This window comes from Callithrix jacchus, chromosome 1 (genome assembly GCF_049354715.1).
Source record: "Callithrix jacchus isolate 240 chromosome 1, calJac240_pri, whole genome shotgun sequence".
Classification (NCBI taxonomy): domain Eukaryota; kingdom Metazoa; phylum Chordata; class Mammalia; order Primates; family Cebidae; genus Callithrix; species Callithrix jacchus.
In genome coordinates this window covers 143,286,891-143,550,890 of record NC_133502.1, presented here as the reverse complement: position 1 = coordinate 143,550,890, position 264,000 = coordinate 143,286,891, and the positions used below count along the sequence as shown (strand labels likewise).

General features: G+C 42.7%; 2 protein-coding genes and 5 pseudogenes across 30 annotated transcripts; 2 read left to right on the top strand and 5 right to left on the bottom strand.

Annotated features, from left to right (window-relative positions):
* Window positions 1-23,122: 23,122 nt before the first annotated feature.
* LOC100409066 (aldo-keto reductase family 1 member B1 pseudogene) lies at window positions 23,123-24,501 on the top strand (annotated as a pseudogene). The gene has a single exon (XR_013526842.1). The product of XR_013526842.1 is annotated as an aldo-keto reductase family 1 member B1 pseudogene (transcript).
* A 27,640-nt stretch (window positions 24,502-52,141) lies between these two features.
* On the bottom strand, window positions 52,142-53,503 carry LOC100386234 (small ribosomal subunit protein uS13-like; annotated as a pseudogene).
* LOC103793931 (protein BEX3 pseudogene) lies at window positions 52,307-53,088 on the bottom strand (annotated as a pseudogene).
* A 17,955-nt stretch (window positions 53,504-71,458) lies between the features above and the next one.
* On the bottom strand, window positions 71,459-71,923 carry LOC100385877 (small ribosomal subunit protein uS13 pseudogene; annotated as a pseudogene).
* A 15,170-nt stretch (window positions 71,924-87,093) lies between these two features.
* Window positions 87,094-234,251, top strand: RNF38 (ring finger protein 38). Of its 28 annotated transcripts, none has more exons than XM_017974715.4 (13): window positions 87,094-87,451; window positions 149,226-149,296; window positions 177,096-177,143; window positions 191,423-191,616; window positions 201,351-201,564; window positions 210,589-210,756; window positions 211,990-212,160; window positions 215,114-215,275; window positions 215,589-215,695; window positions 217,181-217,265; window positions 225,265-225,386; window positions 228,378-228,477; window positions 230,901-234,251. In XM_017974715.4, the coding sequence occupies exons 1-13, from the start codon at window positions 87,199-87,201 to the stop codon at window positions 230,961-230,963; spliced, it is 1,758 nt and encodes a 585-aa protein (XP_017830204.2). In that variant the 5' UTR covers window positions 87,094-87,198; the 3' UTR covers window positions 230,964-234,251. The 28 variants fall into 28 exon arrangements, with proteins under 28 accessions (XP_017830204.2, XP_035107893.1, XP_008997651.2 ...); XM_035252002.3 differs by having other exon boundaries at window positions 177,096-177,158; XM_008999403.5 differs by having other exon boundaries at window positions 177,096-177,245.
* LOC100385515 (ATP synthase F(1) complex subunit gamma, mitochondrial pseudogene) lies at window positions 113,885-114,899 on the bottom strand (annotated as a pseudogene).
* Window positions 160,981-167,095, bottom strand: LOC144579763 (uncharacterized). The gene is made up of 4 exons (XM_078353451.1): window positions 167,069-167,095; window positions 166,569-167,000; window positions 163,575-163,802; window positions 160,981-161,154 (listed from the first exon to the last, which is right to left on the bottom strand). The coding sequence occupies exons 1-4, from the start codon at window positions 167,093-167,095 to the stop codon at window positions 161,110-161,112; spliced, it is 732 nt and encodes a 243-aa protein (XP_078209577.1). The 3' UTR covers window positions 160,981-161,109.
* Window positions 234,252-264,000: the final 29,749 nt, after the last annotated feature.

Genomic DNA, 264,000 nt, shown 5'->3' with positions numbered 1-264,000 from the left:
TTCTTTTCTTTCTTTCCTTTCCTTTCTTTTCTTTTTTTTTTTTTTTAAAGAGACGGGGTTTCACCATGTTGGTCATGGTCTCGAATGACCTCGTGATCCTCTTGCCTTGGCCTCCCAAAGTGCTGGGATTACAGGCGAGAGCCAACGCGCCCGGCGCCACATAACCCAACTTTCTTACTTTCTCTTCCTAAAACTAATCTGCCCTCTGGCTATCACAGTTCTCGTTTTCATCCTGCCTTGCCCACTGGCCGTTCTCCCACCCAACAAAGACAGGAATACCTGCCCCTCTCCAAAATGTGTTGCCACGAGGATCGCCAGTAGCTGAGACTATAGGCACGCCCCACCATACCTGGCTAAATTTTGTGTGGGTAGAGACAGGATCTCGCTATGTTGGCCAGGCTGGTTTCGAACCCCTGGCCCCAAGGGATCGTCCCACCTCGGCCTCCCAAAGTGCTGGGATTACAGGTGTGAGCCACTGTGGCCGGCCCAGAAAATCTTTAGACAAATTAAATTTTACAGAGTTTAATTGACCAAAGAATCCGTCCAGAATCCAGCAATCCCCAGAACCAAAATAGGTTAAGAGTGACTCAGGCTACCATATCTTCAAATAACATTTGTGGACAGAAAAAGGAAAATAACTTATAGAAATGGCGGTGAAGTATGGAAACAGCTGGGTTGGTTGCAACTTAACCTGTGACTAATTTGAGCACTGTTTGAACAGTTGGCCATCTGTGACTGGCCAAAACTCCGCTGCTGTGATTGGCTGAGACTCGCTACTTGTTACAGAAAAGGTTACAGTCTCTTTACTCATGCAGTTTTCCACAGTTCATTCAGTGTGTATGGGGAAACTGTTAGGCCGGGTACAGTGGCTCATGCCTGTCATCCCAGCACTATGGGAGGCCGGAGGCAGGCGGATCAGGAGTTCAAGACCAGCCTGGCCAACATGTTGAAACCCTGTGTCTACTAAAAATACAAAAAATTAGCCAGGCGTGGTGGCCCGTGCCTGTAATCCCAGCTACTCAGGAGGCAGAGGCAGGAGAATCGCTGGAACCCAGGAGGCAGAGGTGGCAGTGAGCAGAGACTGTGCCACTGCACTCCACCCTGGGTGACAAAAGACTGTCTGAAGAGAAGGAAGGGAGGGAAGGAAGGAAGGGAAGGAGGGAGGGAGGGAGGAAAGGAAGGAATTGTTAGGCTGAACTTAAAATGCATAAGGAGGCAGTTTTAGGTTAAACTTAATTTAACATGGTCCTCTGAGCCTTCACGAGTCATAATCATTTTGCCGGTGGAGGGTCTTGCCTCCATGCTGCTGAGTGATCAGGGTGGAGGTTGCTGAACATTGGGGTGGCTGTGGCAATTTCCTAAAATAAAACAACAATGCTGCATGGATGGACACTTCCTCTGTAGCATGTGATGCTGTAAGACACCATTTTATCCACAGTAGAACTTCCTTCAAAATTAGTTCTCTGAAACCTTGCCACTGCTTTATCAACAAAGTTTATGGAATATTCTAAATCCTTTGTTGTCATTTCAGCAATGATCACAGCATTTTCACCAAGAGGAGATTCCATCTCAAGAAACCACTCTCTCTTTGTTCATCCATAGGAAGAAACTCCCCATCTATTCAAGTTTGATCCTGAGGTTGCAGCAGTTCAGTCACATCTTCAGGCTTCACTTCTAGTTCTAATTCTCTTGCTGTTTCCACCAAATCTGCAGTTACTTCCACTAGTGAAGTCTTGAACTTCTCAAAGTCATCCATGAGGGTTGGAATTAACTTCTTCCAAACTCCTGTTAATGTTAATATGGTGACCTCATTCATGAATCATGAATGCTCTCAATGACATCTAAAAGAGTTAATTCTTTCCAGAAGGTTTACCGTTTACTTTGCCCAGATCCATCATAAAATCACTATCTATAGCAGCTGTAACCTCACAAAATGTATTTCTTTTTTTTTTTGAGACGGAGTTTCACTCTTGTTACGCAGGCTAGAGTGCAATGGCACGCTCACTGCAACCTCCGCATCCTGGGTTCAAGCAATTCTCCTGCCCCAGCCTCCCGAGTAGCTGGGGCTACAGGCACGCACCACCATGCCCAGCTAATTTTTGTATTTTTAGTAGAGACGGGGTTTCACCTTGTTGACCAGGATGGTCTCGATCTCTTGACCTCGTGATCCACCCACCTCGGCCTCCCAAAGTGCTGGGATTATAGGCGTGAGCCACTGTGCCCAAAATGTATTTCTTAAATAAGATGACTTGAAAGTCAAAATCGGGCCAGGCGTGGTGGCTCCAGCCTGTAATCCCAGCACTTTGGGAGGCCGAGGTGGGTGGATCACGAGGTCAGGAGATCGAGACCATCCTGGTTAACATGGTGAAACTCCGTCTCTACTAAAAATCCAAAAATTAGCTGGGCATGGTGGCGTGAGCCTGTAATCCTAGTTACTCAGGAGGCTGAGGCAAGAGAATTGCCTGAACCCAGGAGGCAGAGGTTGCGGTGAGCTGAGATCGCGCCATTGCACTCCAGCCTGGGTAACAACAGCGAAAGTCCATCTCAAAAAAAAAGAAAGTCAAAATCACTCCTTGATCTAGGGCCTACAGAGTGGATGTTGTGTTAGCAGACATCCAAACAACCTTCATTTCCTTGTACATCTCCATCAGAGCTCATGGGTGACTAGGGGCATTATCAATTGAGCATTATTAATATTTTGAAAGGAATCTTTGTTTCTTAGAAGTAGGTCTCAAAGTGGGCTTAAGATACGCTGTAAACCTTAGCCAGGTGTGGTGGCATATGCTGGTAGTACTTGCTATTCAGGAGGCTGAAACAGGAGGATCACTTGAGCCCAAGAGTTCAAGATTACTGTGAGCTACGATCACACCACTGCACTCCAGGGTGGGTGGCAGATTGAGACCCTGTCTTAAAAAAAAAAAAAAAAAAGCCAGGCACAGTGGCTCACACCTGTAATCCCAACACTGGGAGGCTAAGGATCACAAGATTAGGAGTTTGAGACCAGCCTGGTCAACATAGTGAAACTGTCTCTATAAAAACAAATAATAAATAAATAAATAAATAAGATATTCAGTAAACCACAGTATAAGCAGTTATACTGGGGCCAGGCGCGGTGACTCACGCCTATAATCCCAGCACTTTGGGAGGCCGAAGGAGGTGGATCACGAGGTCAAGAGATCGAGACCATCCTGGTCAACAAGGTGAAACCCCGTCTCTACTAAAAATACAAAAATTAGCTGGGCATGGTGGTGCGCGCCTGTAGTCCCAGCTACTCGGGAGGCTGAGGCAGGAGAATTGCTTGAACCCAGGAGGCGGAGGTTGCAGTGAGCCGAGATCGTTCAACTCCAAGTCACCAGCCACATTAGCTCCTAACAAGAGAGTCAACCTGTCCTTTGAAGCTTTGAAGCCAGGCATTGACATCTCTCCTCTTTAGCTATGAAAGTCCTAGATGGCATCCTCTTCCAACCCAGGGCTATTTCCTCTACATTGAAAATCTGTTATTCAGTGGAGCCACCTTCATCAATGATCTTCGCCAGATCTTCTGGATAATTTGCTGCATCTTCTGCATCAGTACTTCCTGCTTCACCATGCACGTTTATATTACAGAGACAACTTCTTTCCTTAAATCTCATGAACCAGTCTCTGCTAGCTTCCAGCTTTTTTTCTGCAGCTTCCTCACCTCTTTCGGTCAGCACAGAATTGAGGAGAGTTGTGGTCTTGCTTTGGATTAGGCTTTGGCTCAAGGAATTTTGTGGCTGGTTTGATCTTCTACACAGACTACTACCTATCAGCAGTAAGGCTGTTTCGCATTCTTATCACTCGTGTTCAGTGGAGTAGCACTTTTAATTTTCTTCAAGAACTTTTCCTTTGCATTCACAATTTGGCTAATTATTTGGCACAAGAGGCCTCCCTTTCAGCCTATCAGCTTTAGACATGCCTTCCTCACTAAGCTTAATCATTTCTAGCTTTTTATTTCAAGTGACAGATGTGTAACTCTTCCTTTCAGTTGAACACTTAGAGGCCATTGTAGGGTTATTAATTGGCTTAATTTCAACATTGTTGTGTCTCAGAGAATAAGAAGGCCTGAGGAGACGGAGAGAGTTGGGGAACAGTCAGCCAGTGAAGTAGTCAGAACACCACAACGTTTATCAATTAAGTGTGCAGTCTGATTATGGGTGTAGTTCATAACCTCAAAACAGTTATAAGAAGAGCGTCAAGATCACTGGTAGTAGTTCATCATAACACATAAATAATAATGAAAAAAATTGAAATATTGTGAAAATTACCAAAAGGTGACACAGAGACACAAGGTGAGCATGGGCTGTTGGAAAAATGATACCGATAGACTTACTCCATACAGCGTTGCCACAAAGCAACCTTCAGTTTGAAAAAACAAATGCAAAATGCAACATCTGTGAAGCACAGTAAAGTAAAGCGAAATAAAAGCAGGTATGCTTGTATATGTATATTTACAATAATCCAGAAATCACATCCTTTGCAACCCTTCAAAGTTATGATAAAAAAACTTAGATGTCAACTTAAAATTTTTCAAGATCATTTTCAGAGTAATATTCAAACAGTTTGAATATCACTGAATTAAGGAGAGTAATTGTGGAATAAGGAAAAACAGCCCAATGCAAGAAGGCTGCAGCTCTGGGCTAAGGGGCCTGAGAAAAGAGTGTGGCCCTCTGTGGGCCTGTTTTCCTCAAAACAATGATACAATACAATAAGGAGGTCACATTATGATTCTGCTGCTCCCCGTTTCAAGAGTCACTCACTGGGTAGGTCAGGCCATTTCAGATATAACATCTTTTTTTTTTTTTTTTTTTAAAGACGGTGTTTTACCATGTTGGTGAGGCTGGTCTTGAACTCCCGACCTCAGGTGATCTGCCCACCTTGGCCTCCAAAGTGCTTGGATTACAGGCATGAGCAACCATGCCCAGCCCTTTTTTTTTGAGACAGAATCTCACTCTGTCACCCAGGCTGGAGTGCAGTGGCACAATCTCAGTTCACTGCTACTTCCGCCTCCTGGGTTTAAGCAGTTCTCCTGCCTCAGCCCCCAAATAGCTGGGATTATAGGTGCACACCACCATGCCCGGCTAATTTTTGTATTTTTTTTTTAGTAGAGACTGAGTTTCACCATGTTGGCCAGGCTGGTCTCAAACCCCTAACCTTGTGATCCACCTGCCTCAGCCTCCCAAAGTGCTGGGATTACAGGCATGAGCCACCACACCCAGCCAGATGTAACATCTCTACCAGCAATAACACTTTTAGCAGCAATAATAAAACCCACAGCAGACCAGGCACAGTGGCTCATGCCCATAATCTCAGCATTTTGGGAGGCCAAGGTGGGCAGATCACAGGTTAGGAGTTCAATATCAACCTGACCAACATGGTGAAACCCCTTCTCTATTCCAAAAAAAAAACACCCACAACAATTTTTTGAACGATTAATGTGCACATCCATGCATCACGCCTGTACTCAAAAACCTGCCCCTCTCACACAGGGTAATTCGTGCTTTTCATTCTTTCATCAGTCACCAATGTCTACCCTGTGCCAGGCCCTCTTCAGGGCAATGCCAGAGAAATGAAGAAAAGAGACGTGGTTTCTGCCCAAGGGAGCTCACAGACAGAGGAGCCACAGCCATAGACAGGCCCATACTAGAGTTGGCTAACACTAATGAAGGACCACATAGAAGTGCTAAATACGAGTGCAGGCAGCTATCTTGTTTAGAGCACAGAGGGGAGTGACAAATTCTGACCAGGGGATTAAAATATTTTCTACTGGAGCCAGGCCGTGAAAATAATAGAAAAATCCAACAGGGGAAGAAGAGCATTCCACCAGGCAGGGGAAACTACCTGCGCAGAAGCAGTGGGCAAGAAAACACAAGTCACCATGGAGAAAGGCCAGTTGGGTGGAGCACAGGATGGGGGAAGGCAGGAGAGGAAGAGCTGGTAAGCCAGCGACCCAGTAAGAGGGCCTGGTGTGCCAGGTTAGAGCTGGGGGGAGTGCTGACCAGGAAAGGAAAAGGAACGGGTGTGCATTTCAGAGAAAGAGCAGCTGCTGGGCCAGCATAAGAGTGTGCCAGACCTGCTAAGGCAGGGTGAGAGCTGTGCTTCTCTGGTGGCAGAATGAATGCCATAAATCCCAGCGCCAGATGTGGCTGAGTCATCAGTGGAACAGGAAACAAAGGCTGTAGTCCAGTCTCTGCAGGCGCCATTCAGTGCAATGCCCTTTGACTTCTGTAGTCCTCCAGCTTAGTCAGCCTCGGGCTACAAGCCACACCCAGATTTTATATCCAATCCAAGGGCAAGTGGGAAGCCACAAAATATTAGAGTTTTGGTTACAGTCCTGCTAGGAAAAAAAAAATTGCTTTGAAAAACTATTAAAAATACTTTAGGGATTTTGATTCAGAAACTACTTCAAAAATTTGTTAAATTTTGATAATCGAACTGTGGTTTTTCTTTTTTTTTTTTTAAGAGATGGGTTTCACCATATTGACCAGGCTGGTATTGAACTCCTGAACTCAGGTAATCCACCCGCCTCAGCCTCTCAAAGTGCTGGGATTACAGGTGTGAGGCACTGCACCCTGCCCAATTTTTTTTTTTTTTTTTTTTTTTTGAGACGGAGTTTTACGGTTGTTACCCAGACTGGAGTACAATGGCATGATCTCAGCTCACCGCAACCTCCGCCTTCTGGGTTCAAGCAATTCTCCTGCCTCAGCCTCCTGAGTAGCTGGGACTATAGGTGCGCACCACCATGCCCAGCTAATTTTTGTATTTTTAGTAGAGACGGGGTTTCACCTTGTTGACCACAATGGTCTTGATCTCTTGACTTCGTGATTCACCCACCGCGCCCACCTGGCCTCAATTTTTCTTATATAAGAAAGTCCAGGCCGGAAACCGTGGCTCACTCCTGTAATCCCAGCACTTTGGGAGGCTGAGGCTGGCGGATCACCTGAGGTCAGGAGTTCAAGACCAGCCTGACCAACAAGATGAAACCCTCTCTACTAAAAATACAAAAATTAGCTGGGTGTGCTGGCATGTGCCTATAGTCCTAGCTACTCAGGAGGCTAAGGCAGGAGAATTGCTTGAACCCTGGAGGTGGAGCTTGCAGTGAGCCTAGAGCCTGCCACTGCACCCCAGCCTGGGCAACAAAGCAAGACTCCCATCTCAAAAAAAAAAAAAGTTATTGTTCTCGGAAAAGGACACTAAAATATTTGTCTGTCACCCAGTGCCATCCTCAAACTCCTGGGCTCAGGTGATGCTCCCACAATGGCCTCCTGAGTAGCTGAGACTACAGGTGCATGCCACCATACCCAGCTAATTTTTTAGTTTTTTGTAGAGACCGGGTCTAGCTATTTTGCACAGACTGGAACAACCTGCTTGCCTGCTTTCTTTCCGTCTTTCCTTCCGTTTCTTTCTTTCTTTCTTTCTTTCTTTCTTTCTTTCTTTCTTTCTTTCTTTCTTTCTTTCTCTCTCTCTCTCTCTCTCTCTCTTTCTTTCCTTCTTTCTTTCTTTCTTTCCTTCTTTCTTTCTTTCTTTCTTTCTTTCTTGATGGAATCTTACTCTCTTGCCCAGGCTGGAGTGCAGTGGCATGAGCTCAACTCACAGCAACCTCTGCCTCCTGGGTTCAAGCAATTCTCCTGCCTCAGCCTCCCGAGTAGCTGGGACTACAGGAGCACAGTACCACACCCAGCTAATTTTTATATTTTTAGTAGCAATGGGGTTTCACCATGTTGGCCAGGCTGGGATTATAGGTGTGTGCCATCGAGCCTGACCCAACAACTCACTTAATTTCTTTTTTTTTTTTTTTGAGATGAAGTCTCGCTTTGTCACCCAGGCTGGAGTGCAGTGGCATGGTCTTGGCTCACTGTAACCTCTGCCTCCTGGGTTCAAGCGATTCACATGCCTCAGCCTCCAGAGTACGTGGGATTACAGGCATGCACCTCCATGCCCGCCTAATTTTTTGTATTTTTAGTAAAAACAGGGTTTCACCATGTTGGTCAGGCTAGTCTTGAACTCCTGACCTCGTGATCCTCCTGCCTCAGCCTCCCAAACTGCTGGGATTACAGGCGTGAGCCACCATGCCTGGCCGAACAACTCACTTTCAAATCGTTCAGAATATAACTTAGAGGAAAAAATGGAGAGAATGGGAAAAAGTGTAGACTTACTCAAACTGGGTAAAGGACATACGGACATTCCTTGCTCTATTCTCACAGATTTCGAATAAGTTTGAAATTACATAGGCCGGGCACAGTGGCTCCCGCCTATAATCCCAGCACTTTGGGAGGCCAAGGCGGGTGGATCACGAGGTCAAGAGATCAAGACCATCCTGGTCAACATGGTGAAACCCCGTCTCTACTAAAAATACAAAAATTAGCTGGGCATGGTGGCGCGTGCCTGTAATCTCAGCTACTCAGGAGGCTGAGGCACGAGAATTGCCTGAACCCAGGAGGCAGAGGTTGCCATGAGCCAAGATCACGCTATTGCACTCCAGCCTGGGTAACAAGAGCGAAACTCCATCTCAAAAAAAAATAAAGCGAGAAATTACATAAAAATAGCCGGGTGCGGTGGCTCACACCTGTAATCTCAGAACTTCGGGAGGCTGAGGTGGGTGGATCACTTGAGGTCAGAAGCTCAAGACCAGCCTATGCAACATAGTGAAATTCCATTTCTACTAAAAATACAAAACATAGCAAGGCATGTTAGCGTATGTGTCTGTAGTCCCAGCTACCAGGGAGGCAAAGGCAAGAGAATCGCTTGAACCCAGGAGGCGGAGGTTGCAGTGAGTCGAGATGGAACCACTGCACTCTAGCCTGTGCAACGAGCGAGGCCCCATCTCAAAAAAAAAATTATATAAAAATAAAAAGTGCCAGTTGCGGTGGCTCACGCCTGTAATCCCAACACTTTGGGAGGACGAGGAGGGTGGATCACCTGAAGTCAGGAGTTTGAGACCAGCCTGACCAACATGGAGAAACCCCATCTCTACTAAAAATACAAAATTAGCCTGGTATGGTGGCACATGCCTGTAATCCCAGATACTCGGGAGACTGAGGCAGGAGAATCGCTTGAACCCGGGAGGTGGTGAGCCGAGATTGCGCCATTGCACTCCAGCCTGGACAACAAGAGTGAAATTCCATCTCAAAGAAAAGAAAAAAAAAAAGGTAAGCCAGGTGTGGTGTAGTCCCAGCTACTTGGGAGGCTGAGGTTGGGGAATGGCTTGAGCCCGTGAAGTGGAGGTTATAGTAAGCTGAAATGGTGCCACTTCACTCCAGCCTGAGCAACAGAGCGAGATACTGTATCCAAAAAAAAAAAGTAACAAAAAATTTCAGGAATCTTAACTCTGTTTATCCCTTAGTACCCACCACAGAATCTTATTATTACTATAAATAAACAATGATTTATCTCTTAAGTTTCCATTCTCTGCCAGACACTAGATTGGGGGTTGTAAATACATTATTTCTAATCTTGTTAAATAGCTATTTCTTTGATTTGTTTTTGCTTTTGAGATGGAGTCTCTCTCTGTTGCCCAGGCTGGAGTTCAGTGATCCTGGCATGATCTTGGCTCACCCAAACCTCCACCTCCCAGGTTCAAGTGATTCTCCTGCCTCAGCCTCCTGAGTAGCTGGGACTACAGGTGTGCACCACAATGCATGGCTAATTTTTGTATTTTTAATAGAGACAGGATTTTGCTATGTTGGCCAGGCTGGTTTCGCCCTCCTGACCTCGTAATCCCCCTGCCTTGGCCTCCCAAAATGCTAGGATTAAAGCCGTGAGCCACTGTGCCCGGCAAAATAGCTGTTTCTATTACCATTTTACAAATGAGGAAACTAACGCTGAAGGACAACAGGTATTGGCTAGGTGTGGTGGTGTACACCTGTGGTTCCAGTTACTCGGGAGACTAAGGTAGAAGGATTACTTGAGCCCAGGAGTTCAAGGCTGCAATGAGCTATGATCATGCCATTGCACCATAGCCCAGGTGACAGAGCAACCCTTCTCTAAATTAAAGTAAAAAATAAATAAACAAAAATAAAAGGAGGTTAGGTATCTAGTAAGAAGCAGAACCAAGGATCCAAAGCCAAGGCTTTCTCCACTGCAGTTCTCAGTGTTTGCTGAATTGAATCTAGAAGTTTGAACAATTAAAGTTTAAAGTACTGGCCAGGTGTGATGGCTCACACTTGCAATCTCTCTTTTTTTTTTTTTTAAGGCCAGGGTTTCACCATGTTGGCCAGGCTGGTCTTGAACTCCTGACCTCAGGTGATCCACCCATCTCAGCCTCCCAAAGTGCTGAGATTACAGGTGTGAGCCACCCCACCCAGCCAACACACCTATAATCTTAACACTTTGGGGAGGCCAAGTCGGGAGGTGAAACACTTTCTCTACTAAAATACAAAAAATTAGCCAGGCATGGGGCACATGCCTGTAATCCCAGCTACTCAGGAGGCTGAAGCAGAAGAATTGCTTAAACCCGGGAAGTGGAGGTTGCAGTGAGCCGAGATCTCGCCATTGAACTCCAGCCTGGTGACAGACCAAGACTGTGTCTCAAAAAAAAAAGGGGGCTGGGCACAGTGGCTCACACCTGTAATCCCAGCGTTTTGGGGGGCCAAGGCAGGCAGATCACGAGGTCAAGAGTTTGAGACCAGCCTGGACAACATGGTGAAACTCCATCTCTACTAAAAATACAAAAATTAGCCAGACATGGTGGCGCACGCCTGTAATCCTAGCTACTCAGGAGGCTGAAGCAGGAGAATTGCTTGAACTCAGGAGGCGGAGATTGCAGTGAGCCAAGATCATGCCACTGCCTTCCAGCCTGAGCGACAAAGCAATACTCCATCTCAAAAAAATTATATATGCATATAAAATCTGTGTGTGTATATATATATATATAAAAGAGACTCTCTGTATTAATGAGAATGATGATGAACTCTGTGATCTAAAGAGCACCCTCATCATTAGGCAAAGGCAAAATTTTACACAGTGGAATATTATGCAATTATTTTTCAAAGGAATTAGGTAAGCATACTCCCATTATTATTGCCAAATAACGTAGAAATATATTAGGGACATACATATGCTAAAAGATCAGCCATTTCAAATTTAAATGCGCATCTCGTATTTTTATTTGCTGTATCTGGCAACCCTAAAAGCTGTGGAAAGATGTCTGGTTTTTTTTTTTTTTTTAACATGAACAAAATAAGCTACTGAGATACATAAATAGCACAGCCTCACTTTTGTTTAGAAAAATGTTTAAGTATAGAAAAAAATTCTGAAAAAAATATATTTTAGTGTTAACATTCTCTCTAAGGAATGCAGTTCTTTAGAGTGAGGCATGGAGAGAAGACTGTTAGTATTTACTTTCTAAACTATTGTATTGCCTGCATTTTAATTGAAATTTTTATTGAGATAATCAAATTCATATGCAGTGGTAAAATAATGCAAGCTGGGTGTGCTGGCTCTCCCCTGTAATCGTAGCACTTTAAGGGGCTGAGACAGGCAGACTGCTTGAGCCCAGGAATTCGAGACCATTTGGGGCAGCATGGTGAAATCCCATCTCCAAAAAAATTTAAAAATCAGTCCAGTGTGGTGGTGCACACCTATAGTCCCAATTACTTAGGAGGAGGAGGTGGGAGAATGCTGAGTCCAGGAGGTTAAGGCTGCAGTGAGCCATGATGGCACCAGGGCACTCTAGCCTGGAGGACAGAGCAAGTCCGTGGCTCAAAATAATAACAATAACAATAATAATAATAATAGTACAGGCTGTGTGAGGTGGCTCATGCTTCTAATCCCAGCACTTTGGGAGGCTGAGGCGGGTGGATCACCTGAGGTCAGGAGTTGGAGACCAGCCTGGTCAACATGGTGAAACTCTGTCTTGAAAAAGAATAATAATAATAATAGTACAAAGAAATCCCTCATATGCTTGACTCAGCATCAACCAAAGGTAACATTTTGCAAAACTATAGAACAATATCCTAATCAGGATATTGACATTGGCTCAATAATCCACTATTATTAGATTTCCCCAATTTACTCATTTGTGTATGTCTGCATTAAGTTCTATATAATTTTTTACCTGTGTAAGTTAATGTACCTACCAACATAGTCAAAACCATGAAATGTTTCAACATCAGAAAGATCCCTTGTGTTGTCCTTTTATAACGACTTCCACCTCCCACTGGATCTATCCCCACCCCTGCCCACTAACTTTCTGGTAAACACTAATCTATCCTCTACTTCTGAAGTTTTATCATTTTTTTTTTTTTTTGAGATGGAGTTTCGCTGTTGATGCCCAGACTGGAGTGCAATGGCAGGATCTCGGCTTACTGCAACCTCCGCCTCCTGGGTTGAAGCAATTCTCCTGCCTCAGCCTCCCAAGTAGCTGGGACTACAGGCGCGCACCACCATGCCCAGCTAATTTTTGTATTTTTAGTAGAGACGGGGTTTCACCTTGTTGACCAGGATGGTCTCGATCTCTTGACCTTGCGATCCACCTGCTTCGGCCTCCCAAAGTGCTGGGATTATACGCATGAGCCTCCGCACTCGACCTGAAGCTTTATCATTTAGAAGAACTATATAAATGAAATTTTACACCATGTAACCTGAGATTGTCTTTTTTCACATAGGATAAATTCCTAAAAATTTATCCAAGTTGTTGTGTATATCAATAGTTCATTCCTGGCTGAGTGTGGTGGCTCATGCCTGTAATCCTAGCACTTTGAGAGGCCAAGGCGGGTGGATCACTTAATGTCAGGAGTTTGAGACTAGCCTGGCCAACATGGTAAAACCCCACCTCTACTAAAAACACAAAAAATTAGCTGGGGGTGGAGGCATGGATCTGTAATCCCAACTACTTGGGAGGCTGAGGCAGGAGAATCACTTAAACTTGGGAGGCAGACGTTGCACTGAACGGAGATCCCACCACCGCACTCCAGACTGGCAACAGAGTCAGACTCCATCTCAAAAAAATAAAAATAGTCATTCCTTTTTATTGGTGAAGATAGTATTTTATGATCTGTATGTACCAGTTTAATGATTCACCAGTTAAAGGACATCCGAGATGATGCTGGTCTTTGACCACTACAAATAAAGCTGTCATAAACATTTATGTACAGGTTATTACATGCATTTTTTTTTTTGAGACGGAGTTTCACTCTTGTTACCCAGGCTGGAGTGCAATGGCGCAATCTCAGCTCACCGCAACCTCTGCCTCCTGTTCAGGCAATTCTTCTGCCTCAGCCTCCTGAGTAGCTGGGATTACAGGCACATGCCACCATGCCCAGCTAATTTTTTGTATTTTTAGTAGAGACGGAGTTTCACCATGTTGACCAGGATGGTCTCAATCTCTTGACCTTGTGATCCACCCACCTTGGCCTCCCAAAGTGCTGGGATTACAGGCATGAGCCACCTTTCCCAGCCCTTTTTTTTTTTGTATTTTTAGTAGAGATGGGGGTTTTACCATGTTGGCCAGGCTGGTGTTGAACCCCTGACCTCATGTGATCTGCTGGCTTGGGCTTTCAAAGTGCTGAGATTACAGGTGTGAGTCAGCACTCCTGGTCTTTTTTTTAATTTTTATTTTTCTTAAAGATGGGGTTTCTCCATGTTGGTCAGGCTGGTCTTGAACTCCTAACCTCAGGTAATCCGCCTGCCTCAGTCTCCCAAAGTGCTGTGATTACAGACATGAGCCACTGCACCTAGACTTTTTTTTTCTTTTTTAATTTTTTAAAAAGGAGATGAAGTTGGCTGGGCAGGGGGGCTCATGCCTGTAATCCCAGCACTTTGGGAGGCCAAGGCAGGTGGATTGCTTGAGGTCAGGAGATCGAGACCAGCTTGGCCAACATGATGAAACCCCGTCTCTAATATAAAAAAAAAAAAGAAAAGAAAAAGAGATGACGTCATACTACGTTGCTCAGGCTGATCTCAAACTTCGGGCTCAAGCGATCCTCCTTCCTCTGCCTCCTTAAATGCTGAGATTATAAGTGTGAGCCACTATGCCATGCCTTGAATTAAAATTTACGTGCCAAAGCCTTGTGCTATTTCAAATTTGATAGCTAATGTTAAGCTATTAGTGGGTGACAATTTACACTCCTCTTAACAATGTAGGACATTGTCTGTTGCCCGCATCCTTGTTAATGCAGCATATTTTCAGACTCTGATATTTAACAGTCTGTAAGTAAAATGTGGCATTTTGGCTGGGCATGGTGGCTCACGCCTGTAATCCCAGCACTTTTGGAGTCTGAGGCAGGTGAATCACTTGAGGTCAGGAATTCAACACAGAGAAACCCCATCTCTACTAAAAATACAAAAATTAGCCTGGTGTGGGACAGGAGAATTGCTTGAACCCCAGAGGTAGAGGTTGCAGTGAGCCAAGATCTCGCCACTGCACTGCAGGCTGGGTGACAGAGTGAGACTCTGCCTCAAAAAACAAACAAACAAAAAACAAAAACAAAAAAACTCAACATGCTATTTTATCAAAGCTTCGATTTGCATTTCTCTTTTCATGAGTGAAGCTGAACATCTTTTCATATGTTTAAGAGTCATTTGGGGGCGCAGTGGCTCACGCCTGTAATCCCAGCACTTTGGGAGGCCAAGGTGGGTGGATCACCTGAGGTTGGGAGTTCAAGACCAGCCTGCTCAACATGGAGAAACCGCATCTCTACCAAAAAAATACAAAATTAGGCAGGCGTAGTGGCTCATGCCTGTAATCCTAGCTACTCTGAAGGCTGAGGCAGGAGAATCACTTGAACCCAGGGGGCGGAGGTTGCAGTGAGCCAAGATTGCACCATTGTACTCCAGCCTGGGCAACAAGAGCTAAACTCCATCTCAAAAAAAAAAAAGCCAGGCATGGTGGTGCACACCCATGGTCCGAGCTACTTGGGAGGGTGAGGCACAAAGTATTGCTTGAACCTGGGAGGCAGAGGTTGCAGTGAGCTGAGATTGTGTGACTGTCTGACTGCACTTCAACCTGGGCAATAAAGCAAGACTCTGGCCGGGCACGGTGGCTCACGCCTATAATCCCTGCACTTTGGGAGGCCGAGGCAGGTGTATCACGAGGTCAAGAGATCGAGACCATCCTGGTCAACAAGGTGAAACCCCGTCTCTACTAAAAATACAAAAATTAGCTGGGCATGGTGGTGCGCGCCTGTAGTCCCAGCTACTTGGGAGGCTGAGGCAGGAGAATTGCTTGAACCCAGGAGGCGGAGGTTGCGGTGAGCCTAGATCGTGCCATTGCACTCCAGTCTGGGTAACAACAGCGAAAACTCCGTCTAAAAAAAAAAAAAAAGCAAGACTCCGTCTCAAAAAAAAAAAAAAAGTTTTTTTTTTGAGACGGAGTCTTGCTCTGTTGCCCAGGCTGGAGTACAGTGGCACAATCTCGGCTCACTGCAACCTCTGCCTCCCGGGTTCAAGCAATTCCCTGCCTCAGCCTCCTGAGTAGCTGAGGTTACAGGCACACGCCACCACGCCCAGCTGAATTTTGTATTTTTAGTATAGACTGGGTTTCACCATCTTGGCCAGGCTGGTCTTGAACTCCTGACCTCGTGATCCACCTGCCTTGGCCTCCCAAAGTGCTAGGATTATAGGCGTGAGCCACTGCGCCTGGCCTTTTTTTTTTTTTTTTTCTTGTTACCCAGGCTGGAGTGCAATGGCGCGATCTCAGCTCACCGCAACCTCCGCCTCCTGGGTTGGGGCAATTCTCCTGCCTCAGCGTCCGAAGTACCTGGGACTACAGGCATGCGCCACCACGCCCAGCTAATTTTTTTGTATTTTTAGTAGAGACGGGGTTTCACCATGTTGACCAGTATAGTCTCCATCTCTTGACCTCGTGATCCACCCGCCTCGGCCTCCCAAAGTGCTGGGATTATAGGCGTGAGCCACCGCGCCCGGCCCGTAAAAAACTGTTTTATTTTAAAAAACAGAAATTTCTCTTGTAATTATTCCTTGTACAAATATACTTGTCCATGTACAAAATGATAAATGACAAGAATATTATAGCATTACCTTTTCTACAGGAAAAAATAAAAACAATTTAAATGTTCACCAATAAGGGGCTAGTTTTAAATAAACTGTGGTGCATCCAATCAAAGGAAGTATAAGCAGCTGACGTGGAGAATGAGGGCATTCTATACTAATTAATAGTGGCATCTGATAGGCTGGGCGCGGTGGCTCACTCCCGTAAAGTGGGTGGATCACGAGGTAAGGAGTTAGAGACCAACCTGTCCAACATGGTAAAAACCCATCTCTGCTTAAACTACAAAAATTATCCAGGCGTGGTGGTGGACACCTGTAGTCCCAGCTACTCAGGAGGCTGAGGCAGGAGAATTGCTTGAACCTGGGAAGCGGAGGTTGTAGTAGCAGAGGTTGTAGTGAGCCAAGACCACACCATTGCACTCCAGCCTGGGTGATAGAATGAGACTCTGTCTCCAAAAAAAAAAAAAAAAATAGTGGCATTTGGAGCTAGTGTGCCTGGGCTCAAATCCTAGCCTGAGTTTCCTCAAATATAATCTACCCCAAAGGGTTGTTATGAGGATTCAGTGAGTTACTAATAGGTTACTGCTTAGACCAGTGCCTGGCATATGCTAAATATATGTAAGTATTAGGGATTATCATTAAATGGAGGAGGAGAAAAGCAAATTACAGAATAGTGTGTATAGTATTCTACAATTTATGTGAAGAGAAAACAAACATGCATGTTTGTAAATGTATAAGATGAATACCTCTTGAATGCACACATTAAACAACCTGGTAGCTGAGATTGCCCCAGGCAGGGCAACTGGTTGGCTAGAGAAAAGAAAGGAAGAGACTTCTTTTTCAGCAGTTTGTCTTCATACCTTTTGAATTCTATGCTAAGGTTGTTATTACTTTTCACAATAGAATTATTTTTAAAAAGAAAGGCCTATATGCACTTTTTAGTTTTTTCAGCAGGCATGATTACTTCTTTGTTTTCCTTTCTTTTTTGAGACAGGGTCACCGAGGCTGGAGTGCAGTGGCAGGATCACAAGTCACTACAGTCTTGACCTCCTGCACTCAAGCTATCCTCCCACCTGTAGCTGGGACTACAGTCACTTGCACCAACACACCTGGCTCCTTTTTTTTTTTTTTGAAACTGAGTCTTCCTCTGTCACCCAGGCTGGAGTACAGGGGTGCAATCTTGGCTCACTGCAACCTCTGCCTCCCGAGTTCAAGCAATTCTCCTGCCTCAGCCTCCCGAGTAGCTGGGATTAAAGGTGCACACCACCATACCTGGCTAATTTTTGTATTTTTTTTTTTTAAGTAGAGATGGGGTTTTACCATGTTGGCCAAGGTGGTCTCGAACTCCTAACCCTGTGATCCACCCACCTCAGCCTCCCAAAGTGCTGGGATTATAGGCATGAGCCACCGCGCCTGGCCCACGCCTGGCTAATCTTTAAAAATTTTTGTTTTTGCAGACACAGGGGTCTTGCTAGGCTGCTCAGGCTATTCTCAAACTCCTGGGCTCAAGTGATCCTCCCATCTTGGCCTCCCAAAACTTTGGTATTATAGCCACTGCACTCAGCCATGATGGCTTTTTTTTCTTTCTTTTTTTTTTTTTTTGGAGACAGAGTCTTACTCTGTCACCTAGGCTGTAGTGCAGTGGCACAATCTTGTCTCATTGCAACCTCCACTTCCAGGAGACAATTCTCCTGCCTCAGCCTCCTGAGTACCTGGGATTACAGGCGTGCACCACCACGCCCAACAAATTTTTGCATTTTATTTGTTGTTGTTGTTGTTGTCGTTGAGACAGAGTCTCCTCTATCGCCCAGGCTGGAGTGCAGTGGCGTGATCTTGGCTTACTGCAACCTCCACCTCCTGGGTTCAAGCGATTCTCCTGCCTCAGCGCCACCACCCCCAGATAGCTGGGATTATAGGTTCGTGCCACCACTCCTGGTTAAGTTTTGTGTTTGTAGTAGAGATGGGGTCTCATCATGTTGGTCAGGCTTGTCTTGAACTCCTGACCTCAGGTGATCTGCTCACCTTGGCCTCCCAAAGTGCTGGGATTACAGGTGTGAGCCAACGTATCCAGCCCATGATGGCTTTTAAATTAAAAAAAAAAATTATAAGGAATTATCTTCCTGGCTGGGCACAGTGGCTCACACCTGTAATCCCAGCAGTTTGGGAGGCTGAGCCGGGCAGATTGCCTGAGCCCTGGAGTTCAAGGCCAGCCCCAGCAACATGGTGAAACTCCGTCTTTACTGAAAATACAAAAATTAGCCAGACGTGGTGACATGAGCCTTTGGTCCCAGCTACTTGAGGGGCTGAGGTGGGAAGATCACTTGAGCCTGGGAGGCAGAGATTACATCACGCCACGGTACTCCAACCTGGGTGACAGAGTGAGAACCTGTCTCAAAAAAAAAAAAAAAGGCCGGGCGCAGTGGCTCACGCCTATAATCCCAGCACTTTGGGAGGCCAAGGCGGGTGGATCACGAGGTCAAGAGATCAAGACCATCCTGGTCAACAAGGTGAAACCTCGTCTCTACTAAAAATACAAAAATTAGCTGGGCATGGTGGCATGTGCCTGTTATCCCAGCTACTCAGGAGGCTGAGGCAGGAGAATTGCTTGAACCCAGGAGGCGGAGGCTGTGGTGAGCCGAGATCGCGCCACTGCACTCCAGCCTGGGTAACAAGAGCGAAACTCCATCTCAAAAAAAAAAAAAAAGAATTACCTTCTGGATGAAGCAAACAAAACCCTGCCATGTGGACACTGATTTCAAAGCTATATTATCCTCTCCAGATGGTCTGCACTCCTAGAACCTGGGGACCTGGTCAGGAAGTGTTACTCTGATTGGAATTAGTGAAAATATACCAAAATTTAGGAATCTTGCTCCAAGGAGAAAGCATGTAAGAGTGTTGCTGATGAAATGAAGGAGCTTCTTTTAGATAAGAGTTTGGCAAGACTGGCTTTATAAGACAGCTCACAAAGACACTGCTGAAAAAATATACCTTAAAGAAGCTGCTCAAACCCCACTCAAACCAAGATGGCCAGGAAAGCGACCTCTGGTCATTCTCACTGCTCTTCATATGTTAATTATACATTAGCATGGTAAAAGAAACTCCCACAGGTGCAATGACAATTTACCAACACCATGGGCAACGTTGGGAAGTTGCCCTAAATGCTCTGAAAGAAAGAGGAACCCTCGGTTCCAGGAATTCCCTGTCACTTTCCTGGAAAATTCATGAAGAATAAACTTCTTGTTTAGCATATGATCAATAAATAACCATAAAAACAGCCACCCACCAGCCCTCAGGGCTGCTATGCCTATGGAGTAGCCTCCCTTTTTTTATTTTTTTAATCTATTTATTTTTGAATCGGAGTTTCGCTCTTGTTGCCCAAGCTGGAATGCAATGGCATGATCTTGGCTCATCTAAACTCTGCCTCCTGGGTTCAAGTGATTCTCCAGTCTCAGCCTCCTGAGTAGCTGGGATTACAGGCACACACCACCATGCCCAGCTAATTTTTTGTATTTTTAGTAGAAAGGGGGGGCGGTTTCACCATGTTAGCCAGGCTGGTCTCAAACTCCTGACCTCAGATGATCTGCCCACCTCCACCTCCCAAAGTGCTAGGATTACAGGTGTGAAGCACTGTACCCAGCCTATTTGTTTTTTATTTATTTATTTTTGGTTTTGGTTTTTTTTTTTTTTAGATGGACTCACTCTGTCGCCCAGGCTGGAAGTGCAGTGGTGTGATCTTGGCTCACTGCACTTCCGGGTTCAAGCAATTCTCTTGAGTAGGTGAGATTATAGGCACACCACCTCGCCAGGCTAATTTTTGTATTTTTAGTAGAGATGGGATTTCACCATGTTGGTCAGGCTGGTCTTGAACTCCTGACCTCGTGATCCACCTGCCTTGGCCTCCCAAAGTGCTGGGATTACAGTCGTGAGCCACTGTGTCTGGCTATTTATTTATTTTTCTAAAAGATAGTCTTACTCTGTCACCCAGGCCAGAGTGCAGTGGTGTGAGCTTGGCTCATTGTAACCCCATCTCCCTTGTTCAAGTGATTCTCCTGCCTCAGCCTCCAGAGTAGCTGGGATTACAGGCATATGCCACCACACTGGCTAATTTTTATATTTTTGTAGAGGCAGTATTTCACCATGTTGACCAAACTGTGAATTCCTTCTTGTGAAGCCAAGAGGCCCCAGTTCTGGAGTTTACCCTGTGACACCTTCAAACCTTAACCAAGGTGGGGCAGGGCGGCTCATGCCTGTAATACCAGCAGTTAGCCTGAAGCAAGTGGAACACATGAGACCAGGAGTTTGAGAGCAGCCTAGCAAACATGATGAAACCTTGTCTCTACTAAAACTGCAAAAATTAGCCAGGCATGGGGGTAGGTGCCTGTCCCAGCTACTTGGAGGCTGAGGCATGAGAACAGCTCGAACCCGGGAGGCGGAGGTTGCAGTGAGTCAACATCATGCCACTGCACTTTAGCTGCGCAACAGAGTGAGAACCTGTCTCAAAAACAAACGAACGGCCGGTGCGGTGGCTCACGCCTATAATCCCAGCACTTTGGGAGGCCGAGGTGGGTGGATCACGAGGTCAAGAAATCAAGAACATCCTGGTCAACATGGTGAAACCCCGTCTCTACTAAAAATACAAAAATTAGCTGGGCATGGTGGTATTGCATTGAACCCAGAGAATTGCTTGAACCCAGAAGGCGGAGGTTGCGTTGAGTCGAGATCGTGCCATTGGATACGATGGTCTGAGTAACAACAGCGAAACTCCGTCTCGAAGAAACCTTAACCAAGAGAATAGAAAGCACGTAACTAAGAAGGCATAATTGTCAGGGCGTTTGAACTAGAGCAACTCCATCTTGAATAAAGTTGGGTTAAATAAAGCTGAAACCTACTGGGCTGCATTCCCAGAAGGTTACGGCCTACTAAGCCACAGGATGAGATAGGTCAACGGAAGATACAGGTCTTAAAGACCTTGCTGATAAAACAAGTTGCAGGAAAGAAGCCGGCTAAAACCCCCCAAAACCAAGATGGCGATAAGAGTGACCTCTGGGTGTCTTGACTGGTACAATCCTACCAGCACCATGATACTTCGCTGTGCCAACTGTCACAAATGCCATGGCAATGTCAGGAAGTTACCACATATGGTCTAGAAAAGGAGGAATGAATTAATCTATCCCTTGTTTAGCATATCATCAAGAAATAACCATAAAAATGGGCAACCAGCCACCCTCAGGGCTGCTCTGTCTGTGGAGTAGGCATTCTTTCATTCCTTTACTTTCCTAATAAACGCTTTCACTCACTCTGCTGACTCGCCCTGAATTCTTTCTTGCGTGAGATCCGAGAATCCTCTTTTTTTGGGGTCTGCATCAGGACCCCTTTCCAGTAACATAGTTATCAGAGAACACAGGAAACAAATCCAGGAAACTGCAAATTGCTGGTAACAAAAGTGGAGAAGGAAAGGGACCTGCATGGAGCCCAGAGGAAAAAAGGATCAACTTTAAGAAAGGAGCACTGTGGGTTCAGTCCCTTTGGTAAAGGACTTGTCACCGGAGGAGACATTGAGCATCAGGGTGCCACAGGGACAGTTCTCCAGGTCTGAGCCCTTTCAGGGCCTGAGGGAAGGATGGAACAACATCCCTGAACCTTGCCCTGCTCTGCGCTCTCTACAACAAGCAGCCTTCTGGGAGTTGACAGCAGCCAGCCCTGAAAGGTCTGTCATTCTCATGTGAATTAATTGACAAGCTCTAGGAGTGTCATGACTGCTGTGAGCACCCCAAAATCAGTATCTTCTGAATCTGCAAAGCCTGAGATATAGGTCCTAGGAGAGTGCATACTTCACCTCTCTGATCCTACAGCCTCACATACACCCTCCAGTGGTCCACTTAGCAGCAAGGTGCATGGTGCATGGCCAGTTGGTTCAACATGGGTCCCCCAAACAAGATTTTTTTTTTTTTGAGACGGAGTCATGCTCTGTCACCCAGGCTGGAGTGTAATGGCATGATCTTGGCTCACTGCAACCGCCACATCCCGATTCAAATGATTCTTTTTTTTTTTTTTTTTTTTTTTTTGAGATGGAGTTTCTCTTGTTACCCAGGCTGGAGTGCAATGGCGTAATCTCAGCTCACCGCAAACTCCGCCTACTGGGTTCAGGCAATTCTCCTGCCTCAGCCTCCTGAGTAGCTGGGATTACAGGCACACGCCACCGTGCCCAGCTAGTTTTTTGTATTTGTAGTAGAGATGGGGTTTCACCATGTTAACCAGGATGGTCTCGATCTCTTGACCTCGTGATCCACCCACCTTGGCCTCCCAAAGTGCTGGGATTACAGGCGTGAGCCACCGCGCCCGACCCTCAAATGATTATTTTGCCTCAGCCTCCCAAGTAGCTGGGATTACAGGCAGGCACCACCACTTCTGGCCAATTTTTTTGTATTTTTAGTAGAGATAGGGTTTCACCATATCGGCCAGGCGGGTCTCGAACTCCTGACCTTGTGATTCGCCCTCCTTGGCCTCCCAAAGTGCTGGGATTACAGGCATGAACCACCATGCCCAGATTTTAATTTTTGTATTTTTAGTAAAGATGGGGTTTCACCGTGTTAGCCAGGATGGTTTCGATCTCTTCACCTCATGATCCGCCCACCTCAGCCTCCCAAAGTGCTGGGATTATAGGTGTGAGCCACCACGCTCAGCCTCCAAACAAGACTCTGAATGCTAGAGGCCAGAGACCGTGTCTGTGTGACTGACAGTTTATTGCCAAAGCTCAATAAACTTTCTTTGTGAATTATGACTTGTATGGGTAAAAACCCAGCTTCAGTGGGCTGGTGGTGTTAAGAAAAAAATCATAGGCCAGGCGCAGTGGCTCACACCTATAATCCCAGCACTTTGGAAGTCCAAGGCGGGTGGATCACGAGGTCAAGAGATAGAGACCATCCTGGTCAACAGGGTGAAACCCCATCTCTCCTTAAAAAAACACAAAAATTAGCTGGGCGTGGTGGTGTGCCCCTGTAGTCCCAGCTACTAGGGAGGCTGAAGCAGGAGAATTGCTTGAACCCAGAAGGCGGAGGTTGCAGTGAACTGAGATCGAGATCATGCCATTGCACTCCAGTCTGGGTAACAACAGCGAAACTCCGTCTCAAAAAAAAAAAGAGGTACGGTTCTGGGTGGGGGTCTGGGGAGCGCAGCAGCAATGGCGGGCCACCTCGTGCTCTACAACGGCACCAAGATGCCCATCCTCGGGCTGGGCACCTGGAAGTCCCCTCCAGGCCAAGTGACCGAGGCTGTGAAGGTGGCCATCGACGTTGGGTACCGCCACATCGACTGTGCCCATGTGTACCACAATGAGAATGAGGTGGGGGTAGCCATTCAGGAGAAGCTCAAGGAGCAGGTGGTGAAGCGTGAGGAGCTGTTCATCGTCAGCAAGCTGTGGTGCACGTACCATGAGAAGGGCCTGGTGAAAGGAGCCTGCCTGAAGACGCTCAACGACCTGAAGCTGGACTACCTGGACCTCTACCTTATTCACTGGCCAACTGGCTTTAAGCCTGGGAAGGAATTTTTCCCATTGGATGAGTCAGGCAACGTGATTCCCAGTGACACCAACATTCTGGACATGTGGGCGGCCATGGAAGAACTGGTGGATGAAGGGCTGGTGAAAGCTATTGGCATCTCCAACTTCAACCATCTCCAGGTGGAGAGGATCTTAAACAAACCTGGCTTAAAGTATAAGCCTGCAGCTAACCAGATTGAGTGCCACCCATACCTCACTCAGGAGAAGTTAATCCAGTACTGCCAGTCCAAAGGCATCGTGGTGACCACCTACAGCCCCCTAGGCTCTCCCGACAGGCCCTGGGCCAAGCCCAAGGACCCTTCCCTCCTGGAGGATCCCAGGATCAAGGCGATCGCAGACAAGCACAATAAAACCACAGCTCAGGTGCTGATCCGGTTCCCCATGCAGAGGAACTCGGTGGTGATCCCCAAGTCTGTGACACCAGAACGCATTGCTGAGAACTATAAGGTCTTTGACTTTGAACTGAGCAGCGAGGATATGACCACCTTACTCGGCTACAACAGGAACTGGAGGGTCTATGCCTTGGTGAGCACTGTCTCCCACAAGGATTACCCCTTCCATGAAGAGTTTTGAAGCTGTGGATGCCTGCTCATCCCTGAGTGACCTATACCTGTGTTTCCTGCCTCATTTTTTTCCTTGCAAATGTAGTATAGCCTGTGTCATTCAGCAGTGGGACAGCAGCTTATAGAGTGGCCAGCAAGAGCGTGTCTGGCTTGATGTTGGATCTCACGAGGCCTGCCCATAGAGTAGAAGTCTCTTCCAGTTTGCTTTGCCCTTCTCTTTGCCCCACTGGGGAAAGTACAACCTGAATACCCTTTCTGACCAAAGAGAAGCAAAATCTGCCAAGTCAAAATGGTGCCACTAACAGCTGAGTTTTGACTGCTTGGAACTGTAATCCTTTCAGCAAGACTTCTCTTTGCCTCAAATAAAAAGTGCTTTTGTGAAAAAAAAAAAAAAGAAAAAAGAATAATAAAGAAAAAAATCCCTAGCTTCAGTTTGAGCTGGAATTCCCCTTCTGCCCAAGGAGCAGAAACTTAATCTCTGCTTTCTGGAGTCCACCCCATAGTTCTCCCCAACAACATTAAACCTAAGCTCTGCAGGCTTTTCTAGTATAAAGATGTTGGAGGTGGGCATCTGGCCTTTGGGCATCAGCCCAGGCCAGTGGTTCCTGCCATTTCTCTCATTCTGACAGTAGGACCCCTCAGGCCCAGAAGCTCTCTCTCTTCCCCTCTGTGCCACATTTATTTATTTATTTATGTGTTTATGTTTGTTTTTTTTCTCAAGTCTCATGAGATCTGTGCCACATCTAAGAGTGTGGGAATCAGGCTGTTCTTCCTTGGGGTAAAGAAATTACCAAGCTTCAGCTTTGTTCCTGGGAACCCTGTCCAGAAAGTAAGGCTTGTCCCTCCATATACTACCAAGGTCTCTATTTCCATTACTTCTCCTTCGTCTTTTCTTTTTTATTTTTTTAAGATGTTGTTTTGCTGTTGTTACCCAGACTGGAGTGCAATGGCACAATCTCGGCTCACTGCAACCTCCGCCTTCTGGGTTCAGGCAATTCTTCTACCTCAGCCTCCTGAGTAGCTGGGATTACAGGCACGTGCCACCGTGCCCAGCTAATTTTTTGTATTTTTAGTAGAGATGGGGTTTCACCATGTTGACCAGGATGGTCTCAATCTCTTGACCTCGTGATCCACCCACCTCGACCTCCCAAAGTGCTGGGATTACAGGTTTGAGCCACCGCGCCCAGCCTGTTTTTTTGACTCTTTTTGAGACAGAGTCTTCCTCTGTCACCCAGGCTGGAGTGCAAGGGCGCAATCTTGGCTCACTGCAACCTTTGCCTCCCCGGCTCAAGCAATTCTCCTGTCTCAGCCTCAACTCAGGAGTTCAAGACCAACCTGGCCAACATGGTGAAACCCCATCTCTACTAAAAATACAAAAATTAGCCGGGCATGGTTGTACTCACCTGTAATCCCAGTTATTCAGGAGGCTGAGGCAGAATTGCTTGAACCCCAGAGGCAGAGGTTGCAGTAGGCTGAGATCATGCCACTGCACTCCAGCCTAGGCAACAGAGCGAGACTCTATCTCAAAAAATAAATAAAATAAGGGAAAAGTAAAAGGCAGCACCTTGAATAGAGTTAGTGATGGGGATAAGGAGGATGAATTGAGGAGAAGGTGATAACCTACACAAAGAAAGGGATATTGTTACATATCTCAAAAAATTTTATCCCACCACACATAGTCAATGCATTTTTCTAGCTTTATTGAAGTACAATTGACAAATAAAATGCATACAAATTTACAGTATTCAACATGTTTGATATATGTATATATTGTAAAATGATTACCACGATCAAGCTAATTAACATATCCATCACCTCACATAGTTATTTTTTGTGTGTATGGTGAAAACATTTAAGATTTACTCTCCAGACTGGGAAACATGGCAAAACCTGGTATCTACAAAAAATACAAAAATTAGCAGGGCATGCTGGCAGACTCCCGTAGTCCCAGCTACTTGGGAAGCTGAGGAGGGAGGACCACCAGAGCCAGGGAGGTGGAAGCTGCAGCAGTGACCCATGATCAAGCACCACTGCGCTCCAGCCTGGGTGACAGAGGGAGACACTGCTCAAAATAAATAAATAAATAAATAAATAAATCTACTCTCTCCAGAGCGTTCTCATTCTCTCTCTCTCTATACACACACACACACACACACACACACATATATATTTTTGAGACGAAGTTTTGCTCTTGTTGCCCAGGCTAGAGTACAGTGGCATGACCTCAGCTTCCCAGGTTCAAGCGATTCTCCTGCTTCAGCCTCCAAGTAGCTGGGATTACAGGCGCCCACCACCACACTCAGCTAATTTTTCATATTTTTAGTAGAGACAGGGTTTCGCCATGTCAGCCAGGCTAGTCTGAAACTCCTGACCTCAGGTGATCTACACACCTCGGCCTCCCAAGATGCTCAGATTACAGGTGTGAGCCACTGCACTCAGCCAAGAGCTCAATATATTTTTTCTTTTTTTTTAAATTTTTAATTTTTTACGTTTTATTTTTTATTTTTTTTTTTTAAGACGGGGTTTCACCATGTTGGTCAGGCTGGTCTTGAACTCCCGACCTCAGGTGATCCGCCCACCTTGGCCTCCAAAGTGCTTGGATTACAGGTGTGAGCCACCACACCCAGCAAGTTCAATATATTTTTAATGACATGTGACTGAATGAGCAACTAGAGTCACCATGGAAAAAAGCAATCTTTCCTGTCTCCCCATTCCAACTCAGCTGCAATGCTGTATGTGCCTGAGAGCCAAGACCACCAGAGGAGGGGTCACCTGGAGGGTCATTTTGTATGGTGCCAGAGCCCACAGGTCACACTCCTTGGATACAAACAATCTTGAAACAATTTTAACTCTCAGTTCAGAAGTTGCTCCTGACAGCAGGGATTTCCAGAATATCTGAAGCTGGATTGGAGGATGGAAGGCCCAATCTGTTCATTCTGAGGGAGTATTTCTAGGTTAAGGCGAGGCAGCAGGTCGAAGGTCAGGAAGGTTCAGGTCAGTGCATTGGAACCACATGGGCTGGCTGGCCAGGCACTTTGGGCCTGGCTGTGTGGCCTTGGTTGTGTACTTGGTCCCCTTGCCTTTGTGACAGCTACATTAGAACCCTCCTTGCCATGAGTTCTGCACAGCAAAGCTTCCTGGGGTCTGACTCCCAACAGCAGGGCCAGTAGAGGATGCTGGGATGTATGTAGAACTGCAGTAAAGGACAAAAATGTGGGGTTAGGCCAAGAAATGGCTGTGGCCTCCATAGTAAGACTTGCTGACCAGCCCCTGAAGCCTCAACCCCATGGCCACAACACCTCAAGAGGGGTATGCAGAGTCCTTGGGGAATCTCACTGAGTCTACACACTTTCCACCCTCAAGGCAAGGTGGCCCACCCTCCTTTCAGAATCAAAGCCAGATTCCAAGGGTCTCCACTGGGCAAACACATACCAAGCACTTGCTGTGTGTGGAGACAGAGAAGAAAGTGATACCACTCACTCATTAATCTAACCACTAAATATTTACTGGGTGCCTACAAGTCCTTGCTCCCACAAAGCTTACCTTCTAGTAGGTGAGATGGAGAGCGATGGTCAGGCTTTGTGTCCCCACAAAATGTCATCTTGAATTGCAATCCCCAGGTGTTGAGGGAGAGAACTGGTGGGAGGCGATTGGATCATGGGGCAGTTTCCCCCATGCTGTTCTCCTGAGAGTGAGTGAATTCTCACTATGTCTGATGGTTTTATAAATAAATGGTAGTATTTCCTGTGCTCTTAAACGCTCTCTCTCTCTCCTGCTGCCATGTAAGACATGCCTGTTACCCCTTCTGCCATGATTGTAAGTTTCCTGAGGCCTCCCAGCTAGGTGGAACAGTGAGTCAATTAAACCTTCTTTGTTTATAAATTACCCAGTTTCAGTTTTCAGTTGAATCTTTTTTTTTTTTTTTTTTTTTGAGAGAGTTTTGCTTTGTAGGCCGGGCTGGAGTGCAACGGTGTGATCTCAGCTTATTGCACCCTTTGCCTCCCAGGTTCAAGTGGTTATCATGCCTCAGCCTCCCAAGTAGTTGGGACTAGAGGCACCTGCCACCACGCCTAGCTAATTTTTCTATTTTTAGTAGAGACATCATTTGAATCTCTATATAGAAGAGACCATATTGGTCAGGCTGGTCTTAAACTCCCAATCTCAAGTGATCTGCCCACCTTGGCCTCCCAAACTGCTGGAATTACAAGCATGAGCCACTCTGCCAGCCCTGTGATTCACATTTTAAGTGACTGGTAGGCAGGGGTATGGAAAATAGACTGGACGGGGGAAGAGCTTAAGCCATAAGACCAGTCAGGAAAGCTATTGCTTGCCTGGATTTTTTTTTTTTTTTTTTTTTGAGACGGAGTTTCGCTGTTGTTACACAGGCTGGAGTGCAATGGCGCGATCTCGGCTCACCGCAACCTCCATCTCCTGGGTTCAAGCAATTCTCCTACCTCAGCCTCCTGAGTAGCTGGGATTACAGGCACGCGCCACCATGCCCAGCTAATTTTTGTATTTTTAGTGGAGACGGGGTTTCACCATGTTGACCAGGATGGTCCCGATCTCTTGACCTTGTGATCCACATGCCTCGGCCTCCCAAAGTGCTGGGATTACAGGCTTGAGCCACCGCACCCAGCCTGCTTGCCTGGATTTAGGTGGCAGCAGTGGATGGGGAAAAGTTGTTGAGATCCTGGATAGATGGCTGTTTCCATTTTTAATTTTTAAATTTTTTTAGAGACAGGATTCTTGCTCTGTCACCCAGGCTGAAGGGCAGCAGTATGATCATAGCTCACTGCAATCTCGAACTCATGGGCTCAAGTAATTCTCCTGCCTTGGCATCCCAAAGTGCTGGGATTACAGGTGTAAGCCACCAAACCAGCCTAAATCCTGGATGTATTCTAAAGAAAGAATCCACAGGAGTTTCTGAGGGATTGGATTTTGGGAATTGAGAAGTGAGAACTCAAGGAAAGCTCCAAGGCTTTTGAGCTGAACAGCTGGGCAAACAGTGATGCCTTTGACTCCAATGGTAGGATGTAGGGTTAGGGAAGGAAGAAGGTCTATTAGTTTTGCCATGTCAAGTAGGCAGCTAGATGTAAGATTCTGAAACTCTGGGGTCAGGTTGGAACTAGAGACATAGACTGGGGAGTTGTCAGTGTGGAGGTGGATGAGATGAACAGGAAAAGAGTAGCAATAGAGAAGTTTGTGACTTGAACACTGGGAAATGGCACCGTGATGAGGTCAGGAGTAGAAGGTACAAGGACAACCACTGGGAAACCTGGTAAAGGAAGTGCCACAAGAGGAGAGCACTGAAAGCTGCCAGCAGATTAAAAGTAAGGTAAGGGCCGGGCGTGGTGGCTCATGCCTGTAATCCAAGCACTTTGGAGGCCAAGGCGGGTGGATCACCTGTGGTTGGGAGTTCAAGACCAGCCTGACCAACATGGTGAAACCCCGTCTTTAAAAAAAAAAAAAAAAAAGGGTAAGAACTGAGAATTAGACATTGTATGGAACAGATGGAGATTGATGACCTTTCAGTGAAGTTCTGGGGTGCTGGCTTCACTAAATCAGAGCTAGGAGAAAGCAAAAGGTAAGAAAGTAAAGAGGATGAGAATTCCAGCAGGCACAGAAGACACCCTCAGCAGGAGTTATATTTTATTTTGTATTTTATTTTTTGAGACAGAGTTTCATTCTCGTTGCCCAGGTTGGAGTGCAATGGCACGATCTCAGCTCACTGCAACCTCCACCTCCTGGGTTCAAGTGAGTCTCCTGCCTCAGCCTCCTGAGTAGCTGGGGCTACAGGTTCAGGCCACCATGCCCGGCTATTTTTTTTATTTTTAGTAGAAACAGGGTCTCATCATGTTGGCCAGGATGGTCTTGATTTCCTGACCTCGTAATTCACCACCTTGCCCTCCCAAAGTGCTGGGATTACAGGTGTGAGCCACTGTGCCCAGCCTCAGCTGGGACTTTTTAAGAGTCATTTTAATGTACAGCCAAGAGCCACTTAATGAGGAGGACAAGTCTGAGAAATGCGTTATTATGCGATTTGGTCATTGTGAAACATCACAGTGCACTGGACTACTTACTAAGTCAGGAAGGATTTAAAGATACCAAAGGCAGGCTATGCGCATGGCTCACACCTGTAATCCCAGCTCTTTAGGAGACCAAGGCAGTAGCAGAATTGCTTGAGGTCAGAAGTTTAGACCAGCTTGGGCAACATGGCAAAAACCCGTCTCTACAAAAATTTTCTAAAAATTAGCGTGGCGTGGTAGGTCATATCTGTGGTCCCAGCTACTCAAGAAGCTGAAGCTAGAGGATTCCTTGAGCCAGCGAAGTTAAGGCTGCAGTGAGTGACAGAGCCAAACTCTCTCTCAAAAAAAATAAAAAGATACTAAAGGCTGGGCGTGGTGGCTCATGCCTATAATCCCAGCACTTTGGAAGGCCAAGGCGGGTGGATCACTCGAGGTCAGGAGTTTGAGACAATCCTGGCCAATATGGTGAAACCTGTCTCTACTAAAAATACAGAAATTAGCCAGGCATGGTGTTGCATGGCTGTAGTCCCAGCTACTTGGGAGGCTGAAGCAAGAGAATGGCTTGAACCCAAGAAGCAGAGGTTACAGTGAGCCAAGATTGCACCATTGCGCACCAGCCTGGGTAACAGAGCAAGACTCTGTCTCAAAAAAAAAAAAAAAAAAAAAAAAAAAGATACTAAAGAGAAAGTTCAGTCTCCCAGGGAAAATGGATGGCAATGAAGGGGTGTGAGACAAAGAGAAAAAATAACAGCACCACTATAAGGGCATGTAGGGTGGAGACAGGAAGGACAAGTGACTCCAATATAGACCACAAAAAAAGATGGGTACGGCCGGGCGCGGTGGCTCACGCCTATAATCCCAGCACTTTGGGAGGCCGAGGCGGGTGGATAACGAGGTCAAGAGATCGAGACCATCTTGGTCAATGTGGTGAAACCCTGCCTCTACTAAAAATACAAAACTTAGCTGGGCATGATGGCACACGCCTATAGTCCCAGCTACTCAGGAGGCTGAGGCAGGAGAATTGCTTGAACCCAGGAGGCAGAGGTTGCGGTGAGCCGGGATCACGCCATTCCACTCCAGCCTGGGAAACAAGAGCAAAACTCTGTCTTAAAAAAAAAAAAAAGGGTCCATAAATGGTTTTTATGTTGTCTTGACGTCAACAAGTCTTGACATCAAACTCCAGCATCACCACTGTTTTACAAAACATGCACACCACAGTTTAATATTTCCAGCTGTTGTGAGAACTAAATGAGATATGGATATAAGGTTCCTGAGCTTAATCAATTTTTTTCTTTTTCTCTCTCTTTTTTTTTTTTTGAGAATTCCTAAGTCTCAAGAGCTTAATAAATTGTAACTATTCTTTCATGCTATAAAGACACAGCATTAGGCCAGGGCCATGGCTCACGCCTGTAATCCTAGCACTTTGGGAGGCTGAGGCAGGCAGATTATGAGGTCAGGAGTTCAAGACCTGCCTGGCCAGCATGGTGAAATCCTGTCTCTACTAAAAATATAAAAATTAGCTGGGCATGGTGGTTCGCACCTGTAATCCCAGCTACTCGGGAGGCTGAGGTCGGAGAATAGCTTGACCCCAGGAGTTGGAGTTTGCAGTGAGCCAAGATTGCACCACTGCACTCCAGCCTAGGCAGCAGAGCAAGACTCCATCTCAAAAAAAAAAATTAGACTATTTTATTTTATTTTTTAGATATAGGGTCTTGCTGTATCACCCAAGCTGGAGTACAATGGCTGATCATAGTTCACTGCAGCCAAGCAATCCTCATGCCTCAGCCTTACAAAATGCTGGGATTACAGGCGTGAGCCAGCACCCAGCAGCATTATTTCATTTTATTTTATTTATGTATTTATTTTTGAGACAGAGTCTCACTCTGTCAAGGCTGGAGTGCAGTGAGAATTAAATGAGATATGGATATAAGGTTCTTGGGCTTAATAAATTGTAACTATTATTTCATGCTATAAAGATACAGCATTAGGCCAGGTGCGGTGGCTCACACCTGTAATCCCAGCACTTTGGAAGGCTGAGAGAGTGGATCAAGAGGTCAGGAGTTTGAACCAGTCTGGCCAGCAGGGTGAAATCCCGTCTCTACTAAAAATACAAAAATTAGCTGGGGATGGTGGCATGCATCTGTAATCCCAGCTACTTGGGAAGTATAATCTCAACTCACTGCAACTTCCACCTCCCAGGTTCAAGTGATTCTCCTGCTTCGGCCTCCAGAGTAGCTAAGACTACAGGCATGCACCATCATGCCTTGCTAATTTTTGTATTTTTTTTTTTTTTTTTTTTTTGAGACGGAGTTTCGCTCTTGTTACCCAGGCTGGAGTGCAATGGCGCGATCTTGGCTCACTGCAACCTCCGCCTCCTGGGTTCAGGCAATTCTCCTGCCTCAGCCTCCTGAGTAGCTGGGATTACAGGTGCGCGCCACCATGCCCAGCCAATTTTTTGTATTTTTAGTAGAGACGGGGTTTCACCATGTTAACCAGGATGGTCTTCTAAAAAGGATTTCTTCTAAAAAGAAAAACCAGGATGGTCTCGATCTCTTGACCTCGTGATCCACCAGCCTCGGCCTCCCAAAGTGCTGGAATTACAGGCTTGAGCCACCGCGCCCGGCCTAATTTTTGTATTTGTAGTAGAGACGGTGTTTCACCATCTAGGCCAGGTTGGCCTCAAACTCCTGACCTCAAGTGATCTGCCCGCCTCAGCCTACCAAACTGCTGGGATTACAGGTGTGAGCCACAGCACCTGACCTTATTTTAAAAGTAGCTTCCAGCCTGGACAACTTAGCAAGACCCCATCTCTATCAAAACAAAAAAAGTGAAAGAAAGACTAGCCAGCCATGGTGGTGTGTGCTAGTGGTCCCGACTACTCAAGAGGCTGAGATGGGAGGATAGCTTGAGCCCAGGAGGTTGACGCTGCAGTGAGCAATGACTGCACCACTGCACTCCAGCCTGGGTGACTATCTCTAAAAAGAAGAATAATAAAATAAAAGTAGCTTTGAAATATCATGTTTGAGAATCATGATGATTTATTGTAGGTTCAGTGAAGAGGACAAGTCCTGCCTTCTGGGATCTCTTTTACTACTCCTTGAACCTGAGGCTATGGCACCCTGCTACCACCCGGTGGCAGCAGACCCCAGTCACGGGGTCCACTGTTAGGCAAGATGACTCATTTACAAAGATTATGGACAGAAAGACAACCAGACTTGAGGAGCCTCCTGATGGAATGCACAGCACCGTCTTGGTTTAGCCTTGTTAAAAAACCTAAATCCAATTAATGCTCTAGATCCAACTACCAGTTTACAGGAAATATAAGAGAGAAAGGAACATGCTTAACAACATCAGGCAGCAAAATCCACACTGGAAAACTACAAATAAATTTGTAGTTTCCTACAAATAAATAAATGTAAGGAAAAGAAAAAGCTGGAAGGAGAATCTTCAGATTAAAATGACTGAAGAGGCAACTTAACAAATCACAACAAAAAGCATTCATGGCTGAGTGCAGTGGCTCATGCCTGTAATTCTAGCACTTTGGGAGACCAAGGCCAGCAGATCACCTGAGGTCAGGAGTTTGAGACCAACATGACATGACCAGCCTGACCAACATGGAGAAACCTGGTCTCTCCTAAAAATACAAAACTTAGCCAGGCGTGGTGGTGTGTGCCCAGTAACTCAGGAGGCTGAGGCAGGAAAATTGCTTGAACCCAGGAGGTGGAGGTTGTGCTGAGCCAAGATCTCGCCATTGCACCCTAGCCTGGACAACAAGAGTGAAATTCCATCTCAAAAAAAAAAAAAAAGTATTCATGGGACAATCAGGGAAATGTGAATGCTGACTGGATACTGGATGATACTAAGGAATCATTAACCATTGTTAAACTTTTGGGGAGCTGCTGTGATTATATTTGTCAAAGGAAGTACTTTTTTTTTTTTTTTGAGACGGAGTTTCACTCTTGTTACCCAGGCTGGAGTGCAATGGAGCGATCTCGGCTCACCACAACCTCCGCCTCCTGGGTTCAGGCAATTCTCCTGCCTCAGTCTCCTGAGTGGCTGGGATTACAGGCACGCGCCACCGTGCCCAGCTAATTTTTTGTGTTTTTAGTAGAGATGGGGTTTCACCATGTTGACCAGGATGGTCTCGATCTCCTGACCTCCTGATCCACCTGACTTGGTGGGATTACAGGCGTGAGCCACCGCTCCCGGCAGGAAGTACTTTTAAGTTTTCTTTCCTTTTTTTTTTGGAGACAGAGTTTCACTCTTGTTGCCCGATCTTGGCTCTCTGCAACCTCCTTCTCCCAGGTTCAAGCAATTCTCCTGCCTCAGCCTTCCAAGTAGCTGCGATTACGGGCATGCGCCATCACGCCCGACTAAATACATTGAAGTTTTTAAAGAGATACATAATGAAATACAGGTAAATGGGGCTGGGCACGGTGGCTCACGCCTGTAATCCCAGCACTGTGGGAGGCTGAGGTGGGTGGATCACGAGGTCAAGAGATCGAGACCATCCTGGTCAACATGGTGAAACCCCGTCTCTACTAAAAATACAAAAAATTAGCTGGGCAAGGTGGCGCTGCCGGTAATCCCAGCTACTCAGGAGGCTGAGGCAGGAGAATTGCCTGAACCTAGGAGGCAGAGGTTGCAGTGAGCCGACATCGCACCATTGCACTCCAGCCTGGGTAACAAGAGTAAAACTCCGTCTCAAAAAAAAAAATGAAATACAGGTAAATGATAGAATGTCCATGATTTACTTCAGAATAATCTGGGACGGAGAATGAATGAGAGATGGAAACAAAACTGGCCAATAGTTAACAGTTGTTAAAGCTGAGTTATGGTATTTGAAAATTATATCTTTGCTACTCAAAATGTCAGCAGACAAGCAGCACGGGAGGGCCTAGCAGGGCACAGCAGCTCGTGCCTGTAATCCCAACACTTTTAGAGGTTGAGGCAAGAGGATTATTTGAGTTTAGGAGTTCGAGACCAGCCTGGGCAACACAACGAAACCCTGTCTCTACAAAAAATAAAAAAATAGGCCGAGCAAGTCATCTTGAACCTGTAATCCCAGCACTGTGGAAGCCAAAATCTTGGGAGTTTTGCTCTTGTCGCCCAGGACAAGAGCAATGGAGTGCAATGGAGTGATCCCGGCTCACTACAACCTCCACTTCCTGGATTCAAGTGATTCTCCTGCCTCAGGCTCCCTAGTAGCTGGAATTACAGGCTCCTGCCACCGTGCCCAGCTAGTTTTTGTATTTTTAGTAGAGACAGAGTTTCACCATGTTGGCCAGCCTTGTCTCGCAATCCTGATCTTAAGTCATTCACCTGCCTAAGCCTCCCAAAGTGCTGGGATTACAGGTGTGAGCCACTGTGCCCAGACTGTTATTATTAGTTTTGAAACCGAGTCTCACTCTGTCACCCAGGCTGGAGTGCAATGGCACAATTTTGGCTCACTGCAACCTCTCCCTCCTGGATTCAAGTGATTCTCATGCCTCAGCCTCCTGAGTAGCTGGGACTACAGGCACATGCCACCATATCCAGCTAATTTTTTATATTTTTAGTAGAGACAGGGTTTCTCCATGTTGCCCAGGTTAATCTCGAGCTCCTCACCTCAGGTGATCCACCTGTCTCAACCTCCCAAAGTGCTGGGATTGCAGGCATGAGCCACCGCGCCTGGCCAGAAGAATTTTTAAATTTCCATCTTGATTTCATTGTTGACCCAATGATCACTTGGGAGCAGATTATTTAATTCCTGTGTATTTGCATGGTTTTAAAGGTTCCTTTTTTTTTTTTTTTTTTGAGACGGAGTTTCGCTCTTTTTACCCAGGCTGGAGTGCAATGGAGCGATCTCGGCTCGCCGCAACCTCCGCCTCCTGGGTTCAGGCAATTCTCCTGCCTCAGCCTCCTGAGTAGCTGGGATTACAGGCACGCGCCACCGTGCCCAGCTAATTTTTTATATTTTTAGTAGAGACAGGGTTTCACCGTGTTGACCAGAATGGTCTCAATCTCTTGATCTCATGATCCACCCACCTCAGCCTCCCAAAGTGCTGGGATTACAGGCTTGAGCCACCGCGCCCGGCCTCCTTTTGTTTTTTTTATTGTTGTGTGTTTGTTTGAGACAGAGTTTCCCTCTTGTTGCCCAGGTTGGAGAGAAATGACGTGATCTCATTTCTCCTGGAGTTCACTGCAATCTCCAAGTGATTCTCCTGCCTCAGCCTATGGAGTAGCTGGGATTAAAGGCGCCTGCCACCATGCACAGCTACATTTTGTATTTTTAGTAGAGACGGGGTTTCACCATTTTGACCAGGCTGGTCTCAAACTCCTGACCTCAGGTGATCTGCCTGCCTCAGCCTTCCAAAGTGCTGGGATTACAGGTTGAGGGACCGTGCCCAGTCCTTGAAGTTTCCTTTTGGAGCTGATTTTCAGTTTCGTTCCACTGTGGGCTGAGAGAGTAGTGCTTAATATAATTTCAGTTTTCTTTTCTTTTTTTTTAAGACGGGGTTTCACCATGTTGGTCAGGCTGCTCTTGAACTCCCGACCTCAGGTGATCTGCCTGCCTTGGCCTCCAAAGTGCTTGGATTACAGGCATAGCCACCACACCCGGCCTCAGTTTTCTTTTTTTTTTTTTGAGACAGAGTTTCATTCTTGTTGCGCAGACTGGAGTGCAATGGCACGATCTTGGCTCACTGCTACCTCTGCTTCCTGAGTTCAAGTAATTCTCCTGCCTCAGCCTCCCAACTAGCTGGGACTACACGTACGTGTTACCATGCCTGGCTAATTTTTGTATTTTTAGTAGAGATGGGTTTCACCATGTTGGCCATGCTGCTCTTGAATGTTCGACTTCAGGTTATCCACCCACCTCGGCCTCCCAAAGTGCTGGGAATACAGATAGACCACCGTGCCTGGCCAAAACATGACTTTCATCTGTTTCTCCACTCCCTGTACACAGGTGCCTTATCTATAATTGAGAGGTCAAGTCTACCTCCTACCCTTGAATCTGGCTAGCCAGATTTACTTGGACAAAAGACTTTAGCACAAGTGACACTGAATCAGTTCAGTCTTCACCTTTAATGGAACCGTTTCCACTTTGATGCACTTTTCTAAGCCAGCCACCAGATAAGAAGGTAACTAACCTGGGCCCGCCATGCTGTGAGGAATTCTACTCTAGCCACAAGGAAAAAAAGAACATGTAGAGGACCACCAGGCACCTGCAGCCCAGCCTAGCCTGCTGTCAGCTGAGTGCACCTGAAGGGACCCCAGCCATTGTCATGTGGAACAGAAGCATCACCCAGGCAAGCCTGAACTTCATTCCTGACCTGCAGAATGATGAGAATAATATATCATTGTTGTTTTAAGCTATTGAATTTTGGGGTGGTTTGTTAGGCAGCAAGAACTAACTATCCTCGGAATGGCTCATAGCCATGCAAGAAAGCAAATATTACTTGTTTATTTATTTGAGATGGAGTCTCCCTCTGTCACCCAGACTGGAGTGCAGTGGCACAATCTCAGCTCACTGCAACCTCCCTCTCCCTGTTTCAAGGGATTCTCCTGCCTCAGCCTTCCAAGTAGCTGATACTACAGGCATGCACCATCATACCATCACGCCTGGCTAATGTTTGTATTTTTAGTAGAGACAGTGTTTCACCATGTTGGTCAGGCTGGTCCCAAACTCCTGACCTCAAGGGATCCACTCAGCCTCTCAAAGTGCTGGGATTACAGGCACTGTGGCTCTGCCTTTCCCAGCCCACTGACTCAAATGTTAATCTCCTTTGGCAACACTTTCACAGACACACCCAGGATCAATACTTTGTATCCTTCAATCTTGGTCAAGTTGACACTCAGTATTAACCATCACAGACTGCAAAGCAAGAACTGAGTCAACTTTGCAAGAAAATATCCTTAGAGGCCAGGTGCGGTAGCTCATGCTTGTATTCCCAGAACCTTGTAAGGCCAAGGTGGGTGGATCACCAGGTCAGGAGTTCAAGACCAGCCTGTCCAATATGGTGAAACCTTGTTTCTACTAAAAAATACAAAAATTAGCTGGGCATGATGGCATGTGCCTGTAGTCTCAGCTACTCTGGAGGCTGAGGCAGGAGAATCGTTTGAACCCAGGAGGAGAAGGTTGCAGTGAATTGAGTACACCATTGCACTCCAGCCTGGGGGACAGAGCAAGACTCCTTCTCAAAACAAACAAACAAACAAAAAAACCACAGGCCTGGTGGGGCATGGTGGCAGTGGCTCATGCCTGTAATCCCAACACTTTGGGAGGCCGAGGCAGGTGAAACACAAGGTCAAGAGATCAAGACCATCTGGCCAACATGGTAAAACCCCATTTCTACTAAAAATACAAAAATTGGCTGGGCATGGTGGTGCATGCCTATAGTCCCAGCTACTCAGGAGGCCGAAGTAGGAGAATCAGCCTCCTGGAAATCCAGGAGGCAGAGGTTTCAGTGAGCCGAGATCATGCCACTGCACTCCAGCCTCACAACAGAGTGAGACTCAGTCTCAAAAAAAAAAAAATAACCACAGGCCTCAGCAGGCCTTGAGGCCAAGACTGGACTCCATGCCAACACCATTATTGCAGCTGAGAAACTGGTCTACAAAAGGAATTCTGGAGAAAGACCTGCCAAGCCCATTTGTTCAACCTTATGAAATTCTTCTGACCACTTCCATGGTTGTACTTTGTATAGACCACCCACATGGATACACACATCTCATTGCAGGTCTGCCACAGCCACATCCAAACCACCAAAAAGGAGACACTCGCGAATCCTCAGCAACACACAGGTGCCAGTTAGGAACACAACGGCCTGAAAGGGAACTACTAAGTTTTCACTGCTCTGTGGTAACATTAGCCTGGAAAAAGAAGTAGCATTCATAACTAAGAGATGCCACAGTAAAGTATTCTTGGAGAACTGTGTAACAGAGGATGGCTAACCCCAGGACTAACCCCTGGGAAAATACTGAGCAAACCTGGACTGTAGGGTTCCTTGTGGCAGTGGCTTGGTGGTGCCCACCAGCAAGGTCTTCCTTGCCCCCACTCACCTTCACCATCATGTAGTGATGATGAATAGCAATAATTCACAGCAAGGTATATTCACACCCTATGAACACATAAGTACCAATAGGTGGATTTGCCCACCCAAAGAGGGAGAATACGACAAAGAAAGCAGCCGCTCTGGAATAAATCAGTGCTGCATAGCACACAGGCAAAATCTCAACCATCAGAATGTTCTTTTTTTTTTTTTTGTAAAGATGGGGTTTCACCATCATGGCCAGGCTGGTCTTGAACTCCTGACCTCTGGTGATCCACCCCCCTCGGCCTCCCAAAGTGCTAGGATTACAGGCGTGAGCCACCGCACCTGGTCCAGAATGTTCTTCATATTTTACTCACTTGCCCAAACACTGTAATACCTCTATTTATTTATTTATTTGAGACAGAGTCGCACTCTGTTGCCCAGGCTGGAGTGCAGTGCCGTGATTTCGGCTCACTGCAACCTCCGCCTCCTGGGTTCAGGCAATTCTCCTGCCTCAGTCTCCTGAGTAGCTGGCATCACAGATGGGCACCACCATGCCCAGCTAATTTTTGTATTTTTAGTAGAGACGGAGTTTCACCGTGTTAGCCAGGTGCACCTCAAATTCCTGACATTCAGTGATCAGCCAGCCTCAGCATCCCAAAGTACTGGTATTATAGACAGGAGCCACTGCGCCCAGCCCTGTAATGCCTTTATAAAGATTATAATTACAGTATCTTATTGGATAAATAACTTCTTTTTCTTTTTCTTTTTTGACAGAGTTTTACTGTTGTTGCCCAGGCTGGAGTGCAATGGTGTAGTCTCAGCTCACCACAACCTCCACGTCCTGGGTTCAAGCGATTCTCCCGCCTCAGCCTCCCAAGTAGCTGGGATTATAGACATGCACCGCCACACCCGGCTAATTTTGCATTTTTAGTAAAGACAGGATTTTTCTGTGTTGGTCAGGCTGGTCTCGAGCTCCTGACCTCAGATGATCCGCCTGCCTTGGCCTCCCAAAGTGCAGGGATTACAGGCGTGAGTCACTGCGCCCAGCCCATAAATTTCTTTTTCAAGAAATGAGCCTTTTTACCTGTACCTTACATTGTTTTATTTCTGTAGAATGACAAAAAGCAGCCTCGGTCAGTGTGGGATCTTCTCCTCTGCACAGCTTCTCTCCCCAAAGTTGTTGCCGTCTCCCCACCTGGCATCAGTAAGATGTATTTCTCCCCAGGAGGTCTTCAGTCCCACTCCTTGCTTTGCTACAACATCTTCCTTTGATCCCAACCATGTAACTTCTCAGAGTCTAGTTTTCTTTCAGCTACTTCTGTGTCCCTCTGAGGCTCCTGGGGATCATTCAGCATGGCCAGCGCTATGCATAGTCACAGGAAATTCAGGCTGCTGTGGAAGCTTCTGCCTGCCTAGCTTCTCAAGCTCCTCTGTGCACCAGCACCACTAGGAGGGCCTGTTGCAATACTGACTGTTGGGCTCCACTCCCAAAGTTCCTGATTCCCTGAGTCCAGAGCAAAGCTAGAGAATTTACATTTCAAACAAGCTTCCAGGTGATTGTGCTGCTATAAGTGTGGGGACAAGATGTTGGGAATCAAGAGCCTTAATTTATCACACAGCCATTTATTAACTGGAGCTCTAACCAGGAAGGGTGTCAGCCCTCTAGATTCAGATTACCCAAACAAATTAGAAGCTCAGTTATTTACTGCTATTTGGTCTGTATCCCCCAGGCCTTGGCTTAGTGGGAAAGTGGGTAGATGGGGCTCATTCTTAGTGAAAGACTCATAATATCTACACATTCCTCCATTCCCCAATTCTTCTCCTCCCCCATTCAGAGAATCTTTATCTAAACTACAGGGCAGCAACTCTTTTCCATAAAGATCCAAATGGAGTTGGGTGCTGTGGCTCATGCCTGTAATTTCAGCATGTGGGAAGCCAAGGTGGGAGGATCTTTTGAGCCCAGGAGTTGAGACCAGCTTGGAAAATGTAGTGAAACCCCCAAAAAATCCAAATAGTAGATATTTCAGGCTTTGTGGGCCATGCAGTTTCTGTTACAATTACTCAATTCTGGCAGGGCATGTTGGCTCATGGCTGTAATCCCAGCACTTTGGGAGGCCAAGGCGGGTGGATCACAAGGTCAGGAGTTGGAGACCAGCCTGGCCAAGATGGTGAAACCCTGTCTCCACTAAAAATACAAAAAAATTAGCTGGGCATGGTGGTGCATGACTGTAATCTCAGCTACTCGGGAGGCTGAGGCAGGAGAATCTCTTGAACCTGGGAGGCGGAGGTTGTGGTGAGCCAAGATCACACCACTGCACTCCAGCTTGGGAGACAGTGGGAGACTCTGACTCAAAAAAAAAAAATTACTCAGTTCTGCATTTGTATACAAAAATAGCCATAAATAATAAGTAAATGAACAAGCATGGCTCTCTTCAAATAAACATTTATTTATTGACCCTGAAATTTGATTTTCATGTAATTATTATTATTCTCATTTTTACTTTCTTCATTAATTTAAGCATATTAAAACCATTCTTTTTTTTTTTTTTTTTTTTTTTGAGACGGAGTTTCACTCTTGTTACCCAGGCTGGAGTGCAATGGCGCGATCTCGGCTCACCGCAACCTCCGTCTCCTGAGTTCAGGCAATTCTCCTGCCTCAGCCTCCTGAGTAGCTGGGATTACAGGCACGCGCCACCATGCCCAGCTAATTTTTGTATTTTTAGTGGAGACGGGGTTTCACCATGTTGACCAGGATGGTCTCGATCTCTTGACCACATGATCCACCCGCCTCGGCCTCCCAAAGTGCTGGGAGGACAGGCTTGAGCCACTGCGCCCAGCCATTAAAACCATTCTTAGCTTACAATCTTTATAAGAAACAGTCAACAGACTGGATCTGGCCCACAGGAAGGATGTGACCTACTAGTCATAGTTTGCTGACCCCCCAGCCCTACATCATAATCTCTGCATAACCTTTTTCAAATTTGAAGTCTGGCTTTTTGGGGGATAGAACTTGGCAACAAATTACCAATACATGAGATGTCTCCACATCAGCTTAAGACAAGAAATAAAGAGGACTCTTTCTTGTTTGTTTGTTTTTGAAACAGAGTCTGGCTCTGTCACCCAGGCTAGAGTGCAGTGGTGCAATCTCGGCTCACTGCAACCTCTGCCTCCTGGTTCAAGTGAATCTCCTGCCTCAGCCTTCCAAGTAGCTGGGACTACAGGCATGTGCCACCACGGCCGGCTAATTTTTTGTATTTTTAGTAGAGACGGTGTTTCACCGTGTTAGCCAGGATGGTCTAGATCTCCTGACCTCGTAATCCACCCACCTTGACCTTCCAAAGTGCTGGGATTACAGGTGTGGCATGAGCCACCATGCCCAGATTTATAAAGAGGTCTCTTATATGTCAGTTTAACTGCTGGGTAAATGTGTCTAGAACTATAATAGCTAAATTCTCATTTATTTCAAACATGATTATTATAGATGAGATGAGGTATTGAGCAAATTATAAAGAATGAATGGCCGGGTGTGGTGTTTCATGGCTGTAATCCCAGCACTTTGGGAGGCTGAGGCAGGCAGATCATGAGGTCAAAAGATAGAGACCATCCTGGCCAACATAGTGAAACCCTATCTCCACTAAAATAAAAAATAATTCGCTGGGCGTGGTGGCGAGCCCCTGTAGTCGCAGCTACTTGGGAGGCTGAGGCAGGAGAACTGCTTGAACCCGGGAGGCAGAGGCTGCAGTGAGCCGAGATTGCACCACTGCACTCCAGCCTGGCACCTGGCGACAAAGTGAGACTCTGTCTCAAAAAAAAAAAAAAAAATCAAGAATGGATAGTGATCATCAGGTTCCACAGTCTATAGTTTGATACTTAATATTGCTAAAGAACTAGAAATCTTCAGCTCTTCTAGTTTAAGTGAAAAAAAAACTTAATATTTGGTTTTAATTGATGATTTCACAAAATAGCATAGCATATGCTTAATAATGAGTGAGTGTCCTTTCAGAACAGTGATTTTCAACCTTCACTGCATATTAGAGGCACCTGGAAATATATATATATATATATTTTTTTTTTTTTTGCTCTTGTTGCCCATGCTGGAGTGCAATGGCTCACTGCAATCTCCGCCTCCCAGGTTCAAGTGATTCTCCTGCCTCAGCCTCCCGAGTAGCTGGGATTACAGACATGTAATACGCTCAGCTAATTTTTGTATTTTTAGTACAGACAAGGTTTAACCAATTTGCTCAGGCTAGTCTTGAACTCCTGACCTAGGTGATCCACCTGCCTCGGCCTCCCAAAGTGCTGGGATTATAGGGATGGGCCACTGTGCCCAGTCCTGGAAAGCTTTTAAAACTCCAAATGCCCAGACTGAACTTCCACCAATTAAATAAGAATCTGGGGACAAGAACTCTCCAGGTAATTCTAATTTGCATCTAAGGTTACAAACAACTACTGTAGTGTAATATTCAGGAGTTCTGCTCTTTGTCCAGGTGCACTGTGTTGTGCCGAATACCAAATGACCCAGTTTGCAACACGTGCATAATCCTGTGTAACCTAACTTCTAAGTAGGTGCAGATCCTTCGAATTATAGATGCCTGGTCTTTCTTTTTGCATTGAACCTGTATGCCAGGACATGTGAATTCCAGGTAGGCTTCTGGGTTCTGTATCTGTAACCTTGGCAACAAACTAGGCTGCAAATACAAATCAACGTAAAAAACAGTAAAAGACATAAACAGACACTTCACAAAAGAAGATATATAAATAAGCACATGGAAAGTTCTGAATATTTTTAGTCATCAAGGAAATGCATATTAAAACCACAATAAGATACAATTTCATACCCACTGGCAGTACCAAAAGACTAACAATACCAAATATTGGCAAGGATAGAACAACTGGAACTCTCATACACTGTTGGTGAGAGCATAAAATAACACAACTACTTAAATAAACTCTTTAGCGGTTTCTTATAAAGTTAGATATTTACTTATGCAACAACCCAGCAATTCCACTCCTAGGAAATAAAAACAAGTAGACCAGAAATGTCCAAGAATGTTCACAGTAGCTTTTTTGAGAATAGTTCAAAATTCAAAAACAACTCTAATGTGCACCAATGGAAAGGGATAAACAAACTGTGTTATATTCATACAATGAAACACTACTCAGCAATAAAAAAGAGTTAATGCATGCAAAAACACAGATAAATCCCAAAGACATCATGCTGAGTGAAAGAAGCATGACACAGAATATATACTATGTGATTTCATGTACATGAAATTCCGGGGGATGTCATCTGTGGTGATAGAAATCGGAGCAGTTGTTTTTTGGGGTGTGAGCAGGGGAGATATGCAAGATTGACTAGAAAAGGGCAGGGGAATGAAGGAATGAAGGAATTTTTATAGTGATAGAAATACATTAGGTCCTGAAAGACCATCATTTTGTACAATGTGGCTCACTTACAACTTTTTTTTTTTGAGACAAGGTTTCTCTTTGTCACCCAGGCTGGGGTGCAGTGGCCTGATCACAGCTCACTGTAGCCTGGACATCCATGGCTCAAGTGATCCTCCCACCTCAGCCTCCCAAGTAGCTGGGACTATAGGCATGTGCCTAATTTTTGTATTTTTTGTAGAGACAGAATCTCACTATGTTGCCCAGGCTGATCTTAAACTCCTGGGATCAAGCAATTCTCCCACCTTAGTCTCCCAAAGTGCTGGAATTATAGAGGCGTAAGCCCCTGAGCCTGACCTGGTTTCTTTACAATTTAGATGAGAAAAAAAAAAAAAAAAAGCTTCCCAGCAGGGACCCTATCTGTGTGGAATTTGCACATTCTCCTATATCTGTGTGGGTTTTATTCAGGCAATCTGGTTTCCTCCCACATCCCAAAGCAACTGGTGTTGATTAATCAGCATGTCTAAGTTGTCCTGGTCTGAGTGAGTGTGGGTATGTGTGCAGGTGTGTGTGAGTGTGCTCTACCACAGGTGTTCAATCCAGGGCAGGTTCCTGTCCTGTGCTGTGAGCTGCCGAGATAGGCTCTGGCTACCCACAAGCTTGAACTGGAATAAGTGAGTTAGAAAATTAATGAATGAATGCAAATTATTGTACAATAAAAAATTCATGAAGTGTATAAGATCATACGGATGCACAATGGTAAATGATATGGTATGAAAGTATTAAACGAAGCTGAGTGCAGTTGCTCACACTTGTAATCCCAGAATTTTGGGACGCCGAAGCAGGTGAATCATAAGGTCAGGAGTTCGAGATCAGCCTGGCCAACATGGTGAAACCCCATCTCTACTAATAATACAAAAAATTAGCTTGGTGTAGTGGCAGACACCTGTAATCCCAGCACTTTGGAAGGCCACGAGTTTCAGAGCAGCCTGGCCAATATGGTGAAACTCCATCTCTACTAGAAATACAAAAATTAGCTGGGTGTGGTGGTGCACACCTGTAGTCCTAGCTACTCAGGAGGCTGAGGCAGGAGAATTGCTTGAACTAGGAGGTTGAGGTTACATAAGCTGAGATTGTACCACTGAACTCCAGCCTGGGTGACAAAGTGAGATCTCATGTCCAAAAGGGAAAAAAAAAACAGCATGGGAAAGACTTGCCCCATGATTCTATTACCTCCCACTAGGTCCCTCCCACAACACATGGGAATTCAAGGTGAGATTTGGGTGGGGACACAGGCAAACCATATTATTCTAACCCTGGCCCCTCCCAAATCTCCTGTCCTCACATTTCAAAACCAATCATGCCTTCCCAACAGTCCCCCAAAGTCTTAACTCATTTCAGCATTAATTCAAAAGTCCATGGTCCAAAGTCTCATCCAAAACAAGGCAAGTCCCTTCCACCTATGAGCCTGAAAATCAAAACCAGGTTAGTTACTTCCTAGATACAATGTGGGTACAGGTATTGGGTAAATACAGCCATTCCAAATGGAAGAAATTGGCCAAAACAAAGGAGCTACAGACCCCATGCAAGTCTGAAATCCAGTGAGGCAGTCAAATCTTAAAGCTCCAAAATGATCTCCTTTGACTCCATGTCTTACATCCAGGTCATGCTGATGCAAGAGGTGGGTTCCCATGCCCTCAGGCAGCTATGCTCCTGTGGCTTTGCAGGGTACAGCCTGCTTCCTGGCCACTTTCACCAACTGGCATTGAGTATCTGTGGCTTATCCAGGCGCACAGTGCAAGCTGTTGATGGATCTACCATTCTGGGGTCTAGAGGATGGTGGCCCACTTCACACAGCTCTACTAGGCAATGCTCCAATAGCGATTCTATGTGGGGGCTCTGACCCCACATTTCCCTTCAACACTGCCCTAGCAGAGGTTCTCCATGAGAGCCCTGCCCCTGCAGCAAATTTCTGCCTGGATATTCACGCATTTCCATACATCTTCTGAAATGGAGAAAGTTCCCAAACCTCAATTCTTGACTTCTGTGTACCTGTAGGCTTGACACCACATGGAAGCTGCCAAGGCTTTGGGCTTCCACCCTCTAAAGCCATGGCCCAAGCTCTATGTTGGCCCCTTGCAGCCACAGCTGGAGCAGCTGGAATGCAGGGCACCAAGTTCCTAGGCTGCACACAGCATGGGGTCCCTAGGCTCAGCACATGGAACCACTTTTCCCTCCTAGGCCTCCAGGCCTGTGATGGGAGGGGCTACCCCGAAGACCACTGACATGCCCTGGAGACATTTTCCCCATTGTCATGGGGAATTGACATTCCAATCCTTGTTACTTATGCAAATTTCTGCAGCTGGCATGAATTTCTCCTCAGAAAATGGGATTTTCTTTACTACCGCATTATCAAGCTGCAAATTTTCTGAATTTATTATGCTCTGCTTCCATTATAAAACTGAATTCTTTTGGGCTGCTCATGGTGGCTCATACCTGTAATCTCAGCCCTTTGGGAGGCTGAGGTTGATGGGCTACCTGAGATTTGGAGTTTGAGACCAAAAAAAATAAAAAGGAGTTTGAGACCAGCCTAACCAACATCGTAAAACTCTGAATCTACTAAAAATACAAAAATTAGCTGGGTGTGGTGGCATACCCCTGCAGCCCCAGCTACTTGGGTAGCTGAGACAGGAGAATTGCTTGAACTCAGGAGGCAGACATTGCAGTGAGCTGAGATCACATCACTGCACTCCAGTCTAGGCAACAGAGTGAGACTATCTCAAAAAACAAAAAAACCTGAATGCTCTAACAGCACCCAAATCAACTCTTGACTGCTTTGCTGCTTAGAAATTTCTTCTGCCAAATACCCTAAATCATTTCTCTCAAGTTCAAAGTTCCACACATCTCTAGGACTGGGGCAAATGCAGCCAGTCTCTTTGCTAAAACATAGCAAGAGTAACCTTTGCTCCAGTTCCCAACAAGTTCCGTATCTCCATCTGATACCACGTCAGTTGGGACATTATTGTTTATATTACTATCAGCATTTTTGTCAAAGCCATTCAACAAATCTCTAGGGAGTTCCAGACTTTCCCAAATTTTTCTGTTTTCTTCTCAGTCCTCCAAACTGTTTCAACCTCTGCCTGTTACCCAGTTCCAAAGTCACTTCCACATTTGGGCATCTTTTCAGAAACACCAAACTCTACTGGAACCAATGTACTGTATTAGCCCATTTTCACACTGCTGAGAAAGACATACCTGAGACTGGACAACTTACGAAAGAAAGAAGTTAATTGGAGTCAGTTCCATGTGACGGGGAAGCCTCAGGTTCGTGGTGGAAGGCAAGGAAGAGCAAGTCACATCTTACATGGATGGCAGCAGGCAAAGAAAGAGAGCTTGTACAGGGGAATTCCTCTTTTAAAAACCATCAGATCTTGTGACACTTATTCACTATCACAAGGACAGCTCAGGAAAGACTTGCCCCCAGAGGCCAGGCTTGGCGGCTCCCTCCTATAATCCCAGCACTTTGGGAGGTCAAGAGATCAAGACCATCCTGGCCAACATAGTGAAACCCTGTCTCTACTAAAAATACAAAAATTAGCTGGGTGTGATGGTGTGTGCCTGTAATCCCAGCTACTCAGGAGGCTGAGGCAGGAGAATCGCTTGAACCCAGGAGACGGAGATTGCAGTGAGCCAATATCGCGCCACTGCACTTCAGCCTGGCAACAAAGCAAGACTTCCTCTCAAAAAAAAAAAAAAAAAGCCTTGCCCCCATGATTCAATTATCACCCATGGGGTCCTTCCCACAACATGTGGGAATTCAAGATGAGATTTGCCAGGGCACACAGCCAAACTATATAATTACCAAGGTGAATACAACTGTCAAAACTCACAGGACAGTATACTTGAGATTTATGCATTTTATTTTATATGAATTATACTTCAATTTACAGGCTGGGCACAGTGGCTCACACTTGTAATCCCATTACTCTTAGAGGCTGAGGTGAGAGGATCACTTGAGGTCAGGAGTTCAAGACCAGCCTGGCCAATATGGTAAAACCCCATCTCTACCGAAAATACAAAAATTAGCCAGGCATGATGACACAAGCCTGTAGTCCCAGCTATTCCGGAGGCTGAGGCAGGAGAATCGCTTGAACCCAGGAAGTGGAGGTTGGAGTGGAGGTGAGATTGCACCATCGTACTCCAGCCTGGGTGACAGACTGAGACTCATCTCAAAAAAACAACAACCAAACAAATAAACAAACAAAAAAAATCCTTGAATTTAAAAATTATCAGAGAAAAAGGCTGTGGGCCCTACAACTCATCATTGATCATCATGGATCCTTCACTCCAGAAGGTCTCTGTACTCTGGCTGAGATGAGAATGGGCACAAGCACTGAGAGAACTCTGACCACAGCTGGTGCTCCAGAGCTTCTTCCCCACGAGGGCAAACACCTAGAGATGGCACAGGAAAGAAGAGTTCGGGGAATATCATGTAGTGCAGTTAGCAAGCAGTGCAATTTTGCTGGACCTTGGGGGATGTAAAGGGAAGCACTGGGAAACAGAAATGGCAAGGAGACCCTCAAATGCCAGGCTGAAGAGCCTAATCTGTATCAGAGGCAATGAAGTCTGCTAGAGGTTTTGAGCAGAGAATGCTTCTGAAATAAATGCTTTCTTGAGGGTTTTATTGCTTCACCTTTGATTCTTTCTTGATGCCTTTTGGAATTCTAAGGAATTCACAAAGCCAGTTAGTAGAAGCCCCTCCTCCAGAATTCTGTCAAACTCATAACCTTTAGTCCTCTGATGATCAGCTGAGATCATGCCACTGCACTCCAGCATGGGAAATGGAGAAAAAAACCTCCATTTCCCATGGCCTGGTGTGGTGGCTCACACTCATAATCCCACCAGCAGCACTTTAGGAGGCTGAGGTGGGAGGATTGCTTGAGGTCAGGAGTTCAAGACCAGCTTGAGCAACATAGCAAGACCCTGACTAAAACAAAAACAAACTAAAAAACTCTGTCCCGCTTGCTTCTGTGAAACTGGGCTCCCTTGCTTATACTTGCACCTCTCTGATCATGTTATTTATTCATTTGAAAGGCCCTTTTTCCTCTCCTTGTCCCACACCTATGAACTGGACAGTGGTCAAATTCTCATTCCTTCTGCTCTCTTCTTTTTGTCATTTTTCTTGAACTGACTGCTCAGTTTAGGTATTTTCATTCTTAGTTCTACAATAAAGAAATTTAAGGTTGTTAATCTTCTTGTAAGTGGAGCTTTGGCACATTCCCATAAGCTCTGTTATGTAGTGCTCTCCTTTTAGTAAATATCTGAATAGATTTTGCTTTCCTTGAATTTATTTTGTGATATGAATAATGCATAGTCAGTTTTCTTTTTGTTTGCACTTGCCTGTTGTCTTTTCCTAAAGGTTATGTTTAATGTTTCTGCTCATTCATATGTTGCATACACTTGACTTAAATACATACACTTGACTTCCATCTACAATGCACACCAACCCTCTTGATTTGCCATTAGTTTAAATGCCAGTGGTTGCACACCCTGGGATTTCTGAACTTGTGGCCCACTACTAAAAGCACTTTAAATGTCCTTGATAGTCTTCCTGTAAGAGATACTCCCTTACAGGGGATGTGTCTCCTGTAAGGGCAGGAACTATGGCAACTAAATCAGGCAGGGTTCTTTGGTTGCAAGCAACAGAAAGCAACCATGGTTAACTTAAGAAAAAATGGGCCCGGTACAGTGGCTCATGCCCATAATCCTGGCACTTTGGGAGGCTGAGGCGGGCAGATCACCTGAGGTCTGGAGTTCAAGACCAGCCTGATCAACATGGAGAATCTCCGTCTCTAGTAAAAATATGAAAAATTAGCCAGGCATGGTGGTGCATGCTTGTAATCCCAGCTACTCAGGAGGCTGAGGTAGGAGAATTGCTTGAAGCTGGGAGGCAGAGGTTGTGGTGAGCCAAGATCACTCCATTGCACTCCAGCCTGGGCAACAACAGTGAAACTCCATCTCAAAAAAAAAAAAAAAGAAAAGAAAAGAAAAAGGAAATAGAAAAAATGATATGAGCTAGCTCACAGATGAAAGGGAGTGGCTGAAAAACGAAATCCCCTATTACTTACAGGGGAACATGCAAATTTATTAAACATAGTATGAAATGTCTTTCATTCCTTTCCCTTAGCCAGACACTGTTCCAAGCACTAGGAAACCAGTGAAGAACATGATAAAAACAAGCCCTGTTTAGGAGACGTATAGAGCTAGCATTGATCTGGACCCATGCCTATGGCCCACCAGCCTCTCTTCCTACCACATTTCAATGCTTACCCTAAATACAACAGCCACATACTTCCCTGGTGCACCAGGCTCTTTAATGTTTCCATAACTTTGATCATGAAATTTTCTCTGTACTCATTATTCTTTCCTGCAAAGTCCTCTCTCACATTTTGCTCGGTGACCTTCTACTTAGTCTTCAAAAATCAACCGAAATGTCACCACTATTAGGAGATCAACAGTCTCCCCCACCAACTTTTTCTTTTCAGTTCAAAGCTATTTTAGTTGTAGTCAACTGATTAAGAGTAAAGATTGGACCACAGGTGATTGGACCATTAGCTGATTAAGATTAAAATGTCATTTTTATAATGAATAAAGTCTAGGCTGGAGAACCTGGCTTATGTTTGAGGCCAAAAGACCTTATTACTTTTTGGTGCTATGCTGAGCACGGTGGCTCACACCTGTAATCCTAGCATTTTGAGAGGCTGATGTGGAAGGATCTCTGGAGTTCAGGAGTTAAGACCAACGCGGGCAACACAGGGAAATCTTGTCTCTTCAAAAATGAAAAAAAAATTACCTAAGCTTGGTGGCATATGCCTGAGTAGTTGGAAAACTACTCAGGAGACTGAAGTGGGAGGATCACTTGAGCCTAGGAGTTAAGACCAGCCTGGGCAATATAGGGAGACCACACACCTACAAATAATTTTTTTTTTAGTCCAGATTCTGTTTCCCAGGCTGGAGTGCAGTGCTGCGATCTTGGCTCACTGCAACCTCTGCCTTCCGGGTTCAAGTGATTCTCCTGCCTCAGCCTCCTGAGTAGTTGGGATTACAAGTGCCCACCATCAGGCCTGGCTAATTTTTGTATTTTTAGTAGAGATGAGTTTCACTGTGTTGGCCAGTGGTCTTAAACTCCTGACCTCAGGTGATCTACCCGCCTCGGCCTCCCAAAGTGCTGGGATTACAGGAGTGAGCCACTGCACTTAGCCCTACAAATAATGTTTTAAAATTAGCTGAGAATGGTGGTGTGCATCTGTGGTCCAAGCTACTCGGGAGGCTGAGCCTGGGAGGTTGAGGCTCCAATAAGCCATGATGACACCACTGCACTCCAGCTTAGGCAAAGGGAATCAGACTCTCACTAAAAAAGAAAAAGATTTGGACACACAGAATTAAGAGGACTTAAAAACATTTTAATTTTATTATAGCTAATAAATTATTATTTTAAAAACATTATTTCAAATTATTTTATCTTATTTTATGTATTAGCTATAGAAAAATATTTTTGTTGCCAGTGATATTATAGTGAATATAATGTGAGTGAATGTATTTTATTTTTCTACCAATATATATATATTTTTTGTATATAAACTATTTATTAACGGACAAGGCCTACAGACTTATTTCTTCTTGGATACACCCACGGTGCGGCCACGGTGGCCAGTGGTCTTGGTGTGCTGGCCTCGGACACGAAGGCCCCAGAAGTGGTGTAGCCCTCTATGGGCCCGAATCTTCTTCTTTTTTTTTTTTTTTTTTTTTGCTTTTTAAATTGCTTTATTAACTTTAAATTTTTCCATGCACATGGGTGAAACTCTTCTGCTGACAGAAACTTAGACTGAGTGCAAAGGCAATCTCCAATTAGAAGCTGGCAACACAAGACCCACTTGACACATGGAAATAACATAGGGTTCACAGCAAACGGATCAGTAAAGGCATATTAGGAAAATGCAAGGAAAAGGAAAACAGCGAGAATCACAGTATTAATCTCATGATAAATGGCAGGAATCAAGGCATAAGGCAAAATTCATCATGATGGTCGTGGTGATTAGAGAGCTCTCCCATAAGGATAGGCAGACAATTCCTCAACTGCAGCTCCCTAAGTTTTCTCCTGATTTCTCTCATCTCCTCCATGAATATTTCCATATCATCTCCATCTCCAGCCATCCCATCATTGACCTGCCTATTGGGTATGGCCCATCGAAAATTAGGAGCAAGTCGTCAAGCCTGTGCCCGTCGATTCCTGCAGGCTGGTGGCCTTCACCTCCTCCCAAAGGGCGGTCTTCCTCTCCATTCTGCATGGGCTGCTCCATCTCTTCGTTTTCCTGGTGAATATTTGCCATGATGAGATTTTTTTTTCTGGTTGTTTTTCTGGGCCTATCCTTGCGGTCTCCTCCTCCTCCGGATTCTCGCCCCGAGGTGCGCCGCCGGGACACTTAGCCTCGCAGACCTGCTCGGCTTTTCCCCCGGCCAGATGCCAGCCCGCCGAGCGCAGGGCAGCGGGGAGCTAGTAGCCAGACGCGAGTGAAGACTGCACCGAAGGCTGCGTAGCCCTCCCGAATCTTCTTCAGTCGCTCCAGGTTTTCACGGAGCTTGTTGTCCAGACCATTGGCTAGGAACTGGTTATATTTTCCGTCCTTTACATCCTTCTGTCTGTTCAAGAACCAGTCTGGATCTTATATTGGCATGGATTCTGCATAATGGTGATCACACGTTCCACCTCATCCTCAGTGAGTTCTCCTGCCCTCTTGATGAAGGCAATGTCTGCTTTCCTCAACACCACATGAGCGTGTCTTCGGTCCACGCCCTTAATGGTAGTGATGGCAAAGGCTATTTTCCGCCGCGCATCGATGTTGGTGTTGAGTACTCGCAAAATATCCTGGAACTTTTCAGGGATCACTAGAGACATGGCTGCAGCACAAGCGGCGGCATGTAAGCCTCCTGTGGAAGGTATTCTACCAATATTTTAAAATAATTTGTCATATAGAAATTTATAGATCTATTCTTTTTTTTTTTTTTTTTTTTTTTTTTTTCTTGAGACAGTCTTGCTCTGCTGCCCAGGTTAGAGTGCAGTGGTACGATTTCAGATCACTGCAACTTCCGCCTCCTGGGTTCAAGCAATTCTCATATCTCAGCCTCCCAAGTAGCTGGGACTATGGCACTGCCACTATGCCTGGCTAACTTTTGTATTTTTATTGGTCATCACACCTGCCCAGGTCTATTCTTATTTCGGCTTTTGTGGATGCTTTGCTTGAAGACTTTCATAGCTAAAAAAGATGTTTCACAGTAACATGTATATCCATGACTAGAGTAAAACTTGATATCCTCTTTTGATTATACATACCTACTATGCACAGCATTTTGTTGAAATTCAGCAAGTAAATTTTCATTTCCTTCATATTAATCATTTTTCTTACAAACTATTTGGAATATGTGGCATTCCAATAATTTTATGATATGGGTTAGGGCTGGGTGTGGTGGCTTATGCCTGTAATCCCAGCACTTTGGGAGGACGAGGCAGGCAGATCACTTGAGGCAATCCGGTGGCTGTAATCCCAGCTACTTGGGAGGCTGAGGTGGGAGAATCGCTTGAACCAGGGAGGTGGAGGTTATATCAAGCTGATTGCACCACTGTGCTCCAGCCTGGGTGCCTGAGTGAGACTCCATCTTAAAAAAAAAAAAAAAATTAGCCAGACGTGGTGGCATGTGCCTGTAATGCTAGCTAATAGGGAGGCTGAGGCAGGAGAATCGCTTGAACCGGGGAGGCAGGTGTTGCAGTGAACCAAGATCAGGCCATTGCACTCCAGCCTGGGTGACAGAGCAAGACTCCATCTAAAAAAAAATTTTTTTTTTAATTTAAAAAAGAAAAGATGGCTGGCTGCAGAGCTCTTGCCTGTAACCCCAACACTTTGGGAGTCCGAGGCTGATAGATCATTTAAGGTCAGGAGACCAGCCTGGCCAACATGGCAAAACCATCTCTACTAAAAATACAAAAAAATTAGCCAGGCATGGTGGTATATACCTGTAGTCCTAGCTACTCAGGAGGCTACAGCATGAGAATCACTTGAACTTAGAAGGTAGGGGTTGCAGTGAGCAAAGATCCTGCCACTGCACTTCGACCTGTGCAACAGAACAAGACCCTGTCTCAAAAACAAAAAAGAAGAAGAAGAAGGAGGAGGAGGAGGAGGAGGAAGAGGAGGAGGAGGAGGAGGAGGAGGAGGAGGAGGAGGAGGAGGAGAGATAAAAGATAAGATTAATGTCATTTAGTGAGAAAAACTTAAGCCACTTGGCCCTTGAGAGAAAAAAAAAGGATACCTGAAATAAGACAGGGTGGACTATATAGTTTTTTTGTTTGTATGGTTTTTTTGTTTGTTTGTTTTTGTTTTTTGAGACAGAGTCTTGCTCTGTTGCCCAGGCTGGAGTGCAGTGGCATGATCTCGGCTCATTGTAACCTCCATTTCCCGGGTTCAAGTGATTCTCCTGCCTCAGTCTCCCGAGTAGCTGGATTACAGGTGTACACCACCATGCCCAACTAATTTTTTTGTATTTTTAGTGGAGACAGGGTTTCACCATATTGGTCAGACTGGTCTTGAATTCCTGACCTCAAGTGATCCACCTGCCTTGGCCTCACAAAGTGCTGGGATTACCGGCATGAGCCACCATGCTGGATTGAGTTGCATAGTTTTTGTGGAATGTGATTTCTCTGTTACCCCGTTTGCACACATTTAAGTCTATCATTCTCTAACTCAACTGCTGTATTTTCCTAAAGGAAATTGGGTACTAGATGTGGATGACAAAGTGAAATTATAAGGAAAAGTGATCATATGAAAAGAAAGGCCGAAGGCAGGCGAGGTGGCTCACACCTGTAATCCCAACACTTTGGGAAGCTAAGGTGGGTGGATCACTGAGTTCAGGAGTTTGAGACCAGCCTGAAACCCTGTCTCTACTAAAAATACAAAAATTAGCCAGGTGTGGTGGTGATTGCCTGTAGTCCCAGCTACATGGGAAGCTGAGGCAGGAGAATCACTTGAACCTGGGAAGCGGAGGTTGCAGTGAGCTGAGATAGCGCTGCTGCACTCCAGCCTGGGCAACACAGCAAGATTCCATCTCAGGAAAAAAAAAAAAAGATAGGCTGAACTCGAGCTAAGTAATGCAATCAAATCTGCTCTGAACTTCCCTACATGTTCCCACCTATAGCCATCTCTGGGACCAGTTCCTAATATGGGACCAAAAGAGAAATGTATTTGTTGCAGTCCTTCCACCTACATGGTGCACTCTCACTGGAGTTTTGCATTGTAAGGCTAGAGAGAGAGAGAGAGAGAAGCTAGAAATGGAGGAAGGGAATGGGAACAGGGGAAAGAGCGAGAGGCTTAGATTCTCAGGCTCAAATAATGTCAAAGCAAAGAGGGATATTATACAGCAGTTTAGTTCAGGTTTTTTGTTTGTTTGTTTTTTGTTTTTGTTGTTTTTTAGAGACAACTATATTGATCAGGTTTCACTATATTGATCAGGCTGCTCTTGAACTCCTGACTTCAGGTAATCCACCAACTTCGGCCTCCCAAAGTGCTGGGATTATAGGCATGAGCCACAGCACCTGACCCCAGTTTTAAAAAATCTTTTATTGGCTAGGTGCGGTGGCTCACGCCTATAATCCCAGCACTTTGGGAGGCCGAGGCAGGTGGATCACGAGATCAAGAGATCGAGACCATCCTGGTCAACAAGGTGAAACCCCATCTCTACTAAAAATACAAAAATTAGCTGGGCATGGTGGTGTGCGCCTGTAGTCCCAGCTACTCGGGAAGCTGAGGCAGGAGAATTGCTTGAACTCAGAAGGCGGAGGTTGTGGTGAGCCGAGATCATGCCATTGCACTCTAGTCTGGGTAACAACAGCGAAACTCCTACTCAAAAAAAAAAAAAAAGAAAAAAAAGAAAAGAAAAAATCTTTTATTTCTGTCTGTGTGCGGTGGCTCACGCCCGTATCCCAGCACTTTGGGAGGCCAAGGTGGGTGGATCACCTGAGGTCAGGAGTTCGAGACCAACCTGGCCAACATGGTGAAACCCCTTCTCTACTAAAAATACAAAAAAATTAACTGGTCATGGTGGAAGGTGCCTGTAACCCCAGCTACTTGGGAGACTGAGGCAGGAGAATCGCTTGAACCTGGGAGGTGGAGGTTGCAGTGAGCTGAGATCGTGCCATTTCACTCTAGCCTGGGCAAGAAGAGAGAAACTCCACCTCAAAAAAAAAATTATTTTTTTACATTACAAAATTAACATACACTTGTGGAAATGGACTGCTAAAAATAGAAAGTAGACATTCTTCCCTCTCCTGTCTTCATTTACAGATAGAAAAAAAAAATCTCCCAGAAGGAAGTGACTATGCAATGTCATCTAGTTAATTCCTGGAGGTAGACAATGCAATTGAACAGGGTTGTTTCCTACAGAAAGAGAAGAAGTTGCGATGTTAAGAAGTTTTATTTAATTATCCATATTTGTATCTAGGAAGAGACCAAAAGAAAAATAAAAACACTAGGGCTGTCATCTTAAAATAAATTAAATGTTGGTCAACATGGTGAAACCCCGTCACTACTAAAAATACAAAAAATTAGCTGGGCATGGTGGCGCGTGCCTGTAATCCCAGCTACTCAGGAGGCTGAGGCAGGAGAATTGCCTGAACCCAGGAGGCGGAGGTTGTGGTGAGCCAAGATTGCGCCATTGCACTCCAGCCTGGGTAACAAGGGCGAAACTCTGTCTCAAAAAAAAAAAAAAAAGAAAAGAAATTAAATGTTTATTATGGTACTGTGCTAAGAGCTTTATGTGCTTCTGGTGGGGGGCGGGGGGGCGTATGGGACAGGGTCTTGCTCAGTTGACCAGGCTGGGGGCCGGATCACTTGAGGTCAGGAGTTCCAGACCAGCCTGGCCAATGTAATGAAACCTCGTCTCTAGTAAAAATACAAAAATTAGCCAGGCATGGTGCCATGTGCCTAATTCCAGCTACTCAGGAGGCTGAGGCAAGAGAATTGTTTGAACCCAGGAGGTGGAGGTTGCAGTGAGCTGAGATTGTGCCACTGCACTCCAGCCTGGGAGAGACCCCATCTCAAAAAAAAAAAAAAAACAAAAATTTCTGGCGAGTTATGGTGGCTCATGCCCATAATTCCATCCCTTTGGGAGGCCGAGGGGTGGATCACTTGAGACGGAGAGTTCAAGACCAGCCTGGACAACATGAGGAAACTTAAAATACAAAAAATCAGCTGGGCATGGTGACATGGGCCTGTGGTCCCAGCTACTTGGGAGGCTGAGGTGGGAGGATCACTTGAGCCTCAAAGGTCGAGGTTGCAGTGAGCCAAGATTGTGCCATTGCACTCCAGCCTAGGTGATAGAGGGAGACCCTATCTCTACAAAAAGTTTTGTTTTGTTTTTTTGAGTTTGGGGTCTCTCAATGTTGCCCAGGCTGGTCTTGAATGTTTGGGCTCAAGCAATCCTACCACTTTTGTCCCCAAAGTGCTGAGATTATAAGGCCTGTTTTAATATTTAAGCCTTACCAAACCCCTGGGAGGGAGGTATAGTTATTGGCATATTTGAGCTAATTGATTTACTCAAATTCGCACTGCTAGAAAAAGTTGAATAATTAGAACTCAGGTCTTTCTGACTCTTAATCTCACAGGGTAGTTGTGTGTAAATTTAAAACAAGTGACCCTACTTCTGGGCACGTGAAGCCCTGCACCAGAGTTTATGAACATAATAAACATGGGCAGTACATTCCACTCCAAGCCCATGCCTGTTCTTTTTTTTTTTTTTTTTTGTTGAGGCGGAGTTTCACTCTTGTTACCTAGGCTGCTGGAGTGCAATGGCATGATCTTGGCTGACCGCAACCTCCGCCTCCTGGGCTCAGGCAATTCTCCTGCCTCAGCCTCCTGAGTAGCTGGGATTACAGGCACACGCCACCATGCCCAGCTAATTTTTTGTATTTTTAGTAGAGACAGGGTTTCACCATGTTAACCAGGATGGTCTCGATCTCTTGACCTCGTGATCCACCCACCTCGGCCTCCCAAAGTGCTGGGATTACAGGCTGGAGCCACCGCGCCCAATCCTTTTTTTTTAAGACAAAGTCTTGTTCTGTTGCCCAGGCTGGAGTGTAGTGGTGCAATCAATCCACCCATCTCAGCCTCCCAAGTAGTTGGGACTTCAGGCACATGCCATCACACCTGGCTAATTTTTGTATTTTTCTGTAGAGACAGGGTTTGCCACCATGTTGGCCAGGCTGATTTTCTTAGTCCTACCTATGCCATTAAGGACCACAGAGCACATTTTTAAAATACACTTCCTAGCTGGGAGTGGTGGCTCACGCCTGCAATCTCAGCAGATCACCTGAGGTCAGGAGTTGTAGACAAGCCTAACCAACATGGAGAAACCCCACCTCTACTAGAAATAAAAATGTAACTAGACATGGTGGCACATGCCTGTAATCCCAGCTACTCAGGAGGCTGAGGCAGGAGAATTGCTTGAACCTGGGAGGTGGAGGTTGTGGTGAGCCAAAACCGCTCCATTGCACTCCAGCCTGGGCAACCAGTGAAACTCTGTCTCAAAAAACAAACAAAAAAAAAAAAACAAAAAACTTCCCAAGACAGTTCTTCAACTATTGGAAAACAGTAAGTATATCTCCCCAAATATACAAGAAGCTAAATATTGTCTTGACCTCCATTCATCCCTCAAAGATCTTTGCTTCAAGTTCCTAGAAACAGGCTAATTCATTCAAAAGACATTTATCAAGCATATCATAGGAACCAGGTCCTGAGAGAAGGACTGGGAATACATAAGATAAATAAGACAGTCCCAGCACTTAAGAGGTTTATTATCTAATGGGAATGACAAACAGAGATGCTCCTAAGCCATGACACCTGCCCTAGTAGAAGGTGTGTAAATATAGCAGGGGTCTAAGGAGGAGACAGTCAGCTCCACCCAGGAGGCTCAGGAGGGCTTCATAGCGGAGGTGGGACTTCTGTCCTGCTAGGTCCATGCATGGATCCCTTTATCTTCCTTTTCATTCAAGGACTGTACCTCCTTCTGTCTTCTTTTCTTGGCATTTCTCTAACACATCCTGTTGGAGTGTTATGTTTCAGGAAAAATTTTAAAAATATATTCATCTGCCACCTTAGAAATGTTTTCATAAGAAGAAAATCTAGCAGCTTGTGACAAGAATGACTATTTCAGCACTTAAAGTCTGAAATAATTTTACCAGCTCCCGCTCTTCTTATAGTCCTTCCAACCTGGCTTCCACTCTTTTGTCATTTTTTTTCTTTTTCTTCCTCTTTCTTTCAGTCTTTTTCTCACTCCCTTTTGAGGCATTTTGACATTTTCATAGTTGCTCCTCACAAGGTAGCTTTTTCACAAACTCTGAGTGGTTAAGTAACTTGGCAGAGGGCACAAGCTGGGATGTGGCAGAAGCAGGATTTGAACCCAATTCTGATAACATATTCACTCACATTCAATTATAGGAGAAGAGGTCGCAGGGTTTCTACTTCACCCTTTGTTAATCCAAGAAGGCGTACTTGAAAATACAATTATTTCTATCACGTCAAAACTCAGCCCAAACTCTCCCATCTAGTTGCCTTCTATTCTTCCTGAATAAAATACCTACTCTTAACTGTGCCTAACTCGTTTCTGCTAAATGTGCACATATCCAACTATTCAGTCATCACCTTTACATTAAAAAGTTGCCTTCTCATAATGTTCTGAGCAGGTACATTTGTCAAAGTCCTGTATGTTTTCTTATTTTTTAATTTTAATGTTTTTTTTTTTTTTTAGAGACAGGGTCTCGTTTATTGCCCAGGCTGGACTGCAGTGGCTATTCACAGGTGTAATCATAACACATCATAGCCTTTAACTCCTGGACTCAACTGATGCTCCCGCCTCAGCCTCTTGAGTAACTGGGACTGCAGGCATATGCCACTGTGCCCAGCTTCAAAGTCCTTTATCTTATTTTGGAGAGAGGCAGAGTGATATAGTAAACATGATGTTTTCTTTCTTTCTTTTTTTGAGACACAGTCTCGCAGTGTCTCCCAGGCTGCAGGGCAGAGGTGCGATCTTGGCTCACTGCAATCTCTCTGCCTCCTGGATTCAAGCAATTCTCCTGCCTCAGCCTCCTGAGTAGCTGGGACTACAGGCATGTGCTACCACGCCCAGCTAATTTTTCTTTTCTTTTTTTTTTTTGAGACGGAGTTTCGCTGTTGTTACCCAGACTGGAGTGCAACGGCACCATCTCGGCTCACCACAACCTCCGCCTTCTGGGTTCAAGCAATTCTCCTGCCTCAGCCTCCTGAGTAGCTGGGACTACAGACGCACACCACCATGCCCAGCTAATTTTTGTATTTTTAGTAGAGACGGGGTTTCACCTTGTTGACCAGGATGGTCTCGATCTCTTGACCTCGTGATCCACCTGCTTCGGCCTCCCAAAGTGCTGGGATTATACGCGTGAGCCACCATGCCCGGCCGCTATTTTTTTTTTTTTTTGAATTTTTAATAGAGAAGGGGTTTTACTATGTTAGCCAGGATGGTCTCGATCTCCTGAATTCGTGATCCACCCGCCTCAGCCTCCCAAAGTGCTCGGATTACAGGCATGAGCCACTGCACCCGGCCTACGTGATGTTTTCTAAATTTCAGAATTTGCATACCACTTTTTTTTTTTTTCCGAGACGGAGTTTCGCTGTTGTTACCCAGGCTGGAGTGCAATGGCGCCATCTCGGCTTACTGCAACCTCCGCCTCCTGGGTTCAGGCAATTCTCCTGCCTCAGCCTCCTGAGTAGCTACAGGCGCGTACCACCATGCCCAGCTAATTTTTGTATTTTTTTTTTTTTTAGCAGAGACGGGGTTTCACCTGTCGACCAGGATGGTCTCGATCTCTTGACCTCGTGATCCACCCACCTCGGGCTCCCAAAGTGCTGGGATTATAGGCGTGAGCCACTGCGCCTGGCCTTGCATACCACTTTCATAATTTTTTTACTCCATTATTATACTGGCTACGCCCTCCCCTCTTTTTCTCAGACAAGTTCTTATTCTGTCACTCAGGCTGGAGTGCAGTGGCATGATCACAGCTCACTGCAAACTCGACCATCCAGGTTCAGGTGATCCTCCCACCTCAGGCTCCTGAGTAGCTGGGACAACAGTCATGTGTTACCCCGCCTGGAAAATTTTTTGGCAAGATAGGGTTTTGCCATGTTGCCCTGGCTGGCCTCAAACTCCTGGGCTCAAGCAATCCACCTGCCTTGGCCTCCCAAAGTGCTAGGATTACAGGTGTGAGCTACTGCAGGTGTTCCCTACTTTTAAAAATATTTTTATTTTAATTCATTCGCTTTTTTTTAAAGATAGAATCTTGCTCTGTCACCCAGGCTGGAGTGCAGTTGCACAATCTCAGCTTACTGCAACCTCTGCCTCCTGGGTTTGAGCAAGCACATCTCGCTAACTTTTGTATTTTTAGTACAGATGGGTTTTCACCATGTTAGCCAGGCTGGTCTTGAACTCCTGATCTCAAGTGATCTGTCTGCCTCATCCTCCCAAAGTTGTGGGATTACAGGTGTGAGCCACCATGCCCAGCCCATTCACTTTTTTAACTTAAAATATAAAGAAAACTTTTGACCACTATATAATATCCTTATCTATAAAATCAGAGCTTGATGTATGTGCTTCTTATGTATTTCGTACATATTGCACTTATACTCATTAAATTTATGCAAATTAAAAATAGAAATGCACAGCTATTTGTATATGTAAAAGTGTGTTGTACACTACTTAAAATAATCTCAGGATTATTGCATTGCCACTGATTTGCTATGTGACCACAGGCAGACCCTTCCAACTCTGGTTTCCAGCTTCTAGATCTGGAAAATGAGGTCGTTGGTTTAGAAGATCTCTAAGTCCCCTTCCAGTTGTTATAATTCTTCTGAGTAGCTCCAGTCATTTTTAATATCGCTTTGAGGTTTTCCCTAGCTTTTAATCCCAGAGGGAAGCCCTGTTGCTATTGCAGTTCGGTCAGATACAGTAAGTATTTACAGACAGAGGAGAATTTTCTTTATGCCTGTGCTCAGAGAGAAAAGATCAGGCAAGTCTTCCAAGATGGGATTCATGGTGCGCCAGAGGGCAGCTTGGGCAAAACTGTGGGCTTGACGTTATTGCAGAAGGTCAGATGTTGTCACTGTGGTTATAGATATTGCCATTTCTTACCTTTTTTTCTTCTTGACTATGAAGTAAATGCTTTGAAGACAGGAGCTAAAATCCTCACAGTGTATTCATGCAATAGTATCTTAGTATGTGTTTGTTTTGTTTTTTGAGATGGAGTCTCAGCCTGGGTGACAGAGTGAGACTCCATCTCAAAAAACAAAACAAACAAAAAAGCCAAGTTCAAAATCAATGTTTGAAAATGGGGGCCGGGCGCGGTGGCTCACGCCTATAATCCCAGCACTTTGGGAGGCTGAGGTGGGTGGATCATGAGGTCAAGAGATCGAGACCATCCTGGTCAACATGATGAAACCCCGTCTCTACTAAAAATACAAAAATTATTTGGGCATGGTGGTGTGCGTCTGTAGTCCCAGCTACTCAGGAGGCTGAGGCAGGAGAATTGCTTGAACCCAGGAGGCGGAGGTTGCAGTGAGCCGAGATCTTGCCATTGCACTCCAGTCTGGGTAACAAGAGCGAAACTCCGTCTCAAAAAAAAAAAAAAGAAAGAAAGAAAATGGAAACAGAAGAAAAAGAAGAGGGAGAAGAGAGAAAAGGGAGGAAAAGGAGAGATGAGAAGGAGTGGAGCTGAAGGGCTTACCCTTTTATTCCTTAGAATAAATTAATTATTTTGGTTTATTACAGGAGTAATATCTAGACATAAAAAGATTATGTCACTATTTCTGCTCTCTTATTTTTCAAGAATACATTATTTCATATGGTAGAAACTGTATGTACAATCTTTTCCTAGCCTTTTCACAACAGTTAAGACCATTTTGAGGGCGGATGTGGTGGCTCATGTCAGTAATCCCAGCACTTTGGGAGGCCGAGGAAGGTGGATCATTTGAGGTCAGGAGGTGGAGATCAGCCTGGCCAACATGGTGAAACCCTGTTTCTAATAAAAATACAAATATTAGCTAGGGGTGGTGGTGGGCACCTGTAGTCCCAGCTATTCAGGAGGCTGGGGCAGGAGAATCTCTTGAACCCGGGAACCAGAGGTTGTAGTGAGCTGAGATCTCACCACTGCATTATAGCCTGGGCAACAGAGTGAGACTTTGAAAAAAAAAAATACTACTTTGAGAGTTCTCTCAAGTATCTTTGATCTATTAATAAATATACCCTATTTAAATGATTCAAATGCAATATTAAGTATTATACATTTCCATTAATCATTTTTTATTGAAAGAATACTTTTGAACCCCTACTGTGTCAGGAACCATGAGAGGTATTGTTGAGAATATATAATGATGAATAAGATATGGTTCATAAGTTCAAAGTCGGCCGGGTGTGGTGGCTCACGCCTATAAATCAGCAATTTGGGAGGATGAGGTAGGTTTTGAGGTCAGGAGTTTGAGACCAGCCTGACTAACATGGTGAAACTTCTCTCTACCAAAAATACAAAAATTAGCTTGATGTAGTTGCGTGTGCTTGCAATCCCAGCTACTGGGGAGGCTGAGGCAGGAGAATCGCTTGAACCCTGTAGGCAGAGGTTGCAGCAACCGGAGATCGCACCACTGCACTCCATCCTGGGTGATAGAGTGAGACTCCATCTCAAAAAACAAAACAGACAAACAAGAAAACCAAGTTTAAAGTCTTCATCGGCTATTTTGGGAGACAGACAGGTAAATTAGAATAGACCCTTGACATTTGTGAATTACTATTCATTGTTTCAGCTACTCACAAACAGCCTCCAAGATCCAAGACATGCATTTAATTGTAATGATAATAATTATACTAATATTGTGGGCTGTTGAGAGGATTAACTGAGATTATGCATTTTCAAACACCTAGTATGAATTTCAATCAAGAGCAACCTAAGAATTTCATGCAGGAGGGAATCACTTGGCTAGCCAAGCCAAACATGGGGTGAGCAACTGGGAAGGGTTGCAGGGAGGAGGGAAGAATATCCCGTTTTCCAAATCTGGAGGAGGGAAAATATTTCCTGCAACCAATAAAAATAGGGTAGATTATTTTAAAAACCTGAAAAAAATCGAAAAGGAAGAACATGAGCATGCTGGTGTAATTCCAGTGAAGATCAGTCATCCTGCCATCTCTACATGGGTTAATTATTCTTCCCTGTCTGCGCAAATAAAGTTGTTCATATTGATACTTGCACAGCTTTGAATCACTTAGAACACAAATTTATGACTTTAGCTGTCTATCTTTGTTAACTCCAATGACATTATTTGAAAATGTCAGAAGAAAATTTTTCTTTTTTTTTTTTTTTTTTTTGAGATAGGGTTTTACTCTGTCACCCAGGCTGGAGTGCAGTGGAGTGATCTAGGCTCACTCCAACCTTCACCTCCTGGATTCAAGCAATTCTGGTGCCTCCAAGAATTCCAAGAATTTCCATATCGAATTTCCTTGTTCCCCTCTGCACTCATCTTGAGCAAATCTGCCTTTTTCTCACATGGGAAACCTTCAGATACAGGGAGACACTTCTCCTATCCTGTCGCTTTCCCTTAGATCTTGCTTCTCCAGGACAGTGGCCTCCATCCTTTCAGCCAGTTGTCATGAAGCACGACTCCTGGATTTTCTCTTTCAATTTGGTCTTATGGCAGAAGTTTCATCCCAGCTTGAAGCTATGAATAAATTAATCCACTTTAGCAAAGGCAGGACCTAATTTCAGGTGCTGTCTGGGCTCCAAACTTACTGAAATAAGGCCTTGTACATTACTTTATTTAATTCTTCTGCAATTAAAAGTCTTACAAAATAGATGGGGGAAGAAAGAGACACATGAAAAGCAAAATAGCATCCCCAAAACTGTCACTTGACACCCACAAAGTGTTACCTCCCCTGGGTTTTATACTCAGAGCTCTTGGCATAGTGGAGTTTTACTTTTGGGTTGCAGCCTCCGGCTGCTTCCTGCTTCCCTTGGGAGTTGAACATCCAGGTCCCATTCCCATTTCTCCTGTTTCTTGGGTCCCTCTGATAGAACTACTATTCAGTACTTTTCCACGGGGCTCATACTTTCTACCTTGCAGGGTCAGTGGGAGCTTATACAGAAGATTCAGCCTCCAGTTTAGGCCTCAGATCTCTAGTTAAGCGCCCCCCACCCACCTTTGGGCTCAGCCTATCTTTCTGCTCCTAGATTCCCTGCCTTCACATTATTCATGAATATATACACCCACCCATGTAACCACCACACAGATCACGATACAGAATATTTATAGCTCCCCAGAAGCCTCCCTTCTGCCTCCAGTCAATACCAACCCTCAATAATAGCCACTATTCTGGTTAGTTTTGACTGCGTCTGAACTTCTGATAAGTGGAGTTATCCAGTTTGTACTCTTTTGTGTCTGGCTCCTTTCTTTTTTTTTTTTTTTTTTTTTGAGACGGAGTTTCGCTCTTGTTACCCAGGCTGGAGTGCAATGGCGCGATCTTGGCTCACCACAACCTCCGCCTCCTGTGTTCAAGCAATTCTCCTGCCTCTCAGCCTCTGAAGTAGCTGGGACTACAGGCACATGCCACCATGCCCAGCCAATTTTTTTTGTATTTTGGTAGAGACGGGGTTTCACCATGTTGACCAGGATGGTCTCGATGTCTTGACCTCGTGATCCACCCGTCTTGGCTTCCCAAAGTGCTGGGATTACAAGCGTGAGCCATCGCGCCCGGTCTTCAGCAGGGTTTTAGTAGTTATCTAGTGATTAGTCTTCTTTGGCTCCTCCAGGTGATAGCTCAGGTGCAAGGAGACAGGATTTTATCCACGGGTGTGGTGACAACCTTAGTTTAGAAATGCCCCATCCAGAGGCCGGGCGCGGTGGCTCAAGACTGTAATCCCAGCACTTCGGGAGGCTGAGGCAGGAGAATTGCCTGAACCCAGGAGGCGGAGGTTGCGGTGAGCCAAGATTGTGCCATTTTACTCCAGCCTGGGTAACAAGAGCGAAACTCCGTCTCAAAAAAAAAAAAGAAAAAGAAAAAGAAATGCCCCATCCAGCCAGGTGCGATGGCTCACGCCTGTAATCCCAGCACTTTGGGAGGCCGAGGTGGGCAATCACCTGAGGTCAGGAGTTCAAGAACAACCTGGCCAACATAGCAAAACCATGTCTCTACTAAAAATACAAAACAATTAGCCAGGTGTGGTGGCACATGCCTGTACTCCCAGCTACCCGGAGGCTGAAGCACCTGAATTGCTTGAACCCGGGAGGCAGAGGTTTGCAGTGAGCTGAGATCACACCACTGCACTTCAGCCTGGGCAACAGAGCAAGACTCCGTCTGGATTAAAAAAAAAAGGAGAAATGCCGTGTCCCAAATAGGCATTATATCTAGTGTCTCATGAGCATAGTTATCAGGTTCTCCACAGGCAATGAACCAGTTACAAGTGTCACTGCAATCAGAGTGGCCCAAAGCTATGTTCTCATCAGGTACTTACGTATCCTGGCCCAGAAGAAGTTTACCCGTCAGGAATTATTTTTACGATGAGCAATGCTGTCTAATACCACAGCTGACATTGCCCCTTTTATAGACTTCCAGGGGCAGATAGATGGAAAGTTAACCCAAATTTGAAGTCTTAAGAGAAGAAGAAGGGAAAGACCCTTAATTATACTTTTCTTTTCTTTTTAAAAATGGGGTTTCACCATCATGGCCAGGCTGGTCTTGAACTCCTGACCTCAGGTGATCCACCCACCTCGGCCTCCCAAAGTGCTAGGATTACAGGCATGAGCCACTTTGCCTGACCTCTTTTTTTTTTTTTTTTTTGCCAGAGTCTCTCTCTATCACCCAGGCAGTGGTTTGATCTGCAACCTCCGCGTCCCTGGTTCAAGCAATTTTCCTGCCTCAGCCTCCCAAGTAGCTGGGATTACAGGCATTTGCCACCACACTCAGCTAATTTTTTTTTTATTTTTAGTAGAGACAGGGTTTCACCATGTTGGCCAGGCTGGTCTTGAACTTCTGACCTTAGGTGATCTGCCCGGCTCAGCCTCCCAAAGTGCTGGCATTATAAGTGTGAGCCACTGTGCCCCGCAAATACACTTTTTTTAGCTGACACATTGACCTGAATAGAGCATTAACCAACAAGATTATTTCTGAAAATGTCCCTGTTCCTTGAGCCAAAAAACAGTATTTGGCACATGAAGATGCTGAATTAATGTCTGTCAATGAGTGAATTAATGACAAATAACAACATTAGCAGGTTACATTCAACCAAAACCAAACCAAATCAGTCAAAACGATTTGATTACTCTGTTATCTTCGGCAAGTCTTAATTTCTCAAAATCGCTGCTACTTCTTTTATAAAATGGGAGTAATAATGGTCCTTATGAGGATTAAATGAAGTAATGTATATAAAAGACACTACAAAGAGCTGCACTTAAACCTTATTCTTATTGATGGAGAAGGGAGGCCTAGAGAGAGGGTGGGACTTGCAGTGGCAGGACATAGGGTGGCACAAACTGTGGAGACCTACTGACTCTCTCAGTCCAGAGCATTTTCCACAATGTCATGTGGCCTCATCATCCAAACCATCTTGCCCAGTTAATGTTTAGAAATCTCAAACAAATTAGGATTTTTGTCCAGGAGAGAGAACATGTACGAAGGTCCACTTTGCACTGTGGACCTGGTGTTAAGGGTGTTCTTGATGTTAAGGGTGAAATCAAGATTTTTCTCAAGGGCATAAGAAAAAGTGAAAATTATGTTCCCAGCTTGCTGCTGATTAGCAGACATAGGGCAAACAGAACCTCTAAGGAGGCTGGGTGCGATGGCTCAAGCCTGTAATACCAGCACTTTGGGAGGCCAAGGCAGGCAGATCACCTGGGGTCGGGAGTTCAAGACCAGCCCGACCAATATGGAGAAACTCCATCTCTACTAAAAATACAAGATTATCTGGGTGTGGTGGTGCATGCCTGTAATCCCAGCTATTTGGGAGGCTGAGCCAGGAGAATTACTAGAACCCAGGAGCGAGAGGTTTCAGTGAGCCAAGATCGTGCCACTGCACTCCAGCCTGAGAAACAAGAGTGAAACTCCATCTTGAAAAAAAAAATAGAACCTCTAAGCATTAATTCTTCAAGGCTCTGTTTCCTTTTTCCTTCCCAACAGCCTCTGCAGAGAGCAGGATATGAAAAGCAATATGATCAGAATGTAATGAAGGAACAAATCTCACTGGGAGTCAAATACCATTGTTAAAAAAAAAAAGGCACCATGGGCAGAAGCCCAAAAATCAGAGGCTTCCCCCAGTGTTCTTTGAATCCATTTTTTAAGCTGTTAAAAACACCCTTAAAATAAACCTGCCATCTTGTGAGGACAGGAAGAAGGTTACCCGTCTTCCCGCCACCATCTGCAGACTGGCTCAGCTTTAGGCTTCTTTGAGCCACACTCCCCCACCCCCAGCCTGTTCTTTATAACATGTCAGGGTGGGGTTGATTGTAGTCTCTTTCCCTAACTAAGCAAAATGCAGTAAGAATTAGAATTTGAGGTGAATCAAGGAGAGACTATGGAGATAGTAGTTTACTTTACAACGCCATTTTATTCTTGCAGTTTGACATCTTCTAATGATTTCTGACACTGTGCTTGGCCCACTTGTGCTTATCAGTATGATTTCGGATCAGATCTGTTTAAACCTCTATCTAGGATGAAAGCTTAGTCTGTTGCTGGGGTAATGACTCAGACTATGGTTGGGACCAGGGTTCACCCTGTAGCTGTGATTAGGGCTCACTTCCTGGGGCTAAGAGCATAGTCTATAATTAGGATAGAGACCAGTCTGTGTTTAGCATTAGGGCTTAGTCTGGGCTGGAATCAGGTCTCTGCCTATGCAGAGATCAGATTTGTTTGTGGTGAGCTCTAGGATTCAATCAGCTCATAACAGTATAAGGCTCCATTCCAGGAAAGAAAGGACAGGAAGTGTTGGTCAGGAGTCCAAAGTCCATCAAGGGTTTATCAGACCAGAAGACTGAGCAGATGGGAAACCAAGAAACCAAGAGAGGTTTAAAATAGTGACCCCCACCAAAAAGGCAAAAGTTAAAATGACTGACAATAGCAAGAGTCTGTGAGGATGTGGAACAACTGGAATTTTTTTGTGTGTGTGGAGACAAAGTCTCGCTCTGTTGGCCAGGCTGGAGTGCAGTGGCACGATCATAGCTCACTGCAGCCTCAAACGCCTTGGTTCAAGTGATCCTCCTGCCTCAGACTTCCGAAGTGCCAGAACTACAAGCTGAGCCACTGTACCCTGCCCAACAACTGAAACTTTTTTCACATTGCTAGTGGGAGTATAAGTTGTACAACTACATTGGACAACTGCTTGGCAGTATATATAGAGTTAAATATACATATATATGCCCTATGACTCAGCACTTTCAATCCTGGAATGAACGAACAACTGCTGCATACAACAACATGGATAAATCTCACAAAATAGTGTCAAGCAAAAGAAACCAGACACAAATAGACACCGTATGATTCCATTGATACGAAATTTAAAAACAGGCAAAATTAATTTATGATAGTAGGAATCAGAAGAGTAGTTACATTTAGGAGGTGGTGTGGACAGGAGGAGCCTTCTGGAGAGATGGTATGATCTGTATCTTGATCTGAATGATGGTTACACAGGTGAACATATACAAAAATTCACTGAGCTGAATATTTAATGTTTGTTGAGGAGTTAATTCCACAGTCATGACTTTCCTGCTATGGCGATTGTGATGTTACTATCATGGCTTGTTGAGACAGGGGGTGGTGCTGGAGGTCCTGGGCTTGCAAGGGTGCAGTCCTTGAAACAACCATACTGGGCAATGATGTAGTATTAAAAGTCATGGACGGCTGGGCGTGGTGGCTCACGCCTGTAATCCCAGCACTTTGGGACACCAAGGCGGGCCGATCACATGAGGTCAGGAGTTTGAGACCAGCCTGGCCTACATGGCGACATCTGTCTGTACTTTAAAAATACAAAAATTAGCCAGGCATGGTGGTGCACATCTATAGTCCCAGCTACTTAAGTGGCTGAGGTGCAAGAATTGCTTGAACCTGGGAGGCAAAGTTGCAGTGAGTTGAGATCGCGCCACTGCACTCCAGCCTGGGTGATAGAGACTTTGTCCCCACCCCACCTCCCAAAAAAGCCCTGGACTTGGAGTCCTGACTTTGATTGTCAGCACTCTGCTTAGCATCTACTGCAGTTGGAAGCAATAGTATGTTGTGATCAGTCATGAGGTAAGTTACACATTATTCATTGATAATTTTAAATAACGCTGGGCACGGTGGCTCACGCCTGTAATCCCAGTACTTTGGGAAGCCAAGGTGGGTGGATTGCTTGAGGTCAGGAGTTTGAGACCAGCATGGCCAACATGGTGAAACCCCATCTCTATTAAAAAAATAAATAAGGCTGGGTGCGGTGGCTCAAGCCTGTAATCCCAGCACTTTGGGAGGCCAAGGCGGGTGGATCACGAGGTCAAGAGATCGAGACCATCCTGGTCAACATGGTGAAACCCCGTCTCTACTAAAAATACAAATATTAGCTGGGCATGGTGGTGCGTGCCTGTAGTTCCAGCTACTCGGGAGGCTGAGGCAGGAGAACTGCTTGAACCCAGGAGGCGGAGGTTGCGGTGAGCCGAGATCGCGCCATTGCACTCCAGCCTGGGTACCAAGATCGAAAACTCCGTCTCAAAAAAAAAAAATAATAATAATAATAAATAAATAAATAAAAATTTTGTAATGGCATTTTTTGGGGGTATATAAGCTATTTATTAACAGACAAGGCCTACAGACTTATTTCTTCTTGGACACACCCACGGTGTGGCCATGGCGGCCAGTAGTCTTGGTTTGCTGGCCTCAGACACGAAGGCCCCAGAAGTGGTGTAGCCCTCTATGGGCCCGAATCTTCTTCAGTTGCTCCAGGTCTTCACAGAGCTTGTTGTCCAGACCATTGGCTAGGACCTGGTTATATTTTCCGTCCTTTATATCCCTGTCTGTTCAAGAACCAGTCTGGGATCTTGTACTGGCGTGGATTCTGCATAATGGTGATCACACGTTCCACCTCATCCTCAGTGAGTTCTCCTGCCCTCTTGGTGAAGGCAATGTCTGCTTTCCTCAACACCACATGAGCGTGTCTTCGGTCCACGCCCTTAATGGTAGTGATGGCAAAGGCTATTTTCCGCCGGCCATCAATGTTGGTGTTGAGTACTCGCAAAATATCCTGGAACTTTTCAGGGATCACTAGAGACATGGTGGCAGCACAAGAGGCGGTGTGTAGGCCTACTGTGGAAGCATCACTGTAGCTTTTTAAAATTTTATTTTAATTTGGCTGGGTGCGGTGGCTCACGCCTATAATCCCAGCACTTTGGGAGGCCGAGGCGGGTGGATCACGAGGTCAAGAGATCTGGTCAACAAGGTGAAACACCGTCTCTACTAAAAATACAAAAATTAGCTGGGCATGGTGGCGAGCGCCTGTAGTCCCAGCTACTCGGGAGGCTGAGGCAGGAGAATTGCTTGAATCCAGGAGGTCGAAGTTGCGGTGAGCCGAGATCATGCTATTGCACTCCAGCCTGTGTAACAAGAGCGAAACTCCATCTCAAAACAAAAACCAAAAAAACCCACAAAATTTTATTTTATTTGAATTCATAATACATGCATTTCGTTAAAAACAAATTAAATCTTATATATAGCATAAAGGTCATTTTCTTCCCATCCCTGACTCCAAAAACAAGTCCCCAAGTCTCTCTTCAGAGGCAACCACTGTCATCAGCTTCTTGAAGATACTTCCAGAAACAGTCTATGCATATTCATGAATGATTTCCTTGAAGAAAATCAGAGATTAAAGACACGCCTATAATAACGTTGCTTGCACACCAAATGCTTTATTTTAATAATTTTCAAAATGAAATTGTTTTTATTATTAAAATAATGTGTGCTTTTAAAAAATTGTATAAAGTAAAAGTGAAAGCTTTCACTTTCCATTCTTTTTTTTTTTATTGAGACAGAGTCTCACCCTGTCACCCAGGCTGGAGTGCAGTGGTTCGGTCTCGGCTCACTGCAACCTCTGCCTCCTGGGTTCAAGTGATTCTCCTGCCTCAGCCTCCCCAGTAGCTGGGACTACAGGTGCGTGCCACTCTACCTGGCTATTTTTTGTATTTTCAGTGGAGACGGAGTTTCACCATGTTAGCCAGGCTGGTCTTGAACTCCTGACCTCAAGTGATCCACCCACCCTGGCCTCCCAAAGTGCCGGAATTACAAACATGAGCCATTATGCCTGACCAGGGTCTAAAGTCTTAATAACCAGCACTAATAATAATGACCTCTCTTTTACTCCTTAGCCAAATGAACTATTCATCTTTGGATAATAATTGTGAACATATGTTGAGTTCTTACTTCGCTAGGCTTTCTTCTGAGACATATACAATTATTATACAATATATATGTAAAATGTTATATATTATATATATATGCATATACTCATTTAATCCTTGTAACAACTCCTTGGTACTCTTATAATCCTCATTCAACTGAGGAGGCAACTAAGGCTGACACAGCTGGCAAGTGGCAGTCTTACTTCGGAACCACACCAAACTGTGCTATTCATTTCGAAGGTTTTTGTCATGCTACAACTGGCTATGTGGGGCTGTTACTTAAAGAGGCTGTGTGGGGAGTTGGGGAGAGACAGCATGGGAGGAAATGCCAGATATAGGTGATGGGGAGGAAAGCAGCAAATCACACTGCCATAAGAAAAAAAAAAAGAGGCAGCTGAGAGTATGCATTGGAGAAAAAAGTGGTTCATTTTTCTGGCACTAAAAAATAAAAGGCAACCAATGACAAAAACCCTGAGTCTTACAGACTGTCACATGACAGTCTTCTTTGAGACCCTTCCTGGTTCCCCTCTACTAAACAAAGCCAAGATCCTCAGCCTGGTGTCCTAGAGCCTCCTCAGTCTTGTCTAGAAAGGCCTTTCTCAGGCTGGGCGTGGTGGCTCAAGCCTGTAATCCCAGCACTTTGGGAGGCCGAGGTGGGTGGATCATGAGGTCAAGAGATCGAGACCATCCTGGTCAACATGGTGAAACCCCCATCTCTACTAAAAATACAAAAAAATTAGCTGGGCATGGTGGCATGTGCCTGTAATCCCAGCTACTTAGGAGGCTGAGGCAGGAGAATTGCCTGAACCCAGGAGGCAGAGGTTGTGGGGAGCCAAGATCGCGCCATTGCACTCCAGCCTGGGTAACAAGAGCAAAACTCCGTCTCAAAAAAAAAAAAAGAAAAGAAAAAGAAAGTGCTTTCTCTTATACTATAGAAACTTCTTTTTTTTTTTTTTTAGGCACCAAATCTCATTCTCTTGCCCAGGCTGGAGTGCAATGGTGCAACCTCAGCTTACTGCAACCTCCACCTCTCGGTTCTAGCAATTCCCTGCCTCAGCCTCCCAAGTAGCTGGGACTACAGGCGCATGCCGCTACGCCCAGCTAATTTTTGTATTTTAGTAGAGACGGGGTTTCACCATGTGGCCCAGGCTGGTCTTGAACCCCTGAGCTCAGGCAATCCACCCACTTTGGCCTCCCAAAGAGCTATGATTATAGGTGTGAGCCACCGCGCCGGGCCTACTACAGGAACTTCTAAAACCATCTCCCCTATCGTTTCATACCCATCTGGGAGGCTGTTATGGGATGAATTGTGTCCCCTAAAAAAGATATGTTGGGGCTGGGCGCGGTGGCTCAAGCCTGTAATCCCAGCACTTTGGGAGGCTGAGGTGGGTGGATCATGAGGTCAAGAGATCAAGACCATCCTGGTCAACATGGTGAAACTCCATCTCTACTAAAAATACAAAAAAATTAGCTGGGCATGGTGGTGCATGCCTGTAATCCCAGCTACTCAGGAGGCTGAGGCAGGAGAATTGCCTGAACCCAGGAGGTGGAGGTTGCGGTGAGCCGAGATCGCGCCATTGCACTCCAGCCTGGGTAACAAGAGCGAAACTCCATCTCAAAAAAAAAAAGATATGTTGAAGTCCAAACCCCCATTCCAGAGTGTGAGCTTATTTGGAAACAGGGTCACTGCAGAAGTAATTAGTTAAGATGAAGTCATACTGGAGCAAGGGTGGGCTCCTAGTCTAATACGACTAGTGCCCTTACATGAAGAAGGCCACATGAAAACAGAGGCAATCAGAGAGAACGGTATATGACTACGGAAGCAGAGCTTGGAGTTAAGTGGCTGTAAGTCAAGGAATGTTGAAGATTGCCTGCACATCACCAGGAGCTAGGAAGAGGTAAGGACGTTCCCCAGCAGGTTGCAAGTGGGTACGGCCCTGCTGACACCTTGATTTTGGACCTCTAGCCTCCAGAACTGTGAGACAATAAATTTCTGTTGTTTTGAGCCATCCAGTTTGTAGCATTTTGTTACAGCAGCCCTAGGAAACTAATACAGAGCCTTGTCCAGTTAACCCCAACACTGCAGATCTGAGTCCAAGATGTACGGGGACTTCTTTCTCCTGTTCCATTTCTTTGCTCTTAGCAGGAAGTGGCATCCTTGGCTGCTTGCTTTCACAACACACTCATGACATTCCCCCAGCCTCTTAATGCACACAGCCTACCAGTAGTCTGTTTACTTCCCGACATGCCCTGTGCAGGTCTGGTACAGGTCCCCGGCCCCCTGCCTCTTCCTGGCTCAGGGCCAGCCCAACCTCTCTGGGGAGACAGTAGATTGAAGCCCCCTTCTGGGTTGCCTAGGTGACAGTGCCGTCTGAGTGCCCTGGAGCCAGGCAGCTGTGGCTGCAGGGAAGAGAGGGACCAAGGGAAGCTGGGGTCAGAAAGGAGGATTAGGGGAAAGACCCAAGGAGAGCCCTATAGAGTGGCTCTAGAACAAACACAAAAGATAAAATTAAAACTGCAGAATCACCATAACCAGTGTTATTGAGCAATATGCCAGACTTGAGATGAAGAGGGAAAGACTTTCCTCAGGGAATTCTATACAGAGTTTAGGTCTATGGGTCTCGGAGTCCAAGCCCCATTCAAACCTATGCTTTGAGGTCTTTTGGCAGCACAAAAGATCAAAAGATGATAAACCCCAGGCAAACAGGGACTAGCATTTTGCACAGCAAGGGCAAGTCTTCTATAAACTGCAATAAGGTACACAGTGAATGAAGAAAGATGCTTGCAGTTTTTTGGTTCACAATAAGTGATGTCTGCTCTGTGCGGGGAAACATGCTGGATGCTGTGTATGAAGTATAAGGGTACAGAGAGAAACACAATGCCATGCTTGCCCTCAAGAAGCCCATAGTTGCCGGGCGCGGTGGCTCATGCCTGTAATCCCAGCACTTTGGGAGGCCGAGGCGGGTGGATCACGAGGTCAAGAGATCGAGACCATCCTGGTCAACATGGTGAAACCCCGTCTCTACTAAAAATACAAAAAATTAGCTGGGCGTGGTGGCGCATGCCTGTAATCCCAGCTACTCAGGAGGCTGAGGCAGGAGAATTGCCTGAACCCAGGAGGTGGAGGTTGCGGTGAGCCGAGATCTCGCCATTGCACTCCAGCCTGGGTAACAAGAGCGAAACTCTGTCTCAAAAAAAAAAAAAAAAAAAAAAGCCCATAGTCCTTTCTTAATCATTATTTCAAGAATGGACTTCTGCCTGGTGCGGTGGCTCATGCCTGTAATCCCAGCACTTTGGGAAGCTGAGGTGGGTAGATCACCTGAGGTCAGGAGTTCGAGACAAGCCTGTCCAACATGGTGAAATTCCATCTTTACGGAAAATACAAAAAATTAGCCTGGTGTGGTAGTGCATGCCTATAGTCCCAGCCACTCAGGAGGCTGGGGCAGGAGGATCTCTTGAACCCGGTAGGTGGAGGTTGCAGTAAGCTGACATCGCACCACTGGGCAACACCAGATTCAATCTAAAAAAAAAAAGAATGGAGTTCTATCATAGCAAGCTGGAATGCTCCAAGGTGATTCTTCTCAGTCCAGGGGTTACAGAGGGCTTCAGAGAGGCATGGGACTCAATCCTAAATCAATCAGATCATCACATCTCCATAGATCAGTACAAGGTAAGCATATATCCAAATTTAGCTGATGAAAAGTAGTGACACTTTTTGTTAGAATTGCTGAGAGGGGCCGGGCGCGGTGGCTCACGCCTATAATCCCAGCACTTTGGGAGGCTGAGACGGGTGGATCACTAGATCAAGAGATCGAGACCATCCTGGTCAACATGGTGAAACCACGTCTCTAAAAAAAAAGAAAAAAAAAAAGGATTGCTGAGATGGTTACATGTTCTCTCTTCTGTGCCAGGAGCTGCCATCGGTGTCTTATCACTGCATAGAGTCTAGTATGAAGCCAACATGGTGGTAAGCAGAGCTGAGAGATGGAGGAAGATTGGGAGCTGACATATTATTCAAGTCCCCAAATTAAGTCATGTCAGATCCACCCCAGGCTTTGGATTATATATGCCAATACAGCCTATGTTTCTTTTCTTCTTTTTTTTTTGAGGCCAAGTCTTGCTCTGTCACCCAGGCTGGAGTGTAGTGGTGCCATCTTGGCTCACTGCAACCTCTGCCTCCTGGGTTCAAGTGAGTCTTGTGCCTCAGCCTCCCAATTAGATGGGATTACAGGCGTATGCCACCATGCCCTGCTGATTTTTGTATTTTTACTGGAGATGGGGTTTCACCATGTTGGCCAGGTCGGTCTTAAATTCCTGGCCTCAAGTGATTGGCCTGCCTTGGCCTCCCAAATTGCTGGGACTATAATAGGTGTGAGACACTGCGCCCAGCCAAGCCTATGTTTCTTTTTTTTTTTTTTGAGACAGAGTTTCGCTCTTGTTACCCAGGTTGGAGTGCAATGGCGCGATCTCGGCTCACCGCAACCTCCGCCTCCTGGATTCAGGCAATTCTCCTGCCTCAGCCTCCTGAGTAGCTGGGATTACAGGCACGCGCCACCATGCCCAGCTAATTTTTTGTATTTTTAGTAGAGACGGGGTTTCGCCATGTTGACCAGGATGGTCTCGATCTCTTGACCTCGTGATCCACCCGCCTCAGCCTCCCAAAGTGCTGGGATTACAGGCTTGAGCCACCGCGCCCGGCCATGCCTATGTTTCTTAAAGTGGTTTATGTACTTCCAATTCAAAAGGTTAAAAAAAGATATGTTAGAAACTCCTTAACTGATTAATTGTATTAACCAATGCCCTCGGGCCAGGTTATACCTGGATTACAGTGGCTCATACCTGTAATCCCAGCATTTTGGGAGCCCGAGGCGGGCAGATCACAAGGTCAGGAGTTCAAGACCAGCCTGGCCAACATGATGAAATCCCATCTCTACTAAAAATAAAAAAAAAAAAAAACAGAACCAATGCTCTTTATTCCATCTGTAAAATATACTAATTTATGCCCACATTCACTGAATGCTCATAGCCAGTAAACTACTTTCTGGGACTTACTGAGCCCACCAGTTGAGAAGTTTCTACCCAAATCTGTTTGTGCTAGTTTTATTTATTACAGAAATTATGTTACATAATTAAATATTAAGTAAGGCCAGGCGCGCTGGCTCACGCCTACAATCCCAGCACTTTGGGAGGCCAAGGCAGGTGGATTACGAGGTCAAGAGATCGAGACCATCCTGGTCAACATGGTGAAACCCTGTCTCTACTAAAAATACAAAAAATTAGCTGGGCATGGTGGCATGTGCCTGTAATCCCAGCTACTCAGGAGGCTGAGGCAGGAGAATTGCCTCCATGTGCCACCATGCCCAGCTAATTTTATTATTTTTAGTAGAGACAGGGTTTCTCCATGTTGTTCAGGCTGGTCTTGAACTCCCGACCTCAGGTGATCCACCCGCCTCGGCCTCCCAGAGTGCTGGGATTACAGGTGAGCCCCCAGGCCTGGCCAATACGGTATTTTTTTTTTTTTTTTTTTTTTAATTTGAAATGGAGTCTCACTCTGCAGTTCAGCTTGGCCTTGATAAAGATATTTCAAAACTGCTTTTGGGGCCAGGCATGGTCGTTTGTGCCTGTAATGCCAGCACTTCGGGAGGCTGAGGCGGGGGGAGAATCACTTGAGACCAGGAGTCTGAGTCCAGCATGGGCAGCATAGTGAGATCCCGTCTCTACAAAAAACTTTCTTTAAAGATTGCTTTGGGGTTAGATATGGATAGACACATCGTTAGAAATGAAACAATAAAAACGTGGATGGATTTTATACTTAGCTTTGGAAAAGTCTTTCAGTTATTTTTCCCCCTCTAAAGAAACCAATGCTGAAAATAGATGACGCATATTGGGTGAGAAAGAGCATTAATTGTTTCTTAAGAAGCCTTGCAGCTTCCACCTGGGAACACTTGCTCCAGGGAAACCCAGGCACTATATAAGAAATCCTACCTATTGTTGACGAAAAGAGTCAAACTCTGTAAAATATTTGAGATTTATTCTGGGCCAAATATGAGTGACCAAGGCCTGTGACACAGCCCTCAGGAGATCCTGAGACATGCTGCTTCCTGTCTCTCAAAAATGTATAGAACCAGGATGTACCCAAGGTGGTTAGGGCACAGCCTGGTTTTATACATTTTTGGGAGACAGGAAACATCATGAAATACATTTAAGAGGTGCATACATTGGTTCTAGGCTATAGGTAGACTTAAATATTTTCCGGTTGATAATTTGTTGAGTTTGTCTGAAGACCTGGGATCAATAGAAGGGAAATGTTTAGGTTAGGATAAAGGATTGTGGAGACGAAGTTTTATTGTGCAGAGGAAGCTCTCAGATAGCAGACTTCAGAGAGAGTGGGTTGTAAAATGTTTCTTATCCGATGTAAAAGGGTGCCTGGCTCTTAGTTGATTATCTCCTGGATCTGGAAAGGAAGGAAGGAAAAAAAGGGAAAGGGGGTTTCTCTATAGAACGTGGATTCTTCCCACAAGAGACAACTTTGAAGGACAATGTCAATATATGGCAAGGAATTATATTTAGGGAACAAATATTTTGATTTCTTCCCTTATTTGTTATGCGATGTTACGCCAGTCAGGTTAGAAAGCAGACTACACTACATAAGGTTAAAATAAAACTCCCTCTGATGAGATTTTATACTTTGTAGGGCATGTTACTCCCCAGGGCCCTTAGGTAGGAATTTGGGCAAAATAAAAAATCAGAGTTTAGTCTTTACTATATTGAGTCTACCATGCTGTGAGGGAGTCCAAGCCAGTCACATGGAGACAGAGAGACACACTACTAACCTCCAGCTGTTCCAGCCATCCTTTCGAGATGTTAGACAAGTGAGTGAAGAAGCCATCTTGGATGTCTAGCCAGTCAAGCTTTCAGATGAGTCCAGCCCTAGACACCATTTACTGAAACATCAGAGATCCCAAGGGAGAACAACCCAGCTGAGCCTAGTCTATCCACAGAACCATGATGAATAATAGTAAATTGTTTAAAGCCACTAAATATATTAGACTGGTTTATTATACAGTAATGGATAGCCACTCTTGTAGATGAAAGGAGAGAGTTACAAGAAAGAAGAGGTGGCTGCTATTGTCAAATACCATGAAGAGATCATGGAGGATGAGAACTGAGAAAAGACCATTGTATTTGGCAATTGAGAAGTCAGCATTGTCTTTCAAGCATTTAGTTAATAGAATGGTAGGAGCAGAAGGCAAATTGGAAGTGTTTGTAGAGCAAGTGAATGGTGGGAAATAGATACAATGGTAGATTGGTCTTTTTTCTTTCTTTTTTAATAGTTTAACATTCACTGATGATCCTTGCTTGAATCAATTATCTCATTGGAGATTGCAAAATGGTGAGTTTTTAATTCTATCAATCCTTCTACATTTATTAGATGACATTCTTCTGTAAAGAAAAATTTCCTCTCATCAATTGGGGATGAACCTCATTTCTTCCTAAAATGGCAGGTTAAATGCTTCATTCTTTCTCTTAATTACCAATTTCCTGACAAAGGAATTGGTGTCATACTATTTCCAATAGTGGCAAATGAATTTTTTCCTCCTTTCTCTTTCTCTCTCTCTTTGAGTATCATTACGGACTCATGTATCACATTTATTCAATGTATTACAATCAATTACAGACTCAATTAGTCTTTAAAGAAGCAATAGAGGATAGGGCTAAGGATGTGATGAGAAAATTCCGAGAATACAGTGGTTAAAGAAACACATGCGCGCGCACACACACACACACACGCACACACACACACACATTTATCCTTACCAATAATAAAAATATGAAAACTAAAACTATATAAAAGAGAAAAAAATGTAAAATATTCAATTCTGACACTATACATATACCCCTCCTAAAATTCTCACACAGTTTCTATAAAGTGTATGCATAAAGATAGCTATGGCAGTGAGTTTTTCGTTATAGAGAGTTGTAGGCAATTTGGGTGTCCCTAATGAAGAAGAACTTAAGCAAAATGTGATGGGTGGAGTAACATGTAGTAGACAGACACAATGGGCCAGGTCTTAAAAACATGTTGCAGCAGAAAAGGAAAATAAGAAAAAAACTATTTTACAATATTATGTACAGAAGAAAAAACGACATGCATCTAAGACAATAGTACATACTTTATTTTATTACTAGTATGTTTTTGAAAAACCTCTTCGTTGGGAGGTTTTGTTTTTGTTTTGAGACAGTGTCATTCCATCACCCAGGCTGGAGTGTAATGGTGCAATCTTGGCTCACTGCAACCTCTGCCCCTTGGGTTCAAGGGATTCTTGTGCCTCAACCTCCCAGGTAGCTGGAGTTACAGGCACACACCACCTTGTCCAGCTAATTTTTGTATTTTTAGCAGAGATGGGTTTTCACCATGTTGGCCAGGCTGGTCTCAAACTCCTGACCTCAAGTGATCCACCTGCTTCAGCCTCCCAAAGTGCTGGGATTACAGGCATGAGCCCCCATGTGCAACCCAACATTACGTATTTCAAATAAACACAAACAAACGGATATACATGAAAGACACTGGAATAGTTGCCTGTGGTGAGAAAGGGGAATGAGATTAGTGAATGTGAATAAAAGAGAATAAATAAATAAAACAAGAGTGGCCTTACAAGTGAGAAATATGATCAATTCAATCCTTTATATTTAAGTAAAAGTAAATGATTAAATAAATAAATTGCTACGATCTCTCTGGAAAGTAAAACTTTTTAAAACATTTAATTAGCAATTCCACCTTCAGGAATGTGGCCTAAGGAAATAGAAACTTACGTTTATTAATGTGATAGTAAGGAAAAATGGTCAGCATGTTTTCTTTTGTCCTGGGTCACACCCTGCAATTCACATCCCCAAGAATTCCAGGGAAACCATATAGTTGTCTCACATGTGCTTGTGATGTGTTTGTGAAGAAAAGTGTTATTGGTGGTAAATTTCATCTCCTGCCCCAGCCCCTTCCATCTGGCATTGCAATTTTCACTTCCTTTGCTGAGCATGGTTACAAATTCCATTGGGTCTACCTTATCTAGAGTCCTTCAATTGCTAAGGCTGCAAAGTATTATTCTGTAATACTCTGAAATACTATCTTGCTCTTCTTTTGGTTTTACTATTAGGTCTATCATTGTCTTACCGTTTTTCTTTTTTTCTTTTCTTTTTTTTTTTTCTGAGATGGAATTTCACTCTTGTTGCCCTGGCTGGAGTGCAATGGTGGGATCTCCGCTCACCGCAACCCCCTCCTCCTGGTTTCAAGCTGCTTCAGCCTCCCGAGTTGCTGGGACTACAGGCATGCACCGCCACGCCTAGCCAATTATTGTAAGAGATGCGGTTTCACCATGTTCACCAAGGATGGTCTTGATCTCTTGACCTCGTGATCTGCCCACTTTGGCTTCCCAAAGTGCTAGGATTACAGGCGTGAGCCCCTGCACCTGGCCATTTTTCATGAAATAGCTCCTTCAGTATTTTCTTGTAATTTCTCTCCTCCACTCCCTCATTAACCCCCCAAATAAAATAATGATTTGCAGGCCAGGCTGGGACAAATCAGAACCACATGAGACACCACTTCACACCCATTAGGAAGGCTATTATGAAGAAAATGGTGAGGGTTGGGGTCGAATAACAAGTGTTGGCAAGAATGGATAAATTGGAAATTTAGGCTGGGCGTGGTGGCTCACAACTGTAATCCCAGCACTTTGGGAGGTTGAGGCGAGCGGATCACAAGGTCAGGAGTACAAGACCAGTCTGGCCAATATTGTGAAACCCTGTCTCTAAAAAAAAAAAAAATTTAAAAATTAGAACTCTTTTGCATTGCTGGTGGGAATGCAAAAATGGTGCAGACCCTATAGAAAATAGTTTGGTGCTTCCTCAAAAAGTTAATCACCGAATTACCATATGATGCAGCAATTCTACTCTTAGGTATATACTCAAAAGAACTAAAAGCAGTACTCAGATAGACACTAGTGTATACCAATGTTCTAGCAAGATTATTCACATACCCAAAAGGTAGAAGCAACCTAAATGTCCATCAACAGACGAAGGGATAAACAATTTGCAGTATATACATACAATAGAATAGTATTCAGCTTTAAAAAGTGACCAGAAGGCCGGCGTGGTGGCTCACTCCTATAATCCCAGCACTTTGGAAGGCCGAGGCGGGTGGATCACGAGGTCAAGAGATCGAGACCATCCTGGTCAACATGGTGAAACCCCATCTCTACTAAAAATACAAAAATTAACTGGGCATGGTGGCGCATGCCTATAGTCCCAGCTACTCGGGAGGCTAAGGCAGGATAATTGCTTGAACCCAGGAGGCGGAGGTTGCAGTGAGCCGAGATCACGTCATTGCACTCCAGCCTGGGTAACAAGAGCGAAACTCCGTCTCAAAAAAAGAAAAGAAAAAAAAAAACTGGCCAGGGCTGGTAGCTCACGCCTGTAATCCCAGCACTTTGTGAGGCCAAGGTGGGTGGATCACTTGAGGTCAGGTGTTCGAGAGCAGCTTGGCCAACTCTGTCACTACTGAAAATACAAAAAATTAGCCAGGTGTGGTGGCTGGCGCCTGTAATCCCAGCTACTCGGAAGGCTGAGGCAGGAGGATTTCTTGAACCGGGGAGGCAGAGGTTGCAGTGAGTCGATATCACACCACTGCACTCCAGCCTGGGAGATAGAGTGAGACTGCATCTCAAAAATAAAAAGAAAAAGAAAAGAAAAGAAAAGAAAAGAAAAGAAGAGGCCTGGCGCGGTGGCTCAAGCCTGTAATCCCAGCACTTTGGGAGGCCAAGGTGGGTGGATCACGAGGTCAAGAGATCGAGACCATCCTGGTCAACATGGTGAAACCCCGTCTCTACTAAAAAAAAGAAAAATTAGCTGGGCACGGTGGTGCATGCCTGTAATCCCAGCTACTCAGGAGGCTGAGGCAGGAGAATTGCCTGAACCCAGGAGGCGGAGGTTTTGGTGAGCCAAGATCGTACCGTTGCACTCCAGCCTGGGTAACAAGAGCGAAATTAAAAAAAAAAAAAGAAAAAGAAAACAAAAAGAAAAGAAAAGGAATGTATTTCTTAGTTACAAAGTCTGAGGTTGAGAGGCTACATCTGGTGAGGGTTTCCTTGCTGGTAGGGACTCTGTACAGTCCTGAGGTGGCACAGGGCATCACATGGTGAAAGGGCTGAACATCCTTGCTCAGGTCTCTTTTTTTCTTACAAAGGCTAGTCCCATTCCCATGATGGCCCATTAATTCACGTATGGATCAATACATTCATGAGGGATCTGCCAATCACCTCTTAAATGCTACATCTCTCAATACTGCCACATTGGGGATTAAATTTTTTTTGTTTTGAAATGGAGTTTTTCTCTTGTTGCCCAGGTTGGAGTGCAATGGCACCATCTCAGCTCACTGCAACCTCCACCTCCCAGGTTCAAGCAATTTTCCTGCCTCAGCCTCTGAGTAGCTGGGATTACAGACATAGGCCGCCATGCCCAGCTAATTTTGTATTTTTAGTAGAGACAGGGTGTCTCCATGTTGATCAGGCTAGTCTCGAACTCCTGACTGTGGTGATCTGCCTGCCTCAGCCTCCCAAAGTGCTGGGATTACAGGCGTGAGCCACTGTGACCAGCCTGGGGATTAAATTTAAACATGAGTTTTGGAGGGAACAAATAATCAAACCATAGTACCCTCCAATCCATTTTCTACACAGCAGCCAGAGTCTTTCCAATATACAATCTAACCACATCTTTCCCTCATATGTCTTCAAGGGCTCCATTTAGTTATTCAGGTTAAGTTCAAATGCCTTCAATATGGCATTTAAGACTCTTCATGATCTGGTTTTGTTTTAACATTCCAGTGTGCTAATTTCTTACCGCTCATTACCAGGGCTGTGCTTCAGTCCTATTAAACCTGTTGTTTGCTAAACCCCAATGTTCATCTCTCTTCCTGATCATCATGGGAGGACGGAAATTTAAGAGATAAAGATGGCAGCCAACATGAATGTGGTCCATTCTTTTTTTGGTTTCCCTAAACTGTCAAGGTGACATGGCCCAAAGCTTTGCCTGGCCCTCTCCCTTTATTTTTTCGTTTCTTCCTGGCCTCAAGGCATCCTGGGATGGGCTCCTTTGGTTACTGGATTAAACTGGTTGTCTGTCCCTTTTCTTCGAGGGCTGGTAGTCAAGGCATTTGCTCAAATTGGGGCTGTAGAAGCTGAAACTGGGGTTTGGGCTTTGGTACAGAAATAAATCCAATGTTGCTTAAGGCCGCTGAGACCTACCAGAGGAAAGATGCCTCCATACAGTAGTTGACAGGTGTTCTACAGTGGGCATTGGGGCCCAAGCTCCAGCTAATAATATATTACCTACTTCCTCTGTCACCAAAAAGTCAAGGATGGGATTCAGAAAATCTTAGGTCCCTCGGCCAAATATAATCTTGATGTTTTCCTAGTCCAATTTTCCCCAACCTGCCCCACTTGGTGAACGCGCCTACTCATCCGTAAGTTTTTATTTATTATTATTTTTTGAGACAGAATTTAGCTCTTGTTGCCCAGGCTGGTGTGCAATGGCGCCATCTCGGCTCACTGCAACCACCACCTCTTGGGTTCAAGCGATTCTTCTGCCTCAGCCCCTTGCGTAACTGGGATTACAGACATGCACCACCAAGCCTGGCTAATTTTGCATTTTTAGTAGGATGGAGTTTCTCCGTGTTGGTCAGGCTGGTCTCGAACTCCCGACCTCAGGTGATCTGCCCGCCTCACCCTCCCAAAGTGATGGGATTACAGGAGTGAGCAACCGTGCCAGGTAGTTTTTAACTTCTAAAAATATCTCACTGTCCTCCAATGAGATTGTAAACTCTTTGAAGTCCTCGACTATTCTTTTTTATCCTTGTATTCCCATTGGTGATGACGGAAAAACCAGCATGAATGAAAGATCAGGCACCTATTAAGTGTCAGCATGGAATTTGAAATGTCTGTTGCCGAAGATTCAAAGAGAGCTCTTTCTCTGCTTAGTTGGTGGCTGTATGTGGCGAAAGGCTAAGGATAAGACTTTACTGAAATGATCTACTCAGCAGTTTAGCCGCACCCTGGCCCACCTACGTGCCTGCACTTGGAGGCATCCCTAACACATGGTTGAGTTTATTTTGCTCCTCTAAGGCGTTGATATGAGAGCCAGAGAAACATGAGGAAACGGTTTCAGTGAGCAGCATCACATCAAGTGGAGAAGGGCCCAAAGGGGGTCACCAACTCGCATAATTCTTCCCCTCATAGGAAAGCCGTCGGCACAGCTCAAAAGCCTTTCCTTACCTTACAGCCTCCCCTCTTTTACTAGGCCCACCTGGGCTGGATGTTTTTCTCTAAGTTTTCTAACAACAAGGGCATCTAAAGTGAGAAAGAGGAAGAGAAAGTCACAGAAAGGGGCGAGATGCAGGGCTGAGCCCGGCTGGCTTCAGCTAAGCATTCAAGATGGTCTCGGGGACTCAGGGACCGCAGCTCGTCTCCATCTCTTTCGTTTCTTTCTCTGCTGTTTTCTCTGGGTCCGCGTGGACTAATTTATCACTGAAACGCAGCCTAAGAACAGAAGCGAGAGTTTCTTTCCTCAGTGTCTGAAAGGGAAAAACTTTAAGGAAACAGCCAAGAGAGGGAAAGGAGGCTACGGCTCCAGTGCGAGGGAGCGGAGGAGGGAGTCCGGCGCGCTGGCTGCGAATAGGAGCTACCTGGGCCGAACCCCCGGACCCCTCGCGGGCGCGAACCCAGACGCAGCGGAGCCCAAGCGCAGCTCGGTCTTGGGTCACGCGAGGCCTAGCCCCAGAGGCGACGCAGTCCCTGGAACCCGGCTCTCCCGGCGGGTGGCCCAAGTTCGGCCTCTCCGCCTCAGGGAGCGGCGGAGACTGAGGATACCCCTCGGCGCCGCCCGCCCGCCCCCGGAGCCGCATCTGAGGAGCCCCGCGCCCATTGGCGGCGGTGGCTCGGCATCCCCGCCCCCTCCGCGTCCCCGCCCCCTCCGCTGCCGCCGCCGCTTCCCGGCTCCGCCTCCTCCCCCTTTGGGAGCCGCCTCCGTCGCCACCACTGCTGCCGCCGGCCGGGGCCCAGCCAGCGCCCGCCGCGCCGGAGCCGAGTCGCAGCCGGAGCCGCTGCTCGCGGCCCCGCCATGAGCGGAAGCGCCGCCGCCGCGGTTGCTGCCGCCGCCGCCTCAGCAGCCGCCGCCGCCGCGCACTTCCAGCCTCAGTCGTCGTCTCCCAGGCCGGGCCCCGCCGAGCTCGGGCCCCCGCGCCGCCCGCGCCCCCCACCGCCGCCGCCCCGGACAGAGCCCGCCGCCACGGACCGCCTCAGCCCTCTGGGCCACGGGCCTCTCCGGGCGGGCGTTCAGGGTGGCGGCGCCTGCGCCCGAGCGCCAGGAACAGGTACGGGGTCCCGGAGCGGGCCAGGCGGGGAGGGGCGTGGGTTTGTCCGGCGGGTGGGGGCCGGAGGCTTGCGGTCCAGCCGGCCGGCCCCGTCGAGGGGGAGGAGCGTTGTCCGGGTCAGCTTTGTCCGGCCCCGGAGCCCCTGCGAGCCCTGCTCCTCTGCCTCGCTGAGCGGCTCACAAAGCGTTTTCCCACAGGGTGGGTAGCCCCCTCCCCCAGGGTGTTCAGGGCAGGATCTCTCTAGGTCTCTGTTCTGAGGAGGAAACCGAGGCTTAGAGGGGGAAGTGACTTGCCCAAGGTCACATAGCTGGTGAGAGTCGTAGCCTGGCTGGGACCCAGGGCCACCCTGGGCCGGCGCGGGCCCCGAGCAGAGGGGGTTGGGAGGAGGCCGATTCCGCGGCACCCGGGAGCTCAGGGAGATTGATCTGGGGGGAGGGGGTCAGGCCCTGGACCCTGGCACACCCACTCAGCCCTTTTTGGGCTAGCTTGGGAGTAATGGTCTCTTGGGGTGGGACGGAAGAGCAGGGGGCCGGCTTGGAAGCTTGGTGGTGCCCTGGGGAGCCGCAGCCGGAGAGACTTATGTGCGTGCGGGGTGTGCTCTCGGGGAGAGGGCTTTCTTGAGTGAGTAGGACAGAGCTTCGGAAACTTCTTATCGTGGCGACTGTTTGGTCTCTGCCAGGCCACCTTCCCCACCACTGCACGGACTAAACCAATTCAGCTGGAATTACTGGGAGGGAGGCCTGCCCGCTTTTGTGGAGGCGCCTGTAAGGTGCCTTTTTTCAGTAAATGGCCCGAATTTCGTTCATGCCGAATACAGAAATGCATACATGGCCCTGGTAAAGACATTTACGGCGCAGAAGGCCATGTGAGTTTTTTCCAGGTGGTTTGGACCTACCACACTTGGAGAACTCCCAGAGAAAGAACAGCTATCCCAGGCGTGAAGGGGGAAGGAAGCTGGGAGGATTGGGACCGAGTCACCCGCCTGCCTGGCATGTCATACATGGGATTTCCGTTTTTATTTGGGGTGGATGATGAGGTGGGTTGTTTTGATTGTGGATATCTCTTGGAAAGGCAAGGGGAAAGGACTTGTAGTTCTAGGGGCGAGGGAGAGAGCGAGCATCGTGTTACAGTCAGGGAAGAGGGTCCCGTGGAGCTAGAAAATGGAATGGGGAAAAAGGAGAGGGTATTCAGTCATTGTGGGGGAAGGGAGATGAAAGGGTTGCTGAAGGGCGGGGGACGGTGACTAGTCTAGAGAAAAATATTGGGATGTTTCAAAGAAGATGCCAAACGTGAAGAGTTTGATAGGAGTCTGTTGGAGGTGGATGGTAGCTTACAAGGTCTGCAGTCGCTTCTTTTCTTTGAGTAAGGACAGCTATACTTTTATAGAAACGTTCTAGCTTGAGCACCCCCTCCCCCTCATTCTCGCTCCTGTTCTAAGGATTCAGGCCCCCAGTGCCTGCAGTATTGTCTTGGAAGTAAGGCTTGACAAAAGAGGGAAGGGAAAGACTAATTAGCAAATGCATTAATTAAGGCCCTTTGTCCAAGATGATTCCTTGTTTAAGTCAGCTGTTTTCTTGCTGCCCTTCTGCACCTTAGCTTTCCAGCTGTGGTGGCTGTTGGCAGGGTGCTTTGGGAAGGACTGCCTCAATTCAGACAAGATGGGTTAGATTTTTCTAAAAAACTCTAAGAAACACATATTTGACAAATAATGCTTAAAAGCAAGAAAATGTACTTTGAGAGACTTACAATCAGGAAAATGCAAATTGAAACAGTGAGATGCCATTTCATATCGGTCAGGTTGGCAAAAATGTAATGCTGTGATAAATCGAGTATTATTAAGGTTATGGAGAAATAAACTTTTATGCACTTTAGTGGAAATGTAAATGGATCCAACCACCGTAGAGAGTAGTGGTATTTAGTGTTTAGTATGAAGATGGGCAGACATACTCATTTACCTAAAATGTCCATTTCTGGGTATATACCCTAAGAAATCCTTGCACACTTGTCCAAGAAAGTAGGTATGGGAAAAAAATACAACAATGCTCATTCCAGCTTAAATGTCCATCAACGGGAAAATACATGCATTTTTAGATAGACCCACACAACTGAACATTAATTACAGCACTATGAAAAATAAACCGCAGCCACATGCATTAAAATAGGTGAATCTCAAAAACATAATATGGAGTTGGGAAGCAAGTCAGAAGAATTCTTACAGAATCTTTCCACTTGTGTAAAATCTGAAAACATGCAAAATAATATTGTTTGTGGCTATGCCTGTATGTGGTGATAATATAAAAATACGAATATTAAGAGTAGTGATTGTCTTTGGGATGAGAAGATGAGGAATGGGATTAGACAAGGGTACACAAAGGGCTTTATACCGTTCATATTCTATTACTTAAAAAAAAATCTCAATCAGGTAATTGTAAATTAAGATTTGGTAATGTTGGGTTTAGGATACAGAGATATTTAGTATATTCTAAATATTTTTCAGGTGTTGGAAGTATTTCTCATACAAAAAATTTTGTTTATAGAACACAGTTTTTGTCACATAACAATGGACCTCTCCTACAGGCTCCAGCTCAGCACAGCCTGTTAGACATGCAGGCTGGTGATCCTCTCTCATCCCTTTCTGACCTGCTAAACCTAGTTTTGCAATGGGTGACTTTTATTTTGGAACTGCTGGTAGGTGCGGAAGATTTCTCATTATTTCTAAACTTTCTAGTGGACCTGCGTCAGCAGTTTGAGCTTTGTCAAAATAGATGTGCTCCAGGACCTTCTGATTTATTAAGGTAGGGAGGGATCCAGACATCTGATACTGAGAAAGCTCCCCAATAGGTTCTTATGTCCACTGAAGGTTGAGAACCACTATCTTAGCTTTGCCCCAGCCTAGGCCTCAGCTCTTCCTTAGACTGCCCCTCTGTTCCCACTCCTGGATGACTGGGATGGAATTTTTTTTTTTTTTTTTTGTAAGCAACATGGCTGTTTATTCATCTGGGTGCAGGTGGGCGAAGGCCGAAAAGGGCGTTAGCCCTGGGATGGAATTTTGACCCGTGTGATACTTTCCCTCTTTTGTGGAGCATATGCCATACCACTCTTAATCTAGGTTGTCCATTCCTATGATTTTCATGGAATTAGCTAAGGGGCCCACCACCTACCGGGGTTATTTATCAGGTTTTACAGATTGTAAGTACATGTGTCAACTATATGTGGGTTTTTCTTTCTTTCTTTTTCTTTTTTTTTTTTTTTTTTTTTAGAGACAGGGTTTCACTGTCTTGGCCAGGCTGGTCTTGAACTCCTGACCTCATGATCCACCCACCTCGGCCTCCCAAAGTGCTGGGATTACAGGCATGAGCCACCGCACCCCGCCTGTATATGGTTTTAAAGTTAGGATAAGGGCAAAAGGGGTCTAGCAGAGAAGGAAAATTTGGAGAAAGTACAACTCCCAAACGTAAACGTGATCATGTCTTTCTTTTTTGTTTTAAGATGGAGTCTCACTCTTGTTGCCTAGAGTGGTACGATCTCAGCTCACTGCAACCTCTGCCTCCTGGGTTCAAGCGAATCTCCTGCCTCAGTCTCTTGAGTAGTTGGGATTACAGGCATCTACCATCATGCCCGGCTAATTTTGTATTTTTAGTAAAGATGAGGTTTTAACCATGTTGGTCAGGCTGGTCTCAAACTCCTGATGTCACATGATCCACCCACCTCAGCCTCCCTGAGTGCTGAGATTATAGACGTGAGCCACCATGCCCAGCCTGATTATGTCTTTCATACAAGAAAGATGGTCCATCCTTCTGTAGATGCTAGTGGTTGTTTTAGCTTATGACCAACATTTGAGGTTCAGCTATCTGAACCTATGGTTAAAGATTAAGGTCTTTAGCAAACAACTGATTATCCATCAAGATGGAAGAGTGTCCTTTCTCCAAAATTTGCTTGTTTTCCTTCTCTGCTAGATCTTTTTTCCTGTAGTCCTGATGTGTTTATGAATGAATTTATATTAACAAATCTGAGGCTTTCTGAGAGTGAAAGTGCCTGTTTGTCTTTGTGAAGTGCCTGTTTGTCTTTGTTAAGGTTCCTCTTTTTGGAGACCCACTTTGAAGGTGCAGCATTGCCCAGGTACACTTTTTAACAGTGCTGCTGTGTAGGACCGTAGAGATTGCACCCAGCACAGGGATACCTGTTTCAGGTGGCAAGTGAGGGTAGGAATCTATTCTGTGCTCCACTTACCAAGATGAGTACCTCATGTGGAACTGTGTGCCCTCAGAGAAGGGGCACCTTTTCTAATCCATACAAAGGTGCTGTGTGATCTAGCACTGCTTTGCAGCTTTGCAGCTGTTAGCCCAGCTGTAACTAATAGTTTTATACATACACATTGTGGGCTTTGCCATGAGGACTAGGTTGGTGCTGGCCCTAGGGGCTCCACGTGAACTTTTCATGGAAAAGGACTTTTCATCACCGCTCAGCTGAACCAAAGAGCGCAGCTTAAAATGGTAAACTTCGCTATGAGGCTGGAGAAATAAAGTACAGAATAAGCTATTTGGAAAATAAACATTGTTGGCTGAGGGCAGTGGCTCATGCCTATAATTCCAGCACCTTGGGAGGCCGAGGCTGTTGGATTACTTGAGGTCAAGAGTTAAAGATCAGCCTGGCCAACATGGTGCAACCCCATCTCTACTAATAATACAAAAATTAGCTGGGCATGGTGGCTTGCGCCTGTAATACCAGCTACTTGGGAGGCTGAGGCAGGGGAATTGCTTGAACCCAGGAGATAGAGGTTGCAGTGAACTGAGATGTGCCACTGCACTACAGCCTAGGGGACAGATTGACACTCTGTCTCAAAAAAAAAAAAAGACAAAAGTATCTGGTAAATGAAGGAGAGAAAGTATAGTAGCTATATGTCACATTTGCTCTCGTTTTCTTTTTTTTTTTTTTTTTTTTTTGAGACGGAGTTTCGCTCTTGTTACCCAGGCTGGAGTGCAATGGCGTGATCTCGGCTCACTGCAATCTCCGCCTCCTGGGTTCAGGCAATTCTCCTGCCTCAGCCTCCTGAGTAGCTGGGACTACAGGCACGGGCCACCATGCCCAGCTAAGTTTTTGTATTTTTAGTAGAGATGGGGTTTCACCATTTTGACCAGGATGGTCTCGATCTCTTGACCTCGTGATCCACCCGCCTCGGCCTCCCAAAGTGCTGGGATTACAGGCGTGAGCCACCGCGCCCGGCCCCTTGCTCTTGTTTTCTTACAGTGCTCCCTTGGAGGGATAAATGCAGTTATTTTTCTCTCCTGTTTCCCCCTACACTAGCATTCCTGAATTTCTGAAGACCTGAGGCTTTTTAGCCAATTTTGAAAATATTTACCCATTTGTATTTTCCATTAAGTGGTTGTTTACCCTTCCTGCTGTTTCATTTTTTCTTGGAGAGAGGAGCGGGAGTGCAAACCAAGGACAAGACTGAACTTCCTACTGCTTTTGCAGATAATGGCGGAGTATTTTTCAGAACAGTTGTCATGGATGAATGCTGTTTGGGGGCTCAAGGGAAAGGTGCATTTGAAGTGGTTTGTGTTGTCTTTTTTATTATTTTAAACATGATTGAGGGTGGTAGATAGAAAGTTTGTTTGCTTTTGCTGCTGTCTTAGAGGAATTTATTAAAAGAAATTGTGTATTTAAAAACTAAAGATGTTTAACAAAAGTGGTCTTAGGCTTACAGAAGGAGAATAAACAATTCCTACCTGCAGGCCTTACCCAGAGTAGATTCAGTTTTTTTTCTGTTCTATTAAATGGATATTAGTTCTGTTCTTGGGACTGCTTAGCGCAGTTAACTGTATGATGTTGGACAGGTGTTAAGAGTTGAATGATGGGAATATATTAGGGTTTATCAATAGTTAAGTCATACTGTAGAAAGCTATAACTGCGTTTTCTGTTTTTGTGGTTAAATATATATAGAAATGAGTGAGAGATTGTGAGTTTTGGTGTATAAACTGATCCTTTGACTTTGTTGAAAAATATAGGGAAGTAGTAGTAGTAAGAGAAACAACTGTATACATGGAAGGGGCTCAGTGCGGTGGCTCACGCCTGTAATCCCAGCACTTTGGGAGATCAAGGTGGTGGATCACTTGAACTGAAGAGTTTGAGACCAGCCTGGGAACATGGTGAAACCCTGTCTCTACTAAAAATACAAAAATTAGCTGGGCATGGTGGCACATGCCTGTAATTCCAGCTACTTGGGAGGCTGAGGCACAAGAATCGCTTGAGCCTGGGAAGTGGAGATTGCAGTTAGCCAAGATGATGCTACTGCTCTCCAGCCTGGGCAATAGAGTGAGACCCTGTCTCCAAAAAAAAAAAAAAAAAAAAGAAAAAGAAAAACTATATACATGGAAAAAACAATAGCAAGCAGTTAGGTAGTAGGACAATTTGGGATATTCTTGGAGTTGAAAAGTTGCCTGTACATTCTTCCATTCTGCTTCTGCACCTTGGATTCTAGTGGCTGCAGATGCTGCATGCTGACCTTCTGTTGATCTGTTTTATTGTCAGAGAACTAAAAAGTAAGCAGTTTCTCAGGCTAAACCGAAGTAGAGAAGGCCGAAAGTAAAACAGGTGTTCATTTAATAATTATGTTTACAAATAGAGAAGAGTTGAGACTCATAATTAAAGAGACAGGGTCTTGCTGTGTTTCCCAGGCTGGTCTTGAACTCCTGAGCTCAAGTAATCTCCTACCTTTACCTCCCAAAGTGCTAGGATTACTATAGGCATGAGCTACTGTGCCCAGCAGGGATTCATAATTAATAAAAAGTATTTTTCATTTGGCTTTTGTGCTGTCTTGTTAAAACATTTTTTTATAGATTTGTTTTTCTATGTAGATATTTATTGCCACCTCAATACATATTTGAGCATCTATTGAGTGCCAGTAATGCCAGTACTAACCACTGGTTAATTGGGGTGATAGCTTTTGTTGTCAAAACTTCCTCACTTGAGGTCTTGAGAACAGCATAGAGGGGTGTAACTTAAGACAGTTATTGCTTGCTTTTCTCCCAAATTTCTTGCTTCTGTCTGCTCCCTGGTCTTCTGGGCTTGGTGATTGTGCCCGTTTGCCAGGATAGGCCCTGCTCTTCTCTCCACCCCCACATGGGAGGAGGTGCAGAGGCTGAACAGAACCCTGGCTGGTCACTACAAGTAAAACCCCATAAACAATATTGAACTAGAACTGAGGGCCACCACAGTGGCTCCAATTGCTCTTCCTCTGTTGCCACCACCCACCCTTTTCTTTGGAGCCTGGAGGGCACCCTCCCTCTACCATTATACAAAGAAGCTTTGTGCTCTGAGGATATTCTAAAGGCGAAATCACTGCAATTATAATTCTCTCCGCACAACCAAGTAGTGGGGGTAGGCAGGGTAAAGATGGTATCCAAGTACTTGTTGGTAGGGACAAGTCAGGCAGGGATTAAGAATCATCTGGAGACAGTACCAAAAGTGGATAATGGAGTGTTGTTGTTAATAGTGACAGGAACGTGTTTAAATGACTACATTTCAGAGTTTTAAATTGTAATACTTTCAGCTTTAAAAAAACAACAAGACTGAGCTTGGAACTTTTTTTTAAGTTTGAAATTGTAACTGAAAAGTACTTTAGAGGAAGATATATAGAAATCTGGGTCTACTTTGCTTTATGTTTGTGTTACCAGAATGATTGATTGCCCACGAAAGCCAAATAACTTGCTTACTCTCCCAGGGGTGTGCCCACCAATTTTTTTTTTTTTTTTAATTAAGCACTGACTGACATTTTTGGGAAGCTGGTTCCCCCTATTGCCACCAGAAAACAATCAGATTATTTGGGGATGTATGCTTAATAAACTCTTTCTCTGTTTTTTTGTTTAGATGGAATCTTGTTTTATCACCTGGGCTGGAGTGCAGTGGTGATACTTTGTCTCACTGCAATCTTCCCTTCCTGCGTTCAAGCCATTCTCCTGTCTCAGCCTCCTGAGTAGCTGGGATTACAGGTGCACACCACCAAGCCCTGTAATTTTTTTGTTTTGTTTTTGTCTTTTTGTTTTTTGAGATGGAGTCTCACTCTGTTGCCCAGGCTGGAGTGCAGTGGTGAGATCTCAGCTCACTGCAACCTCTGCCTTCCGGGTGCAAGAGATTCTCCTGCCTTTGCCTCCTGAGTAGCTGGGACTGTAGGTGTGCGCCACCACACCCAGCTAATTTTTGTATTTTTTAGTAGAAACAGGGTTTCACCATATTGGACAGACTGGCCTTGAACTCCTGATGTTGTGATCTGCCTGCCTTGACCTCCCAACTTGACCTCCCAAAGTGCTGTGATTATAAGCGTGAGCCACTGCGCCCAGCCTAATTTTTGTGTCTTTAGTAGAGACAGGGTTTTGTCCTTTTGGCCAGGATTGTCTTGAACTCCAGACCTCAGGTAACCACCCACCTTGGCCTCCCAGAGTGCTGGGATTGTATAGGTGTGAGCCTCCTCGCCCAGCTGATGTGCTTAAGAAACTCTTACATCACCCATTCTATGTCATGATGTACTTCTAGGTCTTGTTGGCAATCTTTCAGTGAAAACTTTTTCTTAATACATTGTTACTGTATTCTTTTTTTCCTTTGAGATGAAGTCTTGCTCTGTCTCAGGCTGGAGTGCAATGACACGATCTTGGCTTACTGCAACCTCTGCCTCCTGGGTTCAAGCGATTCTCCTGTCTCAGCCTCCCGAGTAGCTGGGACTATAGGCACAAGATACTATACCGGGCTAATTTTTTTACTATTTTTAGTAGTGGCGGGATTTCACCATATTGTCCAGGCTGGTCTTGAACTTCTGACCTCAAGTGATCTGTCCGCCTAGGCTTCCTAAAGTGCTGGGATTACAGGTGTGAGACACTGTGCCTGCCTTACCATATACTTGTTACTGGTATCTCAAATTGCTGTTTTCTGTTTGTTTTTTGAGGCAAGGGCTTGCTTTGTTGCCCTCTGGAGTACAGTGGCAGTGGTAATCATAGCTCACTGCAATTCTGTCTCCCAGGCTCAAGCAGTCCTTCCACCTCAGCCTCCTTAGTAGGTGGGACTTTGGGTGTCAACCACCCTAACCTTTTAAGCTTTTTTGTGAGATGAGGGTTTCACTGTGTTGCCTAGGCTGGTCTTGAACTCCTGGGCTCAAGTGATCCTCCCATCTTGGACTCCTAAAGTGCTGGGATTATAATAGGGATAAGTGACAATGCCCAGCCTGTTTTGTTTTTGTATTTTGTAAGAAATGCACCAAACAGTTGATTGCAAGGTGATCTTTAGACTTTAGGACAGTAAATTTCAGGAGTCCATGCTCAGGATGAGGGTGGCCCTTTTTGTTGCTGTAATTAGCATTGACGTCTATGGTGTACAGGTAGATAAAGTGTGTACTCCGTGGAAACCTATGGCTACAGTAAGCTTTCCTTTCCTCTAATTACTTGGAGTCAAATCAGGAGTTAGACCTTTATTCTTACTGCCTAGCATAATTTTGTCCTGGGTTAGGAAACTGACCTTACGTTTATCTCAATTTAAGACTGCCAGGGCCAGGCTCAGTGGCTCATGCCTGTAATCCCAGCACTTTGGAAAGCCAGGTTGGGTGGATTACCTGAGGTCAGGAGTTCAAGACCAGCCTGGCCAACATGATGAAATCCCATCTCTACTAAAAATACAAAAACAATTATCTGGGTGAGGTAGCGGGTGCCTGTAATCCCAGCTACGTGGGAGGCTGAGGCAAGAGAATTGCTTGAACCTGGGAGAGGGAGGTTGCAATGAGCCAAGACCTCCTCATTGCACTCCAGCCCGAACAACAAGAGCCAAACTCTGTCTCCAAAAAAAAAAAAAAAAAAAAAAAAGACTGCTGGGTAGTTCATTAAAAGTATATTGCCCAAATAATCCTTGAAAAAGCTGTACCAATTCGACAGCTAAATTTTATGAGACTTAAAAATACACAAGGATGTGGCTCACACCTGTAATCCAAAAATACACAAGGATTGACTGGGTTCAGTGGTTCATGCCTATAATCCTGGCACTTTGGGAGGCCAAGGCCAGTGGATTGCCTGAGGTCAGGAGTTAAAAGACCAACCTGGCCAACATGGTGAAACCCATCTCTACTAAAATACAAAAATTAGCAGGGCCTGGTGGTGGGTGCCTGTAATCCCAGCTACTCTGGAAAAGGGAGAATCACTTGAACCTGGGAGACGGTGGTTGCTGTGAGCCAAGATTGCACCACTGCACTCCAGCCTGGGCAGCTCTCAAACCAAAAAAACACACAAGGATTTAGTTTATCTGACTTTAATGAAGAATAAGGTTGATTTTTTAAAAACCCTGTTTTAGTTAAGTATGTTGATTAGCAGTGACTTTTATTTTAGCTTAATCGTAAACTATTATCTAGGTTACTTTATTTGCCTCATTTATAATTTATATTTCTTTTGGGGATTAACCTCTGTCTTTATTTCACTGCTTTCTGTTGGCCACTAAAAAATAGTGATTTGGGGCTGGTCATGGTGGCTCATACCTGTAATCCCAGTACATTGGGAAGCAAAGGTGGGCAGATCATCTGAGATCAGGAGTTTGAGACCAGCCTGGCCAACATGGTGAAACCCCATCTTCACTAAAAATACAAAAAATTAGCTAGGCTTGGTGGTGGGTACCTGTACTCCCAGCTACTTGGGAGGCTGAGGCAGGAGAATCACTTGAACCCAGGAGGTGGAGGATGCAGTGAGCCAAGATCACACCACTGCACTCCAGCCTGGGTGACAGAGGGAGTCTGTCTTACAAACACACAAAACGATAATAATAGTGATTTGGTAAACATTTATTGAATGCTTACTATGTACTAGGCATAGCGAGGATTTCAGAGATAATTCAGATATGCAGCAGTTCAGTGATAGATTATGACAGTGTTAGCAGAACAAATGCATTTTTGGGATTGCAAAAAATCACAATTGCATTAATAGTAATTTTTTTTTTTTGAGACAGTGTCTCACTTGTTGCCCAGGCTGGAGTGAAGTGGTGCGCCCTCAGCTCACTGCAACCTCCACCTCCCAGGTTTGAGCAGTTCTCCTGCCTCAGCCCCCTGAGTAGCTAGCTGGGACTACAAGTGCGTACAACCATGCCTGGATAATTCTTGTATTTTTAGTAGAGACGGGGTTTTACCACGTTGGCCAGGCTGGTATTGAACTTCTACCTTAGGTGGTCTGACTGCCTTGGCCTCCCAAAGTGCTGGGATTGCAGGCGTGAGACAGTGCCTGGCCTAGTGATATGATTTGATAACCTTGATAATTAAACATGGCAAAGAAATATTTAATCAGATCAAATATTTAAGTGGCTTATTTCTTTCTTTCTTCTTTTTTTTTGGTCTTTTTGTCTTGTTTTTCTTTCTTTTGAGATGGAGTTTCACTCTTGTTACCCAGGCTGGAGTGCAATGGCGCGATCTTGGCTGACCGCAACCTCTGCCTCCTGGGTTCAGGCAATTCTCCTGCCTCAGCCTCCTGAGTAGCTGGGATTATAGGCAAGCGCCACCATGCCCAGCTAATTTTTTGTATTTTTAGTAGAGACGGGGTTTCACCATGTTGACCAGGATGGTCTCGATCTGTTGACCTCGTGATCCACCCACCTCGGCCTCTCAAAGTGCTGGGATTACAGGCTTGAGCCACCGTGCCCGGCCCTTTCTATTTTTTTTTTTTAAATGGCTTATTTCTAAGTAAAAGCCATGTTTTTTGGTCTGACATTGAGGGCCAGCATTCTTGGGTCCTCATTATTCTAGTCTTTACTGTTCTTCCTCTTGAATATTATTCTCCAGGGAAATAGACGAATACCTTTTTGCCCACCCGTGTATGACTTTTCTACCTCTGTTCCTTTGATTGTTACTTCAGCCTATAATGCGTCTCTTCCCTTCAGTTACTTTTCTAAATCCTACTTATTTTTTAATATCTAGGTAATAGTGGTCAGTTATTGTGTACTTTATTATTTAAAGCTCTATTCTAAGTATTTTATGTGGATTAATTCATTGCACCCTCATTGCAGTCCTCTAAGGGAGTCATATCATACTTATTCTACAGATGAAGAAATTGGAGCACATAGAGGTTAAACAACCCACTGGATATAATACAGCTATTTAAGAGTGTTACCTGGGATATGAACCCAGGTAGGCTAGTTCCAGAATCTGTATTTTTAGCTATCATGCTTTATTGCATCTTACATTACAGGTAGCCTCCGAAAAACACAGCAATTGGTTTTGATAACGAAAGACTGAATACAAGCAAAGTTGATCACTGTTTTAGCTAGTGAAGATAATTTGCAGTCTTTCGTTTTGCCCTAGTCTCTCCTCATACATATCTTTTTTTATTTTAAAGTTCTGAATTACTGTGCTAGGGGTTTTATTTTATTTTTTGAGACGGAGTTTTACTCTTGTTGACCAGGCTGGAGTGCAGTGGTGCGATCTCGACTCACTGCAACCTCCGCCTTCTGGGTTCAAGCATGTCTCCTGCCTCAGCCTCCCTAGTAGCTGAGATTACTGCGCCACCATGTCTGGCTAATTTTTTGTATTAAGTAGAGATGGGGTTTGACCACGTTGGTCAGACCAGTCTCAAACTCCTGACCTCAGGTGATCTACCCACCTCGGCCTTCCAAAGTGCTGCGATTACAGGCATGAACCACTGCGCCCAGCTGATGTTAGGTTTTTTAAAATGTGAGTTTTTAAGTCATTCATTACTTTGTTACATCAGGAGTAGGAGTACCTGCATCGGAGTAGTACACTTTTTTCCCTCCCTCCCTCCCTCCCTCCCTCCCTCCCTCCCTCCGTCCCTCCCTCCTTCCCTCCTTCCCTCCCACTCTTGTTGCCCAAGCTGGAGTGCAGTGGTGCAATCTTGGCTCACTGCAACCTCCACCTCTTAGGTTCAAGTGATTCTCCTCCTTCAGCCTCTCGAAGAGCCAAGCCGGGATTATAGGCGCGTGCCACCACACCTGGCTAATTTTTTGTATTTTTGGTAAAGACGGGGTTTTACCATGTTGGCCAGGCTGGTCTTGAATTCCTGAGCTCAGGTGATCGACCTGCCTCTGCTTCCCAAAGTGCTGGGATTGCAAGTGTGAGCCACTGTGCCTGGCCCTGGATTCTCTTTAAATCAGGCATATTTAAATTACTTCTTAGAAAAGGTCTTGTGCTTGGTGATTCTCAACATTAGATCTTCACTGAATGCTTGTTTGGGCACTTAAGCAGATGAAAAAAAGCTTCTTGGCTGGACTTGGTAGCTCACTATTTCATGTGTTATATTGTGAGCTTAATAAGTATTGGTGGGCCATCCTAGGAACCCCCATTTAGAAAATGATCTGTGGCAAAATGGGCTTCTAAGGCCAAAACCAGATACACTTACAGACTTTTGGAATAAGGCCTGTTTTTGATTTGAGTGCTGCTAACTGCTGGCCAGGGGTGTCCAAACTTTTGTCTTCTTTGGGCCACATTGAAAGAATTGTCTTGGGCCACACATAAAACACACTTGAAGAAAGTTTATGAATTCATGTTGGGCTGCATTCAAAGCTGTTGTGGGCCGCGGGTTAGACAAGCTTGGCTTAGGGATACCTAGGAAGGAAAAATGAATTCTTTGCCTTTCAAAATTACTAAACTATGGAATTAATTTATAGGAGGAGGACATTGTTTCTATACAGGCAGGATAAAAACTGATTAATCCAGATAATTGAGGAGTTTCTACACACTCGTTGTTTTGAGTTTTAAAAATAACCTTAGGTTTAGACTATATCTAGAGTTTAATATGTTTGGTGACTCTTTTAAGACATTGTTGACTGTCTTTGCTAATAGCAGGAATGTAAGTCAAGAACTCTTGTAATCTAATTATCTAATGTTTCTATTAAAACTGCATATATTGTTGAAAACAGAAATTATTACTATTCCAGGATATTTTAAAGCTTCAGGTAAAAGCTACCATTACCTGCTGAAAAAGAAACACCCCTTCTCCCCCAAACAAATCCAAGAAGCAAAGCAACAAGTGAAAACGTTTGACTTTTTAAAGTGAATTTTTAATTTGGATAGGGTGGCTCACTTGTAATTGCAGTTACTTGGGAGGCTGAGGTGGGAGGATGACGTGAGGCCAGATGTTTGAGACTATCCCGGGCAACATAGCAAGACTCCATTTCTAAAAAGAAGTAAATTTATGTGAAACTTGTGACTTCTGTGTTGAGATAAAAACAGAAGTCATAAGTTGACTCTGGAATGTTTAGATCTTTTGATCTAAACTGTACATCTTTTGAGTCTAACTTCTGGTAGAACAAAATTAAAAAAAAAAAAATAAATGGTCTGAATTGACAGAGTGAGTTTTGTTTTGTTATTGTGAGATGAGAGTCACTGTTTTGACCAGGCTGGCCTGGAACGCCTGGACTCAGAGCGATCACTTCAGTCTCTGGAGTAGCTGGGATTACCGCCTTAGAAGTGATTTTGACAAGTTATTCTGGATCTGTGTTGGAGAAATTTTAAAAAGGTTGGGGTAGGAGTCGAACTCAAACTAGTTTTAGCATACCAGGATCTTTTTATAGGACATTTGAGATGTAAACATGTTTCCTTCTGAATTTTGGTAGAATAGTTATATTATTTTTCCCAATGCTATGTAATCAAAAACACAGGGCTCAAATTTATTTTTAAGGTTTAATTAAAACCTCTTGTTTCTGTGGAAGAAAAGTTATTGAATTGAAAGGGGGCTTTAGAAATTTTAATTCTAAGATTGCTTTAAGAAGGGAGAGGTGAGGCCGGGCACAGCAGCTCAAGCCTGTAATCCCAGCACTTTGGGAGGCCGAGGCGGGTGGATCACGAGGTCAAGAGATCGAGACCATCCTGGTTAACATGGTGAAACACCATCTCTACTAAAAATACAAAAAATTAGCTGGGCATGGTGGCCTGTGCCTGTAATCCCAGCTACTCAGGAGGCTGAGGCCGGAGAATTGCCTGAACCCAGGAGGCGGAGGTTGCGGTGAGCCCAGATCATGCCATTGCACTCCAGCCTGGGTAACAAGAGTGAAACTCCATCTCAAAAAAAAAAAAAGGAGAGGTGAGTGAAATTGGATATGTGCCTCACAGAATTGACCTTGCTACTTCCGGGTCTGGGAAGCTTGAGGGGGCTATGTTGCATTGGGGCGGGGTAGAAGCCTGGTAGGAGCTAGAAGTGAAACTGGAAGTGCCTTAAAAAAGCACAAGTCAAGTCAAGCTGGATTGAGCAGGGAAGCTGTAGGATTCTTAGGCATAAATGTGTATGTAGTTCAGCTGTAGATTTGCTGAAAGCCAACAGTTTGCAGTACAACAGACCAGAGAAGTCTCAGTGGAGGAAAATGAGAGAGAAGCAAAGAAAGAGATGGAGTTAGGGGCGTTAGGGTTCAGATTTTGAAATAAAATCTATGAGCCTTTGAGGGAGGCAGCAGGACGTTAAAGGTGAAATACTGGAAATATTTTTCCCTCCCTCTTGCTGTATGGAAGTGGGGGCCACTACATGGAAATTGAGGGTAGATGTTGGTAAAGGTGTCCTTGTTTGAGCAGCGAAGGTAAGGTATGTCCCCTTGGTTTATTTTGAAGTGATGAATTCCTATTACAATATTAGCGATAGAAACAAAGGTTAGCCAGTCTTGGTAATTTTATTATGCCTGGGGTTAAAATTGAAATTTCCTGGGCTGGGCGCCGTGGTTCATGCCTGTAATCCCAGCATTTTGGGAGGCCAAGGTGGGTGGATCACGAGGTCAATAGATCAAGACCATCCTGGTCAACAAGGTGAAACCCCGTCTCTACTAAAAATACAAAAATTAGCTGGGCATGGTGGTGCGCGCCTGTAGTCCCAGCTACTAGATAGGCTGAGGCAGGAGAATTGCTTGAACCCAGGAGGCGGAGGTTGCGGTGAGCCGAGATGGTGCCATTGCACTCCAGCTTGGGTAACAAGAGCAAAACTCTGTCTCAAAAAAAATAAAAAAAAAATAAATAAATAAAATTTTCTTTATTTAAAAAGAAAAAGAACTTAGAGCTTGTGATATAACACTGACACTTAAGCAGAATAACTTTCCAAGGCAGTTTAATGGTAGTTGTGTGCTCTCTGTCACACACACACTACATTCTTGTCTAGGGCATGCAGTGCTGTTTTTTTCTCACAGGACTGGTAAGTGACAGATTCATATTCAAAGAGATTAAAAACCATTGCTTTTTCAGCGGGCCTCCCCTACCTTCCATTCCCAGAAACCACTCAGACACTGTGGGAATTGTTGTGAAGCATTATGAATTAGGGGTTATGGTTTGTGGCCCTGATGTAGACTGAGGGATCTTGTTAAAATGCCGATTTCTGGCAAGGCGTCAGGTGATGGTGAAGGAAGTTTTGAGTACCTGGAGGCAGAGTAGTGGTTCTTGGACTTTAAAAGCTGGACACCCCCACCAGTGCTTTTGATTCACCTTACTGGATGGGATCTGCAATTTGCATTTTAAACAGGTTTCTAGGTGATGCTAATGTAGCTCAAGGACAGGGTGTGTTTTGAGAGCCACTGAGGTAGAATAGAAAGAAACACGAGAATCAAGCTCATCCATCACATCTTGGCTTCTTGAGCATTATTATTATTATTGAGAAGGAGTCTTTCTCTCACCCAGGCTGGAGTGCAGTGGCACAACCTTGGTTCACTGAAACCTCTGCCTCTCAGATTCAAGCGATTTTCCTGCCTCATCCTCCCAAGTAGCGGTTTACAGGCATGCACACTTGGCTAATTTTTTGCCTTTTTTTTTTTTTTTTTTGAGACGGAGTTTCGCTCTTGTTACCCAGGCTGGAGTGCAATGTAGCTATCTCGGCTCACCGCAACCTCCGCCTCCTGGGTTCAGGCAATTCTCCTGCCTCAGCCTCCTGAGTAGCTGGGATTACAGGCACAGACCACCATGCCCAGCTAATTTTTTGTATTTTTAGTAGAGACAGGGTTTCACCATGTTGACCAGGATGGTCTCGATCTCTTGACCTCGTGACCCACCCGCCTTGGCCTCCCAAAGTGCTGGGATTACAGGCATGAGCCACTGCGCCCTGCTGATTCTTTGCATTTTAAGTAGAGATGGGGTTTCACCATGTTAGCCAGGATGGTCTCGATCGCCTGACCTCATGATCCGCTCGCCTCAGCCTCCCAAAGTGCAGTAACCAGCATGAGTCACTGTGCCCGGTCTCTTGAGCATTATTTTCTTTTTCTTTCTTTTTTTTTTTTTGAGACAGGGTCTCACTCTGTCACTCAAGCTAGAGTGCAGTGGCATGATCCTGGCTCACTGCTCACTACAACTTCTGCCCAGGCTCCAGTGACCCTTCCTCTGCAGCCTCTCAGGTAGCTGGGACTACAGGCAGGTGGCACTACACTGGCTAATTTTTTCTGTTTTTTATTAGAGAGTGGTTTTTGCCATGTTGGTCAGGCTGGTCTTGAACTCCTTAGCTCAAGTGATTCACCCACCTCTGTCTCCCAAGGTGCTGAGATTACAGATGTGAGCCACCGCACAAGGCTTTGAACATTTTTTCTTTCTCTTTTTTTTTTGAGTTGGAGTTTTGCTCTTGTTGCCAAGGCTGTAGTGCAATGGCACAGTCTCAGCTCACTGCAACCTGTGCCTCCCAAGTTCAAGCCAATTCTCCTGCCTCAGTCTCCCAAGTAGCTGGGATTACGGGTGTACGCCACCATGTCCAGCTAATTTTTTGTGTTTAGTAGAAACTGGGTTTCACCATGTTGGTCGGGCTGGTCTGGAACTCCTAACCTAAGGTGATCTACCTGCGTTGACCTCCCAAAGTGCTGTGATTGTAGGTGTGAGCTACTGCAACAGGCCTGAACATTGTTTTCTAACCGAACTGAAAATACTGGGGGAAAAAGATTGAAGAAAGCAGTAGAGTAATACCATTCATGTTAAACAAATAGTACTCCGTAAAACACTTATCTATATTTTATTGTGATATGTCTATATAGAAAGTTTCTCTATATAGAAAGGACCAACAGTAAACCCCACCTAACTGATGTTAGCAAAGATGATTACTTCTGGAGAGAAGGATCTAGGATTATGGAGGGTGGGACTTCAGGTTTCTATGTAAGGTTTTACTTTTAATGAAGAGATTATAGTTTTACCTTGTGTATTTAATTTTTGTTTGTTTGTTTGTTTTTGGAGACAGAGTTTTGCTCTTATTGCCCAGGCTGAAGTTCCGTGTCTTGATCTCAGCTCATTGCAACCTCTGCCTCCCAGGTTCAAACAATTCTCGTGCCTCAGCCTCCTGAGTAGCTGGGATTACAGGCACTCACCACCACACCTGGCTAATTTTTGTATTTTTAATAGAGATGGGGTTTTGCCATGTTGGCCAGGCTGGTCTCATACTCCTAACCTCAAGTGATCCACCTGCCTCGGCCTCTCAGAGTGCTGGGATCACAGGCATGAACCACCATGCCAGACTCATGTATTTAATTTTATAAAAAGTTAAGAGAGGGCTGGGCGCGGTGGCTCAAGCCTGTTCCCAGCACTTCGGGAGGCTGAGGCGGGTGGATCACGAGGTCAAGAGATCGAAACCATCCTGGTCAACATGGTGAAACCCTGTCTCTACTAAAAATGCGAAAAATTAGCTGGGCATGGTGGCACGTGCCTGTAATCCCAGCTACTCAGGAGGCTGAGGCAGGAGAATTGCCTGAACCCAGGAGATGGAGTTTGCAGTGAGCCAAGATCACGCCATTGCACTCCAGCCTGGGTAACAAGAGCGAAACTCCGTCTCAAAAAAAAAAAAAAAAAAAAAAAAGTTAAAAGAAATCTGGGTTGGATATCTTTTCTTTACCTCTCCAGATCTATCCTCTATTCTTTTCTACCTGCCTCTTTGACCCAGATAAAGAACTCTCAGGCCCTCTGGATTGAAGGGCCAGAGGAGAAGGAGGTCAGAATATTTATCCCTTCACCTCTCAGGGTAGCATTTATTATATACCCAGGTTCTGGTAATCTCTGTCTCTTATCTTCTTTGGAAGCAATATTGTCCTGCCCCCCCCCCCCCCTTTTTTTGAGACAGAATCTTGCTCTGTCCAGCAGGCTGTAGTACAGTGCTGCGATCAGGGCTCACTGTAGCCTTGAACTTCTGGGTCCAAGCAGTCTTCCCACCTCAGCCTCCTGAGTAGCTGGTGTAGCGTGCACCACTGCAGTTGGCTAGTTTCTAAACATTTTTTGTAGAGATGGAATCTTGCTATGTTTCCCAGACTGATCTCAAACTCCTAAGCTGTCTTCCCGCCTTGGCATCCCAAAGTGCTGGGATTGCAGGTGTGAGCCACTGATGCTCAACCTTGTTCCGCCTTTACTAGTCCTGATTTCTGTTCCATCCCCATAGTTTAAGCTCTTACCCCCAACTTTGTAATTATTTCTTTTACAGATTATTTCTAATTTGTATTTTCCGTCTCTTTACTTTTGGGACCCTGAGTGATGGATCCTCCATTCTTGTTCTTTTCCCTACTATAATTCCAGAGGTGGTAACATTTTGGTGTGTGTCCACAAATTACCCTGTGTGAGGAGGGCAGACATTTACATATGGAGATGATGTATGGAAGTGCGCATAAATCGTTGAAAAGCTGTAGTGGGTTTTATTATTGCTGCTAATGGTGTTGTTCTTTGTAGCGATCTTACATCCCAAATGGCCTGACCCACTCAGTTGGTGACTCTTGAAGCAGAGAGCAGCAGAGTCATAATCTGATCTCCTTATTGTCATATTGAGGAAACAGGCCCACAGAGGGCTAGGTTCTTCTCTCAGGCCCCGTAGCTCAGAGCTGCAGCCTCCTTGCACTGTGCTGTTTTCTCTTGCCGCATACTGACTCTCCTTACTTCAGTGATAGTCAAAGGGTTTGATATATACTCTGAAAATAATTCTGAAAACTTTTAAGTAGACATCTTAATTTTTTTCATAATTCTGAATGGTTGGAAAAGATGTAATTTCCCTATTACTGTTACGTGTGTGTGTGCGTGTGTGTGTGTAGTAGCAATCAAATTTGTTGCTTTTTTTTGAGATGGAGTCTTTCTCTTTTGCCCAGGTTGGAGTGCAGTGGGGCTTTCTCTGCTCACTGCAACCTCTGCTTCCTGGATTCAAACGATTCTCCTGCCTCAGCCTCCTGAGTAGCTGGGGTTACAGGCATGTGCCACCACAGCCAGATAATTTTTGTATTTTTAGTAGAGACTGGGCTGGTCTTGAACTCCTGACCTCAGGTGATCCACCCACCTTGGCCTCCCAAAGTGCTGGGATTATAGGCATGAGCCACTATGCCTGGCCTTATTTTATTGCACTTTTTTTTTTTGAGATGGAGTCTCGCTCTGTTGCCCAGGCTGGAGCACAGTGGCGCAATCTTGGCTCACTGCAACCACCACCTTCCAGGTTCAAGCGATTCTCCTGCCTCAGCCTCCCCAGTAGCTGGGATTATAGGCATTCGCCACCACACCTGGCTAATTTTGTAGTTTTAGTAGAGATGGAGTTTATTCTTGTTGGTCAGGTTGGTCTTGAACTCCCAACCTCAGGTGATCTGCCTGCCTCAGCCTCCCAAAGTGCTGGATTACAGGCATGAGCCACCACGCCTGGCGCTATTATTTTTTAAATGATCATCTTTTCAGAATCTATTCTTGGGTTTATTATTTCTATAATTTTGTATACTAATTCAGGACTTTCTCTTTATTTTGTCTTTATACTTTTTTTTCTTTCTTTTTTTTTTTTAAACGGAGTCTCTCTCTGTTGCTCAGACTGGAGTGCAGTGGCACAATCTCGGCTCACTGCAACCTCCACCTCACTGCAACCTCCACCTTCCAGGTTCCAGTAATTCTGCCTCAGCCTCCTGAGTAGCTGGGACTACAGGCACGTGCCGTGACACCAGGCTAATTTTTGTATTTTCAGTTGAGATCAGGTTTCACTCCATTGGCCAGGCTGGTCTCAAACTCCTGACCTCAGGTGATCTGCCTGCCTGAGCCTCCCATAATGCTGGGATTACAGGCGCGAGCCACTGTGTTCAGCCATCTTTATGCCTTCTTGAGATTTTTTTTTTTTTTACAAGTAAACATTATTGTCTTCTGATCATAAAAATATGTGTGGCAAAATTAAAATATTATAGAAATATATATTAGAGAAAACAAAAGTTCTTTTATTTGAATTCTGCGGAGATCTGTGAGGAAAGATACATAGTGTTGTTGTGTATACATTTACAAAAAGTTGGACCATGCTATGGATATTGTTTTGAAACTTGCTTATTTTTCACTTTATAATACATCTTCGGTCTCTTTCCAAGTCAGTATTTATAAATTGACTTATTTTTGAAATCTTTGATGTACAGAATACGTGTAGAAATATTTCATATCTTGTAACTTTGCAGCTCAGTGAATCATCATAGTGTGAACACGTGTGTAACTACCAAGCAGGTCAAGAAATAAAATATTGGAAGTACCGTATAAGCCTCCCATTGTGCCTGCTACCTCATTCTTAACCGCTTTATTGAAATATAAATTTACATATACAAGTTACCCAAATAAAGTATACAATTAAGTGGTTTCTGGTATTTTCACAGTTGTGTAACCAATACCACTATCTAGAATACCAGAACATTTTTATCTCCCTGAAAAGAAATCCTCCACTCATTGGCAGTCACTCTCCATTTCCTCCCACCTCAGTCCTAGGCAACAGCTATCTACTTTCTGTCTCTGCAGATTAGCTTGTTCTGGACCTTTTATATAAATGGAATCATACAATATGCACTTTTATGAACAGTACTGGCTTCTTCCACTTAGCATAGTGTTTTCAGGTTCATCTATGTTGTAACATATATCAGCACTTTATTCCCTTTTTATGGGTCAATATTAGTTGTATAGATGTATTTTATCTGTTCGTCAGTTAATGGACATAGGGATTGCATCCTATTTTGGATGATTATGAATAATGCTGCTGTGAATACTTGTGTACAAGTTTTTACATACGTTTTCATTTCTCTTATAAAACACGAACCCACCCCTATGTAGGAGTAGAATTACTGGGTCAAATGGAACTCTGTGCTTAACCTTTGAGGAACTGCCAAGCTGTTTCTTTTTTTTTCTTTTTTCTTTTTATATATTTTTTAAAAGCCAGTCAAATTTAGCAGTGGGGGGTTGTATACCAACTTTAGTGACACTAATGTTAATAAGTTCTGATAACCCACTACCATCAGACCAGCCTGTCAAGCTGTTTCTTAAGGTGGTTACACCATTTTATATTCCCACCAGCATTGTACGAGGGTTCTAATTTCTCCACATTGTTGCCAACATTTGTTTCTCTGTTATGTTTTTTTGATTACAGCCCTCCTAGTGGGTGGGAAGTGGTATCTCCTTTTAGTTTTGATTTGCATTCCCTAATGGCTAATGATATTAAACATTTTTGTGTGTTGTTGGTCCATGCAGATTTTAAAAAGGCGTTTAAAATTCTCTAATGTCAGAGGCAGAGCACTAAATAGTGTCTTTTTGAGTCCTGATAATTGTAAAACAAGCATTTTATTACACTGTACTTCTCTGCTTTCTTTACTTTTTTTCTTTGCAAATCTGAAATTTTATTTGTTATCTTTATATGTTACATATTTTTGGAAATGATTTTTAAAAATGTTTCACACAATTATGTAGTTAGATTGATAATAGTTATTTAGATTTATCTGTATTTTAACTTGTTTTGCTGTTTCCTTCCATTCTTAGCTATACAGTGTATGTACATTAATTCATTGGGTGAATTTTGCGGTTTCCGGGATTTGTCTTTTTACAGAATTTGTGTAGGGTTACATAAGTAGATATAGATGACTGATAATCTGATACAAATATGATTTCAAAGCTGTGATTAAGGCTTGCATTTCATTTACATAATCCAGAGCTTTGATCTTACAAGGAATTAGAAGATAATTTTTTTTGGTCACTTACTCTTCTGTGAACAGAGGAGTTTGCAGAGAAAAATAGCTTAGTCTGTTTCTTGGTGATTAGAGGGATGATTAGGAAAATTAAGTAGACAGACTGGAGAGCATGGTTCAATTATTTGGAAGAATTACCTAATCCCAGTGCATCATACATACTTGCCTTTGTTCAAATATAATATGTACATATCTTTGTGTGATTCATCAGAACCCTCCGTGACTACGTCTTTGTGTTATTACAAATGATGATTTTTTTTTTTTTGTCTGGTGTACCTTGCTTTACCCAAAAGGTAAACAGTTCATATTGAAATTCGAATAGAAATGCTCCTTGAGGAGTCTACAAGGAGATGCCCAGCAGGATGGCATAATTGTGAGTTTTTCAAGGCCTACATTTAGAGCATTGAAAAACTAGTATTCTATTTCATGGGTCCAGAAATGAGACTTTCCTTGCATTTCTGTTGGTAATCAGACTCATATTATCTAAATAACAGAAGGTTTGTATCAAACTGAAAATGCCAGTTTATTATCTCATAATGTGACGGGGCCTTTCTCATGACTTACATTGCAACAAACAAATGAATGTCTATGGTGTACCAGACCTACATACTTGCTACACAGTGGTGAACAAAAGCAGATAAAACCTCTACTTTTATGAAGCTTGTGTCCTCATGATGTGAGACAGACAGTAAGCATAAATATACCATAAGAATGATAAGTGCTAAGAAGAAAAATAGAACAGGTTAGGCAAAGATAAGCAAAGGATGAAAGTGAGTGCTATTTAAATCAGTTGACCAGGCTGCTCTGCTTATGGAGTAGCCATTCTTTATTCCTTCACTTCCTTAATAAAGTTGTTTTTCCTTTAAAAAAATGTAAATCAAGGTGGGGTGCGGTGGCTCAAAGGCGGGCAGATCACCCGAGGTCAGGATTTGGAGACTAGCCTGGCCAACATGGCGAAACCCCATCTCTACTAAAAATACAAATATTAGCCAGGTGTGATGGCACCCTCCTGTAGTCCCACCTAGTTGGGAGGCTGAGGCATGAGAATCACTTAAATTGGAAGGTGGAGGTTGCAGTGTGCTGAGATCATGCCACTGCACTCCAGCCTGGGTGACAGAGCCAGACTCTGTCTCAAAAAAAAAAAAAAAAAATCAATTGGTCAGTGAAAGCCTCTTTGGTGCAGTGACATTTGAGCAGGGACCTGAAGGAAGTTAGGAATCAAGCTGTTTAAGTGCAGAAGCTCTGACGCAAAAGTACTTGCTGTATTCAAGGACCAGCAGTGTTCAGAGGTAAAATGGTGACCTTCTAGGCTATTAGGAAGACTTGTTTTTGACCTTTGTTCTGAATGAGATGAGATCACTGAGCAGAGGAGTGGTGATGTGTGGTATGACTTCCTTTTTAGGATCTTTCTGGCTCCTGCACTGAGAATGGGTTGTAAGAGGGGAGGGTAAGCGTTGAAGCAGGAAAAGCAATTGGAGCCTGTTATGGTAGAGCAGGAGAGAGATGAGGTGATTTACCTGCATCTTGGTAATAGATAGATAGCTGGGAAGTTTGCTGAGTTGCAAACAGGCTGCTTGGTGTATGTATAGTCAGTCACCCTTCAGCCCACGTCAACTTGATCCTTTCTTCCAGTTCCCAGAAACTGCTCTTGCCAAGGTCATCAATGATGTTGAGTTGCCAAACCAGTGGTTATTCAGGCCACATCTCACTGCATCTCTTACCAGAGTTAACTACAGAATTCATTCTCTTTCTTGGATCCCAGCCTATTGGCTTCTGTAATCTCATAATTCTTGTTTTTCCTCTCACCTTTGCATATACTTTTTGTCCACCCCTTTTCCCCAATCACTGCATGTGAGTTCCTTAGGGCTTGGGCCTGTTCCTTCATCTCTCTTCTCTGTTTCTGGATGATAGCATTTGTTTTCAAGGATTTAAATATCATTTATGTGCTGAGATTCCCCAAATTTGTATTTTATAGGGAGCTCATACTTCACATATCCAAAACTGAAATTATCTAGCAAAGCTGTTTTTCCCCTTAGTTTTTTCCATCAGAAATGGGCACTGAACTGCCTAAACCAGGAATCTAGGGAGTCATTTTTGGCATCTTTGTTTTTCCTACCCACAACTCCCCACCACACAACTCTTCACCAGGCCCTTTCCAACTCATTTCCAGAATGTATTTTGTATTCTTCGACGTCTTTGTTTTTTTTTTTTTTAAAGACAGGGTTTCACCATGTTGGTCAGGATGGTCTCAGACTCCTGACCTTGTGATCTGTCCGCCTCAGCCTCGCAAAGTGCTGGGATTACAAGCGTGAGCCACAGCGCCTGGCCTCTTTGACTCTTTTCACTGACGCTATCCCATCTCCCCCTGAACTGTTGCAGTAGCCTTTCAGCTGGTCTTCACACTTCTTCTCTGGTCTCTCCCATTTTTTCAATGCAAAACAGCCAGAGAGAGCTTTTGAAAGAACGGGTCACATGGTTACTTAAACTATTCAGTGGCTTCCCATTGCACTTGAGTTTACACAGTTTTTCCTGTCTCTTTCAAGCTGTTTTCTCTGCATAGGATACTCTTGTTCTGTCCTTTGAGTACTCTGCTCATTCTTATCCATGAGCTCTCAGCTTTCTTCTGAGGCTTCCTTGACTACTGAGTCTAAAGAAGGTTCTGCCTCTCTGCTCTTTCATTGTATTCTGGCTTTCTTTTTCCTTTATAGCTCACAACTTAGCACCACTCATTCATGGGTTTACATCCCTGGGCAGACTTTTTTTCTTTTTTTAAAAGACAGAGTTTTGCTTTTGTTGCCCAGGCTGGAGTGCAATGGCGCAGTTTTGGCTCACTGCAACCTCTGCCTCCTGGGTTCAAGCGATTCTCCTGCCTCAGCCTCCCAAGTAGCTGGGATAACAGGTGCACACCACCATGCGCAGTTAAGTTTTGCTAATTTTTGCATTTTTAGTAGAGACAGGGTTTCCCCATCTCAGGTGATCTACTTGCCTTGGCCTCCCAAAGTGCTGGGATTACAGGCACGAGCCACTGCGCTCAGCCTCCTTGTTTTCGAGATGGAGTTTCATTCTTGTTGCCCAGGCTGGAGTGCAATGGCGTGATCTTGGCTGACCACAACCTCTGCCTCCCAGGTTCAAGCCATTCTTTTGCCTCAGCCTCCCGTGTAGCTGGGATTATAGGTATGTGCCGTCATGCCCAGCTGATTTTGTATTTTAGTAGAGACGGGCTTTCTCCATTTTGGTCAGTGGCTTCCTTGTTTGTTAGACATCTATTTGGAATCATGATGGAAGTGTTTGGGTAATTAACTCTGTGCTTAGATGAAACAATTATATTGTGCCAATAAATGAGAGAATTGGAATTTCTGGTATATTTATTGGTCATTACTGTTTTTAATCCTCAACATCCTGTAGGCAGCATTCTTAGTATCTTGTAGGCAGTTGATCATAATCTTAAGAAACCATAAGAAAACTTTTTTTTTCTTATTTAAGTTGTTTATCGTAAGATAATTTACAAATATCTTGCTGTCTTCGGTAATTCAAACAATGGAGAAACAGTTTTTTCTGACAAAGACAGCAGCAGTAAGCTAAAAACAAAATCAGCTGGCTGAATTTTCTTCCTTCTTTACCTCTTGTCTGAGGATGGAACTTGATTTTCATTAATCCAGAGCTGCAGCACCAGAGATGATTTCAGTCAACTCCTTTGTGATGACAGCTTGGTGGGTGCGGTTGAATGTCAATGTCAATTTGTCAATCATCTCAGAAGCATTCTTGCTGGCGATGTCCATGGCTGTCATCCTGGCACTCTGCTCACTAGTGGTGGACTCCTTCAGAGTGTAGTAGATGATGTTGGCCAGACTGTATTCTTGGTAATTTTGCAGTACATCAGCATCAATATCATCGTAGATACTCATGCTCTCAGCACTTGCAGTGGTATTAAGGGAAAAGATGGGCCTTTCCTCTGTCTTACAGGAGATGACAGACCTGAATCGATTAAAGATGATGGAGACTTCATCAAATTCATATCCAGAATTTAGTAATTCAAGGGCAATAACTGATGCATCTCCAAAAGTAGAGGGCTTTCTTCCCACTTCTTTGAATCCCACTAGAAACTGGTCAGAATGAGTCCTGTGAAGTATGCCTCTGATTTTTGTCACCAGTTCCAACAAGCATAACTTCTTTCCCAGCTGCTGTTAGTGTAGCAACCTCGCTTTTCATCTGTTTAGCAATGGAGGAGTGAATAGCACCACACAGTCCTCGATCTGAGGACACACCAAGAAGGAGGTGTTTCTTCTTATCTTCAGGCCCCTTGATATCAGCTTTCTCATACAGAGCCAAAGATCCCAATCCATATATTCGAGCTGGTTTCAGCTCTCAGCTCGGGCGTATTTTGCTGCTGCTACCATTTTCATAGACTTGGTAATTTTCTGGATGTTTTTGATGGACTTTAGTCACCTGGTAATATCTTTCAAAGTTGCCATATTTTGAACTTGAATCCATTGCGGCTGCAAGGTCCAGGCCGACAGCCCAGAGACTCCTGCATGAGAGAACATGGTAGCCGCAGCTCCGCTGAAGGTCGGTCCGAAAACTGTTTTTAAAGTTAACATTTGTGATCTCTAATTGGAAGCACTGATTTTGGCCTTAAGTAGGGTTTTTAGATATTAAGAAGTATGGTTTTCGTAAATGGATTTAATTCTCTGTTGTTTAAGTTAGAAAAACATTTGTTTGCATTAAGTTAAAAAAGTTTCCTATGCAGTATTGGATAGCAATAGCCTAAAAATACATAGGTGTAAAATAGAACATTTGTGCTGATGTTACCAATTGCCACAGAGTATCTTGTGTGCGCAGATTTCTTGACTACATAATCCTTTCTCCATTTTCTTTTGGGAAAAAACTAAAATCATTTAAAACCGATTTTTAATATGTACATGACAGTAGAAGATGGAAATGAAAATAAACTTTCCTAAAATCCATAAGCCTCTAAAGTGAAAAATTAGTATTTAGGGGTGGTAGAAGGAAAGCAGGATTTCTTTGTAAGCACCATACAATAATTAGAGTTAATGTTTTATGTAGCCTGTGATGGAGTGTGTACAAACATACACATACTCTGTCTTTCACATTCACATGTCCAGGGTATTAAATACAAAAGAATTCTTCAGTGTCAGAAAACAAGGGATTTGTGTTCACAGCTTCTAAAACCATGATAATGGATTTATTCTCTAAATACAAAATACTCAAGTGAACCAAAATGAAGGTGGTGCCCCATTCCTAATGTTTGACAGAGAGATTTTTGTTTTGGACAAATAAAAGGAGTAAATACGTTAACAGAGGTTACTAAATTTATCTATAGGAAGTGGTAGTACTAATTGAGATAAAGTAATTTCAGGGAGTGTTTTTGCTGGGAGGCCCTTACCCTAGGGATTCCTCCTGAACATTTCTATCCCTTCTTTAGTCTTTACAGTGTGTAACTATGGAGGGCAATCTTTCTTTGCTTTTTTTTTTTTTGAGACTCAGTCTAGCGCTGTTGCCAGGCTGGAGTGCAGTGGTGCAAGCTCTGCTCATTGTAGCCTCCGCCTATGGAGTTCAAGCGATTAGCTGGGACTATAGGCCTGTGCCACCATGCCCAGCTAATTTTTGTGTTTTTAGTATAAATGGGGTTTTACTATGTTGGCCAGGATGGTCTTGATCTCTTGACCTCATGATCCACCCGCCTCCCAGAGTGCTGGGATTTGCAGGTATGAGCCACCATGCCTGGCCGGAGGGCAGTCTTTCTTACAGAATGTCTTGATACTCTGTGGATAAGACAGCAGCTCTGGTAATATGTTGGTCAGGATATACAGTGGACTTGTCTCCCTATCTTGTGACCAGTGAACTTAGGTTTCTCAGTATTGCTACTACATTGAGGCTCTGCATTCCAAAAGCGTTGGCGTATGTGAGGAGAGCCAACCTTTGTTGTGCATTCTGCAGCCATTAGTGGGCTGCCTTGCCTCCACTGCTTAAAAGCTTTGTTTTATTTAAAGCAGTAGAATCTTTTTGGCATCATGGTTCTCTTGAGGATCTGATAAAAGCTATGGCTCTTCTTACCTAACATGTGTACAAATGCACATGCATTCTGAATTTGGTGTACATTTTTAGGGAGTCCCCAGACCTCCTGAAGTCCTGCCACCACGCCTGGTTAATTTTTGTATATTTAGTAGAGACAGAGTTTCACCATGTTGGCCAGGCTGGTCTTGAACTCCCGACCTCAAGTGATCTGCCTGTCTCAGCCTCCCAAAGTGCAGGGATTATAGGTGTGAACCACTGCACCCAACCCCCTGATGAACTTGTTAAGCCTGTGAACTTCAGTTTGGGAACCTGTGCCTTAATTGTTACCATCAACAACAAAATTTATACATAAGGGTTTTAAAGATATTTCCAACAAAGGCTTTTTAACTATTTAAGTAAATATTAATGTCTGTGCCTGTCACAGACTTTCAGAATCTCATAGTGGAGGCAGAACTCAGTTGGAGGGATATATGCATATTTTTCTGTTACAGTTCAATGGAGAAAGTTACAGTTAATAGGTTATTGCCAATTAAATGGTTTAAATTCAGTTAGAGGAAGTCTGTTTATATATATAGATGGAGTTTCGCTCTTGTTACCCAGGCTGGAGTGCAATGGCGAGATCTCGGCTCACCGCAACCTCCGCCTCCTGGGTTCAGGCAATTTTCCTGCCTCAGCCTCCTGAGTAGCTGGGATTACAGGCACACGTCACCATGCCCAGCTAATTTTTTGTATTTTTAGTAGAGACGGGGTTTCACCATGTTGACCAGGATGGTCTCAATCTCTTGACCTCGTGATCCACCTGCCTTGGCCTCCCAAAATGCTGGGATTACAGGTGTGAGCCACCGCGCCTGGCCCAGGAAGTCTGTTTAAAGCATGCCTTACTCCAGAGTGTTACCTATATGTTGTATGTGTGTTTCTGAAGATAGTTGTATCTTATGTTTAGTTTAAGTGTGATTGATTCCTATAAATCCAATGCCTTCATGTTTGGGAAGAAAGCAAGTACCTGTGATAAAGCTAGTTCTATTTTAACACAACTTCATCTAGCAGAAATCAGATTTTAGGGTTTTGTTTTATTTCTGGAAAGACCAGCATCCATGAATTTGAAGAATTAGGGCAAAATTGGACTCCTTAATTAGTTTGTACTTTAATGCATGATATAATCTTGTAAGATGTGGGTGTTGATGAAGTAGTGCAAAAAGCACTTGGACTAGAAATTAGCGGTTCTGACTGTTAATATGTTTTCTGCCGGGAAACAACCCCATGACCTTTAATGAGTTACTTAATCTTCCAGACTTTTTACTCATTTATAAAACAGGGAGGTAGAACTCTTATACTTGTACTATTAAGGTTCTAATATCTTATAATTCTAAAACATACTGACGATTACATAAGTTAGCAAAGTGGTCAACATGGCCCAATCTGTTGGTTTTCATTCTTGGCATAATGTGGAATATAACAGTTCTGGAACCAAGGAGATACAAGGTATTTGTGCTATAGCCTGGAATGGGAAAAACAGTGAGTATTCATTACATTCAGTGTCCAGTAGGTTGAGAGGTGAATTGCAGGAAGAGGCCCAGAGAAACCCTCAGCCCAGCAGGCGACAGCCTTCACTGGCAACCCAGAGCCCAGGATATATCCTTGAGAAAAACCAAGAGCCTGAGATACATGAAAGTAAATGTTTAGTTCTCCTTATTATAAGTAGCAAGCATCAAAAAGTTTGATAATTGATGTTAGTGATGTTTATATATCATGAAAAGTTTAAAATTACTTTGTATTTTAGTGACTTATAACTCATAGAAATGCATATTATGTTTCGAATAATTTTGGTTAAATGTGGTTGAAGTAAAAATTATTTGTTTGAGGCCACCTGCTGTGGCTCACACCTGTAATCCCAGGACTTTGAGAGGCATATCACCTGAGGACAGGAGTTCGAGACCAGCCTGGCCAACATGGTGAAACCCCATCTCTACTAAAAATACAAAATTAGCCAGGTGTGATGGTGCACACCTGTAAGCCCAGCTACTGGGATGGCTGAGACAGGAGAATCGCTGAGGCAGGAGGTGGAGGTTGCAGTGAGCTGAGATTACACCACTGCCTGAATGATAGATGAGACTGTCTCAAAATATATGTATTTATTTATTGGATTGTTGTCAAGAAAATTCATCCAGGTTGAACTTTTTACTCCCTCTGATGCTAGAAAAAAATGGGAAGGCTACCTTTTCTGTGATTTTATTAAATGGCAATTTGTACAAGAAAAAATGAATTAAGTTAACTGAGTGCACTTTACTATTGGCTTCTTAGCTTCCTTCTGAAGATAGTTGAGAGTTGACTCCTTTTAGTATTGTGCTTACTATTAAAGAAACAAAACCTTCTCAACTAAGATAAAGTACAATATTTCATTTTTGCAAGGCTGGGTGCAAAAATGGGGTTCATGCCTGTAATCCCAGCACTTTGGGAGGCCGAGGCAGGTGGATCACTTGAGACCTGGAGTTAGAGACCAGTCTGGCTAACACAGTGAAATGCCTAACTCTGGTAGAAACAGGAAAAATTGCCAGGCGCAATGGCTCACATATGTAATCTCAGCACTCTGGGAGGCCGAGGCGGGTGGATCACCTAAGGTCGGAAGTTTGAGACCAGTCCGACCAACCTGGAGAACCCCATCTCTACTAAAGATACAAAAAATTAGCTGGGCGTTGTGGCGCATGTCTGTAATCCCAGCTACTTGAAAGGCAAAGGCAGGAGAATCACTCCAGCCTGAGCATCAAGAGCAAAACATTGTCTCAAAAAAAAAAAAAAAAAGGAAAAATTAGCTGGACATGGTGGTCTGTGCCTGAGATCCCAGCTATTCAGGCTGAGGCATGAGAATCACTTGAGCCTGGGAGACGGGGTTGCAGTGAGCTGAGATCGCACCACTGTATTCTAGACGTGGCAACAGAGTGAGACTCTGTCTCAAAAAAAAAAAAATGCATTTGCAGTTTGAACTCTTAGGAATTTATTTCTTTATACACATGGGAGTTGAATACTGATGAGTTTGATTTTTCACATTTGTAGGTAATGAAGTTTAGTTGGATACAACACAGTTTTTGTTAACTAGCATAAATATATAACCTTGAAAACCTGTTTACAGAATTTAAAATTAGGCCGGGCACAGAGACTCATGCCTGTAACCCCAGCATTTTGGGAGGCTTAGGTGGGTGGATCACTTGAGGTCCAGAGTTCAAGACTGGCCTGGCCAACATGGTGAAACTCTGTTTCTACTAAAAATGTAGAAAATTAGCTGGTCCTGGTGGCTTATATCTGCAATCCCACCTACTAAGGAGACTGAAGCAGGAGAACCTCTTAAACCCAGGAGGTGGAGGTTACAGTGAGCCGAGATTGAGCCACTGCATTGTAGCCTGGGTGACCCAGTGAGACTCCATCTCAAAAATAATGTATAATTAGGCTGGACGCGGTGGCTCACACCTATAATCCCAGCACTTTGGGAGGCCGAGGCGGGTGGATCACGAGGTCAAGAGATAGAGACCATCCTGGTCAACATGGTGAAACCCCGTCTCTACTAAAAATACAAAAATTAGCTGGGCATGGTGGCGCACGCCTATAGTCGCAGCTACTCGGGAAGCTGAGGCAGAATTGCTTGAACCCAGGAGGCGGAGGTGGCGGTGAGCCGAGATCGCGCCACTGCACTCCAGCCTGGGTAACAAGAGTGAAACTCCGTCTCAAAAAATAAATACACAAATAAATAAATAAATAAACAAACAATATATAATTTGGGTGACCGAGTGAGACTCCAATATATAAAAAATCATATATTGTTTGTTTGTTTATTTATTTATGTATTTATTTTTTGAGACGGAGTTTCGCTCTTGTTACCCAGGCTGGAGTGCAGTGGCGCGATCTCGGCTCACCGCAACCTCTGCCTCCCTGATACAAGCAATTCTCCTGCCTCAGCCTTCCAAGTATCCTTAGCCTCCCAAAGTGGTACAGGTGTGTATCACCACGCCCGGCTAATTTGGAATTTTTTTTTTTTAGTAGAGATGGGGTTTCATCATGTTAATCAGGCTGGTCTTGAACTCCTGACCTCAAGTGATTCACTTGCCTCAGCCTCCCAAAGTGTTGGGATTATGGGCATGAGCTACCACACCCATAACCTCCGCCTCCCAGATTCAAGTACTTCTCCTGCTTCAGCCTCCTGAGTAGCTATGATTACAGGCATGAGCCACTGTGCTGGGCCATTTTTGTATTTTTTTTAGTAGAGGTGGGGTTTTAACTCATTGGCTAGGCTGGTCTTGAGCTCTTGACCTCAGGTGATCCACCCACCTCAGCCTCCCAGAGTGCTGGGATTACAGGTATGAGCCCTGTGCCTGGCCCTAGGTTAATTTTGAAACTTAGTGTTAAATTAGGAAACATTCAATAAGTTTTTTTATTTTGAGCTTTATTTGGTTTTAAAAATTGTTCCCTGAAATTATTTGTTTGCAGTTTGCATGAGTTTAGTTATTATAGATTTTTTGGGGGAATTAAAACTTGTAGAAATTTATAGTTATGTATCTAGGTGGTTTTGAATTAGAATTTACTTTTCTAATTCTTGGAGAAAGCACTAGAGATTTCCTGCCTTTCCTCCCAATTTTGGGCAGCTATGATACTCTCTTGCCACCTGGTGGCAGCGTATCATAGTTTAAAAGTTATCAAGTCTTTTGAGAATATAATTTTTTTTTAATTTGAAAAGTAAAATAAAAAGCACGGAGATCTCAGCTCACTGCAACCTTCACCTCCTGGGTTCAAGTGATTCTCCTGCCTCAGCCTCCCGAGTAGCTGTGATTACAGGCATCCACCACAACACTGCTAATTTTTTGTATTTTTAGTGGAGACTGGGTTTCACCATGTTGGCCAGGCTGGTCTCAAACTCCTGACCTTCAGGGGATCCACCCAGCTTGGCCTCCCAAAGTGCTGAGATTACAGGCGTGAGCCACTATGCCCAGCTGAGAATATAATTATTGAAAAAATAAGTAAAAGACAATGGGAGTGGGAAGTTATTGCAAAATCCCTTAACAGGGATTTTGTCTGGAGCAATGAAAAATTTTGGAAATAGAGAGTGATGATGCTTGCACAACTATATAACTGAGTTTGAAGAGTTAATTAGGTTAATTAATGCCACTGAATTTATGCCTAAAAATGGTTAAAATGGTGAGGTTTATGTTACTTATATTCTACCACAATAAAAATTATGAAAAAAAGGGACAGTCTCATGACAATATAAGATAGTATATAAATACATGAGGGTTTTCAGTAGTGCAGTTCTTGTGAACAGAACCAGTGTTTGTCAATAGTGTCTGTATTCTAGGGAGAAAGACCTAGACCAGCCTTTAGATCAGTGAGCTTCCAAAATTACATCAAATAGCAGAACTATGAAAAATAAAACATGATATTGGTACTCCTCAGTGAGGTGTTCCAGTATCCTGAATGAGGAGTACAGAAAGCTTCCAGTTAAGCAACTTCCCCTGCTCCTACCTCATTATAGGACCTGCAGATAGATGTTTTTGTTTATTGTTTAAGAGATAAGGTCTCACTCTGTCACCCAGGCTGGAGTGCATGACACAATCATTGCTCATTTCAACCTCTGACTCCTAAGCTCAAGCAATCCTCCTGCCTCAGCCTCCCAATTATCTAGGATTACTGTTATGCGCACCATACCTGGCTCACTATTTTTTGTGGAAATGAGGTCCTGTTTTGTTACTGAGGCTGGTCTCAAATGGTTGGCCTCAAGAGATCTTCCTGCCTAAGCCTCCCAAATGTTGTAAATCATGGCAAGTCTCTGAGTAGTTCCTGTGTTGTAAATAGTGATACCGAAAAGGTAATTCTACCAAAAAGCTATTATTAATAAGAGTTAGAAGTATTTATAGAGGAGATCTAGGTATCAGTTGCATGTTTTAACTGGTTTATTATTTGGGTCTACTTCAACCTGTGATAACATACTTAGAATTTATCTGGGGGTAGGGGCAGGCACTTTCTGGAGAACTTGGCAAAGTGTAAGAAAACATGCTTAGTGTTTTAGATGTCCTGAGTTTCAGAGCTGGAAGGCACCTCACATTATCTAGTTCAGTCTTTTCATTTTAAAGGTGTAAAAACTGAGTTGCAGAGAGATTGACTTGAATAATGTCACACAACTAGTCAGTTATTGATAGGGCTATTTGTACTATACCACCACTACTTTATAGCAAAGATTTATTATTAAAAAGAAAACAACAGCTGTCTGCATGTGTCTAAGGACAGGACTAGTATGTGTTGTTTCTTTTTTCCCTTGTTTTCTTTTTCTGATGGTATTGTGAGGTTCGTTTTTCAGTGTCAATCTCTATTAACCAGAAAATTAAGACAGCTAGAACATGCAGTTTTGAGAAGTTTGGTTAAGATTCTGCTATATTTGATCATTTACATTTACATCTGTGCTTGCCTAATACTTGGATATAGTATATCACAATGAATACAAATATAGTAACTTCGAGGGTATGGTTGGTTTTGGGGTGGTAGATTGCTGGCCTGGGCCTTAAGAAGACTCATTCTATCCTCACTCTGTCATTAACGTTCTGTGTGTCTTGGGATAAGTCACTTCCCCTGTTGTGCTTGGTGTAAAATTGTAGCTGTTGATGGGATGAGCTCTATTTATTTATTTAGAGACAGAGTTTCACTCTGTTGCCCAGGCTGGAGTGTGGTGGTATGATCTCAGCTCACTGCAACCTCTGCTTCTCGGATTCAAGCAGTTCTCCTGCCTCAGCCTCCTGAGTAGCTGGGATTACAGGTGTGTACCATTACACCTGGCTAATTTTTGTATTTTTAGTAGAGACGGGGTTTCACCATGTTGGTCAGGCTAGTCTTGAACTCCTGACCTCGTGATCTGCCCACCTTGGCCTCCCAAAGTGCTGGGATTACAGGTGTGAGCCACCATGCCCGGTTATGTGATGAGCTTTAAAGGCTCTCTTCAGCACTACAGAGCTGAGTGTAGGTTTCAAGATTACAATTACGAATTATCCTCTGTTATGCTTCTAGTTAACAAATTAGGGGGTAGAAACTGCTGCTGTTTGTTGCCCATGAGAATAGTTAATGCACATAGTGAAAACAAAAACCAGTTATGAAGTTAAGTTGAATGCATTTTTTTTTTTTCTCCTGTAGAAGGTGCCGCTCTGTCACCTGGGCTGGAGTGCAGTGGCATGATCTCAGCTCACTGCAACTTCCACCTCCTGGGTTCTAGCGATTCTCCTGCCTCAGCCTTCGCAGTAGCTGGGACTACAGGCACTTGCTGCTATGCCTGACTAATTTTTGTAATTTTAGTAGAGATGGGGTTTCACCATATTGGCCAGGCTGGTCTCAAAACTCCTGACTTTGTGATCTGCCCACCTCGACCTCCCATAGTGCTGGGATTACAGGCGTGCGCCACCATGCCCTGCCTGAATGCATTTTTATTTAGACCTGTTAATACAGTTAATTTTTCCCAGTGTTAAATAAAAGCTCAAGCTTCCTCTTGGTTTGGACCCAAAGGTCATCGAGTTTGAGAGAAAGAAAACAGTAGTTGGCCATTCTTCCTGTGTTTACATTTCTGTTACATACTCAATTGTTACTTTATTTATTTTTTGTTAATTTTTATTTTTTTTATTTTTTTCCTCTCCCACCCCCTCACCCACCCCCCCACCCCCTCAATTATACCAAGTATTGTAAGACAGCTGAAGAGTTTGTATTATATTAAAAATGCATATTCTGTTTTTTTTTTTTGAGACGCAGTCACTTTCGCCAGGATGGAGTGCAGTGGTAGGATCTTGGCTCACTGTAGCCTCCGCCTCCTGGATTCAAGCAATTCTCCTGTCTCAGCCTCCTGAGTAGGTGGGACTATAGGCGCCTGCCACCCATCTAATTTTTGTATTTTTAGTAGAGATGGGGTTTCACCATGTTGGCCAGGATGGTCTCAATCTCTTGATTTTGTGATTCGCCTACCTCAGCCTCCCAAAGTGCTGGGGTTACAGGCGTGAGCCGCTGTGCCTGGCCCAAAAATGCATATTTTCATTAGGCTTCTTTGGTGGCTTATTCCTTTCCTTAGTACTTGTTTTAGCAGGTTGGTTGTTACTAATAGCTTGCTAGTATTATCGGATGCCTACACATTTAGGGTTGGAGGTGTGCAGTTATTTCCTGCTAATTTGGAATCCTTCATAGAGACAGCAGAATTTTAGTTAGAAATTTGTCTCCTGAATTTATGACAAACGAATTTGTATCATGGCTTTCCATTCAGGACTGTTTAATACCTGTGGTGTGCCCAGCACTGTCCTAGGGTTTTTATCAATTCATGTAAGTCATGGCTTCATCTCTTAAGCAACTTTTGGTCTAGAAGGAGAAGCAAAGCAATGTGATGTGTTGTGACAGATGTATGCAGAGGTCTGTGAAAATACAGGAGGAGTCATCTAAATTGGGCTATTAACATCACAGTGATGAGACTTACTACTCAAGAATTCTAGCCACTTAATCACAAGCACTTAATCAGATTTAAACTTTTTTTTTTCTTTTTTTTGAGACAGAGTTTTACCCTATTGCCCAGGCTGGAGTGCAGTGGTGCGACCTTGGCTCACTGCAGTGTCCACCTCCCAGGGTCAAGTGATTCTCTTGCCTCAGCCTCCAAGTAGCTGGGAATACAGGCACCCACCACCACACCCAGCTAAATTTTTTTGTATTTTTAGTAGAGATGGGTTTCACCATATTGGCCAGGTTGGTCTTGAACTCCCAACCTCAAGTGATCTGTTCACCTCAGCCTCCCAAAGTGCTAGGATTGCAAGCATCAGCCACCATACCCGACCTTATTTTATTTTCGAAATGGAACTCTGTCACCTAGGCTGGAGTGCAGTGGCATGATCTTGGCTCACTGCAACCTCTGCCTCCTGGTTCAAGCAATTCTCCTGCCTCAGCCTCCCATGTAGCTGGCATTACAGGCACATGCCACCATGCCTGGCTAACTTTCTGTATTTTTAGTAGAGATGGAGTTTCATTATGTTGCCCAGGCGGATCTCGAGCTCCTGACCTCGTGATTTGTCTGTCTCAGCCTCCCAAAGTACCTAGCCTGATGTGTATTTAGACTTAATATACAGTTTTTAGATTTAATTTGTATTTTAATACAAAGAAATAAACAGTTGTTTCCAAACCATTCCCTTGTCCCAAATTTTCTTGTGCAAGAAGCACAAGGGGGAGAGAGATCCAAGATAGCCAATCACTAGCAGCTCAGGATTGTAGCTCCCAGTGAAAGCGCAGAGAACGATGCCACACTTTCAGACGAATTTTTGTTGCTCATGGACCAGGAGATTCCCATCAGAGGAGCCCCACAGCTGGCGACTCTTCCACGGCGGTTCTCAGTGCAGAGTAAACGGGACTGGGTCTCCTTTTGGTTGACGTTTGGAGCTCTGGGAAGGCAGAGTTGCCCATTCAGCTGATTGAAGAAGGGATTCAGGAGGGAAGCCAGACCAGAGATTCCCGGGCAGAAAAGCACCAAGAATCTTGACGCCGCTGTTTTAGCCAGCACAGTGGGTTGCTCAGATTATGGCGCTGGGAATCAACAAGTTGGACATCCACTCAGAGACCTAATTTGAAAGTTGGTAATTACAAAGACGACAAGTGGATAAATCTACAATGACGGGAAGAAACCAGCGTAAAAAGGCTGAGAATACTCAAAATCAGAATGCCTCTCCCTCTACAGGGGATCACAGTTCCTCATCAACCAGGGAACAAGGCCTGATGGGAATGAGTGCGTTCCAATAACAGAATTAGGCTTCAGAAGGTGGATAATAAGAAACTTCTGTGAGTTAAAAGAACATGTTCTAGCCCAATGTAAAGAAACTAAGAACCTTGAAAAAAGGTTTGACAAAATTCTAACGAGAATAGACAATTTAGAGAGGAATATAAATGAATTAATGGAACTGAAGAATACGAGAACTCTGCGAAGTATGCACAGGTTTTAACAGTCGAATTGATCAAGCAGAAGAAAGGATATCAGGTTGAAGACCAACTTAATGAAATGAAATGAAAAGACAAGATTAGAGAAGAAAAAGTAAAAAGGAATGAGCAAAGTCTCCAAGAAATATGGGACCATGTGAAATAGAGCTAATTTATGTTTGATAGGTGTACCTGAATGTCAGAAGAGAATGAACCCAAGCTGGAAAATATTCTTCAGGATATTATTCAGGAAAACTTTGCTAACCTAGTAAGGCAGGACAATACTCAACTCCAAGTAATACAGAGAACACCACAAAGATATTCCTCAACTAGAGCAACCCCAAGACACATAATCGTTAGATTCACCAGGGTTGAAATAAAGGAGAAATTTCTAAGGGCAGCTAGAGAGAAAGGTCAGGTTACCCGTAAAGGGAAGCCTATCAGACTCACAGCAGATCTCTCAGCAGAAACCCTACAAACTAGAAGAGAGTGGGGGTCAGTATTCAGTATCCTCAAAGAAAAGAATTTTCAACCCAGAATCTCACATCCAGCCAAACTAAGCTTCATAAATGAAGGAAAAATAATTTTTTTTGAGAACAAGCAAGCACTCAGAGATTTCATCACCACCATGCCTGCTTTACAAGAGCTTCTGAAAGAAGCACTACACACAGAAAGGAACAACCAGTATCAGTCATCCCAAAAACTTACCAAAAGGTAAAGAATATCTTCATAACGAAGAATCTATATCAACTAATGGGCAAAATAGCCAGCTAGCATTAAATGACAATATTAAATTCACAAATATCAATATTAATCCTACATTTAAATGGATTAAACGCCCCAATCAAAGACACAGACACACAAACTGAATAAAAAGTCAAAACACATCGGCAGGCTGTATCCAGATCCATCTCATAAGCAAGGACACACAAAGACTCAAAACAAAAGGTTGGAGGAAGATTCACCAATCAAATGGAGAGGAAAAAAAACAACAACAGGAGTTGTAACTTTCCTCTCTGACAAAATAGACTTTAATAGTAACAAAGACTAAAAGAAACAAAGACAGACATTACATAATGGTAAAAGGATAAATGCAATAGGAGTCAATGATCATAAATATATATGCACCCAATATAGGAGCACCCAGATACATAAGACAGGTTTTCAATTACTTATAAAGAGACTTGGACTCCCTCAGAATAATAACAGGAGACTTTGACACTACATTGTTAATATTCGACAGATCAACGAGACAGAAAATTAACAGGGACATTTATGATTTGAACTCAGACCTGGAACAAGTAAACTCAGTGAATATTTATAGAATTCTTCACCCCAGGTCCACAGAACATACATTTTTTTCAGTATCGCATTACACCTATTTTGAAAGTGACCACATAAATGGAAGCAAATCACTCTTCAGCATTTGCATAACATTTCACAGATTTAAATGAAATATTGGTTGGCTGTTTGTTATTTTCTTTCCTTATTCCTTCCTGCCTCCACTGTTAAGCACAATTATCGGCATAAAAGAGGTTTTTAGGCCAGGCGTGATGGCTCACGCCTATAATCCCAGCACTTTGGGAGGCTGAGGCTGGTGGATGACGAGGTCAAGAGATCGAGACGATTCTGGTCAACAAGGTGAAACCCCGTCTCTGCTAAATATACAAAAATTAGCTGGGCATGGTAGTGCGCGCCTGTAGTCCCAGCTACTCGGGAGGCTGAGGCAGGAGAATTGCTTGAACCCAGGAGGCGGAGGTTGCGGTGAGCCGAGATCGTGCCATTGCACTCCAGTCTGGGTAAAAAGAGTGAAACTCCGTCTCAAAAAAAAAAAAAAAAAGGTGTTTAATACCTATAGTTAGATTGCATTCCAGCCTGGGCAATAGAGGAAGACTCCTGTTCTCTCTCCCCCTTTCTCCTTCCTCCCTCCCTCCCTCCCTCCCTCCCTCCCTCCCTCCCTTCCTTCCTTCCTCCCTTCCTTCCTTCCTTCCTTCCAAAAAAAAAAGTAACATAAGGTTCCATATGAGGAGAAAAGTCAGAAATTCAGAAGGTGTGACTGAAAACTTTTTCTGTTGACACCCCTTATTCCATATGATCATCTTCCTAAGGGCTACTTTATTTTGTGGTTGAATTTAGTCAGTGAATATGTTTGGAATATAATGTAATCAGGTGGCAACTTCTTTATATTTTCACATTATTGCAAATTCGTTCATTGTTCTCTACTTCCATTAGAACTGAGGAATAAAGGAGAGAGGATTAACACAATGTTCATTCTCTTTCTCTCCCCCCCCCAGCATGCACGCGCGCGCACACACACACACACACACACACAGCACAAGGGAGAAAAAAGCATCTCATGTAAACTATTGTGCTGAATTTCTGTTGTCCTCAATTCTTAGAAATTGTTGGGAGAATCCTTGCTGTTTATATGAGTGCTTCATATTAACTACTTCCCCTCAAACTCCAGGAACAGAAACTAACCCTCCATGTAATGCAAATCAGGGTAACATTGCCAGAGTTTGTACTTGGGGGGGTAGAATTCTTAGCAGAGGCTGCTGGCATAGTTAGCACTTGGACAGGGCTAACTCACTGGGAAACTGCCTGACATGATCAGAGGCTCCGTTGTGCTCGTGGACCTGAGAGTTTGTAGCACATCACAAAGTTTGGCGGACTTTCCTGTGTAAGAGCCAAAATCTTGTTTAAGAAGAGAGAAAGATGGAAGACAAGGACTAGATTCAAGCAGAATGCATGTGGGAGAACAACTCAGGGACTAAGTGCTGCACTATGTGGGTACAGCTCTGAAGTTCCATATCAGGGTGAATCATCTGAGCCTGATAGTTGAAAGAAGAATCTGAATACATTTTTCTCTAGGCCTGTCATTCCAGGTGACATGTTAAAAGTTGTGGGTTGATTTGTAAAGAAAAGTGTTAACTGATAGCGTTATGGTGTTTTGTGACACTTGAGATCAGCTGGCAATCTGAAGCAGTAGATTGAAAAACTGGATTAAGGAGTTGTAGGCTGACTTTCAGAGAGCCACATGCCTCCTTTAGGAGAGTCTTTTACCAGCTAGTTCTCTCTCACCTTCACCATCCTCAGGTGTTTCTGGCTTGTGATTTGACTTTCCTGTCATAGCATGGACTATTTGCTTGTACTCCCTCTGATTGCACCTCCAATTAATTCATAAGCATCTCTATACCAGTGTGGGTTCCATTGCTTTCATACACATGGTGACCAGTTATCCAAACTCAAATTATGTAGGAGGTCTGATGAAGGAATTTATTTGTAAAATTATTAATATGAAAAAGAATGCAACAATTATATAATAACCATTATTGAAAACAATTACATAAAAAATCAGATTGTCTCAAAATTGGGGGCACATGGCCACAAAATCTACTTTGTGTGTCTCTTGTCTTTTTCCATACCATGTTCAGCTTCTCTGCTATGTTTCAATTTTCCCAGAAAGCATTTCATGATCAACTTCATTCTACCTGGGTTTTTTTTCTGTTTTTGGTTCCAGGACTTGCTATTTATTGCTGATAGGTTGTAAGTCTGTGCCCTGTCTGTCATTCTAGGGTGGAATCATCATGTCACAACAGGCTGTCCCATCACAAGACAGGGTAAAGTGGTTCACCCTTGTGGATGCTGAACCCTAGTAGGGCACCAGGTGTTCTGGGTCCCCTAGGATAGTCCAGGAAATTTGAGCCTTTGAAGTCTATGCAGGATTTGCTTGGGTCTGAGGGATAATGGATTAACCAGAATCTCTGGTGATCACTAATGGCTGTCAGAAAAAGGAGAATGGCTATTAAAGCTACAGCATATAACTATTTAAAATTTTCAGGTTACTAAAGAGCATGAATGGCATTTTATTTGGGGGTTGTGGTATTCCCTTATTCAGATTTTATCCTTTAGCTTTTAAACTTTTTTTCTCTCCTGAAAATCTTTTTTTTTTTTTGGAGACAGGGTTTTCATTCCCATCAACCAGGTTGGAGTGCAGTGGTGCGATACCAGCTCACTGCATCCTCTGCCTCCCGGATTCAAGCGATTCTTCCGCCTCAGCCTCCCAGGTAGCTGGGACTGTAGGTGTGCACCACCACACCTGGCTAATTTTTGTACTTTTATTAGAAACAGCGTTTTAGTATGTTTGTCAGGCTGGTCTCAAACTCCTGACCTCAAATGATCTGTCCACTTTGACTTACCAAAGTGCTGGGATTACAGGCATGAGCCACCACACCTGGACTATGCCTTGATTTTTAATTGAACTTCCTATTTATCACTTCTTTTTTCTTCAGTATTTAAGTTCCAGGGTACATTTGCAGGATATGCAGGTTTGTTACATAGATAAACGTGTGACATGGTGGTTTCCTGCACAGATGAACTCATCACCTTGGTATTAAGCCCAGCATCCATTAGCTATTCTTCCTGATGCCCTCCCTTCCCCCCCCCAACCTCCAACCCCCATCTTTTTTCTTGAAACCTTTTGCGTTTGGTTTCAGTGAAGTCTTCTATCCTGGTCATTCACTATCTTTTTTTCGTTTTTTTTTTTTTTTTTTTTTTTTTTTTTTTTTTTTCTTTAGTGTTTTTGTGATTTTTCCTTTGTCTGTTCGTGCCCTAAATCAAGAATGGCTAGCTGACTGTCAATCTTATTTGCAGATGTTTTATTTGGCTATCAGAGTGTTTTGAAAACATTATTTTAGTTGTTAACAATAAAAATATTTAGAATCTGAATGTATGGCTTTTTTGGGGGAAAAACAAAGCAGCCTGGCTGCACTTGAGTGGCCATTTTCTTATGACAGTGATTAATAGAGCCACTCTTCTGGGAGAGGAACGTGCTTGCTCCAGCCTGCTTGGTTCTATCTAGTGAGTTCGCTCATTCATTAGCCAAAAGTTAACTGTAGTTAATTTTGTCTCTGAACATTTCAGTTTGCAACACCTGTCTTCTATGTATATTCACCAGGTTCTTATCCGTAACCTCCTGTTTTCTCTCCATTTGCTCTCCCCGAGCACCTCTGTTACCATCAGTCATGGAAACTAGATGGATGAGCCTGTTTACTATTTTTTTCAGTTCAGTGGTTATATGGTTATACGCACTTTTCAGTGTTTAAGGTCATTTCTTTTTTGCATTTCAATTACATGCTTTTTGTTGATTTCTGGTCTCTATAGTTTGATGGCTTGAAATAATTTTCCAGTATTGTTTGTTAGTTAAGGATTTATCTGCTTGTAGTGATTCCTAATTGTCATTTTGTCTTTTGAGTCTTCTGTGTCCCAACAACTGAGCGGTTGTTGTATTGTACATATAAATAATATAAAGATAGAATTGCTTTTTTTTTTTAAATGTAAATATATAGCATTGACATTTTTCTCACTCTTGGAACTTTTATACCATTGCTTTAATAACCTTGTGTGAAAATCGGTCTTTTGAGGTTTATGCTATTTTTCCCTGTAACCCCTTTTTGCTGTCATCTAAAGCTGTAGGCACAGACATTTTTCTCATCCGGCACCCCTCAATTCATCAGAGATTTTATTGTCTGGCTCACAGTGTTGTTTTCCCCACTCTAAGTCTTGCCATCACTATGCCTGCAGACAATCTATTTGATATTTCACTCTCTAGGAGATTAAAATCTATGTGGAGATAACAAACATAATAAAAATAGTATGATACTTAAAAATAATGTTTTAAGGCATCCATACAAGTGGCATAAGCCTGTGTTTGAAACAAAGCTGTAATTGGGGGATGGACACCTTTTTTCTCTTAGGTTCGTGTTTCAATGTCGAAGGACATCACTGTGTAATTCACTGTGTAATTCCCTTGGCCTCTTTGCCCAAGGGAGGACTGACTAATCTCATTGAAGAATTTGGGTGAGGAACTGGGCAGGGCTTAACCCAGTACCTTTCCTGAGGAGCCAGCCACTTGTAGCCTATTCTTGGAAGCTGCAAGTATTTTGGAAACAGATCTCCATGTGGGTAAGCCTATGGTTTTCCAATTGCTACAGTTATTGGGTTAGCAAATTGGCTTAATTCCAGAATGCAATTTTAAGAAACCCATTGTGTCTATGTCTTTAAATTTTTTTTTTTTTGAGACGGAGTTTTGTTCTTGTTACCCAGGCTGGAGTGCAATGGCGCGATCTCGGCTCACCGCAACCTCCGCCTCCTGGGTTCAGGCAATTCTCCTGCCTCAGCCTCCCGAGTAGCTGGGATTACAGGCACGCGCCACAATGCCCAGCTAATTTTTTTGTATCTTTAGTAGAGACGGGGTTTCACCATGTTGACCTGGATGGTCTCGATCTCTTAACCTCGTGATCCACCCGCCTCGCCTCGGCCTCCCAAAGTGCTAGGATTACAGGCTTGAGCCACTGCGCCCAGCCATGTCTTTAATTTTTAATGTATTTTTAAAATATGAGCTTTATAATAAAGCTGAGAGTTTGGTCACCATCTATTTGCTTTTTTTGGTCATATTTCTCACTTATTCCAGAAATGAGTGGGTAGGTGGATGGAGGGAAGGAATTTTATTTAGTGAACTCCCAAACCCCAATAGTAGTCATCAGTAAAAGTTTATAGGAGAGATGATACCTACTTTCAAAAAAACTAGATGCTTTTTTGAAGTTTGAGCTGGATATTGAGAGATGGCAGAATTGAGGTGGAGTTTTAAAGATGGGTTGAATGGTATGAAAGCTACGCTGAGTTCAAAGAACAGGAAAATGATAGCCAATTTGAGCTAAGGCTTTGGCAAGAGTTGGTATTGATGAGATGAGGAAGGTTGGAATGCCTGATGGACAAATTTGACTTTTTTACCCCTGATAAGTAGGAGAAAGCTACTGATGGTTCCTGTGTATGAGAATGACAAGGTTAAAGTGATGTATTTGGAAAGAGTTATTAGTGTCTAAGAATAGGCTAATATTCGGTGATAATAGGTTTATAATCTTAGGTTGACTGTAAATCAGTTTGGAAGTACAAAATGGCTTAATGTACTAGAAAATAACTTTTCTTAGAAGTTGTCATTCCTTAAATAGCTGTGATTTCTTTGAACAGAAGGTCACTCACTTCCCAGGTTAATTTAGATGGACTTGAAGTTATCATTGAGCATTACGGTTAACTTTCCAAAGCGAACCTTTTTGAAAGAGGTGTACAAGTTGTTGCTGTTTTGGCTCTTAATTGAGGAGTATATATAAGAATGCATCTTAGGCCGGGTGTGGTGGCTCACGCCTGTAATCCAAGCACGTTGGAGGCCAAGGCGGGAGGATCACCTGAGGTTGGGAGTTCAAGACCAGCCTGACCAACATGGTGAAACCCTCTCTTCAAAAAAAAAAAAAAAAAAAGGAATGTATCTTAGACCTTTTGTAGTGTTTGGTGAAATAAAATGAGAGAAAAAAGTTTTGGAATCTATCATAGGTGATATAATCAGTATTTTAAAAGATTTGGTAATTTAGTAACCCTAAAAGGGTAAAAAGCCTGCAAAATGAAATTATGTAAACTTTATCTTTCACTTCCCAGGCTAATTTAGATGGACTTGAATTTATCATAGAGTATTAGGATTAACTTCCTAAAGCAAGCCTTTTTGAAAGAGGTATACAAGTTGTTGTTGTCGTTGTTTTTGAGATGGAGGTTCGCTCTTGTTGCCCAGGCTGGAGTGCAATGGCTCGATCTCAGCTCACTCCAACCTCCACCTCCTGAATTCAAGCAATTCTCTTACCTCAGCCTCCCGAGTAGCTGGGATTACAGGCATCTGCCACCATGCCAGGCTAATTTTTTGTATTTTTAGTAGAGACGGGGTTTCTCCATGTTGATCAGGCTGGCTTGAACTCCTGACTTCAGGTAATCCTCCCACCTTGGCCTCCCAAAGTGCTGGGATTACAGGCTTGAGCCACCAAACCTGGCCTGTTATTTTTAATTGAGGAGTATGTATGTGAATGCATCTTAGACCTTTTGTAGTGTTTGGTGAAATAAAATGAGAGGACAAAAACAGTTTTGGAAACCATCTTAGGTGATATAATCAGTATTTTAAAAGATTTGGGCTGGGTGCAGTGGCTCATGCCTTTAATCCCAGCACTTTGGGAGACTGAGGCAGGTGCATCAAGAGGTCAGGAGTTCAAGACCAGCCTGGCTAAGATGGTGAAACCCCATCTCTACTAAAAATACAAAACTTAGCTGGGCATGGTGGCAGGAGCCTGTAATCCCAGCTACTTGGAAGGCTGAGGCAGGAGAATCGCTTAGACCAGGGTGGCAGAGGTTACAGTGAGCCTGAGATCAAGCCACTGCACCTCAGCCTGGGTGACGGAGTGAGACTCCATCTCAAAGAAAAAATAAATTGGTAATTTAGTAACCTGGAGCAGGTAAAAAGCCTGTGAAATGAAATTATGTAAATGTAATCTTTCACTTAGCTGACATTCATAGAGCATTTGTGTTGCATATAAATAGTTGAGGTCTACTCCAGCTCTGTCCTGATACCAAAAAAAAGGAAAAAATAAAAAAAATAGATAGTTGAGGTCACAATAGGTATCTGCCAGGATGGACAAAGGCCTTTTTGGAAACTTAGCAGTACATTACAAAATAGAAAAGGGTGTCCTCTTTTTCCATTGAGCTTTTCTTTCTCTTCTTTTCTTCTATCACACCCTTTTCCCTACCGGCACCCTACTTTCCCACTCCATAGTCACTATTGGGGTTTTAAAGAAGACATGCTCAACGTAGCCTTGGCTGTATTAGATTGGCTTGCAGGTGGAGTAAAAAATGTGTCCGCCCATGGAGTTTTCAAGACTGTCAGACCATGAGACACTTGGTGGAGGGAAAAAAGTGTTGCATGGAAGGTTAAAAATTTATCTGAGGCTGGGCACAGTGGCTTACACCTGTAATCCCAGTACTCTGGGAGGCCAAGGCAGGCAGATCATCTGAGATCAGGAGTTTGAGACCAGCCTGACCAACATGGAGAAGCCCCCATCTCTACTAAAAATACAAAATTAGTCAGCCATGGTAGTGCTTGCCTGTAGTCCCAGCTACTCGGGAGGCTGAGGCAGGAGAATCTCTTGGACCCGGGAGGTGGAGGTTGCAGTGAGCTGAGATTGTATTATCGCACTCCAGCCTGGGCAACAAAATTGAAACTCCATCTAAAAACATATCTGAGATTATGTAAGTGCCTTGTATGAATAATTTTCATTTTAATTATACAACCAATGCTTTTTTCCTTTTTTTAAACTTAATTTAATTTTTGTTTTAAGATGGAGTTTCGCTGTTGTTACCCAGATTGGAGTGCAATGACACGATCTCAGTCACCACAACCTCTGCCTTCTGGGTTCAAGCAATTCTCCTGCCTCAGCCTCCCGAGTAGCTGGGAGTACAGGCATGCGCCATCATGCCCAGCTAATTTTTGTATTTTTAGTAGAGACGGGGTTTCACCTTGTTGACCACGATGGTCTTGATCTCTTGACCTCGTGATCCATCCGCCTCGGCCTCCCAAAGAGCTGGGATTATAGCTGTGAGCCACTGCACCCGGCCTAAAATTATTATTATTATTATTTTTTCCTTTTTTTTTGAGAGACAGGGTTTCATCCTGTTGGTCAGGCTGGTCTTGAACTCCTGACTGCAGCTGATCCGCCCACCTTGGCCTCCCAAAGTGCTGGGATTACAGGCGTGAGCCACCACGTCCAGCTGTTATTAATTTTTAATTATGCAAATAGTGCTTAATATTGTAGAAGATAAAAACAATACAAAATAGATCAGTGTGTCCCCAGTTTTATTGCCTCTCCCTCCCTTTCTCCCTCCCTTTGTTCCTTTCTTCCTTTCTTCCTTCTTTATTTTTTTGGGGCAGAGTCTCGCTCTGTCACCCAGGCTGGAGTGCAATGGTGCGATCTCGGCTCACGGCAACTTCTGCCTCTCGCTTTCAAGCAGTTCTTCTGCCTCAGCCTCCTGAGTAGCTTAGACTACAGCTAACTACACACCTGGCTAATTTTTTTTTTTTTTTTTAATTTTTAGTAGAAATGGAGTTTCACCATGTTGGTCAGGCTGGTCTTGAACTCCTGACTTCGTGTTCCGCCTGCCTGGGCCTCCCCCAAAGTACTGGGATTACTGGCATGAGCCATCGCGCCTGGCCTATTGTCCTTTTCAAGGATAATTACTGTGAGCCGTTTGCATATGTTTCTAGTCTCTATATGTTTAGATAAACAGGGCCTCAGTATATTTATTATTCTGCAACTTGCATTTTTTTCACTTAATATATTTTGGTAGCTTTTCCATGTCAGTAACTGTTTTTTTTTTTGGAGACAGAGTTTTGCCTTGTTGCCCAGACTGGAGTGCAGTGGCACAATCTCTGCTCACCGCAACCTCCACCTCCCAGGTTCAAGCAATTCTCCGCCTCAGCCTCTCAAGTAACTGGGAATACAGGCACCCACCACCATGCCCAGCTAATTTTTTATTTTTAGTAGAGATGGGGTTTCACCGTGTTGGTCAGGCTGGTCTCGAACTGACCTCAGGTGATCTGCCCATCTCAACCTCCCAGCATGCTGGGATTATAGGCATTAGCCACCGTGCTCGGCCAACTTTTTCTTTTTTAGAGATGGAGTCTCACTCTATTGCCCAGGCTGTAATGTAGTGGTGTGATCTCAGTTCATTGCAACCTCTGCCTCCTGGGTTCAAGTGATTCTCCTGCTTCAGCCTCCCAAGTGCCTGGGAATACAGGCACTTGCCACCACCCCTGGCTAATTTTTGTATTTTTAGTAGAGACAGGATTTCACCATGTTGACCAGGCTGGTCTCAAACTCCTGACCTTAAGTGATGTGTCCACCTTGGCTTCCCAAAGTGCTGGGATTACAGGCATGAGCCACCATGCCCCACCTCTGTCAGTAACTTTAAGGCAGGCTGTGTAATAAGTAGTATATAGATATCAGTGGATACCAATAAAATTTTCTCAGTTACAAATTATACCAGACAATTTGTGGTGATTTAGAGAAAGGAGATTGGATGGTACTGTTAGCATTTTCTATTGATAAGCTCTTTTTTTTTTTTTTTTTTTTTTGATCGAGTCTCTCACTCTGCCACTTAGGCTGGAGTGCAGTGATATGGTCTCAGCTCACTACAGCCTCCGCCTCCCAGGTTCAAGCAATTTTCTGGTAGCTGGGACTACAGGTGTGTGCCACCATGCCTGGCTAATTTTTGTATTTTTAGTAGAGATGGGGTTTTGCCATGTTGTTCAGGCTAGTCTTGCACTCTTGACCTCTAGGGATCCTCCCACCTCAGCCTCCCAAAGTGCTGGGATTACAAACCTGAGCCACCGAACCTGGCTATTTTCCTTTGATAAAAGAATAATCACTTATTAACCCCTTTTTTGTGTCACAGTGCTGTGTTCTTTATATCTTACACGGTTTGCAACAACCTTGTGTCATTGGTGTCACACCTCTTTGCAGATAAGGAAAAAAAAATGAGGGTCACTTGTTCAAGATCTAAGGTCTCACAGCTCATGAATGGAAGGATAAGGATTAAGACTCCAGCCTGTCTTATTGCAAAATCCTTTTCTTCACATCTCACATCTAGGTCTAAATATACTATTAGGAAGTAAAATGTTTTTTCTTGCTAGTGATGTTAGAATTGGCTTGAATATAATTTTCGTATTCTGTCTTAAAAATCACTTCTTGTGATGTTAGAATTAGCTGGAATATAATTTTTGTGTTCTATTTCAAAAAATCACTTCTTGTTTGCTTGAATTCTATAGACACCTCCCATCCCACCTGCATTGCTTTTCATGCATAGCTCTGTTCTACATAGATTTGAAGTAAGATAATATGAGAAGGCCCTTGAGGCTTATTTTAACCTCTTCTAGTTTGTGAGAGTAGAGAGTACTTAATATAAATGTGTGTGTAGCAGTACTCAAGGCTGAGAGAAATCTCGGATAATAGTTCTTAAGCTCTAATGTCCATGTTGTAAAATTTTTTGTACCATGTATTGTTTGCCCTTCCTTAGGCCTCTGGCTCTTTAAGGCAGTGAGAGGAGGAGAGAGGACATCTTTTCCCAAGTAGGGAAAGATGTCAAGTCTCTTACCTCTTAAGCTAGGTGAGAGGGAGATTATTTCTTCCGGTTAGAAATAGCATTGTCATCCCACTCCCTCTTTAGCTTTGTATAAATAAGTGCCTGAGAGTGCTAACCTACCTAGGTCTTTCATTCAGCACTGTGAGAGCTTTTTGCTGTTACAGACAAAAACACTGAATGTACCGAAACTCTTGCTGCTTTTAAGTGCATATTGGGATGAGGTATGGAGGGAGGAATCTTGAATATTTTAGAGCAGGATTGTCCAATCTTTTGGCTTCCCTGGGCCACATTGGAGGAAGAATTGTCTTGGGGCACACATAAAATATGCTAACACTAATGATAGCTGATAAGTTAAAAAAAAATAGCAAAAAAAGTCTCTTAATGTTTTAAGAAAGTTTATGAATTTGTGTTGGGCCGCATTCAAAGCCTTCCTGGGCCTAATGCGGCCCATGGCCGTAGGTTGGACAAGCTTGTTTTAGAGTACTGGATCTACAGTTTGAGAATCCTGAATTAATTTGAAGGTCTGATAAAAAGCAACACCTTTGGCTGGACATGGGGCTCACGCCTGTAATCTCAGCACTTTTGGAAACAGACGGGAGGATCTCTTGAGCCCAGGAGTTGGAGACCAGCCTGGGCAACATAGGGAGAACCCATCTCTGCAAAAAATAAAAAATTAGCTGAGCCTGGTAGCACACACTTGTAGTCCCAGCTACTCGAGAGGCTGAGGCTGGAAGGTCGATTGAGCCCAGGAGGTTGAGGCTGCAGTCAGCTGTGATTACGCCACTGCAGCCTGGGCTACCGAGTGAGACTCAGCGTCAGACAGACAAAAATCCCAAAGCAACCAACATCCTCTACAGAAAAATGGTACATTTATGCCTACAAACCTTTTTGTAAGGTTTCTTAGGCTTCACAGACTCTACCTAAGAATTAGCATTAACTGCTATGATTCTTATTCCCTCTCTTTAAAGACCTACTTGGTAAGACTTTTCCTCTGTCCTTAATAGACTCACTGAATTGCCTTTGCACTTACAGTCTGAAGTAAACCATTTTGACAAGTTACTTTAGGATTATTAGCTGACATTTAGGTTTTGTTTCCTTTCCTAAGTTGAAAGCTACTTAAAGATAAGGACCATGTTTTGCTGATTTTTGTCCACGTTGCTAGCACCTAGCTCAGTCTGTCAGCTAGTAGTGTTGATTTGTCTGATCTTTTTGTAAATTTCAACCCTGCTCCTTCTGTAAATTTGTCTAATCTGACTTTCCTTCTTTGTGGGTTTTTTTTATTTTTTATTTTTTTGAGACAGAGTCTTGCTCTGTTGCACAGGCTAGAGTACAGTGGCGTGATCTCAGCTCACTGCAACCTCTGCCTCCCAGGTTCAAGTGATTCTTCTGCCTCAGCCTCCTGAGTAGCTGGGACTGCAGTCACTCATGACCATGCCCGGCTAATTTTTTTGTATTTTAAGTAGAGACAGGGTTTCACCATGTTAGCCAGGATGGTCTCCATCTCCGGACCTCATGATCCACTCACCTCAGCCTCCCAAAGTGCTGGGATTACAGACGTGAGCCACCATGTGGGGCCGGGCCGTTCTTTGTTTTTTAGAATGTTGCCATTAGAAAGCTTTGAGCTTAGGTGAAAATGATTTGTTTCCCAGATGGAAGATAACATTTTACAACCAAGGATGTGGGACTAATTTTATGTGAGATACCCAGTAACTGTAATTGACCAAGCTAGGTAGATTTTTACTCTTGAGTTGCTTTATTTTACTTGAGTTGCTTTATTTGTATTTACTTGTATTTATATTTATAATAATACAAAGCTCACTTGCATTATTTTCATAAAGAACCAAGAGTTGATGAGAAGATATTTTAATTGTAAGATATGTTGAGACAAAAACAAATATAGTATATGACTGGTCTGTTGCTGGGGAGTGACATCTCTGGTAGTAAGATATGTTGAGACAAAACCAAATACAATGTATGACTGGTCTGATGCTGGGGAGTGGCATCTCTGATAGTAAGATTGACACATGAATTCTCTGCCCTGTTCCTGCCCTGCTCAGCTGCAATGCCCAGAGCAAGAGTGAAGGAAAGGGCTTGCCATTTGCCACTGCAGACTGAGTGGCCTTGTTAAGCAGCCACTCCTATCCTATTTGCCTCCTCAAATGTTTATCTGCATAGGAATAGCTAAGAGGGAAAGAGGAAGCGGGGTCTGACCTTTGACTTCTCTAATGATAGAAGACTGCCTTCTCTGTTTTAATATAAATAGCAAGTCAGAAAACAGCTTTCAAAGATTACTGTCCCTGGTTGTGATGGCAAAACTAAAGAATTGATGATTTATCCATTTTATATTACCTATACTTATGTTCCCATTCTTCAGTGCTAATCTGATTGTGTTTCTTACTATTAAATATACTTACAAATTAGCTATTTTTCACAAATAATAGAAGGAAAATATGTATAAATAAATCTAAAATGATAACTTAGAATATGCTATATGAGTTGTTCATTACTATTTTAATAATTAATGGACAGTTATCTTTCAGAAAAGGAGCTGAATGGCTAAGCTCTTTCTAAACTGAATTGAGGTCTCTTGTTTGGATTGTCACTGTTTAATGTCAGCATTCCCATTGAGATCATTTGACTTCCCTAGATATTTTTGCAATGCACTTTCTCAGTATTTTACTTTTCTGCACACTCTTTTACATTTTTGGCATCTCCCTCACCAAAACATCCTGCTACAACTTAATTTTGATAAAGGCCTAATTTGAATAAAAGATTTATCTATAAAACTTCATCACACAACTATGAATATATACACAAGAGTCTATCCTTCATATTAGGTGCCTACAGCATCATATAGGAAGCTTAACATTTAAATGAATTGTTTTGCCATTTTGAAACAAGTGCTTTTATAAGAAATAAAAATGTATAGGTTTTATGGATACAAAAAGGGTTCCAAAGAATTGGATTACATTTATGGTGTATAAAAACTCCATTCAGTAAGGCCAAGGCATGTTCAGTATCTTTGAACATTTAAGAATCAGTACCAATCACTAATTATTGTTTTTTCAAGTTCAGTTTTTCCCTCTAAATGATGCCCTTTAGTCAGACAACAACTATATTGACTTCGTAGAATAATATAAATTATTAGAGTAAATTTCTACCTAAGTTTTACATTTTGTTTTGGAATATACATAATTTTTAGATATGGGTCACATCTCATTTAAAAATTACTACTCATATTTGCCTTGCATTTCAATTTGCTCACCTCAAGTATGTTTAAAAATCTGCTTCATATTATAACCACTGTAATTTAGAGTAGGACCAATCTCTTTTCTAAAATTTATTTTTTAAATAGGTAATACATTGGGAGGCCAAGACGGGTGGATCACAAGGTCGAGAGATCGAGACCATCCTGGTCAACATGGTGAAACCCCGTCTCTACTAAAAATACAAAAAATTAGCTGGGCATGGTGGCACATGCCTGTAATCCCAGCTACTCAGGAGGCTGAGGCAGAAGAATTGCCTGAACTCAGGAGGCGGAGTTGCGGTGAGCCGAGATCGCGCCATTGTACTCCAGCCTGGGTAACAAGAGCGAAACTCCGTCTCAAAAAAAAAGACTGATAAATAGGTAATACATTCATGTGGTTCAAAATTTTAAAAACAGGAAAAAGCATACAGTGAAAAGACTTTCTTTGATGCCTGTGCTGCTTCATGGTTCTCCCTAGACTTAGAGACAATGATCAGTTTCTACATGTCTGTACCTCTACCAGCCCCACCTTTTTACACAGTGGTGGCCCACTGTGCTGTTCCAGACATTGCTTTGTTTCTGTAACAGTATATAGTGGAGCTCATTCTTTATCAGTACATAAAGAGTTTCCTCTTCTCACTCACTCCCCTTATAGTTGCAGAGCATTCTCTTACTGGTGGGCGTTTAAACCTTTAAAATAATTGATTTAAAAAATGTTTATTATACTTCAAGTTCTGGGGTACATGTGCAGAACATGCAGGTTTGTTACATAGGTATACATGTGCCATTGTGGTTTGCTGCACCCATCAACCTGTCATTTATATTAGGTATTTCTCCTAATGTTATTCCTCCCCTAGTCCCCCAGCCTCTGACAGGCCCCAGTGTATGATGTTCCCCTCTCTGTGTCCATGTGTTCTCGTTATTCAACTTCTAATTGTGAATGAGAACATGCGGTGTTTGGTTTTCTGTTGTGCTAGTTTGCTGAGAGTGATGGTTTCCAGCTTCATCCATGACCCTGCAAAGGGCATAAAAAACATAATTGATTTTACTCATTCTATTGAGCAAATATTGATTATCTGCTATATGCCAGGCACTGTTCTTTACATTTGGGATATGATGTATATGGCAAGGGAATTTCTTGCCCTCTTGGAGACAGTTTTGATCTTGAGAAACATGTAATCAACCGTGATACCTAACTTGTACACACATCAGTTTGAGTGCCAAGTATATTTGTGAGGTGCACTTTTAGGATTGGAATATCTGGTTTAAAAGTTATATGTAGGCTGGGCGTAGTGGCTCATGACTGTAATCCTAGCATTTTGGGAGGCCAAGGTGGGCAGATCACTTGTGGTTGGGAGTTTGAGACCAGCCTGACCAACATGGAGAAACCCTGTCTTTACTAAAAATACGAAATTAGCCAGGCATGGTTGGCACATGCCTGTAATCTCAGCTACTCGAGAGGCTGAGGCAGTTGAATCACTTGAACCTGGGAGGCAGAGGTTGCCATGAGCCAAGATTACGCCATTGCACTCCAGCCTAGGAAACAAGAGTGAAACTCAGTCTCAGAAAATAAAATAAAAGTTATCTGTGTTTTTCTTTTTTCTTCTTCTTTTTTTAAATGGGGTCTCACTCTGTCTCCAGGCCGAAGTGCAGTGACGTGATGTCGGCTCACTGCAATCTCTACCTACCGGGTTCAAACCATTCTCCTGCCTCAGACTTGCAAGTAGCTGGGATTATAGGTGAGCGCCGCCACATCCAGCGAATTCTTGTATTATTAGTAGAGATGGGGTTTCACCATATTGGTCAGGATGGTCTCTATCTCCTTAGCAGAAGATGTACTGGTTTACATATCTCTACTACTAACAATGTTTGAGAGCGTTTTTTTTCACACCTTCTCTATTATAGTGTGTTGTCAAACTTCTTGCTTTTTATTGACTTGATGGGTAACAAGGCATAGCTCGGTGTTTTTACTTTCATTTTTCTTTTGAGAAAAGCTTAACATTTGTATAAATCGAAAGTCATTTATATTTTCCTTTTCTTTTTTTGGAGATAGAGTCTCACTCTGTCTCCCAGGCTGGAGTGCAGTGGCACAATCTTGGCTCACTGCAACTTCTGCCTTCTGGGTTCAAGCAATTATCCTGCCTCAGCCTCCCGAGTAGCTGGGACTATAGGCATGTGCCACCACCCTTGGCTAATTTTTTGTATTTTTAGTAGAGCAGGGTTTCACTGTGTTAGTCAGGATGATCTCTATCTCCTGTCCTTGTGATCCACCTGCTTCAGTTTCCAAAAGTGCTGGGATTACAGGCATGAGCCGCCACACCTGGCCCACACTCACTGTTTATAAAAACAGTAGTTGTACCACAGTTTTATTCTTTTTTTTTTTTCTTGAGATGGAGTCTTGCTCTGTGGCCCAGGCTGGAGTGCAGTGGCACAATCTCTGCTCACTGCAACCTCCGCTTCCTGGGTGCAAGTGATTTCTCTTGACTCTCCCTCCTGAGTAGCTGGGATTACAGGTATTTGCCACCAAGTCTGGCTAATTTTTCATATTCCTAGTAGAGACAGGGTTTCTCCATGTTAGCCAGGATCGTCTCAATCTCCTGACCTTGTGATCCACCTGATTTGGCCTCCTAAAGTGATGGGATTATAGGTATGAGCCACCGCACCTGGCCTCATATTTTTATTGTAGTGTGAGGCCTTCCTTGGTCTCTTCAGGCTGCTATAACAAATACCATAGGCTGAGTGGCTTATACACAGCAGAAATTTATTTCTCACATTTCTAGAGGCTGGGAAATTTGGCTGGGCACAGTGGCCCATGCCTGTAATTCCAGCACTTTGGGAGGCCAAATCGGGTGGTTCACCTGAGGTCGGGAGTTTGAGATCAGCCTGACCAACATGGAGAAACCCAGTGTCTACTGAAAATACAAAATTAGCCAGGTGTGGTGGCACATGCCTGTAATCCCAGCTGCTTGGGAGACTGAGGCAGGAGAATCACTTGAACTAAGGAGGCAGATGTTGCAGCGAGCCAAGATCGCACCATTGCACTCCAGCCTGGGTAACAACTACAAAACTTTGTCTTGATTTGATTGATAGATAGATAGATAGAAGCTGGGAAATTCAAGATCAAGGAACCCACAGATTCATTATGGTGAGGGCCTGCTTTCTAGTTCATAGAGAGTACCGTCTTGCTGTATCCTCATAAAGCAAAAGGATGAGGGATTATTTGGGGCCACATTTCTACGGATACTGTTCCCATTTATGAAGGCTCTGCCTTTATGACTTTATCACCTTCCAAACACCCCACCTCTAAATACCCTTACATTTGGGATTAGGTTTCAACATAGGAATTTTGATAGTAAGGCCTAAGCAGCTTGTATGGGAGAAAGGAGGAAAAGGTCATTAAATCTCGTTGAGGCCTGTAGGTGGAGGGACTGATGGAAGTGTAGACCAGGAAGGGGAGGGAGAAATCAGGAAGGCTTAATTTCCTTTCTTCCCCTTTTCCTTTTTATATTTAAAAAAAAAAAAAAAAAAAACCTTTCTTTTCTCTTACGCTTTGGTTTTGCATTTGCTTAGTACTTGCCATGAGGCAGGAAATGTGCTGTATGCTGGAAGATGAAAAGATAAATTAGGGAGCCCATGATCTGGCTGGAGAGACAGACATGTAATCTCCTCCTCTTCCCCCTCAAAAAAATGATAGGGCTGGGTGCAGTGGCTCACACCTGTAATCCCAGCACTTTGGGAGGCCGGGGTGGGTGGGTCACCTGAGGTCAGGAGTTTGAGACTAGCCTGACCAACATGGAGAAACCCTTTCTCTACTAAAAATACAAAATTAGCCAGGCGTGGTGGTGCATGCCTGTAATCCCAGCTACTGGGGAGGCTGAGTCAGGAGAATTGCTTGATCCTGAAGGCAGCGGAGGTTGCAGTGAGCCATTATCGTGCCATTGCACTCCAGCCTGGGCAAGAAGTACAAAACTTTGTCTCAAAAAAAAAAGGGAAAAAAAGAAGGCAATGAAACAGTTCTAGCAAAAAAAAAAAAAAAAAAAAAAAAAAAAAATTAAGGGCTTAAGGAATGTCTCACAGGTAAATGACAGCCTTGATGTGAATAGAAGTATTCATTATAGTACCATTTCTTGAATTGCTGTGTGCCAGGCACTGTGCTGTGAGCTTTTTCATACATCTAACTTTAATATCTCTCAGAACAGATCTATGAATTAATTAACTATATATAAGTAGATAATGTTATTCTCATTTTTTAGAGAAGGAAGGCATATGATTTGTTAAGTGACTTGCCTAAGTTCACATAGTCTGTAAAGTTCTGAATTGTATTGAAGTCTGACTCCAAAGTTCATTCTACTCAAAAAATGCCAGAGGAACTGTAATATATTGCTGGTAGAATTTTTTAAATGATTCAGTCAGTCTGGAAAACAGTTTGTTAGCTTTTCAAAAGGTTGCATAGAGAGATCAAATGACCCAGCAAGAGGAATGAAGATAAACGTTCACACAAAAACTTGTAAATGGATGTCAAAACAGCATTAGTCATAATATCCCAAAGTGAAACAAAATGTGTTATATCCATATACTGGAATATTATTTAGTCATAGAAAGGAATGAATTGGTACACACTTCAATGTGGATCAACTTTGCATACATTATGGTAGGTGAATGAACCCGATTACAAAGACCACATGTTTTATGATTTTGTTTATATGAAATGTCCAGAATGGGCACATACATAGACATTGAAGTAGTGGTTGTCAGTGGCTCAGGGAAGAGATAAATGTGGGTGGTGAAAATGTCCTAAAATTGTGATGATGATTGTACAGCTTTGTGAATACACTAAAAAAAAATTGAATTGTATACTTCAAATAATAGATGTAAATTGTATCTCATTAAGGTTGTCTAAAAACAAAACAAATCCGATTCTGACATAGAATTTTCTGCTCTACATATCTGGAAGTATCACTAAGCACTTACTGTAATAGTAAATAAGCAGATGATCCTCACAGTCTTTTGCCTTATGTTAGTTAACATCTTCCGAACATTAATAATATCTTAAAATGTCCTGTCTAATAGAGCCAGTAATAACAATGAAGTTTGTTCTCTTGTAAGTTCATGCAGAAAAAGCTAAAAGTTTAAAACATTGAGATTACATGAGTTAAGTAAAGCTGGGTTTTTCCAATTGGATGATGCTGGAATCTCTGGAGCAGACTCAGAATCCTCTTAGCACATTTATTTGCAGCCATGCTGTAAACCCTGGTATTCCAGTAGCAGTTGTAAGGCAGCTAGCCTGCCAGTGATGCTGTTAAGACCCAGAGAGATCAGATTCCAGAATTTAGCTGCTTCTGGGGCAAGTACTGGTTAAAGCTCAACATGTTTTAATGTCCTATATAAATTAAGATACCTAAAAATTAGTTTTGCTATCCTGAAAGGGACTTCCGAGTTCTGAAAGAACAGTAAATGGGAGAACCAAAAAATTAGACTTTACTGTGTGTCTCTTTTGGACGGTCATTGCAGTGACAATTACTTAAAAAGTACAGGCAAGATTCCTGGGGCTAGATTTTTAAAAAAGAAATCTACCTGTCACTGTTAGTATAGAATCAACAAAAACATAGCCTTTTTTTTTTTTTTTTTGGGAGGCAGAATCTCACTCTTGTTGCCCAGACTAGAGTGCAATGGCTGTCTTGGCTCACTGCAACCTCTACCTCCTGGGTTCAAGTGGTTATCCCACCCCAGCCTCCTGAGTAGCTGGGACTACAGTCGTGCACGACCAGGCCTGGCTAAGTTTTGTAGTGTTTGGTAGGGATGGGGTTTTATCATGTTGGCCAGGCTGGTCTCCAACTGCTCAACTCAAGTGATCAGCCTGCCTTGGCCTCCCAAAGTGCTGGGATTACAGGCGTGAACCACTGTGCCTGGCCACATATTAGGTATTCTGGATAAAACATTTTGAAAAGCATGCTGTAATGCCAACAAAGGGAAATGTAACTTCTGGATGGGCCTAGCCATTATAAAGGCCTTGTTACTACACACAAAGACTTGTTACAGGTTGAGTATCTCTTATTCAAAATGCTCAGGAACAGAAATATTTTGGATTTTGAATTTTTTCATATTTTGATATATTTGCATATATGTAGATAATACTTTGGGAATGGGATCCAAGTCTAAACATGAAACTGATTTATGTTTCATATATACCATACATAGCCTGAAGGTAATTTTATATACTATTTTAAATAGGCCGGGTGCAGTGGCTCACACCTATAATCCCAGCACCTTGGGAGGTTGAGGCAGGTGGATCACCTGAGGTCAGGAGTTCAAGACCAGCCTGACCAACATGGAGAAACCCTGTCTCTACTAAAAACAGAAATTAGCCAGATGTGGTGGCACATGCCTGTAATCCCAGCTACTCTGGAGACTGTGGCAGGAAAATTGATTGCACTTGGGAGGCAGAGGTTACAGTGAGCCAAGATCGTGCCATTGCACTCCAGCTGGGCAACAAGAGCGAAACTTCATCTCAAAACATATATATTTTAAATAATGTTGTGCATGAGACAAAGCTTTGACCGTGATCTGTTAGAGGAGGTCAGGTTTGGAATTTTATACTTGGTGGCAGCATGTCAGAACCAAAAAGTTCCAGAGTTTGGATTTTCAGATTAGAAATGCTCAACCCGTAAGGGTATTATCTGGTGATATTTTAAGTATGTTACATACTAACATGATAATTTGCTATGTGTGTTTACTGTGTTTTAGTTTCCTATTAGGAAAGGAGAAGTGGCAGGAAGTATAATCAGAAAGGTACAGAGTAGTCATAAAGTAGTAGACCAAGTAAAGACTTTGGATTTTTGAGTGAAAGAAGAAACCAAGGTTTTCAGAGGAGTGATGACATGATCTGTCTTAACCTTTAAAAGGATCATTCTTGAAATTATCCTTTTGAAGGTTATGAAAGGATACTTTTAAAGTATGTCATTCTCCACATACTTTGTGGAGTATCCTTAGTTCCTGGTCTCCTTAGTTCTACTCTTTCCCTGTGAACTTCACCTCATTCCCAATCTGTTCTCCACAAAGTATGTGGAGATTGACATACTTTAAATGTATCCTGGCTGGGCTCAGTTGCTCACACCTGTAATTCCAGCACTTTGGGAGGCCAAGGCGGGTGAATCAACTGAGGTCAGGAGTTCAAGACCAGCCTGGCCAACATGGCAAAACCCTGTCTCTACTGAAAATATAAAAATTAGCTGGGTGTGGTGGCAGCTGCCTGTAATCCCAGCTACTCTAAGAGGCAGAGGTTGTAGTGAGCTGAGATCATGCCTTTGAACTCCCAGCTTGGGCGACAGAGCAAGACTTACTTGGTCTTACTTTGAAAGCAGATGACTCAGTCTAGTAGAAAGAAGGGGAATTAGGGGTTTGAATAACGGAGTTGTAGTTTTAGACCTGCCACTCTCTAACTACTACTTTGTGTGGGTCAGCCTCTCTGTGTTTTGTTTTCTTCTGTTAAAATGCATGAATAATAATTCCCACTCTGTCTACTTATGAGTATTGTTGAAGATTAGATGAGATCATGGATGTAAAAGCATTTTTAATTGGTAAAGCAGTTTAAATGTAAGGAATTACTGCATCTTAACTTTTCCTCCCTTTTTCTTGTAGGTAGTGTTGGTGCTTCTTTTCAGTGCCAGTCCATCCATCACGACCACATTTGTCATGATGACAGTGACAAGGTGAGGTTTGTGTTGATGTCTACCATGGTGAAAATGCATGCCACCCTTAACGTTGCTGGATTCTCTTGTATAACTCTGGGCTTAGGGCAAGAAAAGTGTAATTTAGGGGACACAATGTTGAGATGCAGAGGACCTTGCTGGTTTGTGTGCCAAATTATTAGACTGCTCCAGAAAACCTAGAGATAATTCCTCAATCTGAGGTGGGTTGGACTTTTGATCAACACTCCGCTTTCCTACCTGTGCCTCTGTCCTTGTCCGTGGTGCTTCCTCTTCTGCACAGCTTGGATGGATTATCTTAATATATAAACATGTGTTTGAAAAGTTGATAGCTATCTTAGCAACACATGTTGGAAATATCTTGGACATTACATTTTAGTTCACTTTTGGCATTAATTGCATTAAATTATGTTTTCTTCTTATACTTTACCTTCAAAAAGATTTTTTGGCTCTGTTTACAAAGGCCAATTTAAAAGTTAGGAATTGTCAATTAAATCTCTCTGGTTCCTACACAAGAAGTCCACTTTGGACCTGATATCTATATATTTTAAATTCTGTCCAGGCTATTGGTGGTTGTTTCATTGTGTTGTTTTTTGCTTTTGTTCTTTTTATCTCTAAAGAAACCTGTTCTCTAGGGACTTTCCAATACTCATCAGTACCCTTGATGGCCCAGCCCTTGCAGTAAATATTTCTGTGGGCTTGGCGTTTGGAACATCTGGATGGACTTAAATTTAGTCTTTTTCACCATCAGTTTCCAGTGGCTTCCCTCCCATTTCCTGTGTGTTATATGCAGGAATTTATCACTCCCTTGGTAGTTTCCAGTGCAGACAGTTTTTTTTTCTGCTGTTTTGGTAAGATCCTCCTCTCTTGTTGTGTTGGAGCTAACTCAAGAAGCTGGTTGATCATTGAGATTTTCCAAATGGCTTACTTTGTTCTGTTTGTTGGTCTCTTTGTCTTTGTGAGCTTTGCTCAGATTGATTTCACTCTGTTTAGAGAGAGAGTGGTAGCTTATAGCATTCCAGAGTCTCCTTTATTATTGTACCAATCAAGAGGCATGAGTTTTACTTTTAACTTCTTTCAAAGGCAAGCCGCTGAAAGAGACTTCTAGAATATGCATATAGTTGGCTACATAAAATTTTGCATACCACAGATTTTAGAAATGAGCATTTGAAATTAAGAGTGATGATAGAGGGAGAAGGCAAAATCATTACAGGTTACTGTTACAAGTGATTGTCCTTCATAATTATGAAGGTGCTTTGGGGTTAAATTTTTTTTTTCTTTCGCTATGTGTATTATGCTACTATCCATTTGTTCCTTTATGGTATAGAAGCCAAACTGCTCTCCGGGTTGTCTCCAGACCTTGAATTCTAACGATTAGCTTTCTGTCTACCTTTGCTAGGTACGTCCTATCTCCCCTTAAATGTTTTTTTCCCCCTAATTTATTAATCTTTCTACAGCTGATTTTGTGCTTTAGAGACATGAGATTTTTTCCAGAAGTACAGGGGAAAAAAGGGAAGAGAAATTTAAGGGAGATTATTAAGGAACAGGAGATCAGCAAATGAAAGAACTATCTGAAACTACTCGCCTTTCTTCTTAAGTACCATGTATATACTGATTGTTTCCTAAGTGGAAAACTGGATTAGGGTCTCTTGACTATGTTATGTATTTAGAATTCACTCAACTCATTGAGTCAGCAAATAATACTTTGATTGGTAGCTATGTGTCTAGGCATTTAGGGAATATAGCCAGATACAAAACAGATAAAGATTCTAATATAGCATTTTATAGTAAGTGCAGTGGATAAAAGAAAAGTTACAGACAGGATCATCAGACATCATTCTGGGGAGGAGAGTGGGTGGATATCATATTTAAAAATAAGATATCTACATTTACAACAGCCCCCTGACTTCTTTCTATAACGTGTGGGTATTGGTTTTGCAAAAACTAAGGTGAACCTGTTGCCTGCTGCACATTAATCACTCTCCCTTCCCCACCTCCTCATATAGTCTCATTCAGAGTTAAAGGGATCATAGAGTGTGTTTAGGCCAACCTCCTTTTTATTTATTTATTTGTTTTTGAGATGGAGTTTCTCTCTTGTTGCCCAGGCTGGTGTGCAATGGTGCAATCTCAGCTCACCACAACCTCTGCCTCCTGTGTTCAAGCAATTCTCCTGCCTCAGTCTCCTGAGTAGCTGGGATTACAGGCATGTGTGACCACACCTGGCTAATTTTGTGTTTTTCGTAGAGATGGGGTTTCTCCATGTTGGTCAGGCTGTCTCAAACCCCTGACCTCAGGTGACCTGCCCACCTTGGCCTCCCAAAGTGCTGGGATTATAGGTGTGAGCCACCGCGCCCGGCCGCATCCTGCTTTTTAAAAAAAATTAACTTGGAAGCTGTGACCACCATGGGAGAAATTACTTGTTCAGGGGTAACCCTCAGTGCTAGGGCTAGCCCAGATCTTCTATATCAAATGCAAGTCATATAAAATACTTGCTTAGGTATTCTGAGCACATTGTCAAAACGTGTTGATTCTTTGCTTGTTGTCTTTCCTTACCTTTCAGACATGGTGTATTTCTCAGATTAGGGAAGAAAAGATGATTTTTCTTATAAATTTCCTCACTTTTAACTAAACCATGTGTGACTGGGGATGGAACCATGTTTAGGCAAGGAGTATGAGGCCAGTGTATTTGGACATCCCCTTTACAGCCTTAGAGTTGGTGGCCAGTCCCAAAGTCCTAGGCTTGATCTGTTGTTCTCCAGCTTAAAGTTTCTCTCCTGTTATGTATCAGTTTATAGTCTAGAGTGCTGGAATAATCTGATTTCAGCTCTAATGTTAATTATTAAATCGCCCTCCAGCATTATTTTTACGTTCGTTCAAAGGGCCATATTCCATAATTTCTAGGTAGCAAACATATTTGAGTAGCTACTACATACAGAGCAATGTTTTAGGTATTGGGGACACTGCATTGAACAAAATAGGCATAAGTCTTTGCTCTTATGGAGCTTGCTTTCTGTGAGTGGGAGAGGCAAGACAATAAAGATATTGTTAACTGATCACTTGTGTTGTGAAGAAAAAGTGGGGAAGCGGGTATAGAAGAACTGGGAGGATGTCCTCTTAACTGGGTAGTCACAACACCCTTTGAAGTAGGGACTGCTTTATTCCAGTTTTATCAGTGAGGAATCTGAGGCATAGATTCAATATTTACCCAAGATAACATAGACGTACACTGGATTTAACCCAAGCTGCCTAGCTTGAGTCTGTACTCTGCTCTCTGAAGAAAGCTATTTCCACTTTAACTTCACCCATTCAACTATGACATGCTCAGAGAAATTTATCTGCAAGTGGAAAAGGCCTTGGAGAGTCACAGTGGAACTGAATCATTGGCAACAGTCTTTGCTTGTAGTTTTTTTTTTTTTTTTTTTTTGCCCCCAGGCCTTTATTCTGATTAATGACTATCGGTTACTGCAGGCTTGTCTTCCAAATCATCCCTACCGTGTGTCAGGCTCAGAATTCTGTGCGTTTGTTTTTGTTTTTTGAGGCAGGGTCACACTTTGTCACCCAGGCTTAGGTACAGTGGCACAGTTTCGGCTCACTGCAACCTCTGCCCGCAGGTTCAAGGGATTTTCCCACCTCAGTCTTCCCAAGTAACTGGGAATACAGGCATGTGCCACCTGTATTCATGTTTCACCTAGATAACTGAAATGAGATAAAATGTTGAAGAGTTTGATAAGACTATTCCTTCAGTTGAGGTGAATTAATTGTAGCCTCGATTATATACTTTTTCAGAGTTCTCAATGCATTGCCAGGACAGATGGCCATTTGAGAAAGGAAAATAGGGGAGTTCCTCCTAAAGTGAGTGCATATGTGCGATTCAGAGCAGGAGTATTTTCTTGACTAAAAATCCGAAATCTGTAATGCTATCAAAGTGGCAACTTTCTGAGTGCAGATTTTACACTTAAAGGAAGTGCTCACTGGAAGATTTTGGATTTTCAGATTTGGGATGCTCAACCAGTATATAACACAAATATTCTAAAACCTGAAAAAAAATCCAAATTCCCAAACACTTCTGGTCCCAATCATTTTAGATAAGGGGTATTGAACCTGTAGAACCTGTAGTACATTTTCCATCTTCCCTGAAGGCAGTATGCATGGGATTACTTATATACAAGCTAGATTGGTGCTTTTTTTTCCAAGACAAATGAACGAAGCCTACTATAAGGAATTCTTGTCAAGAAAAGACTCCTGCTCTGAATCGCACATAAGCCAAGGTAGGCTTCCCAGAGTGCTGGGATTACAGGCATGAGCCATCGTGCCTGGCCCTGTTTTTAATTTTTAAAATCACACACTGATTGTGGGTCAGGCTCAGTGGCTCAGGCCTGTAATCCCAGCACTTTGGGAGGCCAAAGCGATTGGATCATGAGCTCAAGAGTTTGAGACCAGCTGACCAGCCTGGGCAACATGGTAAAACCCTGTGTGTACAAAAAGTACAAAAATTAGCCTAGTGGTACACACCTGGACTCCTAGCTACTCATGATGCTGAGGTGGGAGGATTATTTGAGGTTGCACTGAGATCAAGCCACTGCACTCCAGCTTGGGTGATGGAGTGAGACCCTGTCTCAAAAAAAATTATTTAAATACATATTTATTGCAAAAAGAAACACAACACTCTATTCAGTTTCTCTCCTGAGGAATAACAACTGGAATTTCAGTATTAACAGATTTTTTTCTTACCATATTTCTAGGAAATGTTTTTCATTCTTGTAAAATCAAGTTCCTTGATTATACCTTGGTAGAAAAAGATAGTCTAGCTTAAGATAGGAACTAGATTAGTAAAAATTAAGCAGTGTTTATCCATTTAACAAAGTGGTAGAAGTGGCCAGGGGTGGTGGCTCATGCTTGTAATCCCAGCAGTTTGGGAGGCTGAGACAGGCGGATCACTTGAGGCCAGGAGTTCAAGACCAGCCTAGCCAACCTAAGAGGTGAAAAACCTCTTCAAGGAAAACTACAAAACACTGCTGAAAGAAATCATAGATGACACAAAGAAATGGAAACACGTGCTTCTCATTATTTCTTGCCCCCTTGATCCTAGCAACCATTGATCTTTCTGTATATGAATTTGCCTGTTCTGTACATTTCATAAAATGGAATCTCAAAATATAGCCTTCGGTGTCTGGCTTCTCTCACTGAGCATGATTGTGTTAGTCTATTCTTGTATTGCTATAAAGAAATACCTGAGGCTGGGAAATTTTATAAATAAGTTTAATTGGCTTGCAGTTCTGCACACTTTACACAAAGCATGGTGCCACATCGGTTTCTGGTGAGGCCATAGGCAGCTTACAATTATGGTAGAAGGCAAAGGGAAATGAGGTGATGTCACATGGTGATAGAGGGAAAGAGAGTTGTGGGGAGATGCCATGCTTTTTGTTTGTTTGTTTTGTTTTTGAGATGGAGTCTTGTTTTGTCCCTGAAGCTGCAGTGCAGTGGCGCAATCTTGGCCCACTGCAACCTCTGCTTCCTGGGTTTAAGTGATTCTCCTGCTTCGGTTTCCCTAGTAGCTGGGATTACTGATATCCACCACCAGGACTGGCTAATTTTTTTTTTTTTTTTTTTTTTTTTTAAGACAGAGTTTCGCTCTTGTTGTCTAGGTTGGAGTGTAATGGTGTGATCTCAGTCTTCTGTCTCAGCCTCCTGAGTAGCTGGTACTACAGGCATGCGTCACCACACCCAGCTAATTTTGTAATTTTAGTAGAGAAGAGTTTCTCCATGTTGGTCAGGCTGGTTTTGAACTCCCAACCTCAGGTTGATCCACCCACCCTGCCCTCCCAAAGTACTGGGATGACAGGTGTGAGCCACCACGCCCAGCCCTGATTTTTGTATTTTTAGCAGAGACGAGGTGTCATCATGTTGGTCAGGCTGGTCTCGAACTCCTGATTCAGGTGATCCACCTGCCTTGGCCTCCCAAAGTGCTGGGATTACAGCCACTAGCCACCACGCCCAGTCGTTGGCATTCTCTTTTAAACAACCAGGTCTTTCCTGGACTACCAGAGCGAGAGCTTGCCCTTCATCAAGGGGATGGTGCTAAACCATTCATAAGAGATCTATCCCCAAGATCCAGATACGAGGCCCCATCTCCAACACTGGGGATGACAATACAACATGAGGTTTGTAGAGGACAAATACCCAAACCACATCACATGATCATTTTAAGGTTCATGTTGTGCAAGTAATTGGGTAGTAAGCTGCTCTCTATTAGGTGTTAAAGATGCCCTTTAAGAACATGACACTTAGGCAAAGATCTGAATGATAGGAAGTAACAATTCAGGTGAAAATCATGGCGATGGAAAGAACATTTCAGGAAAATAATACAGCTGGTGCAAAATCCCTAAAGCCAGAAAGATGAGGGAAACAGAAGGCTGATAATTGCAAGCAATGTGGATGTGGAGTGGGAATGATACGAGATGAGGTTGGAGAGGTGGGCATGGGCCAGCTCATGTAGTTCTTTTTAAGCCAGGGAATGTATAGCTTTCATTCTGCTTTTTTGAGAAGCCAGTGGAGGGTTTTAAGCAAAGGAGTGGCATAATACAACTTTTCTTTTTCTTTTAATATATATATATATTTAAAGATAGAGTTTCACCTTATTGGTCAGGCTGGTCTCAAACTCCTGACCTCAGGTGATCCACCCGCCTCAGCCTCCCAAAGTGCTGGGATTACAGGCATGAGCCACCACGCCCGGCAATACAACATATTTTTAAAAGACCAGGTTGGTACTTTGTCTCTCTGAATTTGGCTGCTGTAGGTATCTCATAAAAGTAGAATCATACACTATTTGTCTTTTTGTAACTGGCTTATTTCAGTCAACAGGTCCTCAAGGTTTATCCATGTTGTAACATATGCTAGAATTTCCTTTCTTTATAAGACTGAATAATAAAGAAAAGCTGGGTGTGGTGGCTCACACTTGTAATCCCAGCATTTTGGGAGGCTGACACGGGTGGTTCACTTGAAGTCAAGAGTTCGAGACCAGCCTAGCTAACATGGCGAAACCGTCTCCACTAAAAAATACAAAAATTAGTCCAGTGTGGTGGCAGGCACCTGTAGTCCCAGCTACTTAGGAAGCTGAGGCAGGAGAATCACTTGAACCTGGGTGGCAGAGATTGTAGTGACCCAAGATTACGCCATTGCATTCCAGCCTGGGTGATGGCACAAGACTCCTTCCCAAAAAGAAAAATTCGTTGTAATATACATCATATTTTGTTCATTCATCTATTGATAGACACTTGGGGTTGCTTCTACCTTTTTGCTATTGTGAATAATGTTGCTGTGAACATGGGTGTACAAGTATCTCTTCAAAGACTCTGCTTTCAGTTCTTTTTGGTATATACATCCAGAAGTGAAATTGCTAGATCATATGGTAATTCAGTTTTTTATTTTGTGAGGAACTGTCATACTGTTTTTCATAGCAGCTGTACCACTTTACATTGCCACCAACAATGCATAAAGATTCCAGTTTCTCCTCACCAACACTTGTTATTTTCTTTCTTTTTTTTTTTTTTAAATATAGTAACCTAATGAGTGTGAGATGGTGGTTTTGAGTTATACTTCCCTTCCCTTTGCTATTTTTTAATCAGGTTATTGTCCCCCCCTCCCCCGTTCAGTTCTAGGAGTTATATATTCTGGATATTAACCCTTTATATTAGACATGATTTACATATATTTTCACCTATTACATAAATTGCTTTTTTTGACTTTAAAAACTTTTTTACTGTAGTAAAATACACATAACATAAAATGTACCATCTTAACCATTTAAGTGTACAGTTAATTAGCATTAAGTACATATAGTACCTTCACCTTTTTGTGCAGCCACCACCGCTATCCATCCCCAGAACTTTTTTTTCCGTCTTCCTAAACTGAAACTCTACCCATAATAAGTCCTCATTGCCCCCTCCTCCAGCCCCTGGGAAACACCATTCTACTCCTAGACTACTTTCAGACCCAGTTTCTTCCTTTACTTAATAAAAGAGAGGGTCCATTGCTGACTAATGGGATTGTTTTTATATGTGGAGGCCTTCTTGGAAACGTGATTGAGTTTAATTGTAGAGAATAGTAATAGAAAATGGGATTGTAGAAAGAAAAGAGATGGAGACAAAAACTGGTTGGGGGTTTTCACACGGGATATTTTATCTACAGACCTTAGCATTCCTGCCTCGGATCTGTCTGATTCTTTTGCATCAAGAAGTTGATCTTGCCAGCCATTTCCATGTTGTAGATCTGCCAGCAGGTTTCATAGCTTTCCCTTTGTTCCTGATGGCATGGATTCTCATAGCACAGAAATTAGCCAGGATAGTGGTGGGCGCCTGTAATCCTAGCTGCATGGAAGGCTAAGGCAGGAGAATCGCTTGAACCCAGGAGGCAGAGGTTGCAGGGAGCCGAGATCATGCCACAGCGCTCCAGCCTGGGCGACAGGGCAAAGACTCTGTCTCAAAATTTAGAAATAATAATAATTTGAGGAACAAATCTATTGACATGTTATTTTGTAGTGTTTCATTGCCTTTAGGTTTAGGAAATCTGTCTCCATTCACCTGCTTACCTGTATTTTCTAAAAGCTTTGTTAATTTTATATTATCCTTTCTTATCTATCTGAAATTGATTAGTATATGATTATGTGGCCCACTGTGTTTTTCAGTGGATTCTCACTTTGCTTTATTGTGAAATATCTGATTAGAGATACCACATAATGATAGATACTTTTGAGATTATTATCATTAGATATTACTTTGTTGGCCTTTAAACAAAGTAATTAAATGTCAAAGTAATTTAATTACTTTAAACAAAGTAATTAAAATGTCATTATCTGCTAAGTTTATTTTGTTTTATTTACAAGACACTATTGCAACAGGTTATAAGCAAGCCAGGGCACGATAAATAAGCTTCCTGTGAAAGCTTAAATTTTATATTTACAAAGAGTTGTCCTGCCTTTTAAAATTTATTATTTATTTAATATTATGATTTGTTTTGTAGTACAAATTAGAAATCTGCCCACATATTTTCTTCTTTTCCTTAGATAATATCTGGAAGGCCATAGTATGTGGCACGGGCAGGAGGTTGCAGGGTTTGTGGAGATGTGTCCTGTATCACATATGTCTTTGCAAAACTACTCATGTTAGGCAGGATTCTAAAACTATCAGTGGGAACACTGGCAGTTTTAGTGAGCTGGTCACATATCATGATTGCAGGATGTTAGACTTCTATAGCAGGGTGTGTCCTCTAGAGCAAGTTATTGACTGTGCGGGTAATTGAGCTCCACCAGAATTCCCTAGAGAAAAGTGTTTTCCTCGTTGAACATAATGGAAATAATAAGACGTTCAGGCAGTCTGGTCTGCAACATTTAAATGTTTTTTGCATCTCAAACTTTAAGACTGATTCCCATGTCTGTTCTCATGGACTTCTCTTCTTTGTCCTTCCCAGAACTAAAGTAGTTAGCTGTCTATGCTTCTCTTTCTCCCCCTCCTCCTCCCTGTCCTGTCCTGCTCCTCTTGACATTCTTACTCTGTCCCCCTGGCTATAGTACAGTGGTGTGATCTTGGCTCACTACAACCTCTCTGCCTCCCAGGTTCAATCAGTTCTCCTGCTTTAGCCTCGCAAGTAGCTGGGTTTGCCCCACCGTTCACCACCACACCTGGCTAATTTTTGTATTTTTAGTAGAGACAGGGTTTCACCATGTTGGCCAGGCTGGTCTCCAACTCCTGACCTCAATTGATCTGCTCCCCTCTGCCTCCCAAAAGTGCTGGGATTACAGGGGTGAGCCACCACACCTAACTATGTGCTTATCCCATCATTTGTTTCCTTGAAGCACTTATGTAAGTATAACTTTACATCCTTATTTCACTAGCTTTTGGGATCACATTTTCCATTAATGTCCAATTCTTAACAATTTGAGCCCTTGCTCTTCTTAACTGCAGTTGAACAGTTTGTCTGGCTTTCCTCTCCAGGTATTTCAGTATTTCTGGGATTTCCTAGGTAAACTGCTTATCCCTCCAGCCAGTTCTTTGACCCATGGCCCATTGGTCACCAGCTGTACAAAGCTGTTCTCGCTGGTGTCGATTTGGCTCAAGTTTAGGCCCAGTTCCTAGGCTATTGTATTTAGTAAGACCATAGTTTGGGCCTTGTTCCTAGGCTATTAATATTTAATAAAGGATTTCACAGAAGGGCATTAGAACAGAGAGAACTTAAAGCTGCATATGAAATATGGCTGCACTGAAAGTATACTGGTCCAAGTGCTGCTTCAGGGCTTCTCTCTCCCTGATGCTTGGCTTACTGCTGTCCATATGGCCAGCCTATATCTTTCCTCAGGGAGTACCCTGAAAACTGCTGATTCCCCTCCAGGGTCAACTCTAAACTACAATCAGTTAGCTTTGCTTTGAATAAAAATTGCCAGCCTTGGCAACGTGGCAAAACTCTGTCTCTAAAAAAAAAAAAATACAAATGTTAGTCTGTCGTGGTGGCATATGCCTGTAAGTCCCAGCTAGTCGGTCCTGACGTGGGAGGATCACTTGAGCCGCAGGAGTTCAGGGCTGCAGTGAGCCGTGATCCTGACACTGCACTCCAACCAGGGCAACAGAGTGAGACCCTGCTTCAAAAAATAATAATAATAAAAAAATTGATGCTGCCTTTTAGGAGGCAGTATAGGTAGTATATCTTGAAAAATTAAGACAAGTCACATACTGTTTGAACCAGCAATTCTACTTCTAGAATTGTACTTTTATGGATGCATTTTCAAATGCGTGCCAAACAAGAATACTCATAATATCTTTGTGATAGCAAAACTCTGAGAACAAAATGTAATACAGGATTAAAAAATAGATGGTTCCTTCCTAACAAAAGAGATTGGCTTTGTTGAAAAGAAGAACCTAGATCTGTATATGGCAAACTTTTGGTGCTCTGAGTCTCCACTGGATTTGGTAAGCACTGTTATGTAGTACCAGAATATGATTGCCCCTGAGATGAACCTTTTGAAGCAACTACAGTCGAACTCAAGGTGCTGTCTGTTCCCTGGAACAGAATGAGCAAGAGCTTGGCTTCAGAGTATAGATTCCAGCAGGCCATACAGTGGACACCTCTTGCCTCCCAGTCAGCCCCTGCCTGTTTACCCTGTTCTAGAGGTTGCATATGCTGTGACGTGCAGTGCATGCTTTATCTGTGCCCTTGGCTCTCCACTTCTGATTGGTATGGGTCTCTCTCTATTTTTCTGTTTCTGACTTGGCTGTCCTAGGCACTTAGGTTTCTTCATTTTTCCCTTGAACTTCTTCCTGGCCAATGGCTTTTCACTGTCCGCCTGCTTTAGCCCCTTCACACCTTCACTGCCATGAGCTTTTCCTCTGCCATCCCAGCTACCCATGGTTTAGTCCAAGTCATCTCCCAGCTGCACTGTGGAAACAGCCACCTGACCAACTCTTCCACCCCAAAGCTCGGTAAGTGGCTCTGTATGGGAGGCTTCCAGTGGACTTGGATTTGGGTGAGCCTTTGCTTCCCTCTTGTGGTCTCTAGCTGCTATAGCCGGCAGCTGCTGCTAATTAACCTTTTCTACCTGACAGGCGCTAAGCTGATTGTTGCAGTAGTAGATCAAGTTTTAGCATGCTTGTAGATACTGTGTAGTCTAAATGCTGTTCAGCCAATATACATTTTCCCCCAGTGCAGCCTTATCTTATTCAGTCCTTTTAGCTGGTTTTGGAGGAAGAAAGAAAACTTAGGGATGACAGCAAAGCTAGCTTCAGGGAAAATTTTGAAATTTATTTTTTTGCATCCCTTTTCTTCTCTTTTCACTGCCCTTTGTTCCTGTGCTTCATTTCTCCTTGGGAATTTACCTAGTGAGAAACACAGAATCAACCACTGCTGTGAAATATTTACATATCATTAATTGAACTATTTATTAAGCACATGGTATGTGCTTAACCCCTTGCCAGATTTGGTGAGACTTAGTCCTTGGCTTCAAGAGGTTTACTATTTATTGGGCAGAAGTATCAAGTAAATACAAAGTTGGAAGGCACAATGATCAATGTTATTTTAGAATACACAGGAGAGGCCACTAACTCAGCAATAGAGATTGAGGTTGTTGGAGTGAGATTACAGTTGAGATACTTGGCAGTGGGTGTGATGGCAGAACAGTCCTGACAGTGTTAACCAATGGGAATAGGTCCAGAACTTCCAGCAGGTAAGCCATTCTGTACCCAGCACCTCCTTTGGCATTTCCCTTACATGGGAATGGTTCTTCAGCATTTGGACAAGTGGTTCTTTATCTGGCCCTATGGACAACTTGAATCATGCCTTTCAATGCCTTAAAATAGGAGACGATCCTCTTTCCATTTTTGTGTATTTTCTGTTATCTGTTATTCCCCCAACATCAGTGTCAGTGATATACAAACAAAGCAGAACTGAGACTTGAGGAGCTTGCAGTTTAATAGGAGGAAACAGATATTTGATAAATGCTGTAAGGCGTTATAATAAAAGTTTGTAGAATTTGGATAAGAAGGATAGCCTGTAACCCCACAGTCATCTTTTTTGTAAAAGGATCCTTCAGATAATCATTATTTAGATATTTCTTGAAGTCTAGAAAGGCAAAACTGGTCACAAAAATAAAGTGTGTATTTGCCATTTGACAGACTGTTAACTAGCACTTGAAATTTTTGTATGATTATTGTTTATGCAATGTGCTTTAAAATGTATTTCTAGCCATGGCACCCTTCAAGTTAACAAGATTGGGAGATGGTTTTCTAGAAGCAGATAGTGAATTTCAGAATGAGATCTTTCTTACATATATATCCTAAAATTAGCCACCACGCCTGGCTGATTTTTTGTGGTTTTAGTAGAGATGGGGTTACAGTTATTTTGCCTTAGTAAGAAATAAAGAGAAAACAGGACATCTAAGGAAATTTAACTCCAGTTAGCTAACCAGCAAATTTTCCCAAACATTTAATGAAGGTGTAACACCAGTCTTAAAGAAACACTTCTAGAGAACAGAAAGCGAACCAGTACTCCCTGATTCATTTTCCGAAGCTAGCATAAGTCTTTGTAACAAAACTTGACAGGGACATTACAGAAATGGAAAATTATAGCTAATCTCAATTAAAACACAGATGCAAAAATTCTAAATAAACCAACCAATTAGAGCAATATAGTAAGCCTAAAATGGGTTCATTAGGGGTGTAAATTTGGTTTAACATCCCCAAACCAATCAAATTCACATTAACAGAAAAGTCATATGGTTAACCTTTAGATACAGAAGTTTTTCATAAAATCAAACATCTATTTTTGAAGTTCTTTTTTTTTTTTTTTTTAAAAAGAGAGTCCACTCTGTTGCCCAGGATGGAATGCAATGGCATCATCTTGGCTCACTGCAACCTCCGCCTCCTGGGTTCAAACGATTATGCTGCCTCAGCCTCTGTAGTACCTAGGAGTATAGGCACGTGCCACCACGCCTGGCTAATTTTTTGTAGTTTTAGTAGAGGTGGGGTTTCACCATGTTGGCCAGGCTGGCCTCCTGACCTCAGGTGATCTGCCCACCTTGGCCTCCCAAAGTGTTGGGATTACAGGAATGAGCCACTGTGCCTGGCTCATGTATGATGAATTTCTAACATATTTGAAATAGTAGAGAACTCCTTTAATTTGCTAAAAGGGTCTTTTAAAAAAAAACCTGTAAACACCATACTTAAATGTTGACAGTTTTTCAGTTGAGGTTTGGAATAAAATAAAACTGTCTGGTTAGCACTGTACCAGAGGCCCTTGCCAGTGCAGTAAGACCAAAAAAAAAAAGAGTATATGTTGGAAAGAAAGAAATGGAACAGTCATTATTTTCTTCCAAATAGACAAGGATATAAAACAGGATTGTATGTGTAGAAAATTTAAAAGAACTGAGATGATATAAACGATTAGAATTAATAATTGAATTATATTAAAAACCTAGAATAAACCTAAGAACTAAATTTGCAAGACCTTTACTGAAAACTGTGAAATATTATTGAAAGAACTGAAGTCTCAAGTAAGTAGCTTATAGATCGCTATCTTTACAATATTGAATCTTCCAATATCCGTTAACTCATTTCTAGGTCTAATGCAGCCCCAAGAAAATCCTAGCAATTTCACCTTTTTCCTTGTCTTTTCTTTCCTTTTTTTGAAATAATCTGATTCTAAAATTCCTGTGGAAATTCAAAAAGCCAAAAATAATCTACTCTGAAGGACGACTTACTGTAATGGATAAAAGGAAGTCTTATAAAGCTGCAGTAATTACCATGGTGTGGATCAGCATAGGGATAAAGAGAGCAGTGCAACAGACTGCTGAACCCAGAAACAAAGTCATGCATATGGGGTCACAGGTTTTAAACAAAAGAGCAGTTGGCAATAGTCTTTTCCAGTATATGATGCTCTGTTCTCTGTCAAGTAGATGTCCATATGGGGAGGGAGCACTTGATTCCCACCTCACCGACACAAAAAAGTCAATTCCAGGTGATGTGTAGATCTAATTGAAAAGGGAAAATAATAAAAATTCTGAGAAAATAATATAGGTAAATGTCTTTATGACCCAAGTGTAGGGAAATATTTTTTAAACAGGAGAATAACAGCAACTAGAAACACAAACCTGAAACCATTAATTATAGTTAAAGATTTAAAGATGGGAGAGATTAATGGTGTGTTTGTTTGTTCTGTTAGGAATAATCCAACAAAGAGGAAAAACATGATGGTATAAAAGAAAGAGAATTTGTAGAGTCACATTCTTTAAAAGGTGAAAAGTGGGTGAGATTTAGCATTGAAGGATAGGCTGAATTTATTCACTAGGTAGTCAGTTCTAAAATCCTATGCAGTTTTTGTATAGTGGCTGCTGTTATTTCCATGTATTACAATGGCAAACACCAGAGTAAACAATCTCATTGAATAACTACCAGAACCATCTGAAGGAACTTCAGCATTTTCCTATTTGGTAAGCAATGTTTTGATATATTTTTATTTTAAAAATTGAAGAGACTCAACTTGGGTACCTCTGGAATAACGGTTTTTAGTAGTCACTCACAATTTTCACTTTTGTCAAGAAAACCAGTTTTTTAAAGGACAGCCTCAGAGTCAGAATTCTCAAAAAGCTCTTGCCAAAAGCACCTTCTTTTCTTATAAATGCTGTACTGTCCCTTAGCCCTGTGTGGCTTTAAAAAGTGATCCTGGACAATTCTTTAGTCAGACTAGCCACATTTCAAGTGCTCAGTAGCCAGATGTCACTAGCTAGTGGCTGCCTTTTTGACGGGAAGGATGGGGGAAGATGTAGAATGTTTGCACCATTGCAGAAAGTTTTATTAAGACAGTTCTACAATGGGACTTTTCACCTTTGCAGACAGTCACCAAATAAAATTTTAGCTGGACTGTAGTTAAGTGACTGCTCTGGTATAACTTTAACCCTGCCACACATCAGGTTGTCAAAGGTGACCAACCACCTTAAAAGCCTGCCTATTCTTTGGGTGTTTACTAGCATGGCTTAAGATTTTCTCGTTAAGAAATAAATTAGAGGCTGTGCATAGTAGCTCACATCTGTAATCCCAGCATTTCGGGAGGCCAGTGTGGGAGGATTGCTTAAACCCAGGCGTTAAAGACCAACCTGAGCAACATAGTGTGACCTGTCTCTACTGAAAATTAAAAATTCAGCCTTGATTGCTTGAGCCCAGGAGTTCGAGACTTCAGTGAGATGTGATCCAGCCATTGCACTCCAACCTGGGTGACAGAGCACTTTGTCTCACAAAAAAAAAAAAAAAAAAAAAAAAAAAAGTTGTGGTACAGATTTCAAACTATCTAGCCTCGAGTTGTGACAACATTGTTATAGCTAGACAGACTTACTAGGTTAAGCCCTAAGAGCCCAATTAGTGAAGATTGGTAACCATTTGAGAGGTTTCAGGAAGTTTGCCTCACAAAAGGTTGGCTGAAGCTCAGAGGGATTTGCTGAAGCTTATAGGTGAGGAATGCTGGAGGACTGTAATGGATTTTTGCTGCCGAATTCAGCACTTGAGGAATCTGCCTCTTACAGTTAGACAGTTCCCAAATGGTAACTTCCATTTCCTTTCCTGATGTTCTTCTCCCCTTTCCTCTCTTCACATAGTCTGTATCCAAGCTTGGAGGAAAAGCTGCTTCAGGGTGGTCTGGTTATGTAGGGAAGCTTTTTTTTTTTTTTTTTTTAAAAAAAGCTGTAATGTGAGGTGAATTCACAGTATATTGGGATTTGTGAGGGATCCACAGGATAGAAATAGGTTAAGTTGGATATACTTAAAGGTATGGTTGATACTTTACCAAAACAAAAGTTTAGATGTGATCATCTCCAAACTGGCTGCTCCGGGAGAGAGCCAGCTGGTTAACTGGGTTACATAATGGGAGTATGGATCTGGGCGGATATGTTCACAGGGGCCTGATAACGCATTCCAGCTTCTCTTTGTTTGTCCTGATATTACAAAAGCCGGTGATATTATTGCTGGAACTTTGATTCAGCAGTTGCTAAACACCTACTGTTGTGTTTCTGGCACTAGGCTTGGGCCTTGGATTTACACAGTCCCAAGAGTCTGGGTGCTCAGTCTGATATGGGAGACAATGTACACAAATAACCTATAGTGTTGTTCATAAAGAGAATGTACAAGGTCCAGAAAGAAGGTCCTGAAACATCATTTTCTTCTGATTTCCCCCATTTTCTACAGGATGCAGCCCGAGGCCCAGAGAATGAAGGAGACACTGGTTTAAGTAATGCCAAAAGAACTAGAACCTGAGTTTTCTGTTGACTGGTCCTTAATAATTTCACTCTACCACCCTAAAATAATCTAATTTCTATCTTGTGGGAAACATCTAATTTCTGTCTGCTTTAAAAAGCCCACTACTTCCATGATGTCCCGTTGACGGCCCTCTCTCTGTTTAACTGATACCACTTTACTATTTTTTTCTTTGTATGTATGATGCTTTTATGGAAGTTTTTACTTCCTCTCTTGTATCGTGATTATCAGGACAGGAGCCAAGCCGGCTTCAATCTTTGTCCTTATTTCCCCTCCCCAGCGAGGTATGAACAACTGTCAGGCTTAACGAAGCCTCGGACAAGGTGGGTTCAAACCTGTTTTCTTGCTCCATTGAGAGACACCCGTCTACTGCAATAAAAATTCCTACTTTTCGGGCCACGTGAATACACTTCTGTAACAACTACGTGAGGTTAGTTACTGTTTGATTGCAGAGTTTTGTAGGTAAGAGGCACGGAACAGTAGGAACAATTTACCAAGAGAAGACCTGTACGTTTTGGGGAACTGGGGCCCTGTTGTCCTCTGGGCAGCGGGGGGCGGGGTGCGCAGTGGCGCTGCGCGCCTAGCTCTGTTGCCGGAACTAGTCCGAGTCTTGCGCCGGGACGCGCCCCGCCCCTTCCCCCGCCCCACCCCCGTGGCGTGGAAACAAAGGGGGCTTGGCGCGCGATGCCGGGCCTAGAGGCAAGGGGCGGAGTGCTCCGGCGGTCAGGCGCGGTGGGCTTGCTAGGTTTGTGCTGGCGAGGAGACTGGGCGGGACGGGCGACCCGGACCCACGAAGTTGGAGGGCCGCGCTTCTCCCGGCCTAGCGGCGAGGGGTGTCGCCTGCGCGCGCAGCGGAGGCCAGTGCGCCGGCGCGCAGCGAGCTGTGGTCTGTGAAGGCAGAGGCGGGGTGCGGCGGGGCGGGGCTCCTAGTGCGGTGTTGCGGGACGGGCCCGAGACCCGGGCGGTGGGGACGCGGGGGCTGTGAGGATGGAGCCTCCGAGGCGTTAGTCGACTCTGTCATCTCTGGGCGTGCAGCCGTCGTTTCCTGGCGCGGCCCGTGTGATGGTGCCGGGAGGAAGGAAGCGCCGTGACAGCGCCTTAGTCGGAGCCGGGGTTCCGGGGGTGAGGAGGCCCGCGGACGGCGGATCTGGCGAGCTGGCTGCGGGCTGGGCGAGCAGTCACAATAGGAGGCGGCGGCCCAGCGAGGAGCCGCGGGAGCTGCCCTGCAGGGCGGAGCCTCCCCTCTCAGGTACTAGCCTCCGCGGCCGTTGGCTCCAGCGCGAGGGCGGGACGGGCCGCGGGCCGTTGGGAGCCTGCGGTGCCGCGCCCGACTCTCGGGCAAAGGCTTGGCCCGGCCGCCCAGCGCTCTTTGTTCCCGCGGCGGCGAGGAGGCGCGGCCTTAGCTCGCGGAGTCGCCGGCCCGCTGTCCGGCAGATGGCCTCGCTCTCTCGCTCCCTCCCTTTTTGCCGAGGCGCAGGTGAAATGATGTCACCCAGGAGAACGCGGAACCTGGTTTGAAGAGTCCCCTCTGGCGTCCTTTTACTTTCTTAGGTTCTGGACAGGCTGCGTTTTGTTCTCAGGGGATGAAAGTTACTCTTTTCAGGGCTGAAGCGTGAGAGAGGTTGGTTTTTGAAACTGGAGTATTTCAGGTTATTGAGGACCAAAAAAAAAAAAAAAAAAAAAGTTTTTGTTTATGTCTGTATGGCTTGTAAGGTACAGTATTTTTCTTTATGGTACAAAAATAATGTGTGCTATTATTCAGTTAAAGTTGGATATGCTAATTTTTCTACCAAAAGTAGGAGCACAGACATTAATAATTGCCAGCATCATATGAATTACCATTTCGTTTTAAGGCTTGGACTTAACGTATGAAAACTTAAATGTATTCAGAGCTCATAATATAATTGTTACCTTAGAGTTGCAAGCCTGCTGTATCCTATTTGGCCTTGATTGCGAGTACTGTTATACTTGAACGTTTACCATAAATATCTTTCAATAGCAACCCTTGTATCTAGGCTTTAAAAAAAAATTTCCTTTTATAGGGACAGTTGGAATCAAAGTAAAAAGGGAACACGTCTAATGGAAGAAATAGAACTTTTGTAGAGGTACCAATACAGAACCAAATACTTACAGATGTCAGATCAGGTGTGGGTGGAGCTGGGACACACTTGGAATAAAAAGATGAAATTTCTGACTGAAAGTTTACGTAAGAATTGTGTCAACTTCAGATACCCCTTTCTCCGGGGCTTATAAATATTTTCACCTTTTGAAAACCTAATCATACATCTGTTCATTCAATTTTAAGTTGATTTTAATAACATATCTGTGAGACTTATTTCTGAGAGATTTGAAGGCCTTAGAACCTGTAAGTTCTGCCTCAGACTGATCATGTGGGCCTCAGGCCCTCATCTGTAAGACATGAAAAAAGTCGGACTTGAATAATCTGTGGCTTTCCCCCTCTAACTTCGTCTGTGATTCTAGAAGGTAGTTCGTATTTCCATACCTGTTAGGCTTTATATGTGCATCCTCTTTTTATAGTTAAATTTTCAAGGATTACCCTGGGTATTGAGAATTTTCTCTACTAAAATAGCCTCATTTTTGATGAAGAGTAAACAAGATGGCATAGTCAGCCATAACTGAATCTGTTAGCATCATAACGTGGAGTGTAGATCTATGTTAGATCTATACTGCCAACAGCATTGGATGAGGCTTTTAGTTAATTCATGTTACCTTCCTAGACTCTCTGTGCTCACTTATTTCTTTTTTGAGGCTGTGAGTGGGAAGTGTGGGTGAGAAATTTTTAGAATAAAAGTTTCTGAAATGATAAGGTACTTGATCATCATGGAAACATTGGTCAAGATTATGTCTTCTAGTTTGTTCCACCTATTTCTGTTTGTACTACCTCTAGTTTGGTTTAGGCCACCACCATTTTGTAATTCATCTTGCTGGAAAGGTAGTTCTTTTTTTTTTTTTTTTGAGACAGAGTTTCGCTGCTGTTACTCAAGCTGGAGTGCAATGGCGCGATCTCGGCTCACCGCAACCTCCGCCTCCGGAGTTCAGGCGATTCTCCTGCCTCAGCCTCCTGAGTAGCTGGGACTACAGGTGCGCACCACCATGCCCAGCTAATTTTTTTGTGTTTTTAGTAGAGACGGGATTTCACCTTGTTGACCAGGATGGTCTCGATTTCTTGACCTCGTGATCCACCCGCCTCGGCCTCCCAAAGTGCTGGGATGACAGGCTTGAGCCACCACACCCGGGCTAGGTAGTTCTTAATTCGCCTTGATTGTTGCATTGTGTCTGGGTCTACTTACTAGTTTCATGGTTGTTTTCCTGCTAAGAAAACATGTCAGACAAGTTGTCACTTCCGTTTTACCCTACTTAACTCACAGCCTTTTCTCTAGAAAGAGCAAACAGATTGTAAACATGGATTTGAACAGTATAGTTCTTGTCTAGTTCATTCATCAGCAAACGTTAACTGATAGACGTTTCTCTGGAGGAGATAAAGCATTAATGCTTGAACTCCATATAAATGAGAGAAATTTGGAATACACAGATGAAGAAAAGGGATCATGTACACAGTCTCTTCTTTTCCCAACTCTTACATCTTTTCATTTTTAAATTTTTAAATTTTTAAATTTTAGTTTTCCCAGAAGCTGGAGTCTTCCTATGTTGCCCATTTGGGACTTGAACATCTGGATCCAGGTGATCCTCCTTTCTTCACCTCCTGAGTAACTGGGACTACAGATGTTTGCCACAGAACCTGCCTCTCTTAGATGTTTCCCTTTTCTAAGGATCTTAACGTTTTACCTACCACCTATATCTAGGTTATGGAGCCCTTTCGTCCTCATGTAGTTCCTATGACAATTGTCCCTCACTTGACTGAGTCGCTTTAAGGGCAGGACTGTTTCTTTTTCCCATTTTGTAGTCTCAGCATCCATCGTGTGGCAGACAAACAATATTTGAATCATGATTGTTATTTAATAAAATCATAACTCAATCATACCTCTTTTTTCCAACTATCCTAAAACCCACAATTATTATTTAAGTAATTATATGTGTAAGTAATTAGCGGTAACCAGCCTAAGTAAAATGATTTAGACGTACTTCTTTGAGGGGAGAAAGATCTTGGTGTAGGCAAATCTAGATTTTGGAAGGGAGGGAAAGAAAAGTTTATTTAAAATATGTAACTCTTATTTTTCCCAACCTTTATTTCTGCATTCTGTTTGTGATGGATAGAGGATTTCCTTAGTTGCATGTGTTTTTCTCTTTACTTTTCCTCCTCCTCCTCCCCCTCCTCCTTTTTCTTCTTCTTCTTTTTTAAATCACTGTGAACTGGGGAAAGGAAGAAGGGGAACGTTAGGCTATTTTCACAGACCCTGTTTATGTTATGCTGCCAGAAAGACGTGGGTCCAGTTTGTTTGCCTGAACTCAAGAATGGGAACAGTAATTTCTTTTTAGAAATGATTGTCCCAGTGCTGGGCAGTAATGAACATCCCCATCCACATAGTACAAGTCCTTGAATGATTTTCTCCTAATACTGCCTATTAGCTTTTCAAAATTATTTTTTAGGTCAAGTATGGTGGCTCACGCTTGTCATCTCAGCACTGTGGGAGGCTGAGGTGGGTTGCTTACTTGAGGTCAGGAGGTCGAAACCAGCCTGGCCAACATGATGAAATCCTGTCTCTACTAAAAATACAAAAAATTAGCTGGGTGTGGTGGCAGGCACCTGTAATCCCAGCTACTCAAAAGGTGGAGGTGAGAGAATTGCTTGAACCCTGGAGGCAGAGTTTGCAATGAGTTAGGATTCCAGCCTTGGCAACAAGAGCAAAGCTCTGTCTCAAAATAATTTTTTTAATTAGAAAAGCAAATAAGTGACAGTTGTGAGTGATAAAATGATTTTATTTTTTATTCCTTTCGGTCTTTTTCACGTGTCATTTGTGAACGAGAATTGTTGAAGCTTAGGATGAATGACTTAGAAATTTTGTCTTGGCTCTTAAAGGGTAGTAACATCTCTCAGTGTTAGTTCTATTCAGTGTTTGGACCTCAGTTTTCCAGAACCAGGCTCTTGATATATATATATATATATATTTTTTAAAGGAGCATTATTAAGTTACATTTTACTTACCTTAAAATTCACTCCATTCAATTAGATTATTTTTGTTACATTTATAGAACTGTGCAGCCATAATCAATCCAATTTGTGAACATTTCTATCATCCCCCAAGGATCCCTGTGCCCATTCTGGCCTCCTTTTTGCATAACTACAAGGGGACACAGTTCCATTCCTGCTTCCAGGGTCCTTTCCTGGACCAGCTTTGAAGAATGCCATCCAGGCCTTTGAGTGCCCCTGCTCCACACTATCAAAATCGTTTCAGAGAACTCTGCTCTCAGAAAACAAAAGCCAAAGAAACAGATTTGTTTTAGGCCCAGTTTTAGAATTCTTCTCAAAAGAAAGGCGATATTTGGGTCTGATTCATTCTTAGAACCGGGGGGGGGGGGGGGTATCCCAGTAAGGAGCACAGCATTAGCTTAATGATTTATCCTGTCTCAGTAGGATGGGATGTGGGATGGACTTACTGGGCAACCACTGACTTCATTTAATGGTGATCTGCAGGTGAGTGCATCAGATCTCTTCCTTGATCAAAGCTTTTACCTTGTGTCATTGCCAACCAGATTTCTAAGAAACTTGTTACACAAATCAGAAAGACAGGCTATTAGATCATTTGCTTGCAGTTTGGAAGATTACTCTTTTAATAGTTGAATGCCTGCTATGTGCCATGTACTCTTCTAGGTGTTAGTGACGTTGTGCTGAACAGGACATGAGGTTATACATGTTTTCCTGAGGATATGCTTAAGTCATCTCATTGATTTGGCTACTCTTTAATCCTTGTAGGGAGTTCTCTTGTTTTTTTTTCCCCGAATATTCCAAGATAACTTTTTTTCTTGAATTTATGAAGTCCTGTGTATATTTAACCCCACCTTATGATCATAGTATTTAAATAATCCCCCTCCCCCCAGTAGTGTTTCTGGTTGCTATTTATTTATTTATTTTTGAGACGGAGCCTAGCTCTGTCGCCAGGCTGGAGTGCAGTGGCTTGATCTCAGCTCACTGCAACCTCTGCCTCCTGGGTTCAAGTGATTCTCCTGACTCAGCCTCCGGAGTACCTGGGACTATAGGCATGTGCCAGCACACCCTGCTAATTTTTGTATTTTTAGTAGAGACAGGGTTTCTGCTCTCTTGGCCAAGATGGTCTCGATCTCTTGACGTTGTGATCTGCCTACCTTGGCCTCTCAAAGTGCTGGGATTACAGATGTGAGCCACCGCGCCCTGCTGGTTGCTGACTTTTTAATGGCTGCATAATCAAGCAAGTGTACCATAGTTTTATTTAGCAAATATTTCTTTGTTAAACATTTAGGTTACTTCTAATTAACTTTTAATTTGTCGCCATTACTGTGCTGTGGTGACCATATTCATGCATATGGCTTTTCTCATATTTTGAAGTATAGCCTGAGAACTTTAGTTTACAGATTCAAATAATAGCTGTGTTTTACACTATTAATAAAATCTACCTAATTACTTAAAAGAGATTAACAATTGTCATCATGGAAATGGTTAGAATATTTGGAGTTTGGGATTTGAATTCATTTTACAGATACCCAGACTTGTAGCTGGAGGTGACACTAAGGACCTTACTCCTCATCTTATGTTTTGTTTTCGTCTTTTCTATTAGACTGTGATTTTAGTGCTTTTGACCGACCAGTTGGTATGCTGAAGAATGCTGTGTGGGCCTTTGTGAATACCTTATTTTGTAGAAGTACATTATGTCATACTGGCTTAAAAGTCATGTACCTGTATCCTCTTTCTCACCTTCATGGGAAAAAAAAGAAAAGGAAATGAACGAAGAAGGATACTGTCATCAGAAGCAATTTAAAAAGTTTTGGGACAATGTCTTGTCCTAAGTGCTAATTTTAGTGCAATAATTACTAATAATTCCTACAGTCTCCAAGAAAAGTTAAAATTGTTAGATATGTTACCAAAACACAGAATGGCCAGATTAAACAAAGGATGTCCTAAAATAGTAGTGTCGATGCTTAAAAGGTTAAAACTGTTTTTTGTGAACATTAGTCTTGTGAAATAGGGTTTTCTCAGTTATGCTGAATGAAGTAGTCATACAGTTATATGGAAACAGATATTAAACATAAGAAGTTTTGGGAGTTGCAGATTTAATCTGGTCTCAGGATGTTTCCTTGGCAGGACTTTTTAAATACAGCTTGCATCCTCAGAGAAAACTGAAGTTACCAAATCTAATGCTGAACAGTTGGCCTTGAGAAAAATAAAATTGTATCAGTTTTCAGGAAACAAGTTTATTATTTTTAAGTACTAAAAATAGTTTTAAATAGGCTTTGTGGAATAGTTGATACTAATCAAACTAGATTATAAAGAAGAATGTTACTTTAAAGTAGAAGGTGATTTAGTGGGTTGAGTATGAACCTTAGAATTCCATAGACTTGAGTTCAGATTATGATTTTGGTATTTCTGAAGTGTGTGACTTTAAGCAAGTTTGTTAAACCTGATGTTCAGTGTATAAAGATTGGAGAGCCCAGTTCAGTTTCTGGCATGAAGCTAGCTGTTATCAGATTGAGGCTTTAAAACCTGCTATACTGCGTGAATAAAAATGTGTTAATTTTTATATCTTTTGTAATCAAATCAGTGTAGCCACAATTCTGGAGGAAAAACTTTCACTGTGGTACAATAATTTTTATTTGAGTTGTATACATACACATTGTGTTTTTTCTTTTGTGTAACAAATTGCCACAAACAAATTTATTTGCTTGAAACACAAATATTAGCTCACAATTTCCATGAATCAGGAGTCCACCTATGGGTTAGCTGCTGGACCACCTGTCCAGGATCTTATCTTGCAGGAGCTGTGATTTCTTCCTTGTCTCCTTTCAAGTTCACTGGTAGAATGTGGTTCTTGTGAAAAGGACTGAGGTCCCCCATTTTCTTGCTGGCTGTCAATTGGTGACTGCTCTCAGCTCCTGGAATATGCCCACAACCCCCTGCCACATGGCACCCTTCATATGCCTTCTCACATCAGCTTAGTCTGAAGAATTGGCAAGAGATTCTCTGGGGAAGGACTCAGTTCTGCTTGCTTTTATTAAGTCAGGCCCAGGCTCACCCAGGATAATCTCTAACTTACATTCACCTGACTTGGACTCTTCATTACATCTGAACATCTCTCCCCCTTTGTCATTTGATGTAACCTAATCATGGGAATGAAATACATCATGTTCACAGCTGTGCCTGCACATATGGGAAAGGGGGTTGTGTAGGAGATGTACACCAGAGGTAATCTTGGGGGGCAGCCTGTGTATGCCACCTGCTACACACACACACACACACACACACACACACCCCACCCACCCACCATGTATGTGTGATTTTATTTTACCTAGAAGTAAAATAAAATTGTAACTGGTTTTAATCAAGCACGTCTATGGTTTTGTCCCAGACTTATTTTAACTACAGGATTTGAATATAGCTTTTGTCAATTATATTTGTCCATCCTTTTTTATAGACAACTGGAGCTTCTGACCAAAGGAAAGTATTGTGACTAGGAGAGGATATGCTTGAAAATTATGGTCACAGGGACCAGGTTTGCCAGTTGTTCATTTGTAGATGATCAAGATCTTAAGATTTCAAAGGAATGAGGAACGGAGGAAAAGAAACATGATCTCTATTTGTCTTTTCCCAGCCAGCTACTTGTATTAACAATTTTGTAAGACATTTTTGGGCGTGTTAGTTGAAGGCAGGATGGCCTTAGGAAAACGTCCTACAAAGGATACATATTGAGCAAATGAAAAGCTTAAGGGGATGCAAAAAGATTCCTGTATAAAAAAATGAACCATTTTGAGAGTGGCAAAGGCCCTCCTTAGATTGAGTCAGGAATGTGGAATATTCCTTTTTCTATGAAACCTTACTCTTTAGATTAACTCAGAACTCTTGCTCATGTTCTAATTTTTGCCTGTTTTATGGCACTTAAATACTACAGTTGGCTGCTCACATCTGGGTTTAAAAAAATTATTAGAATAAGTTTCTTGAGGGTAGGAGTCATGTTTTATCTTTATATCTTATTAGATAAATTCATTTACTTATTTTTAGAGACGGTCTCACTGTGTTGCCCAGGCAAAAGTATAGTATTGCAGTCATGGCTCACTGTAACCTCAAACTACTGGGCTCAAGTGAACCTCCTGCCTTAGCCTCCTGAGTAGCTAAGACTATAGGAGTATGCCCCTATGCCACCATGCCACGCTAACTTTTTGTTTATTATTTTTTTTGGGGGGGGGGAAGAGATGGGGTTTTCTCTACGTTGCCCAGGCTAGTCTTGAGCTCCTGTACTTGAGCTCTTCTCCCACTGTGGCCTCTTAAAGGGTTGAGATTACAGGTGTGAGCCACTGCATTTGGCCTCTCTCTCTATCCTTCCTAATTTAATTCTTGGCTTGTAGGAGTCAGTCAGTAAATACACCTTGATTCAGCAATGCATACTTCTGCGTAGTGGTAAAGGATAGCCCATTCATGTTTCTAGTATAGAGACCAGAACGTTTTGTACAGAAAACAAATGAATTCTAAATTTCCTGTCCTCAAGTGTTTTGTTTTTTACTTGTAGTTGAGTCTTTAGAAGTATTTGTACTCTTACCAGTGGGCCCAGTTATTTGTTTACCAGGCCTGTAGCAAACCAGGAACAAAATACTATAAAGAGGCTAAGGAAGGTAGGGATATTAATATATTAACAGCAAGGATATTAATGTAATTAGCATTCCATCTTACGATCAGTTTCTGGCTGCTTCCTTATTATCTAGCCATATTGAATGTTTTGCAGTTTTCTGGCTATACTACTCTCTCTTGGCAGTAGCTTCTCCATAGCACCGAGTGCCTACTGTTATCATAATACTTACTTCATGCAGTGATTTATATTTGTTTTCTTTTTTATAGCATATACTTCTTGAAAGTAGAAAACCATGTTTTTGTTTTTGATTTAGTGCCTGTCACCAAATAGACACTTAAGTGTAAGACTGAGTGAACGAATGAGGCAATGAAACTCTAAAAAGAAGACCACGTTATAGTACATAACTTTTAGCGTAGGGACAAGAGGGGCCAAGATCCTTTACCCCAAGAAGGATTCACTGTCACAACACAGTGGAACATATTATGTTCATGATTTTTTAATGTTACAGATTAAGTATATTTAAGTGCTTAAATTTAAGGGGATTGACCCATGATCAAGTCAAACGTTTATTTGTAAATTTATTTTTGTTTTCTAATTTTTGTAGATACTGTGGCGATCCTCCTACTTTGACATCCCAAAGTGCTGAGATTACAGGTGTGAACCACCACATTGGCCAAATTAAGCATTTAAAAAAGCATTTAAAACATGGAATTACTTTTGTGCTTCGGATTGTGTCCTTTACTCCTTAGGAAGGTCGTTAGGTTTGTGTTGAATAGAGCTGAGATTTCCACAATCAAAGATATGATTGCTATAGAAAATTTGCCACAAATATTGTTAAATCTGTCATCTTCCTTTTCATGATTATTTGGAAGGTTAACTAAAAAATAGAATGAGAAAAAATATTAATCTTGGTCCAGGCAAACACTTATCTTTCTGTACTTAAGATATGTAATTTTACCTTTGGTTTTCTTAGCATGAAGTCTGTCCTTTAGAATTTCAGAATTAACATCAGCAGAAAAAGTTACCAATAGGTATTTGAGAAACAGGAAGGACATGGTGCTCTTGGGCTGTGCTGTTTTGCTTGAGACAGTTTTTGTAAGAGAGATCCATTGCCAAGGCAACCTTTGCCATCCTTATGTTTTGATGTTTAAAATTAGTTTTTAATTTCTTTCCTGTCTCTGCTAGCAGAATCATCAAATACTTAGAAAATCCAGACTGTCCTTCATAGGCATGATTCTCCACATTGGTGCGGCTAGCCATGAACTATCCTTTTCTTCCTCTTTTTCCCAGATATCTCCCGGGGCCAATTCAGCATCTCTACCTGGCCATCCTAACAAGGTGATTTGTGAAAGGGTGAGACTTCAGAGCCTGTTCCCTCTCCTCCCAAGTGATCAGAACACTACCGTTCAAGAGGATGCTCACTTCAAAGCTTTCTTCCAGGTTCTTATATATTTACCCTTTCCCTACATAGGGCTGAAAGTCACATTCTAGGGTGTTTCTAGAAGGCTTGAAACAAATTACGCAATATCGTCTCCTTGTTTTTCTGTTGTATGTGGAAATAAATATTCTTCTTAGAGGACTTTAATATTTTTTCAGCCAGCTTTTCTGATGAATGTTTGTCTTCTTGAGCTATTCAGCCACTGTTAATTATTTGACTACTTAATATTCTTGTGTTTTGATCTTTTGGTCTTAAATCACTTGTCCTAATAGGTCAAGTTCTATAGGAAAGTAGAAGATAGTATAGAATATATGATGTTGTGTGGGAAAGGAAAAATGGAAGCATGTAAGATGTTCACTAGTTACTTGATTGGCACCCAGAGTTTGATAGTAATACACATTTTTGAGAGAAAACGTGGTTACTTGTCTTTTTTTTTTTTAACCTGTGGGGGAAAAATGTGAGTTAATTTTTTTTTAAATGTAAAATGAAAATAAGGTGTGTAAATGGCTTAAAACTCATTAGGTTATTAGCAAAATTACTGGGATCCGCCCATAGAAATCATTGGGTACCCCACTGTCAATTCATCTTCCTAGAGAAGCATGTTTTACTAATGGATGTCAGTAACACTGTTACCTCAAAAGTCAGGTTACACAGTTGCTTCTGAGAGGTAGGATTGTGGGCCAATATGTATAAACCTGAGATAGTGAAATAATTGATTATCAAGGGTGGGACTTTTGGATAGAGCCAGCTCATTTTCTGTTTGTATGAAAGCGAATGCTTGTGAAACAAAGTTGGAGATAAAAAATTTGGAGGGATCGGTTATCTAGGACTCTTCAGCATGGTATTCCTTCTTGGAATTTGTGCCAGATTCTCTGCTGTGCATGTATTAACTCTCTTTGTTTTTAGCCCTCACAATAAACTAGTCATTGGTGGTTTTTAAGATATAGAAACAGGCTATGAAAAGCTTGGTGAGGTGCCTAATCACATATCTAATTATTTGGCAGAGAAGGGGCTCAAATCTAACTTTAGCTGAATCTTGTCTACTATATATATGTGGAAGAAACTGACTTAATACTCTTACTACTGCCACCATTAAGAAGTGTTCTTTTGATACTTCTCATTACTCCCTTTGTGTCTTCAGATAATAACTCAATATAAACTTAATTTCAAATGCAAAAGTTAAACTCACGTTGTGAAAATGGAACAATAAAGTTAGAGCCAGTTGCACTTGAGTGGTGCAGAAAGATGAAATGTATTGTTAAATTTTTATTTAATAGTCTTAATTTAACCTAAGTCTTACTTTCCTTGAACCTTAAGTGCTCAGTGAACTTTCAGGGGGAAACTACAAGTTTTCTTTGCCCAGTTACAATCACTACCCTACCACTGTTCAACATGAAGCTAAGTAGGTCTTTCTCACAACCCCTTTGAGATACTGATACCTTCAACTGGTTGACACTTTTTAAATAGGGTGTAATTTGTTAGTTCCAGTTATGCTTCTTATCCGTAAAAACTTAAGTTACCACATGCAAAGGAAAACCTATCTAGCCACCTAGTGTCAAAAGTTATTCCCTTAATGTGTTATGATTTCTTCTTCTTGGCTTTCTTCTCAGGTACCTTGTCTCCCAATTATTTCTACTTTTCCTTCTTTTTAGAATAATCCATTTTAAACAGATTTACTTATGTTTTCATTTTTTTCTTCAGGCACCCTCTCTGCTTCCTTATCTTAGGTAAAATGTCTGTCTTTTCTGAGGACATCAGCCTTCTCTAGGAGTAGAGAAGTTAATTGATCCCACCACCAAGCATGAGGAGTTGGGTGTGTTGCTAGTAAGGTGGCCATAGAGGAGAAAAAATTTGTTGCTGCTCTTCTTGGATTCTTACTATTGTTCTATCACCAGTCTTTATCAACAAAAAAACTCATCCTTTTGTGAGCTTTTTTTGGGTCAGTCATCTATATTATTTATCAATTTTGTCCTTGTCCTTGTTTATTAAAAACTTCTACATTTTGCTTCTCATATTGGCTTGTTTTGTATTGCTCCTAGTAAAGACTTTTTTTAATTGCCAGAATTTTTTTTTAATTTTGCATGCTTTAATTTGTGAGTTTGTTTTAATTTGTGAAAGAGTTCATATGTGTAATTTAGAAAATATAAAGCAGATACCTATATAATAATAAAACAGTATTGCAGACACCTATATAATAATAAAACACCAGCTAGTGTAAGAAACCAGCCATTAGTAATACTTTTGAAGCCCCCATATGACCCTCCGTGTTAATATCCCATGTTTGTGCCTCAGGTACATCTCTGTTCATATCCTTTTGCTTTTCTGTATTGTTTTACCATATAAAATACTTCTTGATGTTATACTGTTTAATTTTGCTTGTTTCTGAACTTAGTGTAAATGATGTCACACATTGTATACTTTTTTGAAATTCATCCATTTAAGTGCATCTGCCTGTATACTTGATTTATCTTATTTTTAGTTTTCCATTATATATGAATATACTGCAGCTTATCTCTTTTCTTTTTGCTTGACATTTGGGTAGTTTTCTGTTTTTTTCTACTGTTATTACTAGCAGTGCTTCCAGGAATATTCTTGTATGTGCTTCCCGGTGCACATTTGGGAGGTATTTTAGTGGTTCTGTAAAAGTGATGGCTTTGTGTACTCATTGCCCACTGAAGAGATAAAAGTGTAGGTTCATTTGCATCTCTATAAAAACTCATTTAAAATTAGAATCTGAAGGCTTCATACAATATTTTAAACATTTTTAAATTAAGGTATACTTAACATAAAGTTAAGTATTTAGCATATAGGTCTGTGAGTTTTGATAAATGTATACAGATGTGGAGTCACCACCACAATGAATCTTATCACCTCCCAAAATTCCCTCATCTCTCTTTGCTGTCAACCCCAATCTTAAAGTTTTAAAATTAGCCATGTCTTTACTGTCAGTGGATTCAGTGGTTGTGATTGAACATAATAAGCTTTGAAAAAGTAATTAAGTACATGGTAAGAGAATTTCATACCTGGCACAATCATTAATTTCAGGGGTGTTTGTGGTATCTTAATGACAGCTGTGTTATAACTATTACACACCCAGCTAATTGTTGTATTTTTAGTAGAGCAACCTTTTCGCAGTAAATTTGTTAACAGAGAGGGGTCCCCATCCCAAGAGAGGGTTCTTAGGTCTTACACCAGAAAGAATTCAAGGTGAATCCATGGAATAAAGTGAAAACAAGTTTACTAAGAAAGTAAAGGAATAAATAATAGCTACCCCCTAGGCAGAGCAGCCCTGAGGCCTGCTGATTGCCCATTTTATGATTATTTTTTGATTATGTGCTAAACAAGGGGTGGATTATTCATGTCTCCCCTTTTTAGTTTTAGTAATCCCAGCCTTTGGGGAGGCCCTGATCACTTGACGTCAGAAGTTTGTTACCAGCCTGGCCAACATGGCGAAACCCTGTCTCTACTAAAAATATAAAAATTAACCAGGTGTGATGGTACATGCCTGTAGTCCCAGCTACTTGAGAGGCTGAGGCACAAGAATCACTTGAATCTGGGAGGCAGAGGCTGCACTGAGCTTAGATAGTACCACTGCATTCTAGCCTGGGCAACAGAGCAAGACTCACTCTCAAAAAAATAAAAATAGGCTATATTGGGCAACTTCCTGACATTGCTATGACATTTGTAAACTGTCATGGTGCTGATGAGAGTGTAGTAGTGAGGATGACCAGCGATCACTCTCATTGCCGTCTTGATCTGTCTCATCCTGTGACTTAGAATGCCTAACTTAATGGAAATGCAGCCAAGTAGGTCTCAATCTTATTTTATCAAGCCCCTGTTCAATATGGAGGCATTCTGGTCAAACACCTCTGACAAATTTACTACAGTTAAATTAGGTGAATGAAAATTTGAAAATTTATACACATGGAGAAATACGCCACGTTTCTGAAAGAGAAATTATTGTAAAAATATCTATACTCTAGCAAATTTGTAGACTTAGTGAAATCTGCAGCCAAAATATCAGCAGAATTTTGTTTTTAGAACTTTCAGAATTATTTTTAAATTCATACCAAAGATTACTGAATATAAAAGAGGGGGGACAAACTTTTCCAAAAATTGTCATAAGGGGAGAATATGCCATAAGAGATAGCAAATCATATTAGAAAGAAATAGCTCTGTCAGAGACCTCTGTGTTGGTATTAGATTGGTGCAAAAGTAATTCTGGTTTCAGACCATGAATTTTAAATCATCATAACAAGTCTCAAATATGTCTTTATTAATCAAAATGGGGACCATTGCAATCAACACATTTTTGATAAATATGTTTGTTCTAGTAGCATAAAAATCCCTGTTTTAGGATTGGACGAACTCTTGGGAAGTATTTTGTACATCTTCCTGGTTGTAGAAGCCTTTTCCTGGCACTTCCCAAAGCCCAACTTGCACCAGAAAGAGGTCACAGTCACTGTTTGGTGGTCTGCGCTGGTCTGATTGACTACAGCTTTCTTTCTTTCTTTTCTTTTCTTTTTTTTGAGACAGAGTTTCACTCTTGTCATCCAGGTTGGAGTGCAATGGCCTGATCTCCACTCACTGCAACCTCCGCCTCCTGAGTTTAAACGAACTCTCCTACCTCACCCTCCCAAGTAGCTGGGATTATAGGCACACACCACCACACCCCGCTAATTTTTGTATTTTTGGTAGAGAAGCCTTTTCGCAGCAAAAAGTTGGTTGTCGAGATGATTGAAGAATTGGTAGTTGGTCGGCTAGAGATCAGGTGAGTATGATGGGTGAGGCAAAGCTTTGTAACCCAGTTGGTTTAACTTTTGAAGCTTTGGTTGTGCAACATGCCAAGAATTCACGTCACAAAGAAAAATTGGGCCCTTTCTGTTGATCAGTGCTAGCTGCAGGCATTGCATTTTTCGGTGCATCTCATCAGTTTGCTGAGCATACTTCTCAGATGTAATGGTTTTGCAGGGATTCAGAAAGCTGTAGTGGCTGGGCTCGGTGGCTTATGCTGGTAATCCCAGCACTTTGGGAGATCAAGACAAGTGAATCACCTGAGGTCAGGAGTTTGAGACCAGCCTGACCAACATGGTGAAATCCCATCTCTACTAAAAATAGAAAAATTAGCTGGGCGTAGGGGCGGGGGGTGCAGATGATGAGCCAAAGTTCATCTCAAAAAAAAAAAAAGCTGTAGTGGATCAGACCACCAAACAGTGACTTGTTGGTGCAAGTTTGGCTTTGCTAAGTGATTTGGAGCTGCTGCTTGGTCCAGCCACTGAGCTGGTTGTCATAAAAAAATCCACTTTCTGTCTCAAATCACAATCTGATCAAGAAATGGCTCCTTGTTCTTATGTAGAATAAGAGAAGATGACACTTCAAAATGATGAATTTTTAAAATTTTCTGTTAGTTCATGAGGCACCTACTTATCAAGCTTTTTCACTTTACCAGTTTGCTTCAAATGCCAACCCACCATACCATAGTTGACTTTGAGTTTTTTGGCAGCTTCTCGTGTACAGTTTTGATGATTGCTATCAGTTGGTCATTGTCAACTTCTGATGGCCGGCCACTATGCTCCTCATCTCCAAGGCTCTCGTCTCCTTTGCAAAACTTCTTAAACCACCACTGCACTGTACATTAGCAGTTCCTAGGCCAATTGCATTGTTGATGTTGCAAGTGGTCTCTGTTACTTTACGACCCATCTTGAACTCGAATAAGAAAGCAGTGACAGAGCGAGACTCCGTCAAAAAAAAAAAAAAAAAAGCTTAAATTTGCCTTTTTTCTAACGTCATTTCCGTAGTCTAAAATAAACATAAATAGCAAGTACTAAGTAATTAATAAAGAACATAAAGTGAGAAATACCCATTAAAATTATATGTAACATAACCACATTTATTTAAGAATGTATTCCAATATCAAACGGCAAATTCCAACAGTACAAAAACTGCAATTACTTTTACTCTCACCTAATATATGTGGTGGGGATTTTTCAATCCTTAACTTGCATCATCATCATCCTGCATCCTTGAAACCTCTTTCTACTGGCTTCCATTACACTCCACCCTCCTCTACTATCAACTACCCAGCATTAAATGTTGGCATTTCTTAGTGTTCAGTGTTGGACCTTGTTTTCATTACGTAAATTTTGAGGGGCAATTTTGTATGTCTGCAGCTTCATTAACTATTATCTATCTATATACCAAAACTCCTAAATTTATATTCCTACCCTCTGAGCTGCAGCTGTTTACAGAACACCTCCAGGTGGGGTATCTCTCAAAGGATCTCTTGATTTCAGGTTGTTTTAGTATCTCTTTTGTTTTCACCAATGTCATGTTTATACTTAAGATATTTTAGCCTCTTTTCCACAATTACAACTTAAAATTATTACAGTTACAGATCCATGATGAGTAGAATCTAGTACTCTGGTAGAAATATAGTGGGAACTACAGTTGTAGCATCAAGCTAAATTAATTTTTGTGAACCAATGATATTTTGTGTAATTAGGAATTAAGAAAAATCTAGTACATAAGGTCACCAGTCTGTTACTCAAATACTAGTCATGCAGGCCTCCTTAGACTTAGGAAGCCACTTTGTTTATAGTTCCTTTGTTTTGGTGAAACTATAAACAAAGTGGCTTTTAGCAGTTATAGCCAATGATAGGAAAATACCATATTACTATTAGTAATCACATCATTACGATATGATTGCAATATATTATACTACTTGAGTGCTTTTCTGAGCAGTAACTGCATATCAAACTTAATTTCTTTGTTTTTTTTTTTTTGAGACAGAGTTTCGCTCTTGTTACCCAGGCTGGAGTGCAATGGCGTGATCTCAGCTCACCGCAACCTCCGCCTCCTGGGTTCAGGCAATTCTGCCTCAGCCTCCTGAGTAGCTGGGATTACAGGCATGCGCCACCATGCCCAGCTAATTTTTTGTATTATTAGTAGAGACGGGATTTTACCATGTTGACCAGGATGGTATTTCTTTGTATTTTTATGGAAAAAACACAAACTCGGATCATATCAAAAAGCAAAATTCTTGTTTTGTTTCTGTATGTTTATGGTAACTTTTGAAAACAATATTCAAAACCTCTTTTTCTTCTATGTCTACAAGTAAAATAACATTTCAGGAAAATATATTAGTTGTCTGGTTGAGAGATTGGATTTCATTGCAAAATTTTGATCTGAGGAGTATAAGAGCGATACAGCAAATGAAAGTTGTATGTGAAATGAGACTGTACATTGTGTAGTTTCAAGTCAATATCTTAAAAGTTTCCGTTTCACTAATAGAAACACATTTTACATATTATCTGGACGCAGTTTAAAAATAAAAACTTCAGCGTCTGGGGAATAAAATGAAGTAATATGTAGAGTCATTTTTCTGCTTTCCTCAGCTTTTATATCCATCTTCTGCAAAACAAAAAAGGATCTTGTCTTAATTTATAGTAACAAGTTGCTTATATAGAGTTAATTTCTAAGTGTTTTCACATATATTTAAAATGAATGAAATTTACTGAGAGTTTGCTCTTCCTGGGCCCTTGGCATTTAATTGTTTTTCCTTTATTGTTGAATAAGAAACTTCATCTTTTGTTAAAGATAATTAAGGCAAGTAGCGAATGGGAGTTTAAAGGAGAATTGATCTTAAATCATGCTGTGCTTATTTGTAAGTCTAAGGCCAAAAGTAGTCCTTCTGAATGATGATTGGAAAGAGGACCACATTCTTGAGAAATTACATTCCTCTGCACAAGTTGCCTCTTTGCTGCTTTGGGAAGGAAGTCATGAGGGCTCACTAGTGGTTGCCATTAGAGGCATATTGTAGTTACTGAGTAGAACTTGGAACCTGTTTCTGTTTTGGGAAGAGTTTGTATGGATCAGTATCTTCTGTTATCTCTAAGACTTGCTGATAGATAAAACCCAAATATATATTACATATAAAATTGTTTTTCTTTAGCCTTTAATGACTTATGACTCGTTCATCTGGAATTATGGAATGCATTTTTATGCCTGCCTCAGGTTGATTTCACCTCTCTTTTTTTTTTGAGGCGGAGTTTTGCCCTTGTTACCCAGGCTGGAGTGCAATGGCGTGATCTCGGCTCACCGCAACCTCCTCCTCCTGGGTTCAGGCAATTCTCCTGCCTCAGCCTCCTAAGTAGCTGGGATTACAGGCACGCACTACCATGCCCAGCTAATTTTTTGTATTTTTAATTAGAGACAGAGTTTCACCTTGTTGACCAGGATGGTCTTGATCTATTGACCTCATGATCCACCTGCCTCGTCGTCCCAAAGTGCTGGGATTACAGGCTTGAGCCACCGCGCCTGGCCAATTTCACTTCTCTCAATGATTTTTAAAAATATGAATGCTTTTTTATTTTTATATAAAAAAAATTAAGTGTTATAGAGGTGTACTCCTAGACTCTTTTTTAAAAATCAGCTTTAATGCTAAGTATAAAATCTGGCTTTCTTCCTTTCTTCCTCCCTTTATGACCTCTTTTACCTCCCTTGATCCGTAAATTTGTAGCAGTGTTCTATACTGTAATACCTGGACAGCATTCTATATTATGAAATAATAGAGACAGTACTTATACCAGATTTGAATCAACATCTTAGGAATTTAAGTTGTTAACACCTGGTACTTTGAAAAGTTGGTCCACTGGCCCAGAATAAACAAGGAGAGGAGGGGGAGGGAAAGAACTTCTTACCAGGAGAATTCAACATCTAAATTATCCAAGCATCATCACCTGCGATAATGGTAGAAATGACAGTTCATGGACCCTAGTCAGACTTTCTGAATTAGAGATTGGGGAGTGGGGCCAGCAGTCTGGTGTTTTTGAAACATGCAAAGGTTTGAGAACTACTGGCATAGGTGTTAATGGAAAAACCCAACTCTTTAAAATATTTTACTGAGGTTTTTTTCTGAGACAGTATGAGTGACCATGATCTGGGAAACAGTCTTGAGGTCCCGAGGAAATGTGTCCACTATAGTTGGATTACAATTTTAGGGAGGCAGGTGTTACAATGTCAATCAATACATGGAAGATATATGTTGGTTCAGACTGAAAAGACACGGAATATCTTGAAGTAGACACTTACAGATTATAGGTGGATTCAGAGGTGAGATTCTTTTAATTTGCAGTTGGTTGAAAGAGTAAAAGCCTTGTTTAAAAATTGGGACTCATCAGAAGAGAAACTTTTAAGATAAGAAAGTCTGTTAGCCAATATATGGGTTAGAGTGACCTGTAAGGGTGTGTGAGTTAACCCTGGTCTGCCTTAGCCTTATGTCCTGCTTATAATTTGGTATCTTATTGTCACAACGAGTCCATTCTGTTAGGCCCTATAATTTTTATTTTAACATTAATGCTGGTCAGCTTCACCTAAATTCCAAAAGCAGGGGATGGAGAGATACAATGAGGTGTATCTAACCTTTCTTTCTGTCAAGGCCAAGAACTCATTTTTCCCAGTTTCTCTGGGGTCTCTGTGGTCAAGAGAGTCTGTTCAGTCAGTTGCGGGGCGTGAGGAATTTAGTTTACATGGGCAATGAGAGTATCCTTCCAGATTCAACTTTGCATTTACTTTTGTCAAGAGTCCTTATAGTGGCATAGTTCTGGTTGAGTTTTATATTTTTAAGTTTAGAGTTTCACAGACAGCATGGATCATGAAAATCTGAACCCCAAATATGGTATGAGAAATGAACCTGAGTTTGAATTTAAAGCCCACACAGATCAGGTATTTCCTTGTTGAAGTTTCCTTCTCTTTTCCACTGGAATGACTTTCTCTTATCTTCCTTTTTAAGTATACTACTTTGTGAGTTTTGACTACTTTATGTAGGGGTCTCAAGTTGTAAGGCTTTATTGTCTGTCCCTCCTGAGAGCATCAAAAACGCAAATTTGGGGCTGGGCGCGGTGGCTCACGCCTGTAATCCCAGCACTTTGGGAGTTCCGAGGCAGGCGGATCACCTGAGGTCAAAAGTTCGAGACCAACCTGACCAACATGGAGACCAGACCCCCTGTCTCTACTAAAAATACAAAAATTGGCCAGGTGTGGTGGTGCATGCCTGTAATCTCAGCTGCTCGGGAGGCGGAGGTTGCGGTGAGCCAGATGGCGCCATTGCACTCCAGTCTGGGCAACAAAAGCAAGACTCTGTCTCAAAAAAATAAATAAAATATAAAACTTAAAAAAATGCAAATTTGGTTTTCAGTTTTCCTCAGTTTCTGAGTCCTTGATTTCCCTTTTTTCCCCTCTGTATTTAGCAATGCATTTTTGAAGTATGTTTGTTAACCAGGGGTGGTGACTCACACCTGTAATCCCAGCACTTTGGGAGGCCGAGGTGGGAGGATTGCTTGAGTCCAGGAGTTTGAGACCAAACTAGACGATACATTGAGACCTCATATCTACAAAAAAGTCTTTTTAAATGACCTGGTCATTGTGGCGTGTGCCTGTAGTCTCAGCTACTTGGGTGGCTTAGGTGGGAGGATCTCTTTAGCCTAGGTTGTGAAGGTTGCAGTGAGCTGAGATAGTGCCACTGCACTCCAGCCTCAGTGACAAAGCAAGACTGTCTTTTTAAAAAAAAAAAAAAAAGAAAACCAAGTATGTTTCTTATGGCTAAGCTATTATTTTTAGATTTTTGTATTATGATTTTCACTAAATGTCGGTGATGTTGTCACAGACCTTTAGAGTTACTTTAACAGAGTTTGTATTTATGTTCTGCAACTACATTAGTGATCTTTCATTGTCCTAGGTTGATTTTAATCATCAAAAACCAGTGAACATTTTCCATTGTGTTAGGAACATCCATGTACTACTCCTTGCAGAAACAAGAGCATGTTTGGCCCATGGAGAAGTGAACGTAATTTTCTGACTACCCATTCCACTCAAAGGAAAGAATGTTTTAGATGACAAGGTCAGATGAACCTGCATTCCTTATTGACTTTCCTGGACTGATTGTCTTTTATACACTTTTTATGACAAAGAGCCATGTGATTAAATTTTATTCATAACTTCCAATTTTTATCCATATATTTTGATTCTATTTAGGGCATTTTTTCAGAGCCTTCTGACTTCTTCTTTTTGTGGAATGATGAATTTCTAAACTTGCTCACTGCCATTCCTGGAATTTCATTTCATTGTATTCACTGGGTTACTTCTGTCATTTACTGGATGTTGTCTAATCACTTCAAATAAGAGAGATAGGGAGTGTTGTGAGCACATACCAAGTGATTTTCTGCTATGTGAGAAGCAACTTTGGATCTTGATATATCTGATGAAGGTTCTTTTATGCCCTTACCCTAGATTAATAGTGTGATTGGAGTACAAAATTCTAGGTTCAATATTCTTTTCCCTCAGAGAACTTTTAGCATCTGTTTTTGCTATGGGAAGTGTCTGATGTTAATCTAATTCTTATTTCTTTGTAGGTTACTATCCCTTCCCTTTTCTGGAAACTGAGGATTTCTTTGAAATTCCTTAGAGTACTAAAATTGATAAGTGAAATGATGAAATCATACTGCATATAGTAAACTACTTCTTAATGTTCTCTTTAGTCATTGTGGTTTCTGATGACTTTGAGTTAGAAAGTAAATTTATTGGCTGGGCGAGGTGGCTCACACCTGTAATCCCAGCGCTTTGGGAGGCCGAGGTGGGCAGATCATCTGAGGTTGGTAGTTCGAGACCAGCCTGACCAACAGGGAGAAACCCCCTCTCTACTAAAAATACGAGACTAGCCAGGCGTGGTGGTGGATGCCTGTAATTCCAGCTACTCCGGAGGCTCAGGCAGAATTACTTGAGCCCGGGAGGCAGACTGCAGTAAGCTAAGATCGGGATCGGGCCATTGCACTCCAGCCTGGGCAACAAAAGTGAAACTCCATCTCAAACCAAAAAAAAAAAAAAGGGAGGGGCAGGGGAAGAAAGTAAACTTATTTCCAGAATACTAATGAATAGCTCCCTTCACTTCCCATGCTTTGTCTCTTTTTCACCATCACAGCACAAAGAGAAGTGATGGTAACTTTTCTCAGCCACTTTTTCTTACCTCTACTTTTAAAAGCATTGCATTTGTTATAAAATAAGAATGTTGTTAGCCCACAATTTGAACGTCACTGAAAATATGTAAAAGTTTATAACCTAAAGGTTTTCTTTTGTCATTTGACCATCATGAGGATCTATAGCATTCTCCTTCATTTTAGGTAGTGGATTTCTAGAATTCTGAGTTCTCTGTCTGATCTTACATTAGGCTTTCCAGGGTAGGATATGCAATGAAAAGCTAATCATCATGATCGGTTACTAGCATTTTGTTCTTTTAAAAAGTCAGTGTTAACCAAATCTTTTATATCAGTTGTGGAGCCAGCCTGTTTCCAGTGCTCATGTAGTTCATTTGCAGGCTTGTCAGGTCTTGATTGTTCTACTTCAAAAAAAAAAAAATCAAATTTAAATTTCAATGGTTACTGATCATTTTTTAAGTGTTAGGATTATCAGAACATAAAAACTAACTTTCTCACTAAAATCAAAGGATGAAAATAAGTGTACTTCTACTAGATTAGTTGGTAGTTCCTTACCCAAAGATTCAACCAACCACAGATTGGAAATACTCAGAAAAAATGAAATAAAAGTGACAATACAACAATAAAAAAATTTCAAATACAGTATAACAGCTATTTATAAAACCATTTGCATTGTATTGTGTTGATATTGTAAGTAATCTAGAGATTTAAAGTATATGGGAGGTTGTGTATAGGTAATATGCAAATATGACACCATTTTATGTCAGAGACCTGAGCATCTTAAGATTTCGTTATAGGGGAGTGGTCTCTGGAACCAACCCTCTAGGATACCAAGGGATGACTGTACATGGAATATCTCTGCTAAGTAATTTGAAATGATCAAATATAGTCATTTAGCAATTTGCTTCATTCCTTCCAGGTTAAATAAAATAATCAGTTCTGTTTCATATGCTTATCTAAAATCTAACACTAATGTGTAATCCCTTATACTTTTGCTAATGTTATAAGATGATTTTTATGGTTAGCTATAGGTACTAATTATTTTGCAACCAAAAGTATTGTAATGCCCAACTAATTAGAACTTAGAGGAATAGATTGGAGATTTGGAGATAGATGTTCTACTAGAAAACACACAGGCTTATCAAATTTCCAGTTAATTTGTATCTGATAGTTTTGGGGAGACTCATTTGGGAAACTGAATTCGCTGGGGACAGTTGGAGTATTAATAATGCAATTAAGTGATCTATATTAGTTTTACAGCTAGTAAGCCCATGCTGGGACCCTTGAAAACTTGAAAAGTACTTCCAAACTGCTGTGATATTATAGTTAAAGAACTCATTAGGTAATTAGCTATTTCTTTATCTGTCTAATATAAATCTTAGTTTATACATGTAACTCTTGTTTGTTTTTTTGAAACAGAGTCTCACCCTTGTTGCTCAGGCTGGAATACAGTGGTGTGATCTTGGCTCACTGCAACTGCAGCCTCCCAAGTAGTTGGGATTACAGGCACGTGCCACCACACCTGGCTAATTTTTGTATTTTTAATAGAGATGGGGTTTCACCGTGTTGGCCAGGCTGGTCTCGAACTCAGAGACCTTTGGTGATCCAGTGGCCAATGCCTCCAGAAGTGCTGGGGTTTCAGGTGTGAGCTACCACGGCTGGCCCTGTGTAACCCTCTTTAAAGAAAATAAATATAGTGGCCTAAACAGGAATAAGGAGGTAGAGGAGTGTGATTGAGAATAAGTTTAAGGACCTACATAAATTATATCTCCTACTAAGCTGAACTTACAGCCGAGAATTGATGCCTAAAACAGTAACTGATAATGATGGGAGATTGTAGTGGAGTGTAGTTTCTTAGGTGGTTTGGGAACTTAAAGAGAAGGTCAGCTACTCTACAAAAGTTATGTTATGCTATTATATACCCTATATGTCATTACCTCATTTGCCTTAGGATGAGTTTTAAAAACAAAGTTCATTTTTCACTTGATACCATTTACTGTGCGTCTCCCTTTCCTGTTCCACCCCACTCCAGCATTTTTAAAAGGTTTTAAATTTGAATTGATAGCATATATTTTTTCTCTGCTTTACATTTTTAGGTTTTAGGTTAAGTACATCTTAACACCTTTGCATATGCAGTAACATGAAATCCTTAAGAGATCTTACTCAGTTGATCCATTTTGTTGCATTGGCAGAGTGAAGATAGTCCAAGTCCCAAGAGACAGCGCCTCTCTCATTCAGTCTTTGATTATACATCAGCATCACCAGCTCCCTCACCACCAATGCGACCATGGGAGATGACATCAAATAGGCAGCCCCCTTCAGTTCGACCAAGCCAACATCACTTCTCAGGGGAACGATGCAATACACCTGCACGCAACAGAAGAAGGTTAGTTGATTATAATTTATTTCTTAAGTTTTCTTCCATTGGTAGATTTGTGAGTATATTTAACATCAGAAAACATTTTTTATGTAGCCATTTCATAAACACATCATCATACATACATATACATTCATTCATAAAAAAGTTTCTTAGATTTCTACTAGGTCAGAAGAGTTTATTTAGCTTATCATTGACAGATGAAAAAATACAAAGAGCTACCTTGTAGTATAGATTTTTGCAGGCTAGCCTGCAATCTTGATTACTAGAAGATGCATTTTACAGTTCATAACTGTAAGGATATATGGAAATTTTAGAAATGAACTACTCTTTTCCCACTCCATTCCTTTTCCTTCTGTATCCTCTAAGGCAATTAGGAGCTTAATTATGTTTCTTCTAAAACTGGAGAGTCAGCATGGTAGTGGCTCATGACTATAATCCCAACACTTTGGGAAGCTAAGGTGGGAGGATCACTTGAGGCTGTAGAGTTCAAGACCAGCCTGGGCAACATAGCAAGACCCTGTCTACCAAAAAAAAATAAGTTGAGCATGTTGGCCCACATCTGTAGTCCAAGCTAATTGAGCGACTGAGACAGGAGGATTGCTTGAGCCCAGGAGTTTGAGGCTGCAGTGAGCCTGAGCTATGATTGTGCCACTGCACTCTAGCCTTGGTGACAGAATAAGACACCATCTGAATTTTAAAAACAACAGCACAACTCTGGAGCCTGTGGTATGAAAAGATGATTGATCTTTAGTTCAACTGTTAGGCAACCCAACTTGGCCATTGTCTTTTCATCCCAGAGGAATGCATTTCTTTTTTTTTTTTTTCCTTTTTCTTTTCTTTCTTTCTTTCTTTTTTTTAAAGACAGAGTCTCGCTATGTCACCAGGTTGGAGTACAGTGGCACAATCTCGGCTCACTGCAACCTCTGCCTCCCAAGTAGCTGGGATTACCGGCGCATGCCACCACACCTGGCTAATTTTTTTTTACTTTCAGTAGATACGGGCTTTCACCGTGTTAGCCAGGATGATCTCCTGACCTCACAATCTGCCCACCTTGGCCTCCCACAGTGCTGGGATTACAGGCATGAGCCACCGTGCCTGGCGGAGGAGTGCATTTCTTCCTGAGTTTCTTCCTCATTAGGAAGAAGTTGTTGCTTGAGGTCATGCATTTCTTATCCCAGGAAAATAGTGCATCATGAGATGCCTGTTCGTATGTCTAGGCTGTTGAAGGAATAGCAATGATTGTGAATTAGGAAGGTGTTATGACCAAATGTTTATAAACTCCCCCGTGCCCTTCCCCCCCATTAATGTGTTGAAGCTATAATCTTCCCATAACCCTCAGTATGGTTGTATTTAAAGATGTCACCTACCTCTAAGGAAGTATAATTAAAGTTAAATGAGGTCGTAAGGTTAGGACCCTTACCAGCAAAATTAATGTCCTTTAAGAAGGGATGGGTTGGGCACTCGGTGGCTCATACCTGTAATCCCAGCACTTTGGGAGGCTGAGGCAGGCAAATCATGAGGTCAAGAGATTAAGACCATCCTGGCCAACATGGTGAAACCTCATCTCTATTAAAAAATTTAAAAATTAGCTGGGCATGGTGGTGGTGCACACCTGTAGTACCAGCTACCTGGGAGGCTGAGGCAGGAGAATCCCTTGAACTCAGGAGGTGGAGGTTACAGTGAGCCCAGATCACACCACTGAACTCCAGCCTGGTAACAGACAGAGCGAGACTGCATCTCAAAAAAAAAAAAAGGATGTCGGGAACTTACCTTCAACCATGTGAGGAAGTGATGAGATATAGTTGACTGCAAGCCAGGAAAAGATTCCTCTCTAAAAACCAACTATGCTGGTACCTTGATTTCAAACTTCTAGCCTTTAAAACTTTAAGAAATTAGGTATCTGTTTAAGCCACCCAGTCTGTGATGTTTTGCTATGGCAGCCTAAGTGGGCTAATACAGAAGGGATCTTAAAACCACCATTTTAATGTTCCAGATGAGACAGCATAAACCTGTGTCTGAGCTAAATTCTGTCAAGACTCTAAGACTTTGACATTACCCAGTACCTTATTAACCAATTACATGGGAATGTTTTTAGGTAAGCTATCAGGTAAATTATTTTATAGCCATTAAATATAAGAAGCATGAGGAAGTATAATTGTTTCAAAGTTAAGGCCTGAGTACCTGCCATAGTCTTTTCCTGTTTTATGGTGAATAAAACAAACGTACAGTTAAAAGGCTGACAAAGCTGGCCACCATGGCTCACATGGAATTACAAAGTAATTCCAGCACTTTGGGAGGCCGAGGCAGGCAGATCACCTGAGGTCAAGAGGAAGACCAGCTTGGCCAAAATGGTGAAACCCTGTCTCTACTAAAAATACAAAAATTATCTGGGCATGGTGGCGGGTGCCTGTAATCCCAGCTACTCTTGAGGCTGAGGCAGGAGAATCGCTGGAACCTAAGAGGCGGGGTTGCAGTGAGCAGAGATCATGTCCACTGCACTCCAGCCTGGGGGATAGGATGAGACTCTGTCTCAAACAACAACAACAACAACAAAAGACTAACAAATACACGTATCCAGCATCTAGGTGAAAATAGTGTTATTGATCCCTCAAAGGCCGCAGGTGCTATTCTTCCCCTTTATTTTTCTTGTTCTGGAATTTGACATTATTCCCTATTCAGTCATGGTTTTTAATATCTGTGAAATATACTGTTAATATGATTTTGGTTTTTGCCTGTTTTCATTTAAAAGTATTTTTGTTTTACTGTTTATTTTTATTTGTATATTTATTTTTTATTTTTGAGATGGAGTTTCATTTGTTGCCCGGGCTGGAATGCAATGGCATGATCTCGGCTCACTGCAACCCCCGCCTCTTGGGTTCAAGCAATTCTCTGCCTCAGCCTCCCAAGTAGCTGGGATTACAGGCATGTGCCACCACACCCAGCTAATTTTGTATTTTTAGTAGAGACAGGGTTTCTCCATGTTGGTCTCAAACTCCTGACCTTAGGTGACCCACCTGCCATGGTGTACCAAAGTGCTGGAATTACAGACATGAGCCACCGTGCTGGCCTCTGTTTATTAAGCATTCTGTTTTTGTTTTTATTTAAAAAAAATTTAAGTTCAGCTTTTTATTGAATGCATTATAAAAGAGGTTTTTTTTCCCTCCCGAGACGGAGTTTGGCTCTTACCCAGGCTGGAGTGCAGTGGCGTGATCTCGGCTCACCGCAACCTCCACCTCCTGGGTTCAAGCAATTCTGCCTCAGCCTCCTGAGTAGCTGGGATTACAGGCACGCGCTGCCATGCCCAGCTAATTTTTTGTATTTTTAGTAGAGATGGGGTTTCACCATGTTGACTAGGATGGTCTCAATCTCTTGACCTCGTGATCCACCCGCCTCGGCCTCCCAAAGTGCTGGGATTACAGGCATGAGCCACCGCGCCCGGCCTATAAAAGAGGTTTAATCAAAAACACCAAAGCCCACGTTATCACACTCCTTGGATTCTTCTTTCTTAGCTTCCACTTTGTTCTCCTTAGTTGGAGCAGCAGCAGTGGACGGGGCAGGACCTCCTGCTGGAGCACGTCCATCAGCCCCTACAGTGCAGATGAGGCTCCCAATGTTGGTGTTGGCCCAGGGCCTTTGCACACAAGCCAGGCCAAAAAGATTCAAAATTGACACCAGCTGCTTTAATGAGGGCATTGATCTTGTCCTCCTTACCATGATACAGAATGAGGGCCAAGTAGATGCAATGCAGGTGAGCTCCAAGAGAGAGGCCATGACATGGGCGAATGTGGGGCTGGCACTGCTGTACGTGATGCTGGTAGACGGATGAAGTGAGGGCCTCATCCCAGTTTGGCCTTAGCTTTCTCGGAAGGACTAAGCACCTTAGTGGCAGCTGAAGAAAGGCGGCATTTTGTTTTTAATATTGGTAGCAGTAGCAATAGTTCTGTTACTGTGATATAATGTTTCATTATATCAATGTACTATACAATTTATGTATCTGCTACTATTATTGGCTAGTAACCGTGCCCAGTTTCTTACCTTTTTTTATTTTTTATTTATTTATTTATTTTTTGAGACAGACTGACTCCTGTTGCCCAGGCTGGGGTGCAGTGACATGATCTCGTCTTACTGCAACCTTCGCCTCCCAAGACAAATGATTTCCTGCCTCAGCCTCCTATGTAGCTGGGACTATAGGCACCTGCCACCACACCAGGCTAATTTTTATAGTAGAGACAGGATTTCACCATGTTAGCCAGGCTCATCTCAAACTCCTGACCTCAGGTGATCCACCCGCCTGGCCTCGGAAAGTGCTGGGATTACAGACATGAGCCACCACACCCAGCCCTATTATAAACAGTACTGTTAGGAACCTTTGTATGCACATCTCTCTGTGTACATGTGCAAAAGTTTCACTAGGATGTAAGTCTAGGAGTAGAACTGCTACGTCATAGGAAATGACAGACCAGGAAGGGAGTGTCAGAATGTCTGTTTACGGCTGATGATAATGGTAACTACCTTTGAGTTCTTTGAGAAGGAAGCATCATGGTCTTTGCTCATGGCAACACAAAGGAGCAGTAGAGAGTATTTACCACCCAGAAAACTGGCTCTACTGGTTTTTTTTTTCCCAGCAGTGTGTTTTATTCTGCATTTTGTTCTTGTTTACCACTTAATATAGGTTAGCTATAAGCGTAGCTGCCAGATTTTCTTTCCAGAAACAGACTGTGCCAGGCAGGTGCAGTTTTTAACACTGTTATCTAGCAGGATTTCAGTTACAAATGGTGAGCACAAAACTAGGTATTTGAAGAAAACAAATGATGTAAAAGAGGGATACTATTAATAAATGTAGTTGCAACAAAGAGCTTGAATAAACAAAGCCATTAAACTCAATTAACAACAAACTTCAAGAAACAGTAGAACAAGCAAGATCGAATTTTAGAATATGTGTAATATGAGAGATGTAAGAGGGAAAGGATGAGGGATATTATTCTCATGAAAATCACCTAGAAATGTTAGCTGGTAAAACTAAATAGACAAAGTGAGTTCATTCTGGAAGATTAAGTGGAGGAAATTTTCCAAAATATAGTGTAACAGGGCAAATGGAAAATGTAGAAAAGTAAATTTAAGTATGCACACAGAGTCATAAGTTCTGAAAGTCTACTAATATTTAAAAAAAAAAAAAAATGTAGGCTGGGCTCGATGGCTTACACGTATAATCCCAGCACTTTGGGAAGCTGAGGTGGGAGGATCACCTGAGGTCAGGAGTTCGAGACCAGCCTGGCCAACGTGGCCCAACTAAAAATACAAAAATTAGTTGGGCCCACATGGTGGTGTAGGCCTATAATCCCAGCTACTTGGGAGGCTGAGGCAGGAGAGTCTCTTGAACCCAACAGGCGGAGGTTGCAGTGAGCCAAGATCACACCCTTATACTCCAGCTTGGGCGACAAAGCAAGACTCTGTCTAAAAAAAAAGAAAAAAGTAAAATCATTTTCCAGAATTGAAGAAAGACTGAGTTTTGAACAGGATCTTGCTGAAATTTTAGAGCCATATACCAAGGATAAATAAAAATTTGCAAACATTCCAAGACAGAAAATACTATCCATAAAGAAATGAGAAGTAAATAGACCACAAACTTCTTATTAACAACATCAGATATAAGAGGACAGTGGACTAAATCTTCAAAGTTATGAGAGGATTTTTTACTTTGAAGTCTATCGGCTGATTTACAATTAAAGTGTAATGTCAAAATATAAAAGCATGGTCAAATATTCAGAGACTCTGAAAGTTGGTAAATAACAGACAGATCCTTCCCCTATATCCGTGGATTCAATCAGCTGCAGATTAAAAATACAATACTCTTTAGATGCGTAACCCGTGGATATGGAGGACCATCCTTTTGTATCCTTGGGTATGGCCAACTTTGGGACTTCAGCATCCATGAATTTTGATATCCAAGTGGTGCACTCCTGGAACCAGTCCATCATGAATACTGAGGGATGACCATATTGTGAAATAATTGTACTCTGTCCAGGAAGCAGTGTAAGAAATGCAGGAAGTGTAGGGTTCAAGACCATTGGTTAGCAAAGTAAACAAAAAAGACATACTACTAAGTCTGAATAAGGGTCTGTTGTTTAAAACAGAAATACAGAAAAGGTCTGAACATGAGATGGGGATGGAGCAGAGAAGTTCCCCTTCCGCAGAAATGCTGATTAGATGGTTTTAGAAAAATGGAGATACGTGTTTGAAAATTTAAGACTAATCACTAGAAGAAGAGAATGCATAAATTCTAATTTAAATAAACAAGTAGAAAACTGCTAACAAAAGGCAGAAAAGTGACTCCAGGAGGGAACAGCTTTGTGCTATTTACAGGTTTCTATACCTAAAACAAAATTACAAAGTTTGTATCTGTCACAGGTGACATTTGTCAATCTAACATCACTGTTTTGTATTTAAAGATTTTTCAGTAATTCTGCATCTTAAATGTTCTGCCACACAAAGGCACACAAAACAGATATAATGAGAGAGAATACAGGAAAGATCAGAATTAAAATTGTGAAATCTGTCAGCATGAGGACTGGATCTAATTTTGTGATTAGTTTGAGAGCTACTAAAATTATTTTTGGTAGGGAAATGAGATCAAGTGGCAACAATTGAGAGAATACATAGTATTAAAAGAGGCTCTTTGGTTTGTGGACAGGTTGGGTATTTTAAGGAAGATGAGTGATCTGAGCATATACTATTTTGATTTTAAGGTACACATTTTTTCAAAATGTAACATCTAATGAAGACTTAAAATTGGTATATCATATCTTCTTGGCCACTTTCTTTTTAGCAATGCATAAAATAGTCCTTGAAAATGTTTTTATAGGTAAAGAAATGTTGCTATGTGCACATACATGAACTGGCACTGTAATGTTTCTTTAATCTGCTGTCTTAGCCCAGAAATCATAACTCCCTGGTAGCAGAGAGCACAACTAGCACCTGATCTTGGCTTCCAGATACCACTCTATAGTCAAAGGAACCAGAGCTCTTTGTAGAATTGGTTAATTCCAGGGCTTGGGTAGAGAAACTACAAGATGAGTCTGGGGAGATTGTGGTGCAGATACTAAGGAAGTGCTCAGAAGAATGGGGACGTACTAAAAGAGCACAGGGGCCAAACTGAAAGTGTTGCCACTGGAACAACAAAATAAAACGATGGACAAAAGAAATATAAAACCCGAAGAATAAAATAAATATCTGAGTCTATGTTGGTTATAAGTAACTGGATAACAAACTAAGAGAAATAGAAAATCACCAGTAGAACAATCTAGTAGTGTTTGCTGCAGGTTCCATCCATGCATGCTAAAATTATTGGTAAAACTTTAAGCAGAAGTAGGATATTTGCCTGTGCTCAAAGTATCTTCACCCAAATATTTGGTAATTACCAAAGGAGGAATGATGGCTTTGTGTGGAGGGTCCAGGTGATTATTGTTGATATGACCATTGATGCATATTAATGTCGTGTGCCCCCTTCACATGATACCGCCTTCAAATGATATTTCACCTCTGCCATATTTTTTCCAATAACACATAACCTTAGGCACATAACATAATGAGAAAATAAACTCAGGATGAGGGGCATTCTGCAGAATTAATTTCTGCTATATTCAGAGGTGTCAAGGATATGAAAGACAAGGAAAGACTCAAACTGTCACAGATTGGCGAATATTAAGAGGACAAGACAATGTGCGATAGGGGTTCCTGCATTTGGATTCTCAAACAGTGAGGGGTCAGTAGTGGAAAAATCACCATACACTCTCTAGTTTAGTTAATAGTATGGTATCAGGATTTACTTAATTTCGATAATTTTTCTATGGTCATGGAAGATACTAACTCAGAGAAGTTGGTTGAGGGGTATGCAGAAACACTATATTAAATAATTACCTCAAAATGTCTTTATGGCCAGGCACATGGTGGCTTACCTCTGTAATCCCAGTACTTTGGGAGGCCAAGGCCAGCAGATTATCTGAAATCAGAAGTTCGAGACCTCATGGCCAACCTGGTGAAACCCTGTCTCTACTAAAAATACAGAAAAAAAAAAAAAGCTGGGGGTGGTGGCGCAGATATCTTTAATCCCTGCTAGTTGGGAGGTACTTGAACCTGTTAGGTGGAAGTTGCAGTGAGCCAAGAGATTGCACCAGTGCACTCCCACCTGAGTGACAAAAGTGAAGCACCATCTTAAAAAGTTTTTAGTCCTAAGGTGGAGGGCATTTGAATTCAATAAAATACAGTAACTAGATTTTGAAGCGAAATGCAAAAAGCATTATATTAAAAATAAACTTGCAAGAAACAATTAATGGAGCAAGAAGTTGGAGGGACGGTAGCAAGAACATCTTTGCAAGTCGATCTCATAAAGGAATGCCCCTTGTTCTTTTAAGATTCGAGAATTTGGAATAAGAAGAAACAGATTTAGAGGAACACGGGGAAGATTAGGGAAAAAGTGACTGATCTCAGCAAAGAAGGTTGCTGAAATGACACTTGGAACTCTTCCTAGAAAGGAGATGTTTGACCTCCTTTGCCCAATGTAGAGTACAGTTTTAATGAGGCTGGCTACTTTTTCAAGATGGTTTTCTGCTGAGCCACTGTAAAAAGCAGTGGAGGTGAATTGCGAAAGTTTAGAGAAGGACAAAATGAAAGTTTAATCATAATAAAATGTTTATTAAAACTATGTAGATGACTAGTACATGGACAGTAAATGTGGCTTGCTTCAATAAGCAAATTCTCTCTCTCTTTTTGTTTTTATTTTAAGGACAGGATCTCAGGCATGGTCTCGACTCACTCCAGCCTTGGCCTTCCAGGCTTTAGGTGATCCTCCCACTTCAGCCTCCCAGGTAGCTGGGACTACAGGTGCACATCACCACGCCCAGCTGCCATATTTTGTAATTTTGGGTAGAAACAGGGTTTCACCATGTTTCTCAGTCTGGTATTGAACTCCTGGGCTCAAGGGATCCACCTGCCTTAGCTTTTCAAAGTGCTAGGATTACAGGCATGAGCCATTGCACCTGGCCCAACAAGCAAATTCTAATTTAAAATTCTATATAAATATATACACCCAGTGTATACCCATAAAAATTAAAAGTTAAAATTTTATATGTTCTTGGAATATTTTTGTTGATACCGTCTCTCAGTCATACTCATTCTCAATCATATTTATTGCGTGTTTACCCGGTTTCTATTTGCAGTTGTCAGCACATTATATGTCCTTTGGTTCATTCAAGTTTTTCTCTTATTTTGAAAAAGTATCATTTGGCCACATAGGAACTATGTGTTCTGTATGTGTTAGCTAAAAAGACAAAAAGTGCCCATTATGTGAATGAGGAATACTGACAAGATATATACAGATTAAAGTTCATCTTATTATAATGTTTAAGAAGGGAGAAAAAAGTAGGTTAAATCATATGAAATTATTGATCTTAGACTATTTTTTAATTATAAAAAGGGCAATTTTATATCATGCAAGGAAAAATTTCCCATAGCTGTTGATTTCTAAATACTTTCAGAGATGAATACCAATATTGTTTTCTTTCATTATTTTATAAAACATACACCTTGTATTTAAATTTGTAAGAGCTGGTGGCGAATTTTAGCAGTTCTTTAACACTGAAGCTTTCTTTAGCATATACTATTGATATCAAAGAAAGACAATACAGAATCCTGCTGGATCACAACAATAAACATAATGACTTTCTTTTTGACATTTTTTACAGTCCTCCTGTCAGGCGCCAGAGAGGAAGAAGGGATCGTCTGTCTCGACATAATTCCATTAGTCAAGATGAAAACTATCACCATCTCCCTTACGCACAGCAGCAAGCAATAGAGGAGCCTCGAGCCTTCCACCCTCCGAATGTATCTCCCCGTCTGTTACATCCTGCTGCTCATCCACCCCAGCAGAATGCAGTCATGGTTGACATACATGATCAGGTACAGTAACAGAATGTCTTGGAAATACAGAAGCTGAAATTTTGTGGCAGTTTGAGATTTTTTTTTTTTTTTTTTTTGCAAAAAAAATTTTTTTTTTGCTTAATAATGGCCGATCAATATTTCATTTAAAGCTATCAGTAGGTGTGGTGTGATACTGATAAGAATGTATATTTTGTGTATTTAAAGTGGAGAGTTCTATAAATGTTTATTAAGTTTATTTGTTCTGGCTCTGAGTTCAAGTCTTGGATATCCTTATTAATTTTCTCTCTCATTAATCTATCTAATATTGATGTTGAAGTCTCCCACTATTGTGTGGGAGTCTAGGAAGTCGTAAGTCTCTTTATAGGTCTTATGTATCGGGGTGTTCCTTTATTGGGTGCGTATATATTTAGGATCGTTAGCTCTTCTTGTTGCATTGATCCTTTTACCATTATATCTTTATTGCTTTAAAATCTATTTTATCAGAGGCGAAAATTGCAACTCCTGCTTTTTATTTATTTATTTATTTATTTTTGCTCTCCATTTGGTTGGTAAATCTTTCTCCATCCCTTTGTTTTGAGTCTTTGTGTATCCTTGCATGTGAAATGGGTCTGGATGCAGCATACCGTTGGATTTTGGCTGTACATTTTAATTAAGGGATTTAGTAGATTTAAATTTAGGATTACTGCCATTTGATGTTAGCTTGCTGTTTTGTCTCTACTAAAAATAGGAAAATTAGCTGGACGTGGTGGTAGATGCTTGTGGTCCTAGCTAAGGCAGAAGAAACACTTGAACTCAGGAGGTGGAGGTTGCAATGAGCCAAGATCACACAACTGCACTGGGTGACAAAGTGAGGCTTCGTCTCAAAAAAACAAAAGGATCAAGGTTATGAAAGTTTAGAATGAATTCATGTATGGCTGATTTGAAATTATTGATTTAAGATTAATAGGAAATAGCAGACAGCTGGTAGTTTGAGTACGTATCCCTGTTTCCCTTTCCTTCCGTTTCTTCTGGAATAATTCAATAAGCAAGACAGTTGGGTACATCTTTGCTTACAGGTTTCCATAGGTCTCCAAGGAGATGACAGGTACAAGGCTACAATGCTTCCTTTCCCTTTTTTCCCTGCCCAGAACTGAAGGACTAGCTGAGAAGAGGGGTTGCCTATCTTCAGAGCCAGAGGATGAAGACCACAATTTGATGATTTTCTGTAGAGTTTCTCAGGTCAAAAAAAGACATGTGTCTATACATGTCCTTATAAAAGTTGCTGGATTTTAAGGATAAGGAGAAAATCTTGCAAGTTTATAAACCGAAAAAACTACCAGAGAAAGCTAACAAGAATAGGATCTGATTTTTAATCTACTGCACTCGATAATAATAATATATAATGACAAGAGAAAACATCTTACCCAGTACTCTTCTTATGTCAGACACTTTTATTATATTTATGAAATACTTCTAAAAATTGATTATGTAGGAAACCTTACATTATTTGTGGCCATAACCTGATAAAAGTATGGATATAAATACTGAAAAAAAAAAAAAAACCAAAAAACCCAATTGTATCTTTTCTCCACCCCGTTGAGCAAGAAAAGCAAAATAGAGGAGTGTTTACAAAGTCCCATTTTGGTAAGCATAATGAATATGTATATGACTATATATATAGGACTATATGAACACAGAGAAATACATAATAGGCTTGTGGGGTAAGTGCTAAAGTGAAGACGTGTGGTTAGTGATGGAGAGCCAAAGAAAGAAAAGACTGCATTTCAGAAAAGGCAACGTTTCATTTACATAGTAGTGTTATGTGTTGAGTCTGTATATTGGTATATGAAAAGATTACAGATATAAATAACCAGAACAATACAAGAAGTAGAAATCCTTAGCAGACCAGTAGCCATGGCAGAAATTATAAAAGCATAACAAATCTGTCTTTAAAAATTATACCTGGGGCTGGGCATGGTAGCTCATGCCTATAATCCCAGCATTTTGGGAGGTTGAAGCAGGTGGATCACCTGAGGCTAGGAGTTTGAGACCAGTCTGGCCAACATGGTGAAACCCCATCTCTACTAAAAATACAAAAAATCAGCCAGGCATGGTGGTAGGCACCGGTGATGCCAGCTACTACGGAGGCTGAGGCAGGAAAATCACTTGAACACAGGAGGTGGAGTTTGCAGTGAGCCAAGATCATGCCACTGCACTCCAGCCTGGGCCACAGAGCAAGATTCCATGTAAAAAAAAAAAAAAAATCTGAATTCTTGTCTAACCTTTAAAGAACTGGTAATTCACAGACCGGGCGTGGTGACTCATGCCTGTAATTTTAGTACTTTAGGAGGCCGAGGTGGGCAGATCATTTGAGTTTGGGAGTTTGAAACTAGCCTGACCAGCATGGAGAAACCTCATCTCTTCTAAAAATACAAAAATTAGCCGGGTGTGGTGGTGGCACATGCCTGTAATCCCAGCTACTCAGTAAGCTGAGACAGGAGAATTGCTTGAACTTTGGAGATAGAGGTTGTGGGTGAGCTAAGATTGTGCCATTGCACTCCAGCGTTGGCAACAAGAGCAAAACTCCATCTCAAAAAAAAGAAAAAGAACTGTTAATTCCAATTTAAACTATTCTAGATAATAGAAAAAGATAGCTTCCAAATATATCTTATGAAACTAGCACAACCTTAACAATGAAACTTCATCATTACAAGAAAAGAAAGCTGATGACTAGTTTCCCTCATGAATACAGATGAAAAAGTTTTAAATAATAAACTATACCTAGTGGTATATTAAAAGAATAAGATTTTTCCAGCAGAAAGATAAGAGAGCAGTTTTTAAATTAAAAATAAAAATAAAAGAATAACCTGTAGGAATAACCTATTTTAATATACCTAGTGATGTATTAAAACAATAACCTAATAGTGAACCCATCCTGCATGGGTTCAATATTAGGAAATCTTTCCAGATAATTGGTTTCATCACATATGAATGAAAAATATTAATAGGTAAAAGAAATATAAAGTCTAGCTATCATTTCTTACTAGAAGGTCTTAAAGTATAAAAAGGACTTTAATTTTCCATATGTGGTAGGAAGGCTTATTCCTTTTGCTTGAGGACAACTGAGTGTGCTAAATAAAATATTAAAAGTAACCCAAAAGCATCAAAAGAGCTAATAGATTAGAAGAAATTGCCAGACCTAAACCTAAGGCAATGTGGGGTGCTAGTTCTGTCCTTAAGGCATTTTTTCATTTGGGTAAACCTGAATTTTAATTTTGAGTCTGTAAGGAGGCATAGGGGACAAAAATCAAAGACTATTTAAAAAGTTTAAGGTGTCACTTCCTATATAGGAGACCTTTTCTACATAAAATAGCAGGCACCTTAAATCACTGTATACCTAGGAAACAGGGATATCTGGTCACTAGGATAAGAATGAGCAGAAGTAAATTTGTAGCCCAAATTCACATCACTCTGTGAAATCAGTGAAAATTCATTTAAAGTAATCGGTACTTAAGGGGCATAGAAAAAAGAGGCAGTTACTTCCTGAAAGAAGGAACGTTCATTCTGGTTCTCAAATAATTCCCCCAATAATTTTTCAAGGACAGAGGGCATTAATTGAAAGCCAATAGAAACCGACCTACAGTGAATTCACCTACTTCAAACATCATGCTTAAAGGTGAAACTTGGAGCACTTTTCTGCTGATACCTAGAATAAACTAGGATGATCACTATTACCACATCTATTCACTATTGTTCTATAGGCTAAGTCAGCAGAAAAGGCAAAAAGAAAAAAGTTTCAGAATAGGAAAAGAACAAGTAACATTATCAATATTTGCAGTCAAAATGATTATATTGATAGAAAATCCCAAAGCATCTTAGATAATTGTTAGAATTAAGACTTGAGCAGGGCATGATGGCTCATGCCTGTAATCCCAGCACTTGCAAGGTCAAAACGGGTGGATCACGAGACCGGTGTGGTCAAGATGGTGAAACACTGTCTCTACTAAAAATACAAAAATTAGTCGGGCGTGGTGGTGGACACCTGTAATCTCAGCTACTTGGGAGGCTGAGGCAGGGAATTGCTTGAACCCAGGAGGTGGAGGTTGCAGTGAGCTGAGATTACGCCACTGCACTCCAGCCTGGGCAGCAGAGTGAGACTGTCTCAAAAAAAAAAAAAAATACTGAATAGATTGAAATGTTACAAAAAATATATATAATCAAGTATGTTTTTAAATACTAAAATCAAACAGCTTGAAAAGCTTTTAAAAATATACATTAACACTGAACCACCCAGACATACTAATGAATTGCAATATGTAAAGCTGCTTTTTTTTTTTCTCTCTCTCTCTCTTCAACAGAAATTCAAAGGAGTAAAGCTGCTTTTGGATTCTGTTTGAGAGGAAGGGGGAAAAAGGTCTAATAAAATAATTTATTATTGATTTGTTGACAGAATTTTGAACATGACTCCATGTTTGATTTTAAATAACTTTGTTTTGAAGATATGATAATATTGCTGTTGTAGTTAAGTCTTATTTTTTAGAAATGCATACTGAAATATTTTTTTAAATGATAGGTTCCTGGCATTTGCGTCAACAAAATACATGAAACTGTGCATTATATTTGGGTGGATTGGCTATGGCTTGGTTTGGGGGCTGGGTGGTGGATATGGGGGTTTATTCTACTGTTTTTGAACATGTTTGAAAAGCTCCAAAATAAAAATTTAAAGAAAAAAGTACCACTGAAATAATCATAGTAATACTAAAGAAGTATCAGTCTTGGCTGGGCGTGGTGGCTCACACCTGTAATCCCAGCACTTTGGGAGGCTGAGGCAGGTTGACCATGAGGTAAGGTGTTTGAGATGAGCCTGGCCAATATGGTGAAACCCCGTCCCTACTAAAAATAAAAAAATTAGCTGGGTGTGGTGGTACGAGCCTATAGTCCCAAGTGCTTGGGAGGCTGAGGCTGGAGAATCACTTGAACCCTGAAGGCAGAGGTTGCAGTGACCGAGATTGCATCATTGTACTCCAGCCTGGGTGACAGAGCGGGACTCAGTCTCAAAAAGAAAAAAAACAGAGAAAGAAAGAAAGAAGTTAAGTGTCAGTCTTAACAAAAATGCTTTAAGACCACTGCATAGAATACCAAAGCATTATCGAGAGAGTTTAAAGAAAACTTACTTCATTATTTATTTTTTGAGATGGAGTTTCGCTCTTGTTACCCAGGCTGGAGTGCAATGGTGTGATCTTGGCTCACTGCAAACTCCACCTCCCAGCTTCAAGTGATTCTCCTGCCTCTCCCTAGTAGCTGGGATTACTGGTGCCTGCCACCATGCCCAGCTAATTTTTTGTATTTTTAGTAGAGACGGGCTCGTCTCAAACTCTTGGCCTTCTCTACCCACCTTGGCCTCCCAAAGTGCTAGGATTATAGACATGAGCCACTGCACCCAACCACAAAAAAACTTATTTAAATGAGAGATTTTATGTGAAAAATCCAGTTTTGTAAAAGCCCTTAGTTCTCTAAAGTGGCACATAGAATAGAATTAGTATAATCTCAGATAGAAACAGTGTTCCCAAATAAATTTTCAGTAGATTTTTGGTGTAACTTGAGAAGATGAAATTTGACGTTTTCTACAGCCATAGAAAGCAAACTACTGATAATTGTTTCTATAAAATTTTACTGGAACACAACCATGCCTATTTGTTCATCTATATTGTCTTTGGCTATTTTGTGCAGAGACCATGGCCCACAAACCTAAAACGTTCACTTCCTGGCTCTTTAAGAAATAATTGACCCACTGACACCTTGGTCTAAGGTGTAGATGAAGTATTTCTCAGAGTATGAGCTGAATCAGCTAAGCAATAGCAGCATGACTTAGATATTTGTTAGAAATGGAGATTCACAGACTGTACACTAGACCTACTGAATCAGGATTTGTGTGTGTAGGACTCAGCAGTCTATTTTACCATGCCCTCCAGATGATTCTGATGCACACTGTAATTAGAGAACCACTGTTCTGTAGTTGTGAAAGAACAGCTGGGCAAAGTAGTTTCTTCAATTATTAGGAATTATTATAAAGCTACAGTAATGAAGACATTTTTTGCTAGCATAGTCAAATAAGCTAATGAAATAGAATATAAAACCTTGAAGTAAGCCAACGCATTTTCTATGAGTATAGTCATTTGCCATATAATAACATTTTGACCAACATACCACATATACAACAGTGGTCTTACAAGTTTATAATACCATATTTTTACTACATCTTTTCTGTGTTTAGATATACAAATACAGAAGTTAGAGGGACCAACCCTTTTTACAGCTGAAAATAGACAAATATATGACTCCCTCAGAACTACTAATAGATTACTGTTAACCAATAACATAGTCAATTAATACATATTTTGTATGTGTAGTATATACTGTAGTCTTAGAATGATGTAAGCTAGAGAAAGTGTTATTTAAAAAATCATAAAATACATTAAGTATAAGTAGATCATCATAAAGATCTGCATCCCTATGGTTTTCACGTGTTGTAGGCTGAGGAAGAGGAGGAGTTGGTCTTGTTGTCTCTGTGGAGGAGAATCAGGCACACTTTATGCAACTTTTATTGAAAAAGAAATGTGGGCAGGGCATGGTGGCTCATACCTGCAATTCTAGCACTTTGGGAAGCTGAGGCAGGCAGATTCCTTGAGGTCAAGAATTCAAGCAGCCGGGTGCGGTAGCTCACGCCTGTGATCCCAGCACTTTGGGAGGCCGAGGCGGGTGGATCATGAGGTCAAGAGATTGAGACCATCCTGGTCAACACGGTAAAATCCTGCCTCTACCAAAAATACAAAAAATTACCTGGGCATGGTGGTGTGTGCCTGTAATCCCAGCTACTCAGGAGGCTGAGGCAGGAGAATCGCCTGAACCCAGGAGGCGGAGGTTGCGGTGAGCCGAAATCGCGCAATTGCACTCCAGCCTGGGTAACAAGAGCAAAACTCCGTCTCAAAAAAAAAAGTTCAAGCCAACTTGGCCAAAATGGTGACATCCTCTCTCTACTAAAAAAACAAAAATAGCTGGATATTGTAGCAGGTGCCTATAATTCCAGCTACTCAGGAGTCTGAGGCAGGAGAAATGCTTGAACCCAGGAGGCAGAGGTTGCAGTGAGCCAAGATAGCTCCATTGCACTCCAGCCTCGGTGACAGAGTAAGACTCTGTCTCAAAAAAAAAAAACAACAACAACAAAAAAAGAATTTGTATATAAGTAGATCTGTACAGTTCAAACTCATGTTGTTCAAGGGCTAACTATACTTACTATTGTGTTATAATTACCTACAGGGTTCAGTATAGCAACAGCAACATGCTGTACAGGTTTGTAGCTAGGGTCAATAGGCTGTAACATATAAGCCTAGGAGTATAGAGGCTCTGCCATCTAAGTTCGTATAAGTACACTCTATGATGTCAGCACAACAATGAAAACACCTGCCACATTTCTCAGAATGTGTCCCTGTTGTTAAGTGATGCATGAGTAGATATACATGGCATATGACTTGATAAATGAATGTAGGTGATTTGGAACAAGACAGAATTGCTAATAACTGATCCTGCCTGGGACAGTTGGGTGACCAAATGAAAACATGAAATTTGATTCATTACTTCATACCATTTTCAGGAGTCAATGCCAGAGAGATTAAAGATTTAAATGTTAAAGGCAAAACTATAAATTTTTAAGAACGTAACATAGGAATAGCTTCATGATCTTCAGTAGGGAAGGCTTTCTTAAGACAGAAAAGGCACCAACTAATGATGAATTAAACTCAAATATATTATCAGAAATAGACATAAACATATATTGGTCATTTACTTTTTGACAAAAATGCCAAAGAATTCAAGGAGGGAAGAGATTTTTTTTTTTTTTCTTAAAGATGGAGACTCACTCTGTCACCCGGGCTGGAGTGCAGTGGTGCGATCTTGGCTCGCTGCAACCCACCTCCTGAGTTTGAGCAATTTTCCTGCCTCAGCCTCCCAAGTAGCTGGGATTACAAGTGCATGCCATGGTGTCTAGCTAAAGTTTTTTTGTAATTTTAGTAGAGATGGGATTTCACCATGTTGGCTGGGCTTGTCTCAAAATACTGACCTCAAGTGATCAGCCTGCCTCTGACTTCCACAATGTGTTGGGATTACAGGCACCCGCCACCACACCCGGCGAATTTTTTTATTTTTAGTAGAGATGGGGTTTCACCGTGTTGGCCAGGCTGGTCTCATCCTTCTGATGAGCTGATCTACCTACCTTGGGCCTCCCAAAGTGCTGAAATTACAGGCATGAGCCACTGTGCCTGGCCAAACTAATATCACATGTTTTTCAGTTGTTCTTATGTTGGCAAAAGAAAACAACTTGACCGTCTGTTGGTATACCGTATAATAGGACTATGTTAAGCGAATGTTTCCTGAAATGTCTGGCTAGTATCAAAAAGAACAAGTTGCCTTTAACTCCCTTGAATACATACCTGCAATGTAGTATTAAATGGAAAAACAAAGTTACAGGATATTATGATCTCATTTCTTTTAAGAAAACAAAAACATGTCAATTTATGTGTAATTGTGCGGAAAGAGTAGAAGGATGGGTTATCAGCATTGTTTGCCTCTGACTTTTAGGTAGGGTGGGAATAAGATTGGCTAGAAGGGAAAGGAGACTTTAATACTACTTTGCATTGTTTTGCTAGTTGTAATGAAAGTTTGAGTGTGACCAAATAATGGAAGATACAAGCTTTCATGTTTCCAGAAATTTTCTTTTTAAGAAAGTACTCTGCCTTATAAGGGTTAATGTAGTAATCCATTATTTCCCTGGGCTTTTCAAGTCATTTGAGGGAGGAGTTTAGCCCCAGTTTTGTGGGAATAGTACATACTCTTGAAATAGTCAGCTCTCCCATAAAAAGACAATGAATTTTCTGGTTAAAACTATTGGAGAGTACATTGTGAAAATCCAGGTAGCCCAGAGAGGAGCCAGTAAATGACCAAATGTTGATTTTGAATAGTTAACATTTTTATCTAAACAGCTAAAGTTCATTTGTATTTTCTTTAAAGCTCCATCAAGGAACAGTCCCTGTTTCTTACACAGTAACAACAGTGGCACCGCATGGGATTCCACTCTGCACAGGCCAGCACATCCCTGCTTGTAGTACACAGCAGGTCCCAGGATGCTCTGTGGTTTTCAGTGGACAGCACCTCCCTGTCTGTAGTGTACCTCCTCCAGTAAGTCTGTGTCTTTGTTCTCATTAGATATTACTATTAAGCACACCAGCCTGAATTTGGTTTTGTAACTTACTGACTCTGGAAGCCCTCTTTAAAGGAGCTAACTGCATTATATAAGCAAATGAAATTTAAGAGACTCCTTTTGTAGTTTCACTAAAGTAAAAAGGCCAATTTTATTGCAATAAAAATCTCAGCAACCATTTAATAAAATTAGCTTTAAAACATGATATATTTTTACATTGATTATACATATTTGAATATGCTGAAGGTCAAACCATGTTTTCTCATATATCAAGACCATTTATAGTTAAAGCCAATGAAGGTCAGCCTAAGTCTCAGAGACCTTAGTGTTCACCACTTACTGGGTTTTAATGGGCACTTTGAGTGCTTGGTCTTATTCCTTACTATAGGAAGACTGATGAAAATACCATCAGCTGCCATTTTCTCATCACTGAATCTGAAAAATTAAATGGCTTGCTTAGTGTCATAGAGATAGCTAGAATGGGAGAGCAGAGATTCATACCCACTTTTTTCTTGCCTCTGAAGCTTATGCTTTGTCCTTTAATGTCAGGTCAGTCTCCTTTCAGAAATGAGGGTGCTGTATTTAAATGATTTATCTAAGGTCAACAATGTCTTCAAAGGAAAGCACTTAGCAAAACTTAAATATAACTCTTAATACCTTGCTCTGAATGTGACATTAAAACACACACACACACACCCACACACACACACCATACTAATTTAACAGATTTAAACACAGCCACCCACCCAGTACTAATTTAACAGATTAATTTACCCAAGCTTGGTGTTTCAAGTGATAGAAACATTGTACCAAATTTAAGAATTAACATTCTGAGAGATCATAAGGCAATTAGTTGACAGTTGTGTTCTTATAAAAATCCTAGAAAGAAGAATATTTCTACAGGATTGAAAAGGGGAGTTTCTTGAAGTATCAGTAGTGTTTACTTCTTAAACCAACTAGAGAGAGGTTCCTTTTCTATGCAGGACTTAACGCCTGCACCCTGTTTCATAGATGTTTAAAAGGCTAAAATAAAGTGTTTCAACCAGTTTGTAAAAATTGTATAAAATACAGAATAATTATTATCAATACTTTACCAGTAGATATACTAGTAGTTCATTGTTAATATAAGTTATTAAAACATTTGTATGATTTTGGGAGAGGTGTGACAATGACAGATGTGAATCTCACTACTGTAATGGTTTCTCTTACAGATGCTTCAGGCATGTTCAGTTCAGCACTTACCAGTACCATATGCTGCATTCCCACCCCTTATTTCTAGTGATCCATTTCTTATACATCCTCCTCACCTTTCTCCCCATCATCCTCCTCATTTGCCACCACCAGGCCAGTTTGTCCCTTTCCAGACGCAACAATCACGATCGGTAGGTATCTCTACTATTATGTCAGAAGGCTTAATTTTTAATTAATTTTTAATTTTTTCAGAATGTTTAGACCAGGCAGATAACCTTAGTGGATGTAAGAACCAGAAGAATGCCTAAGTTACTATGTTTAAATGGCAATGTGCCATTTAACTTGGCCAGGTGCAGTGGCTCACGCCTGTAATTCCAACACTTTGGGAGGCTGAAGCGAGCAGATCACCTTGGGTCCGGAGTTCAAGACCAGCCTGGCCAACATGGTGAAATTTTGTCTCTACTAAAAATAAAAAAATTAGCCGGGCATGGTGGCCCATGCCTGTAATCCCAGATACTGAGGAGGCTGAGGCAAGAGAATCACTTGAACCTGGGAGGCAGAGGTTGCAGAGCCAAGATCATCATGCCACTGCACTCCAGCCGGTGGGACAGAGCGAGACTCTGTCTCCAAAAAAAAAAAATAAACAAACATAATAACTTGGGCATTCTTCTGGTTCTTAAAGGAATCCAAACATATACAAATTAGTTAAGACGTTTACCTTAAATTTCGGGTTTTTAAAATTTTTCTAGTTATTTTAGTGTCACATTTGTTTTCTATCACATCTGGAATCCTTCAGGAAGTAAATCTGAAGAAAAGTTTTTAGTTGTACTGTTTTTTTCTTTTTATGTGGTTCTAAATTGGAAAATAAAAATATTATAAAATTGTTAATACTTGTTAGAATAATATTTGTATTCATTTAGGTAAGTAAATTAACCCTTCTGAATTTCAGTTACTTTTTCTGAAGGCCTGGTTTTCCACTATTGTGATGAAAAGCAGATGAGGTAGTCTATTAACGTAGCTAAATCTGTCTTGGGACCGTGATATAGTTGAGAGGCATATTATTTTAAGAGACTGGGAGAGGTAAGTATTACATAAGTACAAAGAAGGGCACAGGAAAAAAAGGTCCAGTTGTTTGAATAGGCTGGGTTTAGCATTGGAACCATCAGACATTAAGGAGAAACAGAGATAACCTATGGAAATGGCTAGAGTGGAAGATTTCAGCTCTATGGAAAGAACTGGACAGTTTATTATAGCAGAATCTTTCCATTGTTTACTAAGGATTTCTGTACCATGCTGGGTACCAAAGAGGCTGCTGTCCTGAAAACTATAGAAGCAATCATAACACAAGTCTGGCTCATCATAAAAGTTAGAATTGCTTCTGCAAGAGAATCTTTTCTTGGAATTAGGATTGGATTTGTGCCAGGAAGTTCTCCTCAGCTTCCAGTATCTGGGAATTCAGGGTTAAAGCAAAATTTAGCTATCACTGGTATCTAAATTTGGAATTCTTTTAAAGGTCCACTCACATAGCCATATCATGACTTCATTTTCACTAGTGTTGTCATAGTGTAAGCAGTTGTGATTTCTCTCAAGCATGCATAGGCTTCCAGATTAAAGCTTAGTATTTACTTACATTTGAATAACATGTTGCTATTCTGTAACTAAGGGAGGAAGTCAGACTAACATTTAAAAATACATGTGCCCAAGAGAATTCAATTGAAAACATCACAAAATGTGTACACAAATGTAGTAGTAGCATTATTCCTAATAGTCAAAAAGTAGACAATCCAAATGTCTATCAACTCATAAATGAATGAGCAAAGAGTGGTATCCATTGCAGTATAATACCCATAAAAAGGAGTGAAGCATTGATAAAGTCCACAAATTGAATGAGTTTTGAAAGCAACATCCTAAGCAAAGAAGGTAACACAACTTCTTGCTTGTTCCATTTAAATGAACTGGTTCCATTTACATGAAATGTGTAGAATAAGCATACATAAAAAATGGTAAGCTGATGGCTTGGGGAAATGGAGATTGACTGATAATGGGCATACAGTTTCTTTTTGGGGTGATAAAAATGTTCTGGAATTAGATAATGGTTACATAATTGTGAATATACCAAAAATCTGTTTAGTTGCATTCCTTTATCATATGTCAGTTATATCTCAATGAACCGGTTTTCGTTTTCTTGTGGTTTTTGTTTTCAGACAGAGTCTCCCTCTCGTTCCCCAGGCTGGAGTGCAGTGGTGTGATCTTAGCTCATTGCAGCCTCTGCCTCCCGGGTTCAAGTGATTCTCCTGCCTCATCTCCTCAGTAGCTGGGATTATAGGTGCCTGCTATGACATCTGGCCAATTTTTGTATTTTTAATAGAGATAGGGTTTCACCATGTTGGCCAGGCTGGTCTCAAACTCTTGACTTAAGGTGATCCACCCACCCCAGCCTCCCAAAGTGCTAGGATTACAAGCATGTACCTCCACCACCAGCTGAACTGTTATTTTAAAAACTACGTATCCTCTGTGTGCTTTGTATAGCACTACATTGCCTCAGTGTTCACCATACACTTTTGAATTAGGCTATGAACATGCCAGTTTTATGGATGATAGTACTGATGTTCAGATTAGGTAATTTATCTAAAAGTTACATGGCTTATTGGTGACACTACCAAGATTCTGTCGAATGTCCAAAAGCCCACAGTCTTTTTGCACAGCATTATGCTTTCTGTACCATGTCTCATTTAGCCCCATTTCTGATTTATAAATGCACTTCATGTTTTGTTTCATCTGTGAAATGTTAAGTGTCTGAAAATTTTTTAGGTCAGGGTGCTATGGCTGAAAAAGTAATTTTAATTTTCCTATCATTGGCTTACTTGATTACTTTTTTTTTGGTCTTCTTATTTTAAGAGAAGGTTCAAGTAGTAAAATAAATGGAGAATAATGGAATTGTTTAATAACATGTTTTAAACCTTACTGAAATTAAACATAGGAAGATTTTACTGTAGTCTATATGTTTACTTGTATGAGTTTTAGATTCATGTGAGCATCAAGAGATGCATAGCCTTAGAGACATTTGGGGGTTTTAAATTTGTGCTTATTGTACAGCGTCATCTATCTAAACACAGAAAATACATATATATTTTTTCTCCTCAGCCCCTGCAAAGGATAGAAAATGAAGTGGAACTCTTAGGAGAACATCTTCCAGTAGGAGGTTTTACTTACCCTCCATCAGCCCACCCTGCAACATTACCTCCATCAGCTCCTTTGCAGTTTTTAACACATGATCCTTTGCACCAGGAGGTGTCCTTTGGAGTAGTAAGTTTTCATACATTGTTATGTTAATTATTTGTGTTGGCAACGTATTTATTCTGAGTTATGTTTCAGTATAACTCAACTGTATTTAGAATTAAATGTATTCTCAACAGCATTCAGTTGGAAAATTGTATTTAGAAATACACCTAAGTGTAAGGTTTAAAATGGTTGCTGCATTAATAAGTTAGAATTTAAGACATACTAAAAACCTTGAACAGTAAAGAAGTTTACTGTTTTTATAAAAATTAGATGCTTAATTTGATAGATTATTTGTAAATGTGGAGTCCTAAATTTTTTTAACATTTTTTCCCTGCAGCCTTATCCTCCATTTATGCCTCGTAGGCTCACAGGACGTAGTAGATACCGATCCCAGCAGCCAATACCACCTCCCCCGTATCATCCCAGCTTACTGCCATATGTGTTGTAAGTTTTTTCTTACCTTAATGATTTCTAAATTTTGAAACTCTTGAGATTATCTTTCCTTTATGAATGTCGTCTTTGTGGTCTAGCTGGGGTGTGTCAGCTATTTGTTTTGACTTAATGTTAAAGGGTGGGATGAGCGGAGCCAGTTAAAGGTGAAAGAAGGAGAACAGTATCATTGGAGAAATGGGGAAGGAAGAAATCTGTGAGCCAAAAAATAGGTTTAACAAATCAAGAAGCAAGGTTAACATTTTTGCCTCTTTTACAACTGCTGTTACTTACCACCAGTCTTGAGTATTCAGCTTTTGGTCCTGTTTTTCTTGGGGGGAAAAGGAAAAAAATTATTTCTATGTCTTAGAACTACTCTGTTTGGATTAAGTTGGTCTATAAGAGAAATACCATAGGTGGTAAACATGGTAGCTTTGTTTTGGGACAGAGTCTCAGTCCGTTGCGCAGGCTGGAGTGCAATGGTGCAATAACCTCCGGCTCCCAGGTTCCAGCAATTTTCCTGCCTCCACCTCCCAAGTAGCTGGAATTGCAGGCATGTACCACCATGTCCAGCTAATTTTTGTACTTGTAGTAGAGACGGGGTTTCACCATATTGGCCAGGCTGGTCACGATCTCCTGACCTCAGGGAATTGCCATCTTGCCCTCCCAAAGTGCTGGGATTACAGGTGTGGAGCCATCACGTGCAGTTGGTAGTTCTTTATTTCTCTCTCATATAATAAAGTCTAGAAGTAGGTAACTCGATGATTTGTTAGCCCTGTGACTATGAACATTGTTAATGACTTCCTATTCATGATCTAAGATGGCCTCTCAGGCTCTAGTCACACATCCACATTCCACCTAGCAAAAATAAAAATGGATTCCTCTGCCTACCTGCTCCTCTCAAAGTTATGTCCCAGAAGTTGCACGTATAACCTTGCCTCTGTATCACATTGGCCATAACTTAGTCACATGTCTATAATTTCTAGGAAAGCTAGGGAGTACAGTCTTTATACTAGAAGACCACATGCCTGTATTACCATACTGTTGTAGTTTTTCCTTCCTTCTTCCTCCTTCCCCTCCTTTTCTCTATTTATCTTTCTGTCTTAATGTCAGATATATGTCTCCGAATTTTGTTCTTAAAATGTTTTAATTTAAGGTCTTTTGCATTTCCTTATAAATTTTAAAATCAACATGTGAGTTTTTACTTAAAAAGTGCTTGCTGCAATCTTGGTAGGTATTGCATGAAATTTACAGATTATTTTAAAGAGAAAGTGACATCTTAATGATACTGAGCCTGTTAGTCTTATGTGGTATATTTCTGTTTATTGACTTTTAAGTTATCCTAGCAGTATATCTGCAGTTTTTATTGTATAGTTCTTGCATATGTTTGGTTAAATTACCATTCTTCATCCTTATAGCACTGGCCTCTGTCCTCCCTGTCCTCTTCATTGAATTAATGTACTCATATTATCAATGCTTGTGTGATTGTTTTCACTGCAGATCAATGCTTCCAGTGCCACCTGCAGTGGGCCCAACTTTCAGCTTTGAATTAGATGTAGAAGATGGAGAAGTAGAAAATTATGAGGTTAGTAGATGAATTGTAAATTCATTTGGGGAGTATTGTGTGCGTGAAAGTGTTATTCTACTTAACTCTTTAAATCACAGGCGTCCAATCTTTTGACTTCCTGGGCCACATTGGAAAAAGAATTATTGTCTTGGGCCACACATAAGATACACTAACAGTAGCCAATAAGCTTTTTAAAAATTGCAAAAAAAATTTTATTAAAGTTTATGAATTCGTGTTGGGCTATATTCAAAGCCATCCTGGGCTGCATATGGGCCATATGTTTGACAAGCTTGATCTAAATATATATTAGGTAAACACTTAGTACATTTCAAGATACAAACATGTCATAAAAACGTTTAACATCTTTAATTATATTTGAATGTGTACTACCACTTACCCATGATAATAGGTAGGTAGAGTGGTGCTCTGTTAGAATTACATACAATTCCAGTGAGAGAATGCAAATGAGAAAACAGCGAATTTTGATTAGGTGTGCTGAAAGGATTTTGTGGAAGCCAAAATGTTTGTGCTAGATCATAAATAATGTAGAAGCTTTTTCATGTGTAAGATTTAGGCAGAGAAATGCTGGACATTCTTGAGATCCAACATACCATCTGGTTAAAGTGAAAGGGAGAAAATGAGCATTTGATTGAAAAACTCTCTTGGTTGTCCTTGATCGCTTGTTACAGAGTGGACATAATTTTGAATATTGTGGGGGAGGAAGGAATCACTAAATGTTTTCATTGCTTTATGGCATCAGTGCTCTTAAATATGAGTCAAAACTGCCAGTACTGTGATGTAATTGATGGGAGTGGTTAGAAAATGGTGACAGGGAAGCCTGTTTAGTTGTAATAGGTCAGGCAATAAATTATAAAACCATACGTGTTCTGAACTTTAGGAACTGTGACTAGGAAGGAATACCACAGACAACCAGTTTTTGACAAGGCCATCAGGAAGACACAGTGGGGAAAGGATAGCCTCTTTAAGAAATGGTGTTGGGAAAACTGGATATCCACCAGCCAAAGAATGAAACTGGACCTTTATATTACACATGAAAGTTAACTCAAAATGGATTCAAGACCTAAATTTAAGACCTGAAATGATAAAAGTGCTGAAAGAAAACAGGGGAAATGCACCTTGATATTGGCTTGGCATTGGTTTTTCGGCCATCACACCACAAGCTTAGGCAACAAAAGCTGAAATAAATATCTGGCACTACGTTGAACTAAAAAGCTTCTTTACCACAAAAGAAAGAAGGAATGAAATGAAGGGTAGCCTACAGGTTGAGACAACATATGAAAAGTATATATCTGATAAAGGGTTAATATTTTAAAAATATATAAGGAACTTACACAACTCAATAACAAAAAAAAAAGGGTGAAGGCCCTGAATAGACATTTCTCAAAGAAGACACAAAATGGCCAACTAGGTACATGAAAAGGTACTCAACATTACAGTCATCAGGGAAATGTAAATCAAAGCTACAATAAAATACCACTTCACAACTGTTAGGATGGCTGTTAACAAAAAGATAAGTATTGACAAGAACATAGAGAAAAGGGAATGCTTTTACCATGGACTGCAGAGTGAATGTTGTGTTAGCAGGCATGCTCTCCCCATGCTCTATAAAAAAAACAATAAAGCCTGGATGACAGTACACCTTGGTTTACTGAATATTTTAAGACCACTTTTAAGGACTACTGTTCAAGAAAAAAAAGATTCCTTTCAAAATATTACAGCTCATCTGCTCTGATGAAGTATACAAAGAGACAAATATTGTTTTTAGCATAATTTCATAAGGGCCCTCAGAATGACAAGTGAGCCTTGGCTTCAACCTACAGTCACCAGCTGTATTAGCCCCTAACAAAAGATTCAGCTTGTTCTTTGAAGCCAGATATTGACTTCTCTTTTTAGCTATGAAAACCTTAGAGGCCTCTTTCAATATAATGCTGTTCCATTTACATTGAAAATCTATTCTTTATTCCCTTTCATTATGTCTTCTGGATAACTTGCTACAGCCTCTATATCAGCATTTTGTGCTTCACCTTGTACTTTGTTTTTATAAAGATGGCTTCTTTCCTTAAACTTGATGAACCAGCCTCTGCTAGCTTCCAACTTCTCTTCTGCAGCTTCCTTAATTCTCTCAACCTTTGTAGAATTGAAGAGAGTTAGGGCGTTGTTCTGTATTAGGCTTTGACTAAAGAGAATGTTGTGGCTGGTTGGATCTTCTATCCATATCACTCAGACTTTCTCCGTATCAGCAATATGGTTGTTTTGCTTTCTTAACCATTTGTGCATTCCCTGTAGTGGCTTTTCTTTTTTTCTTTTTTGAGACAGGGTCTTACTCTGTCACCCAGGCTGAGATGCAGTGGCATGATCTCAGTTAACTGCAGCCTTGACCTCCCAGGCTCAAGTGATTCTCCCACCTCAGTCTCCTAAGTAGCTGCTACAGTAGGCGGAACACCACCACACTCAGCTAATTTTTGTGATTTATTTTTGTTTGTTTTTGTTGTTGTTTTGCAGTGATAAGGTTTTGCCATTTTACCCAAGGCTTGTCCAAGTGTTGGGATTACAGGCATGAGCCACTGTGCCCAGCAAGAATGGCACTTTTAACTTCCTATTCAAACCTTGCCTTTGCATTTATAACTTGGTTACGGGTTTGGCACAAGAGGCCTACATTTTAGCCTGTTTTGACTTTGACATGTCTTTCTTTACTAAGCTTAATCATTTCTAGTTTTTAAAGTGAGAGACATGGTACTCTTCCTTTCACTTGAAAATTAGAAGCCATTGTGGAGTTATGAATTGGCATAACTTCAATATTGGTTTGTCTCAGGCGAGGAATACCCAAGGAGAGGGAGAGAGACGGGTGATAGCCAGTCAATGGAGTAGTCAGAATATACAACATTTATCAGTTAAGTTTTCTGTCTTATAAAAGTGAAGTTTGTGGTACCACAAAACAACTACAATAGTAATGTCATAGATCACTATAGCAGATACGAATTAATGAAAAAGCTTGAAATAATGAAATGCTTTGAGAATCACCAAAATGTGACACCAAGATATGAAATGACTACATTGCTGTTGGAAAAATTAAATTAATAGATTTGCTCAACATAGGGTGGCCACACATCTTCAATTTTTTGTTTTTTGTTTTAAAAAGGTTGCATCTGGGCCGGGCAGGGTGGTTCATGCCTGTAATCCCAGCACTTTTGGGAGGTCAGGGCAGGCGGGTCACCTGAGGTCAGGAGTTCAAGACCAGCCCGACCAACATGGAGAAACCCTGTCTTTACTAAAAATACAAAATTAATCTGGGCATGGTGATACATGCCTGTAATCCCAGCTATTTGGGAGGCTGAAGCAGGAGAATCGCTTGAACCCAGGAGGTGGAGGTTGCAGTGAGCTGAGACTGCACCATTGCACTCTGGCCTGGGCAACAAGAGCAAAGCTCTATCTAAAAAAAAAAAGGAGCTTTTGTGGCATTCAGTAAAGCAAAGTACAATAAAAAGAAATATGCCCCTGTGTAGTCTTTATACCGTAAGAACTTAATATACTTCCTAGTCATAAAATAGTTAATTCTGTTTTTCTCATGTATCATTATTTGTTAACCATTCTGTAAACCCTGTGGCAACCAGAAAAATGGAGAAAAGCAGTCCACAAAAGACATACTAATTTTGGGATAAACCAAATGAGTTATTAGAGTCATTAAAACTCAGTAGAAAGGAGGTACTGGTGTAAAATCAATAAGCATAATAATTGGCTGGGCACGGTGGATCACTTGAGGTCAGGAGTTCGAGCCCAGCCTAGCCAACATGGCAAAACCAAGTCTCTCCTAAAAACTAAAAATAACAAAAAAAATTAGGCCAATTAGTCAGGCTTGGTTGCACGTGCTTGTAATCCTAGCCACTCAGGAGGCTGAAAAAGGAGAATCACCTGAACCTGGGAGGCAGAGGTTGCTGTGAACCAAGATCATGCCATTGCACTCCAGCCTGGGGGATGAAGCGAGACTGTCTCAAGGCATAATAATTACAGTATATTGAAACACACCAAATATGTTAAAGTTCATGAGTTTTGATAGTGGATACTTCATAAAAGAAAAAAAATTCTTTGGTCTTATCCACCCTTTCTACATAAATTATTCTGAATATTGTTTAGTATGAGGCAGATGCTCAGTATGGAAATTATCTAATAAATGAAGAATGATAAAATTAGAATACTACCATTTTGCCATCCTTAATGAATTAATGGATCTTGACAGTGTTCCATCTTTGGCTGCTAACATAACCACTAGACATGATAGGCTTTATGGTAGAAGTAGTCACATCTTCCTGTTTATAGGACGAGAGGACAAGGAATTTGTTAAACCCCATGGGTCAGGGATGGGAGGTTCATTTAGCAAATTTCAAAGTGGGAATTTCTACAGCTAATTAACTTGGTTTTTTCAAATTTAAGAGTGAAAAAGAAACTTGAGACATATTAAGGCCATGATATGTAATGGATTTGTTTGGGATCCTTATATGAAGAAACTACTTGTTAAAGTTTTGAAAATAATTGAAACAGAAATCAACAATTGAAGAGACAACCACAGAATGGGAGAAAATATTTGCAAACTACCCATCTAACAAGGGATTGATAACCATAATTTATAAGAAATTAAACAACTCAATTTAAAAAATCTAATCCAGGGAGATCCAAGATGGCCGATTAGCAGCAGCTCAGGATTGCAGCTCCCAGTGAAAGCACAGAGAGTCAGTGGACACCACACTTCCAGACGAGTTTTTGTTGCCCACAGACCAGGAGATTCCCAGCGGAGGAGCCCCATGGGTCGCCAGCTGGTACGGCTGTTTTGCTGGCACCCTGGCACGGTGGTTCTCAGTGCAGAGTGTGCAGGACTGGGTGCCCTTTTGGTTGGCGTTTGGAGCTCCAGGAGGGCAGAGTCGCCCATTCAGCTGATTGAAGTGGGGACTGAGGCAGGGAACCAGACCGGGAGATTCCCAGGCAGAAAAGCGCCATGAATCTCAACGCTGCTGTTTCAGCCGGTGCAGTGGGTCGCCACAGGGGAAATTGCACAGATTCAGGCGCCTTTTCAGCGGGCTACTGGAACGCCTGGGAGAGAGTCGATCATTCAGCTAAAAAAAGAAAAAGAGGAGGAGGCTCTGAGACCGGGAGCCAGGTGATCAGGCTTGGCTGGTCCCACACTCACAGGGAAGCAGCAAGTGGAAGCACTGAAGATTGAGAGTTTCACAGCAAGCACGGCTGAACCCGGGAGGGTCCAGCTCTTTGCGGGAGGGGCATCTGCCAAAGGAAAACTAAGAAACAGAAAAAACTTCATCACCAACAGGCTGGATGTCCACTCAGAGACCCAATCTGAAAGTCAGCAATTACAGAGATGAGAGGTGGGTAAGTCCACAAGGATGGGAAGAAAGGAAACCAGGACAAAAAGGCTGAAAACACCCGAAATCAGAATATCTCTTCTCTTACAGGGTATTGCAGGTCCTCCTTAGCAACAGAACAAGGCCTGATGGACAATGAGTGTGATGAATTGACAGAATCAGGCTTCAGAAGGTGGATAATAAGAAACTTCTGTGAGCTAAAAGAACACGTTCTAACCCAATGCAAAGAAACTAAGAACCTTGAAAAAAGGTTTGACGAAATGCTAACCAGAATAGACAATTTAGAGAGGAATATAAGTGAATTAATAGAGTTGAAAACAGTAAGAGAACACGAAGTATGCACAAGTTTTAACAGTCGAATTGATCAAGCAGAAGAAAGGATATCAGAGGTTGAAGACCTACTTAATGAAATAAAAGAAGACAAGAATAGAGAAAAAAGGATAACAAGGAATGAGCAAAGTCTCCAAGAAATATAGGACTGTGTGAAAAGACCTAATCTATGTTTGATAGGTGTACCTGAATGTGACAAAGAGAATTAATCCAAGCTGGAAAATATTCTTCAGGATATCATTCAGGAAAACTTTCCCAACCTAGCAAGGCAGGACAATACTCAACTCCAGGCAATACAGAGAACACCACAAAGATATTCCTCAAGAAGAGCAACCCCAAGGCACATAATCGTTAGATTCACCAGGGTTGAAATGAAGGAGAAAATACTAAGGGAAGCCAGAGAAAAAGGTCAGGTTACCCACAAAGGGAAGCCTGTCAGACTCACAGCAGATCTCTTAGCAGAAACCCTACAAGCCAGAAGAGAGTGGGGGCCAATATTCAACATCCTTAAAGAAAAGAACTTTCAACCCAGAATTTCATATCCAGCCAAAATAAGCTTCATAAGTGAAGGAAAAGTAAATTTTTTTTGCGAACAAGCAAGTACTCAGAGATTTCATCACTGCCAGGCCTACTTTACAAGAGCTTCTGAAAGCAGCATTATACAAAGAAAGGAAAAACTAGCATCAGCCATTCCAAAAACATACCAAAAGGTAAAGAATATCACCATAATGAAGAATTTACATCAACTAATGGGCAACACAACCAGCTACATTAAATGGCAGTATCAAACTCATATATATTAATATCAATCCCAAATTTAAATGGACTAAATGTCCCAATCAAAAGACACAGACAGGCAAATTGGATAAAAAGCCAAAACCCATCGGTATGCTGCATCTAGACCCATCTTGCAAGGAAACACAAAGACTCAAAACAAAGGGATGGAGGAAGATTTACCAACCAAATGGAGAGCAAAAAAAAAAAAAAAGCAGGAGTTGCAATTCTAGTCTCTGATAAAATAGACTTTAAAGCAACAAAGACCAAAAGAGACAAAGAAGGACATTACATAATGGTAAAAGGATCAATGCAATAAGAAGAACTAACAATCCTAAATATATACGTACCCAATACAGGAGCACCCAGATACGTAAGGCAAGTTCTTAATGAATTACAAAGAGACTTAGACTCCCACATAATAATAGTGGGAGACTTTAACACTACATTGTCAATATTAGACAGATCAACCAGACAGAAAATTAACAAGGATATCCAGGACTTGAACTCAGACCTCGAATAAGTAAACTTAATAAACATTTACAGAACTCTCCACCCCAAATCCACAGAACATACATTTATCTCAGTATGACATCACACCTATTCTAAAAGGGACCATAATATTGGAAGTAAATCACTCCTCAGCAGTTGCATAGCATTTCACAGCTTTAAATGAAATATTGGTTGGCTGCTTGTTTGTTAATTTCCTCCCTTATGCCTTCCTGTCTCCAGTGTTAAGCACATTTATTGGCATAAGAGAGGCTTTTAATACCCATTTTTTAGACTGCATTCTAGCCTGGGCAATAGAGCAAGATTCCTGTTCTCTCTCCCTCTTTCTCTTCCTTTCTTTTTTTTTCTTTCCAAAAAAAAGAAAACAATTGAAACAAAAGTCTATCTTTTTAGAGCAGTGACTCTCAACCTGGGGACACTTTGTCCCCCAGGGGATATTTGGGAATGTGTGGACACATTTTTGGTTGTTAAAACTGGGGGATATTACTGGCACCGAAAGAGGGAGGCCAGGAATGCTCCACAAGATCCTGTAATACCCAGGCCAACTCCCCCAACAAAGAATAACCAGCTCACAGGGTCAAAGTCACTAGCTTTGTTTTACAGATGCACTTGATAGTAATAAATGATGTGAGATTTAGGATAGATGGTAATAAGTAAAAGAAGATTGGCCGTGGACTGTTGAGTCTGGGTAATGGACATACCAAATTTATTAATACTATTTTTCTACTTTTGTATGTATTTAGGTTTTTTCATAAGAAACATTTAAAAAATTGTTTTAGTAGGGTTCTGGGTGGTGCACACTTGTAGTTCTAGATACTCAGGAGTCTGAGGCAAGAGTATTGCTTGAGGTCAGGAGTTTGAGGCCATAGTGTACAATGATGATGCCTATGAATAGCCACTATACTCCAGCCCGGGCAACCTAGCAGAACTCCATCTCTTAAAAAAAAAAAAAACAAAAAATGGAATGCATAACATAAAGAAAGATGAAAATATGTCTTCTTTTACCGCCACAGGCCCTGTTAAACCTGGCAGAGCGACTGGGAGAGGCAAAGCCTCGAGGACTGACTAAAGCAGATATTGAACAACTTCCTTCTTATCGGTTCAATCCTAACAACCACCAGTCAGAACAGACTTTGTAAGTGTATTTTTCTGACATCACTCTGCTAAATTTCCTTTTCTACCTTTATGAAATAAAAGCTTAAGAGTCATTAAGGTAAAAGTTGGGAGCGGAAACAAAAAGTTAAAAATGTTTAAGAGTCAGAGGTAACTTTGATAAAGATAAGTTATCTCTCATACTCTAAGCCAGTGCTTGCTCAGTAAGTCATGTAGAGCTAATTAAATTAAAAGTTAAATGTCTTAGTCGCACTAGGTAATGGCTGCTGTATCGGGTGGTATGGATGTAGAACATTTCTGTCATTTTAGAAAGCTGTTAGGGCTATTTCGGATTTTTAGGTTGCTTAGAAATTTTGTTTCTAATTCACATTCTAGATTATTTAATACAAGATTGAAAATCCATGCACATAAAATTAGAGGTTCTTAATCTAAAATTTCTGCTTAGTGTGGGATCTTTTTAAAATAGCTTTATTGGGGCCAGGTGTGGTGGCTCAGGTCTGTAATCCCAGCACTTTGGGAGGCCAACGTGGGCAGATCACGAGGTCAAGATTGAGACCATCCTGGCCAACATGGTGAAACCCTGTCTTTACTAAAAATAAAAAAAAATAGCTAGGCGTGGTGGTGTGTGCCTGTCGTCACAGCTACTTGGGAGGCTGAGGCAGGAGAGTCGCTTGAACCTGGGAGGCAGCGGTTGTGGTGAGCCGAGATCGTGCCACTGCACTTCAGCCTGGGCAACAGAGCGAGACTCCATCTTAAAAAAAATAAATAAATAAAGCTTAAAAGCTTTATTGATATATAATTCACATACCATAAAATTCCACTCATTTAAAATGTACAGTTCAGGCCGGGCATAGTGACTCACATCTGTAATCCCAGCACTTTGGGAGGATGAGGTGGGCAGATTGCCAGCGGTCAGGAGTTTGAGACTAGCCTGGCCAACATGGCAAAACCCTGTCTCTACTAAAAATACAAAACTTAGCTGGGCATGGTGGCAGGCATCCCAGCTTACTCGGGAGGCTGAGGAAGGGAGAATTGCTTGAGCCCAGGAGGGAGAGGTTGCAGTGAGTCAGGATCATGCCACTGCCCTCTAGCTTAGGTGACAGAGTGAGACTCCGTCTCAAAAATAATAATAGTTTTCTAAATGTACCATAAGTGGTTTTTAGTATAGTCATAGAGCTGTATAACCATCACCACAATGAAATTTAGACCGGTTTCATCACCCTAAAATGAAGCCCCTCACCTACTAGCAACACTCTTCATATTTCCACCTCATCCTGGTGCCTCCTCCTCATCCCCAGTCTACACTGTGTCTATATAGATTATACATAAACAGGGTATATATGGTCTTTTTCTGTCTAGCATCTTTCACTTAGCTAACTTTTTCTATATTGTAGCTTTTAGCAGTAAGTCATTTTTTATGGCCAAATAATATTCCATTGCACATTTTGTTTTTTCAATAGCGGCTAGACATTTGGGTTTCCACTTGGTCATTGAATAATGCCAAAGCTAAATAATGGTTTGAATCATGCTGTTGTCTTTTTTTTTTTTTGGGGGGGGGGGGGCTATAGCCAGTCTAGTGGTTGTCAAGTGGTATTTCCTGGAGATTTGATTTGCCTTTCCCTGATGGGTAATGATCTTGAGCCTCTTTTCATGTGCTGCTTGCTGTTTGTATACTTTCTTTTCAGAAATGTGTATTCGGATCCTTGCTTCATTTTTCCATAAATTGGTTTGTCTTTGTATTATTGAGTTGTAGAAGTTTTATACATATTATAGATCTCATCAGATAAATTATCTTCAAAAAGTCTTTCCTCAGAACAGAAGAATAGAATAAAAAGTGTAAAATAGTATTTTGCTGTTCTGTGCATTGTTGAGTTTTTCAGTGATGTCCTTTTAAGCACCAAATGTTGAAATTTTGATGTATTTCAACTTACATTCAGCCCTCTGTATTCAGCCAACCAAAGATCAAAAATACTCAGAAAAAAATAGAAAATAACAATAGAGCAATACATAGTACACATAAAGAACAGTAAAGCATAACTATTTACATAGCATTGACATTGTAGTAGGTATTGTAAGTATAGTATAGTGATGACTTTAAAGTATATGGGAGGGTGTACATAGGTCACAAATACTATACCATTGTATATAAAGGATTTGAACATCTGCAGATTTTGGTATCCATGAGGGATCCTAGAAATAAATCCTCAGATACTGAAGAACAACTGCATTTCCTTTTTGTTGTTAATTCTTGTGCTTTTAATGTCATCTCCAAGAAACCATTGTCTAATCCAAGGTCATGAATATTTACTGTGTTTTCTTCTAAGATGTTAATAGTTTAGCTCTTAACACTTAAGCTTTTGATCCATTTGAGTCCATTTTTTTTTAATATGGTATGAGGTAGGGGTCCATCTTTATTCTTTTTTTTTGTTTTTTTTGGAGATGGAGTCTGGTTCTCTTGCCCAGGCTGGAGTGCAATGGCATGGTCTTGGCTCACTGCAGCCTCCACCTCCTGGGTTCAAGCAATTATGCTACCTAAGCCTCCCATGTAGCTGGGATTACAGGTGCTCACCACCACGCCTGGCTAATTTTTGTATTTTTAATAGAGACGGGGTTTCACCTTGTTAGCCAGGCTGTTCTCGAACTCCTGACCTCCTGATCCTCCCACCGTGGCCTCCCAAAGTGCTGGGATTACATGCGTGAGCCACCACGCCCAGCCCACCTTTATTCTTTTGTATGTGGACATCCAATTATTCCAACACCATTTTTTTTAATAGTATCGAATCTTTGATATTAAGATTGACTTGATGTTAACTAGAAATTTTTGGATTATTTGTCAGTAAAGCAAAACCCTCTTACTGCCTTATCATCATAATTTTTTCAGGGTATTGGTTGATACTTTTGTTTAAAAATTTAAGTGACATTTTGATAATGATAAATGATTTTGTAGGTTTCAGTAGTCAACAATAGAAAACCATCTGGTTTTATGGTTAAATGATCTTTTTGCTTTTTTTAGGTGTGTAGTGTGCATGTGTGATTTTGAGTCAAGGCAGCTACTTAGAGTCTTACCCTGTAACCACGAGTTCCATGCCAAGTGTGTTGACAAATGGCTTAAGGTAAAGTGATAATATCTTTAAAGGAAATGACATTGAATTTTCTATTTTATTGACAATAGGTTAATTAGGGTAAGTTTGTAGCTCAGTGGACAGAAAGGTATAGGAGACAAAATGGAAACACAGCTTTCAATATGATCTCTGTAAATGAGAAGAAAAGGCCAGTAAAAATGAACTGTAGTCAACAACATAGGAGTGATTATACAAAACCCAAGTTGGATGACCTCTTCTTGACAATGAATATGTCCTTTTTCATAGCATATAGGAACAAGGCTTGAACTTGCTAAGCCAGAGTTTCCTTGGAGAGTTTAGAAGGCTACCTAACTAGAGTCTATACATTTAGTGTTTGTATTTAATTTTGACCATTTTCTCCTTTGTGTATATGAACAAAAGCACACAGGACACAAATCCATAAGAGTAGCAGGGTGAAATTATTGCAGGGGCTTCTTTTTTTTAATATATATTTTTTGAAACAGGGTCTCACTCTGTCGCCCAGTCTGGAGTGCAGTGGTACAATCATGGCTCAGTGTAGCCTCGACATCCCAGGCTTCAGCAAGATGGGGTGTCACTGTGTTGTCCAGGCTGGTCTTGAACTCTTGGGCACAAGCAATCCTCCCACCTCAGCCTCCCAAAGTGTTGGGATTATACACTGCACCTGGTTATTTTTTTAATGTTTTGGAAAAAAGGTTTAGAAAAAATGCTTCTTTACTCTTCATAGTTTCATAGTCTCGAATTGTAACAGTAGAATAAAAAGTGATACAGTACAAGAATTTTAATAGGCTGGGTGCAGTGGCTTCATGACTATAAAAAAATTTAGATAGTCAAATTTGTTATTTTTTAAATTAAGTGTTCTGATTTGGATAAAACTAGATAACCTCACAGTTTGGTGAGGGAAGATAGTTCTCTTGAGTGAACACAGTACCAGTGTACCTAGCTTAGCCCAAACTCAACCCTGAAGACAAAGAGTCTTAAATTATTTTAAAAGGAAAGCATTATATGTGCAAATCCCTGACACATTCAGACAGAAAACCACAAGTTCCACGTGGCCGATAGTTGGGATGTGAGTAAGAGTGGGAAAAGAAAAGGTGTTCAGAGATAAAATCACTGACCAGCTTATTGTGAAGCCACTCTGAAGTGTAAAGGAGTTTAGGTGTGATCCTGAAAGCATTCGAGAAGGATATAACTGAGACTGTTTTAGAAGGATTTCTCACTACTGTTGGAGAACGGAATAGAAGAGGTAATTTCTGAGAGACATGGAGATACAATAAAGACATGGTGAGCCAGAGAATGGATAGTGGCAACTGGATGAAAAGAGGGACTGATTTGAGAATTACCATAATGCACAAATATAATTATGTGGTGAATAATGGCTTCTAGGAAGTAGGAGAGCAGGTGATGCTTATATTTCTGGCGTTAGCAACTCCACAAATTATGGTGCCATTTGTTGAAATGGAAAAAGCAAATTTAGGAGCCAGGAAACGGGTGAGTAAGTAGACCTGTGAGTACAGATTCAGTCCAACTGTTTTACAATCATGCTTTCCTCAGTACCACTAAATGTTTCCTGTGACATCCATTAAGAATAGCCAAGGGGCCATGAATGGTGGCTCAGGCCTCTAATTCCAACATTTTGGGAGGTAAAGGCAGGAGGATCATTTGAAGCCTGGAGTTGGAGACCAGCCTGGGCAACTTAGTGAAAGCCCCTGTCTTTTAAGTTGGCTGGGTGTGGTGGCACATACCAGGTAGTCCTAGGTTCTCAGAAGTTAGGCCCAGGAGTTTTAAGTCTGCAGTGAGCTATAATTATACCACTGTGTTCCTGTGGGCAAAAGGGTTTGACCCTGTCTCAAAAAAGGGAAAAAAAATAACTAACCAAGGTTTTACTTTTAAGTCAGTTATTAATTTGGTCTGAACTCGTGAATGGTAATCTTATTTACAGATTTTAACAGACCCACTAAAAATAATTCTTGGTGGCTAGGCGCGGTGGCTCACGCCTGTAATCCCAGCACTTTGGGAGGCCAAGGTCGTTCAAGAAGTTCAAGACCAGACTGACCAACATGGTGAAACCTCATCTCTACTAAAATACAAAAATTAGTCTGACATGGTGGTGGGCACCTGTAATCTCAGCTACTCGGGAGGCTGAGGCAGGAGAATCGCTTGAACCCAAGAGGCGGAGGTTGCAGTGAGCCGAGATTGTGCCATTGAACCCCAGCCTGGGAAACTAGAATGAAATTCCATCTCAAAAAAAAAAAATTATGTATCATTCATGGGCTGATTCAGAGGTCTGTGGGCTAAAAAAAAAAAAAAAAAAAGATAAAACTTGTTTTGTACCTCTTCAGAGGAACAAAGAATGTAAAAACTGGGAAGTAAAAGTTCCATTGCTTTTAATGTGTTTGTCACAATTTAAACAAGTTTTCTCTTTTGTTTTGTAGGCAAATCGTACTTGCCCAATTTGCCGAGCTGATGCTTCAGAAGTGCATCGGGATTCAGAATGACCAACCTAAGAAGCACAAGTTTAGTTTGGGTGTTCCTCATCACATGTATATACGGACTATCCATTGAACTTAATCTGTGGCTTCCAGCCCTCCCTTTACCAAAAGGGTCAATGGACCTTTCTTTGCACTGTGTGACTTAATCAACTATAAAAGCTTACAATTAGTCTTCACAGTTATGGGATTGTTATACTAACCGTGTGATTGGAACTCCAAAGACTTTCTTTAGCTTAATTTTGTGTGTGCACTAACATTCCCTGGTTTTTGTGTGATCATTCCGAGTGTTGCTGCAAGATTACAGTGGACGTGATCTTTTAGCATGTGCTTTTATAAAAAGTGGTAGCTACAGATGATATAGCAATCTACCTTATATAGAGCCTTCAGAAACTGTGAGTGGAAATGAATGCAGCGTATGACTGTTGGTGATAAGTGTATCTGTGTGAGAGTGTGCAACTACTTGTGTGAGGGCATGGTAGCTAACGTGTGTATGAGATCCTATATACCAGCATGTACCAAGAATGTGTGTGTAGTTTTAATTATGCTGCAATGTATAATCTGGTGTGTTATTTAAACAGCACTAGTACTGTACACTGGTTTTTTTTCCCTTGTGTTTGCTGTTGCACACTGATTGCTGAGGGTGCATCAATTACAAACATCGAATACTCCATCCCCTTCCCTCCCGATAAATGGAATGAGAAAAGCCTTCTTCCTTTGCTTCAGGCAGCTGTCACCTTCTCTTTATTGGTGGTCCTAAGTGGGTCAACTTAAAAAAAAAAAGTATAACACATTCTCACTCCATGAACCTGATTTTTTTATTCTATTGTGGAAATTTTTAAATCTCCAACTTGGTGTTTCCAAAAAGAAGGTGCAATATCATACATCATCAGTTAGCAATATTAACATTTCAATGATTTGAATGTTGATACTTTGTTTTTTTCCTTTACATTTCCAGTAAGTTTCTTACAGAAAGTACCTGTGATTTTTTTTTTTAATGTTTAGATTTGTAGTCTATTCTGAAGATATTTAATATATTTCTAAGAATACCACTAGTCCCATGAAGTCACCTCGTTGACTTCCACCAGAACAAAATCTGTTAATTCAGCTTGACTTCTGATTACGCGTTCTGTGTTCAAGCTCCTGTGGGCAACTAAATTGTTCTAAGAAAACTGTATTTCTGTTCATATTAATTCACTTGCCAGGCTCAAATTCTGAAAGTTGTCTAGTTGTTCCTCATCGAAACCCTTGTTACAGGATGGATCAAGTGCTGTTACAGCTCATGTTCCTTAGACCTGGTTTGTTTTGATGTTTTATTGCTTTTCCTTTTTTGTTTAAGTTTAATACAACAGGTGTTCGGAATACTTGCAGTATAAATGAAGATTTGATTTTTGTATAAAAAATAATGCTGTTAAACAGGAATTGGTCGACGTTCATTTAGTTGATCTGAGATAATACATAGCTGTGTGGGGTTTTCTTTTAGTAGGTTCTTTGATTATAATTCAGATTGTTTAAAGTCATTTTTCCAGCAATGTTTCAATTACTTTCTCATTCTTTTGGTGTATTCAACATTGTCTGCCTCTTCCTGCTGTTGATGTCATTGCTTTGTTTGCAATAGCTCAAGCTGCATTATTCCAGTCAGAACTGTGATAACTTGCTGCCAGCCCCACTCAACTTTCAATTGGCTCTGTGTCAGTTTTCCACTCAGTGTTAACTACTTGTTACTGCCATGCTGCTTGCCTTCCCTTGAAGTATCTATAAGCTCATCACCGCCTAGAGTTCAGTAAAGTCAATTCACAGAAGCACAATTTTGCCCTTTTCTAGAAACTCTTGCCTCTATCTAGTCATACAAGTAGGGTTTTGCATACTGTTGGCCCCTAGGTTGTTAGTGCATCAGAAATATATCTAAACAGTGGTAAAAATGCACATGTTGCTTTTAAATCATTAGGATACCCCTCACCTGTTCCTGATGAATAAAAAGTGTGTTAAAGACCAAAATTCTTGGCATAATAATCAGCTACATACAAATCACGTATAGTTTAATCTTTATTTTTTTAATAAAAAAAATCATGTTTAAAATGGCAAAAGCCCATCTTATACATACTCTTTTATATAGCTGCAAAAAGTTTGTATCTGTACAGATCTAACACTACTACACTCAGTATTCATTTTATTGAAGCATGCAAGTAAAGCACTTTTTCTAATTTATATAGAGATACCTAATTAACAAGGCACACTGTACTAATGACTAGGAGAAGTAGCTTTTTTCCCTCCTTCTATGTCCCCTTTTCTGTAAATTTTTGAGAGGCAGTTGGCAATTTAGGAGGCAGCAGGATCTGTTTTGGTAAAATCTTGAATATCAGTGTTGCACTCTTGTGACTGATCTCTCTTTGGGAATGTCTTCTTTGCATGGGGCTCATAGAGATGTGTGCAGACTTGCTTATTGTGTATTGGGAACACACACGTGTGTTCTGACCAGCTCAGGCTTGCCAAAATGAGCAACTTTGTGGCTAGCAAAAGAGAAGAAACAGTTGATTTGTGCCCAGCCATTGTCACTTTGGGTGATGCACCAGATAGCAGGCAGATGGTTCCTTGGCCTTCGTCCTCTTTCCTCCTAAAACAATATTGGCTTTACCATCTTAACTCAGCTGTGGATTTTTTGTGGGTTGTTTGTTTTTTGGCATGAATTGTTATCTTTGGTGTTTTTTTTTAACCCACCACCCCTCAAAAAATAATAAGGTCCAGGTATCAGTATCTCCTCTTAGGATTTTTTGTCCTTAATTTTTTGAGCAAAATCTGGAAAATGAAAGTGTATTTAGATTTTATATACTATCTGAAATATGATTTATTAGGATTCTTAAATTTGGACCTCTTAAAATAATTTTGAGTGAGATCTACCAACTCACTTGTGAGAATATTTTTCACAGATATCTTTGGGCCTTTTCAGTAGGAAGCTGTTTGTCCCCATTGGTACATTTGGTTACCTCATTTTGTCGTTGGTTTGTTTCAGATTGTGAAAGCTCACAGGGGTGTTTTTTGGAATCATTTGCTGAGTCATTTTCTCAAATCATATTCCATTGTATCAGTTAACATATAGTTTTAAATGTACGTATTATAAATATCTGTAACCAAATCATTTGAAGGCTTGATAAATTTTTAACAAAGTTTGTACATTTTTTATGAAAGTTACTAGTAATGCTTTACTAAGTAGTGCAATGAATTTTTATTTTTAATCCCTGTGCCCAATTTTGGAGTTGAGAGGGTTGTTGGTAATAAATGTATGATGTACACTTAAAACATTTGTTGTGTTTCATGTCACACGTGTTAGGGATGGGGAAGGGTTCTGTGTGAATGGGGGTGGAGAGGTGGCCACAGGATGATAGAGCTGTGTTGAACTACTGGCTGCCAGTTTATCTATTTCTGCATTTCTGTAAACAACATAGAAATGCAATAGTAACTAGCATTGTAACGTGGCACATTTTTCTATCTCTGTAAGGGCCAAGAAGATAGCAGAAAGTATAGCCACACATGGTATATGAATATTGAACAGTAGATATACGTAAGTAGAGCCTGGCAACATGGTGAGACCCCCATCTCAACAAAAAAAAAATTTTTTTTTTTTTTTTGAGACGGAGTTTCACTCTTGTTACCCAGGCTGGAGTGCAATGGCGTGATCTCAGCTCACCGCAACCTCTGCCTCCTGGATTCAGGCAATTCTCCTACCTCAGCCTCCTGAGTAGCTGGGATTACAGGCACGCGCCACCATGCCCAGCTAATTTTTGTATTTTTTGTAGAGATGGGGCTTCACCCTGATTGAGGTCAGGATGGTCTCAATCTCTTGACCCTCGTGATCCTCCTGCCTCGGCCTCCCAAAGTGCTGGGATTATAGGCGTGAGCCACTGCTCCCGGCCTTCCACAAAAATTTTTTAAAAATAAGCTGGGCCTGGTGGCACACACCTATCGTCCTAGCTACTTGGAAGTCTAAGGTGGGAGGATCACTTGAGCCCAGAAGTTTGAGGTTACAGTGAACTTTGTGCCACTGCACTCCAGCCTGGGCAATAGCAACAAGGCCCTGTCTCTTCAGGGGGGGGGAAAAAAAAAGATATGTTGTAGGTAACTGGAATTCAACTAGAATTCTTTATATGTATGTTAACCATAAGAGGTAGGAAACAAGACTGCAATAGACAGCTAGTCAGATTTGTCCACATTAGCTAGTTTATGTACAACTTAATGTAATATGGAAAGAGGAGCCTCTGCTTGTCATTTTCCCTTTTTAGTCAAAGGAAAGAAAATAATATACATATCCTGTGTTAATTCAGATTTTACCCTCTTGCCTCGCTCTGGTACTCGCCTGACAGAAATGACCACATCCTGAATTTTTTTCCTCCTTTTTCCAACATAGTACTTGTGTTTAACTGAATGTTTCAAGAAACCTGAAACTTAACACTGTGTTTTATGACAGAGGCATTTACTGCTCAGTAAGTATCCATGCACTATCCCAAGTCACCCTACTTAAATAAGTCATGGAGTGCCATGGTTCTGGCCACGGGCCTGTAAGCATAGGCTCTGTGGCCTTTCCATGCAGCAGAAACAAAAGCCAGCTGTCTTCTGCTTGGGTGGTGGCAGCCTGAATCGCTTCTTGGAAAAGAGCTGCCTTTTTGTTTGAGACCATATCTCACTATCAACCAGGCTGGAGTGCAGTGAGGCAATATTGGCTCACTGCAGCCTCCATCTCCTGAGTTCAAGTGATTCTCCTGCTTTAACCTCTCAAGTAGCTGGGATGTGTCACCACATCCAGCTAACTTTTATATTTTTAGTAGAGAGAGGGTTTCGCTATATTGACCAGGCTGGTCTCAAACTCCTGACCTCAGGTGATCCACCTGCCTTGGCCTCCCAAAGTTACAGGTGTGAGCCACTGCGCCTGGACGGGAGGATAATATTCTTATGAATGGGATCACATCACAGCCAAATGTTTCAGGTCTCTTGTACACTTTTAATGAACGGATGAACAAGGCTGTCCAATAAAGTGTAATTAGCCACATGATTTTAAATTTTGTTAGCCACATTAAAAACAGTTGAATTTTTTTGATATTCAGTCCAGTATACCAAAATATAATATTAAGATACTTTGTATTTTCTCATAGTAGTCTTTGAAATCCTGTGTGTTAACACCTTATCTCAATTTGGACTGTTCACATTTCAAATGCTCAGTAGCCACATGTGCACGGTGGCCACCAAGTTAGATGGCATAGGTCTAGACCAGAACCATGCAAAGTTACCTGGTTTCTAAAGCATAGAACATTACTCGTGATATTCCAAGATTACTTTCTGTTACTGCATGCCTTAGCAAACGACAGTATGATCTTAAAACATTTCACTCTATAGTTGAAACTTCTGTTGCTATAATACATTTAAAAATACTCATTTTTAAAGCAGACTTAATTTCTCTGAAGCTGCCACAGATAACATTCAAGAACAAAGCTCCTTGTCAGTAAATTTTCAGATGATACGTTTCCTTAGTACCTTCAGGATTCACAGCTATTTAATTTGGGCCAGGCCCAGTGGTTCCTGCCTGTGATCCCAGCACTTTTGGAGGCCAAGGTGAGGGGTCACTTGAGGTCAGGAGTTGAAGACCAGCCTGGCCAACATGGTGAAGAACCCTGTCTCTACTAAAAATGCAAAAATAAATTAGCCGGGCAAGGTGGCGGATGCCTACTGTAATCCCAACTACTCAAGAGGCTGAGGCAAGAGAATCGCTTGGACCTGGGAGGCAGAGGTTACAGTGAGCCAAGATCTCCAGCCTGGATAACAGTGAGATACTGCACTCCAGCCTGGGTAACAGAGTGAGACTGTTTCAAAACAAAAAGATAATTTGGTCATCATAAAATTCAGCATTCTGGAGAATAGAGGGTAGGAAACTTTAACCCCACTTTTGAGATGGAGTAGATTCCTCTTCAGCACACATGCTTTTGAATTTTTTCATGTATTCCTCCTCCTAATTTTGCAGGAAATACCGTAAAAAGAACAAGGCAACAGAAAGAGGTCTCAACCAATTTAGAAAACTGGTTGGCATTGCCTATTCAAGTTCATGTGCTATAACCCAGTTCTTCTCCTAGGTATATTCCTAGTAAAATGCATGCAAATTGACCAAAAGGCATGTATAATGTTCATGGCAGACTACAAAAGCCTGAAACTGGAAACGATCCAAATGTTTATCGACCATAGAACTGATAGTAAATTATGGTTGAGCTTTACAGTGGTTTTTATGCAGCATAGAGGAAACCAACTACACCGAGCAACACGGATGAATCTTGCTAATATATTGAATAAGACACAAAAGCACACACTCTCATGTGTTGTTTGATATACTTGTGAGACTATTCTTAAAATTGTTAACAATTGTAGAAAGTTCAAAAACAAGCAGAATATTCACAACTCAGCTCTCTGGGCTTTACTGAGCACCAGCTCATGTCAGGCAGCTTTGAAATTACATCATTAGTCTTTACTGTATTAATTTCTTAGGGCTGCCATAACAAGTTACCACAAATGTGTTGACTTAAAGCAAAGTTATTCTCTCATAGTTGAGGCCACAAGTTAAAAGTCAAGATGTTGGCAGAGTTGGTTTTCTCTGGCGGCTCTGGGGGAGAATTTGTTCCATACCTCTCTCCTAGCTTCTGATGGCTGCTAGCAACTCTTGGCATGTCTTGGCTTGTAGACATAACTCCTGTCTCTGACTCTGCCTCTGCCTCTGCCTTCACATGGCCACTGCCCACCTGTCTTTATCTTCTTCAGCTGGGTGGACGGTCCCATACCTCTACATAGATGTCAGCAATAGGGTCCACTGTAGGGTTACCTGTAAGAAAAGCCAGATTCATTTCAACTCAATACATCATTTAGATCTATTCCAACAAATGAACTCAAGACTTCAGAATGTCTCATCATAGAGCATGGCCAAAATAATTTGACGTAGCAAATGTTAATGAAGCTCACTCATTCTTGCAGTCAAAGATAAACCTCAGTCATGCTCTCACACATCGATTTAGAGTAGCACTGCTTCCTAGTATGTCCATGAAGATAAATTCACTATGAAATGCATCATCAGGTAGATGAGCTTAAAGGGGATGAATAGGAAGCCTACAACCTGTGTCCCACATGGAGAATCAAAATCTAATGAACCTGGAAAACATCATGCTAAGTGAAAGCAGCCAGACACAAAAGGCCACTTATTGTATGATTCTGTTAAGAATTGGCAACTCTACAGAGAAAGTATTAATATATTAGTGGTAGGCTAGGGCTGAGGGGGGAATAGTAGGGTTGAGGGTGATCATGAAAGGGTGTAAGGTTTCTTTTGGGAGTAATGAAAATTACTTATGGTGATGGATGACAATTCTGAATATATTGAAAGCTACTGAATTGTACACAGTAAGTGGATCATTGTATGGTGCAACTGATCTGTAACTGAACTATATCTTAATAAAGCTGCTTTTGAAAAGCACAATGACATACCCACCAGAAAATATCTATAATTAGGAAGAGTAACAGTACCATAAATGTTAGTGAGAACGTGAAGCAAACTAAAACTCTCATTCACTACTCATGGTAATATAAATAAGAACCACCAATTTAGAAAACTGGTTGGCATTGTCTGCCCAAGTTCACGTGCTATAACCCAGTCATTCTTCTACATATATTCCTAATAAAATGCTGCAAATGGGCACCAGAAGGCACGTACAATAATGTTCATGGCAGACTACAAAAGCCCGAAACTGGAAACAATCCAAATGTTTATCGACCATAGAACTGATAGTAAATTATGGTTGAGCTTTACAGTGGTCTTTATGCAGCATAGAGAAAACCAACTACACCGAGCAACACGGATGAATCTTGCTAATATATTGAATAAGACACAAAAGCGCACACCCTCGTGTTCAAAATACTTGTGAGACTATTCCTAAAATTGTTAACAATTGTAGAAAGTTCAAAAAGAAGCAGAATCTGTGATGTGAGAAGACGTGATTGTGATTATTCTAGACGGGTGATTGTGACCTAGGAGCTCAGGACATGAGGAGGCATCTGGACTGTCAGTCATTTTTTTATTTGTTGATCCACATGCTTGGATACACAAATGGTTCAAATTAAGAAATTCATTGTTCAATCTTCTGTATAATTTTATAAATTTTATTTTAAAAAATAAGTGGTAGACTCTACTCTGACATTTTATAGAAGCACAGCTGTGCAATGCAAGGGCACATGAATTTTTATCATCCTAAATGAGCAACACCAGCTTTACCAATCTCCCTAATGCTGTATTACATAAAACCTAAACAAGTGCCCCCCCAACACTTCATCTCAAAACATGTTTTTAACTTCTGTTTTAAGTAAAAAAAAAAAAAAGTGTCAGAGCAGCAATATTTCTATTAGAATGCTGCCACTATGCTAGTAAAAGTATTTATGCATGACCTTTTTTTTTTTTGAGACAGTCTTGCTCTGTCACCAGGCTGGAGTGCAGTGGCGCAATCTCGGCTCACTGCAACCTCCGCCTCCTGGGTTCAAGCAATTCTCCTGCCTCAGCCTCCCGAGTAGCTGGGACTACACACCCAGCTAACTTTTGTATTTTTTACAAAAGTAAAAACGGGGTTTTTAACGGGGTTTCACCATGTTGGCCAGGATGGTCTCTATCTCTTGACCTCATGATCCGCCTGCCTCAGCCTCTCAAAGTGCTGGGATTACAGGTGTGAGCCACTGTGCCCGGCCTATGCATGACATTTACACAAGGAGGCGCTGTTTTTCAAAACCAAGTTCCAAATATAGCACAAGCTTCTTCATGCACAGGTCAGGACTGATGCAGTAATCCTGCATCAATTGGTAATAAACAGCCAATGTGCTTTCATATTGCTTTTATTTGTGGAAAGCATACATTAGAAATCTGCCTTCCAGAATAGTCCTGGATCACCACAGCTCACAGCCACATTCCTTCTTGAGCAATGCTGCGTTTATTCCCTACAGAGTGAGGCTTCTAAAAGTTTAAGTGGTTTTTGAATGTTTAACTTAATAACTACCCCCCCCCGTTTTATTCTTTTGTTTAGTTTTGTTTTGAGATGGAGTCTCATTCTGTAGCCAAGGCTGGAGTACAGTGGCATGATCTCAGCTCACTGCAACCTCCACCTCCTGGGTTCCAGTGATTCTCCTGACTCAGCCTCTCGAGGGGAGGGGGATACAGGCACCCACCACCACACCTGGCTAATTTTTGTATTTTTAGTAGAGATGGGGTTTTTACCACGTTGGCCAGGCTGGTCTCGGACTCCTGTCCTCAAATGATCTGCCCACCTCGGCCTACCAAAGTGCTGGAATTACAGGTGTGAGCCACTACACCCAGCCTTCGTTGTATTCTAAAGAGCAAATTTGTTTAGCTTTAAAATCAAGCCTCCTCTGTGAACAAAACTGATTCCTGCATATGAATTCCACCCCCATGCTCCTTCCACATATACATAGGTACAGTTGAGACTGGAGCTACCACGTCAGCCCAAGGCCTGCCTCTCCCAACCACAGGTTTGCCAGTGGCTTCCTAAATGTCAGGTCTAATAAATACTTTCCCATCTTTGTCCCGCTGGACTGCTCTGCAATGTGTGACTCTCACTTTTCTGGCTGTGCCTCTCTTACTGCTGCATCCCTTTGGCTTTCATGATACTCTTCTCACTAAGTCCTCCTGTGCTCTCAGAAAGTTCTCTCTCCTTTCTGAGTTTCTCTTCTCTGGTTCACCCATTTCCATCAGGGCTCTCTAAGAAATGACCCTCACCATTTTCCAGTTCTGTGTGCTCTTCATGGAGTGGCTACATCCTCTCCTACTTGCATCAGCACCATTTCTATAGCTCCCCTAACTCAGGGATTCCTACTTCCAGTCTCACTTCTCCTTGCGCTTCCTGCTAAACATCTCCTGAAGTTACCCTCCTGAATATCCTGTAGGCCAACTTGTCCAATACACGGCCCGCAGGCCCACCTGTGGCCCAGGATGGTTTTGAATGCGGCCCAACACAAATTTGTAAACTTTTTTTTTCTTTTTCTTTTATTTATTCTTTATCTGTTTCCATTATCAAATCAGTGGTATTGCAAAATTTGTAAACTTTCTTAAAACATGATGAGATTTTTTTTGGCAATTTTTTTTTTTTTTTTAGCTGATCAGCTATCGTTAGTGGTAGTGAAAGTTTTATGTGTGGCCCAAGACAATTCCTCCAATGTGGCCCAGGTAAGCCGTAAGATTGGACACCCCGGCTGTAGGCACTGAAACTCACCATATCCAAACATGGACTTCAAATTTCCCACAAACATATGTCTCCTCCTGCATTGTCTGCTCCATTCACCTGATACCCCAGCCAGAAACAGGTCATTCTTGACTCTTCTGCCTCCTTCACACCTAGTGAATGGTCCTTTTCTGTCCCTTTCCTCCACAGCCCTAGTTCAGGCCCTGCCATCTTCTGCCTTTGCATGATCTTGCTTCCTGCTTTGTACCACCCCCACCTTTCATATTCAGACCTCTGCACAGCCTCCAGAGGGAATCTCTCAAATACAAACCTGATCATGGCCCTTTACCTCCCACTCCCACCCATAGCCCCAAACTTTTAAATGGCTCTTGTCTGCCACAGGACAAAGTCCAATCTTTTTTTTTTTTTTTTTTTTTGAGGCAGATTAGTACAGTGGCGCAGTCTCGGCTTACTACAACCTCCGCCTCACGGGTTCAAGCAACTCTTCTGCCTCAGCCTCCCGAGTAGCTGGGACTACAGGTGTACACCACCATGCCTTGCTAATTTTCCTATTTTTAGTAGAGACAGGGTTTCACCCTGTTAGCCAGGCTGGTCTCAAACTACCGACCTTGTGATCCACCCACCTTGACCTCCCAAAGTGCTGGGATTATAGGCATGAGCCACCACACCCAGCCTGACAAAGTTCAACCTTATTAGATGCCCCCTTCCCAACAAGAGCCTCCTGGACCTGCTCCTGAGAATGGCTCCAGCCTTGGCTGCCAAGACCCTCTTGCCCGGCATATTACACTCTGGCAGCATCAGCCTGCTCCCAGTTCTCCCAGACACACTGGCCCTGGATTCCCCTCTGACTGGAAGGCCTCTTCCTCCCTCCTCTGTCTTCTCTCCTGACTCAATTCTGGTATCCCCTCTTCCAGGAAACCTTTCTGGAACCTTGTAAGCCAGAGAGCAAGACACTTCACACCCTCCTCCTGCTGTGAGCTTGCCAAGTTCTCATCTTTTCCCTTCCCCAGGGTGGCATCAGGGCTCATGCTGTGTGCTTCCCACTAGCCTACGAGCATCTTGTGCAGGCACAGGACCTAGCACAGGGCCTGGCAGGGGATGAATAAATGTGTGTGTGTGTGTGTGTGTGTGTGTGTGAGAGAGAGAGAGAGAGATGGAGTCTCACCGTGTCACAGGCTGAATGAAGTGCAGTGGTGTGATCTCAGCTCACTGCAAGCTCTGCCTCCCAGGTTCAGGCAATTCTCCTGCCTCAGCCTCCCAAGTATCTGGGATTACAGGTGCACACCATCACCACCCAGCTAATTTTTATATTTTTAGTAGAGATGGGGTTTCACCATGTTGGCCAGGTTCATCTCAAACTCCTGACCTTAAGCGACCTGTCTGTCTCGGCCTTCCAAAGTTCTGGGATTACACAGGCTTGAGCCAACGCAGGCCAAATAATTTTTTTCTTTTTCTTTTTTTTGTTTTTTTGAGATTGAGTCTTGCTCTGTTGCCCAGGATGGAGTACAGTGGTGCAATCTTGGCTCACTACAACCTCTGCCTCCTGGGTTCAAGTGATTTTCCTGCCTCATCCTCCCGAGTAGCTGGACTACAGGTGCTTGCCACCATCCCTGGCAAATTTTTTGGCATTTTTAGTTGACACTGGGTTTCACTATGTTGACCAGGCTGGTCTCAAACTCCTGACCTCATGATTCACCCACCTTGGCTTCCCAAAGTGCTGAGATTACAGGCACGAGCCACCATGCTCAGCCTCAAATAAATTTCTTGAATGAAGGAGTGGAGAGTAACATTTGGGCTTCAATTGACTAGGAGGCTGGTGGGGACAGTCCCATAAGAAGGGAATATTAGAGGAGGAGCAGGCTTTGAAAAGAGTAAGGAAGGAGAGCAGAGTGCCTGTGAGTGGTGAGGACTGGGCTTCACATGCTGGGAGGTACCCGGGGCACATACAAGGGCAGCCATCCACTAGACAAGTGGGATGACCAGGCCTGGAGCTCCAGGGAGAAGCCTAGGCAATCGGGTGTAATTGTGGCAGCTAAGACAAGGCTGAGTTCAGGAGGCCTCAGAAGGAAGCTTCCTTTTTAGGAGAGGACTACCCCTCTCACTACTAGAGGAAGATTCCTCCCTTCCAGATTAGATGCACGGTGAAGCCCTTCTTGGGAAAGACCTCAGGGGCTGCAGAGGGCCTCCAGACAGGTGAGGAGCCATCTCTGCCATCCCAGAGCTGCCTGCCTGGGGACCTTAGGCCAACTCCACCTTCTTTAGGACCCTGGGCCTGTTAAGCTGGGCAGGGCTCCTCTCGGCTCAGCAGTGCACTGCCGCAGCTGCCATGACTCACCCAATTCCCGGTGAACCATCTTCCTGGACTTGTGTATCTAATGAATTAGGTTCAAGTCAGTCATTATTAACTCAGGCAGCGTGAGGGCCACACCCCACAGATGGCACGTACACAGAAACTGCAATCAACAACAAGCCCTGGCCTGTGCACGGAACTCAGATGCTCCTTGAATGTTGAGGGTCCCTGGGTCCATTGTCCAGAGAGGGCATCACCTGTCCCACAGAGACTGGCTCGTCGTGACTCTTCCTAGGAATCCGCCACCCAAACCTGACTTGGAACCAAAGGCCACACTGCAGGGAAATGCCCCAGAGTTTCATTTCACGAAGATATGGACAGAAACTCTGGCCCAGGCAGCTATTTCTTTAAGGTTTCTCTGTGCACTCTGAATTGCACAATACATAGCCGCAGGGGCTGCTTGGACAAAATGCCCACGATGAGAGAAAAAGCAGGCAACTGGCAGAAGATGTAGGCATGAAGCTCCTTTCACAGCAGTCCACCCATGGGAAGTCCCAGGCTGAACTCACAGGGGTTCGCTCCCTGCCGCTGATCTGCAACGCAGGTTCCGCTTCTGGGCTGTGGGCACGGCCCATAATGACTCTATTCGCTGAGGACCCCAGGAGTGGGGCCAGGGCAGCATCCATTTTGTATGATATGACCTGCCCCTTGTGCCAATGGATGTGCCCTTTCTAGGATTTTGGAACTGAGGGAGGAAGTAAAGAACAGTGATGTCCGGGTGTGGTGGCTCACACCTGTAATCCCAGCACTTTGGGAGGCTGAGGTCAGGAGATCAAGACTAGACTGGTCAAAATGGCAAAACCCTGTCTCCACTAAAAATACAAAAAATTAGCTGGGCGTGGTGGGGGACACCTATAGTCCCGGTTACTCAGGAGGCCGAGGCAGGAGAATTGCTTGAACCCAGGAGGTGGAAGTTGCAGTGAGCCAAGATCGCCACTGCACTCCAGCTTGGGCGACAGAGCAAGACTCCATCTCAAAACCAAACAGTGACTGTAGTGGCCACTTTTTTCTGCTGCAAGGCCTAGAGAAGTAGAGAGAGCGAGCCTGACTTCAGGAAAAGAGAATAACAGAGCAGAGACGGAGAGGAGCAGAGGGGAAGCAGAGCACCCCAACAGCACCTTGGTCCCTGGTCGTGTCCCACCTGGACCTCAGCTCTCAAGCTCCTTGAGACACCCATGGATCCTTAGGACGAATTCCCCGTGTTTTGTTTTTTGTAGTTTTTGAGACAGGGTCTCACTCTGTCATCAGGCTGGAGTGCAGTGGTGCGATCACGGCTCACTGCAGCCTTGACCTCCTGGGCTCAAGACATCCTCCCATCTCAGCCTCCCAAGTAGCTGGGACCACAGCTGTGTGCCACCTCTCCTGGATAATTTTTTAATTTTTTTGAAGAGACAAGAGGTCTCATTATATTGCTCAGGTTGGCCTCAAACTCCTGAGCTCTAGGAATCTGCCTGCCTCAGCCTCTCAAAGTGCTAGGATTACAGAGGTGAGCCACGGCGCCCAGCCAGTACCCCATGTTTCGACTTGGCTCACATAACTTCAATTCCTTGAGAATCCTAATTAACACCAGGGATGTACCACTAATCAGTGTGTCCATAAGTAAGTTGTGTAACCCCTTCGAGCATCATTTCCTCATCTAGCAAGTGGGGATAATAAGATACTTCGCAGGATCAAAGGGACTCAAATCACTGAGTGAGAATGAAAGTGCCAACTCTGGTGCAGCCACATGGCAGGCTCATTACCGATGCCTTTCCTGTGTGAAGGCACCCTCCAGAGGTCTGAAGAGAAGGTCCTGGAACCATTCACATATTGATGATACGTGGTTGAAACTTGGAACTGAATGAAAAATCTTTTGCCCTCTAAAAGAGAGCTAGAGCATTCAGTTTCTTCATCTAGAGATCAATGTTTCCTTCTGGACTAGGTTCTTCATCTAGAGATCAATGTTTCCTTCTGGACTAGGTTCTTCATCTAGAGATCAATGTTTCCTTCTGGACTAGGTTCTTCATCTAGAGATCAATGTTTTCTTCTGGACTAGGTTCTTGGGTTTGCAGATCTAGACATTTTGTCTAATGAACATTTTTCATTGCCTAACAGTATCCAGCCCCTCCTTCCTCAAGGCAAACTATCCAGGAAAGAGAGAGAGCTCGAGTCTTTTGTTTTGTTTTGTTTGAGACCAAGTTTCATTCTTGTCACCCAGGCTGGAGTGCAGTGACTTGGTCACAGCTCACTGCAACCTCCGCCTCCTGGGTTCAAGCAATTCTCCTGCCTTAGCCTCCTGAGTAGCTGGGATTACAAACGTGCACTACCACACCTGGCTAATTTTTGCATTTTTAATAGGCATGGGGTTTCGCCACAGTGGCCAGACTGGTTTCAAACTCCTGGCCTCAAGTGATCTGTTCACCTCGGCCTCCCAAAGTGCCGGGATTACAGGAGTGAGCCACCATGCCCGCCCGAGTCTTTTAAGACGAGGGTTACAATATGTTGTCCAGGCTGCTCTCAAACTCCCAGGCTAAAGGATCCTCCTACCTCATCTTCCCAAGTAGCTGGGATTACAGGCACATGCCAGCACACTTGGCTTTCCAGCCTTTTATAACCTAGTAATCTTACAACCTAATTGTGGAAGTGACTTGCCATCCCTTTGCCATATTCTTTGGTCACACAGGCCAACTCTGGTGCACTGTGGGAAGGGACTGTCTAAGGGTGTGGGTATCAGGAAGCTGGGATCCCTGGGGCCATTTTGGATGCTGGCTACTACAGACAGTACATTTCAAGATGTCCTATCAAAATATCCCTGAGGGCAGAGGAGAATGACTGTGAACAGACTGCATGGCCTGGAGGTTTGGCACCAATGGCAAATAGCTCACTACAGTGTAGAAATGTCCAGATAGCCTATTTATCCCTCTTAAGTACATAATAATTACATTACATCCACTTTTACACCAGAATGTTTAAGTAAATATGAGGCTTTCAGAGCCCTGTGGCATACGTTGTGTAGGTCCAGGGCTAAGCTTCTCCCAGTTTGAAGAGTAGGGCAGGGGAACCTGTTTTAAGACTGATTAGGGGTCTAGGGAGGCCAAAGTGACAACTGCTTGCAAGAATTGGCAGCTACAATGTCTGAGGCATTTAAAAAAATTTTTAACTTATTTTAAGTTCAGAGGTACATGTGCAGGTTTATTGTATAAACTCGTGTCATGGGAGTTTCTTGTACAGATTATTTTGTCACCCAGGTACTAAGTCTAGTATCCATTAGTTATTTTTGCTGATCCTCTCCCTCCTCTCACCCTCCATCTCCCAACAAGCCCCATGTGTGTTGTTCCTCTGTGTGTCCATCATTAGCTCCCACTTGTGAGAACATAAGATCTGTTTCTGCATTGGTTTGCTGAAGATAATGGTCTTTAGCTCCATCCATGTTCCTGCAAAGCACATGATCTCATTCTTTTTGATGGCAGCATAGTATTCCATGGAGTATATGTACCATATTTTCTCTATCCAGTCTACCACTGATGGGCATTGAGGTTGATTCCATGTCTTTGCTATTGTGAATAGTGCTGCAGTGAACACATGTGTGCATGTGTCTTTACAACAGAACAATTTATATTCCTTTGAGTATACACCCAGTAATGGGATTGTTGAATCAAATTAAATTTCTGCTTTTTAGATCTTTGAGGACTTACCACACTGTCTTCCACAGTGCTTGGACTAATCTACACTCCCACCAACAGTGCAACAGTGTTCACTTTTCTCTGCAACCTTGCCAGCATCTGTTAATTTTTGGCTTTTTAATAGCCATTCTGACTGGTGTAAGATGGTGTCTCATCATGGTTTTGATTTGAATTTAATAATCGGTGATGTTGAGCTTTTTTTCATATGATTCTTGGCCACATGTGTGTCTTCTTTTCAAAAGTACTTGTTCATATCCTTTGCCCACTTTTTAATGGGGTTGTTTTTTTCTTGTAAATTTAAGTTTCTTACAGATGCTAGATACTAGACCTTTGTCAGATGCCTAGTTTGCAAAATTTTTCTTCCAGTCTGTAGGCTGCCTGTTTACTCTGTTGATAGTTTCTTTTGCTGGGCAGAAGCTTTTTAATTAGATTCCATTTGTCTATTTTTGCTTTTGTTGCAATTACTTTTGGTTTTGTTGCCATGAAATATTTGCCAGTATCTGTGTCCAGAATGGTATTGCCTAGGTTGTGTTCCAGGGTTTTTATCATTTTGGGTTTTATGTTTAAGTCTTTAATCCATCTTGAGTTAATTTATGTATACGGTGTAAGGAAGGAGTCTGGTTTCAATCTTCTGCATATGGGTAGCCAGTTATCCCAGCACCATATTGAATAGGTAGTCCTTTCCCCATTGCTTGTTTTTTGCAGGTTTGTCAAAGATGAGATGATTGTAGGTGTGTAGTATTATTTCTGGGTTCTCTATTCTGTTCCATTGTTCTATGTGTCTGTTTTTGTACCAGTACCATACTGTTTTGGTTACTGCTGCTCTGTAGTATAGTTTGAAGTCAGGTGTGTTGCATGCACACACACACACACACACACACACACGCACGCACAAAACAACCCAATGTCCATCAGTAAAAGCCAGTTAAATAAATGATGGTATAGTTATATGTGACTTGATATTAAGATGGGATTATTTCTCTCTCCAATTCATCTGAGACCTCAAAGTCTGAGAATACATAAAAGATGCAAAGTTCCCCTGCATCCCAAGGGAGGGGCTGGATCATACATGCAGAACACACTTAAATATTGTTAGGGCCAAGCTGTTGCAGAAAACCTCCTCAGTGCAGCTGACCCCCCACCCTGATTGCTCTGCAGCTGCATTCCTAAATGCTTTTTTTTTTTTTTGAGACAGTTTCCCTCTTGTTGCCCAGGGTGGAGTGCAATGGTGTGATCTTCACTCACTGCAACCTCCACCTCCTGGGTTCAAGCAATTCTCCTGCCTCAGCCTCCCAAGTAGCTGGGATTATAGGTACCTGCCACCATGCCTGACTAATTTTGAATGTTTTAGTAGAGACAGGGTTTCTCTATGTTGGTCAGGCTGATCTCAATCTCCCAACCTCAGGTACACCTACTGAGGCCTCCCAAAGTGCTGGGATTACAGGCATCAGCTATCACACCTGGCCTCCTAAACGCTTATCTAGGTGCCACAGCAAGGCCATCAGACAGGCCACATTGAGCAAAGCCTGTTTACAGCCATCTGGGCAGTGCTGGGGAGGTCATGGGAAAGAAACCTTTGCTAATACATACATGTAAATTCCTGTTTTACACATACCTATAAATTCCTAAATTCCACCACAAAAAAGTCACAGGATAAAGTATTGTAAGTCTGTCACAAATTGATAAACTATCTTTGTGCTTGTTACAAGGTAATGAATTATTTCTGTCCTGAAACTCCCTTATGCCCCTCTCACCCTATATAAACCCCTCATTTTGTAAGCTTGGGGCTGCCTCTGTTACAGAGCAGCCTGGCAGGTCAATAAACTTGCTTGCCTAATTTTATGTCTAGTCATCTTTTTACTCTTGGCTGACCTTACATTTTGGTGCTGAAACCCAGGAAGGGGTAGGCTCTGGCTGGGTACCCTTAGAAGGCTCTCTCTCTCTCTCCCTCTATCTCTCCCTCTCCTATCACCCCTCTTCCAGCCACCCTCTCCTTCCGGAACCTGCTGAAAACCCAGAGAATCTCCCAGACTCTCCTATTGTTGGCAACTTCATTCACCATCAGAGCCTCTGCTGGGGTGAGTAAGAGAGACTCTTGCTGTTTATCTGGAACTCTTGACCATCTCTGCATTTCCAAAAGACCCAGTGCTGGTCCAAGGGCTTCCTCCGGCTTCCAGGCCTCTGGCTCCTCCGTTTCAGGGGTGCCTGACTCCGTGGCTACCTCCTCTATTCCAGACAGGACTTGTGGGACAGGGGACACCCTCTCCCGCCACCTTTGTCAATCGGCACTCTCTTCTTCCTCTACCTCCCTCCCCCATTCGCTATGGGAGCCTCTGTCTACCCCTCCCAAAAGTACCCCTTGGGTGTCTCCTGCATAATCTCAATGCTCTTGGCCTCCATTCAGAAGTCCATCCGAAAAGGCTTATCTTTTACTGCAATACTGCTTGGGCTCAATACAAATTAGACAATGGCTCCCAGTGCCCTGAAAATGGCACCTTTGATTCAATATACATAGAAACGTAGACAACTTTTGCCATTGCAAAATGGGAAATAGTCTGAGATTCCTTATGTCCAGGCTTTCTTCGCTCTCTGTAGCCGTGCTTCCCTCTGCCAATCCTGTTCTACTTTCCAAATCCTCCTTGCTGGCTCCAAACTCGACTCTCCCCCATCACCCTCCCCTGGGCCCTGGCAGACAACCCCTCTTCTTTTGACCCTGCTGATTTTCCTCCTCTTCGACCGCAGCATGATCTTCCACTGTTCGCCCCCACTCCAGCCCTACCCCTTCCTCCCCCTCCAACCATCCTGCTTCCGACTCTGAGTCCTACCTGTCCCCGAGCCCAACATGCCCAGCAGCCAGCCCCCTTGCTTTTCCTCCAGGAGGTAGCAGGGCTGAAGGAATCGTCTGTGTCCACATCCCCTTTTCCCTCTCCGATCTCTCCCAGATTAAAAAAGACCTCAGGTCCTTTCCTTCGATCCCAATACTTATATCAAAGAATTTAAATATCTCACCCAGTCTTATAAACTCGCTTGGCATGATCTCTATATTATCCTCTCTTCTCCCCTCCTTCCAGAAGAGAAGGGAAGAGTGTGGCTCCCAGCCCAGGCACGTGCTGACGATCTTCGTGGGCAAGATCCTACTAAGCCCATAGGAGCTGCTGCCGTCCCCGGGAAGAGCCTTCCTGGGGGTACTGACCCACAGACCCCAGCCGGGTGTCCCGTACCCATATGATTCCTTGCCTTATTGCAGGCCGTAACAAAGCTGCCCATAAGGCCAGGAATTTTGAAAAACTCCAAGAAATTTCCCAAAAAGCAGATGAAAATCCTGCCCAATTCCTTTCCTGCATTACAGAGGATCTCCCAAAATATCCACATCAACTCTGCCTCTGGAGAAGAAACAATTGTTCTTAATATCCATTTTATCTCCCAATCTGCCGTGATATCCGGAGCAAACTTAAAAAGGCTAAAGATGGCACTCAAACCCCACAACGAGGCCTCATTAACCTGGCTCTCCAAGTCTTCAGTAACAGGGATGAGCAGAGTAAATCGGATAAAGCCAAAAGAGATCATGCTAAAGACCTGCTTCTGGCTGTGGCTATCCGTCAGCCTAGCCATAGAACCCAAGGGCACAAAAGAGCTGACAGCAGCAGCCCTCCTGGGCCTTGTTTTGAGTGCAGCAAAGAAGGCCGCTGGGCGAGGGCATGTCCTAACCCACGAGTGCCGAAAAGCCCTTGCCTAGTCTGCCAGCAGACAGACCACTGGAAATCTGACTGTCCTCTTAACAGACAGACAGAAAAGCCTGCACCTCAGAACCAACACCCATTCAGCAAGATAAAAAGTGAAGAATGGCTTGCACTCCTGCAGCTCCCGGGCCTAGGGCAGAGCTGGACTCCTAAGTATGTCATTGTTGGAGTGGAGAGTGGAGAGTGAAGACTGACGAGGCCCAGGGCCCCCAGCCCCATCTGCCATCAGGGCCCAGGGTAACTCTACTAGTAGCAGGTAAGCTGATCTCTTTTTTAATCGTCCCTCTCAGTCTTAGTTGGAGGGTTAATGGACTCATCTCGTGCCCACGCACCACCAGACCTCTTACTTGTTCCCTGTTCGACACTGTTCTCACACTCCTTCCTTATCATGCCTCGTTGCCCTACCCCCTCCTAGGCAGAGATATCCTGACAAAATTCAAGACTTCCATCTCCCTTTTCTGTTCCCCACAACCAAATTCTCTCCTGTTCCTCTCTGCTACCACGCCCGCCCTCAACCCCCTCCTCCAGTATCCACTCCCTTCTCTTGTTAATCCAGTAGTGTGGGATACTACCCCCACTTCCCCAGCAGCTTGTCAGGATCCCATCAAAATCCAGCTAAAAGATTCTCCAAATTCCCTAACATCCCTCAGCACCCGATTTCATTAACTCATCAAAAAGCCTTATAGCCCATTGTAAACAAACCCCTCTCTCTCAGCCTTCTCAAACTAACCCATTCTCCATAGAACAGCCCCGTACTCCCCGCAAGAAGGAAGACGGTTCCGACTAGTCCAAGACCCCCAGGCTATCAATCAGGCAGTCCTTCCCATCCACCCAGTAGTTCCCAACCCTTATACTGTCCTTTCCCTTATCCCTTCTAGCACAACCCACCACACCACTGTCGATCTAAAAGATGCCTTTTTTACTATTCCCCTTCACTTTCACTCCCAGAATCTTTTTGCTTTCACTTGGACTGATGCTGAAACCCTCCAGTCATGACAACGTAGTTGGACAGTCCTCCCCCAAGGCTTTAGACATAGCCCCCATTTCTTTGGACAAGCTCTAGCTCAAGACTTCCCCTCCCTAGACCTCTCCCCTGGCCAGCTCCTCCGGTACGTGGATGATCTCCTCCTCTGTACCCCCCCGAGAGGACTCTCAGACTCACACTATTACCCTTCTAAACTTTCTTGCTAGTAAAGGATATAGGGTTTCCGCCTCCAAAGCACAACTCTCCACTCCAACAATGACATACTTAGGAGTCCAGCTCTGCTCTGGGGCCAGAGCCATGGAGCCAGCAGGGGCAGCATTAATAGACAGCATGCCCCCTCCCTCCTCTCAGAGTGAAACCCTCTTTCCTAGGAGTGGCAGGCTTCTTCAGAATATGGATTCCCAACTTTGTCCTCCTAGCCCTCCCCCTCTATGAAGCAGCCAAAGGCCCTCTAAATGAGCCCCCAAATCCTCACACAACATAAGCCCTAGCTTCCACAAACTCACTTGTAACGGCTCCTACTCTCTTTGCCTGACATCTCAGCCCTTCACTCTCTACACGGCCCAAAACCATGGAATAGCCCTTAGTGTCCTTGGCCAAAAAAAAGGAAGTCCTCCTTCCTTCACCCCCAATCTTACCTAATCCAAACAACTAGACACCACCACCCAAGGGTGGCCCACCTGCCTCAGAGCCCTAGCAGCAGCTGCCACCCTAGCCTTAGAAAACAAAAAAGCACCGTTCGGTCCAGACACCACGGCGCACAGCCCACACAACCCACCAGCTCTGCTCTCCTCCCGAGCGCCGAGGACTTTCTCCTTCTCGGATCCGACCACTCCGTGCCCTCTTTCTTGAAAACCCCGAGTTCTGCCTCTCCAAAGCTCCCTCCTTCCTCAGCCCGTTGGAGTGAATGTGTAGACGTCCTTCCCTCTTACAAAACAGGCCTCCTTCTAACTCTCAGCTGGGAGGACGCCTCCCAACAGGCTCCGCCATCGGCCACCTCCTCAGAGAATAGAGCAGGCCCTCCCAAAACCCCACAAAGGCCCCACCAACCAGACTCTCCTACCAAGAAAGCATGTCTTCCTAAAACGTCGTAAGCCAGCAAGCCTTAAACTGAAGTGGGAAGGCCCTCTCCAATTCCTTCTTACACCCCCCACCGCCGCCACACTCAGGACATGCCTCTTAGTACCATCTTTCCAGACTAAAAAAGGCTCCTACAGCACATGCTGATGCGCCGACTGTCCTCTGCCGTTTCTCCAGCACCCTCCTTGGTCCAACCAAACTCCGCCTTACGCCCGTCCCTGAAGAAGACCCGTGAACAGTAACTCCTTCATGTATCATGTATGCCCTTGCTCATCTGCAAGGAGAATGTGACTATCCATACGATGCTGTCAGCCACCTCACAGACCCTCTAGAAGAGCCACTTCCCACACGACCCCTATCAGCTCCTTCCCCCCACTCTGATTCTTCCTCAAGTTCCTAGCTCTTTTACTAGTCAACCCACCGCCTCTGCTCCCTCAGTCTCTTCTCACAGCTGCAAGACTCGGACGACCTCTCAATCTCACTCACTGCTTGTTATTGCGCCCCAGCTCTGCACTTGCTTCCCATTGCTGGACCTGTTTTTCCCTTTCCTCTACTGCCTACTCAGCCATCCCAGTTTCTCAGCCCTGGGACCATATTCCCATTCACTTCTCATACGCCATCCGGAAAGGCGCTGCCTTGGTAGACAGAGCCCTCACCCTCACTGGGAACTGCCCCACTGCCCTAACAGTGCTACCGAGCTTCTCTCCACATATACTGCCAATCACCACCACGCAAAACTTCCTCACTCTGCCATCCAAGCTCCCATAACCCTCCACACCCCAAAACTTGGCCAAGCCCCTTTATGTGTCACCTCTTCCAATGGACACATACATGTAGGCACCACCCCTCTCTCTGCCTGTGGCTCAGCTCAAACCATCTCTCATCCCTCTTCCCATACCTCACTCTGAGTACACTATTCAGTTTCCCATGAAGCTAACGGCCTCTTTACCCAGCCCCTCCACATTACCTCCCCTCCTGCCTCTCAAACATGGAAACCCCTTCCCCAGTCAGGAGTTCTCAAAGGGGTCTCTCCTCCGCACTCTGGGCTGTGGAAGCTGAACCAAGTGCTTCCAAATGAGGAACCTACACACTCCAACACCTATTCTCAATCCACTTGTCTGTTTGCACGAACACTGCAGGCATCCACAGCCCACTTCTGTCTCCTACCAGCTAGACGGGTACCTGCACCCCAGACCACCTTAGCCTCAACATTAACCTTGTCCCTCCGAACCAAGAACTCCCTGTCTCTGCTACATCACACGCCCGACCAAAAAGAGCATTCCCTTACTAGTGGCCCCTGGAGTTACAACTAGTGTCGGGTCAGAAGCAGGAAGCCTAGGAACCTCATTATCACATTTCCACTGAGACGTTCACTCATCACTAGAAAAAGTGGCAGACCATCACTCACCTCCAAAACCAACTAGTCTCTTTCGCAGCGGTCACCCTACAAAACGCAGAGGCCCAGACCTCCGCACTGCTGAAGAAGGAGGTCTGTGCCTCTTTTTAGGTGAGCAATGCTGTTTCTACCTCAGTGAATCTAGGTTAGCACGAGATGCTGTCAAAAAGCTCAAAGACCGAGCACAAAAACTTAAAGACAGTCAGTTCAGCTGGCCCCAGTGGTTCCTTAACTCCTGGGTGCCCTGGCTACTGCCCCTCCTAGGTCCTGCCATAAACCTTTTCCTCCTTCTAGCATTTGGCCCCTGCCTCTTACGTCTCCCTACCCAGTTTTTACAGGACCGTATTAAAGCTTTCACCCATGGAACAATACAGGATATGATGCTGCTCTAAGAACACCAACAGCTCCAGGAATGACAGTCCCTACAGTCTGGCCTCCCACCCTGCAACCATTGCCCCATCCAGCAAGCAGCAGCCAGATGACAAGGGCAAGAGGCTGGAATGTTAGGGACAAGCTGCCCCAGAAAATCCCCTCAGCTGCCCCCACCCTGATTGCTCTGCAGCTGCATTCCTAAACACTCATCTAGGTGCCAGAGCAAGGTCACCAGACAGGCTACAATGAGCCAAGCCTGATTACAGCCATCTGGGCAGTGCAGGAGGTCATGGGAAACAAACCTTTGTTACATGTACTTGTAAATTCCTGTTTTACACATACCTGTAAAATCTTGTTTTCTTTTTTTAAAACTGTGTAAAAATCCTGTTTGGTTTTTTTTTAAACTGCTGCCACAAAAGTCACAGGATGATGTATTGTAAGTCTCACAAGCTGATGTTCACACTTGTTACAAGCTGGTAGATTATCTCCCTGGAGACTCCCTTCAGCCCCTCTCACCCCATATAAACCCCTCATTTTGTAAGCTCGGGGCAGCCTGGCAGGTCAATAAACTTGCCTGCCTGACTTTGGGTCTACTCGTCCTTTCTCTCGGCTGCTCTTACAGTTGTAGGTGTGTGGCCTTATTTCTGGGCTCTCTATTCTGTCCGATTGGTCTCTGTCTGTTTTTGTACCAGTACCATTACTGTTTTGGTTACTGCTGCTCTGCAGTATAGTTTGAAGTCAGGTAGCATGATGAGAGGCATTGCTTATAATATTAATACTAGCACAGGAGCTCACATACAGGTGTGTGACGTGTGTGTGTTACACACCCACATACACACAAAACTACCCAATGTCCATCAGTAAAAGCCGGTTAAATTATGGTATAGTTACATGTAACTGTACATTAACATGGGATTATTTCTGTCTACAATTCAGCTGAGACCTCACTGTCTGAGAATACATAAAAGAGGCAGAGCTCCCCTGCATCCCAAGGGAGGGGCTGGATCACACATGCAGAACACACTAAGATATTATGAAACCAGATCTACTGGCAGTAATGTTCACCCCATCCTACCCATCAAAGGACAGAAGGGACTCATCAGTCAGTGGAGTCCCTTCTGACTCATCTGGAGGCCTCCCCAGCTCAACCCACCACACCCCTGGGGAGGTAGGTGGACCCACCTGGGAGGTGGAGAGGCAGGTGGGTGCAGGCTGGGGGCCACTGCCGAGAAGTTGCCCTCCCACCGCCCAGTACTTAGTGCTGATGCTCTCGGCCCACACAGAGGGGCCAGCTGCTTATTCTCGCAGCCCGATACCGAGATGCAGATGAACCGGGGAGGAAGAGAGTTTTTATTTCTGTAACTGGGTGCAGGGAGAAGGCCTAGAAATTATCACCAGACCAAATCAAAATTTCAAAGTTTTCCAGAGCTTATATACCATCTAAGCTATATGTGTACGTGTAAGTGTGCATTTCTCTAAAGACATAAGTGATTAACTCCTAATCTATAACTAAGGTCTCAGTCCTGAGGACCTTCCTCTGGAGCCCCAGTAAATTGACTTAATCAAACGGGTCCAGGTGCTGGGGTGATTACCCTTTCCTTGTCTCCTGCTAAATCACGGAAGTTTAGGGAGTTCCTTCAGACCCCCAGTAAAACTTGTTTAATCCTAAACAGGTCCTGTTAAGAATTCCTTCATTATCTTGTCATGCTTTAAGGCCCAGGAAAGGCCCAGGCAAAACTCTAGGTGGGCTTTTACATTCCAGCCTTGGTATGAAGGTACTGGCTCTTTCAGCTTTTAATCCTTACCCACTCAGTGCTGAAACAGCTGTCGCGGAGGCCTGCGCTCCTGAGACCTGGCCTGCAACACCAGGGGCTGGAAAGGAGTGGAAGAGGAACTCTGATATTTTGATTCAAATAATTATGGTTTGTTCTATTTCCAGCAATTTCAGATTTTTGTTAAGTTTGAATTTTTTTTTTTTACGATAAGCACATTTTATTTGTAGGAGCAGGACATAATATCAAAAGATAGCATTTTAATTAGAAATAAATTAATTACAAAAAGCTACCAGAGGGCCCAGCTTTTCACTCCTCCTGCTCTCTCCATTAAACACAGAACTCAGCCCAGCTGGGGGAGCTGCAGCCCGCAGCAGCCTGGGAGAATGCTTCTTTTCTCCTGTCCACAACCAGGACAGGACTTCCAAGCAGGATAGGGAACAGGTCCCCGGGATGGGACACTAGCGCCTTGAACCTGACTTCCCCAGGCCAGGACTCAGCCCCCTCCTTGGAACCCCATTTCTCCCCGGTCTCCCCCTGCCTCAGCCTCCCCCACACTTCACCCAACTGCCTGCCTGCACCCCAGCTCTGTCCCCTCTTCTCCTTCCCCAGACCACTCACCTTCAGCTGGTAGTGAGCTTTCCCATGAAGAAACTGAGGCATGCCGGGAGAAGGGAGCGAATCCAGGTGAAGCTGCAGCTTAGCCACAGGGCCAGGGCTGGGACCCAGGCTTCCTAGTAGGAGATGCTACGGTGTGCTCCAGAGGACACCACACACCTGAACAGCGGGAGTGTGCCATGCTTCCCCTCTCTATCTTCCTTAATTTGAGATGGAAATGTGCACCACACTGGGGGTGGGGGTGGGGTGGGGAAAGAACAGGCTTTTCTCACTAAGTCAGGTCAGAAAGTGGGATGTGTGTGGCAGCAACTACGTTCTTAACTTCCCTAAGCCTGCCTTTCCTCCCGTGAAAGGGCGTCCGGTCGCTCTGCCTTGTGGCATTGCTGGGGGAGCTAATGAAGCAATGCGGTGCAGCTGGTGCCTGTAACTGGCAGCTGTGGTTTGTTCTCCCAAAATCAGCCACTCTGGCCCCAGCCATTCAGGAGCTATTTTGGGTGGCATTCATCTGGGTGGTGGGGAGCAATGGAACTTTCTCTTTTTTCTGAAACAGGGTCCTGTTGTCGCCCAGGCTTGAGTGCAATCGCACGATCTCATCTCACTATAACCTCCCACTTCCTGTAACCTCCGCCTCCCAGGCTCAAAGCATCCTCCCACCTCAGCCTGCCATGTAACTGGTACTAGGGGCGCACCACCACGCACAGTTAATTCTTGTACTTTTTGTAGAGATGGGGTTTCGCCACGTTGCCCAGCTGGTCTCGAACTTCTGGCCTCAAGTGATCCTCCTGTCTCAGCCTCCCAAAGTGCTAGGCGTGAACCACCATGCCCATACCCAACAGAACTTTTTCTTCCACATCCAGCTATGTATACATTTGCTCTCCAATGAGTACACAGTTGTCTTTTTTTTTCAACAGCACTGGATTCTAGGAAAAATGAAGAGTGCATGCTTTACTTACTATGCCCCTGTGTAATAAACATCAGCCTTACCAAAGAAGAAACCTGAGGCTGTGTCCACACTGCAAGTATCTTCCTACATTCTCCATTTCTCCTTAATCTGCAGATTGGCTGGGGGAAACTGAAGGAAATACTCCTAGTGCAGTAAACCTGATGGTCAAATCCTCCCAGAGCTCCAGGGCAGCCAGCTGCTAAGAGGCCGCTCCCCTCTGGCCCATGCCCTTCCTGTTGGCTCCTGGCCACACCAACCCATCACCTGGAAGGATGCTGGAGTAATGGGATTGCCCCAAGAGTCTGCGTGTCCTTGACGAGGGGCCAGACTCAACAATGTGCTTACTAATGAAACAGGGAAACCGCAAAGTTCAAGTGAGTGTTGGGTGCTGAGCCGTGCCTCATTCCCTCAGGGATCAAATATCAGCAGAGTCATCAGGTAAAGGCCACCAAGTTCACCTTTACCTTCCTGAAGAAAAGTGGTTTGGGGTCTCAGCTTCCTTCAACAGGCAGGGCAGCTCTCCGGCATGTGACAGAAGCAGGCTGGGAGTTGGAAAGCAGACAGCGGCTAGACACAGTGGTTCAGGCCTGTCATCCTAGCAGTTTGGGATTTCAGGCTGGAGGATCCCTTGAGGCAGGAATTTGAGACCAGCCTAGGCAACACAGTGAGATCTCTGCCTCTGTAAAAAATTAGCTCTGTATAGCCAGGTGTGGTGGGTCAAGTCTATAATTCCAGCACTTTGGGAGGCTGAGGCAGGCGGATCATCTGAGGTCAGGGATTCGAGACCAGCCTGACCAACATGGAGAAATCCCATCTGTACTAAAAACAAAATTAGCTGGGCATGGTGGCAAATGCCTGTAATCCCAGCTACTCAGGAGGCTGAGCCAGGAGAATCGCTTGAACCTGGGAGGTGGAGGTTGCAGTGAGCCAAGATTGCACCATTGCACTCTAGCCTGGGCACCAAGAGTGAAACTCCATCTCAAAAAAAAAAAAAAACAGTTAGTTCTGTGTGGTGGTGCACACCTGTAATCTCAGCTACTCAGGAGGCTGAGGTGGGAGGATCACTTGCAAATCCAGGTTCCAGGCTTAGGTGAACTGTGGCTGCACCACTGCACTCCATCCTGGGCAACAGAGTGAGAGCCTGTCTCTTCAAAAAAGCTGACATCTGCTGAGTCTGTAAGGGACTCACAGATGCGGGTGGAGGGGACTCAGATTCCCGGAGCCTGGGAGCTGGGGCCGGAGTGGGAGTATTAGCCGTGGCCTTTTTTTCTCAATATCTCCATGGCATTCTACCTATTCCGCTCCACGGCTCCATCCTGTTCTCTAAGTTGGCCCTCGATCAACTTTAAACAGCCACAGACCTGTGAAACAAAGGGCCATGTGTCTTCTGAAGCGGATGCTGAGCCGGACCTTCACACAGCTGTGCTCTCAGAGCCTCCCCTGTCCCGCCCTATGTCCTCCTAGTTCTCACCTTTGCGTGCGGTGCTCATGTCTTCGACAGAAGGGGAGGCGGATACACGGCTTTTCAGAGTCATGTTCTTCCTGCCTAAAACAAGCACACAGGACTAGAGATGGAACCTGCTGTATTGATACACAGCTATCAAAATGTAAACAAACTCAGGCAAGATAAACACGACTATGAATGCATTACATGATAAGATCTGGCAGCCATTCTAATAACAACTAGGATTTTGAAGAAGTGATGAATGTAAGAAATTTCAAGGCATCTGCAACACACTTAGTGGGAAGTGAAAGAATTTCAAATTGCGTCAGTCACAGGTGCCTCTGACACACCCTGCTTTGTTGCACACATTAACTGAAGAAAAAGCTAAAGTTTAGTTAGGGGTTGAAAATAAGTGTGTAATTTTTTCTTTACTGAATGTACAGCCCTGTCTGTGGGCCCCTGACTTCGAGTGTCCAGGTCAAGCTTGGCTCCTGCCTGCAGTACGATGTTCTCTTTGCATGGAGGACATACTCTACGGCTGGTCTGGGCCTTGCAGCGAGGCTCCCACTTTTATTTTCTCAGCTCTCTTTTTCCTTCTCCCTTCCCCCTCTTCCCCCTTCTTCTCCTCCCTCTCTCCTCCCTCTGTCTCTATACCTCCCTCCGTCTCTATACCTCCCTCCCTCCCTCCCCTCCTTTGGCTTCTCCTGGGGGCTACTCACTTAGGGCTGAGAGTTAAACATTTTTAGATTTAGAGTAACTTGGGAAGAAGGAGGAATTGGCTGACTCTCCCAGCCGGTAGACAGGTAGGTGGTCAGACTTCAAATGTAGGTCTGTTTCCAAAGTCCTGTCTTCCCAGCACGTCTGGGACTTTCCCACTCATCAATGTGTGTTTCCCCCAGAAAGCCAGGGACTGTCCTTGCCTCCATCTAGCTCTAGAGAGGGCTCATCTAACAAAAGACAGCCTTCGGCTGCCAGGTACACAGGTGCTTTGGCCGTACCTGTCTCTCCTTCACTGTGCTCTGCCCTTGTGTCCCCGCAGGAAGGGCTTTCAGGACATCATTTGCAAAGATTGAATAGTGCCTGCCCCCCTCACAGACCCTGCTAAAACTGGAAAAAAAAGACCCAAACTGAAACTTCTTGCCCAGGCTGGCACTTATTTATGTGTATTGTCTCTGTGTCCTACAAACATTAACCAGAAAGCCTCTTTGACCAGACACACGGGAAACAGAGGTCATGCTCTCTCCTGCACACAGAGCCCTGAGGCCAAACAAAGCTTACCCACAAAAGTGAGTTGTTTGCTTCTGCTTTCTTAGCAACAGATTTAGAAACCTATTCATCAGACAGACTTCCTTCTGAGTGGCTCATCCACATCCCCCCTCCCCTCACACTTCTTGACCCCCGACTCTGCCCCACACCCTTGTCACCCTGCTTTAGTTTGTTGAGCGAATCAGGATGGTCTCAGGCATTTCATTCATTCATTGATTCACCTATTCATCAAAGCCTTGTTGAATATCTAGGTATGTGCAGGACCCAGCACTGTGTGGGTAACCATAACTTCAGCTCACAATCATTGGATTAAATTCTCTTTTAAAATGGTTTTAGGCTGGGCATGGTGGCTCACACCTGTAATCCCAGCACTTTGGGAGGCTGAGGCGGGCAGATCACCTGAAGTCAGGAGTTTGAGACCAGCCTGGCCAACATGGTGAAATCCCGTCTCTACTAAAAATACAAAAAAAATGAGCTGGGTATGGTGGCAGGCACCTGTAATCCCAGCTACTCAGGAGGCTGAGGCAGAAGAGTCACTTGAACCCGGGAGGCAAAGGTTGCAGTGAGCTAAGATCGCGCCACTGTACTCCAGCCTGGGCGACAAGAACAAGACTTCATCTCAAAAAAAAAAAAAACCAAAGGTCTTAAAGCTGTGTGTTTTTTCTTTTAAAAGACGGGGTTTCACCATGTTGGTCAGGCTGGTCTTGAACTCCTGACCTCAGGTGATCCGCCCGCCTTGGCCTCCAAAGTGTTTGGATTACAGGCATGAGCCACCATGCCCGGCCAAAGCTGTGTTTTTATATGCTTTTTACTTTTTCTGAAAGCACTTTTAAAAAGAAAGTACCTTATATCAGAAATCAATTTATAGGCTAGGTACAGTGGTTCACACTTGTAATCCTAGCACTTTGGAAGGCTGAGGCAGGAGGACCACATGAGCTCAGGAGTTTGAGGCCAGCCTAGGCAACATAGCAATATCCCATCTCTATAAAAAAATCAAATATTAGCCAGTCATGGTGGCATATGCCTGTGGTCACAGCTATGCAGGAGACTGAGGTGGAAGACTGCTTGAGCCCAACAGGTCAAGGGTGCAGTGAGCTGTGATTTCGCCAGTGCACTCCAGCCTGGCTGACAGAGCCAGACCCTGCCTCAAAAAAGAAAAAAAAAAAAAAAGCCTATGGATAATGGCTTGTTGTTATAAATATAGAAGAGACAAAGTTTTAGTTCTGATCTGGAGGACTAAAGGATAGAACTCTTTCTTCCCTCCCCTGGTAGCCAGAGACCACTGGACACCACAGTTTGGAAACCCCCGATCTATTTTCTTGGTACTGTCCTGCATAAACCCTTGGTTCCCGGTGTTCTAGAAACAGGAAACATCTCCCTGCTTCACCCTTGAAAATCTTTGCATTCTCTGAGGCCCACTGAATGCCAGATGTCTTCTGGGAGGCCTTGCTTGCTCACAGTAAAGTCTTTCACCTCTACTTGGCTATGCCATTGTCTATGCTTTTTATTTTTATTTGATGATGACCACGTTAAGTTTTATGACAGCTTTTGCATTCTTGCCTTGTATGCATTTAATGTTTGAAAATTTTTTCCGCTTTTTATTTTAAGAGACAGGACCTGACTGTATATATTGCAGAGGCTTGATTGGGACTCCTTGGATGAACCCATCCTCCGCCTCAGTCTCCCAAGTAGCTGGGACCCCAGGTGGGCGCCACTACACTCAGCAGTGATGCTGTGTTACTTCAGCCATGCCTAGCTGGTCTCTCCAAGTCCTGAAAGTGTTTCTTCATAATGTCTCTTTTATTGGAATCTTCTTTTCCCCCAGTTAATCCAGTCCCTAGAAAGTAACCATTTATTTATCTGAGTGCATGAATATAACCATTTATTCAGTGTCAAGTGCATAATTGATGTCAGGTCTTATTCTTGACGTGAGGGTCAAGGAGACATTTCTGGGTTTTTTTTCTTTTCTTCTCTTTTTTTTTTTTTTTGAGACAGAGTTTCCCTCTGTTGCCCAGGCTGGAGTGCAGTGGTGCCATCTTGGCTCACTGTAACCTCTGCCTCCCGGATTCAAGTGATTCTCCTGCCTCAGCCTCCCAAGTAGCTGGGATTACAGGCGCCCACCATCACACCCGGCTAATTTTTTGTATTTTTAGTAGAGATGGGGTTTCGCCATGTTGGCCAGGCTGGTCTCAAACTTCTGACCTCAAGTGATCTGCCCGCCTTGGCCTCCCAAAGTGCTAGGATTACAGGTGTAGCCTGGGTGACAGAGAGAGACTCCTTATCAAAGAAGAAGAAAAAAAATAATAAATCAATATAACTTAAAATGGATCAAATACATGAATGTAAGAACTAAAACTATAAAACTCCTTTATATCCCACACCCCCCTCCCCAAGACAGTCTTGCTCTATCGCCCAGGCTGGAGTGCATTGGCCAGACTTGTCTCACTGCAACCTCCGCCTCCTGGGTTCAAGCAATTCTCTTGCCTCAGCTTCCTGAGTACCTGGGATCACAGGAGCTCACCACGACATCCGGCTAATTTTCATATTTTTAGTAGAGACAGGGTTTCACCATGTTAGCCAGGCTAGTATCAAACTCCTGACCTCGTGACCCACTTTGACCTACCAAAGTGCCGGGATTACAGGCGTGAGCCACCTCGCCTCGTCTATAAAACTCCTAGAAAAAAAAAGACATAAATCTTTGTGACTTCGGATTAGGCAATGGTTTCTCAGTTGTGACATCAAAAGTACATGCAACAGCAACAACAAAATAGACAAATTATACATTATCAGAAGTTAAAACTTATTTATTTATTTTTTTCAGTCTTGCTCTGTCTCCCAGGCTGGAGTTCAGTATCGTGATCTCCACTCACTGCAACCTCCACCTCCTGGGCTCAAGTAATTCTCGTGCCTCAGCCTCCTGAGTAGCTGAGACTACAGGCACAGGCCACCACGTCCAGCTAATTTTTTGTCTTTTTAGTAAAGATGGGGTTGCACCATGTTGGTCAGGTTGGTCTGGAACTCCTGACCTCAGGTGATCCACCTACCTTGGCCTCCCAAAGTGTTGGGATTACAGGGTGAGCCACCACACCCAGCCTTGTTTTCATTTATATGTTTGGAACAGACAAATCCATAGGGACAGAAAGTGGATTGGTGGCTGCT

Coding starts and splice junctions, on each gene's coding strand:
- RNF38 (XM_008999403.5), top strand. CDS start 87,199: ATGAGCGGAAGCGCCGCCGCCGCGGTTGCTGCCGCCGCCGCCTCAGCA. Junction 191,617..201,350: donor CCTGCACGCAACAGAAGAAG/GTTAGTTGATTA, acceptor CATTTTTTACAG/TCCTCCTGTCAGGCGCCAGA. Junction 201,565..210,588: donor TGGTTGACATACATGATCAG/GTACAGTAACAG, acceptor TTTTCTTTAAAG/CTCCATCAAGGAACAGTCCC.
- LOC144579763 (XM_078353451.1), bottom strand. CDS start 167,095: ATGACAGAGTCGACTAACGCCTCGGAG. Junction 163,803..166,568: donor AACGTACAGGTCTTCTCTTG/GTAAATTGTTCC, acceptor CTTTTCAATTAG/ATCTACACATCACCTGGAAT. Junction 161,155..163,574: donor CTATGCTGATCCACACCATG/GTAATTACTGCA, acceptor GTTTCTCACTAG/GTAAATTCCCAAGGAGAAAT.